This window comes from Apodemus sylvaticus, chromosome 7 (genome assembly GCF_947179515.1).
Source record: "Apodemus sylvaticus chromosome 7, mApoSyl1.1, whole genome shotgun sequence".
Lineage (NCBI taxonomy): Eukaryota > Metazoa > Chordata > Mammalia > Rodentia > Muridae > Apodemus > Apodemus sylvaticus.
Genome location: NC_067478.1, coordinates 82,993,252 through 83,281,609, shown reverse-complemented (window position 1 = coordinate 83,281,609; position 288,358 = coordinate 82,993,252). Strand labels below are relative to the sequence as shown.

General features: G+C 45.3%; 5 protein-coding genes and 1 pseudogene across 8 annotated transcripts in view; 3 read left to right on the top strand and 3 right to left on the bottom strand.

Annotated features, from left to right (window-relative positions):
• The window catches only part of Sidt2 (SID1 transmembrane family member 2), a 17,025-nt gene extending 14,570 nt beyond the window's left edge, over positions 1-2,455 (bottom strand). Inside the window, exons 1-3 of one of the 2 annotated variants that reach the window (XM_052188434.1) lie at positions 1,934-2,455; positions 392-513; positions 16-180 (exon numbers count right to left, since the gene is read on the bottom strand). In XM_052188434.1, coding sequence (XP_052044394.1) covers positions 16-180; positions 392-513; positions 1,934-2,116 — 470 coding nt within the window. In that variant the 5' untranslated portion in view covers positions 2,117-2,455. The remainder of the gene's footprint in view (positions 1-15; positions 181-391; positions 514-1,933) is intronic. The other variant, XM_052188433.1, reaches the window with a different exon arrangement.
• An 11,793-nt stretch (positions 2,456-14,248) lies between these two features.
• On the bottom strand, positions 14,249-34,198 carry Pafah1b2 (platelet activating factor acetylhydrolase 1b catalytic subunit 2). 2 transcript variants are annotated; one of them, XM_052188430.1, is made up of 7 exons: positions 34,044-34,140; positions 33,178-33,366; positions 27,316-27,403; positions 24,307-24,396; positions 23,345-23,461; positions 21,239-21,361; positions 14,249-17,918 (listed from the first exon to the last, which is right to left on the bottom strand). In XM_052188430.1, the coding sequence occupies exons 2-7, from the start codon at positions 33,201-33,203 to the stop codon at positions 17,640-17,642; spliced, it is 723 nt and encodes a 240-aa protein (XP_052044390.1). In that variant the 5' UTR covers positions 33,204-33,366; positions 34,044-34,140; the 3' UTR covers positions 14,249-17,639. The 2 variants fall into 2 exon arrangements, with proteins under 2 accessions (XP_052044390.1, XP_052044392.1); XM_052188432.1 differs by lacking the exon at positions 33,178-33,366 and having other exon boundaries at positions 34,044-34,198.
• An 11,840-nt stretch (positions 34,199-46,038) lies between these two features.
• On the bottom strand, positions 46,039-46,271 carry LOC127689921 (60S ribosomal protein L38-like). Its single transcript, XM_052189495.1, has one exon. It carries the CDS (start codon positions 46,249-46,251, stop codon positions 46,039-46,041), a length of 213 nt encoding a protein of 70 aa, XP_052045455.1. The 5' UTR covers positions 46,252-46,271.
• Positions 46,272-68,268: 21,997 nt separating this feature from the next.
• Positions 68,269-282,117, top strand: Sik3 (SIK family kinase 3). Of its 2 annotated transcripts, none has more exons than XM_052188424.1 (25): positions 68,269-68,602; positions 174,002-174,118; positions 177,806-177,869; positions 201,048-201,209; positions 224,140-224,264; positions 224,706-224,829; positions 249,954-250,072; positions 250,597-250,707; positions 250,934-251,077; positions 251,751-251,828; positions 251,938-252,047; positions 254,171-254,324; positions 254,563-254,718; positions 258,105-258,175; positions 260,243-260,386; positions 263,994-264,144; positions 264,998-265,123; positions 265,408-265,472; positions 265,875-265,984; positions 267,200-267,539; positions 268,488-269,380; positions 276,884-277,047; positions 278,075-278,207; positions 278,942-279,109; positions 279,967-282,117. In XM_052188424.1, the coding sequence occupies exons 1-24, from the start codon at positions 68,330-68,332 to the stop codon at positions 279,094-279,096; spliced, it is 4,089 nt and encodes a 1,362-aa protein (XP_052044384.1). In that variant the 5' UTR covers positions 68,269-68,329; the 3' UTR covers positions 279,097-279,109; positions 279,967-282,117. The 2 variants fall into 2 exon arrangements, with proteins under 2 accessions (XP_052044384.1, XP_052044382.1); XM_052188422.1 differs by having other exon boundaries at positions 68,270-68,602; positions 265,387-265,472.
• LOC127689488 (POU domain, class 5, transcription factor 1-like) lies at positions 205,255-206,825 on the top strand (annotated as a pseudogene).
• A 4,818-nt stretch (positions 282,118-286,935) lies between the features above and the next one.
• The window catches only part of Apoa1 (apolipoprotein A1), a 1,819-nt gene continuing 396 nt past the window's right edge, over positions 286,936-288,358 (top strand). Inside the window, exons 1-4 of the mRNA XM_052188427.1 lie at positions 286,936-287,004; positions 287,202-287,263; positions 287,411-287,564; positions 288,093-288,358. The exon at positions 288,093-288,358 is cut by the window's right edge and continues 396 nt beyond it. Of these exons, the coding sequence (XP_052044387.1) occupies positions 287,221-287,263; positions 287,411-287,564; positions 288,093-288,358 (463 nt within the window). The 5' untranslated portion in view covers positions 286,936-287,004; positions 287,202-287,220. The remainder of the gene's footprint in view (positions 287,005-287,201; positions 287,264-287,410; positions 287,565-288,092) is intronic.

Below are 288,358 nucleotides of genomic sequence, written 5' to 3'. Positions count from 1 at the left end.
TCTTACCCTGAATACCTGAGCACAAAATTGTCCACACGGTTGACTCGGAGCTGATAAGTGGTATTGACTGGTGACAGGGTAGACACATCCACATAGAAAAACTGGATCTCAGACTCATTCTTGGTGGGGGGCTGACACAGAGTTCGTTCAACTTTTTGGTAGAGGTACTTCCGCTGATATCTATGGTCCAAGACAGATAGGGTGCAACTAGTCCCTGTCTGCCTGCGTTCTTCCTGTCAGGTCACCATACCTCCCATTCCCTGGGCTGACAAAGTTATCCTCCTGCCACCGGGCTCAGGAAGAAGGGAGAAGATACAAAAATGTTCCCCGGGTGAGGATCCCTGAAAACCTGGCAAGGCTGCCCCTCCCTCTATCCCCAGGTCCTACTCACAGCCCTCGAAGGATTAGGGGCACCTGGAAGGACACAACAGCCTCCTTCTGGCGGACCACGAATAGCAAAGGCGCCCCTTTCTGCTTGTTCAGGACATTCACAGACACTCGCACGCCCTCGGTCTGCAGAGAAGGAAGCATCCTCTTTCAAACTCAGCCCACTGTTCCTCAAACACATGACTCTACAGACTGCATGCTGAGCTCTGACCTACGCTGTCCATCCTGGCGAGCCAGAACACTGTCTGTGCTTCTCCTTGTGAGGGAACAGGCCGCATTTCTGGAAGGGACTGACACTGTCAGGTCTAAGGCTCAAAGAAGCTCGCTCTTGGAAGATACAGGTATGTGGAGCAGCAGAGACCATAGAAAGTTCCAGGATAACCCACATGCACACACATGGATACAAACACGTGTATACACACACGTTCCTGTGCACGCACTGACACGGGAGGGCAAGAAGTGCCCTCAATCTTCTTCCTTGTGAACTAGGAAACCAGCAAGAAGCACCAGTTCCACTACTGCTCTGGAGGCCAGAGCCCTGCAGGGAGGGGTGTAAAGGAACTGTGTCGAAATACAAGTTGTCTCCCTAGTTCTGACCACAGGCCAAGCTGTGAAGTGACGTTCCATCTGAACCTTAATCCACCCTCTCTAAAAATAAATAATAAATAAATAACCCAGCCTCTGCTGCTGTGGACAAAACTACACAGGACAGTGGACGTTTAAAAGTGAAGAAATCACAACTGCAGACAACTAGGTACTAGGCCGCTGAAACCAAATCTAGGGGTAACGTTTCCCTAAGGGATAGGTGCCACTTCTGGGATGATCCTGGATATGGGACTGAAAAAGGGAGATCAAACTTCAGGGTAATGGATGCTGATGGTAGATCCGTGGCCTGCCAGAAACCAAACTCCTCTCCCTCTCAAAGAAAGCCTCAGGTGCCCTGGACTCCAGTGCTTCCCAGTCAATCCAGATTGGGCCTTGGAAAAAGAACAAGAGAGCTAGGCAGGCCACACAGCCAGGCAGCAAGCATCTCCCAGGCCATCCTCAGCGTCCCCAGCTCTGTCAGGCTTCTACTTTCACTACTGGGGAGAAGTGAGTAAGAAGTTGGAGATAGTTCTGCCTTAGAAACAAACTCCCTTTTCTCTTGCCACTCAGCTTTCGAGGGCCTTATCTTGTCACCTTCAACTTACAAGGCCAGCTGGCTTTCTGAGGCAAGGAGGGTCTGTCTCCTTCACCTCCCTGGGACGTGTGACCGAGCTTTCCAGTTCTAAGTTGGCCCCATCTGGAGTTGTCTGGGCATGCAAGGCTGGAAGCCTATTTTCCCCTCACCCCGACCTCACAGAGCTGCCAGATTGAGAGCCAGGTCACGGAGCAAACCAGACCAGTCCTGAACACAGCTGGTGGCAGGGAACTTCCAGGGAATGCTGATGGAAACCAGGTCTTGGCAAGGGGAGGGCGGTTCAAAGGCTGGCAGGGAGGGCAGGGGCAGCATCAAGTCCAGGCCGGGCGCCCACCCTCCCGGTCGCCCGTGGGGTCCTGCGCTCACCCGGTTGCGGGTCACGGTGTGGTTGAAGGTGTAGATGTTGACCAGCTCGCTGTTGACGTCGTCCGAGTAGGTGCGCTCAAACTCCGCGTCTTTCTGCGAGACGTTCTTGGGCCCCAGAGCCCCCAGGTGGCTCTCGACGGCGGCCACCAGGAGCACGCACAAGGGCAGACGCCAGGCGTTCATGGCCCGGGGCGGCGGGGGCTGAAGACCGGACGGCGACTGGGCGCGTTGCGGCTGCCGCAGCAGCTTCCAGCATCTCACCGGGACCAGAACTTTAACCCCGGCCTGAGATAGGACGCGTCCCCTCCCTGGAGACGCTCCTGGGCCTCGCGCGGACCCCGGCTCGCGTGGGCGGCACCGCGACCCGCAACCCCAGCCCGGCCCAGCCCGGCTGGGGACCCGGCGTCCGCTCGCGCCCGGAGAGCCGAGGCGGTGATGGCCCTGGCCCGGAGGCTTCCCGGACGCGGGCCCTTTAAGGGCGGCGGACGCGGCGCAGAACTCTGGGCCACCAGGCGCCGCGCCGCGGTAAACAGCGGGCTGCGCCCGCCCGCTGACGTCATGGGAAACCGACGCAGATTTAAAGGGCCAGGCCTCCTCTAACTGCTTCCTACGCAGCCATCGCCGTCTTCTTCCTTCGCCGTCCTGTAAGCGTCTGGAGTGATTTTTTCCACGAAGGATCACTAAGTATTGGATTCTTGTTTTTGTGGTCCGCGTGTTTTGGCTTTTTGAAATGGGGACTCACATAACCCAGGCTGGCCTGGAACTGGTGGTGTAAGTTTGGATAGTCTTGAACTCCTGATCCTCCTCCCGCCTCTACTGCTTGGTATTGGCTTTACTGGCGAGATTCACAGTGCCCAGTAAGTGCTGGTTTTGTTGACAGATGATCTTTTTTGCTCAAGCAGGAATTGTACCCCCAAGCCATTACCCCAGCATCATTTTACCCCCCTCATTGGCTCATAAAAACTGAAGAAGTGCCTTTCCACTGAAAAAGGCTCAGCTGCCTCTCCTCTCACAGTAGAGGGGATAGCCATAACCAAGATGCCTTCCCACCTGTGAGCTCTGTCCCTACTCTGCAGAAACCGCTTTGTTTGTATGAACAAAGCCCACGGAAAGATTCTAACCTATAGTTGTCAATTGGCAAGACCTTTTTGAGGAAATATTATGGTTTAGGCTTAAAAGAGCTTTATACCCTTCAACCCAGTCATTCCACTCCAGGGACTGTGTCCTACCACTAAGAAATACAAATAAAATATGTGGGCAGCAGTTTGCATCCCTGTGATCTTGAAAAAGCTCAAAGGAAACTGTTCACAGTGAAGGGAGAGGTGGTTAGAGGCACTACTCTGAAGCCAACCAAATAGAATCTTAACATCGAAGAGACATCTAAAGAGGGAATTCAAGAATAACACTATATAAGTGGTATGTAATCCAAATTTCAGACATAAACAGAAAAATATGCACAAGAGCCGAGCTGAGATGGCGTAGCCGGAAAAGGCACTTGCCATATAAAGGCCTGGTCTGAGTTCTACACCTGGTAGGAGGGAACTAACTCTACAGATTTATTCTCTGACTTCCACAGACACCTGGCAACATGTGCTTGCACACGTCACACACAGACACACAAATAATAATAAATGAAATTTAAAATATATCTTTGTAACGTTCCAAGGGTAGATGAGGTGTCTCAGTGGGTGCAGGTCCTTGCCTCTGCCGCCTGATGACCATCCCTGGGACCCACATGGTGGAAGAGGGAAAAACCTGACTCTGCAAGTTGCCATCTGACCTCCACATGCATGCTGTAGCACATGTGCCTCTGAACTACACATATACACAAGCAAATAAAGGTAGTTACGAAGAAACAAACACACATAGAAGGTCTTGGGTTCAATCCTGTTAGGAAAAGCATCCGCTCAGGAAGCCCAAAGCCAAGTTCTCAGCACAAAGGAAGATTTCTTTGCCACAGAGGCACAGAAGGCAGGGAATAAGAGGCAAAGCCAGGAGACAGGAGGAGGGAGAAGGGGAAGGGGTATCTGTCTGAGGACAAAGAACTGATCTGGCTAGAGAGGGAACAAATGTGGCACTTAGGAAAATGATGGTTTATAAAGGTAAAATGGGAAAGCCGTGTTAGGATGAAGTGTTAAAATTTAATTGGCATGTTAATTAGGAGAGCCAAAGGGGGCTTTTTGGACTTCCAACATTTTGATAGCTGGACCTTGGTAATCAGCCTTGGGTAGAGGGATTGGCCAAATAAAGGAAGACACCTTGGGGAGGTCTAGCTTTAGGGATGTATAATGTCTTTTTAGAAAAACAGAGAGAGCCTGGGTGGCACATGCCTTTAATCCTAGCACTAGGGAGGCAGGCAGATTTCTGAGTTCGAGGTCAGCCTAGTCTACAGTTCCAGGACAGCCAGGGCTACACAGAGAAACCCTGTCTCGAAAAACAAACAAACAAACAAACAAAAAAAAACTGAAAGAGAGAAGAGGCAGGTGGATTTCTGAGTTCGAGACTAGCTAGCCTGAACTACAGAGTGAGTTCAAGGACAGCCAGGGCTACGCAAAGAAACCGTGTCTAGAAAGACAAGACAAAACAAAAACAAAAACAAACAAACAAAAGACATAATGGGGAAGAAGGGCAAGGCCTGCCAGAGCCCTGCCTGCAAAAGGCTCAGGCTAGCCAGAGTCCCTTCAAGCCTCCAGTAGCTAAGTAAATAATTTGCTCCAATTATATGTATTGAATTTCTGTAGACAATTTGTGTTTAAAGAAAAAAATATGGCCAACCCTGAAGTGGTCAGATGTCCTATCTGGAAGGTCAGTGTCCCCCTTCTCAGAGCACTACCCACTGACAAGATTATGGCAGTCTGGACTTCTTCACTGGGACATTTTTCCAACTACCAGCTATAAATATTTATCCATTCCCACAAATATTAATAAGTACCTACTATGCCCTTTTCTAAATTAGTGGGTAAAAAGCAGAATTATAGCTGGCCTATTTAAGTCCAGCATGTTTGAAGAAGTAGACCACAGCAGGAGCAGCAACAAATCCCAGCTACTTGGGAGGCTGAGGCATAAGAGGTCCAGTCCAGGTTAGTCTGGGTAACAAGGTCCTGTAGCAGCAACAGGACATTTTGTCACTGTACAACGGGGTCACTTAAAGCCCAGAAGGGTTCATTAGTAGCTCGCCATGCTCATCCTTTTTGGGAGAGGGAAGGGTTATGGGTAAGGATTAAGTCTGGGGGTTAATCATGCTACTAGGCGGAGACCTCAGCCCCCATGTTCCTAGGTTTGAGAGTTGTTTCAGTCCTCTTTCCAGCACATCTCAACAAAGCCAGATTGTTTGGACCCTCAAAAGACAAGAGTTCCTTCACAGCAAGCTCTCCAACCAGCTGGCATCCCACCTAGGTAATCAGAACAGGTTCCATGTGCCAACTTGGCCTCACTTTCTCCCTCATTTTGACCTCCCACTCCATTCGTATTGCCAGTAAATACTCAGAAACCCCCAGGAAACACTCATACACTGAGCCTGGACTCTTACTTCACAGCCTGATATCATTTAAATCACTGTAGGCCAAAACCTTCCCTGGGGCCTTCGGAAAAACAGAAGCTCCAAGATCAGTCTCTGCGACAGACTAGCTGGTGCTTTAACTCAGGCTGTGAGTGGAGGGCAAGAAGAAGCATTCTAAATGCGACCCTTGGCTGAGTGCCAGGCACCGGGGTGGGGGTGGGGGTGGGGGGTGTCATGACAATACTGTGAGTAGCTGTGAGGCAGAAGTAAGAGGATCCTGAATTGGAGGATATCCTGAGTTACAGAGTATAGAGTTACACTTAAAAATCACTCAGAAGGGCTGGAGAGATGGCTCAGTGGTTAAGAACACTGACTGCTCTTCCGAATGTCTTGAGTTCAAGTCCCAGCAAACACAGGGTGGCTCACAACCATCCATAAAAGGATCTGTTGCCCTCTTCTGGGGTGTCTGAAGACAGCTACAGTGTACTTACATATAACAATAAATAAATCTCATTTTTTAAATTTTTTGTTTGTTTTTTTTCGAGACAGAGTTTCTCTGTGTAGCTCTGGCTGTCCTGGAACTCACTCTGTAGACCAGGCTGGCCTCGAACTCAGAAATCCGCCTGCTTCTGCTTCCCAAGTGCTGGGATCACAGGCATGCGCCACCACTGCCCGGTTAAATCTTTTTTTAAAAATCACTAAGAAATGATCATCTGGGACTGAGAACAGATGTCTGCATATTCACACATATTAAGAGTTTTTGCTCTCAGCACTTGGGAGGCAGAGACAGGTAAATTTCTGAGTTTGAGGCCAGCCTGATCTACAGAGTGAGTTCCAGGACAGCCAGGGCTATACAGAGAAACCCTGTCTTGAAAAACAAAACAAAACAAAACAAAACAAAACAAAAAAAAACCTTTTGCAACAAAGTTGGAGAGTGCCTCTGGGATACACAACTGTAATGTATCTGCATTCCTGCATTCCTGCTTGTGTTAGCTTGGAGGGAGGGTGGGCCACTAGGAGGCATGCCGAGTCAGAGACAGGGTCTCTCTATGGAACCCTGGCTAGCTTAACACCCATTCTGCAGGCTAGACTGTCCTCAAAACCATGGTAGTCCTAGTGTCTCAGCCTTTCAAAAAGCTGGGATTCCAGGCTCTCGCCAGAATTGGCTCTTTCCCTCGGTCAAGGTTTCAAGGGCTTAACCTCTGAATGGGCAAGACCCTGGTTACCCACACCCTGGACAAGGGCAGCAAGCCCAGACCTTTCCTCTGCTTCTGCCCTTCCCTCTAGGCATCGATTGTTATGAATAGGTCCTTTCTGAAGCCTGTAGGGGAGAAGGCCATCTTGTTGGCTACAGCAGTCAGCAGAAAAGGCAGGGCTGGGTCTCAAAGCCAGACCTGTGGGCCCACAGGGAAGCTCAGGAAAGGGCCCTGGCCTTCTATACAAGTCCAGCTACTGCACTCTCTGCCATATGAACCAGAAGAGCTCAGCCGTGCCAGGCATGGTGACAGATACCTGTAATCCCAGCCTCGAAAGGTAAAGTGAGGAGTAAGGCTAGCCTCAATGACAAGACCTAGTCTTTAAAAACCAAAACCAAATCAAACCGATAAAAGCTCAGGCAAATCCTGACCCAAAAGGTACAGTCAGCCTGCCAGGCCTAGAACAGTCTCATCTCCCTGTCTTCCTGAGCTCAGAAACTCACTGGGCAGAAGAAAAGGGAGCATTCACCAGCCTGGTTCCCAACCTGGCTTGGCCCTGGCAGACAAGACTAACCGAATGCAATCAGGTCCATGATTTAGAAACCTAGGGGAAAGCCTACAGCCATGTCTATGGATGGTTGGCAGAATGAAAACAGACTTTGGAATTGAGTAATGGTATAACTTTAACCCGGAGAGAAGGGTTGCAAAACCAAGCCTCCGAAGGAAGTACATTCAAAGTTCCCTGTTTTCATTTAACTACGAGAAGGGCTGGTTTGGCACTCCATTGGCCGGTTGGTTTTGTGCATTAGCTTGACACAAGTTAGAGTCATCAGCGAGGAAGGAGCCTCAGTTGAAGAACTGCCTCCATGAGATTCAGCTGTAAGGCATTTTCTCTATTAGTAATCAGTGGGGGAGGGCCCAGCTCACTGTGGGTGGTGCTGCCCCCTGGGCTGTTGGTCTTGGGTTCTCTAAGAAAGCAGACTGAACAGGCAGCACTCCTCTATGGTCTCTACATCAGCTCTTGCCTCCAGGTTTCAGCCCTAACTTCCAGCTTGAGTTTCTGTCTTGTCTTCCTCCACTGAAGAACTGTGATCTGGAAGTATAAGCTAAATAAACCCTTTCCTCTCCAACTTGCTTTTTAAGATCCAGGTGTTTTGTCACAGCAATAGAAACCCTAAGTCCAGTTGGTGCCAGGGACTGGGGTATTGCTGTGATAGCCCTGGCCATGACTTTGTTTGGAGGAATGTGGATTTAGGGACTTTGGATTAGTAAAGCAGCAGAATGCTTTAAGTGGGGCTTAATAAGCCATCCTAGTTGGAACAGGGAAGACAGCTGTATTGAGAGTGATTTGAACTGTGGGGTCCTGGCTCAAGAGGTTTCAGTGGAGAAGAATTTTAGTATATTACCTGGAGATTGTTCTTGTGATATTTTGGTGAAGAATGTGGCTGCCTTTTGCCCTCTTCTGAAGAGTCTGCCTGAGGCTAAGGTGAAGAGATTTAGATTAACTGTACTGACAACGGAATCTCAAAAAACCCTAGCACACACAGGCCCGGTCCTGTGGTTTACTCTTATGAAGAGCCTCTTCCTGGCTGCCTGCAGAAGATAGCCATCTCCTTGGTGCCTTTGGATCAAGATGTAGAACTCTCAGCTCCTCTAGCAACATGCCTGCCAGCAAACTGCCATGCTTCCCACCATGATGAAACCTCTGAACCTGCAAGCCAGCCCCGATTAAATGTTGCTCTTTATAAGAGCTGCTTTAGTCATGTTGTCTCTTCACAGTAATGAAACCCTAGCTAAGACAAGCATGTTCTTCTATCACTCAAGTTCTGTGTCTTCCCTGGACCACTCTGTGTCTGATTCTTCAAGAGCTACAAAAATGGCTTTATGTCAGGCCAAGAATCAGTTAAAGACTTACTCTGCCACTATGAGTCTCAAACCTCTCACACAACTTCAGAGGAAAAGGTCTTATGTGCATGTACAAACTAGTTGTCAACCTTGGGTATCATTCTTTTGTTTTGATTTTTGGATTTTTTTTTTTTTTTTTTTTTTTTTGAGACAGGGTTTCTCTGTATAGCCCTGGCTGCCCTGAACTCACTCTGTAGACCAGGCTGGCCTCGAACTCAGAAATCCACCTGCCTCTGCCTCCCAAATGCTGGGATTACAGGCGTGCGCCACCACCGCCCAGCAAAGATTTAATTATTATATGTGAGTACACTGTAGATGTCTTCAGACACACCAGAAGAGGACGTCAGATCTCATTATGGATGGTTGTGAGCCACCATGTGGGTGCTGGAAATTGAACTCAGGACCTTTGGAAGAGCAGGCAGTGCTCTTAACCACTGAGCCATCTCTCCAGCCCCGGGTATCATTCTTGAAGCTCCTTACACCAGTTGTTTGAGATTCATCAAGTAGATCAGGCTGACTGGCTGGTGTGCCCAGGGCTCTTCCCTACCTAGGCTGTCCCAGGCATGGGTTCTAAGTGCTCACCACCATGCTTTTACATGGGTTCTGCTTCCTAAGTGGTTAAGCACCTTTCAGATTATCTTCCAAGCCCATTTAAAAACAAACAAGCCCCAAGGAATGTGAAGAAAAAACTTGCATAGCGCCAGGAGGTGGTGGTGCGTGCCTGTAATTCCAGCACTCTGGGAGGCAGAGGCAGGTGGATTTCTGAGTTTGAGGCCAGCCTGGTCTACAGAGTGAGTTCCAGGACAGCCAGGGCTATACAGAGAAAGCGCATCTCGAAAAACCAAAAATCAAAACAAAAACAAAAACAAAACAAAAAAAAAAAAAACCTTGCTTAGCACTGTGGGGCTCTATGTTTTATCCTTCGCAACACCAAAAGAGGCAAGACTGCTGTGTATTGTAACACTGTCCTAACTGGAGTTAGGACTGTCTCAAATCTCAAAGGTAGAGTGTGATGTTAGAAAATTCTAGTTAAAGCCCTGCACTGCGTGCCAAGACTCATCCCTGTGGTCTTTACTATGCAGATGGTACAGAATACCTAAGTGCATATTTTAACTCAAGACCAGGAAGGGAAGCTTGGCTTGGTGGCACAGACCTGGAATCAAGACGCTGAGGCAGGAGGATCACAAATTCAAGGTCTGCTGAAAAAACTTAGTAAGATGTGTCTCAAAACATAAAAAGGTCTTAATGAGAAATGTAGTTCAGTGGTAGAGAACGTGCCTGGTCTGGTAGGAGCCTGGATTCAATCTCCAGTGCTGGGTGTATGTGTGTGAGGGTGGGGTGAGCGAGGGGAAGTTTTTTCAAATTGGCAAGGGAAATGAGAGTGAATTGCTCTGAGCAATGGGCAGGGTTTTCTGCAAGAGAAAGATGTTACTTTCTGTTCCCTACGGCTTCAACATTCATACTGAGTCACTCGGTCCCAGTATCTGGTTCCCTCTGGCCATGTGACAGAACCGAAAGAGCTTTCCAGGAAAAGCTGACTGGGCATCAGGTTGCAGTACACAAGTGGATAAATAATAGATCAGTTCAAATCTGTGCCTGCAAGGATCACTGACAAGAGACCAGCAGCTATCTGCCACCTGCAGAAAAGTCTGAGCCTTGAGCTAGAAAGTCAGAATGCTGCTAGGAGCTTTGCCCATCTCTGGTACATCTAAGATTACAAGCAACTCTACAGTCCTATTGCCTTTGTTCTCAATACACAGGCTCACCTCTCACTCCTCTTATTCAACTGGCCTTGGAGATGATTTCCGCATTCCTATTATCTCCAAATCAGTCTAGCCTCTTCTACAATCCCTATTATCTCCAAATCAGTCTAGCCTCTTCTACCTTTTTTTCTTTTAAGGCAGGGTCTCTCTCTATGGTGCTTTGAATGGCCTGGCACTCCCTATGTAGAGGAGCAGATTGGTCTCAGCTGCAGAGTTCTGCCTGCTTCTAGCCTTCAAGTGCTGGGATTAGATATAACCACCACCATCCGCAGCTTCATCGCTTACATTAGAACTCCATTAAATTCTAATCACACAACTAAAACATTACAGAAATTTTGGTATTATGTGTTATGTCTTTCTGCTTTTGTTTTATTTTGAAACAGGGCCTCATGTAGCCTCAACTGCCTTTGAACTTCTGATCCTCCTGCCTGTACTACCCTGAATGCTGGGGATTACAGGTACAGGCCTGCATCACCATGCTTGCCACCCCCCCTCCTTTGTTCTTTCAGTGAGGCAGGGTCTGCTCTACAGCCCAGGCTGACACAGAACTCACTATACAGCTTACACTGGCCTCAAAACCACACAATCTTGCCACAGATTTTGTTTTTGGTCAGGGTCTTATGTAGTTCTGGTTATCCTGAAGCTCACTCTGTAGAACAGTGGCTTCAAACTCAGATCTACCTACCTCTTCCTGCCAAGTGCAGAGATCCACCTGCCTCTGCCCTGCTCAGTGCCACCACTCCCAGCTTGGGCCACAGATTTTTTTTGTTGTTTTTTGGATTTGGTTTCTGTCAAGACAGGGTTTCTCTGTGCAGCCCTGGCTGTCCTGGAACTCACTCTATAGACCAGGCTGGCCTTGAACTCAAGAAATTCACCTGCCTCTGCCTCCCAGAGTGCTGGGATTACAGGCGTGCACCACCACCTGGGCCACAGATTTTTGAGTGTTGAAATTATAGGCATAAACCATCATGTCCAGCTTCTGCTTTTTAAAATCATGTTCATCTGCATGTTGAAGAGCTCATGTGTGACAGGGTGTACAGGAGTCAGTTCTCTCCCTCCACCAAGTAGGTCCTGCAAATGGAACTCTGGTCAGGTTTGGCAGCGGCTGCCATTAACCCACTAAGCCATCTTACCTGCCTCCCTGCTTCTGTCTTCAAGTAAATTTTATTTCTCTCTCATCACTAGCAAAAAATAATCTCTAGTTTCACAGAAGATATATAATGTCACTGAGAGAAGTGGGTACCAAAGTAAATAAAGATTTGTGTTCCTGAGTTCTGAGTTACTAGCCAGATGATATTGAAAGAATTCCTATTCATTCATTCTTTTATTTATTCAGTGCCTGGCCTGTACTTGTCCCTAAACTGTGCTAGGAACAGAGAGAGCCTTAAAGCACCTTCTCTATTTATGTAGGTCTGGGAGATGGCTCAGCACATACAGGCAATTTGCAGAGCCTAAATAAGTGAGTCCCATAACTAGAACCCATGACAGAAGAACCAACTCCTAAAGACTGCCTTTGAACCTCCATGGGTCATTGTGGCATGTGCACACACTCAAAAATATATGTTTTAAAAGTATAGTTTTAAAAATAAACAAAGTTTGTGGAGGACATCAGGAGAACATAGACCTGAGTGTAAGACAGACTGGAGCTAGAAATGGGAGAAATCAGCAAACACTCCAGGGGTCCCTATCGGAACAAAAGACAGAAGGATTAGCTAATAAAGGGGACAGAGCTTTATTCCAGAGAGTAGTCTCACCTTGGAACGGCTGTACTTAAGCTATATGGTACTAGCATGAATGCTAAGGGAAGGCTGACCCTGTAGGCCAGTGGCCATCAACAAGCATGCTGTTGTACTTGACTCTCCCAGTGTGAGAGAGTCATGTTCATCTGCATGTTGAAGAGCTCATGTGTGACAGGGTGTACTCATGTGTGACTCAGTGTGTTAGTGTAAGGCAGACAGGGTGGTGCATGTCTGTCATCTCAGGACCTAAAAGGCTGACGCAAAGTGGTCAGTTTGAGCCCTGCTAGGGCTATATAGCAAAAAACCTGTTTTTAGAAAATTGTGTTTATAAATGAACTAAGTTTAAATGAGCCAGGAAATAAGGAAAGAGGCCTACCTGGGATTACACTGTATCAAAGACAAACATTGTTCGGCTAAACACTAAAGAGCTTTCATTCAGAATGGCTATGTAAAAATGTGATCAAGTGAGGCAGGTTTCCAAGTCTGTTCTGTAATTCCTGTAGGCGGAGACCAGCCTGCATTACCTAAAAATAATCTAAGAGTGTCTTTTAGGCAATGGACAAAGGCAAGGCCTGTGTGAACTTGAGTGGAGAACTTTGCATTAGATGTGTCAGAAACAAAACTATCCTCAATTATTATTTCTACAAACATATGTAACTACTGCAGCTGTGCTGTGTCATCAGGCCGGGTACCTTGGTCTAGTCCTAGTGTATTCACAGAATGCCTGGAACATGTCAGCTTGGGAGACATGGGCAATGACATGGTTCAAGGTTCAAGTCCTATGGTGGTATCATCATGTGCCATACTGGGACTGATGACACTGACTCAGTTCTGATAAAACAGTCTACAGCACACATTCAGACTAAACTATCTGCAAAACAATTTCAGCCTTATCTATATGATGGATATCAAAGGAGGCAGTTATGTTTTCTAGAGGTCTGAATAAGACCTCACCTGAGGTTTCATCTGTGATTATCTCCCCCCAGACCCCCAATGGCACTGGAAGCAGACAAACTGCCCACTTTAAAGCTATCTTTCTGGCTAGGTGTGGTGGTAAACACTGTACCCTCAGCACTTGGGAAATAAAAACAGGGTGATTAGCTCAAGATCATCTTTAGCGACACAAGGAATTTCAGGCCAGCCTGAGCTACATTTACTTACTTTATCCAAGTAGTATTTTCCTCTGACTTTACTGACATGCTAACACAGAGCTCTGAAGTCCCCCAAACCCCATAGGTATATCAGCACAAATTTGTTCCATAATGTTTTAATCTTAGTGCTGGTTGAGGGTGGGAAGTCAAATGACCAGACAATGCACTTTCAATAAATCTATTGTTATGGCCACACAAAAACTAGGACTGAAAGGGAGACACTAGCAGAGTTAAGACAAAAGCAGCTGCCCCCTCACCTAGGAGAGAGGACACATCAATCCCACACCCTCACGGAGGCATCTAGACCCTCAGAAGCTAGAGCAATGAGCACATGGGCAGGAGGTCGGGGAGAGCTGGCTCAAGGCTGGGCTCAACATTTAAGTCACAATCATCTCTGAGAGAATGTAGCATTCAATTTCTGAATCTCTTTTCTTTTCTTTTCTAAGACAAGGTTTCTCTGTACACTCCTGTCTGCCTTGGATTGCTAAGCTCACACAGAACCCCTGGGATGGTGTTCTGAAGCATTTCTCCCTGGAAGGCATAGGAACCCAGCAGAGCAAGTCATCTGAGTGTAAGCTGCAGGTAAGAGGAGGGACTGTCCCAAGCAGTAAAATCACGGTGACTGTTAGTGTGAAGAATGGAGAAATGATGCCACATGGGCCATTCTGTGAGTAAATGTGAAACACTAAACTTAAAGAACAGGGTCAAAAGGTTGGCTGATGATTTATTAGTTATCTTTAGGGACAGGTATCGTAGGGCACACCTTTAGCCTCAGCATTTGAGAGGTGGGGTAAATGGATCTCTGAGTTCCAGGCCAGGCAGGGCCATATAAGGAATCTGTGACCGATCTACAACATTCTCTCATATATCTTCAGGGTTACTTATAACTACTTACCCATCCTACTGTCCTAACCTGTGAGAAGTGATGGAGTCAATTTGGTACATTCATTTCCACAGGACATAAGATGACAAAGAATCCATTATGTTTATAAGGTAGGAAAACCCGCCCCTGCTTTTTCCGTTAGAATCTAAACTACGATAAAAGAAGCAGACATCAGTAAGTTTGCAGTGAAATGTTGACTTTTATATTAAATGAACACTGAACAGAATGGAATCTAGTCAAGAAGCCTTTGCTTCGGTCAGTCTGCGGCAGTGGTCCTAGAGAGGAAGACCACCAGCAAGCCCCCACTCACTGTTCCCACACAAACTGCTCAGAGTCAGGAGCTGGCTATGCTCCCCTTCCCTAAGTTTCTAGTTTCTTTGTCACTGTAATAAATAGAAAACTGGCAATATTCACACACCTTAGCACAGACAGGTTTCAGGCAGAGCACACAGCTGTTAAGTAGTTAGGTTGAAAATGAAAACAGAAATTGGGACTTTTTTTCTTAAACAATGAGTTATAATTCTTAAGAACAGGTTATGAGCTAGCTAGTCAAGACTTATTTTACGGGGTGAAGGTTTTTGACAGAAGTATCAGGATTGGATAGAAGTTCTCAACAATCCTAGCAGACCTGACATGGTGGCCAGAGCACTACCAAAAGTAATCTACAATACCAGGGCATTTCCAACCTGCCACAGTAGAGACATGGCTCTAGCACTCGGAAGGAAGAAGCAGAAGGACTGAGTTCAAGGGCATCCACAGCTCATGGTAAGCCAGACTGTACTACACTGAGACCCAGTCTCAAGAGAAGAAAATACTGGGAAAGGAACAGAACAAGTCAAGCATGGTGGAGTAGGCCTGGATTCTCTCCGGTACTGGAGAGAGACAGGAGGATTACCAAAAGTTCAAGGGAGCCAGGGCACATGCAGACTCTGCCTAAGAAAATCACCACCCCACCTACCAAAACAAAACAACAACAAAGCAGCAGTATCTGCTCAGGCTGCCTGGCCTCTTAACCAATGACAAAGTAGTTCTGTTCACATCTTTAAAATCACAAAGACCAACCGGTTCTGGCACTGAAGCAATCTGGGATGTCAACCAAAGAAAAACCAATCAACAATTTTACCCCTAAACCAGTACAAATAAGCCTGGCAAGAAATGACAGAGGACTCCATAGCTGCATGTTAGTCAATAGGACAGAGTTTTATTTAAAAGGCTAGTAGTTCAAATACTATTGCTTGAAGAGCTCTGGTAGGTATAAAATGTAGTAGCATCTGAGGTTTATACACATATGCAGGAGCTGAAGGTCAGCTCACAGGACTAGTTCATCCTTAGTCAAGAGAGTCTCCAAGCGCATGCTGCAGGCGTGACCTAATGGATTCATCTGGACCACACTCCCACTCTCCGAGGAACACAGAAACACTGGGGTAGAAAATGTTCTTTTTACACACAAAATTCTGGCTTAATTAACTCTCCTTCCTAAAATTATTCCTCGGTTCAGAAAACAATCTGTCTTGAAAAACTCAAGAACATGGGCTACTAAAAAAAAAAAAAAAAAAAAAAAGGGAATTTTACTGTAGTAAACGATTTTAGTAAACACCATGTGTATTTTCCTGTTGCTAATGAAGACATGATACATTCACAACACTATGTGTTAAATTCCTACACAGATGCTCACCAAGTAAAAACCACCTCAACCTCTATTTTTCTCAGTCAGGTGCAGGTCTCTGCACACACCAACAGTTCTTCTAACAGCCTCGATGGCTGCTCTGAAAGCAGAACATGAAAACCTAGACCACAACTACTAAATGTGACCATTAAGCAAAATCACTGCAGAGCACATTTAATGATCCCCAACCTTGTCCAGTTACAATGTTTGTAGATCCAGTTTATACAGGTCACAGGCATATTGGATGACCAATAATTTATTATTCTCTCAAGTGGCAGTTTGTGTAGCTCAAGCAAACCAGTAGGAATGTAAAGAGCTCTCTTGAAATCTTGACAAAGACACTAAATTATATAAGAAACCTTAAAATATCAGTGAGCTACCTCCATGGTGGTGCATGCCTTTACTCTCAGGCCTCAGGAGTCCAGAGGCAGGTAGGCAGATCTCTGTGAGTTTGACACTAGACTGGTATATGATGCAAATTCCAGGCTAGGCAGAGCTACACTATGAAACACAGTCTCAAAAGACCAAAAAGAAATCTACTTTATCTTTACTAAAATGGTAGAATAGAGATAGCACAGCTAAAGCCAGGTGTGATGATGCACCCCTTTAATTCCAGCGCTTGGAAAGCAGAGGCAAGTGATCCTCTGAGTTCAAGGCCAACCTGGTCTACAGAGCTTCAGGACAGCCATGACTATACAGAGAAACCCTGTCTCAAAAAACAAAAACAAGAAGGGAATAAAAATGATAAAAGATAGCACATCTATGTGAGAGCAGCTTCACTGTTTCCCATGGGAAAAAAACCATTTTTTAAACTGATAGAATTTAAGAATTAAACCAATTAAAAAACAAACAAACAAGCAAACAAACATGTCTAGGGATTACCTCAGTGGCACAGCACTTGCTTAGTGGGTGCTAGGCCCTGGGTTTGATTCCAGTACTGTAAAATATATCTATTTATATATAATATATATAAAACAAAAACAAACATATACACCTTAAGATAATATAAAACTTGAAATAACATCAGGCATTATGGAATGGGAAACAATTCTGACCACCCCTACACCCAAAACAAAGGAAAACAACAGGGTGGGGGGGGGGTGACAAGCAGAACTCTGGATGATTAACATTACACAGGCCCTACATCACAGAACACCACACAGTATGAGTTATACATCAGTAAGATCATCCTGCCGGCAGTGCAAGTCCTAGATCAAAGATGAGTTAAAAGTCTGCAATGTAAATCACCCACCTGTGGAGAGATGAAGGGGAGCAGAGGAAAGGCTGCATGCACAGGGCTATTAGAGACATGATACTCAGCAGCAACAAAAACTACCCCAGAGTCCCCAGACCTTGTTTTCACTGCTTAAGATTGAGAGGAACAAACTCACTTGTAACTATAGCATCTCCCATACTGGAGTGACAAGCATGTTTAATCTGATGCTATATGTTAATAACAATACTGAGGATACATGAACCAAACAAAACAACACAACATACTAACTCATGAACCTTAAAACTGGACCAAAAATAAGTTTAAAGCCAAGTAGATGTGATAATTATCACACATGACATAATCCATTAAAAAAAGGGCCAAGAAAAGAATCTTCGTATTGTACTCTTGCTTGATGTTGTCCTAGGAAAAACAGTGATAATTCTACAAATGTGTCACAAACAACTAAAAAGTCCCCTTCTGGTTTCAAATGAATCTTCCTTGGCTAATTTTTCTCCTCTCTCAAACAAAACCTTTATATACAGGACCAATTTAAATCCCTCCTCCCCTTCAAACATACAAGCATCCAGGAACATTGTACAATGCAAAGTGCCTTAAGAAAGGATTCTGTAGTGCCAGTGGTCTAACTGATCTGAGGAAGCAGGGATGCTGTTAACACTGATGGGGCCAGTCAAGCAATGGTGGTTTGCTTCTCCTCCGGTGTTTCCTCCAGCAACTGCATGATCAGTTCATGGAGGGGTTTGCAGATCTTTGCATAGCCCCCTCCCGTGAGATGAAGAAAATCAAACATGTCGTGGCAGGAGATGGCACCGTCCGAGTGCACGAAGCCCCCATCTATATCCAGGAGCTGCACATTGGCAAGCTTCGGCAGGGAAACCTTGAGAAGCTGGTTCACCTTGGCATTCTTTTGTCTTAAGGGGTTGGGCTTCTCACCTCGAGGTAACAGACCCTGGGGCAGAGCATAGAAGAACATTAACTGAGAGGGTTACTTGTTTTTCTTTACTTACTTTACTTTACTTCCGAATTCCACTGAACTTCCACCTACAGACCAAATGCTCCTGAGGTCTTGTCAGCATGTCTTAAAGCAGTGTATCATCTTCTTTTGTCCATAGTGAATATCAACTGTCATTCTAACATCCCAAGTCTCTCATCTCACACTTCATATTTATTACAGGATCACTAAATATTTATATTTTAAATATTTTTCTAATTAACTTTTGTTTTCTGAGACAAGGCCTCAAACTCACTGCATGCTAAATCATAGGTATGTATCACCATGTCTGGTTTATATGGTACTAGGGGTGGAACTCAGGGCTCCACTGCATGCCAAACAAGCACTCTATCAAGTGACCACATCCGTAGCCTCCATCATCTTCATCACACAGGGCATGCCATTCATCCCTACACCAGTATGTCCTTCTTTCAATCCTTTCTCCATATATATGCCTTGTCAGGAGAATGTAGCTTAGACACACCTATCAATGCCAGAGACAGCTACGCTATAATGCATTACGAAAAAGAGAATTGGAGGCATTGGTATGGCACATGCCTATAATCCCAGCACTCCAGAGGCAGCAAACTCTTGTAAGTTCGAGGACAGACTGATCTACAGAGCTAGTTCTAGGACAGAGAAGGTTAAACCGAGAAACCCTGTCTCAAAGAAGAGAGGGGGAGAGGGGGAGAGACAAGAGAGAAGTGGAATCACAGCTGTAAAGCTGTCTTAATGAAACATGTAAGTTAAATTAATAAATTATACACCTGGTAAGATAAATGTATCCTAAATTAATTTTAACTGATATATTAATGATCTAATACAATTTTCAGACAAATTAAATGTCTGTCTTTCTACTATGGTAAAGAGAAATATCTCATGTCTAGAGCAAGATCTTATCAACGCAAGCTAGAAGTAGTCTTCGACAGATAACTGGTTCCATCACAGATGCACTGCCACACACTGCCATCCTTGTAGCTGGCTGATACCTAGTGATGGCACACAAGGCAACTTAAAATTGTGTCCCTAATTTCTCCTACAGGGTATATAAGCTGTTTCCTTTCAAGGACAGATTTATGATGGGAACCTATTTTGGTAACACTGGGGAGTGAACCGAGGCCTCATGAATGCAAAGCAAGAGCTCCACCCTGAGCTATAGTGCCAGTCTTTACTATGGATTCCACCTTACAAAAAAATCAAACAAGTATTTAAAGCACATTCTTGTACATATCTACTCTAGGTTCTTTCAGGAATTATCAGGGCTCTGGTTGTCAATTTGCTTATGATTTATACTTTTCCAAAAGCCACAGAGAATTCTCAGTCTGTTACACTGATCATCTCCCTCAATACCTGCTATGCTAAAACATTTCAGATGATGAAGTCAGTCCTAAAACCAAGCTTCTTACTGTGAAGTGTAAACTGAGGGACTGAGTGATTGCACATGTTTGTGTTCCTAACAGTTGGTGGCGAATGTCACCTTCAGCTATATCATATTGAGTCTGATGCTATGATGCCAGCTTTGACTACAGAAGACCCTGTCTCAAACAACAACAACAATGGAAAAAAGTGCTCTGTACCTAGCATTTCACATGCTAAAAATGATAACACAGCAAAGTCTGGTTGAAACAGAAGGAGTAACCAGGAAAGACGATCAATTACCATGATCACACACTTTGTTCCAGCTCTCATTTTCATGATCAGGGTAACAGGTCTACTGAGATTTATAAACAAGAATGAGAAAAAAAATAAAGTCATTGGAATGACTCATGGGAAAAGGCATTGCCAATAAACCTGATGATCTAACTTCAATCCCCAGAAATCATGTGGTAGAAGAAAAAATTTCCTTAAGTTGTCCTTTGACCTTAAACATACCATGGCAGAAGTTTGCATAGCACATACAAACAAAACTAATTATAAAGAAAAATTTATGTATTTTTGCTTAATAAAAGTACCAAGGGGGGCTGGAGAGATAGCTCAGCAATAAAGAACACTGACTGCTCTTCCAAAGGTCCTGAGTTCAAATCCTAGCAACCACATGGTGGCTCACAACTATCCATAATGAGGTCTAATTCTCTCTTCTGGTGTGTCTGAAGACAGCTACAGTGTACTCACATAAAATAATACATTAAATTCCTGGCAGCAGAGATTTCTCAATGGGTAGAGTGATCACTGTCCACGAATGAGTACCCAAGTTGCTCACAATCAATGAAAAGCCAGGCCCAGCAGAGGCAGCTGCAATCCCAGCACTCCTATTCTGACAGGAGAGACAGAAGAATTCTTGGAAGCTTAGGGGTCAGCTAGCCTGGAATAAGCACTTCCTTACTAGGAATATTTATGGTATATTTATAAATATATTTACGTATATTTATGGTATGTGTACTGTTTTATGTTTCAGTATTATAAAGCCCATAATTAATATCTCTACTAAATTTGGCTTATTTTTTATGGTGCTGAGGATCAAATCTAGGGTCATACACATTCTATGCAAATATTCTACCACTGAGTTATATGCCCTTAGCTCCTTAATACCCACTTTAAAGCCAAGAATATTTATGGAGGATTTAGCCTGTACCATTCATGCACCAACATTTCCCAAAAAGCTTCTTCAAAGCTAAACTCAGTCACAACACTCCAGTCTAGAATAAGGTATACAATGCAACAGTTACATCAATAATTAAATTAAAATGCCAAGATATAAAAACTAAGATCTGAAGCTGGCAAGATAACTCAGCACGTAAAAGCTATCACCAAGCCTGACGTCCCAGTTTGACTGCTGGCACCTACAAAGTGGTAGAAGAGAACTGACTCTTTTTCTTTCTTCCCCCTGGCTGTAGGGATAGGGTAAGAGACAGACTTCTCTATGTGGCCTTTGCTGGTCTGGAACTCACTCTATAGATTAGGCTGGCCTAGAACTCAAAGAGAACTGCCTGCCTCTGCCTCCCGAGTACTGGAATTAAAGGAATGAACCACCACTGCCCATCCAGTGAGACCTGATACTATACTTATAGTATCTTCAGACAGACAGACAGACAGACAGACAGACAAAGAGACACACCCCAGTTAAAAGATCTGGCTCTTCAGCATTTACAAGATAAAACCAAACTACTAGTAATTGCATACACATTCCTCCATGACTTTTCCTAACCATCAGCCCTTATTAAACAACTATCAGAAACAGCTTCTACTTAAAAACTCCATACTGATGAGTGACAACATTTTAAAAAGATTCTGAGTGGATCTGAAGATATTACAACTCTCTACCTGGAAAGGCTACTCACCAGTACAATGATCTTGGCCTGTGGCTGCCGCGTGTTTATAAGTTGTACAATAGCCTCAATCCCACCTGCGACTTCTTCTGCTGTATTTTCATGGTTGTTTGTTCCTACCCAGACAACAATGACCTATAATGAGGAAAGAAAAAAAGAGAGAAGATAAAGACCAAGGAATAAATAAAAGAATACTAAAACAGTTAAATGAAAAGCTTATTTAAAAAAAAAAATCAGAGAAATGGGGAAAGTAAGATGGCTCAACAGGAAAGGACATTTGTCACAAAGCATAAAGATGTAAATTCAAACCCTTAGACTCACATGGTAGAAGAAAGGAATCAACTCCCACAAGTGTCCCCTGACCTCTACAGTGTCACATAGTATGTTCACTCATACATGTGCATGTGAAGACATAAGCAAAACAAATAAAAACATAATAAAAACTTTAAAAAAATTAAAAAATGGGCTCCTTAGACCATGCTGGGAAACTTCAATTGGGAAAATGAAAACACAAAGCGCCTGCTGCCATGTCTGCAGGAGTTCAGTACCCAAACCCACACGGTAGACGAGAACACCTATTTCGACAAGGTGCCCTCTGACTTCTACATATATGCACTGTGGCACATGCATGCAGACACATGAATAAATAAATGCAATCAAATTTCTAAAAAACAAACAAACAAACAAACAAAAACCCAAAACAGTAGCTTATGCCTAATATTATGTTTCAAGATAAATTATGAGCAAATTAATATTTAAGTACCAAAATTAGCCAAGTGTTGTGGTGCACGCCTTTAATCCCAGCACTCGGGAGCCAGAGGCAGAGGCAGGTGGATCTCTGCAAGTTTGAGGCCTGCCTGAACTATAAAGAGAATACCAGGACAGCCAGGGCTATCCAGAGAAACCGTATCATGAAAAACAAAAAGCAAGCAAACAAAATAAGGGCTGGAGAGATGGCTCAGTGTTTAAGAGCAGTGACTGCTCTTCCAGAAGTCCAGTTCAACCCCCAGCAACCACAGAATGGCTCACAACCATCTGCAATGGGATCCCATCCTTTCTTCATACTTAGATACATAAAATAATTTTTAAAAAAAATGTGCTTAGCCGGGCGGTGGTGGCACATGCCTGTAATCCCAGTACTCTGGGAGGCAGAGGCAGGCGGATTTCTGAATTTGAGGCCAGCCTGGTCTACAGGACAGCCAGGGCTACACAGAGAAACCATGTCTGGCGGAGGGGGGGGGGGGGGGAACCAAACCAAACCAAACCAAACCAAAAAAAAAAAAAAGGGTTAAAATTATACCAGGAAGAAACAAGAAAGATTTAATCTCACAGAATCCACCCAGTACCCAAAAAAGAACAATGAACTTCACTGAATATGAATGAAACATTTCTGGCAAACATATTTCTTCTATAAGAGGGATTTATGGAACTGCTTCCTATCACAGTTAAGACTTCTCCCTGGTTGGAAACGCACTGCAATAGTGCACAGCCAGGAGTGCAAAGCCTGTAATATAAATTCACAGTGCACTCAAGGAAGGAGTCCCTGGGATGGAGTTTTCACAATGTTTTCTTTGCCTGTATTTAAAGGCATAGGTCACCATGCCCAACGGAAGCAACTCTCATTAGTGATTCTCCTTTGTTTTCTTTCTCTTTAGGGGTTAAAAGAATTATATGTAGTGTAGCAACGATAGATGTTCATAATGTAAAAGGTATTACAGATGTTTGTTCACATCTGTCTCAAACTTTCTTCAGAAGAACTCGGAGAACTTGGCTGCACGCTTGTTTATACGTTCAGCATTTCCTGAAATGAGTCAGAGCCCTGCTCCCCACTGTATTGCCCAGGCCCTCAATGTTGTACAGACATTCTGTGCATCAAATCACTTCCTACAACTGGAGACAGTCATAGCAATCACAGTACAACCCAGCCAAACAACAGATTGGAGTCTCCTTAAGTCCATGCCTCAGCATGATCCTAAGCAATGATGTTTCCTATAAACAAGTAGGAAGCAAAGAGCAGCCCTGAAAAGAGGCCTTTAAAGAAGTGATTTGTCACTACCCAAACACTGCATTTGAAAGACTCAGGGTTAGCTACACCCTGTTAACAGTAAGTTTTATCACCTTAGGCTTAATGTTCTCCAGCTCTCCATTCTTCAGTCTCCATAAAACATGTCGTGTTGTGTCTCCCCCAATTCCAAAATTAAGAGCATGAAGTGGGGAAAACAGCTCCCGCCATATCTAAAAACAAAACACTTGATTTAGTTAAACAAACAAAATCACTGGAAATTCTTCATTTGTAATGTGATTTAATAAACCAAAAACTAACATTTTTGTTGGTTTTGGGGACAGGGTTTCTCTGTGTAGCCCTTGCTAACCCCCAAACTCAGAAATTCACCTGCCTCTGTTTCTCAAATGCTGGGATTAAAGGCATGTGCCACCATGCCCAGCTAATCTTTCACATTCTTTATTCAAATGTTAGCACTGAAAACAATGTCATTCACTTAAAGGGCTTACAAAGTCTACCTTGCTTACTGCAACACCGAGTCTCAGCTCAAAAACCTGCACAGCCTAATGTCTACTAACAGATATCATCGGTCAATCAAGATATCAATCAGGCTGTCAGCTCAATAAACACTTTTCATGAATTCAACTATTTTTTTTTTTTAAAAATGAAGAAACCAAAAAGAAAAAAAGTTGTATTTTAAGTTTCCTTTGGAAGAACACCTACCCCCCCCCCCAAAAAAAAGAAAAAGGAAAAAAAGTAAAAGTCCATTATAAAAATATACAATAAATTAGAAAACGGAAGAACAGGAATTAGTGAGAATCACGAGCAGGACAAACCAAACAGAAGGAAGAGTCAGATGTCACCATCACCAGGCTAATACAGCAGACATTAAGCTTCTTGGCAGTCAGAGCAACAGAGCTTCGTTATAGACTGCACCCAGCACCCCACTGGGTAGATCTACTTCCCTCCTACTAGGCGTTCTTTCTCTGAATCCTAAGCCTACAGGGGCAGCTTAGAATCAAAGACTGCAGGTCAGATACTAGGACATGGAGTATGCCCAATAATACCCTCGCTTTACCTCGTACTGCTGCATTAACTGTACCATGGAGTCTCCCACAAACAGCACATCTGGCTCTTTGTCTTTACAGTCCAGAACAAACCTATTATGCTGGTTTAAAGAAAAAAAGAAAAACAAGAAATTAGTATTTCTTTCCTTTTGCAATTTGTTGGCCTAAAAAGAACAGCTGTCTGACCAGGTACTATAAAATATTCTTTATGGACAAGGCCCAGAGATCCATCCCCAATACTGTAAAACAAACAAGAAGCAAACTAACCACACCACTACTGTAAAACAAACAAGGTGCAAACTAACTACACCACCCACCTTTTTAGTTTACCTAAAGCTTTTGTATGAAGCTGATCACAAATTAATTTCTACCTGTATCATACTAATCATTTTATTAGGTTTAGGTTCAGGATATTCACAATTCTATCGAATCCAGAATATCACAATGTTTCATATTATTAAAACAACAATAGCAACAACAAACACCCTATCTTTTCCTCAAATAATTAAAAAAAGAAAGAAGGAAAAAAAAAAGAAGTATTTTGGGGGCCATCAAGATGACCTTGTAGTAGGCAAAGGCCCTTACATACAAACTTAAATTTGAATCTTAGAACTCAAATGGTAGGAGAGAGCCAACTCTTGTAAGTTGCTCACAGACAGACAGACAGACAGACACACACACAAATGCAAACTTCTATTATGACATTTTTTATATTTGCTTTCTTTGTACAGCTATATATTTGTTACACTACAGAAGTTTTTGCCGTTGTTTTTTGAGACAGGTCTCACTACTTGGTCCTAACTGAAGATATAGAATAAGAGGGTTTCAAACTCAAGAGATCCACATGCCTCTACATGCGTAGTAGAGTAAATGTGTGTGCCACTATACCCAGCTATTAAAAAAAAAAAGTCTTGAATACCCCAGGCTAGCCTTGAAGTTAGAATCTTTCTGTTTCTGTGTGCAGGGATATATGTATGCTAAATTATTATTTTTTTCTCTCTTTTCTTTAACTTTAGGTTTACATGTGCTTGTGAGTATATGAGAGTGAAAGAGGGAGCCACAAGAGGGCATCCTAACTTTGAAGCTGGAGATTCAGGTGTTTTGTGTATGCTAGATCTGAACTCTGCCCCTCACAATTAAATAGCAAAAGTTCTTAATGGCTGAGCTATCTCTCCACACCCACGCTACTCTATCCCTAAGTATTTCAGCAAACATTTACAACTTATGATGTTCTCTTATGAAACCATACTAAAAAAAAAATTAAAAATAGTTCCATTAATATCTAACATCCAGTCCATAATCAGTCTTTCCAGACACTAAGAGTTAAGTATTAAATTTATCTTTGAACCAGGATCTAGTTAAGACCTATGTCACCGGGCAGTGGTGATGCATGCCTTTAATCCCAGCACTTGGGAGGCAGGAGGCAGGAGGCAGGAGGCAGGAGGCAGGAGGCAGGAGGCAGGAGGCAGGAGGCAGGAGGCAGGAGGCAGGAGGCAGGAGGCAGGAGGCAGGAGGCAGGAGGCAGGGGGCAGGAGGCAGAGGGCAGGAGGCAGAGGGCAGGAGGCAGACGGATTTCTGAGTTGAGGCCAGCCTGCTCTACAGAGTGAGATAGCCAGGGCTATCCAGAGAAACCCTGAAGACTTAGGTCTTTTTTTTTTTTCTTCTCAGCTTCTTGAGGTAGCACTGACAGCTTTCTGGTTTTTTGGATTTGGTTTTTTTCGAGAGGGTTTCTCTGTATAGCCCTGACTGTCCTTGAGCTCACTCTGTAGACCAGGCTTGCCTCGAACTCAGAAATCTACCTGCCTCTGCCTCCCAGAGCTGACAGTTTTCATATATAGTAAATACTCTGAACACAGCTGTAGGATCCAAGTGCTAAACTGTTAGCAGAGCTGGTCTTCTCAGTCTAATACAAGTTTATAAGCAGAAGTAACCAGTGCATGCCTGACTTTCCTCCCTCTCCCTCCTTTCAGTTAAGTTGCCCAAGCTGACTTCAAACTGCTGGTCTCAAGTGATCTTTCTGCCTCAGTCTACCAAATAACCAGAATTAGAGGTATGAACCACATGCCTAGCTAAGAGTATTTATTTATAAGTGTGGTTTTGTTGGTTTTATAGTGCTAGGAATAGAACTCAGCTACAACCCAAAGTCTCTCTCTGAAACACATGTCCAGCCCTATTTATATTTAGTGGCCTTTTTTGATTTGTCTTAAGTCAGGATCTAACTATGTAGCCCAGGCTGGCCTTGAACTCTTGGTAGTCCTGCCTCAATCTACTGAGGTTTAGGTAGCATATGCTACCATACCTGGTTAAGAAACTAAAATTTTGTTCTTGTGGCTGTCCTGGAACTAAACTATATAGAGAAGGCTGGCCTCAAACTCACCATTGCATTGTTAGGCAACAGTTTTCCGATCTAGCTTCAGAGATAGGTCTACAGGTTATTTCTTTTTCTTAAACACTAGTCAGAATTGGTGCTCTCAGCTGGTAGAATATCTACTAGCATGCATGAGGCTATGGGTTCAAACCCTGGCATTTTATGCCTGTAATTTCAGCATTTGGGAGGCAGACCCAGGAATATCAGAAGTTATTGTCTCAATGACAAAACAAAACAAGCAAACAAGCCTGGGCTACATAGAGAAACCTGTAGCTAAAAAAAAACCAAAACCAACCAACCAAAACAAAACACAACTCTTGGTAGTCCTGTATCTTCAGGCACCCACAGACAGACATAGACATATAAAGTAAAAATGAAATATTAAACAAAACCAACCAACCCACCCACCCACCCACGCATTCACCCCTGGCCCCAGCAATGGGAAAGTAGAGATAGGAGGATTCCTGAAATATTCCAGCTAGTCATGCCAAATTAATGAGCTCCAGATTCAGTGACAGACACTTCTTCAATCAGTTGAAGAGGACACCAAATCTCTGGTCTCCACATGCATGCAAACACATGCTAGTTTATGCACAAACACGAAACGAAGCGAGCCACCCCATTTTTGTAATCCATATGCATCACCCTTTACCTGAGACATCCACCTGTCATCTCCTTGAATATCTTCTGCTGCATGTGGAATAGCTGCTGGGTTCGAGTCTCCTTGGCTCATTCTACACCTGAAGAGAAATGTCTGTCATGTTTCATTTATTAACAAGAACATTAAAATACTAAATACTATTAGGTTTTTTGGGTTTTTTTTTACTTTTTTTTTTTCTCCTTGGGACAGGGTCTCACTGCGTAGCTCTGGTATCTTAGAACTTACTATGTGGCCAGGTGGTGGTGGCATATGCCTTTAATCCCAGCACTTGGGAGGCAGAGGCAGGTGGATTTCTGAGTTCAAGGCCAGCCTGGTCTACAGAGTGAGTTCCAGGACAGCCAGGGCTACACAGAGAAACCCTGTCTCAAGAAAACAAAACAAAACAAAAACCAAGAACGCTAGTTGTTATTGCAGAGGACTAGGGTTTGGATTTTTGTTTGTTTGTTTGTTTTTGTTTTATGGCCTGGAACTCAGAAATCCGCCTGCCTCTGCCTCCCAAGTGCTGGATTAAAGGTGTGCACCACCAACGCCCAGCTGGGTTTGGATTTTTAAGACTACCAGTAACTCCAACTCCAGGAGTATAACAACTTCTAGCTTCCACAGGCATCTGCATACAAATGGCATGCAAACAAACACACAAACAGAATCACTATAGTGGCCAAATGAAAGAAAGCCTAGCAACTTGAGAAAGATCTATGGAGAGAAGAATCTACTCTGTAAAATTGTATTCAAATACAATTTTCTCTTCTGAAGGAGAGAAGAATCTACTCTGTAAAATTCTACTCTGTAAAATTGTGTACACACACACACACACCATACATATGCATGCTTAAAAAATTACTGAGAGAGGGAGCTGGAAAAAATGGCTCATGGTTAAGAGCACAAACTGCTCTTCCAAAGGCACTGAGTTCAATTCCCAGCAACCACATGGTAGCTCACAACCATCTGTAATGGGATCTGATGCCCTCTTCTGGCGCATGTCTAAATGTACTCACATAAATAAAATAAAATAAATGTACAGATCCAGGCATTGTGGAACACACTTTAATCTCAGCACTATGGAAGCAGAGACAAGTCGATCGAGGCAAGTTCAAACCCAGGCCAGTCTACAGGGTGATTTCGAGGAGAGCCAAGGCTAGTTACAGAGACCCTATCTTAAAACACAAGCAAAAAAAACAAAACAGAAGCTGGAGAGGTTCAGAGGTCAGGAGCACTGGCTGCTATTTCACAGGACCCTGGTTCAATTCCAGACCCAAAAGAAAAAAGAAAAAGGAAAGAAAAAGTCAGGTATGACAATGTATGCTAATAATCCTAGCTCTGGGGATGTGAAGATAAGCAGATACTGAGGCTAACTGGCCAACAGAAGGGCCATTTTCACCTAGTCTTGAATATCTGGTTATCGAGAGATCACATATGGGCTCAAGAAGATGTGAAAAACAGTAACAGAATAACAATACCCAAGGTGTGGTGACACACACCTTTAAACCCAGAATTTGGGAGACAGAGGCAGATCTGAGTTTGAGAACAAATGTCTACACCGCATACTCCAGGTAGGCCAGAGTTACATATTGAGACCCTGTCTCAAAAGGGGGTGGTGGTGGTAATAGTAACTGAGGAACACCCAAAGTTTGAAGTCTGACTTCCATATGTACTATATAGCGTACTCACTATATCTATCTATCTATATATATATGTACATCCTCAGAAACACACACACACACACACACACACTTAGGGGTTAGGGATAAAGTCTGGTTGGTAGTATGGCTTGCCTAGCCATTCCTGAAGCCCTAGGTTCAATTCCTAGCACCATATTAAATCATATCAAATTGGTGTAGGTCCTTAATCCTAGAACTCAGAAAGTAGCATGGAGATCAGAAATTCTGGGTCAACTGTAGCTATTTTTTCTTTTTTGAATGAAAAAGTAGGCGTTTTGCCCCCCTCCTTAAATTCCAAAGATTTATCCTATGCATCTGGTAACATAATCTACTCTCAAGACCACAGGCCTGTAAGAACTCTAACATCTTCCTTGGTCTTTACTTTTATTTAGAAATGAGTTTTCTGAACTGGTCTACCAGGTAAACATCCATCTAAAACAATTTACAATGAACACTTATTAGGAATTTATTATTTAGTCAATGTAATCCCAGAAATCAAGAGAGGCAGATCTGTTAATTTAAGGTCAGCCTGGTGTGAATAGCAAGTTCCAGGATAGGGACAGCCAGGGCTACAATCAAAAATATCTGAGAAATGTGTCCTACTGCTAAACTGTTAAGCAGGAAAGGCATTCCAGATTACTGAATTAGGAATGTTCATCTCATTACTATTGTTTGTAGGACAGTGGTTTTGTTCCATTTTGTGGCATTGAGGATTGAACCCAAGAATCGCACAAGCTGGGTGAGCACTGACCGTACTACCAAACATTAGTTCTAGCCCTAATCCATTCTAAACCAAGGCCCACCACTTTTTAAATTTTGTTTGATTTGTTTAGACAAAGTTTCTCTGTGTAGCCTTGGCTATACTGGAACTCACTCTGTAGACCAGGCTGGCCTTCAACTCAAAGAACCACCTGCCTCTACCTCCCTGGTGCTGGGATTAAAGGTAAATGTCACCACTTGGTTCTTTTTTAAAAAAACTTAGCCCCCCCCCCCCCCGCCCCCCACTTTTTTTTTCCAAGACAGGGTTTCTCTGTGTAGCCCTGGCTGTCTTCGAACTCAGAAATCCGCCTGTCTCTGCCACCCAAATTTTGGGATTAAAGGCGTCTGCCATTACCACCCCCTCCCCAGCAAAACTTAGCCCTTTAAAAAAATTTAAAAAAAAAAAAAAAAAAACCATGCACGCTCTTACAGATTCAGTGTGTGGAGGTCAAAGAACACTTAAGGAAGTCAGTTCTATTCTTGGGTCACAGGGGTCCCACAGTCAAACTGCGATGGTTAGCAAAGCACTGAGCCATCTATCTGCTACTCAGCCTATTATTCTTGAACAAAGAATGCTATTTTATATAGAAATAAATTGCATGAACATGATAACAATTATTTACTAAGCCATTTCGATTCTTTTTTATTATCATTCCAAACACTGAGCAAAGCACTTCCATTTGAATCCCAAATCTTACATTTTGTTTTGAAGGTCTCTCTGTGTGGCCCTGGCTGTCTTGATTTGCTGCAGTACCTATCCTGCCTTCCAGATGCTGAGATTACAGGTGTGCAGTACTACACTCAGGTCATATGTTCCAATACTCTTCTCAGGCAAAATGAAATGACATGGAAGAAGAAACGGGAATGAAATTCCTGTGCCTAAAGATTGTAAAAAGTATTCCCAACTTGACAGTTCCTTCAAGTATGAATCAAAAAGCAGAGTACCTGAGTGAAATAACTTTGTGCCTCCAGACACTTGGCTCCTGAACTCTTTTGCCAAACCAAACATCTCACACTACAGAGTAACTCCCACTGTTTCACAGAACCCTGCAGTTTAGCAACAGTTTTAACCTGGAAATGGGGAGCAGAGCCATAAATTTTACTGTCCTATTTTTTTTTTTTTTAGGATTTACTTATTATGTATACATGCATGCCTGCAGGCCAGAAGAGAACACTACTGTCTCACTCTAGCTGGTTGCAAGCCACCATGTGTTTGTTGGGAATTGAACTCAGAACCTTTAGAAGAGTAGCCTGTGCTCTCTCAACCACTGAGTCATCTCCCTAGACCCCTACTGTCTTCTTTTTAGGACAGGCCAGAAACAATCCAGAAGACTAGCCAAGCCAGGTGTGTTAGCACACACCTTTCTCTGTGTTGTACCCAGAAACCATGTATCCAAAAAAAAAAAAAAAAAGAGAGAGAGGATAAAGATGAGAAAGAAAGAAAGGAAGAAAAAGAGATAGGTAGAGATAGAGATACAGGAAGGAAGGAAGGAAGGAAGGAAGGAAGGAAGGAAGGAAGGAAGGAAGGAAGGAAGGAAGGAAGGGAGAAAAGAACAGAACAAAGGAAAGACGCCTAGTGGTGGTACACACCTTTAATTCCAGCACGGCAGGCAGAAGAGGCAGGTGGATCTCTTTTGAGTTCAAGGCCAGCCTGGTCTACAGATTGAGTTCCAAGACAGCCAGAGCTACACAGAGAAACCCTGTCTTGAAAAACCAATAAAATAAATAAGCAAGAAGCAGGTAAGCATTTATTTGTAAGTCAGATAACGTAAACTACGTTGTTCTTTACGACAAAAAATCCAGCTGCTAAGATGACTCAGCTGTCAGCTGTGAGGCACTTGCTGCACAAGTCTAAGGATCCCCATAACTCCACAAAGCTGTTCCCTGACCTCTGACACTCTGCCACTGTGCTTTCTATGGCATGTGTGTGCACCCCCCATGCATACATCATACAAATATAATAAATATTTTAAACACAGAACATTTTGGGAGACAGATGAGACAGTGATTGAGAGCATCAGCTGCTCCTGCAGAGGACCAGGTTCAGCATCCATTCCCATCCATGACTCCAGATTCAAGGGACCTAGCGCCTTCTTCCAGGCTCTCTGTTGGCACTGCATACACATGATATGCATACATACATGCAGGAAATGCAATCATTCACATGAAAATAAATAATGCTTTTAAAAAACAGACAATTTTATTTTGGTTTTTTTTTTTTTTTGGATTTGTTTTTTTCCAGACAGGGTTTCTCTGTATAGCCCTGGCTGTCCTGGAACTCACTCTGTAGACCAGGCTGTCCTCGAACTCAAAAATCCGCCTGCCTCTGCCTTCCAAAGTGCTGGGATTACAGGCGTGCACTACCACCGCCAGGCTAACAATTTTAAAAGTGAAGAATGATCAAAGACTATGCTACTGAAGTTAAAAAAAAAAAATTACAGAGTTTCCTGATCCTATCATAGCCACCCTCAGAAGAGTGGAGCACACTTTTAGTCCCAGCACTCAGGTGGCAGAGACAAGGGATCTCTGAATTTCGGGGGCAGCCTGGTCTACACAGTGAGTTCCAACACAGTGAGTACTACAAAGAGAAACTCTGTCTCAAAAGGAATGCTTTTATATAGACTGGGGAGGGGCTGGAGAGAGCTGGCTGCTCTTCCCCTGTCCCAGGGTTGATTCCCTGCACCCACAGTGCAGCTCCTGTCTTTAACTCCACCTTCCAGTGGCAGTATTCAATCCCTTAGCAGTACAGAAAATAAAAACCAACACTTCCCACCTCACCTTACTGAATCATAATAATCTCATTACTCAACGAACTGCAGGCTTGGTATGTAAAAACTAACGAGGAGGTAAAAGGTGGACAACTGTGTACATTTCCATGAAAAACTATTTTGCAGAGGAAATTCTGTTGTCCTTCAAAATTCTCCAGGAAGAGGAGGCAGTCCTAATCCTAAAGTTTCTATCGTCTCCGCTTAATTTCTCAACGACACAGCACCAGCCTGTCTACACGAGTGGTGTGGAAGCCAGTCCCAACAAAACAATTACAATTCCTCAAGCTCAATCGGATTTTGTTGTGTGTGAACCTCGAAACTTGCTGAGACCTTTGATTGAGAATGGAAAGATTTAGATTGCTTCCATTAAGACTTGAGGTTTTTCATTTTGCTTCAGAGAGTTGGCAGGGTTACTCTGAAGAGGAAGGCAAGCCTCCTCCAGAATCCCCTGCCTCAGTCTCTGGTGGGCGGCCCCCCAGGATCCGGCGCATTCATAATTTATTATCAAGTGCCCATGCCAACAAATTAATGCACAGTGATTCCCTCCCCTACTCTCCCACAAGGAGGCAACCTTTAAGTCAGAACAATGTGCTCAAGAAAAGGAACCTACGAGCAGGCACAAGTCCCATCCAAGGAAAGGATAAGGTTGTATTTTCTTTTTTCCACACCTTTTCCTCTGGCCCGTTCTCGCCATTCAACTTAAAGCTGTAGAAAATACAAGTCTAGGACCTGCTCTTAGCGTCCTGGTGCTCTTTCCTTTGTCCATAGGCATGCTCTTCAGAGACGCCAACGCTTTAAAGCTTTGGATTTTCTTAAGATCCGTATATAAATGATGAAAGGCAACGCGGGCCTGGGAGCTACGGAAAGCAGAATGAGTCACTCTGCCCCGAGTGAATCAAACCTGTAGACCAGAGGCTCTGACCCGCTAAGTGGACATGGACCGCAAGGGGTGGGGAGGGAAGACGCACCTCCAAACAAGCTACTCACTGACAGATTTACCTGGCTGGTGGTAGGCCATTGGCCAAATCACCAGCGTCTCGGCCTCGTCGCCGAATCAAGTGGGTGACTCTTAAGGCTAACCTCTAACAATCCTTTCGGAGCCCTGACACGGGTCTTTGGGATGTATTGGCGAAGTCAGCAGAGAAGTTTCTAATAAGGAGACAGTTTTCGACGAGAAGGGCAAAGAGCGTGATCCGTTAAAAAAAAAAAAAAAAAAAAAAAAAAGGCACAACCTAGCCACAGGCTTGGGCCTAGAGGTCCCACCCCGGGGATGGAGGGAAAAAGCAACAGCAGAGGAAGGAGGCCGGGCCAGGGGACCCGCCGGCCGCTCACCCGCCAGCCAGGGCGGGACCGGGGCGCCGCAGGGCAGTGGAGACTGCGCAGGGCCCCCGAGGGCCTGCTGGGCGACCGCGCGGGGCGCGGCGGGGGAGGGGCAGTGTGGGGGAGGGGAGCCGGGCCTCACAATACCGCCCTGCCCGCGCGTCCCACCCGCGACGCCGAAGCCCCGGTTCCGTGGTCCCCACGATGCACTCACAGAGGCAGAGGGTCCGTGCGGGCCCTCAGCGGCTGCGGCGTCGGCGGGCTGCGCTTCAGTCGCTCGCTTGATCCCGACGGCCGCGTTCCGGCGCGCGTCCCCTCCTCGGGCCCCAGCACCAACCAGCAGCGCCTCCACTTCCGGTCCCCCTGCCACTCGGGCAAATGGCTTCCGGAAGTCCCGCCCCTTGCTGCGGGGCTAGCTGCCGGGCCGGTGCACCTCGCTTTCCCTCATAGACCGCTCTCTTTGCTTGGCGCACAGGTCTTCCACCGTCCCTGCCAAGTTACGGACTTTGTTCTCTTTCTTTCCCCGACTTGAGCGCGACTTGAGCCTCCATCTTTCCTGTAACTGCCTTTCTGTCCTGATAGGATGATGGAAACCATCCGGAGATGGCCTTAGAGACAGTGTAGCTTGACCTCACGCTGACGCCATTCCCTTCTCAGCCACTCAACCTGATTTCCTTCATGGATGAGATAAACCAGATTGCAGAGAGTGGGTTGAAATAGGCCCAAAGGTTAAAAGAGGCAGTCTCCTACATTTGCCAGTAGAATTCCTATTTCTATGATGATACACGAAATTGTGAGTTACCGTAGCCTCTAAGGTGATAGAGACCACTTGGGGAATGACAGAATCCCCCAGTCTTTACCTTAAAAATCCAACCAGTTTAGAAGAGTACATACAGAGTCGATGTTGAGATTAGATGCTAGCGGCTGGATAAGTGCAGGACGACAGATCAACTCCCGGAGGAGGGGCAAGAGACAATTATGTCTCATTAGCAGGGAAACTTGGTGCAGCTGTGCCAGGGCTGGCTCTTTAGTGATGGATCAGATTCATTCAAACTCACGAGAGTGAGTAGCAGAGCATCCCAAGGCTCTGAAACTGATTGAGAATGTTGTTGAACCTGTAAGCCTAAACTCTCAAGATAATAAAATTTCAAATCACTGTTATGTGCTGCTCTTATTAGCTCAAATGCAAAATAAAATTTTCAAGATGATGACTTTGCCATTGCCTGTTTACCTCCTTAACTCTTCTGCAGATATTCCAGTCACATATGGTACACTAGCAAGAGCTCAGGAAGTGCTGTTTTAAGTGTCTTGCTCAGGAGAATGTCGGGGGAATATAAATGGTTATCTAAACTGTTTACAAAGTTTAGAATTACATTGATAAGAGAGGCAGCTTGAATTGGTCTCCAAGGATAAAGCCCTATGTCTGGGTTGCTTTTGTCAATGACACAAACCAGGGTCATTTGAGAAAGGGGACTTTAAATTTAAAAATACTTTCATCAGACTGGCTTGTAGGCAATCTATGGGGTATTGCCTTGATTAATAATTGAATAAACTGTGGGTGGGAACACTTTACGGAGGCGGCCCTCAGCTGTCTAAGAAAGCACACAGAGTAAGTCGGTAAGAAACAACATTCCATAACTCCATTTCCTGCCCTGACTTCTTTCTCTCTGTGACAGGCTGTGATCTGAGAGTTGTAAGGAAAATAAGTGTTTTCCTCTCCACTTTGCTTTTAGTCATGGTGTTTTATCACAAGAGAAGTTCTAAGACACCCTAGTATTCTGCATCCTCCACACCCCCAAACACACATTTTTTGATTCTATCTTCATACATATCTCACACACATATTTTGATACTATCTTCTATTCATGAGAAACCTAGACTGCTTGCTTGATTTTAAGATGGAAAAATGTAGCCCAGGATAGCCTCCAATTCACTATGCAGCTATGAACTTATGACCTTCCTGCTTCCTCCCTTCCCGGTGCCAGCATGATTGGGTCTCACACAGCCCTTCAGGATTAAGTCCAGGGTTTTATGCAGCTTAGACAAAAACTACCAATTGAGCTACATTCTCAGCCCTAAAAAACTTTTCTTCAAGCCCTTATTTTTGGTTGTACTGTAGATTGAACCCAGGAAGACACTCTATATTTGAAAACCCTGGGGCTGGAGAGATGGTGCAGTGGTTAAGATATACCTACTACTCTTTTTTGTTGTTGTTTGTTTTTTGTTTTTTCGTTTTGAGACAGGGTTTCTCTATGTAGCCCTGGCTGTCCTGGAACTTACTCTGTAGACCAGGCTGGCCTCGAACTCAGAAATCCACCTGCCTCTGCCTCCCAAGTGCTGGGATTACAGGCATGCACCACCACTGCCCGGCCATACCTACTACTCTTGCAGAGGACCCAAGCTAGTTTTCCAGCCCCCATATTCCAGAACTTAGAACATCCTGTAACTCCAGCTCCATGGGATCCAATGCCTTCTTCTGACCTCCATGGGCAGCTACACTTACATGCATGTACCCACACAGACACATATGCAAATGATTTAAAATAGCATATTCTTTTCCAATGAAGTAGAAGTTTAAGTAGTCCCTTCGGCTGTACAATGACTGGAGCAGTGTGATCGAGGCTGACAAGTCAGTGACAGTCCAGGTAGGCACACCCAGTAGCTTTGTGCTTCCCTTGCAGGCAGTCTAGAATATAATGTCATCGAAGGCTAGGCTGGGTGGAGGGTTACATGCTGTAGTCCTAGCCACTGGAGAGACCAAGGCAGGAAGGTCATTTTATTGAATTTTAATTTTTTAACTTTTATTTTAGGTGTTTGTTCTGCCTACATGTCTGTGTAGGCAGACATAAAGTACATAAAGTGCCTGTAGAAACCAGAAGAGGGCATCAGATCCCCTAGGACTGGAGTTACAAGACAATTGTGAGCTGCCTGTCATGTGAACTCTAGCTGGGAATAGGACTTGTGTCCTCTGAAGAATCACCGGGACACTTGTTTGTTTGTTCTTGAGACAAGGTCTTTCCATGTAGCCTTAACTGTCCTGAAACTCCTCTGTAGACCAGGCTGATATCAAACTCACAGAGATCTGAGTGCTTCTGACTCCCCAGTGCGGGGAATGTGCCACCACTGTCTGCTACAACCAGTGCTCTTAACCACTGAGTCATTTCTCCAGCCCCAGGAAGATCACTTTAGCCCATTAGTTTAAGAACAGTATAGATGGGCTGGAGAGATGGCTCAGTCGGGTAAGAGCACTGACTGCTCTTCCGAAGGCACTGAGTTCAAATCCCAACAACAATATGGTGACTCACAACCATCTGTAAAGAGATCTGATGCCCTCTTCTGGTATGTCTGAAGACAGCTACGGTGTACTTAGAATAATAAATAAACCTTTAGGCCGAACCAGAGCTCAAAGAATCCTGAATTCAAATTCCCAGCAACCACATGATGGCTCACAACCATCAGTACAGTTACAGTGTACTCATATACATTAAATAAATAAATCTTTAAAAAAAAAAAGAACAGTATGGATAAATATAGCAAGGCTCTTTGTGTGTGTGTGTGTGTGTGTGTGTGTGTGTGTGTGTGTGTGCAAACAAAACAAAACACAAAAATCTATCTTGTAACAATAAAAGATGACAATTATTATTTGTTTTGTGCCATGTTCTACTCCTTATAAGTTTAATTCTCTTGTCATCTTTTTCTTCTCTTGACATAGGGTTTAACTACATAACCATAGTTAGCTCGCATCTTGTTCTGTGGCACAATCTGCTCTTGAGCCTGCAGGAATCCTCTGTTCTTTGTCTACAACATATGTAATTCTTTCAGTTCTATGGGTGATATCTACTGTATGGTTATGATGGGGACAGTGAAAAATCTGTGATGCAGGAAGAGCAGGTGGCATGTGAACATGAGCATGAACATGAAGGGCTGGGTTTCAACTTCAGGCTGATTTCAGGTCTGGTACTCCAAACCACCACCTGAAGCCTCCTGTCTATGGAAGTGGAGGTAGGTGCCCAAGTGTGTGGACAGAACGGAGGCATGGGAATGGCAGTTCCAAGCAAGAATAGCCACTAATAGGCGATGGAGGGATGGAGAGATGGCTTGGCAGTTAAGAGCATTTCCAGATGACCGGAGTTCAATTTCCATCACTCATGTAAAATAAAGAACCAAATGAACAGTCAAGTCCTGCTACTCTGGAGGCTGAGGCAGGGACTCACAATCACTTGTATGTAACTCTAGCTCCAGGAGAATCTGATCCTTTCTTCTGGACTCTGCATGTACATGCATACATGTAGTGCACACAGACTCTCACATACACATACATGTAAATAAGCAAATCTGGAAGCTAGAGAGATGGCTCAGTGGTTAGGAGCACTTGCTACTCTTCCAGAGGATCTGGGTTCTGTTCCCAGTACCCACATGGCAGTCACAACCATCTATAACCCCCGTTCCTCTGACCTCTGAGGGCAGCAGGCACTAAAGTGGTACACAGACATACATGCAAGTGAAACACCCATAACACATACAATTTAAAATAAGTAAGCAACAAATCTTTACAAAAATTAACATCCACAGTAAATGTTTAATGAAATAGACCAACCATACTATGGAATATTACATAGACACAAAGAAGGGATCTATAATAGTAGACTTGGGATGATTTCTACAATGTAAAGCAAGATAGAAATAAGCATAATAAAAGGCTCACTTTGCCTGTTATGTGCAATATATCAAACTATATATCAAACCTAGGGCTTCACACAAACTAGGTTAATGTTCTACAACTAAGGGCTACTATCCTCAGCCCCAACATTTTAAAAATAAAACGCAATACAAAAGCAAACACTCTCCTTGTAAAAACAAGCAAAGGAATTGACTTGGTGGTGCACACACATGTATGTAATCCTAGCAGTAATTAGAGTGAGGCAGGATGGTCCTGAGTTCGAGGCCAGCTTGTGCTACATACTGGACAAAAGAATCTGAACAGACCCCTATCCAAAGTAGGGATACACATGGCAAACAAACATAGAAAGACTCATCATAGGCAAATTGCAACTCAAACAGCAATGGACCTAGCCTGGTGCTGAGTAAATCAAGCTACTCTGGAGGCTGAGTCAGGAGCATCAAAAGATGCTGGGGTGCAGCTGAAGTGTCAGAGTGCTTGCCTAGAGTATGGATACAGCCCTGGGATCAAACCCTAACCCATATAACCAGACATAATCATAATCGTGCATGCTTGCAATCCCACACTCGGAAGACAGGCACAGGAGGAACAGGAGTTCAAGGTCATCTTTGAACATTCAAGTTTGATAGGAGCCTGGACTCTGTACCCCAAAAAAGGAAGAAGGGCTGGAGAAATGGCTTAGGGGTTAAGAGCACAGACTGCTCTTCCAAAGGTCCTGAGTTCAAATCCCAGAAAACGCATGGTGGTTCACAACCATCTGTAATGAGATCCGATGCCCTCTTCTGGAGTGTCTGAAGACAGTTACAGTGTACTTACATATAATAAAATAATTAAATCTTAAAAAAAAAAACTGAAAACAAAAAAGGAAGACAAGAAGGATGAGGAAAGGAAGAAAGGGAAGGAAGGAGGGAATGAAAGGAAGGAAGGGAGGGAGGGAAAATAGAGGGAGAGAGACAAAGAGAAAAGAAGGAAAGGAGAAAGGGAGTGAGAAGGACAGGAAGGAAGATAATTGGGGATCTAAATCAGTGATGGAGGACTTGCCGAGCATGTACCAGATCCTAAGTCCAACCCTCCGTACTAATAAATAAATGAATGAATAGGCAAACAATAAGATCTCACTGCCCAATTATTACTTGGTAAGACCCCAGACTAGTAAGACCTGGAAGGTTGTGGAACAGCCGGAACTCCCATTCTTTGATGGTGAAAACGCAAACCAATTTAGTCACTTTTTAAGAAACAAAATGAAGTGTTACTGTGTGGAAAACAGTCACTTGCCTCTGTAATTATGCAAATGAGTTTTAAATTTATGTACACACAAAAGCATGCACATGGATGTTTATAACAGCTTTGTTCATAACTGCCAACACTAGGAAGTAATCAAGATGTTCTGTTTTGAAAATGTATTTATTGGGTGTGGGTGGAGTGTGTGGGTGTGGGAGATGATGTGGATGGGTGTGGTGTGAGTGTGTAGTGTGTGACTGTGTGTGTATATATATGTAGTATATGCACATACATGTGTGAGCAGATATTCACAACAGGTATGAAGGCCAGAAGAGGATATTGGATGTCCTGATCTAGCACTCTCTGCTTATTCCCTATTAGACAGGGTCTCTTACTGAACTTGGGGCTGGTCAGTCCTCTGCAAACCCCAGCATCCCTCTTGTCTCTGTTCCCCCATAGCACTGAGTTTGAGGGAATGTGTGGTCACTTCTGGGTCTTTACATGTGTGTTGGGACGAAAACTCAAGGCCCCATGTTTGCTCAGCAAAAGCTTTTATCTGCTAAGCTATCTCTTTAGACCCCCAAAATGTTCTTCCACGGGAGAATGAGCAAACTGCGGTACATCAAAACAGTGGAATATTGAATGCTAAAGAGAAATATGCTGTATTAAGCTGAAAAAGTCATGGCAGTCCCAGCACTTGGGAGGCAGAAGTAGGTGGATCTCTGAGTTCAAGGCCATCCTGGTCCACAGAGTAAGTTCTAGGACTGCTAGGGCTACACAGAGAAGAAACCCTACCTTGAAAGTAAAATAAAGCAAAGCAAAGCAAAGCAAAGCAAAACAAAACAAAAGAAAAATTCCGAAAAAGGCACAGAAAGAAAACTTAATGGATATTAAATGAAAAGAAGCTAATCTAAGAAAGTTGTGTATTATATGATTCTAACTATACTGCAAAAGTTAAAAGTATTAACAATTAAAAAAAAGAGAAAAGAAAACCAGTGTTTAGATTGAGGGGGGTGTGGACACGGGAGACAGAGTGGTGGAGCTGGGAGCGTGTCCCTCAGACAGCCAGAGCCCTGCTTGATTGTACAATCAGCCTGAATATGTGAAACTCTGGCCTCAGCTTCCAAGATAAAGCATTGATTTCCTTTACTGACTGATGGCCATGAGCTCACGGCCTGGTCTTGAGCATCTCAGAAAGGAAAGAGATCTGAAAACCAGAGCTGTAGCTCGGAAGGCACTGGTCAGGAGGCAGCCTGGTGGCTAAGCGTCCTTGAAGTCACAGATAAGGTGTTGCCATCCTATCAGAAGTTAAGGCACCCGGGTACTCTCCCATCCTTCACAGATACTGCCAACAAAGGACTGCATTCTCCTCTAATGAGTTTTTCTCGAGGATCATGGGAAGAAATACTATACAAGAAAGATCCCATCTACTCTGATTTGGGAGGAAAAATACTCATCTTTTGGAAACCATGAATAAAACACCCACCTTATAAATATTCATAAAAGCTCCTTTAAAACTCCAAACATGGAATCCATTATGCTGCAGCCCTCCTGCCTTGGGACAACCCACTTCCATCTCTCTTTGGGGTGTATGTATTTGTTAAATAAACTTCTACTTACAGAAACTGTCTTTCAATAGTTCTGTTCTTCAAGAAGACAAGAACCAGGTTGGGGGTAGGCTCTGTTAGTAAAATACTTAGCATCCAAGTCTAGGGACCTTTTTTTACCTGAGCTTGGGCCAGCAGCACATGTCTGTAATCCCAGGACTTGGGAAGCAGAAACAGGAGGAACCCAGGGGCTCACTGGTCAGCCAATCTCAACAGATAGGTAAACTCCAAGTTCAATGAACAATCCTGTCTCAAAAAGAACATTTGAAGCCTCCACAAGCACACACATGCACCCTCACAAGAACATGGGCACACAAAGAAAACCAAAACTATAAGGCCCTGTAACAAGAGGGGTGAATGGAGCACCACGAGTCTTTTCTTGTTTGTCTGTTTGTTTGTTTTGAGACAGAGTGTCACATAGCCCCGGTTGGCTTTGAACTAGTTATATAGTCAAAAACAACCTAGACCTTTGATACTTCTGCCTCTGCTTCCCAAGTTCTAGGTCACAGGTATGTACTAAAATACCTGGCTGAGTACAGGGAATTTTTAGGACAGGGAAATTATCCCATATGGTACTGCAGTAACAGAAATACAGTTTTATAAGTTCTCCAGCCCTATAGAATATACAAAACAACAAATGAACCTTAAATTAAAGACTGAATTTTACTTAATAATAAAGTATCCAGCTGGACATGAAGGTACGTGACTATGGTCTTTACGACAGAGAAGCAGAGGAAAGAGGATCAGGACCAACTCATTCTCAGCTACATAGCAAGTTTGGCACAAGCTGGGTGACATGAGCCTCAAAGAACCAAAACAGATGTACCTTTCAACATGGCTGCCAGGACTTCCTTATCAGCATCCTTGAGCCATGAGAGCTCAGCCCCAACTATGGAGGTCAGGAGATGAGAATGAAGGTCTCAGAGGGCTCTCGGGCCACACTTGTACATTTACCTTCGAGGTAATGTACAAGTAGTGGATGATATACAACACGCGCTGGCATTAAGTATGCTCTGGCTAGCACAACATAGAATTCGTATGCCAGAATCATGACAGCCAGAAAAGGGCAGTTCCTGTGACCAGCCCCAGGTTTTTGTCACCTCATGCTCAGTGTGGATAGCTCCAGCTCTAACCAACTGAAGCCAGTTCTGGTTGTGTACACACAGATAGCCAGCATACTGTTGTTTTTCTAAGTCTGATCTTCCAGAAGAAAATGAGAATTTGGAGGAGAGGGCCAGAGAGATGGCTCAAAGGCTAAGAGCACAGGCTGCTCTTCCAGAAGTCCTGAGTTCAATTCCCAGCAACCACATGGTGGCTCCCAACCATCTGTAATGGGATCTGATGCCCTCTTCTGGTGTGTCTGAAGAAGAGTGACAGTGTCCTTAGAAACATAAAGTAAATGAAAGAGAGAAAGAGAGAGAGAGAGAGAGAGAGAGAGAGAGAGAGAGAGAGAGAGAGAGAGAGAGAGAGAATGAGGAAGAGAAGAGTATATACCAAGAATTTGAGTCCCATCCAGCTTTCCAAAGCGCACGCCTGGGTCAGGCCCAGCTCCCCTCACTAGCTACCTGCTATAGACACGGGCACTGTAACTTCGCAGACAGTGTTTAAGACCTGCAAACATTTTTCATGAAGACGGAGTTTAAGGAGGACGGATGTGGATGTGAGGGAGGGACTTGGACTGGTGATGGCCGGTCGGTCCGTCAGGAGGAAGGTTTCTCTTCAGGCCCTGGTGATGAGGTTCTACATCCCACCTGAGGCTTTGCTTTGCTTTGCTTTTTTGTTGTTGTTGTTGTTGTTGTTGTTTTGTATTTGGTTTTTTGAGACAGGGTTTCTCTGTGTAGCCCTGGCTGTCTGTCTTGGAACTCACTCTGTAGACCAGGCTGGCCTCAAATTCAGAAATCCTCCTGCTTCTGCCTCTCAAGTGCTGGGATTACAGGCGTGCGCCACCACCGCCCGGCCCAAGGCTTTGCTTTTCTACAGCGGTGGAAGAACCCAGATTGTCTCTCCTGACCTCCTTTTCCCACATGGCTGAATTAAAAGTTTTGTGAATCCCTAGGTTCAGATCTCAGCACTGGGGTAAGGGGGAGATAGCATCTGAAGTTGGGATTAACACACTTTTAACCCTTTTTACATTTTTAAATAATTTTAAAATTTTTTATAATTTTTAAAAAATTTTTAAATAGTGCTGTCTGCTTTTTTTTTTTTAACAAACAAAACAAAAACCAACCAAACAAAACCTTTAATGCTACTAACAATAAAGTATCAAGATAGGTCCAATTATAGGCCTGAAGGCTCAGCTACTTAGGAGGCTGAGACAGGAGGAGCATTGCTTGAATCTAGGAATTAAGGCCAGCTTGGCAAAATAGTGAGACTGCACAAAAACGTGACAGTTTTCATAATTACAAAATGTCAGCATTCTCAACAATTGTAATAAATGTATATTAATACTAGCCAGATTTTTTTTGGGGGGGTTGGATTTGTTTTTTTTTTTCGAGACAGGGTTTCTCTGTGTAGCCCTGGCTGTCCTGGAACTCACTCTGTAGACCAGGCTGGCCTCAAACTCAGAAATCTGCCTGCCTCTGCCTCCCAGAGTGCTGGGATTACAGGCGTGCACCACCACCGCCCGGCATACTAGCCAGATTTTAATAATGAAATTATGGAGGTAAGGGTGGATACACAGGAATGTTATATTTTACACTGTTTTCTTGTAAGCCTAAGAAGGCTTAAAATAAATAACCAGAGTCTATTAAGAATGAGTCCAATGGCTGGAAAGATGGCTCAGAGGTTAAGAGCACTGACTGCTCTTCCGAAGGTCCCGAGTTCAAACTCCAGCAAGCACAAGGAGGCTCACAACCATTCGTAATGAGATCAGATGCCTCTTCTGGTGTGTCTGAAGATGGCTACAATGTACTTACATATAACAATAAATAAATCTTTAGGCCAGAGTGAGTGGGGCTGGAGTGAGCAGAGGTTCTCAGTTCAATTTCCAGCCACCACAAGATGGCTCACAACCATCTAGAGAGCTATAGTGTACTCATATGCACATAAAATAAATAAATAAATTTAAAATAAAAACAAACAAGTGCAGCAACAGCCAGGTGAAGGGATGATGTGTGGCTGTAATCCCTCAGAGGGACCAAGGAAGGATGGACAGGTGGGTGGCGAGTTCACAGTGAGTCAGAGCTCCACAGCAGGAGGCTGTGTCACAAACAAATCACCCGAAACAAAGCTCTTTGGAGTTTGTGTATGAGTCCCTGTGCTTTTAGGAAGCCAAAGAAGAGAGTTAGCGGTTTCGTGATAGGGTTATAGATAGGTGTTATCACTCTGTGTGTGTGTTTGTATGTGCATGATGTGTGTAATGTGTGTGTGTGTGTGTGTTTACACTTGGGTACTTGTACCTTGGTATGCTTGTGGAAACCAGAAGATAACATTGCAGGGTTTGCTCTCTTCCCTCTCCTCCTTGGGTTCAGGAGACAGGTACCTGAAGCCAGGGGGGTGCAGATTTTCTCCACTTCACCGTAGCACAGTGTGTAGCTATCCCACAGCGATGAACACAGGAAGAGGGTGCTGATAGAACCCTTCCAGGAAAAGGGTTAGCATCCTAGGGGGCAGTCAGGTCCAGCTCCTTCTCTTTTGGATTCCTAGCTTTGACCCAATTGTTTTAGTGAGTCAAGTAGAGGCTCCAAAGTAAGTTGGTTCTTGACTCATGTCAGAGGGGGTAAGACTGGAGAATAAGCCTGTTTTGATGTTGTTTGTTTTTGTCTATAATCGTGTTTGTTTGGTTTGCTTTGCTTTGTTTTGCTTTTACTTAGTGATTAGAATTACTAAACAGCATTGACAAAAACCCCTTTGATCCCAGCTCTGCTAGAGGCTGATGTAGGGGAAATGAAAGTTTAAGTCCTCCTTGTCTTAGAATAAGAAGGGCTGGCGTGTGGCTCAGTAGCAGAACACTAGCCTAGCATGCAGTAGGCCCTGGCTGCACTCTGTACTGGAGAAGTAAAAGAAAATTGTTGGGGCCTGAGCACTGTGTCTTTGTTCTTTGTTGCCATTCAAACAGCAAGCTTACAGGGCTGGAAAGTTTGGGTTTGGGTTTTTTTTTGTGTGTATGTTAAACAGGGTCTTGCTCTCTGGCCCAGACTAGCCTGAAACTGTAGCCCAAGTTGATCTTGAACCCAGGGCGAGCATCTTCCCTCTTGAGGGTGGGATCATGGGCTTGAACTACCACACCTGGAAACTTTCATCTTTGTTAATTATATTTGACTTATTTGCTCGGTGGTTAGGTTGTTAGTGATATCTTTCCCATGAAAGACATTGCAATCCTTTCCACCCAAGGAAAACCATAAGGACGTTGCCTTCCAGCTCATATAGTCATCTTTAAAAGGAATTCAGACCTAGGAAGGATCGGTCACCTCCCCACCCACCTCCCTTCATCCCGATCCCCAGTGGATCAACGTTGTAAAGCAGGTACCTGTCTCTTGCTTTCACAGATAGCAGAGTGCTGCTTATGGCAACCACCAGACCACTTGAGATTGACTGCTGCAGATTCCCTGAGCCTTTGGCAACCACCTTTGCAGGAATCCTTGTGGAAAAAGGCCATGAAGAAACCAAGTCTTTTGCCTTTCCAGATAGCAGTTGTTTCTGACTTTTTTTTTTTTTTTTGACTTTTCTGGGTTTTTGATAGTCACATGCAAAGGTCTGGTTCATTTCAGCTCCTTCACTGCCAAACCTGGGGGCAGGGACTGCTTCAGCTTCTCTGCCTTCTCCTTGTCTGTGATAACCTGGGTGTACAGGTACCTGCTGCAGCAAGCCTTGAATTTCACATTATCCTTGTTCTTCTTGATCTTGACAGATTTGGCATCCTTCCACGGGGCTGTGAGCAGAAAGTCCTTGATTTCCTCAATTTTCCGAGGCATGGCAACGGGTGGTCGGCTCTGGCGTCTACACCCCGGGTGTGGATTGCCCTGGATTTCTGACTATTCTTTAAAAATTTTTAAAATGACATTTATTTGTGTGCTTACATGTGTGACTCTATGCATGGACATGTATCTGGAGGTCAGGGACAACCTTCAGAAATCAGTGAGTATAGGGGACTGGACCTAAGCCCTAATAAGTGTCTCATTGGCCTGTTTCTAACTTTTCTTGGGTGGCATAAGGTACTTTAAACAGCTTATTTACCAGGGACAAAGTACTCAGTTTCCATTGAACCCATAGGACAAGGCAAACAAATAAACAAAGCTTATTTATTTATTTACTTATTTTAAGTGGAAGTAGGAAGTGTTCTGGAAGTGGACTACCAGAACTACTTGCCAGGAAAACGCAATGCCCTGCTCACAGCTTGGCACTGTAGTGCCAGAGCACCTTAAGGAATTAACAATTGAGAGCCCGGGGTGGTGGCCTTTAATCCCAGCACTTGGGAGGCAGAGGCAGATGGATTTCTGAGTTCGAGGCCAGCCTGGTCTACAGAGTGAGTTCCAGGACAGCCAGGGCTACACAGAGAAACCCTGTCTCAAAAAAAAAAAAACAAAAACAAAAACAAAAACAAAAAAACAAAACAAAAAAAACCCCCAAAAAACCAAAAAAAAAAAAAAAAAAAAAACCAAAAAAAAAAAAACAATTGAAAGTTTTACTAGTCTAAGACCTATGATAGGCCAGAAGGCCTTAAAGGTAGACACCTTGAAGCCCAGTACTCAGGAAGGAGGCAGAGGTTGGTGGATCTGTGAGTTCAAGGCCAGCCTGCTATATAGACTGAGTTCCAGGACAAACAAAGTTGAAAAGCAAAGCAAAACAAAACACAGCTTCCAACTGTAGACAGGCAATGGTGATTGTATTAATCATGGTTCACTAATCCATCCTCTGTTACATGTTAAATTTTAGGCTAGACTGGATGATATGAAGCCTTGTTTCAAAGTGGGGGATGGTGAGCTAGAGAGACGGCTTAAAGAGGAAGAAGCAGCATGAGGACCTGAGCTTGGACCTCAGCCTACTCTGAAAAGGCTGGATAGGGCTACCCAGGGACTGTAACTCCAGCACTATTGGGGGCTGAGACAGGAGGATTGCTGGGGTTTGCTGGCCACCAACTAGTTCTAGCTTCAATAAGAGAACCTGTTTCAAGAGAAGGTAAGAGAAGGACACACAATCTCCTCTCTGATCTCTAAGCAGCGCGCGCACACACGCACACACACACACACACACACACACGCACACGCGCGCGCACACACACACACACGCCCATACATACACTACATATTCACATGTTCACACACAAAATTAAAGGGAAGGGAGGGAGAAACCCCATAACCAGTGGGAAATACACATGCAGATTTATGAATGATTGCCTCATGTGATTATGGAGGTCACATGCCATCTGTAATGTGGAGCGGAGTTCTAGGTCCTACACGAAGGCTTGAGAACCAGGAATGCTGGGATCTGAGGGTGGCCAGAAAGGACAGCATAGCTCAGGCACACAGGGCAGATTCGCCCTGCCTCTACTGTTCTGCTCTCTTAACTGATTGCAGGAAGCCCACACACAGTGACAAGGGCAAATCTTCTTTCTCAGTCAGCTGAGTTAAATGCTAATCCATTTTGAAACACCTGGACCAGCGAGCTAGCTCAGGGAATAAAGGCGCTTGCCCCCAAGCCTGACAACCTGAGAGTGACCCCCAGGAATTCAGTGGAAGGAGGTAAGCTACTCTCATTTGGATATTTCCTTCTGGGAATACACTTAGAAACAATATTTTATTGGTTGACATGATTAGATAAGCCATCTGAGGCCAGCTTGGTGGCTCAGCAGGTACAAATGCTTTCTGTGCAAGCCTAAAGACCTGAGTTCAGGGCTGGAGAGATGGCTCAGTGGTTAAGAGCACTGACTGTTCTTCTAGAGGTCCTGAGTTTGATTCTCAGTAACCACATGGTGGCTCACAGCCATCTATAATGGGATCAGATGCCCTCTTCTGGTGTGTCTGGAGAGATCAACAGTGTACTCACATACAGTAAGTAAGTAAATAAATAAATAAATAAACAGATAGATAAATAAATAAATAAATAAATAAATAAATCTATCTTTAAAAAAAAGACCCGAGTTCAAAACACTGAGACCCATGTAAAAGCTAGATGCAGTGGCATGCAACCACAATGACAGCACTCCTGTAGTGAAATGACAGGTGGAGGCAGGAGAATAGCTGTCCAGACTACATAGCACATTGGCAGAAACAAGAAAGACTCTGCCTTAAAACACAATGGAAGGGGCAAACTGGCTTCTCTCTCTCTCTCTCTCTCTCTCTCTCTCTCAAAGATTTATTTAATTTATGTATATGAGATGAGGGCATCTGATCCCATTACGGGTGGTTGTGAGCCACCATGTGGTTGCTGGGAATTGAACTCAGGACCTCTGGAAAGAGCAGTCAGTGCTCTAACTGCTGAGCCATCTCTCCAGCTCCACGAACTGGCTTTTCAAAAGTCATCCTTTGATTTGCTCATGGGCCATGGCCCATGGGTACCTCCCTAATAATCAGTTGGTTAATTAAAAAAAAAAAAGGAGGTCAAGACGAGGTTAATTTAAAGATTTAGTTACCACCTTCTCTGTGACACCAGCAATTTCATTCTACGAATCTGAAATAATGTTGCACCATAAGGACCTTTGCTCTTCTCTCCCTCGCTGGTTCTAGAGGTCCATGGCCTGTGCAACATGCTTCCTTCTCCCAAACAGCCATGGACTCACAACACTGCTTTTGCCCTAATACTATTTGGCAGAGTAGGTCTTGCTAGGGCCTGTCACCACTCTGCTGGGAACAATGAACACTATTGCACTCGGTCATTGTGTTGTGCGGTCCTCACTGGCTATTGGTGACTCTGCAGGCTGGCACTACCATGACAGTGTTCCTTTTCTCTGGGCTTTGGGGCTCTCCCTCTGCTCCATCAAGAGCCTTCTGGATATCAGAGTCTGTATCAGTATAGGAAAACCAAAACCAAAAAATTCCTTTACTTCTCTGACCAGTGAGCTCCAGGGCTGGGATGACAAGCGGCTTCCACCAGGGTCTGCTTTACACAGGTGCAAGGGATCTGAACTCAGGCTCTCATGTACTTTGCAGACTGAGCCATCTTCCCAGGCCAACCCTGAACTTCCAACATTCCTGATTCTGCCTCTCAAGTGCTGGGAGGGCAGATGTGTGCCACCTCACACTGCTGGCTTCGAGACTGTCCTTTTCCACTCTGTATTTATTCACTGTATATAGACACATCGCCCTGTCTTTTGTGGAAACCCACTTAACTTCTTTCCATATCTTTCTAGTCTGTCTTCTCCAGGGATAGGGAGGTAAGCCACACTAGCTCATTTGAGTTCTTTCCCCAATTCATACTTCCAGTCCCACTTAGGAAGAGGTCTGGCGGGTGGCTTTGATCAGCTGGATATGTAGTTGTTATCTCTGTAAGCAGCTGTAAGACAGCCTTAAGCCTAAGCTGTAAGTCTTAGGAGCAAAGAAATTCCATTCTTCTTCAAGTTAACCAGACACTAGGTAAACACACAGCCCTAGAAAATCATTCAGCCCGAGACTACCTCCAAACCAGCATGAAGGTAGCAGTCCTTGAGGTCTATCAACAAGGGAGAGGTGAGAAAGGGAAGACATCACTGTGCGAGTGAAGCAGCTGAATTGCCTGTAACCATGAAGGACTCTTTCCAGACTCCAGGGCTGGGAGTGCCGTTTTCCCAGGAATAATGGAACTAGTGTATTCCCCCAAAACCGCAGCAGATAGAGCAGTGGGATGTGCCTTTGAGGGCTCTTATTCAGGAAAATTATGAATAAGAATGGAAGGAGAAGGGCTGGAGAGATGGCTCGGTGGTTAAGAGCACTGACTGTTCTTCCAGAGGTCCTGAGTTCAAATCCTAGCAACCACATGGTAGCTCACAACCATCTGCAGTGGGGTCTGATGCCCTCTTCTGGTGTGTCTGAAGACAGTGACAGTGTATTCACATACATAAAATAACATAAAATAAATAAATAAATCTTTAAAAAAAAGAATGGGGGGCTGGAGAGATGGTAAGAACACTGACTGCTCTTCCAGAGGTCCTGAGTTCATATCCCAGCAACCACATGGTGGCTCACAACCATCTGTAATGGGATCGGATGGCCTCTTTTCGGGTGTCTGAAGACAGCTACAGTGTACTTACATATAATAAATAAATGAATCTTTAAAAAATGTTTAAAAAAGAATGGAAGGAGATAGAAGAAGGAGGAGGGATAGGAGAGCTATTATTTTATAGGCTATGCGTGCACGCGTGCATGCATGCACACACAGACACACACACACACAAACACAGACACCTGGAATTACCCTATATATGGATTTGTTCCTCTCTGAAGCCTCAGAATGCCGAGTTAAAAGTCACATGCCGTAGCCAGGCGGTGGTGGCGCACGCCTGTAATCCCAGCACTCTGGGAGGCAGAGGCAGGTGGATTTCTGAGTTCGAGGCCAGCCTGGTCTACAGAGTGAGTTCCAGGACAGTCAGGGCTATACAGAGAAACCCTGTCTCGAAAAAACAAAGAAAGAAAGAAAGAAAGAAAGAAAGGAAGGAAGGAAGGAAGGAAGGAAGGAAGAAAGAAAGAAAGGAAGAAAGAAAGAAAGTCACAATTGCAAAGAGTGTCAGTGGAGTACTCAGTCACAGATGGGACATCTGTCTCACACACACACACACACACACACACCTCGCAGGAACCATCATGGTAGAAGGAGTAAAAAATTTGAAGAATCAGAAGCTGGAGAGGACCTCAGGAAAACTGTCTCTGGACACGACAGGACTGCTGTGCTCAGGAACTCACAGCGGCCGCTGCCTGCACGAGATCAAGACAGCCAACATGTTAGCACAGAGGGAAAGGTATTCATGAGCCCCCACCGCTAACCGAGGAGCTACTGAGAACTGATGGTTTCTGGAGGAGAGAAAGGCCGTCTTCTTTAAGCCCCTGGTGGGCCAACCATGCTCCTGTGAATGGCCCCACACTCAGGAGTAAACAGATGGTCCAAGCTGGGCTCTGTGGGCTAGTGAAAGCAGAAGGGAAAGGAAAATGAGAAAGAAGATGATGATGACAAGGGCATGAAGTTGGACATGGCAAAGAAACCGGGGTCGACTCAGGAAGAGTTAAAGAGCAGTGTGTGTGTGAACTGAACTCAGGTCGGCACACAGAATGACAAGACAGCACCTTTATTTACCTGCTGAGCCGTCTTGCTGTCCATCCATGTCTAACCCCAAGGTGTTTTTCCCAAAGTGGCTGCATTTTAACCTCTCCCCAGAAAGACGCGAGAGCCTCAATCTCTCCTCACCTCTGTCCACACTTTTACTTATTACCTACCGCTTTTGTCCCATTAATGAGATGCATTATTTCACATTATCTTAATTTGTGTTTTGTTTATTTATTTATTTAAGAATTATTTATTTATTATATGTGAGTACAGTGTAGCTGTCTTCGGACACACCAGAAGAGGGCATCAGATCTCATTACGGATGGTTTTGAGCCACCATGTGGTTGCTGGGATTTGAACTCAGGACCTCTGGAAGAGCAGTCAGTGCTCTTAACTGCTGAGTCATCTCTCCAGCCCCGTTTTGTTTGTTTTATAGTCAGGACTTCCTGCAGCCCAGCCTGTCTTCAAAGCCAGTATGCAGCTGAAGATGACTGAGGTGTGGTGTTTGTTTTGTTTTGTTTTGTTTGAGACAGGGTTTCTCTGTATAGCCCTGGCTTTCCTGGAACTCACTCTGTAGACCAGGCTGGCCTCGAACTCAGAAATCCGCCTGCCTCTGCCTCCCGGAGTGCTAGGATTACAGGTGTGAGCCACTATCGCCCGGCTGATGACTGAGTTTTTAAGCCTCTTTTCCTCTACCTCCTGTGCTGGAATTACTTTTTCTCTCATTTTGTAGGTTTTCCTTTTCACATTAAAAGAGGCCTGAAGAGGGCACTGGGTCTCCTGGAACTGGAGTTACAGAGAGCTGTGAGCTGACTGATATGGGTGCTGGGAACTGAACCCATGTCCCCATCGTCACCTCTTTCAAAATAGGGCATTTTTAAAAAATTAGCCAGTGCCGGGCAGTGGTGGCGGACGCCTGTAATCCCAGCACTCTGGGAGGCAGGGGCAGGCGGATTTCTGAGTTCGAGGCCAGCCTGGTCTACAGAGTGAGTTCCAGGACAGCCAGGTCTATACAGAGAAACCCTGTCTCGAAAAAACCAAACCCCAAAGTCCAAAAAAAAAAAAAAAAAAAGAAAAAATTAGCCAGGTGGTGGTGGTGCATGCCTGTAATCCCAGCACTCTGGGAGGCAAAGGCAGGCGATTTCTGAGTTCGAGGCCAGCCTGGTCTACAGAGTGAGTTCCAGAGTGAGTTCCAGGATAGTCAGGGCTATACAGAGAAGCCCTGTCTCAAAAAAAAAAAAAAAAATCCAAAAAAACCAAAAAAAAAAATTATTTATTAAAAAATTGTGCCAGAGGCAAGAGATGACTCAGCAGTTAATAGCACTGACTGCTCTTCCAGGGGTTCTGAGTTCAATTCCCAGCAACCACAAGTGGCTCACAACCATCTGTAATGACCCTCTTCTGGTGTGTCTGAAGACACTGTACTCATATAAATAAAATAAATAAATCTTTAAAAAAAAATTATGCCAGGTGGTGGTGATGGTGAACACCTCTAATCCCAGCACTCAGGACAGAGAGGCAGGTGGATCTCTGTGAGCTTGAGGACAGTCTGGGCAACAACATGAGCGCTAAGACAGTTAGGGCTACCCTGTATTTGATGTTATATGTATTATGTGTATGGGTGCTTTGCCTGCATGTATGACTGTGCACCACACATGTGCCTGGTTCCCACAGAGGCCAGAGAGCATTAGACCTGGAATATACGTAGTAGTAACATATGTAGTTACATACGTTTGTAAGCCTTCCTGTTGGTGCTGGAAATTGAATCTGGGTCCTCTGGAAGATCAGCCAGTGCTCTTAATCACTAAGCCATCTTTCCAGGCCAAGATAGGGCATCTCTAGTGTAGATGCAGGCTGGCCTCGAACTTGAGATCTTTCTGACTGAGCATGGAGTGAGTGCTGAGATTACAGGCATATAGCACCGTGTTTGGCTCTCTTTTCTCTGACTTGACAGTTTCATTTTTTTGGTATAAAATTTGTAAGTTATATTATTAATAATAAGATTATGGAGCCTAGTGTCTTAGTCACTGTTCTATTGCTGTGAAGAGACACTATGACCACAGCAACTCTTAAAAAAGAAAGTATTTCATTGGGCCTGGCTTACAGTTTCAGAGATGTAGTCCATTGTCATTATGGTGGGGAACATGGTGGCACACAGGCAGGCACGGTGCTGGAGAAGGAGCAGAGAGTTCTACATCTGGCAGCTAGCAGCAGGAAGAGCGCAGAGCGGCAATGGGCATTGGGCTTAGCTTCTGAAACATCAAAGCCTGCTCCCAAAGACACGCCTCCTCCAACAAGGCCACACCTCCAATAATGCCACTCCCTATGAGTCTGAGTGGGGGATAGGGGATGGGGGAGGCGGCATTTTCATTCAGATCACCTCACTGGGTGTGGTGGCTACTATAACCTTAGCCCTAGGTGGCTGAGGCTGGAGAGCTTGAGTTTTAGGGCACTGGGCTATATGAAATTCTGTTTCAAAATATCAAAAATAAAGAAATAGGACTGGAGAGATGGCTCAGGGGTTAAGAGCACTGACTGCTCTTCCAGAGGTCCTGAGTTCAATTCCCAGCAACCACATGGTGGCTCACAACCATCTGTAATGGGAATGATGCCCTCTTCTGGTGCATCTGAAGACAGTGACATATACATAAAGTGAATAAATACATCTTTTAAAAAAATAAAGAGGCCGGGTGGTGGTGGTGGCGCACGCCTGTAATCCCAGCACTCTGGGAGGCAGAGGCAGGCGGATCTCTGAGTTCGAGGCCAGCCTGGTCTACAGAGTGAGTTCCAGGGCAGCCAGGGCTATACAGAGAAACCCTGTCTCAGAAAAAAAAAAAAAAAAAGTAAAAAAATAAAATAATAAAGAGGCCAGGCGGCGGTTGGTGGCGCACGCCTTTAATCTCAGCACTTGGGAGGCAGAGGCAGGTGGATTTCTGAGTTTGAGGCCAGCCTGGTCTACAGAGTGAGTTCCAGGACAGCCAGGGCTACACAGAGAAACCCTGTCTCGAACCCCACTCCCCACCCCCCAAAAAGAACTAAACTAAAAGTGAAAGCCGAGTGCTGTGAAGCAGGCTTTCATCCCAGCACACAGAAAGTAGGTTTAAGACCAGCCTGGAAAACAGGTGAGACTTCCTTTCAAGAAAACAAAAACAAAAAAAACACAAAAACCACCACCAACAAAAACCCAAACCTGAGGCCATTGTTTTGGACAGAGCTCTCGCAGTAGACCCAGACAGATGTTGCAAACACGGATCAAGAGCAATCAAGTAGTACCCCAGATATTATGTATCAATTTCATACAAATAAAAATGGGCTATTTATACTAAAGTTTACCAAACAGAAACTAAGTTGCTATCTGACTTTCTGAGAAATGACAAAAAGAGAAATTCCCCAAATAGGACAGTTATAAGCTTGATAACAAATTGCTATTCCTCTTAGTTCCCGGTCCCCTCCCCTGAACAGGGTTTCTTTGTGTAGTCCTGGCTGTCCTAGAACTCTATCTGTAGACCAAGATGGCCTCGAACTCATAGAGATCCACCTGCCTCTGCCTCCTGAATGTTGGGATTAAAGGAGCATACCACCATCACCCGGCAATTCCATTTAACTCCTTTGAGGAAGGTAACCAGACGTTACCTATATTTCTCCTGTTCAGTCTCCTCGCCAATGCCTTACAAGATAAATAACTGAAACAACTGCTTTGCTTGTTTTGTTTTTGTTTTCTTTATCTTTTTCTACCTATGTAACTAACCTCTTCTGCTTGGCTCATTGGCTTATTGTCCTCTTTGTAAATCAAAAACAAAACTCATTAAGGACCAGTGAGATGGCTCAGTGGGTAAAGGAGCTTGCCAGGCAAGTGTGTGGACTAGGGTTCGAATCCCCAGACCCATGTAAATGTTGTGACAGTCTTTAATCTTAGTGCTTGCGATGCCGAGGTAGGGAATCACCAGCCCAGGCTGACTATCTGAATTGTGGAGCTCTATTTCAAGCGAGAGCCCCTGTTTCCATGTGTTAAGTAGGGCAGATGGCAGTTGAGGAGGCCATCCAGTGCCTAGCTCTGCCCTGCATGTGTGGGCATACACATGCCAAAAATATTTCTTTCATCATTTGGACTTCTGGCAATGGTAATTTACTTACTCCTCTCAACAATCTTATGGGGAAGATTGCTGTTAATTATTTTATAGTTGAAGATGATAGGCCCAGAGAAGTTAGCTAATCTTCTCAAGCACACACAGCTTATGAATAATTTTCACCTGGGACTGAGCTGAACTCTACCTTGAAGGAGAGGCAAAACCTCAGACAACGGAAGTTCAGGAGTGAGTTATAACAGTAAGAGGTGACCATGCCTAGCTGAGGAGCCTGCTGTGAGGTGGGAAGGAATGGACAGAGCAGGTGGATGTAACCTGAGGCTGAGGAAGTGGGGGGGGGGGCTGGCTATGGAGGAATGAGTGAGCTGGCCTGATGCTTTGGACTCAGCCAAGTGAGGTAATACTTGGTGTTTGAAAGTCAGTAGAAGCCGGGCAGTGGTGGCGCACGCCTGTAATCCCAGCACTCTGGGAGGCAGAGGCAGGTGGATTTCTGAGTTCAAGGCCAGCCTGGTCCACAGAGTGAGTTCCAGAACAGCTAGGACTATACAGAGAAACCCTGTCTTGAAAAACCAAATCCAAAAAACCAAAAAAAAAAAAAAAAGTCAGTAGAAGAAATCGCAGTGGTTTTTTTGTTGTTTTTTAAAAACATTGAAGGCTGTGTATGTGATAGCTACCTGGGGTTTCTATGATCTAGGCTCATTGCAATGAGGGCTCCCCCCTCTCAGGGATTTCAAAGTAGGGGAGGCCTGGAAGGATTCTAGAACGGCCTCAGCATGGGGCTCACCTACCGGGTCTCAGCAGAGTCTACTCTTACACTATTCTTTTAGTGTAGTCATGTGTCAGTGACTCATCTATTTTTATGTGCATTTCTTTTTTTTTTTTTTTTTTTTTTTTTTGGTTTTTTGAGACAGGGTTTCTCTGTGTAGCCCTGGCTGTCCTGGACCTCACTCTGTAGACCAGGCTGGCCTCGAACTCAGAAATCTGCCTGCCTCTACCTCCCAAGTGCTGGGATTACAGGCGTGCACCACCACGGCCCGGCTTTATGTGCATTTCTGATCTGCCTGCATATGTATGTGTCTGTGTGAGGATGTTGAAGCTCTTGTGAGCAGTCATGTGGGTCCTGGGGATTGACCCGTCTCTTAGAAGAGACAATTCTCTTAACCACGGAACTATCTCTCCGGCCCTTTGTTTGAGACTGGGTCTCATCTCACTGTGTAGCTCTGACTGATCTGGAACTCACTAGGTTGATAAGGCTGGTCTTGAACTCACACGGATCCCCTTGGCTCTGCTTCTGAGTGCTGGGTTTAAATGCATGTACCACTAATCCCCTGTACAATTTTTCCTTTTTCTGATGCATTCTTGCACCTGCTACTGTAGCATATGTGGAGTCTACTCTTACACTATTCTTTTAGTGTAGTCATGTGTCAGTGACTCATCTATTTTTATGTGCATTTCTTTTTTTTTTTTTTTTTTTTTTTTGGTTTTTTGAGACAGGGTTTCTCTGTGTAGCCCTGGCTGTCCTGGACCTCACTCTGTAGACCAGGCTGGCCTCGAACTCAGAAATCTGCCTGCCTCTACCTCTGATCTGTCCTCTGAAGAGGACAGTCTTCAGAGTATGATATCTCCACCACATGGATCCGTGGGGTAGGGATACCACACTGCTCAGTTACTTAGAATTGGCAGTTGACTCCCCCCTTTTGTTTGTTTGTTTGTTTTTGGAGTCAGGGTTTCTCTGTATAGCCCTGGCTGTCCTGGAACTCATTCTGTAGACCAGGCTGGCCTCAAACTCAGAAATCTGCCTGCTTCTGCCTCCCAAGTGCTCGGATTAAAGGTGTGTGCCACCACTGCCCGGCCAGACTTAGCAGTTGAAAGTTTTATCCCCTGAGCAATCTCAGCAGCTTGCACCTTTAATTTAACTTAAACTTTATTTCAGTTGGGCTGAAGATGTAGCTCTGTGGTAGAACTATTGCCCAACAGGGACAAAGCCCTGGGTTCCAGCTCTAATAAGGCAAAACAACAATAAAACTCTTTTTTTTTTAATTTTTTACTTTTTAAAAAAGATTTATTTATTGTTATATGTAAGTACACTGTAGCTGTCTTCAGACACACCAGAAGAGGGAGTCAAATCTCCTTATGGATGGTTGTGATTCACCATGTGGTTGCTGGGATTTGAACTCAGGACCTTGGGAAGAGCAGTCAGTGCTCTTAACCGCTGAGCCATCTCTCCAGCTAACAATAAAACTCTTAACAATAGAAACTTTCTTTTTTTTTTTAGGATTTATTATTTTATGTAATTAAGTACACTGTCTCTGTCTTCAGACGCACCAGAAGAGGACATCAGATAATTGTGAGCCACCTTGTGGTTATTGGGACTTGAATTCAGGACCTCTGGAAGAGCAGATGGTGCTTTTAAACACTGAACCATCTCTCCAGCCCAACAATAGAAACATAATGAATTTTTTTTAAAACCCAGGGTGATGGCTGTAATCCTGGCACTAGAGAGTCTGAGAAAGGAGTGATCCTTGAGCTAGGCAGCTGAAGCTACAGAGTAGAAATAAAGAGTCAAGAGTTAAAAGAAACAGAAACAGATGGAAGGCAGCAGGCTTTAATCCCAGGACTCCGGAGGCAGAGGCAGGAAGATCTCTGTGAGTTTGAGGCCAGTTGGCCTATAGAGCTAGTTCTATGACATCCAGGAGGGGTTTTACACACACACACACACACACACACACACACACACACACACACACACACACACTCACCCTGTCACCCAAGTAAAATATAAAATAAAATAAATGGGTGGAGAGGGAGTTCCGCAGTTAAGAGTGTTCTTGCAGAGACCTCAAGTATTTGGTTGCATCTGCCTTCTGAGTGCTGGGATTAATAGGGTGCAACCCACACTCCTGAGCTCAGGTCCTTCCGTTTGTATGGCAAACACGTACCTGGCTCCCCAGCCCCCACTCTACTATCTTTCTGGCCATAAAGACATTCTGGGCTGAACAGATGGTTCAGCAGTTAGGAGTGCTGGCTCTTCTGCCAGAGGTCCTGAGTTCAATTCCCAGCAACGAAATGGTGGTTCACAACCATCTGTAATGAGGATCCTATGTCCTCTTCTGGTGTGTCTGAAGACAGCGATAATGAATTCACATACATGAAATAAATAAATAAATAAATCTTTTTAAAAAATTCTGCTTCCTGGAGGCTGCTTCCTTTTGGATTTCACCTTTCTGACTCTTGATGTGGGCTTCCAGTTTTCAATTTCCCCAAAGTTTAAGTAGAAAGAATTCCAGGGCCCTAGTAAAAGAGGGCAAACGGTACTTTACAATTCCACCAGCAGGTGTCTCTGCTGCCAAGGGAAAGGGTTCACTGGGTTCTGTTTTACAGGGGCCTGAAAAGAAAGCTAATGCTCCCGAAGCCAGTCCGAGGAGCAGAAAATGCGCTGGGCTGTCAGCTGGCAACACTGGTAGAAAACCCGAGTAACACCCACTCAGTGCAAGAAGCAGAACATCAATCTTAGTCGGGAAAACAGGGAGAGGTTTGAAGAAGACCACTTAGGACCCAGAGGCAATTCCCAAGGCAGATGCTACGCACAGGAGACACTGGCAAGGAGAGAGGCAAGGAGAGGAGAGGAGAACCAGGTGCAGAGCCAGAGACAGAAAGGGAAAGTTCCAAGCATGCCTTTAGTTCTGACTTCCTAAGATCTTAGGTACACTTTAACTAACTAACTAACTAACTAACTAACTAACTAACTAATTAACTAACTAACTAACTAACTAAGTCACTCACTCACTCACTCACTCACTCATTCATTCATTCATTCCTTTCTTCGAGACAGGGTTTCTCTGTGTAACCCTGGCTGTCTTAAAACTCGCTCTGAAGACCATGTTGACATCAAACTCACAGATCTGTCTGCCTCTGCCTCCCACGTGTTGGGCTAAAGGTGTGCGCCACCACTGCCTGGCTTTTATATTTAAGAGAAAGGATCTAGATACACAAGATTCTAGCTGGGCTCGGTGGCTCACACCTGTGATCCCAGAACTTGGAAGATAGAAGCAAGAGGATTAGAAGATTAGGGTCCTGTCGGCTACATGGCAAGTTCAAGGGGAACTTGGACTATGTGAGACCTTGCCTCAAAACCAATCATCTAACACTCCAAAAGGGCCGGGAACATGGCTCATTCAGCAAAGTACTTGATATGCAAAGATACCATGGAGGCCAGAGTTTCATCCGGAAAAACACACTTGGTGATGCATACTTGTAATCCCAATTGTGAGGGGGCAGAGGCAAGAAGGGTGGTCATGGCTTGTCTGCCAGCCAGTCTGACTGAATCACCAAGCAAGAGAGGCACACAACAGGGAGAGACTGAGGACAATCCCTGACAATTTGCCCTCTGGTCTCCACACATAAGTACACACATACAGACACATAAATACAAAGACCACCACCAACAACAACAACGACGAAAACAACAACAACAACAACAACAACAACAACAACAACACTATTACCACCACCATCAAAACCAATATGCCCAGATCTGGCCAGGATTGGCAGTTTGTACTCCTCAACTTCAGGAGGATAGGAAGTTTGAGGATAGGCTTGGATATATAACAAGACCCTGTGTCAAACAAGCCTTGGATGGGACCTGCCTCTGCTTTCAGAGTTGGGGATTAAGGGTGTAAGCCACTAGGCCTGGTTTTTAAAAGGCTTTATGGCATAAGTACTGGAGATCTGATTAAATGAAGAAACCTCAGCATAAGGTACACACATGTTTGTGGGAAAACATTGTCCTGGATGGATATTTTCTTCTAATGAATGTTCCAGTGATATTCTATATCAAACCAAAGTTGGGAGCTGGAGAGTGTTGTGGGAGACTGGTTTTGCGTGTGTCAGGGCCTGGATATACTTATCCCCAGAACTGTAAGACAATTATCAATGAGGAAACCCCCAGGAGATGATCTATCTATCTATCTATCTATCTATCTATCTATCTATCTATCTATCTATCTACTTATTAGAGGAAGAGACTGAGTCTGAATGCTAATACAGTCAAACATAAATATGTAGAAAACCAGCAGGGCCCCATGGCATGCCCCTGTAACCCCACCCATTCTGGAAACTGAAGCAGGGCTGCTTGAATCCTGGGCAGGAGATGGGAAGAGCCCAAAGAGAGAGCTTGAAAGGCTAAATGATGGTGGAGCACAGCTTTAGTCCCAGGACTCTGGAGGCAGAAGCAGGCAGATCTCAAAGTCTGAGGCCAGCCTGGTTTATAGAATGAGTTCCATGACAGTCAGGGCTACATAGCAAAACTTTGTCTCAAAAGGGGTGGGTAGGGGAGATAGCATTGGTGGGGCTGGAGAGAAAGCTCACAACTAAAACATCAAGAAATAAATGGGGGTGTTGGCTCAACTTGTCTCTGGATCTCTATATATGTTCCATAAAATGTGTGTACCCCCAAACACATCACACAGACACAATACTATAAAAATAAGTCGGGCGTGGTCTCGCATGCCTTTATTCCCAGCACTCTGGAGGCTGATTTCTGAATTCAAGGTCAGTCTGGTCTACACAGTGAGTTCCAGGTCCATCAGGGCCACTCAGAGAGTGGTCTTCAAACAACAACAGCAAAAATCAGAATGAAAAGTCTTCTTTAGAAGGCTTGAAGATATTTGGGAATGGTTTAAGGGATAGGAGTAACTATAAAAAAATCTTCAGTCAAATCTTACTACACACACTAAAAAAAGGGGGCAAGTTTTGTTTGGGTGGGGCATCATGCGTGGGGCAACTGGGAGCCAGACTTCAATGGAAAGCTTCTATCTGCTTTCAGGAACTTCTCCGTGGTGCTTTATAGCTGGACACCAGGTTGTTCTCTTTGGCTGTTTAAGCCTGTTTCTAGGCAGTCAGAGGAGACATGCAAGCCAGACTGGGTTGATCTGGGATTTAAGAGGAGGTAAAAGCCACACAACCGAGATGGTGAAATAAAGGGCAGCCCCAGCACAGAGAAGCCTCACATTCAGACGCGTCTCCCAGACACCAGGGTGATTGGAATTTCAGATAATATGGCCCACAGTGTCCCAGTTCCTGTGTGCTGGCAGAATTAGCCTCAAGTAGTATGTCCCTGGTTTCAAAATTAGCAGAATAAAAACATTCAGCAACATTGTGTTTGGTATGCAGATGTTTTGAATAAAGTATACATGTCAACTATCTGTCCCTGTGTCAGCTGATTCCAGAGATGTCCAGAGACCAGATCCTCCTTATAATCTCAGAGCTCTGAAAAGCTTGAGGCAATATGGTGAGGATACAGTTTGCTGGTAAGCTGCCTAGCATTGAGGTTAAGTTTTCAAAATGGAAAAGCACGCAAGTGGATCTCTGTGAGTTCAAGGCCAGCCTGGTCTAGAGAGTGAGTTCAAGGACAACCAGGGCTATACAAGGAAATTATATCTGGAAAACAAATGGCTAAGCATGCTAGGTGGTGGGGTTGGCCTTTAATCCCAGGTCAGAGAGCCAGAAGCAGTGGATCTGCGTGAGCCTGAGGCCATGGAGGTCCATACTGAATTCCAGGGCCTTCAGGCTACACAATGAGACCAGTCTACAAACAAACAAACAAACAAACAGTACAAATAGGTGGCCCAGTGGTTGCAGAGGACCTGGGTTTGATTCCTAGCACTCACATGGGGGGTAGTTCACAACCATCTGTAACCCTGGGTTCAGGGGACTCAATGCCTTTTCTCCTTTCCTTCTCTCCTTCTCTTCTTCTCGCCGCCTCACCTCCTCTCCTCTCCTCTCCTTCCTTTTTCCTTTTTCTTTTTTTGTTTTTTTTTTCTTTGTTTTTTTTTGTTGTTGGTTTTTGGGTTTTGGGTTTTTTTTCCAGACAGGGTTGTTTTTGTTTTTTCAAGACAGGATTTCTCACCAGGCACTGGCGTCACACACCTTTAATCCCACCACTTGGGAGGCAGCAGAAGCAGGTGGATTACTGAGTTTGAGGCCAGCCTGGTCTACAGAGTGAGTTCCAGGACAGCCAGGGCTACACAGAGAAAAACCAAGGGGGAAGGGGAAGACAGGGTTTCTTTGTGTAGTCTGGTCCTGGCTGTCTTGGAACTCAGTCTGTAGACCAGGCTGGCCTTAAACTCACAGAGATCCACCTGCCTCTGCTTCTGGAGTCCTGGGGTTAAAGGTGTGCGCCACATGCACGCCTGGCTCCAGAGATTTTTTTCCTAGCCTTTGCAGGCACACTGATACACATGCATATTTGTAGGCAAAATACTTATATGAAAAAAATTTGTAAATCATTAAAATATTTTCTCTATTTTTTTAAAGACAGGGTCTTATTATATAACTTAGGTTGGCCTTGAACTTGTGGTAACCTTGTCTCAGGTTCCCAACTGGTCACATTACAGACCATACCTGGAACAGATCCTAGATTTTGTATCACTTATAGAAGCATGAATTTTTTTCTTTTTGTGATGTTATGGATTGAACTTAGGGTCTCATACATGCAAGGCAATGAATGAGGCAAGCATTTTACTATAGCGTTAGAGTCCCCCAACCCCAATCTTTTCAACCTTACGTGTGTGTGTGTGTGTGTGTGTGTGTGTGTGTGTGTGTGTATGTGTGTGTGTGTGTGTGTGTATGTGTGTGTGTGTGTGTGTGTGTGTGTGTGTACTACGGAACATGTGGAAGCCAGATAACAACCTGCAGGAGCCGTCTCTCTCCTTCCACCCTATGGATCCCAGGGATCAAATGGGGGTCAGTCATCAGGCTTTGCAGAAAACACCTTTACCCCAGCCCCATCTCTGTGACTGCCCTTTTAAGATTTTATTATATCACTATTATGTGTATGTGTCTATACTTGTGCACATGCGTGCATGGTTGGGAGAGTATGCAAGCCATAGTGTGTACATACCATGGCACAGGTAGAGGTCAGGGACCAGCCTTTCGGATCAGTCCTCGCCTTTCTCCCTGCTCAGGCAGTATGTCTCTTGCCCTGTCACAATCTAGCCTCTATGTTAGCTGGCCCTTGAGCTTCCAGGTGATTCTCCTGTCTTGGCTATTATCTCACTCTAGGAGTCCTGGATAACAGATTCCAGTCACTACATCTGGCTTGTTCTCATGGGTCAGTGGTGTGGCACTCAGGCCATGAGGTCACCATGGGGAATGAACTTTTGACCCAGTGAGCAGATGAGCCTTCATCCCCCAGGCCTCTGTTCTACCATCGTCAACAACAATGTCTTGGTTTGGGCTTCTTAGGTTTTGCAACCACACAGAATGCCGTCACACTGTGGAAAGGTTCATTTTAGTCTTTGAATGTACCTCTGCCTTTGCAGAAAGCAAGTAGTTGGATATAGTAGCTGATTGCAGCCATCTCTTTGCCCTGCTCTTACTAAATGGCACGTCTCTGAGATTTCAGCAACCCAAGACAGTCCTCAGAAAGGGGCAGGGACACACACACCTCTTGGGGCAATTCATTAGGGCAGTGATGTTCTTTCCTAGTGAACAGCAAGCAAGTCTCCCTCTGGGAGTTTTATAAGAGACACCATCACAGGCCTGCTGTTTTCATTCAGATACTTCAGGGCCCTTTGTCTGCCTTCCAGCAACCCACCACCTCCTCTTCTCTACTGCTATTCTAATCAGTGTTCAAATATATAGGATAGTCAACCTTTTGTTAAGTTTCAAGCCTGGAGCTATCTTTTTAAGATATCAAAGCATATCTGGCTACCAGGTACTCCCACTATCCCCATTCCCAATAAGTTACAGGGTACGGCTACCATACCCCACCCCTTACCCTAAACATTCCAACCCAAGGCTTCCTTCCCCAGAGGCTCTTCCCTATATAATCCACACATTTTGGTTACATTCCCTTTTTTGTAGCTTTGGCCTCCAGGCTGCTCCACCAGGTTCCCCTTTCCTTTCTCCTTTCCCCTCTCAAGGGGCCCAGCTCAGCCAGGTCATGCCCTTTCTGAACTCTCTTAGGTATGTCTGCCTCTGGCTAAGCTCTCCCACATAGCTATAGAAACTTTCTCCCCCTACCATGCCTAGGGACAGCCATGTCCTTTCCTTTCCTTTCCTTTCCTTTCCTTTCCTTTCCTTTCCTTTCCTTTCCTTTCCTTTCCTTTCCTTTCTATTTTAATTTTTTTTTTCATTTCTAAAGAGAAAAGGTTTCTATTGGGCTTGGGTCAAGGAAACACATCATGGAGGGAGCACATGGTAGAGTATAGTTTCACTTCATGGCCAAGAAGCCGAAGAGAGGGAGAGGGAAAGAGAGGAACACCAACTTCCTAATCCCACATTTCCTTCTAAAGACATGCCCCAGCTGGGCAGTGGTGGCACACGCCTTTAATCCCAGCACTTGGGAGGCAGAGGCAGGTGAATTTCTGAGGTCGAGGCCAGCCTGGTCTGCAGAGTGAGTTTCAGGACAGCCAGGGCTATACAGAGAAACCCTGTCTTGAAAAAAACCAAACCAAACCAAACCAAACCAAACCAAACCAAGCCAAACCAAACCAAACCAAACCAAACCAAAAAAGACATGCCCCAGACCACCCAAAGACCTCCTACCAGGTCCCTTCTCTTAATAAAGCATTCATAACCATAACCTCCTAATAATGCCACATCGGGCAGCAGAGTTTTAACATATGAGCCTTGGGGCTCGTTGAAAACAAAAACTAGTACAGTAGGTTGAATCTAAACAAGTCAGCCTTAGTTGAGTAATGTGATTTTCCTTCTGGCGTCTTCCTTCATAAGGATTAGAAATAGGGAAAGAATCTGCAGAACACCAGCTCCCGCGGCAGCCGCTGGCATCTCAGTCCAAAGCCTGCCACTTCAGGCTCTGTGACCTTGGACAATCCTTTTAGTCTCTCCACTTCTCCTTTTCCGTAGCTGCAGAATGTGTCTAATAATATAATACCTCTCCAGACATTGTTGTGAGATTTTGTTTTGTTTTAAGACAGGTTTTCTCTGTGTAGCCCTGGCTATTCTGGAACTCGATTTGCAGACAAGGCTGACCTGGAACTCCAAGTGCTGGAATTAAAGGTGTGTGACACCAGGCTTGTTATAAATATTAAGTGATTTTATAATATTCTACAAGTATACTGTGCAATCTAGTGCTTGGCTATTATTATTATTATTATTTTATGATGCTGGGGATTGAGGTCTCTGAGCACCCAGCAAGTCTTTATCCAGATCTTGATTGAATGCACCACCTTCTGGCCCCGTTACATAAAGGCAAGGACCATCCATGACATTATCTGGCTATCCTATACTCACTGCTAGAGAACCAGCCGGATAGGTCATTTCTCTTTGAAAATTAAAGCAATGCTCTATTTTCCTAGCTCCTCCTGAGTGCTTTCTTGAAGTGGAGGATGGGAGGAGTGATGGAATGAGAATTTGAATAAGGGGTGCAGCTCAGTTGGTAGAATGAGTGCGTGGTAAAACATGCACGGAGCCATGAGTTTGATCCCCAGGACCCCATAAAACGGGTCAGGGCACACCTGTGATTCCTGTATTTGGGAAGTGGAAGCAGAGGATCACAAATTCAAGGCTGTCCTTTGTTACACACAACTTCTGAAATTAGCCAGGGCTAAATGAAACTTTGTTTAGCGGGGCAAGTGGCTACAGGCCTTTAATCCCAGCACAGGGGAAGCAGAGGCAGGTGGACCTCTGTGCCTTTGAGGCTGGCTTGGGGCTGGTTTGGTTACCTATGCAGTTCCAGGATATTCAGAACTATGTGGAGAGACTCTGTCTCAGAGAAAACAAACAAATTTTCAAATTATGTACAAGAGTGGAAGACATTCTGGGTACACAGCCAAGATAAGAGTGGTTTCAGAGCCGGGCGTGGTGGTGCACACCTGTAATCCCAGCACTTGGGAGGCAGAGGCAGGCAGATTTCTGAGTTCGAGGCCCACCTGGTCTACAGAGTGAATTCCAGGACAGCCAGGACTACACAGAGAAACCCTGTCTCAAAAAACCAAAAAAAAAAAAAGAAAAAAGAAAAGAGTGGTTTCAGTACTAATTCTAAGACCTTAGAAAGATTGTCTTTCTTTGTCTCACCCTCAGAGCTCTCCACCTCCAAGGAGATGGTAAAACTCATTCTGAGGTCCAGCTCCTAAGTTATAGGCCGTAGATGCGAGAGAGGGCTGTGAAGCTGTCAGGGTGGCTGGCCACACCCAGCCATTCATCTCGGATTTCACAATCTCACTTGATGAATAGGTTCAAGCAGCCTAAGAAGCAAGGTCCACTTCATCCCCATCCTTATTTGCTCGTAAAGGAGCCAGTTAGTGTTAATTGTGCTGGCAATTTGAAACAGCCACCAGGGAACTGAGCCAAGGCAATTGTGGGATGACCTCTCAGTCCTACCCTAGACCCAGCCTTTACTTATGTCAGATGGAGGGGGGGGGGGGATCAGAACATTGGGAAAAGGCCCGTGGTCAGAAAGAGTAAGCATGCATTTCCTCTCTCACATACCCAGTGACCTGGATGTCACCTTTTGATATTGCAAAGAGTCGTGACAATACTCCTGTGCCACGGAGAGAGATACAGGTGTGGGTAGAACAGCACTGGATACATGAGATACAATTAAACAAAGGAATGTTCACAGCCTTCTTCCTTCCTTTCCTAACAGACTAAAGGCTATCTCTCCTTTACAGCCCAATTTCCTATCCCCACCAGAGGCAGATAAATCAATCTACTTAATAAGGAAGGAGGAGGGGGGAGAGGCTGGGTAACAGCCCAGGATGTGGAATGTCAGATAGCAGGAGGGGAAAAAAGAGGGATATGAGTTTTATTGCAGAGGTTATTAATTTGATCACTTTTAATGTCCTCGGAGAGTCATTAGTAGGGATGGAATTTATATTATTTACTCATTTCGCTTAACGGATTGCTCATCTTTAAGCATGATGTGGTCCTGGATGCAACGCACTTCACCAGTACTAACCCAGCAACAGAAAAGGAGTGCAGAAATTCTCACAAACTGGTTGGAGAATTGTTCCGAGCTGGGGTGGCAGGAAGGAAAATGACGTTCCTCTTCTGGCCCCCACCCATCCAATGACTGGAATGTATGTTTGGGCTGGGTTCAACGCCCTTGAATATGCAAACTCTAATTTCCGCACTCTGGGTTCGATGACTATTAGATTGATTTTACAAAGTGAGCTGGGTTTTGTAAGAGTTTTGCTGAACAATTCCCCTGCCTTGCTACCAACTTGGTTACAGTTGCTTAAATACTGTAGCTATTCCTGCCTCTGTGGCCTCCAGGGCTAAAGTGGGACAAGGCTGGTATTTTTGGTGATGAGGAAATCCTTTTAAGGGAGGTTTGGTAGTGACTGAACTGGGACACAGGTCGAAGCAGGGATCCCATCGGCGAACCGGGGGCCATCGGGGGTCTGATTCTGGGGTCTCCCATCTCATATCCCTACCTCGCTAGCCGTGGCGGAAGCTTAGGAGTTGCTGCTGACCCTCGACGTTTTCACTGCCTGTTCCCCAGAGGGGGGCACTAGGGAGCCGGCGCCTCAGGAACAGGGACCCACGCGGGAAGGTCGAGCTCGCCCGGTGAGGTCACGGTTGCCATGGCTTCGGGCAGTGACGCGCGTCCGCACGTGACGCGCGGTTGCTATGGCGCCGGGCGCCTGGCGGCGCGGGAGCCCCGCCTCCCGGAGTGACGTCTGTCGGCAACCCCCCTCTTTCGGCCCCCCCGCGCCCCCTCCCCCCTGGCCGGCTCCCCGCGGCCCCGGAGGTTTCACTGCACAACAAGATGGCGGCGGCGGCGGCGAGCGGAGCTGGCGGGGTTGCCGTGGCCGGAGCAGGGGGAGCCGGGCCGGCCGGCCGCCTGCTGCCTCCGCCCGCCGCGGGGCCCCCGGCAGCCCCCGCCGCAGTGCCCCCGGCCGCCGGCCAGCCGCGTCCCACAGCCCCGGCCTCCCGCGGGTCGATGTCCGGTCGCATCGGCTACTACGAGATCGACCGCACCATCGGCAAGGGCAACTTCGCTGTGGTCAAGCGGGCCACGCACCTCGTCACCAAGGCCAAGGTAGTGGCGCTGGGAACCGCGCGGCTGCGGGCTGCGCTACCCCGGGGGGCGTTGCAGGGCGGTGGGGCCAGGGGAGTCCGCGATTCCCCGGGGCTCGGGTCAGGGTCAGCGGTGGGGACCGGTGCTGGCGGGAGAAGGCAGGGACCTCAGAGCGGAGGGGTTCCGGAAGGGGGGGCACCGGGAACTTAGCAGCTGGACACCGAAGAGGTCCCCAGGGCTGTGCGCAGGGTCGGGGGGGGGGGGTGACTGGAAAGGAGGCGTTGGAACTCTCTGGGGGCCGGCGGACTGCTCGCCAGGAAGACTCCGGAACCAGCAATTAGGAAACCATCAGAATGAGGGCAGGGGCATAAGAAATGTGGACCGCAGGATGGGGGAGATGTGCAAACTGGCTGCCTCAGGCTTCCCAGGACCGCAGGGGCATGGACTGAGGGTATGCGGTGGGTGCAAGGCACCGGGAGATGAGGACCTGGCACCTATACCGGAGGAAGGAATCAATCCACGTTTGATTATTTAAGATAGGTAGATGGTGTCAGTTGGAAGCCCGAGGAGTATACTTGATTATTGGAAGAGGCAGTGAAGAAAACGGGGAATTAGGGGAAAAATGGAATGGACCCATGACCAGATGTCTCCAAGGGTCAGGGTTCCTGGTGGCACTAGCTAACCAAGGGTTAAACAATTTAGGATAGATGGCTTGCTGGTTGTTTTTAGTTGTCAGAATTGTGGGTCTGGAATTGTAGGCTTTGTAGAGCTCGGGGTGGGCTTTTCAGTAGGGAAGGGAACTGTGGGATTGGATTGACACTACAGAATTACACTCATTTGAGCCCTTTGGTTCCCAAGGGATTTGAGGAGCTGTAGTAGTGAAATTGGCCAAGGTCAGTCAGGAAACCATGTATGTATGCGCATACGGTTCTCTTTCTTTCTTTCTTTCTTTCTTTCTTTCTTTCTTTCTTTCTTTCTTTCTTTCTTTCTTTCTTTCTGAAACAGAGGTAGCAGTTTTACATTTCTTTCTTCATTGAGAGGATCGAGGAATCATTTAGTTTTGCTGGAACCCACAAAGCCCATTTGAATTCCCAATTCTTTGCTTCCATACCTCACTTAAATGGGTACTTTTAACTTAGTCATTCATTATATTTAAAACAGTAGGTTGAGTTTTTCTTCAGCCTGGCTGATGAAAAACCTTTCCTACCTATGCGGCTTCCTACCCGAGACACAGGACTCCCCTCCCCTCCTCACCCTAGCCGCTGTTTATCTTAGCATACCTTGTTTTGGCTTTTAAGTCAGTCACTCCCTGCCCAGTGACTTATCTGGGCCTTGTCTCCTGCTTATTGCTTATTGGCAACCTGAAAGTTCCTTCCCTCGCCTCTTTCTCTCAAAGACTACAAGGGGCCCTTCTTCCGAGGGTGGGTGGGTGGTTGGCAGCAGCGGCAGAGTGATTGGTCAGTTTCACTTCCTCTGGTGGGACCCCTTCAAGCCTTTTTGTCAGTTTTTACCAGAAGGCCTCAAGTCTTCAGAGCCCAGTGACAGACTCAAGTGCGCCCCTCCTGTTGCAATCCCTCAGGCCCGCAGCTGTAGCTTGAGCCTGCATCTCCTCACCCCCTACAGTGTGTTTACCGTTGGCCTAGTCAAACCTGTGTTTACAAACAAGATGCCTCCTTGTTTTCTCTCCCCCTCTGCTTCTGTGATTATTTTGCTCTGACCTCTGGGAAATGGACTCCACAAACATAATTTGTTGTCTGGCTACATTCTCTACGATTTAAAGAAATTTGAATCTTTATGTCAAAATATTGATTAAAAAAATCTATGACAAGCCGGGTTGAGTGTCTTATAAACATAATTGCAAGCAGTTGATTCTTGGCTTTATATATAAAAGGGACATTTTTGTTTTCAGTAGTCAGCAAAGCCAGTGCCTAATTATGGTTGGTCTGGCTGCTTTCTAGTGTGTGTGTGTGTGTGTGTGTGTGTGTGTGCCTTTAGGACTGCAGCCTTTACAGCATTGGCTTGTTTATAGACGGGTGTCACTGTTTATGTTGGTTTTTATCTTTGATCGTTTGTGGTGTGCAGTTATGCAATTCCTATGTATGGAAATATTCAGACTTGAATGAGGCTGAAATGGCTGGGGCAGTGAGTTGTATGTGTGGAAGAGACCATACCAGCATTTGTTTGTGCTTCTGAAGCAGTGTGCAGTTTTCTGGTTCCAGTTCCAAGCGCCCTATCTTTCTGCTACTTAAATGACTCTGCCGTGAGTGAAGCCGGATTCACAAGGAGCTGTCACGTGCTCAGGGTGATCCATGGGCATATTTTGGCTTCTTCCCTGCTTATCTGAATACATTTTGGAAGGGTCCTTCAATACTGACAGCTGAGACGTGCCCAGCAGCTGCTGATATACGCTGGGATGGCCTACTGAGGCCATGGCTTGGTTATATAATGGCAGGGAAGGTGCCCAGGTACTAGAAGTCGCTGGAACTGCTGTTCCTCAGGAAGCTAGGCTTTTCTTCCCGGGTCCTGCAGTGTTTATCTTCTGCAGTCAGGTCAAATAGAGGCAAAGGATGGTTTTTCTTCCCTATCCCTTTTTACAATAGGTTATTTATTTGCTCCCTTAAAGGTGTTTTTTTTTTTCCTGTTTCCTTTATGTCACCGAGTGGTCTGAGATTTTCTTCTAATCGTGCCTAAAAACCAGACACAGGTAATACTGACGATGCCAGTGCCAGCAGGAGGTTAGGCAGTCGGCTTGTTCTATACATTGGAGAACGATTTATGAACCCCTCTTCCTACATGTCCCATTCCAAGGACTAAGAAGCTAAAGCAAACTTCATTTATTGACTAAGCTACTGCACTCTGTCCAACAATAAGAGAGGCTGGCCTCCATCCAAACTCTGTTAACTCAAACTTCCCAGAGTGTAGGGCCCAGGAGCGAATAAAATAATGAAAAGGAAAGGAACCAGAGGAACCCTTTTCCCTTTTGGTCGGTGGGACCTTTGCAGCATGGCTTCCAGGTGCTGAGTCTCGCGGTCCAGCCCAGCAATGCTGCCAGCCAGCGTCACTGCAGGAGGCTCACAGGAACCACAGGCACTGGGCTGCAGCTCACCCTGGCGTTGGCCTACCTACTTTGATTTCCTTTTTAAAAATTTCTTTTGAGACACATCGCCCAAGGTTCTCTGTCTTTTTGGTAGAACATTATAAAATATTAAGATTTTTTAAAAAAAAATATATTTCCCCCCCCTTTCCCTGATTACTTATAGCCTGTTTCCTGTGCCTAGTCGCACCTTCAAGCTAGCTGCAGGAACAGAACAAAGAATAGCTACATTCTGTGTATATTTAAAAAAATAGCTACACACGACTAGGAAAGCTTTTGGCCAAATATTTGTAAGCTGTTATTTCAGCATGTACCCGTCAGTCGCCTGTCACTGGTTTTGTGGCAAGAGCCTCAGCTTTGCCTAAAACTGCCTGCTTTGAATTGTCTGCTGGTTAAGGCTGGGGCAGTGCTGGGCCCTGAGCACTGGCTAAACCTCTCTGGGCTCAGATTTCTTCATCTACAATGGGATGACATTAGCACTCGCTTACCAGCTTCAGTGTTGGGCAGATTAACTGCTATGTGCAATGCTGCTCAGGCTATGTGTGTGCTGCTGGCACGTAGGGAGTAGGTAAGAAATGTCATCATTTTCTTCAGGTGCTGTAGTCAGTAAGATGAGTAAGACTGGCTAGTCTCCCCCGCCCCCACTTATTTATTTATTTATTTATTTATTTATTTATTTATTTATTTATTTTTGCGTTTTACACTCTGGGAAGAGCTATTGACTTCAAGTCCCATTGATTCTGGATAGGGAGACACAGGCTGCATGCCACACTTCCATCCAAGGGGGGGTGGGAACCGGTTTGCTGCTATTTCAAGTGCTACTTTGAAGTTGCTCCGGGTGGTAGGTACTCTGTAGTCCCAGCTGGTCTGGAGCTCTTGGTGACCTTCTTGCCTCAGATCTCTTGGTGTTGGGATTAGAGACATGAGCCACCACATTGGGCTATGAGATTTATGCAGAACACTTTTTCTTATATCTTTTATTTTTTTTTAAAGATTTATTTATTTATTATATGTAAGTACACTGTAGCTGTCTTCAGACACACCAGAGGAGGGCATCTGATCTTATTATGGATGGTTGTGAGTCACCATGTGGTTGCTGAGATTTGAACTCAGGACCTTCAGAAGAGCAGTCAGTGCTCTTAACTGCTGAGCTGTCTCTCCAGCCCAGAACCCTTTTTCATTTAACTTGTTTTCCCTTTTTCTTTTTCTTTTTAACAAGAGACTGAACTGATAAAAACATTGGCCTTTGCTTTGGGCCATCTCAAAATATTTATTTATTAGCAGTGCTGGGGATTGAACTCAGTTACATGAGTATTTGTACCACAGATGCACATCCTCAACCCTTTGGTTTGTCCCCCCAAACCCACACACACACACTCTGTACCCTCCTTCAAGATTTTCTGGATAGCTTAGGCTAGCCTAGAACTCCCTGTGTAGCCCACAGAGGCCTTGAGTTAAAAATCTCTCTTCTCTCTGTTTCTCAGATGTTGGATTAGAGGTTTGTACTCTTCTACATGGTTTTTTCCTTTCTTACTTTGAAAATTATCTTCAAATTAACTAATTAATTTAAATGTACGATATTTTGTTGGCATGGCTGCCTCTGCGCCACCTGCAGCTGATGCCCCTGGAGGCCAGAGGACAACACTGGATTCGCTGGAGCTGTTGTGAGCCATAAGTCTTATGGGAGTTGGGGAGTCTGGGTCTCCCTGGAAGAGCATCCCGTGCCCTTAACCACTGAACCATCTCTCCAGCCCCTATATCATTATTTTCATTTTTTGAGGCAGGGTCCTGTGTAGACCAGTCTGTTCTCTATCCCACAGCCCCCATGTCACCCGGTGTGCTGTGATTCCATGCAGCCCCTCATCTGACTCAAATTTTCATTGTTTTTTGTAACTAATTTTTGTCATACTGATGAATTTTTTTTGCATGCAATAGTTTCTTCAGAGATTCACTTAAAATCCTGTGGAAAATATGAAAAATGTTGCCACACATTTGCAGCTGGGGTTAGTGGCACATGCCTGTAAATCCTAGCTCATGGGAGGCTGAGGCGGATGGAGTTCAAGGTCAGTTTGAGATTTCTAGTGAGACCTTGTCACAGAGAGGCAAACAAAATCCGAACCCCCACCCCAACTCTTATCTCCCCCCCTCCAAATAATTTGCACTTTGCTTTTGTGTACAGGGTGTGATACTTAGAAGGGTTAGCTTCTAGCTTTGTTGCAGGCTCGCATCCCCATCCTCTCCCCCTCCCCCTCCCCAGGAAAGCATTCTACCATTGAGGATGTATCCTCATTGCTGGAATTTAAAATTTACATGTGTCACTGACAAAACATTTTGCCCTAAATCCTCATTCCAGAGCTTATCTGTGACATATTTTTGAAGGGTGTGTTTCACTGCTGACTCGGTTCATGCACACTCAAAGCCTGACTTCTGTCTGCCTTTAAAGAAGAGTGCGGTGTAGCAGATGAACACACGCTTGTGCCCTTTAGAAAGCAGGAACAGAGTCGTTAGGAAATGGAAGAGAGGAAAGAAATCCAAAGCAGAGTTTGTATTTCCGCTGTAGGAATGACAGTCCCAGCCCTAGACCACGCAGCAGCTTGTGATTGGGTCACCCCTTTGCTCGCCCTGTGAGGTGCTAAGGCCGATTAGGACTAGCCTTTGCCGAGTCAGAGCCCCAATATTCCATTTTCAGCATCGAAGATGTTTATTTTAACATTCTGACGTTGGTGCCAACTCCCTAGAAAGTCCTAGATCTGGCTCAAGCCGGAGGTGCCCAGACCAGTTGTCTCTGGGCCAGAAATGCTGTTTCATTTTCCAAGCATCAGTCTGGCTAGTGTTTTTTGGTGCATGGCATAAAAGAGAGCAAAATCCATGCTCTGAAAATAAAAAGAAATGTTCTTTATTTCCAAGAGGCCCAGAAGTTGTGAAAGGTACCTAAGAAGACATTTCTGCTGTGAGTGGAATCTTCCCTATACCCTTTCATTCTTTCAGGAAGATTTCATGGGCTCCAGCTTTGGAATACACTTTTGAAAAAGAGAGACATACAAATAAAACAAATCAAAACAAAACAAACAAAAACCCACCTGGGATATATTTTCATTTATTTTGAAATAAGTTACAGAGATCAGTCCCATCCCCTGGAGGGATTAAAGACTTGCTCTACCACGTGAAGAGCTGGAATTTACTTTTAAATAGATAAAGGAGATAAGAGATTACCTACAAAACAACAAACAAACAAACCGAAAACTCAGTACCATCTGGGCAGTGGAGGTACGTGCTTTAGATCCCGGTGCTCTGGAGACAGGCTAGCAAATCTCTCTTGAGTTGGAGGCTAGCCTGGTCTACATTGGAGTTCTAGGGCAGCTAGGGCTACACAGGGAAACTGTGTCTCCAAAAACCAAAGCCAAATCAAACCACCACCACCACATCAAAAACCACTCCTCAGTACCATGGAGAAAATGAATGGGCTGGCCATTGGGCGGGGAGGGGGGGGAGGATGTAACCTCAGATAGGCCATGGAAAGCAAAATGGAGCTGTTAGCTGAGCCTTGGAATGGTGGGGAAAACCCAGCTTTGAAAGGTTGAGAAGACAGAACATTCTTAGCAGTGTGTAATCCTAGAGTCAGAAAGCACCCAAGGCCATGTGGCTAATGCTTCATTCCCTACAGAGGATCCATGGTAGGGGCTGGATTCTGCAGGCCTTCTAGTGTGCACCGTGGATTGCCTGTGACCAGGAGGTTGACATCAGAGAGCAGCCCAGCAGGACATGGAGAACCTTTGCTTGCTGTGTTTTCAAAACCCATTCTGATTATTTTATGGCTAAGGGGAAAAAAACGAACCAATCTGTCTATCTACTTACTTATCTATTGAGGTGTGGAGGCAAACACTTTAACAGCATAGATTCCCTTCACTGTTAGAGAACACCATGCTTGTTACATACCACCATGATCCTTGTGGAACTTACTGGGCACAAAAAGGACAACAGCATCTTACATAACCAGATACATCCGTACCTCGGCCATATAGGTGAGGAAAAAGAGGACTGTTTATTGGGAGTTTTTAATTTGGTTCTGATTTCTGGTGTGAGTTATGCCTGTTCTCTGTGCAACCGTCGTTTCTCAGTCCCTCTTATTTCAGAGTAACTCCCTTATTGGTGTATTGCTAGAGTTGGAGTGTTCTGTGGATGACTTATGATGTGTCCAGAGTATAGATAGTCTCCTGGGCTTTGGTCCTTGCACAGTAAATCATTTCTGAATGGATAGCCAAGGCAGAGTCACTGCGAAGCCTCAGCAGTCGGGGATGAAGGAACTTGAAAGCTCTGTGTCTAACCTGTTCAGCACAGAAGCTCGTCAGCCAGGAAGGAACTGTTGCATGGGCCGTCATGAGGTGACCCTTGGTATACAAGGACTCTACCACTCAGAATTAAGCTGTTCACAGAGGTAGGAGTCTCACAGAGGTAGGAGTCGGCGGGGCGTGGGGCTCACCTGTCAGCCCAGCCGTTTGCAGGGGGAGGGAGGGAGACGAGGGGCCAAGGTTCAGCTGGGAGTGGATTGCAGGCTAATCCAAGTTTAAATCTAAAAAAAAAAAAAAAAAAGGAATCAGATTGTAAGCATGTCACTTACACTTCTCAGAGAATCAATAGGCAGGAGAAGAGACCCCACTGCCTCTTTAGCTTTGTCTGTGTTGGCAGGGCTTACTCAGATGGGGAATTTTGGCTAAAGTTAAATTTAGGTTTCGATTAAGAAGTCCTGCCCGGTTTCAGCTCCAAGCCCTGCTCGCCTGCAGTGTGTCCTTTCTTCAAGCTCCCTGCAAACGTCTAGGTTCCCATGTTTCTCCTTACCTTTTCTCTCTCCTCTCTTCTCCTTCCTTTTTTTTCTTTTTTGTTGTTGTTGTTGTTGTTGAGAGGTATGTTCTCACTACATAGCTGTGTCCTTAAGAGACCTGCTCAGTCAGATACATACCCTGGCTACAGGTGGGGCTGAAAACCCTTTATCCAGAGTTCCTCTTAATCTGGCTCTACTCTCTGGTTTGAGGGCCATCTATATATGTTCTCCATCACTGCCCTCTCAGCTCTCCGGTGACAGCTGCATGCACAGTCACTACAGCGCCAGGCTGGCCTGGACTTGCAGTGATCCTCTTGCCTCTGCCTCCTGCCTACAGTGATTATAGGTGTGGCCAGCATAGCCAGTTTATGGGTGGTGGGGACTGAACCCAAGGCTTTATATAGAGAGTAATGTAGGTCTGACTGTCTTTAACCTAGTATATAGACCAGGCTGGCCTTACAGAGATCTGCCTGCCTCTGCTTTCTGGGTACTGGATAGTAAAGGCATTTGCTACCATGCCTGTCAGCCTGTCTTCTTATAGCAGGCACCCAGGACCAAGGACCCAGGACCAAGAAGCCTAGCAAACATTTGGAAAAGAGAAATAGGGCCTGGCTGAGATGGCTCAGTGCATAAAGTCCTTGCTGTGCAAGTGTGAGGACTGAATCTATATCTGGAGCTCCCAGAGCATGGCCGACATCGTGCCGGGAGCAGAGGTGGGGCTCCGGAACTAGCCTGCCGGGACTGACTGCTCCAGGTTCTGTGAGAAACCTTGTCTAAAAAGAGTAAGCTGGAGGGCTGGGGAGATGGCTCAGTGGTTCAGAATGCTTCCTGCTCTTCTAGAGGGCCTGGGTTTGGTTCCCAGCACTCACACCTGATGGCTTCCGGGGTTCTGATGTCTTCTTCTGGCTTCCACAGGCACCTTCACACTTGTGCTCTGTGTTCACACCGGCACACATGTGTGAGTACAAACAACAGAAGAAAATATTAAACATAAAAATGAAGTTGGAGAATGATAGAAGACGCCTCGTGCTGACGACATCTGGTCTTCCCTCGTGCATACATAGGTGCACACACCTGTACACACACGCACCCCGCTACATACACACAACTTGTGGGAAAGGGCTCTTCCCTACTGCGTGGGCTGGAAGCGGGGTCAGCAGGTTTGGCACCAGGCGCTATCACTGGCTGAGCCATCTTGTTGGCCCCTCTGCGGTTCTCGGTTGTGTCTCATAAACATTTATAAGGATTTCTTGGATCAGTTTAAGGATTGTTTATTTCCTGGAAAAATCAATGTTTTTTTTGTTTGTTTGTTTTTTGTTTTTTTGTTTTTTGTTTTTTTTTTTTTTTTTTTGTGTGTGTGTTTTCGAGACAGGGTTTCTCTGTGTAGCCCTGGCTGTCCTAGAACTCACTTTGTAGACCAGGCTGGCCTCGAACTCAGAAATCCACCTGCCTCTGCCTCCCAAGTGCTGAGATTAAAGGCGTGCGCTACCACTGCCCAGCTGTTTTTTGTTTTTAAAGGCAACTGGCTGTCTTTTATTGTTTGATAGGATGGCACAGTTTAAGAATTTAATACAATTATGTACCTAGTGCTTAGTATGATTTAAATATGCACTGAGTGGTGACATATGTGGAGGACTATAGCTATGACTCCATGTTTACGAGCTGATGTTGCTCTTGCAGAGGACCCAAGTTCAGTTCTCAGCACTCAGTCACCTTATAACCTTTTGTATCTCTGGCGCCAGGAACATTTGTCATCTCTGGCCTCTGTGGGCACCTGCAGCTATATGTTCCCCACCCATCCATATAAATAAAAATAATAAAAAAATGGATCTTAAAAATATGTGGAAAAAGATAAAAATTGGGGTTTGTTATATTTTCATTTTGGGGGTTTATAAATTACATTTAGAGTGTGTGTGTGTGTGTGTGTCTGCTCATGTCTCAATGTGTAATGGAAGTCAGAGAATACCCTCTGGGAGGTCTGTCCTACCCTGTGATCCTGGGGATGGGATGGGGTGGGATGCAGGTTGGCAGGCCCAACAAGCCCTTACGTGTTTAGCCAGGTCTCTGGGCCTCGTGTATTCATATGCCCAGACTGTCCTTGACTTTAACAGGTACATGTGACCCCCTCCATCCATTCCTGAAGGCTGGGGCTATAAGCACGCATTACCCTTGCAGGAGGAACCCCTTGTGCTGTTATAGGTAATGCTAGGTTAGGGCTCAGACCAGGGTCAGGTGCACACTTGGTAAACACTACCACGGAGCAGCACCCCAAGCCCTACGAACCCCGTGTTTTCAAGGGGAAGCTCTTCAAATCCCAGCCTCCTTGGGGGTTACTTCCTTTAGTTTACACCCCAAATATGGTCAGTCCAGCCAGCCAGCACCTCCAGTTTTCCCCTTCTGCTTTGAGGTGCTTCTCTCTGGCAGGCTACAGTCTCTTTCTGAAAGAACTTCAGGCTTCTTGTTCTTTGCTTTGTAACTACAGTAATCCAATTTTAAAAATCAAAACAAGACAAAACCCCTCAATTTCCTGTCACTGGCCAGTAATCTTCATTTCTTTAATTGGTCTTAACTGTTGATGAATTAATTCAACTAGTTTTCCTTGTGCCATGTATATGGAGGAAGTATACTTGTACAAAAGTTATGTTTCATTATTCCCAGGGTAGACAAGTGGCTAAGTTAAAGGAACCTTTGAACAGGATGGAGGACGAGCAGCCGCGTTGAGCGCAGTGTGTTCTTTACCTCAGCACAGTCTATTTTTACTGCCTCTCTTCTACCACCTTCCCCTTTTCTTCTGCTCACAAAAATAACATTGTGCTCCTGGAACAACTTTGGGGAAAATCAGGAAATTATGAAGAAGCAGACGGGAAAATGTCATCCATAATCCTGCCACCCAGAGCAGTAGTTATTGATACTGTAAAACGCTCTTGCCAGCCTAGGTATTGAAAACTAGTTAGGGTCCTGCTGCTACTGCTGTGCGTCTACCTGTCTGGCCCTCCTTGTACTGTCCCCAGGAGCCATTCATAAACCTCAGTTTTAATTGGGCATATCATTTCAGGGACATGGCTACTGTTTTGTTTGTTTGTTTTGAGCCTTTCCACAGTTTTTTTATTTCATAATTTTTTTTTTAAATGTGGCAACTGCGTTGGCACCTGAATCTTTGGAGTATTTTTTATTTTTTTGCTTTAGATAGATTGTTAAAAGGGAAATTACTGGGCCAGAGGGCACACATGTTTGTGAGACACCAGATACTTACATTCCACATTGCTTTCCAGAACGATTGCACCAGGGTTAGCCTTGGCAGCAGCGGGTGAGAAGGCCTCCAGAAGTCGGCAGCTCGGGCTGACCGGCTGACCTGGCCCCTGTGCCTGCGCTGGCATGGTGGCCTCCTACCCCTGTAGACACACTGGTTGCAAGAGGGTCTACTTGCTCCTCTAGCTTCTCAGAGGCCTTTCCCTGAGCCAGCTTTGTGGATCTAACCTTCCTGGGGCTGCTCACGAATCACCCTCTGTCTGGACCTCTCACAGAGGGACAGGACCCACAAGACTGTTGAAGGGGACGCAGAGCTGTTGTCACAGAAGCAGGCTGTTATGTATCTTCCCTCCCTAACTCCCTCCCTCCTTCCTCCCTCTCTCCCATATCTTGCCCACATATCTCTTATATGTAATTTGACTTTACTTTAATAACTTTACTAAATTTGTTTCAAGTTGAAAGTTTAGTTTTTACGAAAGCAATCTCATACCCGCCCCCCTGCCCCCATTTTTTATCAATTTACCTGGTATTTAATGAAATCACATCACTAAAATATGAAGAGCAATTAGTATGAATAGGCATGAAAACAAACAAAAACCTAGGGACTGGGTGTGTGGCTCCGTGGTAGAGTATGTGTCTGTCATGTGGGAGCCTGTGGGTTCCACCGAAGTGCTGGAAAGTAACTACTGGTAAGGTGCAGACAGCACCAGTGTCAGCAAAGTCCCCAAGTGTACAAGGTCCTAGCTGATGACGGTGTGAGTGTGTGTGTGTGTGTGTGTGTGTGTCAGCGGCTGAATATTGTGCAGAGTTTGTCATTTTGCTTGCAGTGGCTTAAAGAGCATCTGAGGTAGGTAAGTTTTTAAGTTAGTGAGTTCCTTTAGAGGATGTGTGTCTTCATGGATGTGTCTTTATGAGGCAATTATTGAACTTCAAAAATCAACTCAGCATGCAAAGTAATGGGTTGCATTATAACATTTTTATACATACATGTGCTTTTACTTGAATTAATTTAAAATTCTAAGTAAGCTAAAGCTGCTAGGAGTTTGAGGACAAACTTTTTACCGAGTTTTTTTACGATCCTATATACTTTTGGGTGATATTTTGGTCCGTTTATGTTAGAATTGAACTGAATTTGATAACGGGCCATGATGTTTATAAGAAAGAAAAAAAACTCGGAAGGAAAGAGCCCCACGTCTCTAGATGAAAAGGTTTATCTGTTCGCTGCCAGTGTATGTTCCATGGAACAAGTTGACATTTTCATGTAGTAACTTGTTTTCTGTCTCTGGCAGGCAGTCTTCTTCCGATGCCATGAGGAACAGAATTGTTTTTCTTGTGGAAGGCAGGAACAGAGCTGTGTGTTTCTTAGATTGCTCCGGCACCTGCAGGATCCCTGCTTCTGTCTCTCTGCTTCCTGCCTCCTGTTGTTCTCTCCTCCTGTCAAAACGTTCGATGCTGCATAGGCAGTGCTCTGACAATACGTGAGTTTTTTAGTAGCTCTTTTTTTTTTAACCCACAAAATAATGTTTTTAGTGATTGTATGTTCTTGGCTTCCTTTCTAGTTCTGACTCAACAGCCCTACTGTTCTAGCCGAATGGGGTAGTTGTATCTGGCCATGATCTTTGTGTCCCCAGTCAGCTGCAGAATTGGGGCTTTTGCATATTGTACCTAAATAGCTTCTGTGAATGTAGTTGTTCTGGGAGGCAATTAAATGTTGAGATGGTATTTTCGGATCTCTTTAAAGAATATTACAATGCTGAGGAAGAAAATAGCTTGTTTGAAGCTTGTTACTCATGAGCCTCTGACATGGCGAAGAGGAGCCAGTGGTTTGAGCCCACTAGCTCTGACTTCACTGACTTCCTTTGAGTCAGCCGCTACAGGCCCTAATTGTACCATCAGGGAAAGGGGGACAGGCAGACTGAGTCACAGTCTCTGCCGTGTGCCAATGATTCTTCTTTTTTTCCGTTTTCAAAGATTTATTTGATATATGTGAGTACAGTGTTGCTGTCTTCAGACACACCAGAAGAGGACGTCCGATCCCATTGCAGATGGTTGTGAGCCACCATGTGGTTGCTGGGAACTGAACTCAGGACCTCTGGAAGAGCAGTCAGTGCTTTATCTGCTGAGCCATCCTTCCAGGCCCAGTCAATGCTTCTTGATGTTCAAGACCTCAAATCCATTTTTTGGAGACATACTATATTCTTTTTTTTATATAAAAACTTTTTTTTTCTTTTTAGGTGTGTGGTGTTTGTTGCTCATGACCTTTAGCATATACATAGAGGTCACAGGACCGCTTTTAGGATTCGGTTCTCTTCCATCATGAGGGTCTCAAACTCAGGTCCTCAGGGTTAGCTTCAAGCCCTTTTACCCACTAAGTCATCTTACCAACCCTAGAATCAATCTCTCTCTCTCTCTCTCTCTCTCTCTCTCTCTCTCTCTCCCTCTCCCCCCCTCCTCCCTGGCTGTCCTGGAACTCATTCTGTAGCTTCCAACTCATAGAGATCTTCCTGTCTCTGCCTCTGCCTCCTAAGTGCTAAGCTGTGCACTACCATCCCTCTCCCCTCCACCTGGATTTGAGAAAAACATGTTTCAGTTATATTACCTAAATTTCTTTTCTTATCTACTGTCATCTTTTTGTTTTTCCAGCTCTTTGGGGGCCCCTCTTTAGCCTGTCAGATGGTCTAAGGCGCTCTGAAGCAATAAGCAGTTCTGGTGGTGGCAATGGTGTTTCACTCTGTGAAGCCTTGACTTTGGGCAAACAGCAGACTTGGGCAGAACATTCGCTCTTTTTCATATAGTTCAGACACAGGATGACTCCTCCAGTTTAAGTGTTAGCGTATTGACACTGCTGTGGCTGGTACACATTTGGGACACTTTGTTCTTCTCAGAGGTCATAGTTCATCAGCTCCTCCCCAAGCCTCAGGGGTGACCAATCATCTCCATAGATTTGCCTCTTCAGGTTTTTCATATACATGGAGTTTATGATACTTAACCTTTTTTATCTGGCCTTTTTCAACTAGTAAAGTTTTTTCAAGGTTGAGCCACCCAGCCTGTTCTGGAATTTCATTTCCCTTCATAGCAGAATAATAGTCCTCTGTATAGACATACTGCATTTTGTTTATCCTGGTATGGATTGTGTGTTGTGTTGGTTTTCCTTTTTACCTCTTATGAGTAATGCTATTATAAATATTCATGTACAGTGTTTTGGGGAGTTGTATGTTCTTATTTCCCTTGGATAGATGCCTCCTGGTAGAATTGCTTGGTCACGTGGTGACTTCACGAAGAACCTCCAAGTGCTTTCTAGAGTGGCTGCCCTGCTTTTCATCCCCCCCCAGCAGTTTATGAGGGTTTTAGTTCCTCTCCACGAAAACGCAGTCTCCGCTTTGGTTTTAGTCATCTGCTGGGTGAGGCAGCGTTCATTGTGCTGTGGAGTCGCAGCTTCGTGACTCCTGTGGGAGCATCTGTGCACATGCAGATGGAGGCTTTGGAGAAATGTCAGGTTACTTCCTTCTCCCATTTTACAATTCTGTTGTCTTCCTTGCTGAGTTAAATTTTAAATTTTTTTTAACTTTTTATTGTTTTGAGAAAGAGTCTTGACATGTAACATGTAACACAGGTTGATTATAAACCCACCATGCTCCTGCTGTAGCCTCTCCATTGCTGGGCTGCAGAGGTGGACTGCCTGCATGTGCTGGGCTTAGCTTATGGTTTCTTTGCATGTTCCAGATACACATGTGTATGGAATATATCTGACTTACAGATCTTCTCCCCGGATCTGCGTCTTGTCTTTGACTTTTAGCATGTTTCCTGCCACACAGGAATTTTACATTTCAACTGTTTTCTTATTTGTACAGCAAGTTCAATTCTGAAATTATGTGTCAAGTGGTCTTTTTCTGTATGGTCATTGGACTGATTCCTGTTTTCTTTCCTTTCTTTCTTTCTTTTCTTGTTTTTTGAAATAAGATCTCTCTGTGTAGGCCTGGCTATCCTGGAACTTGGTGTGTAGACCAGGGATCTCTAGTTTAGAGATCTGCCTGCCTCCGCCTTCCGAATGCTGGGATTAAAGGTGTGCTCAGCCAGGTCCCACTGATTTCTTATTTTCATTCAATTCTTTCTCGTAGGCATTTTTTAAAAATCTCAAAGACATCAAAACTTTATCATTCTGCCTTATGTATCTTATAATTAAAATTTGTAAAATATAACAAAGAAAGTGATGGTTCCCTCTCCAGGGAATACATGCTTTTAACTAGATTTCCCCCCTTTGAGACTGGGCCCTTTACATTTATCATCTATTATCATAAGTGTTGTATGCGTGTGTGCGTGCGTGTACGTGTGCATGCGCGCGTCTGTGTGTCTGTGTATGGTGTACATGTTTGGGTGTGTGTGTGCTATACTGCACAAGGGCAGCTGTGTGGAGTTTGTTCTCTCCTTTTCCCTCACTTAGGGATTGAACTCCGGCTGCTAGATTTGACTTTACCCATTTAGCGGTTTTGCTGTCCCAAGACAGGGTCCTTACAAAGCCCTAGCTGGCTTTGAATTTCTTGTATGACCAGCTGACTTCTGATATGAAATCCTTGACCCTCAGTCGTCCAGGTTCTGGGATTACAGCTGTATACTTGTTTCTAAGAGTTTAGGTTTTTAAAAATAATCACTTTTTCTTTTTGAGGGAGACTTATGTGTAGAAGTCTGGTTCTTCCTCCCAGCCACTTGGTCCCAGAAATAGGACTTAGACTTAAAATCTATTTACAAATACCTTGGCCACATAGCTAGGCTTTTCTCTTATTAGATCATAACTTATCTTATGTATTTTAATCTACATTCTGCCAAAGGGCTGATTACTGGTGTTTAGGCATCATGGATCTGTCTAGTCACATTTTTCTGGGTGGATCTCTGTTGCCTGGCTCTATCCCAGAATTCTTTCTCCTCCTGGAAGTCCCACCTTCTATATTACCCTTTCCTATAGTCCTTAGGTTTTTAAATTGACAGGTGATGCATCCATACAGTACACAGATTTTTCTCTCTATGGTTATGTTTTCCTTGTTGACTTTGAACTACTGGCCCTCCAGACACCACCTCCCAAGTACTGGGTTCTAGGCATGTGCTACCACATCTGACCTTATTTATTTTTATTTTGAGACAAGGTATCACTCTGTAGCCTAGGTTGGTTTAGAACTCATTGTGACGCTGGGGTAATCGTGTTGCCATGAGGATAGGGTTTCACACCATTCTTATATTTTTCTTCCTCTTCCACTAAGTTCCCTGAGCCTGGGAGGGCATGGTGTAGACACCTCATCTGTAGCAGAGAACTCTCCAATCTCTTATTCTCAGTTCCCCGAGCCTGGGAGGGCATGGTGTAGACACCCCATCTGTGGCCGAGCACTCTCCAATCTCTTATTCTCACCACTTTGACCACTTATGAGCCTCTGCCCACTTCAAAGATCCTCTGATCAAGGCTGAGAGCTGCCCTAATCTATGGGTATAAACATAAATATTTAGAAGGCAGTATGACATCATGACCATTTAGCAGAGTAATAGTGGTTGGGCCCGCCCCAGAGCCGATGAACTTCCCAGGCATGGGCTGTTCAGGTTTGCAGTACTAGGAGTGAATTTTCTTGTGCAGTCGGCCTCAATTCCAATTAGAAAGTCTTTGGTTACCTTCTTAATAGTCAGACCATGGTTGGACACTTACTATCCCACACAAACATAGTGTTAAATCATATCTTGTCTGGCAGTTGTTAATTGTATACAGTTTGTAGTGTTCCCAGCTGGCTAAGACAATTAATGCCTTTCTCTTCCAGCAGCCTTCATAGCATCTCCCAGCACAAGAAAAGCTAACCCTCAGGAGGGGGCTTCCAGTTTAGTTCCATCTTGTTTCTGAAGAACTTTCTATGTTATACTTAGTTCTGGCTTGATCTTTACTTTGTTTGTTTGTTTGTTTGTTTGTTTGTTTGAGACAGGATTTCACCTTGTACCTCAGGATGACCCTGAACTTCTTCTTTTTTTTTTTTTTTTTTTTTTTGAGACAGGGTTTCTCTGTATAGCCCTGGCCGTCCTGGAACTCACTTTGTAGACCAGGCTGGCCTCAAACTCAGAAATCCGCCTGCCTCTGCCTCCCAAGTGCTGGGATTACAGGCATGTGCCTCCACTGCCCGCAACCCTGAATTTCTAATCTTCCTACCTCTACATCTTAAGTACTAGGATTGCAGGTGTGTGCCACACCCGGTTCTGAGGTGCTGTAGATTGATCCAAGTAAGCACTCTACCTCCTGTGTAACGGCTCTAGCTCCTGGCACTGAACTGTCTTTAAAAAGTCACTACAGCCTTGGGAGAGGACTGGAAAGCTAAGATCGCTTCCTACTTTTTCAGAAATCGGCTTCTAACAGGATGAGGTGGCTCTTACCTTTATTAATCAGAGCACTCAGAATATGGAGGCAGGTGGATCTCTGTGAGTTGGAGGCCAGCTGGTCTACATAGTGAGTTCTAGGATAGCCAGGGCTACAATAAGGAAATCCTGACTTACAAACTTTAAAAAAAGGGGAAAAAAGGGGAAAAAAAGGGAAAAAAACAAAAAGAAAGAAAATGAATTGAGCTTCTTGCACTAACATATGCCTCCCAACTACCTGTACTGGGAGTTCCTATTTGACTTTTTCTTCTGGCAAATGGCGCCTACACTCAGTTACACTCACGATCCCACACAAACATAGTGTTAAATCATTCTACATAAAAATAAAATCAGTCTTTAAAAAACACCTCCCTCGTTACTTTAGGAGTTTTTAGAAAAAAAAATATTTTTCCCCTCATTTTTCTTTCTCATTTAAAAAAAGATTTATCTTTATTTATGTATATTGATATTCTGCTTGTATGTATGTATGTATGTGTGAAGGTGTGGAAGAGCAGCCAGTGCTCTTTACCTCTGAGCCCTCCCTCCAGCTCCCTCATTTTTTTAATGGGGAGGGGAGCAGGAAAAGCATAAGATAATTGAATTGGAGCCTTGTTGCCTACAGAGAAGGGAGCAGAAAGTTCCTCAGCTTGGCAGTGTTGAAGGATGGGGGAGATGGTGGGTGCCGCAGTGCCCGCCGGTGGAGTGCTGCGCAGGTTCAGGGCTGGCCTGGACCGGGCTGGAGTTCCAGTCATCCTGGCTGTGTGGTGAGACCCTGTTTAACCTTTTCACCCTCCTTAAAAAGGTTGCAGAGTTCAGTTTTGTGACCTTGATTTCCCACCTTGGGCCTGACATGTCATCTTCCTGTCACAAGCAGGACTACAGGGACGTGCTGGGGAGATTCTTGTGAAGTTTAGGAAACTGCTGAAAAAAAACCACAGTTTCTGTGCTATGACCTCTTTATCTCTGTAACACATTAGACATTCCTAAACTATGAACTAGAACATTCTTTCTCCTGCACAAGCCAACTTGAGGGTTACATTAGAGGCGTTAGCAGCCAAGCTGGGTAAGAAAGTCTGGGGAAGAGAGCTCATTGAAAGCGGCATGCCTTTTGTGATAACGTTCTTGCTTCCATTTTGATTGGAATGTTCTAGAATGCTTCCGTGAAGTTCCATTAATTCTAAAAAACAAAAGCAAAATGAAACAAAAAAACCCCAAACTTTTTTTTTTTTTCCGAGACAGGGTTTCTCTGTATAGCCCTGGCTGTCCTGGAACTCACTTTGTAGCCCAGGCTGGCCTCAAACTCAGAAATTCACCTGCCTCTGCCTCCCAAGTGCTGGGATTAAAGGTGTGTGCCCCCACAACCTGGCTACCCCTGAAGTCTTATATACAAATATATATATATATATATATATATATATATATATATACACACATATACATCATATACATATACATATATACATATATACATACACACACGCAGATGTAAAACAGATACAGTTTTACATTTATCATTTTCTTTAAAACAACAACAGAGGTTTGGATGAGCCATCAGACTTTTCCTTAATAAACCTAACCTTGGATTTCAGAATTACTAAAGGCGAAAAATAACTCAAGTAGGTTTATTTGGGACCCTTGGTCTCCACCCTGGAGTTAAGTGCCACTGAAAATAACCCTGGAATAATGAGTTTTTATGCAGCAAGTCTTCCTTCTTGAGTTTTCTATGGGCCGAGAAGGGCTCCTTTTCTTGCAGTTTTGAGTTTTTCTCAATGCTTGCCTTAACTAAGAGGCTTTGCACCTCAGTGAGCAATGTGTTAGGAGACATTCGTTAGCTCCTGTTGATTTGTTGCCCTGACGTTTACTGTGCTTGCAAAGCACCTGTCCACACTGGAGTTCTACTGCCTGGCCAGCTTTTGTGCTTGGTTCCAGAAGAGGCAACTACCTGTTGGGACACTAGAAAGGGGAAAGAAGAGCCAGCAAACCTCTATATGCTTTCATGGAAGAGGCTTTCCAATTAGAAAGCTTTCGTAGGCTTAACCTTCTTGCCCTAAAGTAACCCAGCGTTTCATTATGTATTCCGCTGAGGTTTTGGAGCCCAGTGCCAGGAGGGAGAGGACTGGAGGAGTGTGAAGGGAACATTCAGAGGATGGATCCCAGCGTCCACAAAGTGCTGCTTCATAGTCTTGCTCCAAAAATAACCTGCTCACCCTAGGGGAGCCAGAAGGGAGGTGCAGTCACTGTGCTTCTGAGCAGTGTCAGGGTCCCGAGTGTTGCTCCAGTGTGATAGAGCTATGTTTCAGGTGATGTCATTTAAAATGTATGTTTGGAGAATGTTGCCTTAGAAATTAGAGGAAGAAAAAAGTATATTTGGTTTTATTTTGTGTTTGTAAGTGTTTGTATGTCTGTGCATCCATAGGCATTCTGGGGTCTATTGGAGGCCAGAAGAGGTCTGATCCTCTGAATTAGGAATCAGGTGGCAGTGAGCCATCCTGAGGATGTTAGGATGCTAGAAACTGAACTGTGGTCCTCTGGAGCGCAGCTGGTGCTCTTAACTACTAAGCAAGTTTTTTAATCCCTGCTTCTGGAAATGTTATTTACCCCCATGCAAAAGTTATTCGGCCAAGTTTAGAGTAATATCCTTCCAGATTGGAGGAAATTCTTCTCTTCAAACCGGGGCAGTGCTCTGCATGATAGTCAGTCACTTCATTCCCAAAGTTCAAGTTAAGAGCTTACTTTGATCTTGTAGTCTGAATGATTGGGATTTGATCTAGAAAAGTTAGCATTGGATGTAACGGCTCCACGCCCTGAAGGTAGGCGGTGTTATAGTTCAGAGGCCCCTTCTAAGTAAGAGTTATAAATAACATTGAGTGTGGAAATGTGTTGCACACGGACTCATAATTAGCCAGTCAGGAAGTTTGACTAGAAGGAATAAATTAACCTCAGTGCTGATGGAGTGAGATCATGGAGGGAGCGGAGCTGTTAAGTGTCATGCTGAGGCTGGCCCAGGAAGTGACTTGTCAGAGGTGCTGCCTGCCTCGCTGCTGCCGTGGCCTCTCCACACTTAGTATACGAAGGAATCATTTTCCTTCACCATTTATAGAAAAGGGTTCAAAGTGGCAGTGGCAGAGAGAAGTCCTCCAGGCTGCCTTCTGGAGGCAGTCGATGTCATCACTGTCTTTAAGAGTGTTGGTTTTTTTTCCTTTTTCTTAAAAAAAAAAACACAAAAATCAAAACAATAAACCAAACAGTGAGTTTGAGGCCAGCCTGGTCTACAGATAGAGTTCCAGGACAACCAGGGCTACCCAGAGAGATGCCGTTTCAAAAAAACCAAAACCAAGCAACCAAAAACCAACAACAAACTTTTTGAACTTTTCAAAACAGGGTCTCACTGAGAAATCCTCTATGTCTTAGAACTCACTGTGTAGACCAGGCTGTGAACTCTGCCCGAGTGCTGGTATCAAGGACTGTCCCACCACACCTGCCTGCTGCCTTTTTTTCTTTCATTTTCCTGCCATTAGAGATTGAATCCAGCTAGGGAAGGAAGCACGACCGCTGAGCACACCTCCAAGTCTCCTGAGGTATTTCGTGTGTGGGAGTAAGTAGGTACGGCCGGCCGTCCTTCCCTCTCTTAAAGTAGGCGATTCACACAGCAGTGTAGGCCTCTGCCTCCCCTCCCCTTCTCGTATCTGGAACGTTTCTCTATGAGCTGTGTGAGGAGCTTTCTCCTTCCTCTTTTCTGTTACATGAAAGGATGTGGCTTACTTTTGCCTACTGAGCTACTTTCAATCTATTGCTAATAAAATACCAGAGGGAGTTTTTTAAAGCTAGTATTGCCTGTTCCTCAGGTTGGCCTTGGATTTTATACCCAAGGATGACCAAAACTTGTGATCCTCTGCCTCTGCCTTCTGAGTGCTGGCCATGTAGGCTTGGGCCACAGGGTGTGGTTATTGTTGTTGTTTGTTTTATGGGTTCCGTGCCATGCTGAGGATCAGATCTTGGGCCTTGTGCATGTTAGGCAGTCACTCTACCAATGAAGCCACAGCCCTAGCACCGGAGGATATCTCTGTTGCAGCTTTGTGTATTGATTAGGACCTTATAAGTCATAATAGAAACTTGTTATAATTAAATCCATATGACATGTTCATAAGTTTCCTATTTAAGCCTCTCTATGATCCTGTGAGGTAAACACATTATTTTATATTGTTTTAAGTAACACCAGGTCTCCAGCCTGTGTGCTAGGCAAGTGCTCCACCCCCCAAGTTCCTTTCAGAGCCTAGCACAACACTCTATACAGAAGAAAAACTACCCCTCAGAGGTGTAGGGGGAAACCAGAGTCAGAGAAGTCCCATCTCTGAATCACCTGGAGCACAGATCCTGCTGCCTGTCAGTAAGAGAGGAGTAGGAGAGGGCAGGAACCTGGGAGGGGCTGCACCTGGCATCCTAGAAAGCAGGGTCCTGCTTGCTAAGCAGAAGACTAGATACTAGTCTGTGACAGAAATGGTGTGGGGGGCTGCAAGACCTTCAAGGCCTATTGCTGCCTGGAAGTAGAGTGTGGTAAACCAAAACATGGGGGCTCTTGAGAAAGCTGGGATTTTTAGCCCTCCCTAGAAGATTCTAAGACAAACAGCATTCAGATTTTGTTCTAGGAATGCATTGGCCCAAGGCCATAAGGAGGAATTCAGCTAAACAGTGAAAACAGGATTTTCTTAGAAGCCTCAAGGTTAGGGAGGAGATGATAAGGTGCTAATGACAAGGCCTGGTTGTTGTTAGTTTGGGCCTCACCACCGAGCCTTCTTCCTTTGGAGACCTCCTGGAATTCTAGGCAGGAGGTAACTCATCTCAACTCTTCTCACAGCTGGGCTGACTGACTAATACAGTTAATACTGTATACAGCTAACACTCCTTCTGTCTTTACTGCCATCTGCTGAGCTCCACTCCACCTCTCCACTTCATGGCGTTCCTCCTGGGCCTCAGCAGCAGGGCAGGGAGAGTATCTAGTTCCATTGTGGAGTTGTAACTTGTTCAAATCCTTCTGTGTTTTAAATAGCAGAGCTGAGAGGCATGAGTGAGTCTGTAAGACTGTAAGCTCTTGCTTGTTCTCTTGCTGATAACCAGGCAGCAGGTGCCAGAGCAGAGCTGTTTCAACTGCACCTAACCAGAATCTCACCGACCCTCTCCATAAAGGTGTCACTGTGTAACCAGCTGTGGATGATTTGAGCTGAAAGATTAGAAGAAACCCCAGGGAACTTGAGTAATGAAGGTTCTTAGGGGATAAGGGGAGGGCTGGTGGGAGGGTTTGGTGGGAAAGGGCCATACCACAAACTTGACAATCTGAGTTCAAGACCCAGGAACCTACATGATAGAAGGAGAAAACCAATTCCTGAAACTTGCCCTCTTCCCTCCCCCCCCCCACCCCCCCAGACGGGGTTTCTCTGTGTAGCCCTGGCTGTCCTGGAACTCAACTCTGTAGACCAGGCTGGCCTCGAACTCAGAAATCCTCCTGCCTCTGCCTCCCAAGTGCTGGGATTCCAGGCATGCGCCACCACCGTTAGGAGGAACTTGCCTTCTTCCACACGTGTTCTGTGACTTGTACACAATCACGGGTGTGTATGTAACCCCCCACCCCCATGTACAAAATACATTTTTAATTTATTTTTTGAGACAAGGTTTCTCTGTGTAGTTTTGTATGTCCTGGAACACACTCTGTAGACCAGGCTGGTCTTGAACTCAGAGATCTACCTGTCTCTGCTTCCCAAGTGCTGGAATTAAAGATATGCATAACCATTGTCTGACAAATTTTTACTATTTTGAAAGGTGGTGGCTTTAATATAAATTTAGTTCTGTCTCCAAGTCCTTCTGTGTAGAGGTTCAAAGTTTTCCTGAGGTGACAATGGTAGCATGGGCACTCAGCTTTGACTTAGGGTGTCATTGCATATCCGCATACATGGACACATATAATCATGACCATGAATTCTCCCATTCCGAAGTTGGAGGAAGGAAAGGTTCAAAATGTCAAGTGCCTGCTTTTCTGTCCCCAGTTTCAGCATTGTCCTGCAATCTTGAGTATTTTTGGGTAACACCTTTGATGTACTTCCAAGGACCAGTGTTGGGAGTGTGAATATGGGAGGGTGAAGTAATCACTTGGAAACTGATTCAGCATTAGTCATGGGCTCTTCTGCTAGGTTTCATTCTCCTGTCTCTGGCCTTAATTGTTGTAATTGAGTCTAAGCCATTTAATTACACAACCACTAAGGAGACTGACTGACCTTAGTGGTCTCCCAGTGGCACTGGCAGGCAGCAGAAGCATTCCTCTGTGTCAGTTAGTGCTGGTTCTGTGTGGAGAATGTTAGTACGATTTCTAGGTTACGCTCAGAAAACGTTACAAAGACAAATAACCATGTCGGGAAAACGCTGTTTACAGTTTTGATTAATGGTTTTTAAAAGTGGCAGTGTAGAATAGGGAGTGATAAGAGTATGGGAGGCTCTTTCAGAGGACCCGCGTCCCTTTCCTGTATGGAAGCTCACAACCATCGGTCATTCCAGCTCCGTGGAATCTGATATTCTCGCTCTGGCCCCTGAGAGCACCAGGCACACAGGGTGCACAGACATGCATGCAATCAAAATACCCGTATCCATTGAGTAAATAAATCTTTTACAAAGTGGCAATGTAAAATTAGTGACACTGCAAACACATGGGATTTCTGGACATATTTATTTTAGTAGTTAATGCTTCTCATTGTTGTTTTGAGATTGGGGTTCACTGTGTAGCCCAGGCTGAGCCGAGCCTGAGGTCCTCCTGCCCAGGCCTCCCAAGTGCTCGCCCCTGCTTCTTGCTCTGTCACACATTTTTGAGTGTTAGCGTTCATGCCCCACACACTAGGATCTCGAGGAGAGTCATGGTCTCTGTTTTCTAGAGTTTAGAGTTTGCTCCTCCTGTCTCAATTGCCTTCAAGTCTGTTCTCCGTGTGGTGTGGCTTCCCTCTCTCTCCTATTTTTTTCTTCATAATTATTTTCTAGTAATAATTAAAAATGCATTTTATTCACGTGTATGTGTTTATCTGCATGAATGTGCAGGTATCCTTGGTGACTGGAGAGAGCTTCTGATCCCCTGGAGCTAGATGCATAGGCAGTTGTGAGCTGCGGAAGTAGTCCTCTGTAAGAACAGGCAGTGCTCTTGGCTGGGGGACCATCCTTTTAGCCACTAATAGCTTTTTAAAGTTTCCTTTCACTTACTTGGCACTTGCTGACTCTCTCTTTTTACGGACTGTACTCTGTTGTTTCCTGATGAACACGTTGAGTGCTTATTTGTAGACCAACTCACGGTGGCCTGTATAGTGTTTTACCTGCTCAGGTGTAAACCTCTCCTCAGGGGCAGAGGGTAATACTTGTCTCTAGTGCTGAGCCCAAGGAAGCAGACAATTAGAAGGGTCTTTATTCCATCTGTCTTGCTGAAATCCATGGTCACTAGCTGCTGGGGCTTAGATGCAGTGATGAGATTCTATCTGTTCCCAGAAGAAGAATTCCTTCTGGGGCCTGGAGACGTAGTTCAGTGTAAACCTTGTGCTTAGTTGTGCAAGGCCCTAGGTTCAGTTCCCCAGCACCCAAAAGAAAAACTTTTATTTTACCTTTTTCACCTGTGTCTGTTGTTTATGCTAAAGAGGAAGGGAAATGACCCTATAGATACATATAGACTATTTGCATTTATGTTACTGTCTAGTGATGGGGTGTATGCGAGGTGATTATTGCCTAGTTTCTGAACTCATTCCCTCTGTGACTAAGAAAAAAATTAAACTAGAGTGGTGGCACATGCTTTTAGTCTGGGAGGCAGAAGACTGGGATCTCTGAGTTCAAGGCCAGCCTGAGCTAAACAGTGAGACTCAGTCTCAAAAAAAAAAAAAAAAAAACAACAAAACAAACAAACAAACAAAAAAAAAACAAAAACAAAAAAAACCCAAACCCACCACCAACAAAAAAAAAAAAAAAACCACCAGAAGAAAGAAAAACTGCTGTTGAGCTCTCAGCAAGTGCCCCGATCTCTTGGTGTGTGTATGTACTACTGTGCACACGTTCATGAATTTTAGAAAAGAAAGTAACTCACTTAAAATGGGAGGCTGACAAATGTAGTGAAGTGAAATCTTGGACTCTCCGGGAGCCTCGTAGTGGGCCAGCATGCTTTCCCTGTGCGAGGGAGCGTTGAAATCCCACAGCGGCCTGTGTGCCAGGCAGCCCCAGCCTGAAGGAAGGCGGCACCCACGTGACTGGAGCACGTGCTATTTGGAATGTGCCAGAAGCTCTTGGGGAATTGCAGACAACATTGCTGGGACCTTGAAGGGGTGTTTTCTTTAATAGGAAGAATGGAGATGCCTTTGGCCCACACCTAGAAATCTCACAAGGAACAGGAGGATCACCGCCTTTCTGCAATAATTCTAAACTGTGATTTGGAACAAACCAATTCCTAAAACATGACATGTTGGGAGATTTACTATTGACTAGCTGTCTGGTTTTCTTTCTAGGTGGGACAGTACTGTTAGCACTCTTACCTTTAGAAGTGTCTGCTGGATTGCATGGGTGACAGGACATCTGGAATCTGCTGGGAAGATGAAGGACTGTCCATGAACTTACTGAGATTGGGCTAAGTTGGCGCTTGGCCACAGAAGGCTCATGGGATTTAATTTTATTTACTTCCCATAAACACCATAAAGTTCCATAAACACCAGAAAGTCCGTGAAGACAAAATGTCCAAAAGCTTGTTCCATCTCCTCCTCCTCCTCCTCCTCCTCCCTGTCTCTAGATGGGATGTTACTGAATTTTACCCCTAGAATTGGCCCCTTTGCCCTTTTGGAAATATTGAACTGGTAACAAGATGGCACATTGGTTGAGCAATGAAGGAGACTTCAGCCAATAGGCGAAGCAGTAGATAAACTCTAATTCAAACTTTTCAGCCTTTAAGTAAGTGGAGCAATAGATTAGTAATAAAGAGAGGAATGCCTCTCCATTTTTTTCTTTGTGATTTTCCAGGAATTTGGATTCATATTCTCTCCCATTCTCTCTCTCTCTCTCTCTCTCTCTCTCTCTCTCTCTCTCTCTCTCTCTCTCCCTCTCTCTCTCTCTCTCTTTCTCAATAATGTTTTCCAGGTGTCAGTATGGTAGCTGTCACTTGTCCTGACTCCTGAGTGTGTGCTGTTGTGCACGCAGATAGCATTACAGTGGAGACCGAGGTTGTCTGGGTGCCACTTTGGCAGCTATCTTACAACCAACCAGTGTGGGCCAGCCTGCATCAGGAGGGACTTTCAGCCTGTGACCATCCTGTTCTCATAAACAAGATGAAGACCAGGGTAGACATTCAGCTAGGTCGTATAGAGTAGGCCACAGATTTTTAAATTGTGGGGAACAATCCAGGCATCACTGCATAACTGAATACAGGAATTGCGAGACTTTGGGGTACAGGGTTTCTGAACACACAGTTACTTAATATTCAGAATCAAAACCATGAGGAATCAGCCGGTCCTGCCAGCGCTCAGCCTGCGCAATCTCAGCACTTGACTGTAGCTCTCATTAAGAAAACAGTGTGTACCAATGAACACCTCAGAAACCTACTCTCAGATTTGGGATGATCATACCCACAGTCAGCTGCTCTCGTAGGAATGTAATAGTTTGATTATAGAAGATAGAGGCCATCTTTTCCTCGGCGTATATCAAATTAGTGTGTCTTTGCATTGTATTGTGTTGTGTTAGAGTATTTGCTTTTAAAAATAGTGAGGTTTTGTTGTTTTGTTTTTCTAGACAGTGTTTCTCTGTGTAGCCTTGGCTGTCTTGGAACTAACTCTGTAGACCAGGCAGGCCTTGAACTCACGGAGATAGATGATAGAATTGGCTGTGTAGTCTTTAAATTTTTTCAAACAGATGCTTCTGTAGTGTCTGAAGGATTTCTTTATTTTGAATCAGGAGGTGGGACTGAGGCACTTGCCAGTAAATGAACTTAATGGAACTTAATGACGTGTGATGAATCAAGGGCAGGCAGATCCCAGCTCCCGTGGACCTGGGCACCGAGCCTCTTAATACTCCTTATCGTCCGCAGTGCTGATCTCAAGTACTTCTTGCTTTTTTGATGTTGTTGTTGTTTTAGTTCTACATGTATGTATGTATGTATGTATGTGCTTTTGCCCTGGAATTCTTCCTGTTTGGCCTCTTAAGTGCTGGCATTACAGGTATGTCCCACTATTCATGGCTATGTTAATATCCTTAATCTGATTGGTAAAATTTGCTTCCATAAAACTGAACCATTTTTAGTATCTAAGTTGATTTTTTTTTTTTGGATTTTTTTTTTTTTTCCAAGATAGGGTTTCTCTGTATAGCCCTGGCTGTCCTGGAACTCACTCTGTAGACCAGGCTGGCCTCCAACTCAGAAATCCGCCTGCCTCTGCCTCACAGAGTGCTAGGATTACAGGCGTGCGCCACTACCGCCCAGCCTAAGTTGATATTTTAGCTGGTGGCACACAGCAGCAGATGTCTTGAGTTTCTAAAACACAGTGTTCTAAAGAAAACTGTGTTTTGGAAAAACCAAAAAATAAAACCAAATAAAATAAATCATATTTTACAACATATAAGCCCATTTAATGAGCACACCACAAGATATAGAACAGTTATTACCAAGAGTTTCTTAGTTGTGTGCATTTAGTCCCACTGTGCTGCCCTGCCAGAAAAATCGGTCCTTGGTGTCCTCGCAGATTGCCCGCCTCCCTGTCTGTGATTCATCCATTGTTCTCACCTGTATGGAAGTGCTGCATTTTCCTGCTGAGTAATCCTAGGGTGTGTAGGTACAGCCTCTCTGTTTACCTCACCCATTGGTGAGCACCTGGATCCTCTGTAGTCTGTAGCTGACGCAAATAGAGCTTCCCAGGTGTGGCCATGCAGTTGCTAGGAGTGGGGTGGATGGGTAGCCCATGTGGTTGGTAAGAGTAGAGTGGAGTGGATGGGTAGCCTATGCGGTTGGCAGGAGTAGAGTGGAGTGGATGGGTAGCCCATGCAGTTGGCAGGAGTAGAGTGGAGTGGATGGGTAGCCTATGCGGTTGGCAGGAGTAGAGTGGAGTGGATGGGTAGCCCATGCGGTTGGCAGGAGTAGAGTGGAGTGGATGGGTAGCCCATGTGGTTGGTAGGCTTATACTTATGTTTATGTTTAGTTTAAAGAACTGCCATTCTCATGACAGGCTCAGGTACACAGAATCCCTACCTATCACTTGATGATAATGATGTTTTAATTTTTTTTAAATTACATTTATGTGTGTGCACACATCTGTGCATATGCATGTACCATAGAGAGTATGTGTATGTCAGGACAACTTGCAAGAGTTCTGATTTTCCAAGACAAGGGGCCTGGTGGGGGTGGTGCTCAAACTCAGGTGGTCAGTCACAGTCTCAAAAGCCTTTACCTGGAAAGCCAGCTGGCTGATCCTCTTCTAAATTTTAGTGGTAGTTGTGCATGCTACGTCACAGTGTTAGCTTGTACTTTCCTACTGATGAATGATCTTGAATATCTTTTTATGTACTTATTTGCCAACCAAATGTTGACATTGGTGTCTGTACAACTTTTCTGGCTTATTTAAAAAAAAAAAAACCTTTATGATTATTCTTTGTGGTGCTAGAAATTGAGGCTAGGGCCTTGAGTCTGCTAAGCATAAGCTCTGACACTCAGCCACACCCTCCCTCCAGTTTGATCCATTTTACAGGAATAGACCTACTGAGTTTTACAGATTATTTTATTATGTTTTTTTTTTAAGATTTATTTATCTTATGCATATGAGTGTTCAACCATTACTTTTCAGACACCAGAAGAGGGCATCGGATCCCATTACAGATGGTTGTGAGCCACCATGTGGTGGCTGGGAATTGAACTCAGGCCCTCTGGAAGAGCAGTCGGTACTCTTAACCACTGAGCCATCGCTCCAGTCTGTGGTATAAGTCTTTGTCACACAGTGCTTCGCAAATATGTGTAACTTCTTTTTCTTCTCACAAAGGTGTCTTTTTATGAGTAAATATTTTTTCTAAAATTTATATGTACATAATATAAATTTATTTTTATTTATGTGTTGTATGGGCAAATATGATGAGTCCAAGTACTCAAGGAAACCAGAAGCTCCCCCGGAGCTGGAGTTCGCAGTGGTTGTGAGCCGCCTGACATGAGAGCTGAGTTCACTTTCTCTGCAAAAGCAGCATAAGCTTCCAACCAGTGGGTGTCGCTCCTGCAGGAGCCGGAGTCTTCATCTTTTAAAGTAGTGTTGTTTTAATCTCTCTTCCCCACCCCTGTGTGTGTGTGTGTGTGTGTGTGTGTCTGAGTGTGTCTGAGTGTCTCACAGGTTTCTGTGGAGGTCAGACAAGGGAGTTGGGTCCCCTGGAGCTGGAATTACTTGTGGTCCTGACCTGCCAACTGTGTTTGCTGGGAGAAACAAATGCTTTGACCACCAAGTCGTCTCTTCGGCCCTTTCATTTATTTTTCTCTTATGAATTATATTAATCATTTCTAAGAAACTATCTTCCATCTACTGATACTTCTGCACCTCATTGTCTGGGACCCAAAAAGGCTTAGCAGAGTCTGTAAATTTTCCAGACTCTCTACAGAACACAATGTCTGCGAGTGTGTCAGAGACTCTTTAGCCAACAAAGGTGAGAAGCCAAGGCCCAGATGCTGGCAGTATGACTCTGAGGAAGGAGCCCACTAGGACCGATAAGGAAGGAGCAGTGAATATGCCGGACTTCTGGCCCAAGAGCACAAGAGCTTGTTAGTCCAGTCAGAAACAAAGTTCTTTAAGAATAACCAAGCTGGTTGGGCAGTGAAGCCAGCCTGGTCTACAGATTGGGTTCCAGGGCAGCCAGGGCCACACTGGGAAATGCTGCCTAGAAACAAACACACTCACACAAACAAACAAACAAACAAACACATGATCAGACATTGATAATGCTTATATGAACCTTTTTTTTTCTGGACAATTCTTTCTTCTTGCAGATAGGTGTGTGTGTGTGTGTGTGTGTGTATCAGAGAGAGACAGACAGACAGATGGACACATACAGAGGAAGACTCTTTCTTTAGCCCAAGCTGCCCTGAACCTGTAGCTCAGTCTGCCTCAAGCCCATATGTGAGTCGGCCGTCCAGAGCTGCCCATGCTCAGGGGTTTAGGATTAGTCAGAAGTGACAAATGGCTCAAGCACTTTTTTCCAGGTTAGTGACGATGGAATGATTCAGAATTGAAGCTGAAGTGAATTTTAAGTGGCTGTATTTCCTGTAGTGAAAATTTTAAACCAATTTTAAACAGTTGCTGTCACTGTCAGGCATGTTTTGGACATATGGGCTTCATTTTTGGGCCAATATTTTGTGTTATGTTGTTAAATATCTTGACAGGTTTAGTTAGTTTACTCTTGAATTGAGACTGGCCATTGGAATCTGAATCTGGTGGCCCATTTGGAAAGAACAGAGTTGACATGTTTTTATTTTAAGAATCTTAGGAAAAGTTTGATAACATGAGAATATATTTCCTAAATGTCATAATATTTGGGGTCATGTAATTGCCTGGGGAATCTATGAAGCACATGTTTTCTACTGAGGATATCACTCTACTGAAATATTAGCCTTTTTGTTTCACTGAAAATGTATATATGCTGTGCATATGGATGAATATACTGTAGCACTAATTTTAAAATAAAATGAAAGTAAGACAGTGTGGAAAGTATTGTTTGTATCCAGTCATTATCATAGGAAAGACATGTAGGTCCTAACTGTAGCCCGGCCCCATCCTCCACAGTTAACTATTATTAGCAGTTGGTTTGTGTTCTTCCATACTTTTTTTGGTACACACAAAGTATAAAGTATTGACAGGTAGATTTCAAGGTGTCTGTCTGTCTATCTGTCTGTCTACCTATCTATTTCTCTAATCTCTAGTTACAGTTTTTTAAGATAGGGTTTCTCTGTGTAGACCTGGCTGTCCTGGGCTGTGTAGACCAGGTTGGCCTCAAACTCAGATCTTCCTGACTCTGCTGAAATTAAAGGTGTATCCCACCGTCGGCCTGCATTTGGGGTTTTATTTTATTCTAGTGTAGCTTTTTTGTTTGTTTGTTTGTTTGTTTTTTGGATTTGGTTTTTTCGAGACAGGGTTTCTCTGTGTAGCCCTGGCTGTCCTGGAACTCACTCTGTAGACCAGGCTGGCCTTGAACTCAGAAATCTGCCTGCCTTTGCCTCTGCCTCCCAGAGTGCTGGGATTCCAGGCGTGCGTCACCGCTGCCTGGCTTAGTGTAGCTTTAAAAATCCTCTCTTGGCATGTGTATCTAAAATCTGCTTTGTTCTGCCATCCCTGCTTTTCTGATTGCTCCAAAAATGTACCTAACTTTTTGTGTATGGATATTTTGCCTGCATGTGAGATTGTGCACTAATGCCTATGCCTGGGGCTCATGGAGGTCAGAGGAGGTCAGAGGAGCCCAGGGAGGTCAGAGGAGGTCAGAGGAGGTCATAGAGGTCAGAGGAGGTCAGAGGAGGTCAGAGGAGGTCAGAGGAGCCCATAGAGGTTAGAGGAGGTCAGAGGAGGTCAGAGGAGCCCATAGAGGTCAGAGGAGGTCAGAAGAGCCTGTGGAGGTCAGAGGAGCCCCTGAAGCTAGGATTAGAATGGTTCTGAGCTGCCAAGTGGGTGCTGGGAGTCAAACTCTGGTTCTCTGCAAGACCAACAAGTGCTTTAAACCACTGAACCATCTTTCCAGTTTCCTTTCTGCTAGCTTGTTAAAGCTGTCCCTCCCATCCTTTGTCCCTCTCATGACACAGCTGCTGTACTGCCCACGGTGGCCACACACTTGTGATACTCTTGCCTCAGCCATACAAGTACAGATACTATACCTTCCCTGTCTGTCTAGCCATCTAGCCGTCTGCCTATTTATACATCTATTAGTTGTCTGTTCACCTCATCCATCTATTTGTCTATCTGTCTGTCTATCTATCAATCATCTAAAGAGGTAAGAGTGAGCTGGAGAGCTGGCTCAGTGGTTAAGAGCACCAACTACTCTTCCAAAGGTCCTGAGTTCAAATTCCAGCAACCACATGGTGGCTCACAACCATCTGTAACGAGAAGACCTGAAGACAGCTACAGTGTATTCACATATAATAAATAAATAAATCTTTTAAAAAAAAAAGAGGTAAGAGTTTTGCTGTGCTGCCTGGGCAGCTCTTGCACTCAGTCTGCATGCCTCTCTCTGCCTGCCCCTTCCTATAAGGAGCTGGAGCTATAGCCATGCACCAACATATACACTGCAGAATGTTTAAGTTTAAAATTCCTGTGAAATGGTGTTCCATTGAGGAAGATAAGAGTCAAACTTACAAAGGATTGATTAACAGTTGCCCTAATAACTCATCTATTCACCTACTGGAAATGGGCTTGCTGTATATGACATATATCACTTATTCTTGCATTTGTCTTTCACTGTTTTTTGTTTGTTTGTTTTTAAGACACTTTCTCTATGTAGTCCTTACTGTCTTGGAACTCACTTTGTAGACCGGGTTGCTTCTGTGTCTCCAGCACTGGGATTAAAGGCATGCACCACTGTGCCTGGCTACACTTCATGTTTTAATGTCCGCAACTTTATAGTATATAGCAAAGTCATGACCAGTATGCATTCTGAGTAGACTGTGATTGTCAGCAGATAGTAACTTGGATCTCTGTAGTAGCTATGGTGTGTTTATGTTGAACAAAAGCTACCCTGATAATACCATTCAGTTAAGCCCTTCTGAGCTTTAATATTTTCATAGGTGTTTCCAGCAATGATTATTGGTCCACAGACCTTTGAGTAAAGGAGGGTGATATCCTCTGAACACTTAATTTGTCCCAGTCACTCTGTTCCAACACTTACATGTTAGAGCTCATTTTGATGTCCTAATGACATTACTCCCCCCTTGTCAGTGAGGAAATAGAAAGCTACAGGACTTCCTACTGTGCCCCAAAGGCACACCCAGTTAGCAGAGGGGTTGCACAGAGCCCCTCTGAGAGCGTTTGCACTTCTAGTCTCTTGAGGAGTGCAGCCAGTGTTGTGGTTGTATTATTTGGGGGTTTCTTCCCCATCTTAGATCATTTAGTTCCCAAATAAAAGACACAAACTCTTTATATTAACAATAAGCCTTAAAGCACCAGAGCTGGGTGCTTTGTGCTATTTTGTCTACTTCTCTGTCAATAATCCTGAGATATCCCTTGCCGGGTTCTTCCTGGGCCGTTCCTACTTTAGCAGGCTGTCCCTCATGCCTTTTTTTTCTTTTCTTCTCAAGATCTCTACCTCAGATCTCAAGTTCAGGAACCAAAGCCCTGCCTATTTCTCTTCTGCACAGCTCCAGGCTGTAGCCATCTTTATTCTACCTATAGTTTTAAATTAAGGAGCAAGGTTTATACAACAAAGGCATGAGAATTCACTTGGCTCTCGAGGCGACTAGACCTTGGGATACAGAGTTTAGTGTTATAATACACAGCAACAAGAGCGAACGTCGACAAGCCAGTTTACTCTTCTGTGCTCAAAGGGCAATGACTTAATGCCTCTGCCGACAGTGTCATTCTCCCGCCCTCGCTATTGCAGAACCGTACGGAACAGCTTCACTGTTCAGAAAGGCCTCCGGCTTTTACTTTTTGATTTCTTCCTCCTCCTCATCTCTGATGCTGCTCTTAACTATTTCCTTGACTTTGACTTTGCCAGAATGTCATAATGGAACCATCTAGAATGTAGCCTTTCCAGAGAGGCTTTCTATTGGTGATAATTGAAGTTTCCCCGTGTTTTCTGTTGGCTTTCCTGGCTGGTCCTTTTTGGCATCTGTGTTACAGTCTGCAGAAGCTCCCACATTATTCTCATTTGCTCATACAGATGAAAGGCCTTCATGTTGCTTCTGGGCTTCATCAATTTTGAATAAAGCTGTAAATATTTATATAAATTTTTTGTCTGGATGTAGCTTTTCAGTTTCTTTGAAAAGACACTGAGGACACAGTTGGTGGCCCTGTGATAAATGGATGGTTAGTTGTGTGATGTGGGTTCTTTCAAGAAAGGCTGTGTGGTCCCTCATCCCCACAGCAGCGTCTCTGTACTTTCTCCACACCAGTATTTCCTGTTGCCCTTGCTTTGGATTCTGGCTGTTCTCCAGTGTGGAGTGATCATCTAATCTGCAGTTAGATGACAAGTGATGTTGCTTTTTGTTGTTCTGTTGTTTTTTAAGACAGGGTTTCTCTGTGTAGCCCTGGCTGTCCTAGAACTGCTCTGTAGACCAGGCTGGCCTCAAACTCACAGAAATCTGCCTGCCTCTGCCTTCTGGGATTAAAGGCGTGCACCACCCTGGCGGTGTTGGCATCATTTTGTAAACTTATTTGCCATATTTATTTAGTGTTTGTTGATGCAGCTGTTTAAATCTTTTGCCCATTTTTGTTTGATTTTGAGACTCAGGCTGGCCTCAGTCACGCTCTTCCTCAACCTCTGAGAGCGGCCTAGGCCTTCCACCCATGCGCTCTTCAGGCTTGTTCTTAACTATCCCCCTTCCCCCCCTTACTTAGTTAATGACAGACTAGTATTCACAAAACTGCATAAAGATATCTTAAATGCAATGGCAAGAACAAAAGCTTAGTTTACAAATGAGATGGTAAAGTAACTTAGCTAGTAAAGGGTGTGTTTGACAACCTGAACTCAACCCCTAGAGCCCCGTGGTAAAGGAGAGAACTGTCTCCCAGAGTCCTCTGACCTCCTCAGTTACCCTGGCACTCCAGTGGTCACACATGACACACATGTCACATACACAAAGGAGAAAGAGGGGAGGGAAGTGGAGAGAGGGGGAAGGGGGGATACTTGAGAACAAGACTGAAGAGAACACGAGTGGAAGTAAAATAGAAAGCTTTTCTCCTGGCCTGAGAAATGGCCTTTCCTGGTGTCCTTGTGTCTTTTCCTCTTCCTGTGATAAAACATCCCGACAAGAGCAACTATGGAAGCCAGGGTTGTTTCTGGCCCATGGTTCAAGCTATAGCCCCTCCCAGCAGGGAAGTGGGGGCAGCAGGCGCTTGAAACAGCCGGTGCTCTGCACCCAGCGGTGCTCTGTATCCAGCTGTGCTCTGCACCCAGCTGTGCTCTGTATCCAGCGGTGCTCTGCACCCAGTGGTGCTCTGTATCCAGCTGTGCTCTGTATCCAGCTGTGCTCTGTATCCAGCTGTGCGCTGCACCCAGCGGTGGTCTGCATGCAGCTGTGCTCTGCACCCAGTGGTGCTCTGCATCCAGCGGTGCTCTGTATCCAGCAGTGCTCTGCACCCAGCGGATGCTTCCTACTGCTCAGCTCACTGTCTCCCTCCTACACAGCCCAGGACCCCGTGCCTTCCACAAGGAAATATTCCTACCCATCTGCAAGATGAATCTTTCTTGTCAATTAACACACCCAAGATAACCCCCCAGGGGCATGCCCAGAGGCCCATTTCCCAGGTGTTTGAGTCTACATTCTGTCAAGTTTACAATTAACACTAACCATCACACCTGAGGATCATTTACCATGGCTAAAAAGCAAACACCACATATAATGATAAAAAACTACAACATACCCCAGGCCAGGTGGTGGTGGGGAGAATGTACTGAAAATGAACTTCCATTCTTTGTATTTTTCTCCTTTGGTGTTTGTGAACATTATTTGTCCAATGTCCTGATCTCATTCTGATGTGATCTTTCATTTTTCCCTTTAGTTTTTTTGAGCCAGGGTCTCTGTGCAGTTCAGTAGCTCCAGCTGCACTTGGTCTCAGTCTTCCTCTAGATTATGGGGGTTATAGGTGTTCCATGTCATGCCCGTGCGCTGCCACCCAACTTGATTGTTCTTGTTGGAGCCACATCTTCCGACTTCTTTCCAGTAATTTATTCCCAGACTCCACCCCAGAAAGAAAAGCACTTGGGGCACCCGAGTGATGATGTGTAATCACCTGTACCTATAGCTCCAGGGGATCTGACACCCACTTCTGGACTCACATGTACACAGAAATCTACACACACACACACACACACACACACACACACACAATTTTTTTTTTTTAAACGAAAAGTCCTGCACTTTGTACTCAATGTGGTTTCCTGTCTTTTTAGTTATGCGATTTGCTAAGGCAGGAGCGACTAGCTGCTTGACTTGTGGCTGACTCCCAATTGGTGACATTCTGCCTGGCATTAGTCTGTTGCATATGGACACCACGGTTGGTCATTCAGTGAGTCATGAGTGTCCTCACTGCTCCTGCATCTCTGTCCCTCTGCATTCTCATGCCATGCAGATCTCCAGCTGTGGAGGAACAATGCCGCCCTTTTTGGTGGCCCCATCTAGGCCCAAAGAAATGATTTAATCATAGTGGTTTGCTCTATTACTAATTCATGCGCTCTCGCCACATCTGTGCTTGTTATTCTCCCTCCGTGAGAGTCTTCTCATTTGTCTGCAGTTGATTTCATCTGTTTGTCCCCCATCAAGTGTTTTTTTCTGAACCTTTCCCGGCTCCCCTCAGGCTTGTGTCATCTCCCTTGGTCACAGCTGGCTTCACATTTTAGCAGAAAGACAGAAAAACAACTCTTGTACTGTATTACTTCTTGTGTAATACCTTTCCCTGATCAGACGGAAGCCCAGATTTCCTGGCCTTCCCTGAATGCCTGCCGTGCAGTGCTCATTTTTAACATAGGACTTGGCATACATTCTGTCTGCTGGACACACTTTCTCCTTGCACGCTTGCTTTGTGTTCGGAGCATAGGCGTCAGTTTCTCAGCTTCTGTTTTCCTGACCTCCCGTTTGCATCAAGATAGAGTCCACTCCTTTGAAAGCACAGTGAGGTGACCAATAGCAGCAGCAGACATGTGGGTGTTACTGCTGCCAGAAGGGTTGTTTGTGCTGAGTACTTCCACAGAGGAATTCAGCTAGTTGAAGCTACTGAATGAGTTAGCATCAGTGAAGAAACAATGAGACTTACAAAAAGACTGTGAAGTCCCTTGTCCTGTCACACAGCTGTTTGGTAGCAGAGTTGGGATTTGAACCCAGACATTGAAATCACAGAGGCCGTGCTCTCTGTACTGTGATGGTGATTGCTGCTGTCGTCTGCTTCTGTTGTTCCTGCTGTCCACCTTCCTGGGTAGACTGTAAACCATTGTGGTCTGAGTATTTTGGCTCTCCAGTGCCTGGGCAGGTTGTGGGTTCTTGCTACTGAATAAATCATGTCCTCCCTTTCTACTTCCTTGGGGCTTTCAGTGTGACTTTCCTGTTGGCCTTTCTTCTGCTGCCAAGTCCCCTGGGTGGAAATCCCTTGTGTATTTTAAAATATAACCCCTCTGCCTGTTCCGTGTGCTGTTTGTACTTTGGAGGTAAGAACAATTAGTATATGCACTCCAGTTTCTTTCTCTCATCTTGCACTTTGCTGGCGGTATTAACTTTGGCCAGCTGAATGTCAAAAGAGGCACTTAAAATACAAAGGGGGTGCACATATACACACCATTCTTAAAATACAAAGAGGGGTGCACATAATATACACACCATTCTGAGAACTCTCTCTCTGTCTCTGTCTCTGTCTCTCTCTCTCTCTCTCTGTTTGTGTGTGTGTTGGCAGGGACCTAACCTGAGCTCTTGAGCATGCTAGGTAAATGCTGCCTGTCACTGAGTTGCTCCCAAACCAATTTTCTATTTTTAATAAAAAATTTAAAGCATGATATTTTGTTATTTTGCTAGATGACACATCAAGGGAATTTGCTAGATGACCCATCAAGACCAGGCTGGCCTTGAACTCCTGCCTTGTTCTCCTGAATGTTGGGATTAAAGGCATGGCCACTATGCCTGGCTTCATTAATTTTTTTTATTACATTGACTGTGCATGGGGTTTTTGTCTTGTGCCTGTGGGGTCAGAGCACAACTTACAGTGTTGGTCCCCTCCTTCCACCATGGGGTCCCAGGGATTGAATGTGGGCTATCAGGCTCTTTATTCCACTTTAAAGTGGAATATTCCACTTTATTCCACTTTATTCTCTTATCAGTGATGGGACCTGAACTTTTGGGTGACAAACTGTTGCATATGGTAGAGATATGGAAATAGAGTATCGTTTCATACAATGTTTGTGGAAAGCAGTCACAGTGCTCACAGTGTAGCATGAACGAGCTTTACTGGGACCTGATAGACCGGCCCCTCCACACGAATGTTGGATAGTAGAATTTTACGCTGGAAAGTAAGGTCTAATTCAAGCCGGTGGTGTTCCTTGTACAAGTTCCCCGCTGGGCAAGCCGGCTGTCCTCCACAGTGAAGGTCTGTGGTGAAAGATGGGCGTCTGGATGCTGGAGGACTGTGCAGATTTTGAGGGTTAGGCTTTTGAGATTAGCTGCAAGGCCAACAGAGAGATGGTCAACCAGAGTGCAGCCTGCCACCGCGTGCGCTCTAGGCCCCGGGGAAGCAGAGCGGCCCTGTCATAGCCAAGGCACTCAGCCTCTTCCGGTACTTACAGTCAGTAGGTGTGTCAGCATTGTTCCTGGACTGATTCTCCAGCTGAATTTCCCCATCTTCAGGAGTTCTGTGGGCCTGCTTGCAAAGAGGAAACAAGGAAAAGAAAAAGAGCAATAGGACGGAATGTGACCCACAAAGGCCAAGGCAAACGTTCACATACCCTGTCTCGTACCTCTCTTACCTACTACCACACTTGTGGGCTTTCCATTCCCTTTCCTAAGGCGACAGTCCCTTCGCCCCTGAACTGCAGCTCAGCCTCCCTGGGAAGACCTTGCCCTGCCTTAAGCCAAGCCGGACTCTCTAAGAGTCTTCCTTGTTTTCACCTCCAACTTCAAATTTCCCCTTTCCTTCCCAACAGTGACCTCCTGACTTGCACTTCCAGCTCCCCGCTGATTTCTTTGCTCATTACCCCTCTTCTGCTCTGGAGCGGCCTGCATTTTAAGAGGTTGTAGATACTCTCTTTTTTAAAGAATTCATTTAAAGTATTCCAGATAAAACTTTCCGTCTTCACTTTTTGGACGTGACTGGTAGGTTTGGTCAGTCTTCTTCCTTTGGGAAGACACTTGAGAAGTGAGCTCCTTTGGGTGCTCCAGCGTCTGTAAACCTAGTGTCTCGATGCACTTGGATGTTCCTCTTGGAGAAACAGGTTAAAAATGGCATCACCCACGATGCCAGATTCTCCAGGGTGGGTGGAGTCAAGGGTGATGTTGAGAGCACCCCCTTTCGTTTCTTCATCCCATTCACCAGTCATTTTGTGAGTACCACAGAGGCACTGGGAAACTGAAAGTTCACTGGACTCTGACCTCGACTCTTCCTCGAATTCCATCTTCTCTTTCACTTTCTTTCTTCTCTGTCCAAACCAGAAGGACCAACTTTTGAATCAGTTTCTATCTGAGAGATGTGGGCTGATTTACCTCATCTCTCTGGTGTTCCTCTGTTCCTCAGTAAGAATGAGAATAGTACCCATTTCAGTATTGGGTGGCTTGGATGAGCCCTGAACAGAGTCTCTTATAGCGAGCTCGCAATAAGTTCTACCAGTGAAAATAGTAGTGATACTATGGTATGTTATGACTTTGTGTTTCTGGGACTCTCTGCTACACTGAAGACCACACAGTGCATTCAGCTGCCTGGTTGAGCTAGTTTGGATGGTGCTAGAAACCTACACTTCGGCTTACTTCATATGTTTCATGGCCATAACCGTAATAAAATTACATATGTCCCTTAAGCCTCATTGTTCACACATTTGAAGCCACGGCGATGGAACTTTTTAATACGAAGCAACAGGATTTTTGTAAAAGCACTTAGCGCCGTGCCAGATCACACAGCTTCTCAGTGTTTAAATTCAGCTCTTGCTATCATCCCTGTTGTTAGTCCTCTACATCTTTTGTATTTATTCACTTAAAATTTTCATACAATATATTCTGATCATATACTTTACTGTCCTTCAACTCTCTCAGATCCTTCCTACTTCCCTACATTCAATGTCATGTTCTTTCATTTTCCATCCCTGTTTGGAGAGTGCTTGAAAATACCCAAAGTCACTCCATTAGAGACAACCGGTCTCCATCCGTCTCCCAGCATGGTCAGTTGCAGAGTGCTTCTTGGTTAGGGGTGGGGCTTTGTATCCACTTCCCTTCTCAGTGCTGGGATTTTGTGTGTCCTGAGCTTGTGCAGGTAGTGTGTACCATGTGTACATCAGCCCTGTTGTCTCTGGAAGACTCCATTCACCACCGCTGGCTCTTAGAGTCTTCCTGACACCTCTTTTACATAGACCTCTGCGCCTGTGGGAAGGAGGGATGATAGAGACATCACAGTTGGGACTGAGTGCTTAGAGTGTCTTACTGCACACTGCCCACTTGTGGGTCTCTGTTAGTTACCATTGGCTACGAAGAGATGCTTTTCTGTTAAGGGTTGGGTGATACACTGGTGTAGCCATATCATATTAGGAGTCATTTTATATTGCTACATCCATTTTGTAGAACAGCAGGAGTAGGTTTTCCCCTGTGTTCTGTATAGACTCAAGTCTCAGGGATGGGCTCTATCTATCTCATGGCATGGGCCTTAAATCCAATCACAAAGTGGTTGGTTATTTCCATAACATCTGTGCCACCATTGTGCCAGTATGTCTTGTGGGCAGGTCACTGCTTTAGCTTGCAGGTTTTGTAGCCGGATAACATTGATGATTGCTTTTGTAGTGTACAATAAACCTTCCAACACTGTGAGTGCTGGTCAGTGGGGGTGAAGCTCCTACTTGGGTACTATCTTCATTTCTCTATGTTAGATGGCATAAGTAAGTGATGTTCTCAGTAATATGGCCTTACCATTCCCATTGTGGAAGGTAGCCAGTAACCTTAGCAAGGGCCTATGATGTTTGGGAGCAGGTGTCTATGAGAGCCTTGTTTCTATTTGTTTGTTTTTTGTTTTGTTTTTATTTTTGTTTGTTTGTTTTTTTTTTTTCCGTTTTTCGAGACAGGGTTTCTCTGTGTAGCTTTGACTGTCCTGGAACTCACTCTGTAGACCAGACTGGCCTCAAACTCAGAAATCTGTCTGCCTCTGCCTCCCAAGTGCTGGCATTAAAGGTGTGTGACATCACTGCCTGGCTTATGGGAGCCTTTTGACTAAGACTCAACAAAATGACCCATTCCTGGCCTGGAGATGTTACTTGGTGGCATATGTTGCCCAGTGGGGGGGGCATTGTCTCCCCCATTAGACGGCTCCATTTAACTTCCTTTCCTGTATTGTGTGAAGCTTCTGGAGTCGTAGGTCTCCCCGTGGTGTTCAGAAGGCCCTAAGTGTTAGCTGTCCCAGTTGTCCCACCTTCACTTTCTGTCCTTTAACCTGCCTGAGCTTTTCCCTCCCCATTTAATTTAATCTCCCTATTACAGTTTATAACTCTACACTCTTTCCTCTTCCTCCTTGGAAGATACTGCCCCTTCCCTCTGTTCCTTACTAGCTACCTAACATCTGGATATTCTGAATTAAGCACATGTGTCTAAAGCTTAAAAGCTAACATCCACATATGAGAGGAAACATACAGTGTTTGTCTTTCTGGGTCTGGGTTACCCCATTCAGTATGATTGGTTTTTTTTTTTTTTTAGCTTCTTCCAATAACTGCAAATTTCATACTTTTCTTTTTCTTTTCTTTTTTTTTCTTTCTTTCTTTCTTTTTTTTTTTCCCGATACAGGGTTTCTCTGTATAGCCCTGGCTGTCCTGGAACTCACTCTGTAGGCCAGGCTGGCCTCGAACTCAGAAATCCACCTGCCTCTGCCTCCCAGAGTGCTGGGATTACAGGCGTGTGCTACCACTGCCTGGCAATTTTTATTTTTCTTAATAGCCAAATCATATTCCATTTTGTAAATGTATTACATTTTCATTATCTATTCCTTAATTGATGGGCATACAGGCTGTGCCCAATTTCTGGCTGTAATGAATAGAACAACAATGAACACAGCTGAGCAAATATTTCTATAGTAAGATGTAAAGTCCTTGGGTGTATTCCACAGGGTTATATAGCTAGATAGGTATAGATTGCAGTAGATCTATTTTTCAACCTTTATTTTATATCCACAGTTTTTTGCCTGTATGAATGCCTGTACATTTGTGTATGTAGCACTGTGGAGGATAGAGGAGAATCCAGTACCAGATTCTCTGGAACTGGAGTCAGAGATGGCTTGATCCACCATGTGGGTGCTGGGACTCAAATCTAGGGTTTCTGGGAGAGCACCCAGTGTCTTAACCACTGGGCTATTTCTCTAGACCTCTTTGTGCTTTTTAGAGTGTTGATACTGAACCACCCTCGGTGATAGTGCCTAGCCTTTAAGGGCCTTGCCTATTTGGTTAATTCCTGGTCATCCTTCAGTGCGGGTCTTAAAATATGCTACGTACTCTCTTCTCTCTTTATTCCTAGCTGCACTCCAAGACAGCACTAATCAGTTCTTCACTAGGAGGTAATCTAGTAAATAATTAAACCAAGTTTAGAGTCTGTTCAGATGCCTTGGTTAGTAGTAGTGCAGACACGGCAACCAACAGAGGACAGAGATGCTTAGCTTCATCGCTTAGAATTTATCTATACAAAGCCCATCAGCTGGATTTGGTGGGGTCAGTAAGGAATCCCAGCATTCCACTGGTGGTGGCATCAGCACCTGGAGCTCAGCTGCAAAGTAAGTTCAAAGCCAACTTCCATGTGGACATCTGAAAAAACCTCCTGGTGGGGATTAAAATACAAGTTTAAAAAGGCTGACCACACTGAACGTCAAAACAGCTGTTAGTAGTCTCAGAGCCCTTCTTAGACAGACGCCTTTGTGATACTGCTTGCCACTTTGAATTCCAGTGGTTCTGTCTGAGTGTATTCTCCTCAGAGGCATCAGTAACGGTGGGCTATTTGGATGTCTGTTTCTAGTGCACACAGAGACCACCACTTATAATAAAGTGCTGGACTTTCCATTTCTGGGTAGCAGCTCTCCAAATCTTACGTCTTTGGGAAATAAAAGCTCTGAAAAGGGAAACTTGAAACACAGTAGGGTTTGGGACCATACCTCCGTGGGCTTTTTAGTGAGAACTAAGTTCTGCTACCTGTAGTAGGTAGGTCCGTTCCTGTTGGACTGTATGCAGGCATCGGCCCAAGCGAAAGCAGAACTCGTGTAACATGGCTTTTACCAAAGGCACACATTCTGTAAGTGAAGTACTCTTTTCAGAGTTTTTGTTTTATTTGGAGACAGGGTTTCTCTGTGTAGTCCTAGCTGGCCTGGAACTCACAGAGATCCCCTGCCTCTGCCTCCTGAGTGTTGGGGTTAAAGGCCTTGGTTTGTCTTATTGAGTATAAATGAGATTGTTTTGCTTTTTAAACCTTATTCAAAGACATAACATTGCATTTATTTATGTGTATGTACAGCCATGCTTACACTGCCACCGTTCATGGAGAGCAGCTTTTGGAACTGGTTCTTCTTACCTAACAGTCGGGTCTGGGGATTGAACTCAGGCTGTCCTGCTGGGTGATAAGCTCCTGTCTCCAGTAAGTTTACTTGCTGAGCCGTCTCACTGGCCTTTCAACACCGTTCCTCTAAACCCACTAACGATGATAATTTCAACCCTTTTCCTTTTTAAGAAAATTCAGAAAAGAGATTCCTTTTTAAGTTTTGTTTGTGTATTTGTTTGTTTGTTTTGTGTAGCCTAGGCTGACCTCAAGTGTGGAAATTCTGAGTGTCTCCATATCCAATAAGAAGACACATCTTTATCATAAGCATGATACAGGGCTCAGAATGAGTACCAGACACAGGCTTTTTGTAAAGGATTGCAGAGTATTAAGTAATCAAGACCCTGTGGTCTAGTTTTGCTGCCAACACTTTACGCCAGACCCTGCTTGGCCTATTGCAGTAATAACTGGTCTTTTTGCCTTGAGGCCCTTTGCTCTGCCGGTCTTGTCTCCTGTTCCATATTAATCTACCCTGCTCTGACTTTGCTCATGCATTATAAGCTGAAGCCCTCTCAGAGCACCCTGCTGTGCTGGCTGAGTTCTGAGTTGCTTAGCTTGACATTTCGGGGTCTTTCAAGTTCTCTGGGGGAACAAACATACACAAATTAAACACACCCACATACCCACATACACAGGTACACACACATTCACAGGTACACACACACACACACACACACACACACACACACACAGTGTATTCTGGAATTGGCTCACATGGTTCTGGAGCCTTCTTTCACCTTTTCTCTTTGCGCTGCTGTTAGGATATTGCTGAGAACAGTCCTCTCCTCCAGCCTACTGATGGGAGCACTGATCTGATCTAGAATAGGTGTGCTGGAAGGGCGAGTTACCTGCTGTGTCAGCATCTTTTAGCCCAGTCAAGTCACATGTAGCACTGACTTCCACGGGCCTCCTGCAGTCTGCTTCCCGTTGCCTTTCGTGTTTCATTTCCCACCACATCCGTGAGTGAACAGTGTGGGTTATCTGGGCTAGGTTTTCTTCATGTGAATTGCATTTTTCTTTTTGGACCTTCTTAGGATAGTGCCTTTCTAAAATGATCTCTTCTGCTCTCCTCTTTTATTTTTTGAAAGGTGGGTCTCACCGTGCAGCCCTTGGCTGGCCTGGAGAAACTCACTGGGTTGGATGGCCTCAAACCTACAGAAACCTGTCTTGTCTGCCTTTGCCTGAAAGGTCTTGGGGTTTAAGGTGTGTGCCAGCATTCCTAACCTAAGCCTCATTTAAGATTTATTTACTTTGACATAATGATGGAATCACAGAAAATTGTAGAATTTGTTTATAGAGTTTTGCATAGTCTTGTCCCACATCCCCCAACAGGGGGTCTTACATAATTGTTGTATACAATTCAGCTTAAAGCTCCATTTTTGGTGTGCACGCCTCTAATTCCAGCACTATAAGGAGGTGGAGACAGAAGGATCACGAGTTTAAGATTAGTTTGGGCTTCTATACTCTTAAGAAACTACAAACCAACCAAAGAGTCCCCCACCCCAAATCAAAGGCCTTTTTGAAAAACAGGTGAGACATCTACTCCTTTCCCCTTCACCCCTTCCATTGAATTGTATTTGTTGACTGCATGGACAACACTCATGGACTCATAGCTATTAACCATGTTAGAGTATTAATCAGTCTGGGTAGGATGGTGTCTGATCTTTAATGCTAAGAGCTATGGCTAAATGCCCTCAGAAATCTGACATGAACTGGTCTTCACAGAATTTGAGAAGGGGTGTTTGCAAGGGTGGAGGAGTGTGCAGTGCGGTCCAGTACCGCAGGGTGCAGCCCTCACCCCGGGATGCTGCGTGGGAGCATCTCGGTGTCATTCTCTTGATGTTCTTGTTCTTCCCAGAGCTAGACTTGGTGGCACACCCTCTGCTTCTGGGTCTCAAGAAGCTGAGGCAATTGAGGGCAAGCCTGGGCTATAGAGGGAGACCCTGCTTTAAAGGTACAACAACAAAAGAGGGGAAGGAAGGAAGGAAGGAAGGAAGGAAGGAAGGAAGGAAGGAAGGAAGGAAGGAAGGAAAAAAGAAAATATTCCAAAATATACTTAACAGCCTGCGGATGTAACTTGGTGGTAGACTTTTATGCTCAGCATGTGTGAGGTCTTGGTTTTGGTCCCCAATATCCCTAAAAATAAGAAAAAGAATTTGTACAGAAGGCTGATGGAAAAAGCAAGGTGTTTTTATTTTTGTTTCAGCACTAGAGATTGAGTCAGGGCCTTGTGTCCTAGCAGGTGCTCTGTACTGACCCCATAGTCCTAGCCCTTGAAGGTTGGGTTTTTGTTGTTGCTTTTTTTTTTTTTTTTTAGGAGTTGGGGTCAGGTCTTATAAGGAAGATATAAAAGATAAAATATAAGCCGGGCGGTGGTGGCCCACACCTGTAATCCCAGCACTCTGGGAGGCAGAGGCAGGCGGATTTCTGAGTTTGAGGCCAGCCTGGTCTACAGAGTGAGTTCCAGGACAGCCAGGACTATACAGAGAAACCCTGTCTCGGAAAAAAAACCAAATCCAAAAAAAAAAAAAAAAACCAAAAAAAAAAAAAAAGATAAAATATATTTTTCTGTATATTGCTGGTGATATATAATTACCAGGTCCTTAAGGAAATACATAAAATACATAGTTGTTATTGATTCAGCAATTCTATTCTTAAGGATAAATCCAAGAAATTAAAAAAAAAGTTAAATGTTATATTGAGTGTGTGTGTGTGTTTTCATGTGTGTGAATGCAGGTGTGCATGTAACATAGTGTGCATGTGAATGTCAGAGGACAACCCAGAGAGGGTCTTTGTCCAGTGATAACTTAGAGAGACTTTTAGCAGGCTTTCAATTTATAGAGTTAAATATTTTATTGGCTTTTAAATTTCTGCCTTTTTAAAGATAAGCAATTTAATTAATAAATATCGTATTTTATGTCTATGAGTGTTTTGCCTCCACACACACACACACACACACACACACACACACACGTCTGTTTCTCTTGAAGTCAGAGGATGGTGTCAGGTCCCTTGGAACTGGTGATATAGATGATTGTGAACCATGTGGGTGCTGGGAACCGCACCCCAGACCTCTGCAGGCATGCTAGGTGCTCCTAAGGGCTGCACCATCTCTGCAGCCCTACCTTCACTCAGTAGCTCAGTCTGGCCTGATTCACTCTGTAGCCGAGACCAATCTTAATTTCAGGACCTCAAGCCTCGTGAGTGCTGGCATCACGAGCGTGTACCAGCACACCCAGACAACCCTTTGGAGGAGTTCACTGTGGTTTTAATTGTCAAAATGTGTAATACATTTACATTGACCTTTAAAAGTGTATAATGTTAATAGCTGTGACAGTAATTAAGTCTGAAAGAAATACTTTAAATAAAAAGTGTTTGGTTTCATTACATTAAAGTTGAAATTTATTTAAATTAAGTACTTTGCTTGTTTTTGTGGTGCTGGAAAGCAAGTTCCAGGGTTTAGGCAAGCACTCTACCACCGAGCTATATTACTAGGCACTAAAATTCAATACTTGGAAATAAATATAATAGAAATAATACAATTTCTAGAAAAAAGATACTGATAAACACACTCATGGTTTTGGATAACATACCCAGGAAGAAAGCTCGCCCACTGAGAGGTTGCTTCCGTTATATCACTGGCTGATGTGGGAGGGCCTGTCCCCTGGGCGGGTGGTCCTGGGCTGTCTAAGGGAAAGATGGCTGGTGCTTTGTAGAGTCCTTGCCTAGTTTGGTTATGAGGTTCTGGGTTTGATCCCCGAGAAAGATCGTTGCGTTAAGCCAGAGAGCAAGTCACTAAGCCTTCCTCCATGGCCTTTGCTTTAGTGTCTGCCCTGAGCTCTGGGCCTGTCCCTCAGCGATGGACTTTTACCTGGAAGTGTAAGATGATGGAAGTGTAAGATGTAAGATGATGATGACCTCCCCAAGCTGCTTTTGGCCATTGGTTTTTCATAGCAAGCAAAAGCTAACTAGGATGAGCTCTATAGTGTTATAATGTGCAGGGGGAAAGAGTGACTACCGGGCTATGGTGTCAAATTGTCCAAGGGTTCAGAGTTCATTGACTTCTTGCTGATATTATTTAATTAAAACTAATGATAACTCTTTTCTTAGATTTATTTGTTAGTTACTTTTTTATTTATTTATGTTTTTTTTTTTTTTTTTTTGGATATTTTGGTTTTTTCGAGACAGGGTTTCTCTGTATAGCCCTGGCTGTCCTGGAACTCACTCTGTAGACCAGGCTGGCCTCGAACTCAGAAATCTGTCTGCCTCTGCCACCCAAGTGCTGGGATTACAGGCGTGCGCCACCACCGCCCGGCTTGTTAGTTACTTTTAAAGGAAAAGCCCTCCTTTATAATGGAGGATGATCCACAATTCCTTCTCCATCTTCTTTCCCTCCTCCTCTTTTCCTTTCTCCTCAATCCTCCTTTCCCTCCTCCTCCATCTACCTTTCCCTCCTCTAGCCTCCTTTCCCTCCTCCTTCATCCTCCTTTCCCTCCTCCTTCATCCTCCTTTCCCTCCTCCTCCATCCTCCTTTCCCTCCTCCTCCATCCTAGTTTCCCACCTCCATCCTCCTTTCCCTCCTCTTCCATCCTCCTTTCCCTCCTCCATCTTCCCTTCCGTCCTCCTCCACCCTCCTTTCCCTCCTCCTATCCTCTTTTCCCTTCTCCTCATCCTCCTTTCTCTCCTCCATCTTCTCTTCCCTCCTCCTCCATCCTCCTTTCCCTCCTCCATCTTCCCTTCCCTCCTCCTCTATCCTCTTTTCCCTCCTCCTCATCCTCCTTTCCCTCCTCCATCTTCTCTTCCCTCCTCCTCCACCCTCCTTTCCCTCCTCCTCCATCTCCCTTTCCCTCCTCCTCTATCCTCTTTTCCTTCCTCCTCATCCTTCTTTCCCTCCTCCATCTTCTCTTCCCTCCTCCTCCATCCTCCTTTCCCTCCTCCTCCATCTTCCCTTCCCTCCTCCTCCATCCTCCTTTTCCTCCTCCTCTATCCTCTTTTCCTTCCTCCTCATCCTTCTTTCCCTCCTCCATCTTCTCTTCCCTCCTCCTCCATCCTCCTTTCCCTCCTCCATCTTCCCTTCCCTCCTCCTCCATCCTCCTTTCCCTCCTCCTCTATCCTCTTTCCCTCCTCCTTCATCCTCCTTTCCCTCCTCCTCCATCTTCCCTTCCCTCCTCCTCCATCCTCCTTTCCCTCCTCCTCTATCCTCTTTTCCCTCCTCCTCATCCTTCTTTCCCTCCTCCATCTTCTCTTCCCTCCTCCTCCATCCTCCTTTCCCTCCTCCTCCATCTTCCCTTCCCTCCTCCTCCATCCTCCTTTCCCTCCTCCTCTATCCTCTTTCCCTCCTCCTTCATCCTCCTTTCCCTCCTCCTCCATCTTCCCTTCCCTCCTCCTCCATCCTCCTTTCCCTCCTCCTCTATCCTCTTTTCCCTCCTCCTCCTCCTTCTTTCCCTCCTCCATCTTCTCTTCCCTCCTCCTCCATCCTCCTTTCCCTCCTCCTCCATCTTCCCTTCCCTCCTCCTCCATCCTCCTTTCCCTCCTCCTCTATCCTCTTTCCCTCCTCCTTCATCTTCCTTTCCCTCCTCCTCCATCTTCCCTTCCCTCCTCCTCCATCCTCCTTCATCCTTCCTTCCCTCCTCCTCCATCCTTTTTGTGTACTTCTTTCCCTCCCGTCTTTGCTTTTGAGTGCTGGGATTACAGACCAGTATTACTATACTCAGCTTATTTTGTTTTTTATATCTGAAGCATATTGTTAAGTAGCTCAGGCTGGCTCTGGACTTAATGATCCTCTTTCCTCAACTTCCCCAGTGCTGGGATTACCACAGTGAGGGCTTCCGCGCTGGGTTTGATGTTAATCTTAAATTGGACACATTTTGATATAGAAATGAAGGTATGTCTTTTGTACTAATCTAAGGTCTTGGAGAAGAACTATAGATATTAACCCCAGATATTCATGTTACCACCACAGTTGATTTAGGGTGAAGAATTTCTGCCCTCAGGTAGCTCCTGCAGCGAGTGCTGAAGTGAGGCACATTCCATGTGGCCTCAATAAAGCCTTTGTTTTCTCACAATATCTTGCTGCTCACTTCACATGGGCATTCTGCCGCAGTGTTGTGTCATGCTTGGTAAGTGACCCTTGACTATGACTTAGTGCCTGTTACCACACAGACTATTGTGAAGAACAGAGAGGAGCTGTGTATCTTGAAGGGTAGGCAGATGGAGGGACAGTAGCCCTTCTACTTGTGCTGGTGAATAGTAGGGCTGCCATCACGAGCAGAGACTGTCGGGACCCCTGGTTCTCATCTCTGTCCTCTTCTGCTGTGTGATCTTTCCAAATCACTTACCACTTTCCAATCTACTTTCCTTACATTAGAAAAATAAGACAGGGTCTCACTCTGTAGTCCTCCTGACCATCCTGGAACTTACTATGTAGACTAGGCTGGTCTGAAACTTCAATGAGATCTGTCTGCCTCTGCCTTCTGGGATTAAAGTTGTCAACCAGTGTGTCAGGCAGGTTTGTTTTAAACGTCTGAGATTTAGAATCCAGTTTGATCAATTTGGTGTGCATATGTTTACACAGGCTGATCAGATGTCGACTTTAGGAAACAGAGACCAGAGTCATGGGCAGACTGCTTAAGGCACTTGTACAGACTTGTTCAATACTCAGAATGTCTCAGGAAATCTGGAGTGGTCAAGATAGTCAGCTAGATAGCCAGTCTCCCACTCTGATCTTTAGGTAGGTAGTGTAGAGAGAAATTTCACTTCTTATTTGGAGAATTAGACAACTTTTACAACATACTTAGTGAGCAAGACTTCTGAGTTTAGCTCCACCCCAGAGCTTCCAGTGAAAGCTATCTTTGAGGTTCTAATAGGAGATTAAAATGGCTTATGGGTCAGCTAGCTCCCAGCTGTGGTCTTTATGGGGCAGAGGTGGGAACTCTCAGCCGTTGCCTTGCCAGCCGCTCTTGCCTTGGGCTGGGCCTTGCAGGAACTCAAGGGAAACTCCCAGCACAGCTCCCCAGTGTGGCTTTCCTGGAGGCTTAGCAGGCTCCAGCTCTGAAAGTGATACTCTTGTAATACAAGAGTAACCACAGACCCACGTGGACTGGAGGCCTGAAGGGTGCTGCCACATGTCGCTCTCCTCCCATGCCCCTTGGCTACTGAACAGACACACCCATCCCCTGGCAGAGACTAACGGTCTTTTCCAAACTGTCCTTAGAGAGAAGCTCTGCTTCTGCTCCGCCTTTGAAAGACCGAAGAGTGAAGTGGACGGAGTCCACACATGGCAGCTCTGCGTGGCCAGCTGTCTCCTTTGGAACCAGACTCCTCTGCTAGGCTTTTTGTCACATAGTCTCAATTGTTTGAGGAGAAGAAAGGTATCCGAGTGACCCCAGTGGCTGATTTGAAGATAATAGTATTATTTATTACTCTCACTAAAAGGTGTTTTGTGTGTGTGTGTGTGTATACATGCTCACACGCGTGTGGTGACAGGGTCTTACCACTGTAACCCTAGTTGCCCTGGAATTTGCTAGGTAGACGAGGCTTTCAACTCAGAGATACACCTGCCTCTGCTTCTCAAGTGTATCACCACATCTCCTGACTGGCATGCCGTCTTTAAAACATTGTGGGGGGTTTTTTGTTCTTTTTTTAAAGATTTATTTTATTATTTATTTTGTGTATGAGAATTCACTGTCACTGTCTTCAGACACACCAGAAGAGGCCATGGAATTCCATTACAGATGATTGTAAGCCACCATGTGGTTGCTGGGATTTGAACTCAGGACCTCTAGAAGAGTACTCAGTGCTCTTAACTGCTGAGCTATCTCTCCAGCCCCTAAAACATTGTTTTGCTTAGTGTATAATATAAGAGGTGTCATTAAAACATTTAAAACATGTCATTGTATCATTTGTTTTACCTTCTCTTGTATTAATACAAACATATCCATATTTGTTTTGTGTATATGTATATGCACATATGTGTGGGGATGTTTATGTGTCATAGTGCATGTGTGGAAGTCATAGGACAATGTCTAGAAGTCAGTTTTTTTCTGCCATTATGTGGGTTCCAGGATTCAAACTCAGGTCACCAGGATGGGGGCAAGCACCCTTTGCCACTGAGCCATCTTGCTAGCCCCAAAACTTATATTGGCTGTAACATTTTTTGAGGGGTGTATATTAGGAATTGGGCCTAGTTTAGGGCCTTAAGAGCCTGGTCTACCAAGATCATAAGTTTTTTATTTATCTGTTTTTAAGATTTACTGATTTTCATGTGCAGTGGAATTTTGTCTGCATGTATGTCTGCACATGACCTGTGTGCCTGGTGCCTATGGAGGTCAGACCCACTAGAACTGGCTCACCAGACAGTCCTGTGGATGGTAGGGACTGATACCCGATCCTTTGGAAGAAAGTCTCATAGATGCTCTTAGTCACTGAGTCTTCTCTGCAACCCCGAGACAATAACAGTTTCAACTTTTTCAAAGATTAGTTTATTTGTATGTGAGTATTTTGCTAGTATGAGTATCACATGTGTGCTTGGTATCAAATCCCTTGGAATGGGGAGTCTCAACTAAAGACCTTTGCAAGTGCTCTTAACTTCTGAGCCAATCTCATCCTCCACACCAGATTTGAAATGGTCTCATCTTGGCTGTCTTGGAGCTCTCTCTGTAGACTGGCTGGCCTCCAGTCCACAGAGAACTCCTGCCTCTGCCTCCCAGTCCTAGGGCGAAAGGTGAGTTCTACAATACCTGGCGTCTTCTCCCCTCTTCCCCTCTTTTGCCCTCCCCTGCCCCCACACCTCTCCCCTCCCTTCCCTTCTTTCCCCCGCCCCTTTCTTTATGAGACAAATTTTCATTTTGTAGCCACATAGGCTTGGGACTCACTATGTAGCTTAGGCTAGCCTTCAAGTTATTCCTTTTGGGGCTGGAGAGATGGCTCAGTGGTTAAGAGCACTGACTGCTCTTCCAAAGGTTCTGAGTTCAAACCCCAGCAACCACATGGTGGCTCACAACCATCTGTAATGAGATGGGATGCTCTCTCCTGGTGTGTCTGAAAATAGCTACAGTGTACTTACATATAATAAATAAATAAATCTTTTAAAAAAAGTTATTCCCTTCACTTTTGCCTCTTCCCTGGTGGGTTTACAGGTGTGAATCAGCAAGTCACATGACTCACCCCTCACTGATTAAAATGTAGTATGAAGAATGTGAATAGGTTAATCTCCCCTCACCTACCCACCCCACCCCATGTTTCTCTGTATAGCCCCGGCTGTCCTGGAACTCACTCTGTAGACCAGGCTGGCCTCGAACTCAGAAATCCGCTTGCTTCTGCCTACCAAGGGCTGGCACTAAACGCGTGCGCCACCACTGCCCAGCGAGGTTTATCTTTAAAGTGACCAGCTTTCTTTTTTAATTTTTTTTTCTTTTTCCTCTAGGAAAGGTTTCACTATGTAACCCAATATGTCCTGGAATTCACTATTGGCTGGCCTTGAACTCACAAGAGATCTACCTGCCTCTGCCTCGTGAGTGCTGGGATCAATTCACCACTGTCTGGCCAAGCCTTCACATCTTTTGATCCCAAAGAGGGCAGTGTTGTTTCCTGGTTGACTTTGTTGTCTTCTGTATCATTCCGCCTCAAGTCAGCAGTTTACTTGTTTAGTAGTGCATCTTGGCTTGTCTAAATGAGTCATAATTAAGATTTAGTCACCAGCATTCAAATCTTGCCTATGCAGGACTTGGCACTAGAGATACCGTATTTTGCTATGGATAGAACCAGAATGGGGCAGGCCTGTTGTTCCTACTGAGATGGACTTTTATAAATACTAACTTTGAATATTTCTTTATCACATTCCTTCTCCCCAGATTTATAAAGCCGAGGTCCTGCTATGTGTTGTGGTATAGACCTATGATCCTGATACTTTCCTTAGCTACATAGAGGCCAGCTGAGCTACAATAGGGACTTTGTCTCAAAACAAAACAAAGTAAACAAGTTAGCAAAGAAAGCACCCCCACACAATAGTTTCTTAGGCATTTGTTGTAGTTGTTGTTTTATTGTTTGTCATCAACAACAACATTGCTAAGAACTAGGTTCCTGGCCTATAGCTTCTTCTCCCTCCCAGTAATCGACATTTCTAAAGCTCGCTCTCCTTAGACTTAAGTATTTACTGAGCTAGAAGTCTTGTGCTGTGAAAGTAACCTTCAAGTCAATTAAATAATAATTAAAACTTGTGTGCCAGGCCGAACCTTACATTCTGAGGATGGGAAGGGGAATAAACATTGTTTATATTGGCTTTTGGTTCACATGGTGTTGAGTTCGCTGATGAAGAGCAAAGGTAATATGATTATAAGGTATGATTGACGTTGGGGAGAATATATATAAATTGGACTTGGAGAGGACAGAGACGGGGTCTCTGTGTAATTTTGGCTGTCCTGGAACAACCTGTGTTTGACTAGTCAGTCTCCTGGGATTAGGAGCATGCCCCAGCACGCCCTGCATTGGATTTCAGTATTTTTGAAAATTCTGCTGAAAACTCACTAAGATGTTTGAGGACTAACTAGCCTTCACTTTATACGGCAGTGGTGCTTGATTTAACTGATTCCCGTAGATTGTGATGGTGAGAGGGAGAAGGAGAGCCGCCCTCTAGACATGGGCAGTTTCCCGTAGTCTCCCTCAGAGCCTGAGCTTTCCAGCCCTTCCTCTCTGGAGTTGCATCCTAACTGGTTAGTGAGGCTGTGAGAAAGCCCTGTGCTGAATCACAACTCTCTCTCTCCATAGGTCGAGGAAAGTGATCAAGTAAATAGTTTAGAACTTGAATATGGAGATGGTTTTGGGAACTCTTCCGGGCCTGGCTTAGTTTTGAAAGAGGGAAAAAGATTTACTGTTGTAAGGGGCATACAAACAGCTCTCTGACAGTAGCTTTTGATTTTATTGGCTCAACAAATATAATTATTGCACAATACATAATCTTCCACTGTGGTAGCTAATGAGATACAAAGCGGTATAATTACAGCAACACTTATTTTCCTTATAGAATTTGGCGGCTACTAAGTAAACAATTTAAAGAATTTATCTTAATTAGCTTAGTTATATGCCATCATTTCTGAGTCTTCTGTTTCTCCTCTCAGTGCTATGCTTCACATCTTAGCTGAGCAGAGAGAGATTAATTACTTTAAGCCAGGGCTTCATCTCCCCGGCATTTTAGCCACCTGGCTTTCCTTAATTAGGGCCTCCATTCCCAGGCGCTGAGTTTGAGTCCGAAATGCTTATTGAAAGCACCTAGGCCGTCAGAAATGAGGCAAGAGGCCTAGGGGTAAAGCTTTCGAAGGGGATGTGAGTTTTATGTCCATCGGTTTCTTCCATCTGTGTTAATGAAGTCTGGATTTTTAGTACTGAGACGGGGCAAAGGCCTGTGCTGTGTATCAACCTCTTACACACGCACTGACGTTAAAGCTGGGCACACGTTGTGGACTGTGGGGGGGACGCCACTCTGCTCTTTTAACTGCACTCCCTTCCTAACCTGCTAGATGAGCTGCTGGTTGGTATACGCCATCTGTCCACCGGCAGAGTCACAGGAACACAACTGAGACTGTCCAGGACCTGCCCGCAAATGGGTTTCAGCCTCAGAGACCGGAGCGGCTGCTGAGTACTAGGCTTAGTGGGAAAGGGTGCTTGGGTGGGCACCGTGGACGGGCTTTGCACATGGAGTGTGTCATCCCAGCAGGGCTGTTTGAAGCTCAGAAGGGCAGGTCACAGGCCCAGGATAATAGCATAAACCCTCTAGGAGAATTAAAGACTTGCGTGATCGGCACAAAAGTGGACCCTTAGTGAGAGGGTGGCTTGTGGAAGGAGTGCTAGAGAAGGAGAGACAGTAAATTGGAAGGAGAAAGATTAAACAAAAGTAGGGTGAAGGTAAGCAAAGGCGAATACTTTGAGAAGTCCTTGAGTTACTTTCGATGAAAACACCAGAGCTTTACTGTTAGAGCATAGCCTGAGAAGTCAGAGCTGGTCTGGGGCTCACTCTGTAGCACAGGCTGGTCTGGGGCTCACTCTGTAGCACAGGCTGGTCTGGGGCTCACTCCGTAGCCCAGGCTGGTCTGGGGCTCACTCTGTAGCACAGGCTGGTCTGGGGCTCACTCCGTAGCACAGGCTGGTCTGGCTCCCGGGTGCCGGCATTGCTGGCAAGTGTGACCATACCTGCTGGCCGATGTCCTTTCTGTCTGCTGCTCTCACGGTAGGGGATTTTCCATTTTCTCATTTCTGTGTAGTTCACTTAGGAACTGTTCATACTAACCTAGATTTTAAAATATACATGGAGCATGAAGATTATAATTAATGATGTATTTTGTTTAGGGGTTTTCATAGGTGCTTTTGCCAAAAGGGAAGGGTAATTGTGTGGGACGGCAGCTATGTCTACTCTATATCAAAGCATCAAGTTGATGTGCCATAAGTATACCTTACCAAGAAACCATAAAGAGAAGAACAGTCCACGAGAGCTGGGTGTGGTAGCACACACCCGTAATCCCAGCGCTTGGGAGGTTTAGGCAGGAATCCAAGGTCAGCCTGTGATGCATAGTAAAACTGTTTAAAACAAAAAAGTATGACTATGACATTAAAATTCAAACTTCTCATTTGAATATTCAGAGTTCTTATATTATGGCCCTAAGCCTACTTTATTTTTTTAATCTATTTTTATTTGTGTGTGTGTTCACCTACTTGTCTTTGTGTGCACCATGTATGTGTGCATACTCAGGGAGGCCAAGAGAGGGCCCTGGATCCCCGGGGAACTGGAGTTGCAGGTGGCTGGGAGCTGCTGTGTGGGTGCTGGGAGCCACAGCTGAGCTCTCCACTGGAGCAGCCAGTGCTCCTGGCCTTTACCTGCAGAGTTTAGGCTCATTCACCGCCAGCCAGTCTTTCGTGCTGACTCCGCCCTCACCCTACTCTGTACTTAGCTCCCCACCTACATGTGTGGTCTAGCTCACGTGACCTTCCCTCGGAAACCTGGCTTGGTCTCTTCACCTAGAAGTCAACATCTCCTTCTTGACCACCTTCTGTCACACTGTCTGTGGACACTGCAGTGTTACAGATGAGCTAATGGTTATTTATGTGCTCGGCGATTCAGAAGAAAGTGGTACCTGCCTGGGGTACACCCAACTCCTAGCCTAGCTATTGGCTCACACAGTGTAATGTTACTAGCCTGCACTTCTGCTTACTGAGTGCTAGGCACAGTTCCAAACCTTACTCTTCTGTAAAGTAATAGCAGTTACTCACTTCTTTAGTGTCCTTGTGAGAGTTAATCAGGTAATCTTGAAAAACACGTAGTAGGGTGCGACTGTGCATTAAGAATTCAACAGATGTTCCTCATTACCATAGAATGTACTTAATCTAGAATTACTCTTTTAAAATACACCCTTTGAGATTTGACGTTCAGTTTTAGTTAGCTAATATATCGTTATATTCATATAAAATCATATAAAATATGATTTATTTTTCTTTCCTTCTATTGAACGATATTTTAAAATGTTGATTTTTAAGTGTGTGTGTGTGTGTGTGTGTGTGTATGTGTGCTAGATTGTCATCTTTTTGTTGTTGTTGTTGCCTTGGAAGATGTCTCTTTATCTAAGGCAATCACCCCTCTTACACAGGAAGCTGACTGTAGATGGTTTGTTACTGCTGGCCCCGAGGGTTACTTTGCCTGGTTAATGCTTCCTTTCTTACTGTTTGGAAGTGCCAGGAACCCAGAATTTCTCTGTAGTTTTCATCTTATTCATATTCGTCAACGCTGATGAAAGGAGTCAGGTTCACATCCTTTGCCAGTGGCCTTGTGAGCAGAGTCAGGCGGGGAGGACAGGACAGTGCTCTGCCCTCCCCCCCCCCCCCAAAAAAAACACCTCCCTTCCCTAGCAGCCTGTTTAAGTTGCTGCCCATCTTCAGTGAACTTCTAGACTTATTCTGGTCCTTGGTGATGACTCTGTTTCGCACTCAAACATCCAAATTTCCCCCATGAGTCATGTGGCCCTTAATCTTGTTTTTCTTTACTGTCTCTGTGGTTGATTTTTATTGTTAATGTAAGCTGCTTGAGGGCTCAGCCTACTGTTAATGTGTTAGGCAGAATTACTCAGTAGGTTGATTTGGCAGTCATCCTTGCCTGTTAAATGGCATGAGACTACTTTAGAGCATTTTATAAGAACTCAGAATCTCTCAGATTTTTCAGTCATGGCCTTGATGAAAGTACTGTTGTCCTATTGTCTCTCCCTTGGTTGCAACCAAAGTTATATCCAGGAACCTAGGAAACACCTCAATTAGCACCTTTAGTAGTCTGATTCTAGTGTGTGCATGTGTTTGTGTGTGTGTGTGTTTGGGGTGGGCGTGTAGAGTGTTCTTTACTTAGGTTTGATTTTTACCACTAACTTTTTATTTCATTTTGTTTTTGGTCAGGGTCTCACTGTGTAGCCCTGACTGTCTCGGAACTCAACTACATAGACCAGGCTGGCCTTGGAACTTAAAGATCCTGCCTCTGTCTCCTGAGTGCTGAGACTAAAGGTGTATTCCGCCACACTCCACCAATAAATTTTTAAAAACTGGAACCCTGGGGATGCAGAGCTGGTTGAATGGTTGAGAATTCTTGGGGATGGAGAGCTCTTATCTCCTGACATCTGTGTCAGGCCCTTTACAGCTGCCTGTGACGCCAGCTCCAGGAGTCACTGTCTTCTGGATGTGCGCATGTGCACGCGTTTTGTTTGGTAGGCTGTCTAGTGTGCTTTTTGCACTGCCTTTGATTTGGAGACAAACTGAGTTCTAGAGAAACTAGACATATGCTAAGGGCAAATTATGTGATGGAATAATTATAACCAGTATGCTCGTTCTTGTGTGAGAAAGGCCTACATTACTGCTAAATAAAATTATTTTGAGTTCTTGAAGAGGTATATTTAGATCTTTTTCCTTTTTCTTTTTTCTCTAACAAATTGAAGAGGAAAAATAAACCATGAGTTGTTTCCTAAACTATCCACCACGAAGAGTGCCAGGTGGCTTGGTTTTTGATACCGTCTCAAGAACTTTGCTTCTTCTGTAAGTCACAGTGAAAGCCACTCTGGGTGCAGGTCTGGGAGCCCATCTTCTTAGGAGACTGAGACCAAGATGGTGAAAGTTCCAGGCCAGCCTGAGCTACTTAGTGAGACTCTGTAGGGGAAAAAAGACCCGGGAGAGTCACTTCCCTAGAGTTCACAAGGCCCCAACTTCAGTCCTCAGCACAGTCAGACATCTGTGAGAGTGCAAGGCCTCTGTCCTCACACAGGGCTGGTGTGGCCCCATATTTCCATGGTTTCTTTTTTCTAAGTATCTTTTTTCCTTGAGATTCTTTAAGAATAGTTCCATGCTCCAGTGTCTTAATTTCAGGAAATGATGCATATTTTTATATTATTATGAAAAACTGTATGTATATCTATGCTAATGGATTTTATTTGCTTTTCCCTTTCACTTTCTTTCCTTTTATTCACCCGCCTTCCTGTTTGTCTGTCTGTCTGTCCACCTACCCATCTATACACACACACACAATATGTAGGGCTAGGGAGATGAGTTGGTGGGCCATGTACCTGTGTACAGGCATGAAGAATTGAGTCTGGGTTCCCAGCAGCTGCATAACGGAGGGAGGTACCAGTACCAGGGGCCCGGAGATAGGACGCTCCTGGGAGTTTACTGGCCAGCTGGTCTACCACAGCAGCTGGCTCTGGGTTTAAAGACCTCGCCTTAAAACATACATGGAGAGCAATAGAGGAAGGTGACTGCCCCCTGGAGCCCACGCATGCTCGCACAGACAATCACATCGGCACACTGTGAACATTCACTTACATATACTACACACAAAGGCAGGAAGGCAAGTAGGCAAACATGAAAATGGCAGGTACTGAGATTGCATTATGCTCTGCATGCCTTCGGCTTTTTTTTTTTTTAATTTATTAAGTTTAACCTAAACACCTCATCCTCTGTCCTTGCTTACTAGCCACCTGTATACCTTGGTAAGATGTCTTCCTTCTCTTGCCAATTTCTAACTAGTTTATTGGGGCTTTCCTACCTGAAGACTGGAATTCTTTATTCTAGAGGCAGCAGATCTTTTCTAATTGCTGGGCACTAGTTTGAGAATATTTCATCCCCTAACAATTTCCAAAGATACTCAAGACCCTTATCCAACATGGTATATTTACATGACTCCTCCTCCGAGGAACCCACAGGCATGGAACCCACCTGCACTGCTCTTTTATTGAACATCTGATTGGGGAGTTCTTAATCCCACTCTGCAGTAAGTTTGGTCATTTTGTAGCACTGTTGGCCTGGCTTTGTTGTCGCTCAGGCTGGCCTTGATGTCCCTACTCTCCTATCTTGGCCTCCCAAGTGCTCAGATTACAGCACATTAGCATAATTTTCAGAGGAGCAAAAGTTGAGTTTTTGAAGCTAGCTTTATCACTTTTTCCTTTTATAGATCATGATTTTGTGTCAAATCTGAGAATTCTTTACCTTGCTCCAGTTTCCAAAAATTTTTCTACTTGCTTTTCACAGAAAATTTTTAGCTTTTCAGTTTACATTTAAACCTGTGATCCATTTTGAGTTGACTTTTGATATAAGAGATCAAGATAAAAGATATCAAGATAGTTAGGCCCAGCAATAATGGCACACCACCTCTAATCCCAGCACTTCAGAGGCAGAGGCAAGCAGATCTCTGTGAGTTCAAGGGCAGCATGGCCTTTAAAGCAAGTGCCAGGACAGCCAGGGGCTATACGGAAATCCTTGTACCAAAACAAACAAACAAACAAACAAACAACCCACCCACATAAGAAGCCAGGCATGGTACTGCATGCCTGTAGCCCCAGCATTGGGAGATGAAGGATACACGAGGATCCCAGGGTTTGCTGATTAACTAATTACCCAGTTGGTGAGCTCCGGGTTCCATAAAGACCTTGTCTGGGAGAATAAGGCAGAGAGCAATAAAAAAGGAGCTACCGTATTAACCTCTGGCTTCCACTCATTCTCATACAACATGTATGTGCACCCATCACATACACACTCATACACCATGTATGTGCACCCTCACACACACACACACACACACTCATACACCATGTATGTGCACCCCTCACACACACACATACACACACACACATATATATTCATATACCATGTATGTGCACCCCTCACACACACATACATACTCATACATTATGTATGTGCACCCCTCACACCACAGACACACACACACACACACACTCATCATGTATGTGCACCTCTCTCACACATACTCATATAGCATGTATGTGCATTCCTCATCCCCCACTCTCATACAACATGTATGTGTACCCCTCACACACACATATAGCATGTATGTGCACCCCTCACACACATACACACTCATACAACATGTATATACAACCCTCACACACACTGATTGAAAGCCTCTGAGGTTATATATAAAGGAGTCTGTCATGGGGGCTGGGTGCAGTAGTAATGCCTTTAATTCCAGCTCTAGGGAGCTGGAGACAGGCAGATCTTGTGAGTATAAGACCTGCCTGGTCTCCACAGTGAGTTCTCAGCACCTGGTGACATACTGTAAGACATACCCAGTTCTAAAAACAAAAAATTGCTCCAGGTGGGGAGAGATGGGACAGAGGTTGAGAACACAGGTCATTCTTCCAGAGACCCAAGACTAGTTTCCCCTACTCTCATGGTGACTTACACCCATCTCTTTAAGTTCATTTCTAGGGGATCCAACAGCTTCTTCTGGCCTCCAGACACCAGGTACACATGAAATACACGGACATACATGCTGGCAAAATACACATACCATTAGAAAGAAAAACAACAAGTTGCTCTCTAATACACTTATACTCCAAGGCCATTCTAGTAACCCAACCAGGAGCACATGTATCACCATATACCGTCATCTACACATTAAAGCCTTGCTTGCTTGCTTTGATGTATGTATGTATGTATGTATGTATGTATGTATATGCATGACTTTCCCATGGAGAACAGAAGAGAGCATCAGATCACCTGGAACTGGTATAGATGGTTTTGAGTTATCATGTGAATGAATGCTGGAAACCAAACCTAGGTCAGATGGGTTAGCAAATAAGATAATACCAGAGACAGTGCCACATGCCACAAACTGCTTATAGACATTTAGCACAGCTAAGACATATGCAAAGAATTGAAAAAACAAAAACAAACAAAAACCACCTTACTAGGACAGTATTAGAATACTTACCTAGCATATCTAAGGCCATGAGTTTGATCCTTAATGTGTGCATGCTTGTGTACACACACACACACACACACACACACAGAGAGAGAGAGAGAGAGAGAGAGAGAGAGAGAGAGAGAGAGAGAGGAGAGAGAGAGAGAAAGTGCTAGGCATGGTGACAGATGACTATAATCTCACTCATTTGGAGGTTGAAGTAGACATGATGATCCTGAGTTCTAGGCCAGCCTCGGCTATATAGCAAAGAAGGAGGAGAACCTATTAAAGTCACAATTTTAAGACACCACTATACTGTTTGTTTTTCTATTTAAAAAGAAACACCAAAGGGCTGGTGACACGGATCAGTGGTTAAGAGCACTGACTGCTCTTCGGGAGGACATGAGTTCAAATCTCAGCAACCACATAATGGCTTACAACCTTCCATAATGAAAAACAAAATAAAGAATCTATGGGCCAGAGTAAGCTGGGCAGGAGCAAGAGGGAGAAAGGGAAGTGGAGGTGGGGGAAGAAACACCAAAAAGATTCATTCTCTTCTATGTGACTCCCCTATATTTAAGGAATGATAGATACACTTTATAAATAAATGTACACTGTTTTCTAATTCTCAGATATTTTACTTAAATAAAAATGGAGTTTTTGTTTGTTTCTTACTTTGGGTAGTAGAAAAGTAGCTAAAATGAGCAAATGTTCCTTTCAAATCCTAACATCTGTGGTCCAGGGGGGAAGCGCAGTAATGACAGTAGGAATCACTTGTCTGCCTTTATGCATTTCTGCATTAGTGGGCTTTTGTTTTTCTTCTTTTAATTTTGAGATGTGAAGAGGATGTCATCTCACAGTATAGTAGCCAGGGTGGCAGGCGTGGAACATGGCAGTAGGTACCACAACTACATTCTACCAAGAGTCTGGTAGGAGCAGTTAAAACATTATCTCTCACATGATGCTGTACTGGTTGGACGTGCACACATGCACATGATTCCCTGCAGCACACACATGCACATTATTCCCTGCAGCACACACATGCACATGATTCCCTGCAGAGGCAAGATATGAAAGAAAGCGAATGCATGTCCTCAACACTGGGCTTCTTGCAGAAATCTTTAGAGTCCTTGCTTATTCTGGTCAAGCTAGGCAACAAATTAAGGCATTTTTAAAGACTTTATTTTTTTTTATTTTTTTATTTTTGGTTTTTTTTTTGGATTTGGTTTTTTTGAGACAGGGTTTCTCTGTATAGCCCTGGCTGTCCTGGAACTCACTCTGTAGACCAGGCTGGCCTCAAACTCAGAAATTCGCCTGCCTCTGCCTTCCAGAGTCCTGGGATTACAGGCGTGCGCCACCACCGCCCAGCAAGACTTTATTTTTAAGATACTTAGAAATAATACTTCCTTACACGAAAGAGCATATGTTATATACACTAGAAAGCAATAAGCCTCAGTCATTTCTGGTGTCATAGGTTACAGTTTCTTATCCTTGACCTAGAATTTAGTAAGCACTCGTTCATAAATATTTTGATTTCTCTTAAGCCTAGAACCTACTGTCATAAATTGGTTTATTAAATAACAATAAGCCTAATCCTGACTAACCCTGTTGGTCTTGACTCACCCACACCACCATCCAAAAACAAATAATTTCTGCTCTAGTTTCATCATGGAATACAACCACACCCCCCCAGAAAAAAAGAGGAGGGGTGAGGGAGGGAAAGAGCAAAGGGTTGGCCTTTCATCTCTCAGCAGTCAAAATATACCATAAGGTCCATACACCACAGTTCTCTTGTCTCCTTATTCAAATCTTACTTAAAACAGGGTGTAGTGACACACATCTTTAATTTCAGCACTCAAGACACAGAGACAGGCAGTTCTCTGTGAATTTAAAGGACAGTCTGATCTACACAGAGTTCTAGGACAACCAGGGCTACATAGAGAGAGCCAGTCTCAAAAAACAAAAAGAAAAAAGAAAAAAACAAAAGAAAAAGGGAAAACCCTTACTTTATATTAGAGTTATTGTTGTGGCTAGAGAAATGGCTCCGAGGTTAGGAGCGCCTGCTGCGCCAGCAGAGGACCCAGGTATGGCTCGAGCCACCCACACAGTGGCTTCTGACCTCCTCAGACACAGCAGGCATGCAGTGCACACACATGCATGCAAGCAAACACTCATATACATAGAATTAATTAAAACTGTTATAACTACTGTTAAATTAAGTACTCACCACATAACATACATCATGTAAGGAGAGAAAAACACGATTTACAGCAAGCATCAGTAGAGAGAATAGTACAAAACACAAATATTACAAAACAGACTAAAATAAAATGTTAAATCTACTGATTCAAGAAAAGAGACCCTTGCATATTTCAAAATAATATGTGGTACTTACAGTGGTGCCCTAGACAATACTTAATGTGTTCAGTGTGCACACCAAATACAATGCCCTTTTGGTAAGCTGATCAGCTCTGTGGTCCACAGATCCTTGAGTTCAAACATGTACGGCTCTTGGGCAAGTTCATTGCATTCCCCAAGAACCAGTCTCCTTCCATGTAAAATGAAATTAATAAGACTTCGCCAGGGGGATATTTTATGACATGGAATCAGGAAGTAGGCATGCATGTAATAAGATGTGTAAATTAGGATATCACTTGATGACTTTTAATCCTTGTATGGACCTATATGATTAGCTCTTCAAACAGTGCCGCTACTCCCCCCCATCTTATTCCGCTCAGCTCCACCTGCCGATCCAGACATAGGTACCACTTTCATTCTATGTAATCAACAGTTTTTTTAGATTCTTCTTTTTGTGAGTAGCATTTTATTGTTCTCAGTTTGGTGAATAAAAAGACATAAGATTAAAATCTGTTTACTAGAAGTATTCACCACCAATATTAATACATGAAGCCCTTGCTGTTCTAGAACTTACTCTGTAGACTAGGCTGGCCTCAAACTCACAGAGAAGTACCCTCTGCCTCCTGAGTGCTGGGATTAAAGGCATGCACCACTATCTAATAGATACCTTTGAATCTTCAAAACTAAAGGTAAATTTCTATACCTAGATAACCAGGAGGTTCTGTGCCAACATCACTGTGGCTCTTGTGTCTGCTGGACTGTGGCCTCAGCATCCTTACACAGGAGCTTCTGACATGGACAATGGAAGCAGTTTCTAGCCTTGGCCGGTGCTACTGAGTACAATCAGATAATGTGGCAATGTGCTAAGGCTGTAATAGTACGTGACACAGCACTGTTTCATGGGATGGGAAACAAGGCACAATTCTAAAAGTTCATCTGAGAGCTTTTGTTTGTTTGTTTGCTTGCTTGCTTATTTAAGACAGGTTCTCACTATGTAGCCCATGCTAGCCTCCCAAATACTAGCTGAGATTAAAGGCATCCACCTGACTAATTGCCTTTTTTTTTTTTTTTTTAAAAGACAGACTCTCATTAAGTTGGCTAGGTTGACCCAAAACTGCTGAGGCAAGTAATCTTACATCAGCCTCCCAATCAAGGGCTGTGATTACAGGCACACATCACCATGTCCAAAGCATTCTTCACTACTCATGTGTACAAGACATGCACTTTGCTAGACCCCAAGACATATTCTTTTGGAACAAGAGAAAGAGAAAAAGTAACTTGATAGAGTGTTTGTAAAAAGCCCTGGGTTTTATGCCTAGCACCATAAAAACAACCTAGCAACTCATTCTTAGAATCCCAGCACTTGGGAGGGGAGAGCAAGGTCAGGTATTCAAGGTCATTCTTTACAACTCTACTAGTTCAAGGCTAGCCTGGGATACATTTTTTGTTGTTGTTTTTCCAGACAGGGTTTCTCTGTGTAGCCCTGGCTGTCCTGGAACTCATGCTGTAAATCAGGCTGGCCTCGAACTCAGAAATTTCTCTCTCTCTCTCTCTCTCTCTCCACACACACACACACACATTTAGATGGATGTGCTGGGTTTCATTTCATCATCTTAAGTACTTTATGTCAGTTAAAACTACCTATGAATATAAATTTTAAACAGCTCATAATCATGTTTTATGGCCTTACATAATTTATTTAAATTTCTGCTGTGTGTTTAAGGCTTTTCTCCTTTGTAACTATTATAAATAATGTTCTGATGAATAATTTTGCATATAAGGCCAGAATCAGGGCTCCTGGATGTTTAGAATCAATTCTGAGGTGTGAATAGTCATCAATGTAGTTCTTGATATAGAGAAGCTTTCAGTTTTCATGCCTTTTGGTGGGGGAACACACACACACACACACACACACACACACACACACACATGCATACAGACATGCATACAGACATATTATATGCATTGTGGAAAAGGGAAGGAAAGCTGCCTGTTCTCACCTCCTGTCCAGGCTCCTGGTATTTAACTCATCTCTCTCTGTGTCGTCTCATCTGATCCTTAACATTGCCCCTCTGTTTTCTGTGACTGTTTGGGTTCCCTAGGTCTCTGGCTCAGACTGGTATATGTGTTTATATTCTCCGTTGGTTAATCAGAACCAGCCCTTCATCTTCCACTACAGTTTACAGTATAATTGCTTATTTCTTCAGAATTTTAGAATCCAGTTTCTTTTCTTTTCTTTTTTCTTTTTTCTTTTCTTTTCTTATTTTTTGGTGGTGGTGGTAGTGGGGGGAATTTGGTTTTTCTGAGACAGGGTTTCTTTGTATAGCCCTGACTGTCCTGGAGTTCACTCTGTAGACCAGGCTGGCCTCAAACTCAGAAATCTGCCTGCCTCTGCCTCCTAGAGTGCTGGGATTACAGGCATGTGCCACCACTTCCCTGCTTAGAACCCAGTTTCATATTGTCCACTAGATTCCTTTGCCTTAAGCCACGCTTCACAAACTGAATTGTGAAGTTTACCAACTCATCCACTTTCCCTGACGACTACGTGACCTTTCTGTGTCTGAAGCAGAGAGTCTGGAAGGTAGCCTACATTTCCCTTTGAATTTTGCTCAGCACGTCTTGTCAGTTACCATGTGTTAAGATTCTATTTCCAAAATAGCACCCTAATTTGTTACCGCCCCCTTTTCACTGTTTGTAATTGAGGGCCTCACATTTCATGTGCTGCTGCGTTGGAGTCTAACTGCTGTGCCTATTTCTGGTCTTGTATCCCTCTTTTTATCTCGCCCACTAAAGCACGTTTGTATTTTTGAATCTTGGATTTTAGCTTCTTACTCATGTTCACTGTCCAATATCGCCTGTAAAGCAAAGCCTGCTGTCCTTAGCCCAGCCTTTGCACGCCTGCGCTCTAGGGCTTGGCTTCTGCTGCTCCAGCATCATGTCTGCAGTGCCTGGGGTGGCTAGAGGCTCTGCCAAGGCACTTCCTTTGAATATTATGTGGTTTTTTTTCTGGCCTCATTCCACTGATCATCCATGGTCTCTGCTTGCCAGATCTCTATGACATTCAAGCTCCTGTGACACTATAACCCTGGAGAAGGCCCCCACCCCAGCCCCCAGCAAGACCTCCTCACCCTATCCCCACTCCCCAGTCCTTGGTCAGGGTACTTATCTCCCTACCACAGTTAGGGTGTCCCTGACCACTAAGCTAGATTATAATACACCTTCTCAGACCACCTAAAGCAGGAACTGTGTGCACCATTTATTGCCTTGGAGTATTTAATAATTAATGTATTTAATAGACATGTCTTGAGTAGATGAAGGAAGAAGGATCTCAGGGTGAAAGGCAAGGGAGGGTTTGACTTTGAGGCAGAGTTCAGGTGTGGAAGCCATCGGAATGGAGTCGGAATGGACCTCCCAGCAGCTCCTTGTCTGACTAGCTCCAGACAGGCCGCAATCTCCTTGCTAGAAGTAGCAGTGACAGCAGTACTAAATAGCAGTTACTTTTGAAATGGCAAATGCCTGCACATTTGCCTCTATTACAAGTTCTGCTGGATCCTGACCACGAGCTCTCTCGGAATACGGATTTCACTTAAGTAGGATGACTCGAGACTTTGAGGAGATGTGCCCATCAGTTAAAAAGTCAGGTTATACCTGGCGTTGTGATAGCTTGGGTGCTTGATAGCTTGGGTGCTTGTGGACCGGTTGCTCTAGTCTCATCAGATGTTCAGACAGTGAAGATAGGCCGGGTGAGTCACTTTGAGACAAGTAGCCCAGAATTCTTATTTAAGGTCTCTGATGTGAAATTTCCAGGGTGACGAAGCACGCAGATGTGAACAGAGCTCCATGTTGTTTCCTGATGTGGCTTGGCTTTTCTAACTGTTCCTGGTGTCACCTGTGTGCCGCCAGCCCGCCTTGTTTTCCATATTCTCTCTAGAGATGTATACTTAGCGGCAGTGACTAATACATTTTCAAGAAATGCTACTATAACCTTTAAGTCTGACGGGTAAGCTAGAGCTTAAAGCTGTAGCCTTTGCACCGAGTCTGGATGAGTACATGTTCCCACCAAGTGACTCACATCATGAATATACATGAACTTATCCAAACAAGCTTTTATAAGAAACTCTGATGTTCTGAAACAAATCTCCATTGGTAGTGGTTCCCAGAAGCTTTCCACCAGTGCTGTCCATGCCTGTGTCCCTCCCCTCATCTCTTGTACTGAATTTTAATGATATTTTCCCTATTCTTTTTCCACATGGAGGTACTTAGTTTTACTGTTTTGCTATTCCCTTTGGATGAGTTACACTGCTGAGATGCAGGTTAGGTTGATGAAAGGGCAGCAGCCTGGGCCACACTGACACATCGCACTTCTTGATACTTCTTTTTGGTTTTTCAAGACAGGGTTTTTCTGTGTAGTCCTGGCTGTCCTGGAACTCACTCTTTGGACCAGGCTGTGCTCAGACTCAGAAATCCGTCTGCCTCTGCCTCCCAAGTGCTGGGATTAAAGTTGTGTGCCATCACCGCCTGGCCAGATGGCTTTTTATAGGTATCATTTGTGCAAGGTGTTGTACCGTACCCTTACAATCCCAGGACTAGAGAGGCTGAGGCAGAGGGCTTGCTGCCTGTCAGTCTAGGCTGTATAGTGAGGACCAGATCAACTAGGGCTACTCAACCAAAGTCTGTTTCCATTTAAGATTTAGAATCACTATGGAAATAGAAAATCTCTGGGTGTGCCCGTGAGGAATCATCTACATTAGTTATTTTGTGTGGGAAGACCAGCCCTAAAAGTGGATGGTGTCATTATATGGGTTTGGGTTTTGATTTGAATAAAAAGGGAAAGCTGAGTACTAGCCCTCATTCCCTGTGGATGTGATGTGACCAGTTGCCGCTACGCCTCCTTCTTCTCTTCCTCCTCCTCCCCCTCCTGGCATGGACTGAATCCCCTAGGACTGGAAGTCACAGTAGCCCCTCCATCTGGTTACTTTTGTAGGTATTTTGTCCCAGCATCTAGACAATTAACTAATACCGCTAGTTTGTTTTGCTGGCTAGATGATGCATGCACACAGGCAGTGCCCGTGGCTGTACTCCCCAGGGCTTTCTACTCCATGGAGCTGTGATGGCACATGGCGTTTCATCCCTGAAGAAAGCTCCTGCACACAGGGTGGAAGTGTAGCCTGCGGGCAAGAGCAAACCTGGCTGCACTTACCTCACAGGTCTGGCTACTAAATGTCTTGGACTCCGGGCACTTTTTTAGGTAAACAATATATTCCAGGAAGTGTATACAGTGAACAGCTTAGACTCAGCACAGCAGCTACAGTTTTCATCAAGATGTTGGGGATTCCTCTCATTCACAAAGTTCCTTCGTGCTTCCTTCCAGCGAACCCTCAGACTCCTTTACTCGTATAATGAAATAAATGGTCAGACCTGATGGTATAGATAATACAAATCAAGCTTAAAGTATTTTTGTTGTTGTTGTTGATAGAAAGATCTGTTAGCATGAGCAGAAAGTGCTCCAAAGCCTGCTTTAACCAGTAAGTAAAATTTTGATCCCGTTGGTAAAGTCATTGGTACGCAGAGCAGCCCCACTCCTCAGAGCTCCATGTCCTCTGTTAGTGCCCAGCACTGTCACAGACCAGGGTCATCTGTCACTCCTTCTGTGAGAAATTGAGAGGGATCCTGTAACTAAGCAATCAGTAGATGTTGTTTATTTAAAAAAAAAATTATTTGACGTGTGTGGGTTTTTTGCTTGCAGGTAGATCTGTGCACCACATGTGTGCCAGGCTCCTGAAGAGGCCAGAAGAAGAAAGGTATCAGGTCCCTGGAAATGGAGCCACAGCCTCCGAGTGAGGGCTGGGAATTGAACCACTGAGCCATCTGTCCATCCTGCTAGCACATTGTTGTTGTGTTTTGATTTTAGTAGTCCGAATACTAAGCAGGAGGCGGAAGGCATCTAGGGCTGGCCAGGTGAATCCTCAGGCTGCATCTCCCTGTTTGCAAAGTGTTTCTTCCTAACCTCTCCAGGCTGCGATGGGCTTCAGTCAATGTTTGGAGAGCTGTGTAAAGAGTTCTGTCCTTGTGCTCTGACAATGGTGACTGAACAAATCTGTACCAAGTGGCTGACCTTTGGTCAGTGCCTCTCTTTCTCTGTGGATTTGTAATTCTGTTTTTCGTTTGTACAAATAGTTGTGACAGTTTAATGCTTGTTTTTCTCCTTGCATCTTAAGAGTTTTCTCTTTTGGTATAAAACTACTGAGACTCCACTGGGTGTGTGCTCTGCAGGGACCAGCGACACTGGCTCTTGTGAATGCTTTTCTCAACAAATGAATGCACACTGATCCAGCTCCTGGTTGAACCCCTCCCTGGTCGGGAGCTCTTTCTTCTCCTGTGTGTGTTTTGTTTCAGTGAGTTATTAATATGGTTGAGGTGGGGGCTTTCCTGGGGGAGTACAGCTTTGAACTAGACTCCCTGTCAAGTGGAAATGATGCACCCCACACCGATGAATCACTAATATCAGTAACTTGCTTTATTATTGTTTTTCTTATGTGGAAAGGGTCAGGAGCAAAGGCTGATGGTTTCATAGCCCCAGTGTTGTTTGGTGATGGGGCAGGTCCTTGGAACAAGGTCTTATACATGCTGGCCAAGCACTCTCACACTGAGTTGTACTTCCAGCCTAACCCCTGTGCCTTGTTTATTTGTTTGTTTGTTTGTTTGTGTTTTTACTGAGAATCAGGTAGCCTAGGCTGGCCTTGAACTTTGTATGGAGCTGATGATAACCCTAACTCTGATTCTCCTGTCATCTCCTGAGTGACAGGATCATAGATATGAACCATGCATCAGACTGACACATAATACACCCGGCTCTGACTATTAAGATGATGTCTTACTACTTCATATGATACCTGTGATGACTCCTGTAATCCCCGAAGTACCCGGAGGATTGCCTGTACTTAGAAGCCTGCCTGGGCTCATGGCAATGCTTTGTCTTAAAACAAAACAAAACAAAACGAAACATAAGCAAGTAACTCTGCTTTTGTGATATTAAAGACAGTAGTATTTTAAAATATTGCCCATGCATATTTTAAAAACAAACTTTATTAGGGAAGAGGTAACTAGTTCTCCAGGCGAAACCTAAAATTGCATTAGTGGTAAGTGCATTAGTGGCTGTAGGGTAGTGGGGTCACCAGCTGGCACTGGGAGCTAGGACTCGAGAGGGCAACGACACTCATGGGTACAGAAGAGGAGAAATGGGGAATAAAATCCCCACAGGCTTCATCTAGTCCCTGTGTTGTACCAGAGACTGGTGCTTACAACACTTCACCTTATGTGCTGTCTGTGATGTCACTGCCTTGTGTACTGTCTGTGATGTCACTGCCTTGTGTGCTATATGTGATGTCTCTGCCTTGTGTGCTGTCTGTGATGTCACTGCCTTGTGTGCTGTCTGTGATGTCACTGCCTTGTGTGCTATGTGATGTCTCTGCCTTGTGTGCTGTCTGTGATGTCACTGCCCTGTGTGCTGTCTGTGATGTCACTGCCTTGTGTGCTATATGTGATGTCTCTGCCTTGTGTGCTGTCTGTGATGTCACTGCCTTGTGTGCTGTCTGTGATGTCACTGCCTTGTGTGCTATCTGTGATGTCTCTGCCTTGTGTGCTGTCTGTGATGTCACTGCCTTGTGTGCTGTCTGTGATGTCGCTGCCTTGTGTGCTGTCTGTGATGTCACTGCCTTGTGTGCTGTCTGTGATGTTGCTGCCTTGTGTGCTGTCTGTGATGTCACTGCCTTGTGTGCTATATGTGATGTCACTGCCTTGTGTGCTGTCTGTGATGTCACTGCCTTGTGTGCTGTATGTGATATGACTGCTTTGTGTGCTGTCTGTGATGTCACTACATTTGGACTTAGTGCTTTGAAATTTTCTATGCAGTCAGGTGAGTCTTTCGGAGAGGTGAGCTGCAGTTATACAACAACACAGCATCCCCTCCCTTTTATTGTGTGGCAGGATCTCACTGTGTTGCCCAGGATGCCCTGGTACTCAGGACCCTCCTCCCTCAGCCCCCATTGCTGGCGTTACAGACATGAGCCACACCCCTGGTCTTTTCTTTATTCTTTGAAGGGACTTTCAAGAGGATAGGAAAACGCAGTTGTAGTTTTTATAGCCTGTTGTTTAGTCGTTCGTTTGCTGATATCTTGACTTTACCTTGGGACCCTGACTGGCTTTTATTTAGGATTCAGTTACTTACCGTTTGGGTTAATCGAGACTTAAGCCTGGACTGCCAAAATTGACCTTAGATATTCCTGTCTTCTTTTGCTTAAAAGGACGTTTCTATTTGGTTTTCTATGAATTCCTACATGGGTTTGTATGGAATTGGTTCCATCCTCCCCCTGCAGCCACTCTGTCAATGGCAGTGGTTTAAAGTCCTGCCGTTCACCGGGACAGTGTCATGGCCAGTGTGTCACTGTGGCATTTGCTGTTCGCCTCCCCAACATCAAACCTTTCTGATTAATTTTTAACAAAATGACAGTTAATGAGGAGAGGGACTGAAACCTTTCTTTTGCAATCTGATAAGAATGAATTGACTTTTAACTTTGAATATTGGCAGAAGAGGGGGTTTTGATTTCTAATGGGTTCTGCTAGTTGATCAAGCTCTGTTGAATTATGAGCTCTTTATGCTGAATTTACTTAGCAATGATTATTTCTACCCACCTCCTTGTCTTGAGCGGGTCACTTCTTGAGATCCCCTTTCTTCATTTGTAAAATTGCAGCTTGCATGTGCCGTCTGCGCTCTCGCCTCACGGCTGGAATGCTGAGAGGTTTGTTTCCTTTACAGCCCCACACACTCCAGTCGTGATTTTGCACACTGCCATTCCCTGTGCTTTATGGACTTAGCTTTTCTTTTGACCTCTTCCCTGGCAACATTTGCTGACCTGTGGTGTAGGGGTTGGTCCCATTTGCGTCACCCATAAGAGATCTTACAAAGATGATTAGGATTAGTTACCAACCTGGGGCTCAGTGCTGGCTTTGCACACGTGAGCACTGCCTGTGATTCCAGCGTGGGACCGAAGAAGTAATCAGCTTAGAATCAACTTCGTGTTTTCAGAGAGTCACGTCAGGACTGGAAGGACAGTGGGTAAAGGGCTCGATACGGAGCATCACCTAACAGCTTGGGGTCGCAGTGTCGGTCACCCAGGGCTGGGAGGAGGGACCTTTGAACCCTGGAGCCTAAATACATCTTCAGTCCTTTAAGTTGTTTATCTCAGGCATTTTGTCACAGCAAAGGAAGGGAGCAACTCAAGAGTTACTTCATAGTTTTGAATAAAAAGCATATTCTCACATCCCATGTCTCTCTCTCTCTCATTTCTCCTCTTCTTTGCTTAGTAATGCTGTGTATTAACATTTTGTAGTTTAATCATCACTAAACTATCCTGACAGTTTCACTTTCTTTGACAGTTGAAGGAACAGATTTGGGGGATAAATTTTGCTCAGGCTCCGTAGCTAAGCACAGAAGTCTCTGCTGCCCTTTTGTACACAGAATTGAGAGCTTCTTCAAAGGAGCTACATGACCAGTTTGTTTCCCTCTAGAACGGTGACATACTCAGGTTCCCTTTCTTCTCCCTCTCTCCTTTCTTTTGTTTAGCATTTGATCTGGGTTTTGTTACATTGCCCAGGCTGGTCTAAAGCTCTTAGGAGCAGGGAATCCCCCTGTCCCAGACTGTGGCGCAGGACCACGGGCACATGCTGCCACGCCTGGCCATAGTTGTTTTCTTTTTTCTGTTTTGGTTTTTAAGACAGGATTTCTCTGTTCCCTGGCTATCCCAGAGCTCACTATGTAGAATAGGCTGGCCTCGAACTCAAGAGATCTGCCTGCAAGTGCTGGGCTTAAAGCATGCGCCACCACTTCCCAGTGTACTTGTTGTCTTCAGAAACTGTTACCAGAGAGGCCTGGTGTTGGGGCCATAGTTCTAATACTTGAGCGGCTCGAGTGGAGCTCCACTTGGAAAACAAGCAAACTCTACAAACCCACAAAAAGAAAAATATATTCTTAAATATATTTTTAAAATTGATTTACATAATCTTATTTTATTTTAGAGACAGGGTCCCCTGTACTCAAGTTAGCCTCCTATAGGACCTTGAATGGATACACTTGCCTTAGTGCACTAACTTAGTCATTCTCTCTCTTCCCTCTCCTTCTTTCCTTCCTTTCTTCCCCCTTGTTTCACAACAATAAATTGGTGATTCTTCAGAGTTAGAGCAGTTTGGAGTTTGGGATCACAGAGCCCGTGCCATAATTCCAGCAGGGTGTTTACTCCGTTCAAAGGCTCGGGTTCTCAGCTGTGGTGGGAGGCTAGTACCCCTCTGTTGGTCTTCATGGAGGTCAGGGCAGGGCACACGTTAGCGTTGCTGGCTGTTGTAGAGGCTGAAGGGCGCATTTCTTAGTCCTGCTTGTTTTGGAATTAATCCAAATTTCATGGTTGTCATTTAGTAATTTTCTTCAAAGTTAGAGTTTAAAAATGTTTACTTCCCTCTCTGTTTTAACTAATTAAACAATTTGCTACTAATTAAATAATAATTTAAATTATTAATTACAACTTTGGCCCCTTGGCTGTGTTAGCTGAGTGTTCTATGCTGAGTTTTACCCTTTGCACCCCCTACATTTCAGAACAGAATTTCATTTTCCAGGGATCTCTTTTATCTCATATTTTCCAAAAACAATGTCCTTATGATTGAAGTGTTAATGAATTGAACACAGTACATTTTTTTAGTGGTATGATAAAACTCTTTGATTACCTAGAACTCTTATTCCTAATTCACTTTGTAACAAATTTCTAGAAAAAAAGTTACTCACCCCTGAAAGCTCCTTTGACCCACCTACCACAACGTCATGGGGCCTGGGTGGGCAGCTGTGAAGGTCAGGTCTATGTCAAGGGTCCCTTGCCACACACCAGCACTTTGGAGGGAGTGTCCCTTGGAGAGTGACTTTTGGTGGATGGAGCTGGTTGATACATCTCAGAGTCTTCAGTTACCAAACTGTTTTGCTCCTTCTGTGGTAGTGGAGAGCTATGGCTTCCTCGCACTAGAGAGGATGTGCCAGTGGCCTCATCAGCGTGAGTTAGCTGGTGAGGCGATAGTCCAATTCTGAGGCTGACTTCCCATTTCCAACTCCTCCTATGGATTACTAGGAGTACGCTGTGACTTGTGTCTTGTCCATGATGCCTTACAACCAGCTCATTTTCCTATGCATATGTGTAATGTTCCACACGATTTCACTGCGGGCGCTTTCCTGTGAAGCTTGTTTTCATTAAAACAGAACAGCTTGTGGGCTGTGTGTTTTGCTATGCCAGAGAAAAGGGTCAAGATCATCTATGCTCCAAGTTTCATTTACAAACATGCCACCATCCCTCACACTTTAGTTACGCCAGACTGTGAGGTCCGTGAGTTCTGCTCTGTTTGTGCACAGTGCACATGCCGGTTCTTGCTCGCAATCCTTACCCTCCTTCCTTGCATAGAGGGAGAACCTGTCTTGAGGAAGCTCTGAGAAGTTTTAGGGGCAGCTATCTAAGTCCTGGCCCAAGGCTGCCCATGGCACCTGTTCAGTTTACCTGGATTCTCCTTTGGACTTGATTTGGAATTTGTCCCTCTGTGGCCCATAAGCTGATGACCACAGCTGGCACTTCTGTCCCTGCACATAGGAAAGCTCAGTCAGTTTCAGGCCTGGCAGGGGTCTTGCTGTGGTCTTCATATATGTTAGCCATTGTTAAGACTCTTTATTCTTGTTCGCCCTGTACATAAAAAAATTATTTGGGGACATGATAATGTCAAGTGTACACCTTTACTTGATCACAGTACTCAGAGGGCAGAGGCCAGGAGATCTCTTGACTTGAGGCCAGCCGGGTTTCAATACATAGTGAGTTTTACAAGGAGCAGGGCTACACAGTGAGACTCTGTCTCACACAAAACAAACAAAAATTGTTAGCGGTTACCTCTAACTGCAGACACAGCTAAGTCCCCTGGCTTTAGCAGGGTCCAAGGGACACAGTTACTCATTAGCATCTGCCCTGTGCCCAGTCCAGATTCTTGCAGCCCTGTCTCTTCAGTGGTTCGTCTTAACCCTTCGTGAGAGTGAGAGTGGCCTGTTTGTCCACGGCTATAGTCGTGTCTGTTTTACTGGGGCAGCCTTCATTGTCCTTGTCATGAAGTGTGGAACATGCCAGATAACCCCGTTTCTTCCCATTGTTCCCGGACTCATCTTGCCTTGTGGCTCATGTAAATAGCATATTTCATGGTACTTGCTGTTTTCAAAAGCAACAACTAATGGTAATATAATTAAGATCACTGGTGTGAACCAAACACTGTGAAGTAGATGTTATTCCATTTTAGAGATGATTAAGTTAACATAATGGTTAAAACGCAAATGTTTTGCTCTAAATTTTGGTCACTAAATGGCATAAGTAGATTTAACCCAAGTAGGTCAGAAAGCTGAACGTCTGTTTAACTAATCATGATTCAGTTTAAGAATTATTCAGGATTGGCCCTTCTAGGCCTCCTCACTGTCCTGTGCAACCTGAAGTTCCTTTCTGAATCATTGATGCCTAGATTTTTATTCATAACTTAGAATAAGGGCTGTAATTGTTACCATTAATATATGAGGATTAGGTCCAGAATTGCAGTAGACATTCCTACTTTGAAAATGAATTCCCTCCCTGATGGAGAATCACAGGAAGAGGAATAGCAAGAAAATGCAAAACCAGAGCGCTGGGAAATGGCTCAGCCTGTGTTATGCTTGCTGTGCAAGCACAAAGCCCTGAGTCCCAATCTCCAGCATCCTGTAAAAAGCAGCAGTGTGAGCCTCACCTGTAATCCCATTGTGTGTGGGAGGGAGAGAAGTGAGAAAGGAGGGGAGCAGAGACTCCCTCAAGGGAGGATCCTTGAGCCTGGTCAGCTAGTCTAGACAATCCACGCCACGGCCTGTAGATTCAATGAGAGACCCAGTCTCAAAAAAAAAAGGTGGAGAGCCATAGAAGATACTCTGGCTTCCATGAATTCATGGCATGAGCCCCTGGACATGCATGCACAACATATGCACACCATACACAAAGGGAAATTGAAAAGTTGAAGTTTATGAGGCACCAAGGAGAAAGCATTCTAAGCCATGATCAGAATATTATAGTACATGAAATTCTCTAGAAATTCTGATTTTTTTTTTTCCGAGACAGTGTTTCTCTGTGTAGCCCTGGCTGTCCTGGAACTCACTCTGTAGACCAGGCTGGCCTCGAATTCAGAAATCCACCTGCCTCTGCCTCCCAAGTGCTGGGATTAAAGGCGTGTGCCGCCGCCGCCGCCGCCGCCACCGCCACCACTGCCTAGCAAAATCTGATTTCTAAGAGACACCGCCAAAGCAGAGCTTACTGGCATCAACCACAGCCTTCTCCAGGTGGTTGTAGCTGTTCTTTGAAATGGTTTTGGGGTGTGACTGTTGGTAAAAGTAGGACTAGATGACCCCCCCCCCCCCAGTACCCACTCTCTCTGTGGTTCAATACCAGGATCTCAGTTTCTCTAGCTTGCCCAGAGCCTTGGGTTGGATCCCTGAAGTATATAAACTAGTCATCGATGTACACACTTGTAACGCTAGCACTGAGGGGGCAGAGGCAGGAGGACTTGAAGCTGGTCATCCCGCGTAACATAGTGAGTTGGAGGCCAGCCTGGGCTACATGAGATCCTGTCTCAGACGGAAAACAGAATAAAAACACAGAGTAAGGTCAGAGATTTAGTGGGAAAATAATATTGAATTGACAGATGAGGGCTTGAGCACAGCTGGCCCAGGTGTCTCCAATGGAGCAAATACAGCGCTGGCCCTGGGTAACAGTCCTGTCACATTGCGCTTTGTCTAGAAAACTGCTTTAAATTGGTTTACAAGCCTCTGGAAGGCTGTGGTGGCATATGCTTTAATCCCAGCACTCTGGAGACCGAGGCAGGAGATCTCTAGCCTCAGTGCTAGCCTGGTCTACAGAGCAAGGTTGAAGACTGCCATGGCTACAGAGAAAAACAGCTTTAAGTTTCCTCCCCTTGTTTTCTTTCCTGTTGCCTGGCAGAATTTGATGTAGAGTTGCCAACAGTGGGATCCTTGAGGAGAAGAGGTGGGAGATGGACTGTTAGCCTGACTCACCTCATTGACAGGCAGGGAGAAGTGTCCCCACAACTCTGGTGGCTCTCCTAAGATGAGGTGAGAAGCAGACTTGGACCCTGCCTGTGTTAGGGCCCTTCCCTTACTGTTGTCTTACATCAGATGGTACCTGAACCCAGAGGCGCTACCTGCTCCTGCTGCAGGGTGGGAGACAGGTCAGTAGGAGGGAACGGGCTGCCCAGAGAACTCCAGTCCTTCCCACTTCTCTGCACTGCCACAGTTCACAGAAAAGATGAAACAAACCCCAGGAAGTTTGCACTTATAGATGTAGCTGTGAGATGAGTTTCTAGAACGTGAGGAGCCTTTTTCAGAGGGGGTTTCCTTCTGGCTCTGGGTTTCTAGATGCTCCATTTCCTGAAGAAATGTTAATTCTTTAGTATCTATTTTTGAAGGGTTCCTGTTACACTGTTGCAAGACTTCATTACAAAATGAGTTTTCCCCAGTGTTTTTCAGTGTCCAGATAGTTATTCTTCTCAATGTCTATTCCTCAGGCAGATCAGTGAACTAACTTGTTTAAACTTAGGGTGAGCTACCTTCTTGGAGGTTTTAATGTGTCCCTCATTGTGGCGTGCTGCTTCTGTACACTAGTGGTGGGATTCTTTTGCTGTTTATTCTTTACTGTTTCTGGCCCCGTGTGGGTGGTAGCACAGATAATCAGAGCTTACAACTTTCAACATTTCCCTGAAATTAAAAAAAAAAAAAAAAAGTGTGTGTGTGACCGTGTGTGTGTGTGTGTGTGTGTGTGTGTGTGTGTGTGTGTGTGTGTTTGTTTGTGAGCTACTATATAGAAGTGAGAAGACAACTTACAGGAGTCTGTTCTCTCCTGCCACCTGGATCCTAGAAATTGAACTTGTCTTCAGGGGCCTTTATTTTCTAAGCCAGCTCATGGTCCAGCATTTTCTGTTAAAACCTACTTTCCAGCTATGCTCTGCATCCAAAGTGAGAGCCTTCTGTTCTCCTCCCTTACGTATTAGGCTACAAGTGGGTACATCCCTGGCTTTAGCATCTTAGGAATGCTGTCTCTCTCTGTGTGGCATTTGAGACTGCTCCTGCATACAGTAAATAGAAGAGCAACAATCAAAAGTGACGTAACTGGGTGCTGTGTGCCCAGCATTACATTGAATATTTTGTTTATTTGATCCTGAGAGAAACAGACCTATTTTTAGCTCATTTATGACTCTCCATTTTATATTCTAGAGAATTGTGTATATTATGTAAAATCTCTGTAAGTGCTAGACCTTGATTAAGTTCCAAACCCCTGTTTGCTCCAAGTCAAGACTTGCTTTTATGTCCCCGCTCACCAGAGTCTCCTTGAACAGAAGTGAGGAAATGTTGGGCACATGCGGCTTGGCAGACCCTGTCAACTTCTTGATAAAGTCAGTGGGAACTGCTCATCACGAGACTCCATACCCAGGGAGCAGTATGCAGGAAAGGAGCTGTCCGTGGGATAGGCAGACGCCTCTCTTGCCCAGCACATTTTCTTGGTCTTGGTGGGGGTTATTGTGATATTAACTACAAAGGCAGTGCTTATTTGACAACCATGGATGTTTAAAGCAGATGAACACTGGCTGCTGGCAGGCTGGTCACACTCCACCAGGCTGAGACACCTGTGAGGTGTGCACATTGTTGGATCTCAGGAGGAAGCACATAGCTGCTGCTGCTGTCTTCTTCTTCCTCTTCCTCCTCCTTCCTCCTCCTCCTCTTCTTCCTCCTCCTCCCCCCCTCCTCTTCTTCTTCTTCTTTTTTTTTTTTTTTTTTTTTTTTTTGAGTCAGGGTTTCTCTGTGTAGCCCTGGCCGTCCTGGAACTCACTCTGTAGATCAGGCTGGCCTCAAACTCAGAAATCCGCCTGCCTCTGCCTCCCAGAGTGCTGGGATTACAGGCATGTGCCACCACCACCCAGCTGAATGCTGCTTTTTTTAAAAGAGGAACTCAGTCATGGCTCAAGTGAGATGCAGTTTTCCCGAGCAGGTGACGATCTTGTCAGGGAGGAAGGCACGGAGGGTTGCGTACGTCTATAAATCTGTAGCTTTTGCTTATTGGCAAAAGTATTAAAAATGGTCTGTAGTACTTTATTTCATTTTTTCAAGTAAAGATCAATCTCTTCTATAGTATAGAAAATTTCTGAAAGTTATGCTAATGTTAAGACAGACACACTTACAAAAGAGGAATCTTAGGGTAGTTACAAAGAAAGACAGCTTCATAAAATCTTAACAGCTTTGAGGAACTGCCAACAATGCCAAAGCACAGGGGTGGTGTGAGGAAATATCAGAGAGGGCTTCACAGCAGGCCAGTGCCAGTGGAGACTGCGTCCTCTAATGGCTGCTGTAGACAGTGGACAGTGGCACACGGAGGCCAGAGGTTGATGTCAGCTGCCTTCCCCTGTTGCTTCTCATTCTTTGCTTTGTAGATCACGCTGGCCGGTCTTTGAGGTCTGTCACCAGCTCTGCAGCACCATGGTCTTGAGTGCACACCACCACACTTGCTTGTAACTGCTTCATCCAGCCTTTCCTTACATGGGTGCTGGCAATCCGATCTCAGTCCCTCACGTTATGCAAGTACTTTACCTATGTAGCCTTGTCTCAGGCTTTGGCTCCCCCTTTGGAAAGGAAATGGTCAGGTTTGTCCTTATTAAGCTTTTAAACTTTGTCCTAATAGATGAGACATTGGAGGGGTAGGTATGGAGACCATTAGATTCACTAGGAGACTCGTTGTTTGGAGATCACTGAAATCACTGAGACTGGGCTGCAGCTATAGGTCAGAGATGAAGTACTCACCTTGCATTGTGTCAGCCTGGTTCTCCCCCCCCCCCCAGGACTTCAGTAATGGGCATTGCACTCAGGGATTCAGAAAGAACACACTCGATTCACTAATTTGAAAACTATTTTAAGTTTGTCTTATTCGTGAGTCCCGGAGTTTATGCCTTGGTTTCACAGGCTCACAAACATAGTCACTGGCTTCAGACTTTACAGACTTGACAAGCAGAGGTCGTTTTTGTTGTAAGTGCATTTAGACAGCTCATGGCTCTTAATCCAGACAGCAAGAGAACCTTTTTAGGAAAGAAGGAGAGGGAGAAGAGCCTGCACACAGCTGTATAGGATGGAGGGCTGAGATCGGGGAGTTGAGACAGCTGTTTCTGAGCATGGGGCGAAGGGAAACCCTGCTGTTCTTGTGTGGCTGGATTGTGGAGGAAAGGACAGGTAAGAGAGTGAGACTGTGGGCTAAGCAGAGCTCCCTTTTAAACTTTGCTCAGGAGTTAGAGAGCAGAGCATTTAACCTGGGGGAAACATATTAGGCCATCCTGAACCCCATCCCCCAGACTGTAGGAGGAGGGCTGGGAAAGAGAGGAGACTGGGAAAGAAGTGGGTAATAAGGAGGCTCCCCAGTGACAAGAGAATGCTTTGTGGAAACAGCAGGAAGAGGAGAGTGGTCAGGGTGTATCAGGTACTGCTGGAGAGCTTTCATGGTGGGAGTGGCCTAGTGTCCGTAGGAGTCTGTGTTATGATGCAGAGGAAGCCAGATTCCAGAGGATTCGGGGGACCTTAGGTAAGGCTGTAACTAAACTACTGGACTTGGCTCTTAGGAGATACAGAAAAGTTCGAGAAGGAGATGGCCTCGACTCCAGCTGCTAGAGATGGGCTCAGTGGTTAAGAGCACTTACTGCTCTTGCAGGTTTGGTAGCCAGCACCCACATGGTAGTTTACAATCAACTGTAACTCCTGTGCCAGGGAATCTGGCATCATCTCTGGCCTCTGCAGGCTCCTACATGCAAATAGTGCACATAAACTCATGTAGACACAGTCACATACATATAAAAAAAGTGAATGAAATAGTGAGAAGAGTGTATGGAAGGTTCTGGTGAGGATGAAGAGTATTTACTGGATAGAATTCCTATCTAGAGAAAAATGAGGTCGATGGAAGAGCAAACATTGAAGAATGAGAGAATTAAGATTGTTTTGAATACTTATGTTAGTTGTTCATCATTATTTAAATTAATAAGATATTTAGATTGAAATAACTGTATATTCATGTATGTGCTTGTACATATACATGTGAAAGTACACCAGAGCACGTATGTGGAGGGCAGAAAACAACTTTCAGGATTTAGTTCTTTCTTTCTACCATGGACTCTGGGGTTTGAACTCAGGTTGTCAGCCTTGCTTGCAGATTCACTGGCCCTGCTCTTTATCATTGTGTGGGGTAAGAGTTACCACTGTTGAACTATGATGACATATCTGGTATAATTCATACAGAGAAAGGAGTTAAAGAGATAGGGAAGGATGGGGCTTGAGAAATCAAAGGGATATTAAAGGCCAGTGATCAGAATTGAAGTTTTGATTAATCTAGGAATCATCATTAATGTAGGAGCAGGATGGGAAGAACACATGGAAATGAAGGTAGTGTCTTGGCAGTAAGGTAAGTTATGTACTAGAAATTTCCTAGAAAGAAGGGCATAGTTAGGATGGGAAGACATGGCCAGTTACAAATCAGTCCTTAGACATAGAATGATGACTTCCACATTGTTAGGACACAGAACTGCATACCAGTGTAGTTGAATGTCATGAACATCAGAGGGGAGAAAGGTCCGACTTTCCCTCTGTCTGCAGGTAGAACTCAGGAAGAGATAGCAGTAATCCCATACATAGTTTAGGGCCTCGTTTACTTGAGCTGTGTTGAAGGCAGCGGGCACTGTTTTGTGGGCAGGTCTCACCTGTGATTCTCTGGAGAAGGGACTCTGGCTCTCTTTATGGGCATGCTTTTGGAAACTGATGCTAAGCCTTGTGGTTTCCTCATGTTACCATAACTTGGTGTCTGACCAATGATCTCACTGAGTTGGTTATTTGCCCCCAGCTATGCTGGCTAGCATTAGTGAGCACATTAAGAAATGTGTTCATTAAAAACCAGGCAATCATTTTGGAGCTGGCTGTAGCAATATCTGAATGAGTTGGACAAGTTGGGAAGAAGAAGCCTTAAGCCTGAAAGCTACTCTGTCTTCCAGGCTGGGGATGGGGTGGGGAGGGACAAGAGACGAAGCAGCTGTAACTCGATGGCATCGGGTATTACTTTTATATGGCACATCACTTTAACACAGTGCTTCAGCATTAATGTCTTAGTACTCATAGCATTACGGAAAGTTGATAGTCTCCTATTTTATTATTTCTTGGCTCCACGACAGAGCTGTGCATTAAAATCCACTTACGGATCTTGAAAGGGAAGTCTAAGAGTAGTTAAAAACAAACAAACCCCAAGTGGGTTGAGCTGACTTATAAACTAATGACACACAGCTAATAGCAGACAGGCTTTGTCAGAAGGTGTGCTTGGTGCACCTGGAAACGAGCCTGATCTGCCATGCTCTTATTAAACACCAATATTAAGTTTGGGACAAGATAGCAGAATATGTCATTTCATTATGAGCTTTTGGTTTTTTATGTAAGACTGTAAATATTTAGTGATTGGGCTATTGAGACAAATGTGGCATGATACAAAATTCTAGCAACAGTGAAAAACTACACATTTAACATACACCTGATTAGATATTCTACATACCTACTATACACATCCAATATTAGATAATGTACCTGATTTGCACATCATTCACAATCAATCAGTGTCAGTTATAGCCACATTTTACTGTTTTATTTGCCATAACATACACCTAATTAGATATTCTACATACCTACTATACACATCCAATATTAGATAATGTACCTGATTTGCACATCATTCACAATCAATCAGTGTCAGTTATAGCCACATTTTACTGTTTTATTTGCCAAAGGGATGACTTGTACTTTTAAAAAGATAACATTAATGTGTATGGGGGCTAAGCTCTATAGCTCTGGCTTAACTAACATCATGAAGTAGCCAACCAAGGCTGGTCTTGAACTCATGATGGTCTTTCTGTGTGCTGGGAGTATAATTGTTAGCTACCATATCTGGCTTCCTTTTTTTTTTTTTTTTTTTTTTTTTGCAGGGGGCAGGTAAATTTCCAGTCCTCCCCTGTGCTAGGAAACTACCCCTGTGGATATGCCCAGTAAGGTGTATTTTTAATGTAAATTAATTTAGTAGTGATGTTTTAAAATGTGTCAACAACCCAAAGACTAATCTTTATTCTTCGTTTTATTTCTGAGAGTTTGTCTAATTGAAATAGGTCAAAACAAGAATGTAGCTGTAAGACTATTTATTGCAACAATTTTTAGAAAAGAGGCACAGGGGAAGGGAAAGCAGTCAGGCGTGGATATTTAATGTTAAACCATGGAATGCTTTTATGGTGTTGCAGGGAAGTGTTTAAAGACTTTGGAAGCTAATCTGTGTGTTCTTAGTGGTAAAACCCACACTCTAATGGCATGTATCTACAGCACAGCTTCAGTTTTGTGTGGGCAGATCCATACATAGGGAGCAGACATCTTCAATGTCTACGCCATGACTAGTCAGGAGAGGCTGGGATGATGGGGAGGAAAACTCTGAGTCAGGCTCCAGATAGACTGCTGACTACCATCTCTGGTCATACAGTATGAATGGCAAAATTAGTGTTTTTAAAAAGATGTAGATTTTGTAAATTTTCTTTAATATGGGTATATAATACTTTCTAGTTTAAAAAAATACAGGACTTGGGAGAACTGCTAGTCAAGACTACTCACTGCTCTTGCCAAGGACCCAGGTTCAACTCCCAGCACCCACATGACAGCTCACAGTTGTTTGTAACTTCATCATCAGGGGATCTGAAACCCTCTTCTGACCTCAAGGGCAAAACACACACACATACACACACACACACACACACACACACACACACACACACCCATAAAATAAATAAATCCAAAAAAACCTTAAAAAAGCAATATAGGGCTGGAGACATAGTTCAATTGTTAAGAGTTCTCGGACTTTTGTAGAGGACTTGGGTTCGATTCCCAGCACCTACATGGTGGCTCACAGTCATCTGTTCGTCCAGTCTCAGGGGCCCCAGCACTCCCATTTGGCCTCCACAAGCACCAGGCACCCACATGCTGCGCAGACATACATGCAAGCAAAACACTCCTACACATAAGATCAATAGCTTTATAAAAATATTTTAGAGCCAGATGTGGTGGTTCACTTCTGCAGTCCAAGTACTTGGCAGCCAGCTGAGACACGAGGGGCACAATTCTGAGGCCACTTGGGGCTGTATAGCAAGACTTTGTCCCAAACATCAAACCAACCTAAATAATGGTTTGGTGTTCAGCTTTCAGTGACGTATGTATGAGAAGGCTCTGTGCTGTGGACCTGGCAAGCAGGCTGCTGTAGGAAGGCAGGGCGAAGGTATTCTTGAATTGCCTTAGTTTGTACTGTTAGCCACGGCCAGTTTGTAGGAGTTGGGAAGACACCACTAAAGCAAAGAACGGAGACATGGCTTTTATTAATATATTCCTAGGGGGTGGCTGGGTGTTTCAGTTGATTAAAGGCTTTGAGAACCTGAGCTGGACCCTGGAGCCCATGTTTGTTTGTTTGTTTGTTTGTTTGTTTGTTTTTTGAGGGGCAGGGAGTGTAAAGGTGTGTACTTGTGATCCTAGAGATGCAGATGTGTGGATTCCTGGGGCTTGATGGCTAGACAAGCAAAGAGTTCCTTACTATCTTAAAAATAAGGTTGAAAGATGCCTGAGCAATGACACCCAGGCTGTCCTCTGTTCTCCACATGTGTACATGCAACCATACCCCACGCAAGAATAGACACAGGCACACACACAAGATAGATTGTTAGATTATGGAAAACTGGTCATTTTATCAGCGGTTTCTTCAGCTTTAGTGTATTTTTTCACCTGTATGCTTGAGAGAGCTAACTTGCCTTACAGAATTGTGATAAGACATACTGATGTATTAAACCTCAAACTCATGGAAAACAAGCATTCCTCTGGGTCACCATGGGCCGGGAGTGGGAGGGACCTGTTCGGTAGTGGTCAGTTCTGAGCTGGAGGAAGCACGCAGTACAGTGTGTTTGGAAGAGTTAGAGTTGGGAGTGCTGCAGATCTGAAGTGAAGTGAAGCGCACACCAGTGAAACAGAAGATGCCATAACCTGGATTAGTACTGCTTGACTCCACTTTAGTGTGAGTTGCATGATAGGTATGTATGTTGTAGCCCTGTTCTTGAGCTTGTGTGTAGTTGTCCTCTCTCTCTCTCTCTCTCTCTCTCTCTCTCTCTCTCTCTCTCTCTTCTCTCTCCTCTCTCCTCTCTCCTCTCTCCTCTCTCCTCTCTCCTCTCTCTCCTCTCGTCTGGTTATGTGGCTCTATCTGACTTGGTACTTGTTATGTAGCTCTAACTTGTGGCAATCCTCCTGCCTCATCTTCCGTGCTAGGGCTGCAGGCATATTCCACCATCCCTGGCTTACTTGTGTGCTGTGTCCCTCTAAGCCTTTCTGCTCTGCCTGCTGGGATGATGCCTTTGTTCTTCTAAACACTACCCCCCCCCCCTTCATGTTCATTTCTGGAAAAGGAAAACAAAGTGCAGGATATTTTCTCATTTTAATGGACCAATATCTTACTCCCCCCTATGTTATTAACTTCCCCTTTGTTTTTATTTTACTTTAGTCATTTTAGATTTTATCTAGTTGAATATAGATATGTTTGTACATATGAGCTAACTTAAAGTAATTTTTAGAAAAGAACTGCTCATTTAATTTCACATGCATGACTATTTTGCCTGCATGTATGTGCATGCACCACTTTCATACCTGGTGCTTATGGAGGTCAAAAGAGGGCATCGGACCCTCTGGAACTTAGGATGGTTCTGAGCTATCATCATCACCCGTGTGTGTCCTGGGAGTTGAATACCGGCCTCACACAAGAGCAAGAAGAAGTTAGAACTGCTGGGCCCCCTCTCCAACCCCTTAAACCTAAATCAAAACAATACCAATGAGTAAATAAATGGTTCATTTCCAGTAGGATGTGTCCTCCCTCTTCTCTGAGGTGTGTGTGTGTCACTGTCAGCAATGTGAGGCGCTTGCTTTCCAGTCCTGTAGCATAAGGTGCTCCGATGTAGGGATGCAGTTAGAGCCTGTGGCGTTTGTTGAGTGAATAGTAACCACACACAGATCAGTCTGATGGCCGGTGTCTTCTGCTCGCCCGTCTGGTTTGTCCAGCCTGCAGACTGCTTGCCCATTACAGCCCAGATGAGCTGGCTGAAGATCTAACCGTGCTTTGCTCTGCACACCCTTGCCTACTGCAGCAGTCAAGCACACAGCCAAAGGGCGAGGATCGAAGATTCCCAGAGAGGCAGCTTACCAACAGTGGCTAACACCTGCTTCCTCACAATCTGGTTTCCTTAGCATGGTCACTTCAGATAGTTGTAAAGTTGCTTGGTGGACCTGGTATTGGTCAAAGGAGCTGTCATTTTGTTTGCATACTTCCCTTACCTGCATCAGGAGCAGAGCTGGCACCTTGTTTAGTCTTTTTCTGACAAGGGTGGAGGAACGTCATGTTTTTTGCTCTGTTTGACTTGTTCCTTTTTATATCACTGGTTTTGGGAAGATTTGTAGAAGTTACTAATATTTTCTTAATTATAAAATTACATGTGTGTTAAAGAGATTATTGTATTTTCTTTATGTATATTTCATATAATTAAGCCTTAGTAGGGAATCAAAAGATTATCTCTGTTCTTACTAAACAAAATGATGTTTCTCATTTGTTATTTTTTTAAATCTATCTATCTATCTATCTATCTATCTATCTATCTATCTATCTATCTATCAAGACAAGAGCTGACATTGTATCTCTGGGTGGCATGGAGCTCGCTCTGGGACCAAGCTAGTCCCAGGCTTGACACCCTAACTGCCTCAGTGTTACCGGCACAAGCGACCACGCTTGGCTTTTTCTTTAGTTATATTCTTACAAATAAGCAAGTACATAATTTATCAAAGTATATAGTTTTTGACAGATGCTGGGTAATTTATTTAGGAAAGATAACATTCTTTTCCCTTAAGGACATTATTGATTTGAACATCATATCATAAACAAGAATGGTTTTTATATTTATATTGTTAAACATGTTACTGTTCCTATTTAAATTCTTAGCAGACAAAGGCTGCCTACAGAAAATAATACATAAAGCTCATGTGTAAATTCTGTGTTTATGCTGTCAGAGATCAGTCCTGGATTTGTGATTTGCCCATGGCCACTCTGATTTCCATGTGTGTCCTGCAGTTTAGAAGGAGCAGTTGTTGGCAGGCAGTGTGCCCTGGGTTCCTTTGTTGGTCGTGACAATTGTCTTCTTGTTGTGTCTTCCAGGTTGAGGGATCGCAGTGTGCTCCTCAAAAGCGTTTCAGGTTTTCCAACTAATGATTTTTTTTCCTCCTATTCTGCACTGTTTGGTTTCCTAGGCAACGTGGCCTCCCCCAGCGTCTGCTGACGTCTGTCCAGCCCCTCTCCCACTCCATCTCCACCTTTCTTGAGCATTTTTCCTCCTTCTACTGCTGCTTTAGAATTAATTAAAGGGATAGACATGTTTTCTTAAATGCCTGCTTCTGTCTGCCACGTGCAAGTGTAGGACAGAAGAGAAATCTCTTTCAGAGTCTGAGAAAGCCGTCTTTATGTAGGTCAGTTATAATAGAGCTTTGCTCATAAAGAGTTTGTGTTCTCTCCCTCTGTCTCCCTCTCCCCCTCTCTCCTTCCCTCCCTTTCTCACCAAATCCTTCTCCCTACTCCTCTTCCCCTATCCCCTGCTTCCCTACTACCACCCCATAGGATTCTCATGTGACCTGTGCTGGTCTTAAGCTCAGATGTATAGCTGAACTCTGATCCTCCTGCTTCTGCCTCTCAGGTGCTAAGATTACAGGCCTGCACCACTATATAGCAGGCTTCTGGGTTCTTCTCTTTTCCAAGTTAAAAAGTGTAGACAATGTGGAGCAAAGTTAATCTGAAATTATATTATCTGTCTGTCTGTCCATCCATCTGTCCATCAATCAATCAATCAATCAATCAATCAATCAGGTTACTCAAGAATTATACTGCTGTTTCTGTTTTTTAAAGTTACGTCAAGCCAGCCAAATGGCTCAGCAGGTTGAAGCACCTGCCACCAAGCCTGACAACCAGAATCTGATCCCTAGAACCCACGTGATGGAAGGAGAGGACAGATTTGTCTTTTGACCTCCACACATTGTCTGTGGCACAAGCTTATATACACACACAAAGCAAATAGACAAATGTTTTTGAAATTAATTGTGTCAATGCATGCATTTCTAGCGTCAAGGGAAGGGGGTGCCAAGCAAGACTGTGCTCCTTTCTGGAAGGCCCCCCCACCATAGGCTCGTTCAGTGAATTCCCCAGCTGGTGGTGTATTTTTGGGAAGGTGGTTACATCAGGAGTGCCTTTGAAGGGTGAAGTCCCCGGGCCTCTTCTGTTCACCATGAGATGAAGCTCCTCTGTTGTCCCTGTGCTACCCAGACACTGTGCTACCCAGACACTGTGCTCCCAGCACTGTGCTACCTAGTACCGTGCTCCTAGCACTGTGCTACCCAGACACTGTGCCACCCAGCACTGTGCTCCCAGACACCATGCTACCCAGCACTGTGCTACCCAGACACCGTGCTCCCAGACACTGTGCTACCCAGACACCGTGCTACCCAGACACCGTGCTACCCAGCACCGCGCCACCCAGACACAGGTGTCAGGCAGCTGCAAGCCTTCCTCTCATACAGCATTCTCTGATTGTTTCAGTCACAGCCAGGCAGAACTCATAATCCAGTCCCTTCGACTTCTTGTCTCCTTTGGCTTCACTCTTGTCCCAGCTCCTATTTTGGCCTGAGATGGCCATTTCTGCTACCAATGCATAACCTTTAAATTTTTATTGTTATTTAGCATCAGGCATATATTATTTGTATACTGTTGACAATTTGAAACAGGGTCTAGCTTTGTAACCCACAGGGGCCTCAGACTCCTAATCCTCCTGCCTTGGTCCCTTGAGTGCTAGTATTATAGATGTGTAATAGTGAGCCTAGCCTTTCTTTCCTCATTTTTATAATGTTCTCCCCTCCCAAACTTATGATAGTTTCTGGCTATTCTGAGTATTTTCTTTTTAAAATTACCGTCATCATATTGCCATCTAAGTTAATGTTTGTGTATTGAGATATTTCTGATATTTTTGCGTGGTGGATCTCATAATTTACTGTGAACTGGGTTTGGCTTGTGCCTTTACTGCTCTAGGCTCATGGTTTATATCTTCCTTTAAGTAACAAAGTTATTTCCAAGAAACTTTCTGGCTTGAATATTTCCTGGCTCTGTGTTGAGTTAATATTTTTAATGCATTCTATAAGTTTAGTGAGACTTGTCCTACCCAGGCTACAGAGAGGTCAGAGTATAGCTGAGCATCTGTTGATTCGTTGCTACATCACTATGGAGTGATTCTTTGACATCTTCAGTTACAGAATGGGTTCTTAACATTATAATAATTTATTCAAAAGACCAGATTCTTGCTTGGGTTGAGATAGTTATAAGGATCTCCTCCCTGCACTTTAGTTTGTTGCTATGCTGCTTTGATTGCATTATTTTCTCTCCTAAAAAATAGATGCTCTTTATCCCAACCATAGTATTTATAAATATTTGCATGTCAGGCAGGGTTTTTCCTACAACAGTGTTTTTATTTGGTGAGCATCGTTAGAGACGCTGAGAGGCTCCTTGCCAGGGCCTACTCTCCTGTGGACCTCTGCCCTAGTGAGGATGCAGTGTACGAGTGTCTCACACCATCTGCAGTGTGGTGCTGTGGGAGGAGTCTCTTTCTGTTTACTTCTGCTGGGTGCGCCTGCCAGATGCTGTGCTCATTCTCCTTGACCAGCTCAGTCGTAGCCCTAACTATGTATCTGCACAACAGCTGCTTCTTATAAAGACATAGGACAAGTCCATAGCAGGTTGTGGGATCAAAGCCAACTGGATAAATCAGGTGGCTGGGAAGACGGACACCACCATAGGAAAAGAGCCTGCTGCATAGACAGGGACTTAAGTCAGCTGTCTCTTTCCCCCACGTGGGTTCCAGTGAAGGAACAGCTGGAGTCAGGCTTGGTGGCAGACATTTTTCCCCGTCTGTGCTGTCTTGCTGGCCCCATCTTAACCATGTTTAAGTATATACTTCAAAATGTAATGCAAATTAACCCTGTGTACCCAATGTCCAAAAGTTTTCTCATCTTGCAAAACAGAGACTGTTCTCCTGTCAAACGTTCTGTCCTACCTTCCTGCCATTGTCACCTGCCATTCAATTTGTTTCTGTGGATTTTAAGTGGCAATCAAAAACAATTGTCTGTCATCTCTCAGTCATTTGTTTTTTGAGAAATTTTCATCTTTATTTAAGTAAAGTGGATTTTTGAGCTTGATGAGGAAAGAAATCCAGTTCAAACCAGTAGCCACACTGTGTAGGTGTATGAATGTTGGTAGTCACCCGCACAAAATGGGAGCATCCGCCTTCCTCTGTAATGAACTTGGGAAATTGCTGTTCCATTTGAGGAGGGTGGCAGTAGCTAGTGACAATACCTTGTGACTAATTCTTACAGAGTACTTATTGCATGCCTGAGGAGGGAGGAAACACCCACTTCTCAGATTAAAGAGACAGGATGAATCTTAGAATGTGCATGCACACTCACACACACACACACACACACACACACACACACACAGAGAGAGAGAGAGAGAGAGAGAGAGAGAGAGAGAGACAGAGAGACAGAGAGACAGAGACAGGGAAGTGAACAGAATTCTTGGTGTAGATTTTCAGTTTTAGGTACAAAGCTGGGTCATCTTTGAAAGTTCAAGGTCCAAGATTGGCTAGAAGGCTCAAAGAATGTAAAGAGCTGGCAGCTGAGGCAGGGAGATTGCCACGAGTTCCAAACCAGCCAGAGCTAGTTAGAAAGACCTTATCTCAAATAAATCAAAAAAGAAAACAGAAGTGACAAAACTCCCGGAAAATAGGGTAGGGATAGAGATGGGTGCGTAGTTATAATGGTGATGGCCGCACTGGCAACAGGAGCAGTGAGTACAGCCCTTGTGACGACTGTGCCACTGTGCGGGCACCTCAGTGCCACAGCAACCTTAGGGGAGCATCCAACAGGGAGGAAACAGCCCTCACAGTTGGGATTCCGGTTTGCCTCTCTGAGCTCAAGTCTGGGGCCCTTTTCTCTTTCTACCCAGTGAGTGCCACATAGACTGCCTCGCTCACCGTTGCAGAGGGGAAACTTGCGATGTGTTTTTAAAAAATTTCAAGAAGGGGAGAGAGTAGACAGACAAAACTCTATATAGAGTTTTTAAAAAAACTCTAAAATGTTTTTTAAAAATGAGCACTTTTTCTCTGGTCCAGGAAGTGACTACCAGTGCTCAGGACACTGTGACCTGACTTTCACAGGCACTGGACTGCAGTTATAGGCTGATTTTTCTCCTCCTAAAATGGGTTACTAGACCAGGGTTCCCACTGGTAAGATCTTTGGTTTCTGTTGAGAGGAAGGTAGTAACCTTTTTCTTGGCCTTCTATTTTGACCAGGACTGTGTCATAATATGTGTATATAAACAGTCTTTACTACTGACCTAAATAAATGAGAAAAAAGGGTTCTTAGTATCCTGAATTTAGGTGTAGTCTTTGGATTGTGTGGCTTATGTGAAGAAATGTTTGAGTAACAGATGGAGTTACAGTGAGCGCTGACCTTACGTCCTGAGAGACATCAGGCATCTTGTTGACTTAAAACTCAATCCTGCTACCGAGATCTATTAACCTCTAGGCCTTAGAAGGCAGGCTTACCTATGAGGGAGCTGTGGTACTGCTTGTGGGTTAGGGTCAGGTAATCTGAACTGTGCAGTAGGCTGTGGCTGTCTCTTCTGACTTTAACCCTTTAAAGCTGGCAGTGATGAATGTCCCATAGACTTTGTTTTTTTCTTTCTTTCTTTCTTTTTCCTCCTATCTTCTCTCTTTTTTCCCTTTTATTAGTTATTTATTTTTATTTATTTATTTTTGTTGGTTTAAAACAGGATCTCACTATGCAACTCTGGCTTGACCTGCAATTTACTGTGTCATCTAGGATGACCCCTAAGTTACCATGTAGCTAAGGATGACCTTGAACCTAGGACCCACTAGCCTACACTCCCAGGTTCTGGAATTTGAGTTGTGCACCACCACCCCTGGCTTGTCTATCATTTTGTTTTTATCATAAAGAAAATAAACACAGGGCTGGAGGGATGGCTTAGAGGTTAAGAGCTCTGGCTGTTCCCCTAGAGGCAGCTCACGACGGTCTGCTTTGTTACCCTAGTTCTAGGGGACCTGATGCTCTTCTCTGAGCAGGCCTATGTGTGATGTACACACGTGTTCAGACACAACACCAATACACATAAAATAGAAAAATAATTATTAGGTATAATGTGAAATATTACAGTACAGATGAGCCTCATTAGCAGTAAATACAAACTGTCATGCAATGGAAACTCGATGCAGACCCTGCGCATGTACACATGCTACCCAAGAATACTTTCAAAGTTTCTGTAGGCTCCTCTTTCAGAGAGTAGTCCCGGGGTCTTAGGAGTCTGTGCACACAGAGGTTCAAGGCTAGCGAGTTTGACAAGCTAGAGCTTTCTTAAGTTTTGTATCCAGAGCCAATAACTATTAAAATCCTGAGAGGAAACCGCAGATGACATCATGGTCCTGGAATGTTGTTGGTATACAGTGAAGAATGATCTCAGAAGATTGGACAGCCTGCTGTGTGATTTGTATGACACGTGTCCGTGTCCGTGTCCTTGTTTGATTTTTTTTCCCCCTTCGACAGCACAGGACACATTTTTGAAACTGTACATAGCCCAGCTCATGCATTCAGATCAAATCACGCCACAACCATTTTCCCTCAGCACCAACACAGACTTTGCTCTCCTTTCTGATCTGGGCCCCAGAGTTTTTACATACCAGATTCTAACATCTGCCAAGTTCTGTTTGGGTGCACACAGGAGTGGAACAGACCGAAGAATCTGGAAGTGCATGCTTTCTGTAGGGTAAATTGCAGTTGGGAATTTGCTTATATGTGGACCACTGTGATGGCTGGCGGCTGAGCTGGGAAGGTCAGGCTGCATGAGATGAACACTGAGAGGCCTGTTCCATTGCTTCCCGCTGCTGCCAGCTCGTAGCCATGGCCTCCATTTCTCTTGTGGCCTATGAGTTTGGCTGATGTCCCTTTAGAAATAGGGTGACTTATAGCCATAACTTTCAGCATACGCAAGATCTATGCACATAAAACCCTCCAGTAAATCTGAATTTCTTTCCTTATATATCATCCTTCTTTAGTAGGGAACATGCCAAGCCACAAGTTTAAGGTCAGTTGCTGGAGCCTTAGAAATTAGGCATCTTTATCTCTCTCATCTAGAAACAAACAAGACCTTCTTAGTTTATTGATTGAATTTTAGGTTAGGAGCTGAGACACTGTCTTTGCCTGTCTGCTGTTGGTTAAGACTTCATGCATAGACACCCTTCCTCTGTATGGTAATGTGAAACAGGGTAATTAATTACACACAGACCCAGCTGACGTTGGCAGCGCCAGAGGACCAAGAACCCAAGCTTGCTTCATCCTTTGGTTAAAACGCAGAGGTTGAAGAATCTGAGCCCCAGAACTTTCTGCATCTTCTCTTCTTCCAGGGTTCGAGCCAGTGTCCCTCCCCACACACCAGAGCTTTCCCTACATGTGCCACTTGTAGACGGATATAGGTTTGATGCTGACAAAGCTATTGCTTTTTAGCTGATCTGGAACTATTTGGCTCCCATGGCACTATAGGCTTTAAAAAATGAGGGTGAAAGAAATTCTTAAATTCTTTTCATTGTTAATTATCCCTTTATTTTCTTTTTTCTTTCTTTCTTTTTTTTAAATTTATTTATTGTTTTATGTAAATACACTGTAGCTGTCTTCAGACACACCAGAAGCGGGCGTCAGATCTCATTATGGATGGTTGTGAGCCACCATGTGGTTGCTGGGATTTGAACTCTGGACTCGGAGGAGCAGTCAGTATTCTTAACTACTCATTCTGTTTTTTTAAAGAAGTAGTTGAGATAGAAACATACACCATTCTTTATGCACATCAATGAACCAATTAGTTATTGCTGTGGTTGTCTAGGATTTGTAATTCTGTCTACCTTAGTTTGATTATTTATCTAATTTATGTTATTATCAACAAGGTTTTTTTTGGTTTGTTTGGTTTGTTGTTTTTGTTGTTTTTAGATCAGCTCTCACTGTGTAGCCCTGTTTGTCCATAAATTTATTATGTAACCAGACTGTCCTTGAACCCAGAGAGATCAGATTGCTTCTGCCTCTTGAGTACTAAATGAGATTAAAGGTGCGAGTCACCTTTTCTGGCTTTGCTTGCAGTTTCCAATAGGGTCTCTGTGTGGTCCTGTCTGGACTTACTTAGTTTCCTGTCTCAGCCCCCCGAGTAGGAGTATTACAGAATATACCATCACACTTGGTTTCTGTAATAATTAACTAATTAAATGTATGTCTAGACGTCAGAAACAGTAGATTTCCTAGGCAATGTCTGTGTACCTTGTTTATGGGGGCATTTGATCCCCTGGACCTGCAATTAGAGATGCTTGAGATCAGCTAGATGGATGCTGGGAACAGGATGAGGGTCCTCTGCAAAACAAGTGCTCTTAGCCCCTCAACCATCTGTCTCCCCAGCCCCTCCCTGCTTGTTTTCATGTTACATATGGTCTGTTCCTTTTGTGCCACAATACCTTACATAAATGCAGGTTAATATAAGGAAGGACTAATAGATGATATAATTGTTTTTTTTTTTTTGCTTAAATTATAGGTGTTTTGAAATTTTTTACCTCATTTTACTTACTACATTCAATATGCATTTATGATAATTCTTCTAAAGTGAAGTCTTTGGTGCCACTGTAGCAGCTGTTTGAAATTCTAGATGTTAGTGTCACTTAGTACTGTTGCGCTCAGCCTTTGGCAGGCATGCAGTCTGCTGAGGAAGAGCTAGAGATGTTAGCTCCTGTAGTACAAGTTCACTTCACAGCAGTTTCCCTATCATGTGTTTCTGGATAACTCAGAAAGCAGTGGCACACCTTAGCAGTTTTCTCTGTGGAAGAGTTTTTGTGTTTTTGTTTTTGTTTTAATCTGTGTTTTCCTTCTTATCTGCAAAATAAATGTAAGAAAATTGAAAATTAACTAATGTTTCCTGTGCTTTCTAGGGACCGACTTGGGTTGCATAAATGGCACCATTTCCCACGTGAAATGCTAACATTGGTTACGGGGGCGAAATCCAGTTTACTTGAGAAACTTGGATGGCGAAATTAAAGGAGGCCTTTGAACTCCTCTGGGGAGGGATGCAAAATGCTATCATAGCATTATGGTTTGATGGACTTATAGAAGCAGTAGTGTGCACCCGTGACATGAGAAGACCCTAGACTCTTGGTGGGCTCCTGGTGGGCTCTAGAAGGCTAACTTCTCTCCTCCAGGCTGCCTGAGACCAGGTGGGGGGTGTGGTTTGACAGCAGTGCTCAGCTCTACCCCCTTCAGGGAGGAGGAGGGTGGTCTGGAAACACAAAACAAACAAAGGGATTGAAACTGAGAGACTCCTTCCTTGTGTGCAGGCTGTGTTAGGCACAGGTGACCCATTGTCTGATTCTCCAGGAGCAGCACTGCCATGACATTGTCAGCAGGACACACCTGCCCAGCGTGACAAATCCCCTGGGGTAAACCTATGCAAGTTACACCCCGGGTTACAGCTGGGTTAGGCAGCTCTCCACTTGACTTAAGGAACTGGAGTTCCAGGTGCAGTAGCTCCCTGCTGAGCAGCGCCCAGGCTTCTTGGCCAGCGCTGTTCGTGGGAAGAGCGCGGTCCTTCTGCGAGCCTGTTAATTTTACCTAAGAGCTGGCCCTCCAGGAAAGAGCAGCGTGTGGTCCATTAAGACCGTCCATCTTGCTTTTCACTCCACTGCTGCCTCCTCCTGCCCTCGTTTCTGAGCGCGCCTCTTTGGCGCTCATCTCTCTTCTTTGTTCTTTGGGCTAAATGCTACTCTGTGTACCTTATCTCCCACCGTGACAGTTAAGATCTTTTTTCAGTTGAAAGCATCTTGTTTTTTCTTTCCTTTTGGGAGTCTCTTTAACAGCAACCCTTTGTCCCCACATCCCTCTCTTCCACACCTTGCTTGGGCTGCCGCTTGGAACTGTTCGAACTTCCTGGTCACCTCATTTCTAGTTTACCTCCCCCCTACTTCCTCATCCCTAACCTTTCTTCTCTTTTCAGAGATCTCTTGGACTGGGCACCAGACTCTGTGGCAGAGCCGTTGCCTCGCAGGCAGGAGGCCCTGGGCTCCATCCAAATGCCTTCGGTTTGCCTTCTACTCTTGTTTAGCTCCCTCCCCACTCTGTGTTAGGGCCACAGGATGTCCTGCTTCTGCTAGAGGAGCTCCCACCTATCCATGTCAGCCAGGACATCAGCCCTTGAATTGAGCCTTTGGCGCCAGTCTAAACGTGTCCCTTTAAAACTCCCAGTGCTTGCTAATCTAAATACTAGGACATGCAAAGTTGGATTCTGGTACTTCTTACCTGATCTTGTTTTTTATCGTCAGCCCCATCTTTTCTTACACTCAATTTTTTTAAAGTATCTTTTTGTGCAGCCCATTTAAGTGTTAAGCCTGCAGAACAAGGGTTGCTAGACATCAGCATTCTGTATGCGTACGGCATATTGCTGGAACTTTATAAATACTGGTACGATCACAGTGGTACTCATGTCTGGGCTTGAGCGAGTCACCTGTAAGGGTGGAGACACTTGCATGGCTCCTGCCTTCGGAACCTGTAAATGGAAATGGCTTCTGAACCAGATGGAAATGACTGGAACTGCGACATCATTTTCTTTTCACCTTTGAACTTTCCCTTCAAAGTTTTAAAGCAATTACCAACAAAGCAGTTTTACCTTTGTTTTATATATCATTTATTATGCATAAACTACCAATGTTCTAACTTACAATTGCTCCCAAAAAGATGTTTGTATATTTGACCATTTTGAGTAAATTCTCAGCCAGGCGGTGGTGGCGCACGCCTGTAATCCCAGCACTTGGGAGGCAGAGGCAGGCGGATTTCTGAGTTCGAGGCCAGCCTGGTCTACAGAGGGAGTTCCAGGACAGCCAGGGCTATACAGAGAAACCCTGTCTCGGAAAAACCAAATCCAAAAAACCAAAAATAAATAAATAAATAAATAAATAAATAAACAAACAAACCCCAACCTCTATCCTGTCGAATTCCTAAATGTATAAGCTATTTTGCATTCATTGTCCCAGACAGGCCAGAGAATAACAGAAAAATGGGAGTTGATCTGTGTACCCCTAAAATGTTGATGATTTAGATCATAGCTGGCGTCTTCCTTTGTAGTCCTTTGAACGCTGCCTGCCTTGTCTGTGTGGTCCGTGTCGAGTCCTCTTGGCTCAGACTCTTGCATCGCAGCTTAGGCATGACACTGCAATTTCCAGGAAGCAGTGAGAGTGGTGTGGAGAAGAAGCCTCTCCAGGCATGCGCCCAGCCTCACTTCACCCCTTACTACTTAGCTTGTCTGCATTTAAAACTAAAATATGGATTTCAGGTAAGAAGTTGGTTCAAATACAGAGGTTAGGCTTGTCCCACTTGTGGGCCGGTCTATATCCTGACTGGCCATGTGACATAGTATTATTAATCATGGCCACTTAGTGCCTGACAGGGTTGGCTTAAGTTTTCGGCTTGTGAAGTTTGTGGTTCCTTTAAATTTCCTTTCCCAATGGCCGTTCTATTTGGTAGTTAGGTTTAAGAGAGAGCTTTGTTTCTTCTTCATCAAGGCGGATTTGAAAGGTTTTACAATTCCTTTTTTAGGCAGCTATTTCCTAAACTGGACCTTTAAGAGAATTAGGGGGAAGAGTGATCAGCTTTCAAGTTTCCCCAAAAATGGATCTGTTTGGAGTCCTCAGAGGAGGATTGATTCACTGCCTAGGATGTCCCACCACTCCCCTCTCCTCCCCTCCCCTCCCCTCCTCTCCCCTCCTCTTTCTTCCTCTCCCCTCCCCTCCTCTTTATTCCTCTTCTCTCCCCTCCCCTCCCCTTAACTCCTCTTCCCTCTCTCTCCCTCTACTACCCTCTTAACTCCCCTCCCCATTCCCTGAATAAACTCTATTCTATATTTAAAGAAAAAAATATAAGCTCTTATTTTTAGTTTTCAGTCTTATCCTCCACAATTAGGAAATGGCGATTGCCTGACAGTCCCGTCCTGTGACACGCACTTTGTTCCCATGGGGAACGCCATGCTCCCGGTGCTGGCTTTAATCTCTGGTTTTAATTTGATTTCTAAGTGAAGAGGGACAATATATTGTGTATATATGGAAGCTTCTTTGAAGTTTGTCAATAATTTGTTTTTCCTCTTGCATTCTGTAGACCAGGGTGGTCTTAAACTTGCAATGATCCTCTTGACTCTGCCTCCTGTGAGCTGGGATTATAGGTGTGCTCCCCCCCCCCTCCCCGTGCCTGGCTGAAATTATAGGTGTGCTCCCCTGTGCCTGCCTGGTATTATAGGTGTGCTCCCCCGTGACTGGCTGGGATTATAGGTATGCTCCCCTGTGCCTGTCTTCCTCTCAGTCGTTTAAGTCCTGAGACCGGAAAGCTTGAGGGCTTCATCTTTAGGCTGCAGTGTCACTGTCTCTAGAAGCTCTGGAGACTGTGCCGAGGAACAGCGCAGCCAGCCCAGCCCGCAGAATGCTCAGCAAACATCTCCTCAGTAGTTAAACTGAGAACTGTCTCCTGCTGATTAATTAGCTGTTAGGTCATCTAGACCAGTGCTATCCAGTAGAAGAGGATTATATATCATATTTAGTTTTTTACCTCCCCCTCTATTTTGAGAGTCCCACCAACTATCCATGGAAATGTGATTCTCCTGCCTCAGCATCTCAAAGTAGTTGGAATTGTAGGCCCATGGCACCAAGCTTGGCAGAATACATACTTTTAAAAAGTTAAAAGAAATAGAGTTAATTTTGAGTAATATATTTTATTTAACTTAATATCTAAACTCTGATTTCCACATGTAATCAATAGAAAAGCGAATTGGTGAATTTACAATCCTTTGATAATACTAATGTGATAAATGGTATATATTTGTACCTCTGTTGCGTGCACTGGCTACATTCAAATGATATGTAACCATACGTGGCTGGTGGCTACTGTGTAAGACTAGATGTATCTAGAACATTACTTCTGGGAGTGAGCTGAGAACAATCTAGAGGAGATAAAATTTGTTCAGACCAAAAAAATTGCCTTCATGTTAATACAAAATCATGGGTCCACTGGGAAAATTCAGTGGCAGAAACTCATCTCCCTAAGGTTTAAGACTTGAGTCAAGGGTGCTAAAACCTTTACACGATTGGAACTAGCATGAAGACATTTCAGTGAGAGCAACAGCCTCTTCCCTTTAAGGATGCCCCTTCTCCCTGCCCCTTCTCCCTGTGAGAAAAGACTGTACTTTACGTTTTTGGAGTTTTTTTTAACTTTTCCTCTTACACATTTTTTTTTTTTTTTTTTTTAAAGATGTGTATTTGTCATTGTGCTTCACTGAAACCCCCACCAGGGTTTTTTTCTGGGGAAATTGTGGTTGGTTTTGATCTTCAGGCTGAACTTTTCTCCTGGTGCATTGGTTTGGTTCTGCCACCATGTCTTTCCTCAGAATGTCACGTCAGAATATGCAAGAGAATGAATCCCTTTGGGGGAAAGAAACCACTCATGCCTTTTTCATCTTCCTTCTCTGTGCGCATCCCTGTGTTGCAAAACAGAGGCAAGAGTTAAAGCCACTGTGGTTTTCAGAAGTGAGAACTCCGGGTACCGGCCCCTCCCCTCCAGAGGGAGTAGGAACGCTCTGGCTTTGGCATGAGCTGAACTTAATTTCTTTCTTCCCAGATGCCAATTTAAAAATTTAAAAAAGAATTTGTTGAAGGGAAGTGTCTTGCGGAGGGAAATTTTTAAGAACGTTCACAATCTGCATCTATTTAGCAACCTGTTTGATGTGACGCCATGTTTAATTAATGTTAGGGTGTCAGTTCACACAGTCATAGTCTCTGCAAGGGAAGAGGACTCTGGAGAACAGAAGAGGCTGGGGGTGCATAGGGCCATGCGCTGTGTCCACCCCCTTCCTGTTAATAGTTTCCTTATGCCTGTGTGAGGGTGTGGCCTACAGGCTTCCCCTCCCATCTCTAAAACTTACTCTCTGGGGGCCTGGAGAGATGGCTCACAAGTTAAGAGTACTGACTGCTCTTCCTGATGACCCAGGATCAATTCCCAGCACCCACAGAACAGCTCTTGGAGGATGCAACTCCCTCCTCTGGCCTCTGAGAGCATCAGGCACACATGGTCCATAGACACACATCCCGGCAAAACAGCCACATCCCTAAAAATTAAAACCTGCTCTTTGGATGTTTGTCTAGTTACCTGCAGATTTACTTCTGCTTTAGCATGATTAATTTTTAAAGGCGCGTATGTGTACTTTAGGCTACAGCTTTTATTATATAGTCTGCAGCTGTGAGAAACAATGCACGCTCTGCTCTGCTTGAATTCTCAAAATAAGCCTGCTGCGTGCCAGCCCATGCTCTCTGACCTCATGGGTTTTTCTGTTGTTCCTCCTCCTGTTGTTTAGAACCCTTCCCTTTCCTGCTTACAGCCAGGGTTTGCCTTTGTCTAGCAGCACTTGAGTGCTCTTAAGAACCTGGGGCTCCTTAGTGGCAGGGGTGGAGTGAGGAGGTGGGGGAGGGAAATAGATGCACAGAGCTCTCTTAGGCACTGCCTCAGGTTGGACCATGCTGTGGTTTCCGGCCTGTGGTTCAGGATGACTTTCCTGGATGGAATTCATTTTCCCTCAGTTCTGTTCCTTCCATACTGGTTACACAGCAGCAGGCAGCAGGCCAGGAGGTTCTCTGTGCTCCCACAAATTGTGGGCTGCTTTACTTCTGGCCCCTGCCTTGCCCTTTGACAGAGGAATTGATGTTTTTGATTCAGAATTATGTTGCTTAGTGAAGCCAGTCTAATCCAGGCCATAGAATGCTCAAAGTTTAAGGCTATATGCCAGAAATATTGAAAGAACATCAGTACCTATATGTAATAGAGCCTTCCCTCCCCCGCCCACCCCCACTTATCTGTAGGTGATGCTTTCCAAGGTCTTGTGGGGGCTCCTGAAGCCATAGGTAGTGGCAGCCTCCTTCCTCCTCCCCAGTAAAATAGAGTAAGTATAACAGTGTACTGTAGTAAAAGTTATGTAAATATATGCTCTTTATCTTGACATCCAACTGACTGTAGATCTTAGCAGCTCTAGCTTATGATTTCTGTTCCATTTCTGTTGTTGGTTTCTTCAGGCAGAGTCTTGCTGTAGAACTCAGGCTGGCCTCACACTTAGGATCTCCTGGCATGAACCTCTGTAGTGTACAGGGCTACAGGCATGTGCCGCAGTCCTTCTAAGGACCAGGTTCCTTCTAAGAAAGGCAAGAAGGTGAAGGAAGGAAACCCCTCTCAGCTTCCCTGTGACACCCCAGGACTGCGGCGTGACCGGCATGGCTGCTCTTATACTTTGGGGTGCTTGGATCAGTACAGCAAGGGTCACCTGAGCATGAGCGGAGTGATGCTGCCCAGCCAGCCTGGTAACTGAGTAATAGGGCAGCGGATGGCGCGGCTGTGCTAGAGTGTGAAAATGGGGGTTAGGATGGTGCCAATCTTGTGTATGTCTATCACGGGCCAAACATACTAGAGCAGGTTGCGTGTGTGACCATAGTTAATTCCCAGCATCTGTTTAGAGAAGTTCCTGCTTCAAGGAGCTACAGGAGTTAAAATAACTTGCTCTATGTTATGCATTAAGAGACTGTTCTAAACTTTTTAGTTTAAGCAACTGGTTTCTTTTTCTTTTTCTTTTTCTTTTTTTCCTGTTTTTTGTGCTTGCTTATGATCCTATATTCATTACTGGGCAAAGCGCCACCTTTCAGTGTTTTTTGGAGTCTTTGTCTCCTTTACCCTGAGGAGCAGACCAGAATTTGATGCTGTGGGGGAATTCTATAAAGAGGTACTGTTTGCCATGCTACGGTTTGGGGAGAGTCCCAGGAGGGGCAGGTGCGGGCACCAGCCCAGCTGGTGGAGTGACGCCTGCGAATCGGCACAGTGACCAGTAGAAATGCCCGTGGGCCTCACAGATCAGAGCTGCCAGTGGGTGCTGGTGACCCTGCCCTTCCGTGTTTAAGGCCCCCTCCTGCTCCTCGCAGTCCAGTTCCTTCTCTGGTCTAAGCCTCCTGTTCCCCTAGCTCCTCTCTGGGTGGGTGCTACTCATTGTCTGCTTAGCCACTGCACCTCTGTCCCACAGGAGAGTCCAAGCCCTGGAAGTCACAGCTATGCCCAATAGTCCTGGAGTTAGAGACACACCTGGGGTGTTGAGCACATTCCTCCAGCCGGGCTCTGAGTCCTGGGCACTGGGCTGAAGCCTGCCTCTGCGTACCTTTCCTCCGACAGTCTCCTGTCTGATATCTGAAAAAAACTGCAAATAAAGTCACCTTTTGTGCCAGGCATCCGTACGCTCGGCTAACTTACAGTCATCGTGCTCTGAGCTAAACGTTTTTACTAATATTGATTTATGTATTGATTAAGTGATTGAAACTAAGATACAGAAACATTTTTGAAGTGAAACCAAGTATTTAGAGTATTTCTCTGAGGATGATTAGAAAGTTTAAGATTTAGTGAATTAAACTGGATTCAGTGGCACACATGCGCCTTCACTCCCAGGACTCATGAGGCAGAGTCAGGAGGATCTCTATGAGTTTGAGGCCAGTCTGGTCTACAGAGCTAGTTCCAGGCCAGCTAAGGTTGTCTAGAGAGATCCTGTCTCAAAACTTTGAGGCGGGGCGGCGGGAGGAGGAGGGTTGACTTAGTGCATTGAAACAAAGCCCATCATCTTTCATTCTGTTTTAAAATGTCTAACATGGTGAGTCACTCACATAATCTCAGGGCTCTGGGGACTGAAGTAAAAAGGTGACAGTTGAGACCAGCCTTGGCTACACAGTCTGAAGAAAGCCACTGTTTGCTACGCAGTGTCTTGTTCAGAGGCAGTGTATTGGGGTTCATAGGATATTAATGCCGATTTCTTTCTAAAGGCAGGCCGCCTGGCTCTGCCACACAATAGTCGTTAATGACTAATTGTCGGGGTCGCTGCTTACTCTCTGTGCCTTGGTTTCCATATTAATAAAGAAGGTTCGGAATCACGCAGGCATGAGGTTTAAGGGAGTTGTCGACATAAGGCGGTAGGAGCTGCTGTGACTGTCACATGGTGAATGTTCTGTGTAGCTGCTGCCCAATGCTGCCAGCTCTGTCTTGCCTGCTCCCGCTGGCACCTTCACGACTTCTCAGGCCTGTCACACAGGCTTCGTCTTCCCAGGAAATCCTGCCTCTGCTCCTGGAAGCATGGTTTGACCCAGTGCTGGCCACATTTCTTCAGTAATGAGATGTTCCGTCCTGGGCTTTTACTGTGTAGGCAGCTTAGGAATTGCAGAGGACCCATCTGCTCTTGGAGCCTATCCGTTGAGACAAACTTCCTTGGAATCCATATCCTGTCTTTTAAAAAGAGTTACACTGTTTTATTACTTGACATCCTGAAAACACAATGCTAGCCATTTAAAGTGGGTTTAATTTTCTTGAGTAAACTGCTTTTAGTAATGCACCATACGTTTCCTTCCTCTGTTGCCAGGTTGCTATTAAAATCATAGATAAGACCCAGCTGGATGAAGAAAACTTGAAGAAGATTTTCCGGGAGGTTCAGATAATGAAGATGCTTTGCCATCCACATATCATCAGACTCTACCAGGTAGGAGCATTAGGAGCCCAGCACGGTGGCCTACGGCAAAGGCTGCCGCTGGGAAGAGGGGCGTGGGGAGTGAAAGGGTGCCCTCCCAGCACCGCCCCACCCTTCTTCCCTGCTCCCCTGGGACCTTCACCCATGCCCTTTGAATCTGTCCTTTGATGCTTTCAAACATCACACAGACTGAGGCTAAGGCTAAAAGTTTCCTTATGTAGATCAGGGTTCCTCAGCATCGTGGAAACCACAAAGAAACAGAGACTGTGTTATCGCCTCATGTGATTATTTAAACACAAGTTTAAACTATGAATTATGGGAGGTGAAGAATATCTCAAGGAGTTCCTGCCCGAGTCAGCTCCCAGCCCCCTTCTCTTTTCTATACAAGCCTGGGCTTAATTCTCCATTTGCTTTTGATAATTTGGATGTAAACCCCATATCATGAAAGAGATTTCTATGGTAGTTTTCTTCTTGCTAAGAAGCAAGCCTGCTTTTTATCACCATCAAAACGCTTATGGAAAAAGCGGTGCATCTCTTGGGTGGAATTTCAGACTGACCAGAAGGATGGACCTCGCCTTAGCAGACTGGTAGAAGAGATATTTTGGGGAGAGGTGGGGTTTTTCAGATTGCAGGGTGTTGACTGCGTTCATCCAGCCGCTCACAGCTCTGCAGCAGTAGTCTTCTCCAGAGCTGAGGGAACTCGTGCTCGCTGCCGTGAGTCAGCAGATGTCTCCTGACCCAGGTGTGTGTGAGGCTGGAGAAGCACGCTGGCACTGTGGCAGACTTGCACAGCCTGCTGATCTCTAGGGAAAAGCAAACATTTATAGAGGCATTGGGACTTAAGCCCACGGCTGTAGCTCCCCTCTCTGGAGTCAGCTGCTCACAAGGTAAAATGAGTTCTGTCAGTCAGACCTGTTGAAATGTATCATGGCAAACAGTGTTGGCAAAAACTACCTTCTATAAGAAGCAAATTTAGAATCCTCCCTGCTGCTGTCTGAAGGCCCTGCACAGTGAGAGGCGGGTGTCTTACTGTTGGCTGCTTGCCTGTCTTGGTGGAGTGAATGAATTGAGTATTTTCTCCCATGTTTATTTTGTTTATTTGTTCTTACTCTGTAGCCCGAGCTGGTCTCTCACTCATAACCCTCCTACCTCAGCCTCCCAGACTGCTTGGGACTGAAGGTGTGTTGGCCCCCAAGCAGCTCAATAAACAGGACTCACCTTTTAAAGTAAGGCATCCTAAAGTAATTGTGGGGTTCAGGCTGACCCGCGGGACGCTGCTTTCTCTGCAGAATTGATGATTACGTTTATGATCCTACTAGATTAATGTTCAAATCCTTCAAGCTGGCCCGTTATACCTCGGGTCAGATCATTTACCTTCTCCAGCTCAGACTTTGACCTTGCTGCCTTCTTTGAGTTTGTTTTTTTTTGCCTTCTGAGCCTAGAATTGTTAGCATGAGTCTGAGCTACCAGAATACAGGACTAGAGTGGGTCTCCCTGTGGGATCAAGGCTGTTTCAGAGCAAGCAAGTGTGTGTAAATAACTTACCAGAGACAACAATTCTGAGTTCCTGAGAAGTTTAATGGCAAAGAAAATCTGCAGCTAATGAGAGTTAAGAAAAGGGAGAGATACAAAGGAAACACACAATACAATATTTTTTCTGAATACCTGCAATATATTTATTATAGAACATTTTTTGTCTTATAAGTGAATTATGGAGACAGGTCTCTCACAACAGTGGCTCGATGCCACTGGAAGGACACAGCTGCTTTACTTGAAGATGAACTGTATCATGTGATGGCTTATTCTAAAGCCACTGAAAAGAAATGCAGGCATGGTAGAGCATGTCTGTAGTCGCAGTGCTTGGGAGGCTAAGACAGAGATCACAAGTACAGCCCAGGCTGGACTGTGTAGTGAGTTTCGGGTTAGCCTGGTCTGTACTAAGTTCCTCTCTCAAAAACCAACTCTTCCAACCAAGCAGTAAATACACACACACACACACACACACACACACACACACATCTACCTCACACCTCACACATGTTCCCAGTCTACAGGTATGTAGTGTTGATGTTTAAAGATGAAAAGGAGGCAATGAGCAAGCAGGATAATTAATGAGCCACATGTAGTAAAAGTATGGGTCTGGGAGCTTGAGAGAGCGCTCTTCCAGAGGTCCTGAGTTCAAGCCCAGGCAGCCACACAATGGCTTACAACCATCTGTGATGAGATCTGATGCCCTCTTCTCGTGTGTCTGAAGACAGCTACAGTTACTCATATATGTAAAATAAATAATTTTTTTTTAAAAAAAAAAAGTGTGGGTCTGAACTGAGTAAGCTGTGTCCAGAGCCAGGAGCAGCCACAGTGACCGAGGAGATAAACTTTTAAAAGAATGGATTTTTAAAAGTTATTGTATGTATTGGTATTTTTTGCCTGGCTACCTGTGCATATGTGGATATGACCCTCCGGAACTGGAGTTAAGTACACAGTTACAAGCTGCTATGTGGATGCTGGGAATTGAACCTAGGTCCTTTGGAAGTGCAACCAATGTTCGTAATCCCTGAGCCCTCTTGCCAGCTCCAATGTAATTTATTTTAGCTTAAGGTCATTTTTAGGTAAAAATTGAAACAATCTAATTTTTTATGATTATTGAAAGGATAATGTTTTGGGCATATTGAGGAAAACTATGACAGTTGTCTTTTAAATTGTAGCCTTAGATAGCATGGGAACTACAGCTTGGATGTTGTCATCCCAGCATCCTTAGGGAGATGCCCAGTGCTAACACCATCTCTGTGAGAGTGGGTGTAGATGGGGGTAGAAGCCTTTGGCCTTCAATTTATGCACCAGTGATCCTGAAAAATTCATGCACGGCATACAGGATTTGGAAAAAGGCAAAACAGCACTGAGTGTGGATATTTATTTATTTGTTTGTTTGTTTGTTTATTTATTTGAGACAGGGTTTCTCTTTGTAGCCCTGGCTGTCCTGGAACTCACCCTGCAGACCAGGCTGGCCTCGAACTCAGAAATCCACCTGCCTCTGCCTCCCAAGTGCTGAGACTGTGGATTTTTAAAAAGTTACAAAATAAACTGGACAAAATACACATGGATGAGTTGCATTATTGAAAGGCTTGGTATGCAGGGCGTGGTGACACACGCCTTTAATCCCAGCACTTGGGAGGCAGAGGCAGGTGGATTTCTGAGTTCGAGGACAGCCTGGTCTACAGAGTGAGTTCCAGGACAGCCAAGGCTACACAGAGAAACCCCATCTCCAAAAATAAAAGACTTGGTATTTTATGGGACCTCCATTTTATAGACAAGTGGCCCACGAGAATAAAATCCACATTTCCATTTAGAAATGGAGTCCTGTGTGGTTTCTGGATCTTCCTTGGTGACCCAGTGTTCTCCCTAAGACTTTCCCACTGGGCTGGTGATGTGTGAGGAGTGTCTTAAGTTGTAAGTGATGTTGAAATTGAATTCTAATTCTTAGCAGTGTCTTTGCCTCTCAGCTTATTGGATTACAGAGACTTGGGGACAAGGAGGACCATGCCTCTGAAGCAGTAAAGTTCCCATTTCCCCTTCCTCACAATAACATCTGTCCCGTCCCCATGTGTTGTGCCCCTTAAGCTGGGCTGTTACAGTGAGAGTCACTGGTTCTGCTGGACCAGCCTGCCACCTGTGTCACATCACTCTCTTGCCTTTGCACAGGTCATGGAGACAGAGCGCATGATTTACCTGGTGACAGAATACGCTAGTGGAGGGGAGATATTTGGTAAGTACCTTCACCTTGTCTTTTAAATCACCCTTGAGCACACTATGCCAATCCAGGATCGCTGTCCTGTGTCTTAGCCACGCTGTCGCCTGTTGCTGTTGTCTGCACCATCATGGTAATTTCAGGATTTTTTTTTGTTCAGCCAGTTAAATCTCTTCACTGTGTTTATTCTTGAGCAAAAGTGTTTTGTTTGATTTAGTTAGATGTTAACAGTTGAGATAAAAGATCTCAAAACCAAACATTCCTGCTAGTCTTGTGACTGAGGGTCTTTCCTGTTACCAGGCTGTAGCTGAGGTTGCCGGGGTGATGGAGATCCCACATGTGTGGGAGCCCCTAGTATGAGGAAAGGCCCTACATTCTTAACCCTTGTTTAAATATAACCTTGAAACCTGTCCCTTGCTGTGTGCACATGTCCCCGATGTCTGATCATTTGCCTCCTGTAGCTGCTGTTTCTTCTGGGCTTGACCTTTGTACATCATGAGATCTTGACCTTTGTACATCATGAGATTTTGTTCCAGGCAAACCTGACTTGGACTTGGTAAAAACTAAAGAAAGAATTCTCTGTGCTGATAGCAATTAACACTGCCAAATAAAGGTGAAAGGCAGACTGTCAAACTTAAACTCCTGTCTTTTATAAGAACCAGTATTAATTTACAATGCATTTAGAAGCATAATATCACTTTCATCATTAATTTACTTATTTACTTTATATCTTGATCGCAGACCCTCCACCCCCACCCCCTGTCTAACCCTCATAAATTCCTCCTCCCATTATCCCCTCCTGTTCTCCAAAGAAGAAGCCTGCCTTGTGTCCCACCCCGCCCCGAGTTACCTATGCAGGATGGTGTGCGTGCTCTCCCATTGAGGTTTGACCTCGTAGTCCAGCTAGAGGAAGGGCAGCTAGAGGATGGCAGGCAGCTCAGCCAGACTGCCCTGCTACAGTTGTTGGGGGACCCACATGACGACCAGGCTGCACATCTGCTGTAAATGTGTAGGGCACCTCTGTCCAGCCCATGTGTGTTCTTCAGTGGTGGTTCATTCTCTGTGAGCCTCCATGGGCCCAGGTTGGTTGACTCTGTAGGTCTTCTTGTGGTGTCCTTGACCCCTGCAGCTCACGCAGTCCTATTCCGCACTCTTCCACAAGAACTCCCAAAGCTCTGCCTGACGTTTGTTTGGCTGTGGGTCTCTGCATTTGTTTCCAAGCACTGCCGGATGAAGCCTCTCAGGATAGTTATGCTAGGTTCCTGTCTGCAGGCATAGCAGAGTATCATTAATAATGTCAGGATTCACTCTCTCCCATGGGACGGGTCTCATCTTGGACCAGTCATTGATTGGCTGTTCCCTCAGTCTCTGCTCCAGCTTTATTCATGCATGTCTTGTAGATGGACAGATTTTGGGTGGAAGTTTTTGTGGGTGGGTTGATGTCACCCCCCTTCTACTGGAAGTCCTGTCTGGCTATAGGAGGTGGCCACTTCAGTCTTTATATCTCCATTTGCTTAGAGTCTTAGCTAGGATTAACCCCATAGACTCCCAGGAGACTTCCCACTTTTAAAGTAAACATTTTTTTAAAATTAATAGCTATGTGATGTGGTTTTGTGTGTGTGTGTGTGTGTGTGTGTGTGTGCGTGCGCGCGCGCGCCCATGTGCTTGTAGACTAGGCCAACATGGTGATGTTTAATTCTAGCCCTCTGTGTGCAGAGGCAGAGGGATCTTTGTGAATTCTAAAGCAGCCTGATGTAGATAGTGATTTCCATATCAGCCATTGATACATGGAGAGATCCTGTCTCAACAAACTCCCCACCAACTTTTTTCCGGAAAAGCATCCTTGTCCCTTCTATCTCCCTTTAATGGAGGACTAAATGTTTCTTCCTCTTTCCTTTAAACCGCTGTGTTCACCCTTATTTTGTGTTAAAGTTAATGCAATGGACTAAAATTTTGAATCCAAATACAGCGTTTTAAGAGATACTTCATTTCAAAGAAATTAGTGCATTAAAATCTCAGAATAATAATATTGTACACCAAGGCTTTTAGTGCACATGATAATTACAAGCCAATCAGGTACTTTGGAGGTGATGGCTCCATATCAAGACATTGATTTTTCCCTCCATGAAGAAATCGAATAGAAGACAATCATGGAAATCTACATGTGTCTTAGACCAGGAGAACGCAGGCTGTGAAGTCTGTATAGCAGCGCTGTGGAGACCACAGCCCTATTCCTAGTTTAGTGAGTGGAGAACAGAAGCACGCCAGAACCTGGGAGAGAGGAATGGCTGATGCCTGCCGCTGGGGAGAACGCGGAGGCCTGACTCACGGGCCCGTACTTTGCTGAACTGCTTCACATTGGCCACAAATGTACACAAAAGCAAGTGGACAACTTTCATTACTGAGCACCTTTTATAAGCTTTGTTCTGAAGGGAAGCAAAGCATCTCCGAACCGTGAGCTGCCTGTTAGCCACATCAGAGGAAGGCCTTTGTTCACAGAGAGGCACTCATAACCTTAGAAGAAAAGAAACGGGCCCATCTTAATGTTCCTGACATTCTAAACAAGCGCATTGCAAATGTCCTACTTTGGGAACGCAGTTCTTTTCTGTTTGATTTTTCAATACAGGGCTTCTCTGTGTAGCTTTGGCTGTCTTTGAACTCACTTTGTAGACTAGGCTGGCCTCAAATTCATAGCAATTCACCTGCCTCTGCCTCCTGAGTGCTGGGATTGAAGGCATGTGCCACTATGCCCGGCAAGAAATCAGCTCCTAAAAGGAAAGATATTGGTCCTTTTGGTCATAAATCCTTTGTATATATGTAGCTTAATACATGAATACACAGAACATAATCTTGGTATTTTTTAAAAGAAAATATCACACAATTATCTGTTACAGCATAGCATATAATTATATGAGTTAATATATTATTAATTGGCATGATTAATATTGGTGTGTGCGTGTGAGTTGTATGCCAAAACACACGTATGGAGATCAGAGTCTAACTTGGAGTTGGCTTCTTGCCTTCCACCTTGGCTAAGTGTCTCTTGTTTCTACCACTTCACTATCTCTACCAGGCTAGCTGTCCCACTGGCTTGTGGGTGATTCCCTGTCTCTGTCTCCCATCTCCATGTAGAGACACCGAGACTACAGATACTGCAGCAGCTGACTTGTCACATGGCTTCCAGGATCAGAACTCTGAGCATCAGGCCATCAGGACAAGCCCTTTACCCACTGAGCCGTCCGTCTCCTTGTCCCGTAGTAGACTTTTTAAAGATCCAGTTGAAGAAAAAAAAATGATAAATTACCCAAAGAAATTACTAAAACCTCACACGGATTTGTGGAGGAGCTCTGTGGTAGAATAGCTTACCTAACCTGCGCCAAGGCCTGGGTTTGGTTACTATTGAATCAAATCCCAAATCAGACGGATGGCAAGACTGCGCAAGGATAAGCTGTCTCGTGGCGCTGATTTTCTGAAGTGCCTGAGTACACGCTACGAGAAGAGGCACTTAGTCAAGAAGTGAGGTGCTGAGGGCTGGAGGTGCAGTTCAGTGATAATGGGCTTGCCTAGCGCATATGAGAGCCTGGATTCCATTTCAGCAAAAGTTCATATGTGGCTCGGAGAGGAGGTTGCGGGGCCTGGCATAGTGTGTGTGTAGGGGGCTTAGGGCTGGGCAGGTCCAAGTCACACCTTTGCTGCACATTTGCTCTTCGGCTTGAGGCGAGTTACCCAGTCATTCTTAGACTCAATTCCAAGGCTCTAGAATAGGGTTTACAGTTATGAAGATGGAGTAGGGCTCATGGTACGGCATGTTTATAAGTCCTGCCCCTCTGTAGGTCCCTAGGTTTGACCTCCAATTTTGGGTGACGGGAGAGAGTGTAAGGAGCCGGCGTGTATAGATAGAGCTTTGGCATAAACTTCCTTTTGCCTTCATGTTAAAGAACAAATGGGCTACATGTTCAGAACAGCCAGGGCTACACAGAGAAACCCGGTCTCAAAAGAGACAAAACAAAAACCAGAAAACCAAACCAAAAAACAAACAAAACAAAAACCCACCAAATAAAGCCCTAAAACAAAAAGAGGAAATGGTGCAATTTTCAGCATGAGGCATGTAGAATTCTCACCAGCTGCCAAGCAAAACTGATGAGACATATTTTTAAAAGCCTACAAACTGATCCTATGGACGAGCAGCAAATGAAAGGGAAAAAACCATTTATTCAAGAACATCCATGAAATTCAGTAAGAAATGAGACTCTAGATTCTTGAGCCAGTCCTATGCAAGGCACTGCAGTCTCCCCCACTCTCCCCTCCCTGTCCTCGTGTGCACACAGGCTCAGTGAGGTAGAGAGAGACTCCAATCTGGACACACAGTGAGGTCTTAGTACTGGCATCTGGATAGATGGCTTTCTTCACGGGAAGAGCAGGACATTAATATTTGTCATCTTTTCTGTTACCTGTTGGGTGCAGTTGAAGTGCAGTCTCCCTTCTGTTTGAGGAAGCACATCACTCTTGGCTCGGGTCATAAGACTGGTCACCTTCACTGGGCCGTCTCCCCATTTCCTTTCATTGCCCTTCAGCTCCCCGAGTTTGTTTCTTGCAAGTTTCCTTGGACTCCATATCTATCTCCAGCCATTAACACAGAGGAAACAACAGACCATGATGCAGACAGGTAGATCCCAATGTCTTCTCAAAGGACCTGCCTTCATTCACAAGCGGGAGAGAAAGAAGGCCAAGCATCGCACCCTCAGCAGCAGTAGAGGTTGTGCGGAGAGGCACCTGACGAGATAGGCCCATGAAGCCACCTCAGCCCCCAGCCTGATGGCCCACAGCAGAGTCCCTCAGACAGGACCTCTGGAAAGAGCTCTCCTGAGTCAGAAATTACTAAAAAAAAAAAAGTCACTGATCAGAAAGTATTCCTTCAAAGGAACCAACATTTGATTATATTGTTTGTAAAACAACTCATGCCACAGAGCCACACAACAGGGCAATCAGCTAGCAATTAATGGAGTTGAATGGCTGGGTTTAGCTAAGAAAAGAGGTGTAGAGACTTCAGTTCAGACTATGGAGATCCCAGAATTTGCCAGGCTGTTTTTCCCAGAAGAGAAGGACCCAAATCCTAAGAATATGGATGGAGTCCACTCCAGGTGGTGAGAAGGAGCAGAGCGGAGCAGTAAGAAGCCTTGAGGTGGGAGGTGAATCAGAAACCTCAGGTGCTCCAGTCTGTCATCTAGAATACGCAGTGTTCACCCAAAGCAACAGAATCCCCAAACAGCAAAAGCACACACAGTTACTGGACCAGATGCGGACCACAAGAAAATGACTAGTAGGTGGATAGACGCCAGATTTACCAGAAGAAAAAACGTTCAGAACAATATAAAGATGTTCACAGACACAGAGGGACTCACAATTAAAGCAACAGTGGTAAATGAAGGAATCACAATGTCACTTCAGACAAAGAATATCAACAGGAGACATTATTTAAAAAAAAATCATTAGAAAGGCTCAACAACAGAGTTCAACTGCCAGAAAGAAGGAACACAGACTCAAGGACAGATCAGCAAAATTGCCACACTGAAGTACAGACATGAGAAGGAACTAAAGGCAACTCCCAGAGCTGTCAGTCAGGAGCATCCTCTGCATAGTGGGAGGAGACAGGCAGGAGCATCCTCTGCACAGTGGGAGGAGACAGGCAGGAGCATCCTCTGCACAGTGGGAGGAGACAGGCAGGAGCATCCTCTGCACAGTGGGAGGAGACAGGCAGAGTATCCTCTGCACAGTGGGAGGAGACAGGCAGGAGCATCCTCTGCACAGTGGGAGGAGACAGGAAGGAGCATCCTCTGCACAGTGGGAGGAGACAGGCAGGAGCATCCTCTGCACAGTGGGAGGAGACAGGCAGGAGCATCCTCTGCACAGTGGGAGGAGACAGGCAGGAGCATCCTCTGCACAGTGGGAGGAGACAGTCAGGAGCATCCTCTGCACAGTGGGAGGAGACAGGCAGGAGCATCCTCTGCACAGTGGGAGGAGACAGTCAGGAGCATCCTCTGCATAGTGGGAGGAGACAGTCAGGAGCATCCTCTCCACAGTGGGAGGAGACAGGCAGGAGCATCCTCTGCACAGTGGGAGGAGACAGGCAGAGTATCCTCTGCACAGTGGGAGACAGAGCATCCTCTGTGCACAGTGGGAGTATCAGGAGGGTGTAAAGTCAGAGGCAGAAACTGTAAGAAAAACTGTCTATGAAACTAGCAGACATTTTGAAAAAATAGTAACCCACATGTCCAAGAACCTCATGGACTTTCAAAGGTGCCCCCCCCACCAAAAAAAAAAAAGGCCCACAATAGACAAATAGGCACATCACAGGATAACAGGGAGAACTGGTGGGGTCAAACAAAGAAGGAATTTTGTGATTTTAAAAGAAGACATGTATGGTTTTTCTCTTGGCTTCACTGGCAATAGTTAGAAAAGTGTGACCAGGTTAAATGATCATGCATTAGAATACAAATAGCTGGAGGCCTAGATGAAGTTGAAAACCAAGTGTGTTGGGCACCAGAAGGCCAGATAAAGCCTAGGAATATGGCTCCCAACATGGTAGCTGCTGGTCACATGTTGCTTTGGAAATGTAGCAAGTTCAACTGTGGAACTGAACTTTTAAGTTTAAGTTAGTTTACAGTGGCATTCAAATGGTAGCATGAGCATTAGATACAAGAGGTTTTTTTTTTTGTTGTTGTTTTTTTGTTTTTTTGCTGGTGCAGGGGTTAGCTGCACAGAGAAAGCACTTTCTTCAATATCACTCTCTCTCTGGCACCAAGTGTAAGTTGAGAAGTCCCCCAGAGCCACTCACGTGTGATAAACTACTGGAAGGACTCACAGCCGTGCCCTCTTCCAGCGAAAGGATGTAGGTGAAGCCAGCCAAGGAAGGTGTACAGCTCAGAAGTGCTAGGTGCAGCGTCTCCATTGTCCTTTTCCTGGGTGTGCTTTGTCTTGGCATGAGTGTGTGACAATATGCACAGACAATTGCTTCAAGGAGACTCAGCCTTTACACCCACATTTTTAGTTTCTGTGTGCTTGATTAATTGGTTGGTTGGTTGGTTGGTTGGTTGGTTCATTGATTGGCTCATTGATTGGTTCATTGATTGCCCATACAGTTGACCTCAATTTTGAGGACAATTGACATGATGTCCCAGAGTCCTACACTTAATTTAACATGGCTGGTCATTCTAGCATTCCTGCATTATTAGTAGACCTCTGGCACTGCTGGTTCCAGGCAAATAAAGACCCCACCCCAAAGTCAAGGTGAGGGCAGACCTTTTCTCCAGGTAAGGCCACATTCTGATTCCACACACTACAGTACTTTACTATTTAAGTGCACTCTATTTTGAAAGAACTAAAAGTATTTCACTTTGGCCATAGTCAGTCAGTTTAGTGTTTGACTGGTAGTCATGTGTAGACTCTGGACTTCTAAGACTTAGTGTGCTTGAGAAGCAGAAAAGAGTAGGTCTCGCTGCTGCATTCTGTTTCGTTCACACAGTGAAATGTGCTGGATAAGTTACTGAGATCAAGTTGAAAGCGAGTGCTGCTGCTTGCTTTCCTCTGTAATTGCTAGAAGTTATGTGCATGGACCTCTGTGGTGCAGATCCAGAAGCTGTGCAGAGCCCGTGCTTCTCATGGGGAACGCCTGACCAGGAGCCTGAACTGGGAAATAAATGCTTTAAAATCACAAGCTTCTGAATACCAGTATGACTTGAGGTTTTGTTTTATTTTGTTTTGTTGAAGCATTTTTGATTTGGGGTTTTTAGAGGAGAGATACCTGGTAAAATTTATACAAGTGTTCACAATAAAAATAAACCCTGAAATTGGAAATACTGATCCCGTGCATTTCCCATAAAGGACGGTCTATCTGCACTGGAGTTCGGTGGCAGAGGTAGACTAACAAGAGAAGCTGCTAGCGTCTAGGAGCACAGCTCTGCGGTGTGGCCCTCAGAGGGGTGCTGAGTTCAGAGGGCAGCTCCCCAGATGCTGGGATAGAAGGAAGCTGCCCACTCGGTCTTACTAGTTCTGTTTATTCTGACCTTGCCTAGGGGACCAGAGTCTGGGCCACACTTGACATCTCTGCTAGTGCTGCCCTCTCACGTAGCTCCTCCAGCAAACTCACCAAGTCTGTCCTCTGAGGGCTTAGAACATATAAGCCCATCTCTAGTGTCTTCTCTGCTGTAGCTCCTAATACTCTCCTGCTCCTTCTATATTTGGCAGTTCTCTGTGCTCACTGTAAGGTCTAGATATTGTCCCTTTCTTTCTGCAACTCTCTTCCCACATCTCTCTTCCACTTACTTCAGAATCTTTCCTGCATTTCCTCATTAGAGATAACTTTTTCTAAACTTTGTTTTTCCTACTGGCTTACTATTCTGTATCTCGTTTTTGCTTTAATTTCCTTCTTAGTCTGTATAACCAATTGACATATACTCGGTCACACAGTTAATCATTAGTGTATAGCATTTTTATGCTCTCTGTGTGCGTGCCATGCGTCCACACTGAGGTCATTGGACAGCATTATGAAATCTCTTCTCTCTTGTCTTCATGTGGGTTCCAGGAACTGAACGCAGGTCATCGTGTTTCTTAATCTACTGAGCCATCTAGCTGGCCCTCAGTTCCTTACATCTGACCTTACCAAAGTACATCTTGACAGTAAGGAGTTTGTCTTTTATTTTTGGTTCTAGAGTCAACATAGTCCTTACACATGATGGGCAAGAGATATGATACTGAAATTAGACATATCCCAAGCCAGGACTTTGTAATCTTTGGTCCTTGTCTTCTCAGAATAGTTCCCACAGAAACTACATAGGCACTAATTACTATAGATCCGCTGGATGAGAGAAGGAGTGAATGAAAATGGACTGATGGACAGACAGCAGTACAGTCATCACCTGCTCTTAGTATGTAATGCGGTGTCTAACACAGCACACATGTGTTCCAAGTCAAGCAGAGAACAGTCATCTCTTTCTGCTTACGTACTTCAGTTCTGTGAGTTTTTGACAAGGGGAGAAACATGCTTGTAATTGCTTTTTGAGTGTACAGAGAAAAGGAAATATAGGTTTGACTTGGAAGTAGTGGAATGGATTACGGAATGCGTGTTGTTTACTCAGTTAGCTGACTTAGTGAAATAAATGTTGCTACTTAGCAGTACATTGTAAAAGGGTAGCCATAACAGTGTGGTTCTGCCTAATGTCCCAGTAGGATGGAGAAGCTCGCTACTTTTGCAGATCACTAAATTCATAATTCAAAACTCTCCCAATGTGATTTCTTGACATATATTTCCTCAAACTTGCTATCGTGCTCTTAAACCCAGCACTTTATTAGAAGCTCTCTGGATGCCAGCAGAACCCATGGGCATTTAAGACAAAGTGCTAACAGAAGAGGACTCTGCCCAAGTGTGAATGATTTGCTAGAAACACTCTCACTTCCATAAGATAATATTTCCCAGTTGTTAGTTGTGTTTTAAAAGGGATAATTGTTATCTGTCCCAGCCAACTCCTAAATAAATGAGACAGAGACTATAAGATTTATTTAACCAAGCTTTATGGTACAGTATCTGAGCATTTATCAATCTCTTTTAATCCTGTGAGCTAACCTGGCCACCTCCCAATCTAAATTCCTGAGATACTTGCTGTTTGCTCTTGGTCTGGCCCTCTGCTCAGCTGTGCTCTCATGATGTCTCTCTGACCCTCTGCTCAGCTGTGCTCTCATGGTGTCTCTCTGACCCTCTGCTCAGCTGTGCTCTCATGGTGTCTCTCTGACCCTCTGCTCAGCTGTGCTCTCATGGTGTCTCTCTGACCCTCTGCTCAGCTGTGCTCTCATGGTGTCTCTCTGACCCTCTGCTCAGCTGTGTTCTCATGGTGTCTCTGACCCTGTGCTCTGCTGTGCTCTCATGGTGTCTCTCTGACCCCCTGCTCAGCTGTGCTCTCATGGTGTCTCTCTGACCCTCTGCTCAGCTGTGTTCTCATGGTGTCTCTCTGACCCTCTGCTCAGCTGTGTTCTCATGATGTCTCTCTGACCCTCTGCTCAGCTGTGATCTCATGGTGTCTCTCTGACCCCCTGCTCAGCTGTGCTCTCATGGTGTCTCTCTGACCCTCTGCTCAGCTGTGTTCTCATGGTGTCTCTCTGACCCTCTGCTCAGCTGTGTTTTCATGGTGTCTCTGACCCTGTGCTCAGCTGTGCTCTCGTGGTGTCTCTCTGACCCTCTGCTCAGCTGTGTTCTCATGGTGTCTCTCTGACCCTCTGCTCAGCTGTGTTCTCATGGTGTCTCTCTGACCCTCTCCTTATAGACACTACCCCAACCCCTCAGGATTAGAAGTCCCACCTTATTCTCTCCCCTGCTCAGTCATTGGGTGATCAGCTTTTATTGACAAATCTGAGAATGAATGGGGAGCAATGTTTACATAACATTGAAAGAAGAGATTGTTAGAATAGGGGTTACAGTGCCATGTCTGGATTGCAAGCAGACATGGGGGGCAGAGAAGTCAGCATTTGAATAATAAAGGATAATCTTTACAAAGTCCAAAATAACATTATGCCCACATACCCAGTGGTGCCAATGGTCATGAATCCCAGGAATTCCCACAACACAATTTATTTATGCCATGGAGCATTCAAAGACTGCCAGTAGGGCAGGTGGTGGTAAGGGCAAAATTGTATAGCCATTGTATGGTACACACTGAGGTCCATGTTCCATTGAGAACTTTTATCTTGTTATCTTCTAGATTTTCAGGAACGTTAACATAGGCACATACTATGAGCTGGCTTGCTGTCACCTTTAAAAACATATATTTTAGCCACACATTCTTTGTTTCCTTCTAAACAAAACTATTATTTTTCCACTAACGTGTTTGTTTGTTCAATTATTTTGACTATGAAGCCTAGTTTTCTGTTCAGACTTTCCAGTGGAGGCAAAGCCACACCGCTGATCAAACAAGCAGGATCCGTTTCCTCCCCAGTTCATTTCTCATTTGTTAGTCTGTATTTTTATTTTATTAACATTGTGCGTAGCTAGTTTATGTTTGCAACCTACAGATGCCTATGGAAGCCACTGGGCTTTGTCAGTACTTCAGTCAGAGCACCGTTGGCAGTCTTCTGATCAAGATGTTATTTGTAGCATGTGAGATCAGTGCACGCAGAGCCAGAGGATGGTGTTGGCTGCTTTCCCTTCTCTCTACCTTAGTTTTGAAATACGGTATCTCAGTGGACCTGTAAGTCACGGTTTCAGCAGGACTCGGTGGTAGGGAGCTTCAGGAATCCTCCTGTCTCCACCTTCCAAGGGATTGGATTACTGGCATGTAGGAAAACCAACATTTTACATGGGTGCTAAGGATATGAGCTAGGGTCCTCACACTTGCACAGTGGACACTTTACTGACTGAGCTGTCTCCTCAGCCACTATTTGGGTGTGTGTTTTTTGAACACACACACACACACACACACACACACACACACATTCACACATTTCATGGAAGGTTTTTGAGACAAGGACTCATTGTGAAGCCTATGCTACACTGAGCTCACCATCCTCTGCCTTCTGAGTGCTGGGACGATGGATACCTGCCGTCATACCCAAGCCAAATATAATTTAGTATGTCTATGTTCCACAGGAATTTTCTCTGTTTCATGTGTGTACATAAATAAACATGTGTCTGTGTCTATGCATATCTGTGTACATACACACTTTTCCTGAGAGGTTTTTCAAACTATGTTTTAACCCTTTTAGAAAAATATAGTTTTCCTTGGCCAAGTAATAAGGCATGAAAAGATATTTACTCATAACCTTTATTGACATAGTTTTTAATTTCTTATTTGGAATTAATATATCACATCTCAGTATAACATCAAATTTTGATGTCTTGAAGATATTCAGCTGACATTGCACTTTTTAAAAAGTTGTAAAATATTCATAGCACAGACTTATTTTAACCATTTCAGTAACATTAATAATAACACTGTTGTCCTGTTATCTGTAAAGTTTATATTCTGTAGAATGGAAACTCTAGTTGTTAATCACTGACCACTGATCTGTCACCCTACAGCCCCTCCAAGGCATCACCCTTCCTAATGTTTTAACTACACTAGGGAGATTATGTAAATGGAATCACCCTGTGTGGGACCAGCTCATCTCACTTGACATGATGTGCATGTGTCAAACTCATCAACGGCACATTTTATGTGTTCATCCAGTGATGGACCCTTGAGTTTCCATGCTGTGGTCCTGATGCTGATGGTAGTGAACGCCAGGATAAGCGTTTCACTGTCAGCATCTTCAACTAGACATAGGGAGAAGGGCATCACGGTGCACCCTGACACCCTCAACACCCAGGCTTGACAGTTGCAGCATTATGCTGATGGTGTTTCTTTTTCCCAACTGTTCTGTATTTTCAATTTCGAATATTTCAAATTAAATTCAAGGAGCATATTGTCGTACTCATAAATACTTACAGTTTTTCTTACATGTAAGGGATTTTAAACAGCTTAATCATAACACCGTGTATCTTTGGGGCACTAATACTGTTAGCTTTTTGCTTTTGTTTTCGAGACAGGCTCACTGTGTGGCCCCGACCAGATTAAGAACACTTAATCTTCCTCAGGCTCCCCAATGCTGAGAGCGTAGGCGTGTGCTCTCCCACCCAGCTTCTAGTAACTTCTTAAGATATTTTGCAGCTTTAGACTAGGTTTAGTGAGTATGCCTTACCTTCAAGGCTCCTTTCATCCCTTTGTTCACCTGCTCACGAGTGTTCTTTAGCGCAGCAATCATAGCTAAGTCCTTCTCTGTTAGCGCCAAATCTCTCAATCTTTTCGCTCCTGTGTTCACTCTTTGTAAACACTTTATTTTGTGTGTATGTGCCACAGCACACACGAGAGCAAGCACTCTGCCTGGCCACCATCTTGCCAGTTGTACTTCTTTCCGTTCCTCTCATTTCTCCTTTGTTGGGCAGGAACGGCGATCTCCGCAGCAATGCTGGTGCTACCTTCGTGGTGCACTCTGTTCTGTCAGGTAATTAAATGCAGGCCAGCCATCCTGAACCTGTTGCAGCTCGGGTTTGTGCTTCCATTTCCATTTTATCCTTACTCTTATGTAATCCTTACTCTAAAAGGATCGTTTTTCTGGAATATTCACCAAAGCTGCTCTTTTTAACTTGAGGGAGAACTCCAGGATCTTCTGAGTGCTGTGGAACCTCTGAACAGTTCTGGCTCTTTCCGGCTCCTGGCAGATGCTCTCTGCTAGCCCCACCTCCTAGTCTCAACGTTGTGTGCATGCAGTCAGGTTGTGTGCATGCAGTCAGGTTGTGTGAATACAGTTAGGTTGTGTGCATACAGTCAGGTTTTGTGCATGCAGTCAGGTTGTGTGAATACACTTAGGTTGTGTGCATACAGTCAGGTTATGTGCATGCAGTCAGGTTGTGTGAATACAGTTAGGTTGTGTGCATACAGTCAGGTTTTGTGCATGCAGTCAGGTTGTGTGCATACAGTCAGGTTGTGTGCATACAGTCAGGTTGTGTGCATACAGTCAGGTTGTGTGCATACAGTTAGGTTGTGTGCATACAGTTAGGTTGTGTGCATACAATCAGGTTGTGTGCATACCATCAGGTTGTATGAATACAGTCAGGTTGTGTGCATACAGTCAGGGACTTGGCAAATTTTAAATATGTACCTCAGGATAGCCTCAAGCTTGCAAGTCTCCTGCCTCTGCCCCACATGGCTGCAATTACATGTATGCATCTGCATGCCTTCTTTGCTAATTTTTGATGATCTCTTTCAGTTTCCTTTCCCTTTGTGCTTCTGTATTATTACTTTTCTTGTTTCTATAACAAAATCCTGAGCAAGAAGTAACTTGAAGGCTTATTCTAATTTACATTTGATCATGGCAAGGAGGGGTGGTAGGCACAGACACTGTCAGTGCGTCTGGAGTCAGTAGGCAGGCAGTGGTGAATGCTGGTGTAGGAACCCTCTGTAGTTAGGCAGAACTTTCCACTTTATGTAACTTAATCTAGAAAGTTCCTTACAGATATGCCCAGAAATTTGTCTCCAAGGTGATTCCAGAGCCTCTCAACCTTTTATGCCTGAGCTCTGGTTCATGGCTATCTACAGTATGAATATTCAGTCTAACTTCTGAAGTCTCATAGGCTTTTTAACAGTGTTGGAAAGCCCAAAGTCCTAGTGTCATAGAAGACTCTAGGTGGCCTCCTATCAATCCCTATACAATCATAAACAAATCACACACCTCAAATGCACAGTAGCTCTGAGTAAACATTCCCAGTTCAGAAGAAAAGAACAGCATAGAAGAGAGCAATTGAGTCAGAGCAAGACCAAAACCCAGCAGTGAAAACCCCGAATCTTCACACTCTGTGGCCTGCTCTGGGAATCGTGATGGGACCACCTGAACTCTACAAGGCATGGGTAGCCCCCAGCCCTTCATCTGTTCTGCCTGTCACATGGCCTCTCTCCTGGCTGGCTCTGCTAGGTGCCTGTAGCTTTCCTCAGTGGATGTCCATGGCCCCAGCATTCCCAGTAGTCTAGTGTCTCTGCCTTTCAACTGGGGCTTTACCTTCACAGCCCCGCCCAGTGCCCCTCCCCTTCAGGGCTTTCTTACTGGGACCTCTCCCTTGCCACTCATGGCCTGGCCTCAGCGACACTCTTAAATTGGGATTTAAACCTTCTTGAAACAACCCTCCCCCCCCTTCCATGTCTTTCATGCCTGAAAACTCAGTACTGTGTGGCTAATTCCACCAGTGTCTGCTACCAGCTCAAAGTGGAGCATGCCCTCTGTGGACCACAGCTGTATTGATCTCTGTGTGTTAATAGGGAAATACATCCCTAAGGATCTATTTTCAAGGAGGAGGAGCGGGTTCCTTCAGTGACATACCCAGTTGAGGGTTTCTTCTTTCAAATGAATTTTCAAGTTCATACAACAGAGTCTCCAGTGTCTACAGTCTTCCCCTTAAGACATAGCTCCTGTAGTTCCACTGTCAATTGCTGTAATCTCTTTAGAAATCCTGTAGCCCTGTCTTTCTGTAAGGTTAAACTCCAATTCCTTTCCTCTTAGAGTGCACATTTTCATATCTCTCTGCTTTGCCTTTTGATACTTCTCTCACAGATGACCTGGAGGAGAGCTGTAAGAAGCAGCCATGTCACAGCCTGAATGCTATCCTGTATCTACATGTCCTCTGCCAGATGAATCAGTCCATTGCTCTTACACCCAGGCTCTCTCAGGTTCTCCACACATGGAGAAAGTAGCCAGATTCCCCGCCACGATATCATACAATTGTCTGTTAGCCCAGTTTCTAATCTAGTTCAGTTCTCCTCTGAAGACTGGGAGCCAGGCCTTCACTGTCTTCTGTTTGTCTTGGTTATTTGGTCATCCAGACTCCCACCAGAAAGGCCCATGAAGCCTGTTTACAGCATGCTTGGCCTTGATACATACCTGTCTTACTTATGTTTTTTTTATAATCTGGAAGCCCTTCTTTCTCCACTTGCTGCATAGTTTTTGCTTGTTCCTTTTCCTTATGAAGCTGGGCTGTCTTGTAAGATGTCTGAGTACTGAATTTGGCTGATCATGTCTGCGTCATGAAATATGGCCTCCTAGCTCTCCGTTTCTTGTAAAGTGCCAATTGTGGTTACAGTTTGCTTAAATGTAGGTGGAGTCCCCTGGTAGAGGCAAGATTCTGCACACCTCTTCCATCAGTTCACTTCAAGTTTTGGATAATGACTGGTTTCCACTTCAGTGATATTCAGATAGCCTGCAGGTTTAGCTGTGTGCCTCTAATCTCTTTCTGACAGGGTTCTCTCTTGACCATGGCCAGTTGTTCAAGCTGTGCCTCCCACTGGTCACCTAGAGACATGGTAACATGCTAAGATACAAAGTGGAAGCTGGCCCACGCAGCATGTCCTTCAGTGCCAACACTGCAGAGGTTGAGATGGATAATCAGCTCCTGTGCCTAGACTAGGTTACACATCACGTTTGATTCAGGTTAGCTTGGGCTACACAGCAAGACCATGTCTCAAGGCAAAGTTCACCCCCAGATGTTGCAAACTGGTAGTTTTCTCATTCTTTTATACTTTCTGCAGTTAACAGTTTTAAAGAACTTTGCTTTAAAAAAGTAGAGATTGTAGCAAGGTCAGATTTCAAACAGGCTAGCTCCCTGACAGTGTGCAGTGGGACCTGCTCGGGGTGCTTATTTGTTTTTTAGTGGAATTATTTAACATTTATTTAAAGTTAAATTAACATTATTCATTTGACATTGCTTTTCTGTTCCTCCTACACAAACGGAAGCACACTGCATGATTTTTTTCCTACCTTGTAGGAACTCAAGAATAGAAGTTGTCATTCAGATTAGTCAACCTTTGCTGATACACTGGGGCAGCATGAGAGACATCTGTTTCTACTGCTGGAAACTTCAATTAATATTTTATTAAAAGACTTTTGGAATAGGAGGAGGTACTTTATCACAAGCCACCAGGCCTTTTGCTTTAGAGATATTTTTTAAGGAGCCCTGTCAGAATCAGTCATTCTTTATGTATTCATGTAAATGGGCTTGGCATCCAAAGGCAAGCATTTGCTGGGCAGTGGTGGCACACGCCTTTAATCCCAGCACTTGGGAGGCAGAAGCAGGCGGATTTCTGAGTTCGAGGCCAGCCTGGTCTACAGAGTGAGTTTCAGGATGGCCAGGGCTTCACAGAGAAACCCTGTCTCAAAAACAAACAAACAAATAAGCAAACAAATAAACAGGGCAAGTATTTAAAAAGAACATTAAATGACCTTAGTTTACAAACTTAGTGGCAAAGTGAGTTAAGAAAAAATGTAACCAGACCTCTGTTGGTGGGTCCTGCGTCCACAGATGGAGAGCACTAATGCATTTGTGTACTGGTTACATTTCCGTGTCACTGCTCTCTGAACAACATACCCATCCATGTCAAGTGCTTGACATGTGCCCAAGAGTGTACAATGCAAGAAGCAGTGATGTGTACAGAAGACACAAATCCCTTTGACAATTGTTAGTAGGCGAGACCAACAACATGCAGACTACATAGATATGTAATTAGTTAGAAGATGTTGAAGTGTAAAAAATCCAGGGCCAGAGGAGCAGTGGATTGTTGGCTCAGTCACTGACAGCACCTGTGGCTCCTGAACTGGGACCACAGTTCAATTCTTAGTATCCACGTGGTTTCTCAAACCTTCTGTGACTCTAGTTCTAGAGGATCTGACTCCCTCTTCTGGCTTCTGTGGTCACCAGGCACACACGTGATACAGAGATAAGCATGCCAATAAAACACCCACACGTAAGATAAAAATCAAAGGGCGGTCGAGGGAGGACTTGGGGAGAAGGCTGTAATGCTATCAAAGTTCACATGTTGCTGGGAGAACATCAGGAGAGAACATTGGTCCTAAGGCAAGAGCACTGTTTCTGCTCTTTTGGTTTGAACGTGACAGAATGGTGCAGGGAGAACTTTGGGGTAGTAGAATATTTCTGTATCTTTTGGAGCCAGGAGTTAAGTAAGACAGGCTCACTTGTGTGAATGTGTGTAGACATTCTCACCAAGGAGTAACTCCCCAGGAAGAAGAGCTGGCAGTAGTTCTGCATTCTGATTACAGTGAGAATGCTGTGTACCTGCATGTGTGATAAAACGACACAGAGCTGTATACATGTCACATCCAGGTCAGGTTCTGGCCTTGCTTCTCTTCTCTAATTGTGTAATACTCAGCCATTGAGGAAGGTACAGGGGACCTGTTTGTATTCTCTTCCCAGTGACTTGTGTCTTTTTAAAGAACAGATGCAGAAAGCCTTGGACAGAATTGGGGATGATACTTAGGACAGGACTGGGATTAAGAGATCTTGATAATCTGCTGATGGTTCACCCCAATTGGTGATGCTAGATAGGGTGGAAAGCAAGGTGACAAGTTGCTGGCTTCTGGGAACTTTTGGGGGTGGAATTCATAGATTGTGTTGGATGGTGAGTCTGGGAGAAGAAACGTCCAACACAGAACACTGGCAAGCTAGACAGACTGTAAGAAGCACCCACAGCACGCCCAGAAGCCTGCTGGATGTTTCTGCCAGGAAACAGCACCGAGCCTGCTTCCTCCAGCCTGCGGCACCCTGACCATCACGGCAGTGGACAATAGAAGAACAAAGGGAGCGCTCTCATTAACCTGCTTGTGGGCAGCTTGAGTTATTTTGGCCTCACCCTGGCTCTTTTGGAAAGAAGCATTTGTTTGATAAACAGGAAGTTGTTTCCAGGGGTGTAGGAAGAACAAATGATAGAATCTAGTGGTACAATAAAGGGTTGCTGGCTCCAGTTAGCTTGGAAGGACAGACATGGTTCAGACCACCACAAGAGACCAGCACAGGCAGTGCTCACCTTCCCGTGTCAGGGACACAGTTTCACCCATTGCCGGACCTGCAGTGGTTTCCATGAGTTCTGAAGAATGGAGACAGTCTACACAGAGTGGAAAAGTGACTTATTTTAAGAAATGTTGGCTGCCTTCCTCTGTACTATTAGTGGCACAGCTCTAAGGCTCCAGTGAGGCTGCTCTAGGCAAGCAAAGACCGGCCTGTGTGTTTCGCTCTTTGGAAGGTTCAAACCTGATTATACACAGCGAATCCCACCTCCACCTTGTGCCCCAGTAGACTGGGACAAAGTGAGAGTGAATTCCGAGGCAAGTCTGCGTGCTAGTGCTGCAGTGGTTTTGAACCGCACACACCATTCATTATTGTCACCCTCAGAGGGTGTGTGAGCCTCAGAGTGCCACTGATGTTTGAAAGACTTCATGGGGGAGCACCCCAGGGTCCATGGCTAGTGCCATGACTGGTAAGTGGGGAGGAGAACCTCTGACCCACTTTTGATAAGAACTCAGAAGGGAGGAAGATGGACTCACTTTGTTTTCTGTTTAAAGAAAACTTAAATCAGCACCACATTTCAATAATAAGCTGCTAGTTAGTGTGGTCTGCATGGCAGACTTTACATAGCGGGTGTCTGCCTGGGGAACGGAAGGGCAAGAATCTAGACGATCAGAAGCTAAGGTCTTGGGACAGTTGAGACTCCTTCTATCGGGGCTGGCATTGGTAGCCAAGACACAAGAGAGCTATCTCACCAAATGGCCTGGAGAAAGTCATTTATAGCTGGAATCCTGAAGAAGTTCCGACTGCTTTTCTTTACCATTGAGTGGACTCAGAGCCCGCTGTGTGAGAGTGCCCCACTGTTGATTCCGATCCTCTGAGGGTGTAAGTGTAGGCTGGCTACTACTCTGGATTTCTCCATCAGAGGTTAAATATCCCACCTGAACTTGAAGATTTGCTTCCTGCCTACTGAGTCTGTAGGAACATAAAGCAACCATTTGTCAGCAGACCACTGAAAGGCGGGTTTCTACAGGGAATGAAACTGCAGGCTGGTGGTTTTCTGGCACACCCACCTGATCTCAGACTGAGAGCAATCTAATGGGTGGGGGGAGTCCAGTGGGTGCAAAGAAAAACTGAGGCTAAGGTGTGAATGCGCCTGAGCCATAGGCAGGAAGAAGGAGAGGAGCCCAGGGCGCCAGCAAGGAGCAGCCGAGCCAAGTGCTGGGCGAGGGGAGGCCAGATGTGCCTGCAGCTGCCTAAGTGACAGGCACAGCGACACCCACAGTTGCAGCAGCAGTCTGTGGATGTTTGTAGTTGCAGTTCTGAGTGGTGTGAGTTTCCCAGTCCCCCCAGTTTGCTGCCACTAATGCTTTCCACCCCGACCCCAGCAGTGATGAGGGTTGGTGTGTAGAACAGGTCTGCGTAGCACAGGCAGCTGGTGGAGACCTTGGAACGTTCCATCTCCAGCGGTCTCCAAAATTCTTAATTACTCCTTACATGGCACTGACGAACATGTAATAAATGTGTTTTTAAATGTTGAAAATTAAAGATTTGTCGTATATGGTAACTCTTAAAGGTATAAGTTTTCCCCACATGCAGGAGCTTTTCACTGGTCCTGGCTTGTGACAGTTGACTTCCATTTAGCAGAGCGGGAGGTGGGGCTGTTGACAGTATAAATGGTTTCTCCAAGGACAACCAATATGTCATTGTGGAGATAAAGCAGAACTAGGCTGCACTCCACCAGCCTGGACTCTATAACAATTTTGAGAACTTTCCAATTATTTTAGAAAAATAAGGTATTTAGACATTTATAAAGAAGTTTTTTGTTTTTGTTTGTTTTTTTTTTTTTTTGTAATGAAAGAAAATCCCTTATTTTGGAAATCACAAAATTAATCATTCTGTCATGTTTGAGAAGCTTTGATGTGTTTTGGTAATTAGTGTTTACTGCCAGACGAATGTCTCTTGAGCATTTTAATTAGTGGGTGGCATGGCCCAATGAGCTTCTGATGGTAACCCTTCAGAAGAGTTTATTCTTATGTTTCTCAAGAAGAGCGGTCTCCTCAAAGCTCTTTAATTAGGCCAAGTTTAGCAACTAAAACATATTATTAGAATAATTAGACCCCTCTTAAGGGAATGGGGGGTCATGGAACAGGTACTGTTAGAGAGGGATCGCTTAAAATCTAGTGTCCTGCCTCTGATGGACATCTAGTTCCTGACCTGCTTGTGGTACGTTGCCCTCTTCAGTCAGGGACTTTCTATCCACAGATTCCCCCACCTCCACCATGAATCTCAGCAGCAGCTTAAATTTAATGGCTATAAGCTCTCCAGTCCATTCTGTCCTCTGTGTGAAGCTGTCGCGTAATCTCCAGTCTAGAGTCTTACTGTCCTCTTTTTTTTGGGGGGGAGGGGGTCCTATTAAGTTGCAAGTAACTATGCTAGGTTTTTTGTTTGTTTGTGTTTGTTTTTAACAAAACACTTTAAAGATCTTGTGTATGGGAAACAAAACATTATAACAAATCTTCTAAGGCTTGTTTGCTGTATCTATTTTTAGTGATTTCAAACCGCCTCTTCCTAGGTGGCCCAAAGCTAGCCTCAAACAAGATGGCCCCTGCCTCAGCCTCCCAGGTACTAGGCTGATAGGTTTGTTGGCCACACCTGGCTTGACTGATTGTTCTTAGTAGTTATATACATGTAATGATGTGTGTGTTCTGTGTGTCTGTGGGAGTGCATCATGTTTACACGCTAGAATCATGCCCCTTGCTTTCAAAATGCACTTTATATATTTTTAAAAATCTGCCATGGAAACAGAGTTCCCAGAGTTGCCTTGCTTTGCCCTTCTCCCTGGTTCCTGGCTGTCTTTCTCTGTCTTTGCAGCTGTCTCTAGTGGTAACACTTTACCTAGATTCTGTTTTTTTACAAGTCTATAGAAAGATGGCTATCACTAGTCCTGTGGGTGAGGTGTCAGCGAAATAATTGAGTGATTTCAGTAAACCACTATTAATAAGCAGTCACATGTACATTCATATTGTTTAAATTTTCACTTCCTTATCTCAGGATCATGTGATAACATTCTGATGGCAAATGAGTCCTTTTTCTGCTAGATCTCTTGGTTAAAGGACTTTTCATAGAAGGTTATTGGATGTTTCCAACAGAACATGCTATGATCTCTCTCTCTCTCTCTCTCTCTCTCTCTCTCTCTCTCTCTCTCTCTCTCTCTCCATCTCCTTCACCCCCCACCCCGCCACCCCTGTGTGTGTGTGTGTGTGTGTGTGTGTGTGTTTAGTTTTCAAGATAGGATTTCTCAGTGTAGCCCTGGCTATCCTGAAATTCTTTTTTTTTAGACCACAGACTGGCCTTAAACTCACAGAGATCCATCTGCCTCTGCTTCCCAAGTACTGGGATTAAAGGTGTGCACTACCCCACCCAGCTAGTATACACGCATTTTTTAAAGATTTATTTATTGTATGTATATGAGTACAGTGTAACTGCACAGATGGTTGTGAGCCTTCATGTGGTTGCTAGGGATTGAATTTAGGACCTCTGCTCGCTCCAGTCAACCCCACTCCCTCTGGTTGGCCCCACTCGCTTTGGTTAACTACCCAGCCATCTCTCGTCCCAAGGCTGACATTTATGATCTGTTGAGCTGTCATGATGTAGAGCTGGGTTAAGAGTGTTAATGATGCTGGCTCAGTGTAAACCTAGTTCCTTACTCTAAAGTACAAGGAATATACTTTTAAGACTTGCTATAATGGCCGCGGAACAACCGATTGTTTTTTAGTCTTAAGGATAGCCTGATCTCTAATATTATAGAGTCTATAACAGGTGAGGGCTTTTTTGGAGGGGTGTTGGGGGTTACCTTCTATTCTAGCCACTTGTCTATTGATCATTTTTTTCTTGGTAGAAACTTCATATTAACTATAAAAATGAATATTTACTTCTAAGAGGAGCATATTCAGATATAAAGATGTATGTGCCATGGTAAGTGACTCAAGTATGGTTTTTTTTGTGTCCAATTATAGGACTTTAAAAAGTAAGAGAAGGTAGGATGGACAGAGCTGTACATAAGGCCAGTCTTGCACTGTGTGGTGTCTGCTCCCGTCTGAGACGATTGGTTGCTCAGACTCTGCTTTTTGACACACTCTTCAAACACAGGAAATGCTTCTGATGCTTATCTTCATGTGTGTTTGCTAATGTGCATGTAATCGTGTGCAGGGGAGTTGAAGAGGAAGGTGCTAAGTGTTGTAACTCTGGAAAAGTAGCACTTAGCCCTGAGAACACTTTTCCAACGTGTACTTTTTGTTTGTGTGTATTTGTGGGGGGAGGGGGTTCCAAGACAGGGTTTCTCTGTGTAGCCATGGCTGTACTAGAACTCCATCTTTAGACCAGACTGGGTTTGAACTCAGAGATCCAAGTCCTTCTGCCTCTCAAGTGCTGGAGCTAAGGGAGTGTGCCACCACTGCCAGGCCGCAGTATCTACTCGTATACACCCTCATCACAACAGGCTCAGGTGCTAGTGACCGTTATGGATGTGCCCAGGAGTGTGCCTTGCTCCCCTTCAGCTCTGGTCGGGGGTTGTTGGCTTGTTTGTTTTAGATGTGCATGTGTAAATAAAGGTGTGGCCTACAAGTGTGTGCACCACAGGCACACTTGGTCCTGTGGAGATCAGAGGAAGGCCTCAGATCTCGAGCCATGAGTGCTACTGAGCCATCTCTCAAGCCCCTCTTCACTTTTCAAGCACCAAAGTCTGGTAGATATTTCCTTGCCTCCTTAAGCTGCCTTGGGGCTCTGCCAGCGTCTTGGGTGGGTACTGACTCTGCTCTTGTTCACCACAGACCACTTGGTGGCCCATGGAAGAATGGCGGAGAAGGAAGCTCGGCGGAAGTTCAAACAGATTGTTGCAGCCGTGTATTTCTGTCATTGTCGGAATATCGTTCATCGTGATTTAAAAGCCGAAAATTTGCTTCTGGATGCCAATCTGAATATCAAAATAGCAGGTGAGGTGTGTGTGTGTGTGTGTGTGTGTTGAAGAACGTGGTTAAAGTAGAGACAGTTTAGTCTTTTTTTTTTTTTTTAATTAGATCTGGGGCTCGTTCATGCTGAGGACACTTTTCCCACTGAGCTCCTCCCCCATTCCAGACTTTGCTTTAATAACCTGAAAATTAATAAATAATAATAAATGAAATTAAAAATATAGTATTAGCAGGAACTCTTTAGGAAGAAAGGAGGAGGTAGTATTTCAAATTCTATTACTTTGATATATTGGTAAATGAGGAATGAAATATTTTTTTAAAGTACGAAGGAAACGCGCTGAAGTGGTGCACTCAGCTTCTTCTGCCCAGGCGGGTCTGCGCCGGCGCAGACACAGCCCCTGCTCACTTCAGGCCGGGTGCGCTTTATGAGCATAATGTAATGTTTATTTTATGCTGTCTTATTGCTTTTGAGTGAGAAAAGGTGGGTCTAGGAGCTATTCAGATTGTTCTGGGTGTTTTCTTCTCTTCCATACATAGATATGTACATCCAGCTCTCATAATCCAGTGCGTGTGCTACTCACCCAGTTTTAACCTAATTCATTTCAGTTCATTCCTTATCATATCCCACCACTCTGCGTGGCTAACTTTCCACACTTCTTCCTTACTGACTCACTCTTGTTGCTCTGACCTATGAGCATTTGCCTGACAGATACAAGGCCATCTGCTACTGATTAGCAGTCAGAGAGTGTAGAGCAACTTTAAATAGTAAATAGGTATTTTTGTTGTTGTTGTTTGACAGTTTCAGATAATACATTGTATGTCCCTTATTTCATGCTGAAAATTGAAGGATTGTTTGGATATATCTGCCTTGCAAAGCCAAGGAGTCGAAAGCTGTTCTCAGATTCCCTGTAAGCAGGGCAGGAACTGAGAGTTCAGATTTATATCTTGTTCGAGGTCAAAGTACCTGAGCAAGGCCCTGCCAGCTGTGGTGCTTCTGTCTCTGAGGGGCAGACCTGTCCCTTTTTATGCTGAGACATAGCTCGTTTCCATCCTGATCTCAGACTGACAGCTGTACTTGTGTTCTGAAGCTCCCATAGTCCTCCTCTGTGGTGAGCCTTCGCATCACAGCATCACAGCAAGCAAGAATCAAAGGTTTTCTTTTTGGCTTGAGTCTAAGCCAGGCGCTCTGACTCATCCCTCCTTAGCCTGTCGGAGGACATTACTTAGCGTGAAACCATGATTTTCCTTTGTCTTCATTGTCAGTTGTGGCTGTTCCCATAGAATTAGGTAATGTGGAAAGATTTGGCAATGTCAAAACTTCTTTTGTAATTACTTTTTTTATTTTTTTTTATTTTTTGTAGCTTCAATGAAATTAATTGTAAACAGTATATAGTGAAGCTCTCAGAACTCAGACATGTGACATGAGACTGAGGGGAGGATCTTGATTTGAAGGCAGTCTGGATACATTGCAAAGACCCCGTCTTGTAAAAAGTACATTGCAACAGGCCTCTTAGCTTCTTACTGTTAGTGAAACAAATTAGCACAGACTCCATGGCTGCAAGTACGATGGTGTTCTAAGTCAGCTCTGGAGGTCAGTGGCATAAAACATCCAGGTAGGAGGCGTGGTTCCTGGAGGACTGAAGGGAAAAGCCCAGATTCTTGCCCCCTTTTACCTGGTAGAGGGAACCTGCCTTTCTTGGCATAGGCCCCATGTTCACAGCACTTCACGAACCTCAGGGTTCCATTATGGTGACTTCGTTCCTCCGGATGCCTGGTACTATAAGGAGCCCTGTCATCACATCAGGTCCTCCTAGATAATCCAAGACTATCTCCGCAGTTTCTGAATGTTAACTTGGTCACTTCCATAGAAAGTTCCTTTGATATTCACAAGGATTGGGATGCTTGACCATGGATGTGTTTGGAGGATACAAGCCTGTCCCAGAGCCATTCCCTTGCCATCAGATAATTTAGTAGTTTAGAGAAAGCCCCTCTTTATATTTTATAATTTTATTCTGCATATATGATCTAAGTTTAAAGTGTTTTTTGTGTTGTGTTGTGGCATGGCGTGTTGTTTTTATGCTTGGTTAATGATTTTCACATTAGGGTCATTCTGATTAAGGAAAATTCCTGTGTCACGTATTTTTTTCTGGAGAAACCAAAAAATAAAAGCAAAGGTCATTGATAATTGAAACTGAAATTACTGAAATATTAGTGGAAGGTAATTTTAAAAAAAATTGGGGTGTGTGTGTGCTGGAGAAATGGCTCAGCAGTTAAGAGCACTGACTGCTCTTCCAGGGATCCTAAGTTCAATTCCCAGCAGCCACATGGTGGGTCACAACCCAATCAGTGGGGTCTGATGCCCTCTTCTGGTGTGTCTGAAGACACCTGCAATGTACTCATATAAATAAAAAAATTTTTTTGTTAAGTAATCAAAACAAATTCAAGCAGTCACAGTAACAATGTACCCTCTGATGTTCAGTGAAAGTTACTGAGATGCTGGTGGCAAGCCCCATGCCCTCTGTGTTCTAACACATAAACTTTGGCAAAGTTTTAAAGTTCATTTTAGGTGTTTACAGTTTTAGTATTTGTTTTCAGAGCAAAACAAAGACTAAATTGGGTTGTAGTTCTTGGTTTGCTACAATGCCCAGTGTTTATCTTTGGGTGACGGCTCATGCGCTCTCCCTTTTGCATGCCCTCATTATGTGGTTTCTCAATCAGTGCTTGAGCTTGGGGTGTTTGCACGAGTATCAGATGGAATTTTCATTCGCACTTGCCCTATCTTCCTTGACTGTGATGGATTACTAGGAGACATGCCTTTAGCGGGAGTCCAAGTAGAACCGGACTAAGTGCAGAATGGACTAGGTGATAAGAAATGAAATCAACCTTGTTTCTAAGAGCTTAAATCAACTATTATTACCACGCGCTTGTCAGTGGTTATTTTGGATACCATAGTAGAAGTTTTAGGAAAAAGCCACTATATATGAAAGACATATATTTACAAGAATGAAAATGAGCTGTGTGTGTGTGTGTGTGTGTGTGTGTGTAAAAGTGTCTTATATACCTTTTTCCAACTCAAGAGCCTCCTATTTTGGTCTCTAGATAGGCTATAGTGTAGGCATACACCACCATCTCTGCCTGGGGAAAAGAGTGTTAATAAAACAAACGAGAGATGTTATTAGTCCTGGCACACCCATCTTAACCACTAGTGCGGCTGAAGTAGGAGAATTTTAAGTTTGAGGCCAGCCTGGGCAACTTATTGAGACCCTATTTCAAAAAATGGAAGTGGTGGGCAGACTGCTTACCTGGTATCAATTAGGTTCTGAGTTCAGGCCTTGGTACCAAAAAAAGATCCTCAGTCTTTAGTCTCTCATCTTTAAATTATGCATATTAAGGAACAACTTATTTTGGACTAATATAAATTTTAATTATGAAATATAAGCAGTTAACATTTTTATGACAATTATTTATCCAAGTGGTTTTGTTTTGAGAGCATTCCGGTAGCTCAGCTACTAAAGGTATTTGCTGCCAAGTTTGATGACCTGCGTTCCATCCCCAGCACCCATGTGTTAGAAGGAGGAAATACACCCTGGTAAGTTAGCTGCCCTCTGAGCTCCACGCACATACTGTACATGTGTTGCCATCCCCAATAAATAAATAGTTATAAAAGAAAAAAAATGGGGCAGAGTCTCACTGTATGGTCCTGGCTTACCTGGACCTGTGACTGTGTATAAGGCTTACCAGGCCTGCCTGCCTCTGGGATCCACCACACACAGTTGTTCATATCAGTAACTGTTACACTTGAACTCAGAGGCAGGAGGATTGCTGTGAATTCAAGGCTACCCTTAGCCACATAATAAATTTGAGGCCAAGACTACAGAGTAGGATCCTATCTCAAATAAACTGTGCCCACTGTGGAAGATGAGTAACTTCTGATTTTGTTTGTATTATATTTACTTTTTGAGGGACGTCCTATGTAATACATGTTTAGTCATTGATACTACAGATAGCTTACAGCATAAGCTATCCTACACATAAGCTATCCTACAGGATAAGCTATCCCTGATGAAGGATGCGGTCCCTCTGTGTGAGGCAAGATTTGTGAATAGCTATCAGAAGAGTTAACTATAATTCTATACTTCACAGTTTTTTATGTCTATTTATTTTTATTTATCTCTTCAGTGGGGGTTTGTTGTGAGTGAGGCTCCTGCATCTGCAGGCAAAGTTGCAAGATCTGGAGCTGAGGATCTGCTGTGTCAGCTGGGGCCTTGTCCATTGTCTTTAAAGGCTTCTTGTTCAGGTGGCTGGGCACCAACAGAACGGGAAAAGTGACTCCTGCCCGCAGGGATCTGAGGTTCTCTGGGGCCCCAAACATTAAGCGCACTGGCAGTTAGATAATACCAGAGTCGTGCAGCGAGGGCCTTTCCCATGTGTCACTTAATGCCTTTGTATACGTAAATACAGTGTGTTCAAAAACATGAGAACCCTTTCATCTTCCAGCGGTTTTAACTTCCAGAATGGATTTATGACCCGTGTTCGTGCAAACCCCTTAGTGTACCACTGCTGGGGAAGGGAGGGGATTCTTAGCTTTTAACCCTTCAGTGTCCATGTTTCAGATACGTGCGATTCTGTAGTAAAGCAGATAGAGTAAGGGAGCGCAGCCAAACTTTCAGTCCACAGCACATGGCAAGGGATTATCCCTGGACGATAGTGTTTGATCTCTTCAGCTACCAAATTAGAGATCCTGTGGCAAAAGATACATTCCAGCCCATTAATGATACAGTGTAATCACCATGTACTTCCATAGGCAGAAGAACACACTTTAGTGTATAAAATTCCAGCTTACTGGAAATGCACAGGATCTATAAACACACTCTGTCTGCTGCCTCACTCCACCTTGTACTGTGTACATGAATCTCAATAATCAGACCTCTGCCTGAGGTACCCATTCTTCCCCATCCCAGACACCTGTCTTTAGACTTTGCCTTCTCATCCCTACCAGGTGGGAGTGATGCGGTCAGGAGCCGGGCTGGCTGGACCCTCAGACATGGCTAAACTCCCAAGGCCCTCCAGGTGGGCCTGGAATTGGACCAGAGGTTGGGCCAGGTGTGGAGGTGTTGGGGATCTTTCCATATCTCCTGACATTTGAGGTCTGTGGAGGAATAACACACAGCGGACCTCAAATTGTTCTGGGCCTACTACCTAAGTTGGCCTGGAGAGTGGAGCCTGAGCACTGTGCAGAAGCTGGAATGGGGAGCAGCTTGGAGAGCTCTTCCCTGGTCCCTGGGCTGTCTACCTTGGACTGTTTAGCTGGAAAAGGTGGAATCTAGTCCCTAGGAGTCCCTGGACTTGAAAGTCCTGCAAAAAGAACTAGAACAGCTTGCCAGACCCCTGAAGCAGAAGAGGAGTACCGTGGGGCACACCCAGAGCAATGTGGGGCACACCTTGGGCATTCTCTTTGGAAAGGTATTCAGCTAGATGACCACCCACTGCTTGTGTTCCTTCAGCTCAGATTCAGGATCATTTGACCCCAGGCCATTGCTGGAGAAGTGGGTGGAAAAGCCAAACCTTCGGGAGATTTGCAGGGTAGAGACCCTGGTGCAGACACAGAAAAGAAATAGAAAAGCACAGAGAAGTGTATGAGGCGAGCAGGGGAACATGGCTCTGCGGGGCAAATGATTAAGCACTGACTGTTCCCAAGACAGGAGTCTGAGGGGTAGCCTGTGTTCTTTCCTCTGCCACAAGGCCCACATTTTGGTGCCTCAGGCTGCAAGGCCCTCTTTCACCTTGTTCTACTCTTCGATCCCTTTTCCTGAGGATGAAGGCTTTCCCTCTAGAGCTGTCCCACGTGTTTTAAACTGGGGCATTATCCCTGCTAGTGGATGTAGGGAGCAGGGAAAGAGATAGACTCAGAGAACGTGGAGGCTGTGCCACCAGGGCTCTGGGATGAAGTTCTTCGTTTGCTGAGGAGGGGTAGAAGGCACGAGTGATGGATGAGGATGAAGTTGAGCGCTGGCGTTGAGCTTAAGCCATCACTCATCATTTAAATAAAGAAGTCTGGGACGCCGTAAAGGACAAAAGCCCTCAGTAGCTTTCCTGATTCAGACTTCACGGTAACGCTCATATAGACATAAATGCCTTACTCAAGACATAACATTTCAGGTAAGGCTTGAAGGACGGTGGGGTCAGCAGTGTAGAGGAGAGACTTGCAGAGGCTCTGTCAGTAAATATGGATAAACTGCCGACTGTATAGTCACTGGTTGAGGTCCTGGGGATGCAGCAGCAGAGGAACTGTCCCTATCAATATCATTCTGATGAGGAGAGACACAACTCTTAATAAATGAAAGATGCAATCTAAGTAATGTGATAGACGGATTCAGTCAGGATAGGCAAAGCCTTCCAACTGAAGCAAGGCAATGCAAAGCCAGAAAGAGAAGAGGCGACTCTAGGGGAGGTCAGCGTGGCCAGGGCTAAAAAGGGTGAGTGGACGGAGCTAAGGTGACAGGCATGGCCAGGGCCTGTCCCATGCCAGGATATGGGATTTTATTTTGGCTCTACAAGGAAGCTGAGGCCCAAGTGTGGTAGAACGTGCACGGCACATTTGCAGACAAGCTGTAGACCAGGTCATATCTCTCACCCCTGTGGTGAGGTGGAGCAGAAACACAGGAATCACTGGAAGGCTAGGAGGTCAGGTGACCTGCAGTGCGCAGCACAGCGGAATCAAGACTGCCTCGGCAGCTAGGTAGACGGAAAGAACTGACTCCCGACAGTTCTGAGCTCTACATACGTGTCATAGCACATGTGGATGCATGTGGGCATGCTCAATACATATTTAAAAAATGGTATGGGAAGCATGTGTAAGAAATAGGAGGGGGTCTGTTTTTCTTCTTCACTAAACTGTGAAATTGCTTGACTATTAAGACATAATAAGGTACTTTCACTATAGATAGAAAAAAGATTTGGAGAAAGAAGGGCAAGAATATAAAAGGTCCAGTTAGCAACTCTGCAGGGGGTAAGGGTCTACGTGAGGATGGTGGTCACAGACATAGGAAGGTAGGAAAGGGCAAACACAGGAAAAGCGAGAACTCCCAGGACCTGTGGACAGTAGGGTATCTGAGCCATGGATAAAGAACTCCACATCAAATAATTGTTTGCAATAGAAGTTGTGTTTAACCATCAGTAAATGGCATGTTCTTGTTTAATGGTCAATACACTGCAGTTTCAAAGCCATTTAAGTCTTGTTCCCAAAGATTAAGTAGTGAGATGGCTATGTTTAAAGGAAGAAAAAAAAACTTAAATAAAGTTAAACATAACCAACTTACTCTCTAAAGAAAAGAGCTTTCAAGTTTCAGACATTATGAGAATGTTTTGAAAATTGTGGAAACTTTTTTTTTCTTTTAACCAAAGGAAGTTGGAACCTTTCCCCTTTAAATGTCCACCCCCAGAATGGACTCCACAAGACAGTTTCCACTCCCGTATTATTGTTTTAGTTGGCAGTCAGGAGATAGCAAGGACCTTCAAGGTAGCTACAGAAAAGCCAGCCCTTTGGGAAGGGTTTCCAGAGTGCATGGGTTTTAAGAGACAGTGGAAAAGTTCAGGCCTTGGTGCAATGAGATTGAGAGAGTGGTGTTTATTAAAAATCCAAAAACACTTTGTGAGCGAGCGCAGGGACCTTTTGCAATCCGTAAGAGCATTCCTAGAGTAGCAGCCTTGGGTTTGAGACCGGCTGCTCAGTGCTGGAACTGGGACTGCCCAGCTGTCCCCAGAGTGTCCTTATGCTGCGTTCACGGCTCATCGTCTGCCCACTCCTTTTCCCTGTCCCAACACTTCGTTTGGGTGACCCTTCACACCTCCCAGGCTGACAGGCAAGGAGGTTGAGAGCCAGAGAAGACCATTGTGACCCTCTAAATTCAGGTCATAACTTTTGCTGTGTCCCTGCAATGGCTCGTGGCACTCATGTAGAAGGTGCTAAGTGACTCTGGTACAGTGTCACTAAGTGGTTGGAAAATGAAACCTGAGAATTTGGAAGCTGGAGATGGGTCACTGGTTAAGAATGCCTGACATACAACCATAAGGACCTGAGCCTGGGTCCCAGCAGCCACGTAACCAGCCTGGCTCACACCTGTAACTCTGCCTTAGGGGAATCACTCTTATGGCTTCCCACAAGTACATAGCTGCATGCACCTACATGTATGCACACAATAGGTGTAAATTAATTTTAGTAAATAGTACAAACAGTAGTAAGACACTCTGAAAAATTATCTCTTCTAAGGATCAGAGAGATGGCCTAGAAGTTAAAGGTGTTGTACCACTCTTGCAAATGACCCATGCCTGGTTATCACACAGTGAGTAGTTTACGAATCTTTACAGCTCCATCTGCAGGGGACCTGAAAGCCTTTTCTGGCCTCTGAGGACACTACACTCCTCAAGCACAGAAAATTAAAGTAATTTTAAAATTAAAATTATTTCTCCTAAATCTTGCTCCTAAGACTAGAATGCTATAGGTAACATATCACTATTCTTTTATTCAAAAGTATTTGAAAGAGATATGTATCTATGTAGCTCTCTGTCTTGATGTTTTGCATGGAAAGAGTATAAAGTTAAAATGGGAACATTGGGTTTTGTCAGGTGTAGTCCTGTGTTGTAAGTGAGGTGTCAAGAATGACTGGGTATTTATACAGACTCTACCAGCGCAGAGCTGCCTTGTCAGATTTTTCTACTGTGGTCCCCGCACAGCAGAGGGAAAGGAAGACAGCAGGCCGGGGTGCGTCGGAGTGGTGGCATACCCTGAGATGACCTTCCACGTAAACACTTCATGCTGTGCTCTCTCTGTGTCACCTCCGTGTTTGCTTTAATATTAACACTATCAACAGCTTAATGTCGCGGAGAAAGTTGGTGTTCCAGAAAGATGGGTTTTCTAACTCCTGGCAAACTGAAATGTGCTCCTGAGGATATGTAAACATACACGTTAGAGAAGCGAGGGCCATTTCTCCCCCAACCTCAGATTTATCTTACAAAGACCTCTGGTTCATGCACACTGATGCCTGGTCTTGTCTTCAGCCTCTGGGATTCCTGTACTGGTATCTATTAATTGCAGGAGCCTCATTGGAGAAATAATTAGAAAATGAGGGAGATTGGGGGTTTGGATAGAAAAAGAAAAGGGCACAGAGGCAGCAAAAAGATGGAAGCTTTTGCTTTGAGACCGCCAGCAAAGAACTGTGGGAACGGGAGCCTGAGCTTGACCTTTGCCCCCTCTGCCCCTGGGAGCGGGGACGGAGCTGAGGGTCGGATAGGGGGCTCATGTGCTTGTGCCTTCCACCCCCTAAAAGGGCAGCTCTAGCTTTCTGACTGCTTTGTCTCTGGGACTACACGGGACATAGCATTTAATAAAACATAGGCCAGTGAGGATACAACATAGGCCAGTGAGGATACAAGGTTAGCGATTCTCACTGCACCTCCCGACCGACCAACACACCCGCTCCCATCGAAACTCATGTGAACACCTCAGATAAAAACTGTTACTTCCTAGTCTAGATAACACCAATACCTAAGACAAATCAAAAGTCTCAGTCTTGTGAAAATTACAGAACTCTCAACAGTCAAAGAATATGCGAAGGAAGAGCAGACCCTGAGTGGTCATTTCTAGTCCGGGTTTTGCAAAGACATTGCTAGCTTCTGTTTAGTGTATTGCTGACTTACTAGACGACAGCAGTACAGTGCGGTCTTCCCTAAGTCCATCCTAGACCATGCTCCACTAATTCTTCAGCAGAGTCTCTGTCCCCTCAGCGACAGTTGGCATTGGGAAGGACTGATGCACCTCGTCACTCTAACATAAAGGATGTCTGGAGTGTATTGTGTAAAATGGCAAGACTCTTAAAGTGCTTGCACTTACATTCATGCTTACACGCACACACATACACAAATAACAAAATAAGAATACAAGGATGTCACTAGGCATGGTGACATACACCTTTAATCCCACCATTGCAGGGAGATCTCTGTTAGTTGGAGGCCAGCCTGGTCTACATAGTGAGTTCTAGGGCAGCTAGAGCTATAGAGAGAGACTCTGTCTCCAAACAACAGCAACAAAAAAAGAATATTTTTAAAAAAGTTTATAAGACTGCTCTTTAATGAAGTCCCCATTAGACCAGATTCTGATTCTGATTTTTATGAGTTCAGATATATATTTTTATCAGATCTCTTAAAAACCATAAACGAGCAAGTATACTATTTCTAACTGTTTACTCAGTGTCAGACGAGTATGACTACCTTGCTAATGCCATGCCTGGGTATTTTGAATAGGCTTTTTAGGTTACACCGGGCACTGTGGTCTTTGGCTCTTTCCTTGGGCTGCACACAGCCCACCATTAGTTTAACACCTATGTATACAAGAAGGAGCCTTTCTGAGCCAGTGATTTTGAGTCTTTGGGTTCTTAGTGGTCCTAGAGATTTATGTCTCAAAAAAAATGATAATAAAAAGCTGAGGATATATCTCAGGGGTAGGATATGTCTGGCATCGTCAGGGTGCTGGGTATGATACACCCAAAGGAGGGAAAATGGGGAGAAAGGAAGAAAAGGGGTTCAGGCACAGGCTGACATCATTTGCTGTGCAGCTAGTTTAAGACCAACCTGGGATAAGTGAGACCCCTGTCTCAACTACCCTCTCCCCAAAAATGATATCAGTTTTCCCTTGCCTTTTCTTAGGAGCTAAGTAATGGGGTAGTTCTTTAGGTTTCCTCTGAGTATGACTTAAGTGTGCCTACCCTTGGGCACGGGCTAGTGGCTACTCCTCACTCAACACACTCATCGCTCAGTTGCCATAGTTGGTTGCCATGACAATCTTCACCAGGAGGTAGGCTTTTCTTGTATTTTGTTAAATTTATATGTTATGAACCCATAGACTATATAATGAATAGGGAACACTAATGTTGAAGTTCAAATTAGTGAGAATAAGTGATTAATTATGCAGTGCTTCAAGATTCACTTGGTCAAATTCATGAGTCACCCTGTTTGTCACAGTTATTGTATATCAAGACATACTACTGGGGGCTGGAGAGATAGCTCAGTGGTTAAGAGCACTGACTGCTCTTCCTAAGGTCCTGAGTTCAGTTCCCAGCAACCACATGGTGGCTCACAACCATCTATAATGAGATCTGACGTCCTCTTCTGGAGTGTCTGAAGAGAGCAACAGTGTACTCACATAAAATAAATAAATAAATCTTTAAAAAAAAAAAGACATACTGCTAAAGCTCAAAAGCTAGAGTTTTTAAAAACTTGAGTATAGACAGATGAACATGCACACACGATGTAGACATAATCAATTCAAATATCATATACTAATAGCCATATATCTATAAATGTATACATACTGTAGTGCATTCATGGTGTAGTATAATAAATTGTTATAAAGCACGGCCCTGGGCTTGCTAATCTATTTTATTATTTGCAAAAACAAAACGCGAAAATAATTCAGATAAACTGATTTGGTGGTTTAGATTCTATTCTGTCCATTCCAAGTCATTAAAAGCTTTTACCTATTGTAATTAATTCATTTCAGTGCACATGCAGCTTCTATAATAAGCCTTACATATCCAACTGAGATGAATCTTTTTCAGAAGTAAGTTAGTGTGGGTGCTGCTAATGGCGACATGACTCTGCTTGAGATGTATGAAGGACTTTTCAGTCTTGTTTTTCTTTTCTCAGACAGAAGCAGCTAGCACTCAAGATCCTCCTGCCTCAGTTTTTGGAATTACGTATGTGCCACCATTCCAAGGTCCCTTAAGTCAACTGTTTGTTTCTTTGTTGAGGAAGAGGCAGGGGAATTGAGACAGATTTCCATGTACTACAGGCAGGCCTAAACTACTTGAACAATAACCAAGGAAAACCAACAGAATTAGGGTTTTTATTGTTATTATTTGTCATTTTTCTTTTGTGGGACTCTTTAAGACAATACTTTGAGTTTTAAAAGGAATTTGTACCTGGGTGTGGTAGCCCACATCTGAAATTGGAGTGTTTGGCAGGCAGAGGAACAGGATTGCTTCAAGCTCAAGGCCAGCCTGGTACCCTCGGTAAGCTCTGGGTGCTGCAGTGTGAGCTGAAGCTTGCGTGAGGGAGGGAGGGAGGGAGGGAGGGAGGGAGGAAGGGAGTGGCTCCCACAGGTTGTCCTTGGGCACACCAAGGCGGGCCTTGCCCCCTCCCCAACTAACTAATTAAATGTTTTTAAATGTTGGAAAAAGGAAAGAATTAAAGAGAAATTATGAATCAAAGAGTTGAAGAAGACTGGCTTCCTACACTGTGAGACATAAGGCAGTTTTCCTTACCTTCTAATCTAAGTAGAACTGTAGCTTTCTTGGTCACATTAGAAATTCTCTGAACTCTTGTTTTGATCTGGGATTCCTTCCTTCCTTCCTTCCTTCCTTCCTTCCTTCCTTCCTTCCTTCCTTCCTTCCTTCCTTCCCTTCCCTTCCCTTCCCTTCCCTTCCCTTCCCTTTCCTTCCCTTCCTCCCTCCATCCCTCCTTCCCTCCTTCCCTCCCTCCCTCCCTCCCTTCTTTCTTTCTTTCATTCATTCTTTCTTTCTTTCTGGCCTTGAACTTGCTAGCAGGGGCAGACTGTGCTGGGGCCTTGAACTTGTAGCAATCCTGGCTGCGCCTCCACGTGCTAGGATTATAAGCATACACCACTGTCTCTAGCTAAGATTTCTCTGACTTCTTGATAGAATCATTATATAAGCCAGCACTTGTGAAGCAGAGAGGCAGACAAATCTCTGGGTTTTTGTAGGCCGGCCTAGCAAACAAGAACAGGAAAGCCTGGGGGTGGGGGGGAGAGGAGGGGAGGGAGGGAGGAAGGGAGGAAAGAAGGAAGAGAGGGAGGGAGGGGCAAAGGGAAGTAAGTGTGTCCCCTTTGTTTCTGACATACCAGTTGCCCCCTTCATGCTCAAAGGATGATCATAATTCTCCTGTCAGTGTTTTTCTTATCCACAGACTTACCTCCATGTCACTGAGGACCACGTCTGTCTTGTCCCTATTGTTCTGAGAGCACCTGGGTGCAGCAGTCAGACATTAGTACTTTTCTATTACCACATACATCGCTCAGGGTTACAGCTCTCATGTCTCTGGTCAGGTGAATTATGTTAATCTCTTAGCTTTGACCGAAGAGAGCATTTTTTTTTTCCTCTTGCTTATAACCTTTGAGCTCTCTAAATGCGACTCCGACCTTCCCTATCAGGTCATGTCTGAATTCTGAACTTATCATTGTGTATGTCCATGATGTATGTGTGTGGCTGTGCATGCCAAGGGATGCCTGTAGAGGTCAGAGGGCAGCTCTGCTGAGTCGGTTCTCTCCTTCCACCTTTCCGTGGCTTCCAGGAACCAGACTCAAGTTACCAAGCCTGCTCCATCTCCCCTGACCGCCTTCTCCCTGGCTTCATAGTTTTGTTTATTTGGTTGGTTGTCTGGCTGTGGTGGTGGTGGTGGTGGTGGTGGTGGTTGTTGTTGTTGTTGTTTTGAGGTAAGACCTCACTGAGTAGCAATGGCTGGCCTCCAATGTACAGAGAGCCACCTGCTTCTGCCTCCTGAATGCCGATAGTGAAGGCATGTGCCATCATGCCTGGCCCTTGATTTTTAATTTGAAAAATACTGTATTTAAATACTGGGTTTTCCATTTGGTATCATTAGGTTGTGTTTAAAATTGAAAGAGGTCTTTGTTCATTGTGCTCTATAAAAGGTGCACTAAGACTTGTGAGTATTATGCTCCCCTGCAAGTGTAAGGAACACACCAAGGGGATCTTTGTGGCTCTAATTTGGTGTGATTTAGAATTCCGACTATGACATGCCCGTAACTGTTCGTAACAGTTTCAGTGGGTGTTGTCTGCATGTCTTATAGAAACTGTCTAATGACAGCACCTTTTAAAATTAACTCATTTAAACATGGAGACTTCTACTGGGGCTTTTCAATTTTGCTTTCTTATGGTAAGAGTTGTGTAGTATTATCTACAGTAGTGTTGAGATTGGCCAATTCGGTGATCCCACCGGCTAATGTATGTTAGGAAAACCCCGTAAGTTCTTCATCATAAATGCCATTTTCCCGTGAAGGGTTTTACCCTGAATGTGTGTTTGAGGCTATGAGCCTCTCGTTACTTCTTCTTTTTTTTTTTTTTTTTTTCTCCCTGAGACAGGGTTTCTCTGTGTAGCCCTGGCTGTTCTGAAACTCACTCTGTAGACCAGGCTGGCCTCGAACTCAGAAATTTGCCTGCCTCTGCCTCCCAAGTACTGGGATCAAAGGCGTGCGCCACCACCACCCATCTTCATTACTTCTTTATTAGCTTCTAGCTGGTAAATTCAGCCAGGGACTGGTGGAAATGCTAATCCTGAGGATTCCCCTAATTCTTCCTCAGTGTGAACTCACTGATTCCCGGAAGGTTTCAGATTCACCCTCAATGCTCTGTGTGGTCCTGGAGCCCACACTGCCTTCTGTTGTTTTATTCATTAAAAAAGTAATAATAACAACCAGTACTTAGTGAGTCCTCTTGTAGGTGACTTACAGAACCAGTTCTCTTCCTGTGCTGTGTGTCATGTTAGCATCCTGAACAACACCCCAATTCTTATTTATATAACTTTTCCCACTCATTTTGGACTTTAGTATTTTTGAGTCATCTCTGATAAGCGCACCCCACTTTCCCTGTAAGTCCATGGAGATATCAGACAAGGGCCAGAGTTAGCTCTGTGTTGGGGTGTTTGTCCCTGGTTATGAGTGTTGTCCTCAGAAGGTTACAGATTTGACAGAATGAGGGATCTTGTCACAGTGCTTCCTGGTGAGAATGGACCCTTGGAAATATGGATATATTTCCAGTTCATTTGTCCTTCTGCTCTGTCTCCCATGCTGCTTCTCTCTCTCTCTCTCTCTCTCTCTCTCTCTCTCTTCCCCTTTCCCTCCCCTCCTGTGTGTGTGTTTGTGTGTGTGTGTGTGTGTGTGTGTGTGTAGTTTTTTTCCTGTTCTGACTATGATTTTTTTAGTAAATGTTTAGGACATTCTTCACCTTTGGTGAGTCTGTAGACCTTAACTCTTTGCCCCCCCCCCCACACACACACACACACACACACACACCCATTAGCAGGAAAGGAAGCCTAGGTCTCCAGAAGGCTTGGCTGTCAATTGCATTGCTTTGGGCTCACTGAGAGCGCTGGCTCTGGCTGAAGGCCCTCCCCATCTGTTCACATCTGCTTTGGATTGTTCCTTGGTCAACCAGGAAAGACATCCTTGTTATTGCTCTGAAGTGGTGAACCCAACAAGAAAATTTGCTCTTGGAATCATCTCGATTTTTAAGTTAGTGCCACACCCCCTTCCTACCATGTTTCACATACTCGGCTAATAATTCCTTTATTTTAGGATATAGTATCACTACCTTATATAGCCTTAGCGCCTCATCTTGCTTAGAAAAAAGTTTCAAGGCTCAAAATCAATAGCAACCTCTGGTATTTAAACCATCCTAGACTATGAACATAGGGTTCAAATTAGTCTTCTGCTTTGTATTTAAGAGAAAAGGATGTAAATTGCCTTTTGAGCCTAGAGACAAATGTTAACTAGCCGGGGTGTTGGGGGTTGGAAAAGAGACTTAACAAATTAAGTTGACTTGCTTAGGAGTGGAGAAATAAATGACCATAGGCCACATAAAGAGAACTGCTCCACCCACATGGCTTCTGCTGTGTCGGGTGAGTATCCAGTGTAATGAATTTCCTTTGTGTGTGCCCACACACATGCATGCATGTTCATGTGTGTACAAGTAGGCATGTATTTGTGTGTACATATAAGCCAGAGGATTTCACTGGGTATTGTTTAAATGTTATCCTACTGGCCACATATGAAAACAGGGTCTCTTACTGGGACCTGTTCCTCCCTGATTAAGCAAGCAGGGATGCCTGGCCAGCACACTTCAACGCCTGCCTCCTTCTTCTCCCCATCATATTTAGAAACATTTGTCATTGCATTCAGCTTTGGGGAATCAAACTCAGGTCCCCTTGCTGCATAGCAAGCATTTATTGAATGTGCCATCTCACTAGCCCTTAGTGCTTTTTTTTTTTTCTGTTATGACTTTGATTCCTTTTTTTAAAAGATTTTTTTATTATACATTTTTTATTTATATGAGTACACTGCAGCTGTCTTTGGACACACACTAGAAGAGTGAGTGCATCAGATCCCATTACAGATGGTTGTAAGCCACCATGTGGTTGCTGGGAATTGAACTCAGGACCTCTGGAAGAGCAGTCAGTGCTCTTAACCATTTCTCCAGCCCATGACTTTGATTTTTTAGGTAAAAATCTTTATGACATTTATCACCTTTGGTTGAGTTTGTAGGCCATAAATCTTTTCCTACTTATAGTAATAAACAATAAAGAATGTTGGCTTTTCCTTTGACACTCTATTGGACTGCCGGCCGTCTCCATTTATTATTCAAGATGACGCCGTAAGCTGAGTACACAGTGCTCACATGTAATCACAGCGTCAGGAGACTGAGGCAGAAGAACTGAAAACTGGCCAACCTGGTCTCATCCCACCCCAAAAGTAGTATTTTAACATTTGTATATTTAAAAGAGCATAGTTACTTATAGATTTATGTGTGCTTACTCTTGGAAGTTTAAATGAAAGATTTTTAAACACTGCAGATATAACCTTCTCTCTAAAACACAGGTCATTCTGAAATCCTTTCTTCCCAGGGCTTGTTTTCTGTATACAATCAGCTTATCTACAATTATGCTTTTCCCTTTATGTCACATCAAGTATCTTGTCCAGGACGCTCTATAAAATCACTGTGTGTCACATTGCATGCAAAGCAATGTACAAGTAAAGGTAGCAAGATTTACTTGATCCCCCCTAAATTACTGCACGAATGTGGACCTCCTCCATATCCAAAGCCTCCTCCTCGGGCTGGGCTTCAGCGGGGCACACCTCCCGCCTTCTTGGGCTTCGTTTGTAGGATGCTCTGAAACTACAAGTGTTTACTTGCCCCTGTGAGCTCATCCCTGAGTCTTTTCTCTGCTTGTTTGTATGTGGCTTGTATGGTTTCACTGTGGCGACCATTTTCTGTCTCTTGTACATTTCGCCAGAGTTTAGTCTATGGCATTCTCCACCCTGGGCCATGTTCGCCTTCCAACCATAACAGCAGAGATAAGCTAAGATCACTGTCCACTGATTGCAGCCACCGAGAGACACATCCTGGCACTCCAGGTCTTCCAGGTGGTATTGGCTCTGGAGACCCAGGACCCTTTTCTAGCACAGAACCTGTGCTTTTGCAGAAGTGGTCCAGCTGTGTTTTCTGCTAACTCCAGGGATATCATGCATGACTTAAAAACTATAGTCAGAACATGGTTTTAAGAAGTTTTAAACTCTGTCCTGAGTTTTCTTTCCTTCCTTCTTTCTTTCTTTCTTTCTTTCTTTCTTTCTTTCTTTCTTTCTTTCTTTCTTTTTTTTCTGGCTGTCCATTTTACTTGACACCTTAAGCTAGATGTGCTGAAAGAAAGAAACTATGTCTAAATGGTTGGTACAGGGAGGGCTTCTTTCTGTGATAAAATATTCTAAAATCCACCTTGGTTGCCCAACTCTGAATGTACCAAAAGCCACTGTCAATGCACCTTAATTAGATGAAATTATAAAATACTTTTTAAATTTTTCTTTAATAAGGCTGTTGAGAGTAAACATGGTTTGTGAGTCAATCTGTGGTGAGACTGTATCAAGAACCACAGCATGGTTCGTTATCGCCTGGGTCCTTTTGTCTTACAGAACTTCTCAAGGTGGGCAGGGAGGGGAGGGAAGCAGAGGCCCACAGCACCCAGCGTTTAGAGCTGAGCTCGTCTCACCTGACGCTGCTGTGCATTCTGAGTGGTGCCACGGGCCTCATGCAACACCCTTCAAGACCTCTTGTACGCACTTAGCAAGGAATGATCGTGTTCCCCGCTGCCCCATTCAATTTCCAGTCCACTTTTCTCCCTTTGCCTTCCCAGATTAACTAAGTCCGATCTTGAGTTTGTTTTAGGTTTTGTATGTATGGGTGTATGTGGTGTATATATGGTGTCTACATGCGCACATTTGCACCTTGCACTAGGAGGCCACCAGATGTCCTGCTCTATCTATCCCTCTCCATGATCTTAAACAGGGTTTCTCACTGACCCTGCAGCCAGGCTGGCAACCAGCAAGCCTTAGACTCCCCTCCCCAACAGATGCCGTTTGGCTACACTCAGCCTTTTAGTGAGTGCTTCAGATTTGAACTCAGGCTTGCACTGGAAGCAGGCTTCATGCCTCAGTCATCTCGCTAGCCCCCTGCTTCCTTCTTGAGTCATCCCTGGGATCGTGTCCCTTGTGCTTTCCGTGCATCTGTAGGAATCATCATACTGCTGTATCTCCTGCAAGTCTTCCAGACACTGATGTTGAATGAGTGTGTGAAGGGATGGAGGCATTCACAGAGTCCTGTATGAGGTGTTAGGAGTGTGCTGCAGTAGACAATATGAGTAGTACCAGAAACAGCCTCTCCTGAGCTGATGTGCTTGAGGAGCCCATGGAAGAGAAATAATAACATTTTAGGTACAAAATAACAGATCAAACGCAGGCTCTGTGCCTTGTTGTTGCTGCTGTTGTTGTAAATCCTGTTGGTATTTCTGACCCAAGCCAGTGAGAATCCATTCTTGTTTTAGCCTTTGCTTTGTTGTTGTGAGAGTTTTCCCTCCGTGTTGGTTGATATTTAGCTTATTTCAGTTGTCTGTCCTATAAACAGTAAAAGCTGGTCGCCCACTTCTTCCCGCCCCTGCTTCAACCACACATCCCAGGGTCCCTTGCTACTTCACTACCCTGCCAGCAGTTCTGAAAAATAGCCCTCCGCTTGCAGTGTGCAGAAGCCGCCCACAGTGGTAAGCAGCTAAGAGAAACCAGAGCGCATATTTTCTCCAGTCCTCAAGTATTTGTTAGAGGGAGCTGAGTTTTCCAAATGAGTTCCAGTGTTCCTGTGTGTTAATAAGTTGAGGTTTCTCCTGCATGGATAATTTAAATGTTCAAAAACAAGTCATGCTAAAGTTAAATGCACACTGAATTTGCCCCACTCCTCCATTACCACATGCATGGCAGTGATCGGGAGGGATGTGAGGTAAAGGACCACTGTCAGGGAAGATGGCCTCACAGTGCTTTATAGTGACGCATCAGGAAGGATGCTGAGCCTGCCCCTGCCAGGCTTGGTACTTAAACTGCATTTAAATCGTCTTTCACAGCATTACCAAAGGGGTCCCGTTGCAGATTCTTGTTTGTGATGCCAGCGAGCACTCTACTGCCAAGCTCAGTCCTCTTTGTGTTTTTTGTTCTGACACAGGGCTTCTGCACTGAGCTGCCCCGGCTGACCTCAGACTTCGACTCCTCCTGCCTTAGCTTCCAGTTAGCTGGGGTTACAGGCTCATGCCATCAAGTCTGGGGTTTGTTACAATTTTAAGCAACTTATCCTACTTGCTTATGAAGAGTTTGAACAGTTTTGCTCACGGTATGCAGACTGTGAGGTATAATTGGATATTGAAAAGATTTGTGGTATATTCTTCTAGTCCTAGCACTCAGAAGGCCAAGGCGAGAGGAACCTGAGTTAGAGGCCAGCCTGAACTACATTACAAGATCTGAGTCATCGTAGGCTACCTGTGTGGCCGTAGGGAGACTCTCTCCAACAAGCCAGTCTGTTGGTGTGGCTTTCAATGCGGTTTCGTTCAGACGCAGCATTTGCTGTTTGTTTTTGAGACATGATCTGACTATGAAGCCCTAGGTGGTCTAGAACCCATAGTGGAGGCCAAGCTGACCTCGAATCCACAGATAACCTATCTGCCTCTGCCTCCAGAATGCTGGGTTTAAAGTGTGAGTTACCATGCCAGGCCATAAACACTATTTCTTACACACTCACTGTGCTTGAAAACATGCTAAGTATCATGAAAGAGTTAGGATATAGTAGCTTTTTAAAACACTTCTTTTTGAAGTATGAATGCTATATATCATTTCTCTCCTACCCTCTCATCTCTTCAGCCCCTTTCATGCCCCCCCTCCTTCTCAACTATCACCTCTTCTTACTGTTCTGTGTGTGTGTGTGTGTGTGTGTGTGTGTGTGTGTGTGTGTGTGTTAGTTCTGACCACTTGGAATTGGATAGCCTTGGGGCCTCGTCAAGACTGACTCTCCCTCTCCTGGCAGCTATTAGTTGAATGCTGCTCTTCATCTCGAGGCGAGGCCTTGTGAGATTTCCTCCATCCATGATGGCGTGTCAGCTAGTGTTGTCGTTGTACAAGTCTCCTTCAGCAACTCTAAGAAGTATAATAAGTAGTTCTAAAGGAACTAGAGAGAAAGAATAGATTTCTCTAAGGGAGGTAAAGTGTTTTAAAAGCTGAAAGAATTACATACACACACACACTAAAGGTAGTCACGGGGGAGTACAGTCTTCTTGGCTGGCTTCAGAGGTTCCGTCCATTAGCCTTATGGAGAGCACAGCAGACATGGTGCTGGAGAAAGCTGAGAGTTCGACATCTGGATCCACAGGCAGCAGGAAGTTACAGTGACTTTAACTTCTGAGACCTCAAAGCCCTACCCTCTAGTGATGCACTTCCTCCAACAATACCACACCCATGCCAACGAGACCACACCTCCTAATAGCATCACTCCCTATGGGCCTATGCAGGCTGTTTTTATTCAAACCACCACAGTGATCTAAGAGATTTCACAAGGTGTTTACTTCTATTGACAAGTGGCACTGTTTCCGTTGAATCCTGAACTAAAACCCCGTGTGATCAGTAAGTTATCTTCAGCAGCTTGGGTGAGAGGCTCTGGTAGGTGGGCCTCTGACTCAGCAGTGTGAGAAGGCACCAGTCAGTGTTCAGGGGCAGACTGACAGAGTCATTTTACCGGTTCACTTTTGAGAACCTTTCTATCATATATCAAAGACTCTGTGAAGAGACAAGAACAAATAAACCTCTCTCCCCTGCACTCAGTAGTCAGTAGAGAGCTTGAACACATCATACAGCTAAGAACAATAAAAGGCAGAGTGGTGACTGAGATGCTGGAGAATAAACAAAAGGCTCTGACAACCGGAGGAAGCCACTGATATATTTTCTGCTGAAAATCAGTTAAAGCTTCATACAGGAAGTAATATTTGACTGTGCCTTGAAAACGGATGACATTTTAAAGGTGGAAGAGACAGAAATGGGCCTGGCACAGACAGGAAGTATATTTTTAAAAAAAAGGCATATAAGCACAGGACGGGAGCCCTCTAGTACTGAAGATTAGCCAGGGGTGCTCAGGGGAGCTGGGCAGGGTGGGGCTGGCAGGGGTGGAGCTTAATGACAGTGCTAAAATAGAGAGGGAAGCCGCCTCTTTTTATTTTTATTTTTATTTATTTATTTTTTTTTTGATCAAGGAGATAACAGGATCTGATTTTGTGTGGTAGCTACTGAGCTCTGAGTGGCTAGCTTAGAAGGTGAACAAGGTAAGACGCTAGGCAAGAATAGGGGCTGGAGAGACGGCTTAGCAATTCCGAGCTCTTGCTGCTTCATTGTGAGGACCAGAGTGCAGATGCCTGCACCTATGTGAGACCGCTCTCAAAAAGGCTGGAACTCCAAGAAATCCAGTTTCCTCTGCAGGCCGTTACGGGCACCCATACAGTCTTGTACATACACCCTCATGTAAAAGTATCTTTTTATTCCCCTGATGTAAATGTTGTTTCAGAGGCTTATTACCTCTGTCTGCTAACCTAGTCCTGGAAGCTTCTAGTCTCAGTACAATCTAGTATAGGCCAAGAATGGTTTCAGCCTCTGAGACTTAGTACTGAATAAGCTCACCCTTTCTAATTCTTTCTGAGCTCTGGCTGGCTGATTCAACTCAGCTGTTCGGTCTCAAACCCCTCTCCAAGCTGATTCAGTCTGGCTCCTCCCCCGCCCCCCACGCGTGCTGAATTGTCCTATTCTCCTGAGACTTAGGCATATCCTATTTTGTCAAATCTTATCCTGACTCATCACTTTGTCACTTTGCCGTTCACTTAGACATTACTTTCAACATGGGTGCTTCCTTCTGCAAACTAAACTTTACCTTCAGTGTTTGAGATTAAAGGTGTGTACTAAGGGTGTGTCCGTATTCCATCCCGGGAGATTAAAGGTGTGTGCTAAGACTGAGGCACACCACAACTAGAAATAGGATTTTTCTGCAAATAACGCAATCGCAGAGTTCACAGAATAATCAAATATCCTGCAAACCCTACCCCCACCCCAACCCCCTCACAGGATTTTTTTACGTTGACATCTGAAAACAATGTGGGAACAAAGCCAGTGTATTTTTTTTTAAGATTTTATTTCTTTATATATGATAAGTACACTGTAGCCGTCTTTGCGCACACCCGAAAAGGACATCAGATCTCATTACAGATGGTTCTGAGCCACCATGTGGTTGCCGGGAATTGAACTCAGGACGTCTGGAAGAGGAGTCGGTGCTCTTAATGGCTGAGCCATCTCTGCAGCCCCTGAAGCCAGTATCTTTAGTAACAGAGCACGGAAAGGCAGTCTTAACCAGCAGGTCCTCAAGGGAAATCTTCTCTGGCCAGTTAGAGAGAGAAATGCGGAGGGCAGAAGGAGACATAGGTGCCAGCTGGAAGACAAAAAGAGTTGGAGGTGGGAAAGAGGCTCCGGGAGGCAGATATGTTGCCTTCAGATTGCTGCAGGGAATGCAGTCCCAGTACAATGAAGAAGGTAGGGAGGAAGCCACGAGTTCAGGGCCAGCCAGGGAGGCAGGGGCTGTCGGGGTAGAGTCCATCAATTAAAGTTGGCCAACGTGCGTCTCCACTCCCTTCGCCCTAGCAAGCTCAGATGGCTCGCTACCTACTTCCTAGATTTGCTCTTCCAGCTCGGTGACAGCCCCGTGTTCCAGGGCCCGCTGGGATGCTGACATGAATCTTGTTCCCTCCTTTCTAGATTTCGGCTTCAGCAATCTCTTCACTCCGGGGCAGCTGCTGAAGACGTGGTGTGGCTCCCCTCCCTATGCCGCACCAGAGCTCTTCGAAGGCAAGGAATATGACGGGCCCAAAGTGGACATTTGGGTGAGTATGTCCCCTTCTCTCCTGCCTGGCCCTCTGCAGAAGACAGCTGTTCTGCTGTGCGCGGGTGCAGAGCCCGTTCACGCACTCTTTACTGCCCCCGTCTCCTCCAGCACCAGCTCACATGAGCCTTGCATTTCAACTACTCCCTTTGCACCTGCAGCCCTGTGAGGGCCCGAGCTGATGACAGGCCCTGCCTGTGTCCACAACAGAGATTACTCTTTCTTAAGAGGCTGGGTCTGAGAAATGTTTGGGATCTCACCCTAAATTCATGTCTGGAAGCAAAGAAGAATGTTAACTACTCTGAAGACAATTGACCTTGACAATGACCCATATTATATCATAAAGAGAGGACAAGTTGGTCCCATCATCTTCACATACACTAATGGCCTCTTTCGTTCCCTCTGATGCAATTAACTGTCCGCACTCTCTTTTGGGCTGCAGAGTCTCGGCGTTGTCCTCTATGTGCTTGTGTGTGGCGCCCTGCCATTTGATGGGAGCACACTGCAGAATCTGCGGGCCCGAGTGCTGAGTGGCAAGTTCCGCATCCCATTCTTCATGTCCACCGGTAAGGGGCATGCCAGTGTAAAGCCGTGACTGGGTCTGTGGAGAGGCAGGCTTGTGAAGTGATTTCATAAGTGCAGTGACGCTGGGTCAGTGGCCATGTGGCTACTTTCTAAACTGCAGCTTGCCCCAGCTCCTCCAAGAGGCAAGGCTCCTTAGAAGCAAAATAAGCCACCCACTGTGGCTCCGGGATCTGGGCTCTGCTCAGTGTCCGTATGCCTGAGCTATTGTTTCCTCCGGCTAAGATGGCTGAGGGCTTTGCATGGCCTCTGGCTATATAGATTAGATTAACTGCTGTGTGAGTCACTGGTGCCATCTTGTCGCTGATCAGCACATGTCACCTGTCCTCTCCACAGTGTCCACTGGAGTGCAGGAGCTCCGCTGTTGGCACTGATGCCCAGAACAAAGCAGGCTTTTCATCTTTGTCTTCATATGGTGTCATTTCCTAGTTCTCTAGTCTACCTTCAGATTCAAACTGGTTAGGAATTTTTTAAGTAGGTGGACAATAGGATAATAGCTTTTTAGAAATGTTAACACTGAAAACAGATAACAGAAACCCAGATGCTGTAGTTAACAGACAACTCAGAACCTCTGGGTTGGGCTTCATTTTGGGGTGTGTGTAGTTGGTTGGTTTGGGATTTCCTTGTCACCATTTCTGTGCATATAAGAGGTCATGTCTGAGCCGCCATAGACAGTGGTACCTTTTATCTAGCGGCTTTCCTTTTAAGGAAAGCGTGCCTCCTTTAGAATTAGTATGTGGAGTGTGGGCTCCCTTTAGCTGAGTCACCTCAGAACTGATGACGTTATCAGGTAATGATAATGCTAAGGAAAGGGGAAGAAGAAACCTTTAGGATGGTGGGAGGGAGATCTTTCAAAGAGGAACAGTTGGAAAACATTTCAGGGACAACTGAAAGGAAGGATGCTGGAGGACCCCAGCCGGAAGGGGATGAATTAGAGACTCTTAACAGCAGACAATATGGGTAGACCTGGGTGGTTTTTTTTCTAAATTTTTATTGTGAATTTTTTTTTAAATGGAAAAGATTTCTTTCAGCAACTTTTAAAGACAATCCCTGAAGTTGCTACACTGCATGTTGAAAGGAGAGTGTGGTATAATTCTGTGTGGTGTGGTGCAGCCCTGTATGGTGTGGTGCAGTCCTGTGTGGTGTGGTGCAGTCCTGTGTGGTGTGGTGCAGTCCTGTGTGGTGTGGTGCAGTCCTGTGTGGTGTGGTGTAGTCCTGTGTGGTGTGGTGCAGTCCTGTGTGGTGTGGTGCAGTGCTGTGTGATGTGGCGTAGTGCCATGTACTACACACAACAGAGTGCAGTGCTGTGTCCTAAGGCACAGCGCAGTGTAGTGTGGTGTCGTGTAGTGGAATGCTGGGCAGTGCAGCACCGTGCAGTGCTGCATGCATAGTACAGTGCAGCTCAGCGAAGGCACTTGTAGTGAAGGAGCCTGGTCGGTAGGAGACTTAGAGAGCGGGTGCATGTGTGGGTGGCTGTTCCCACACTGAGAAATAGAGCGACTCAGGAACGGAACACTGTTGCACCCTGCATGGTTGGTGTGTCGGAAGCATTTTACAGACATTAACTCCCTTCAGTATTGTGAGATACATGAGGTTATTACCCCGCTTTGCAGGTGATACCACAACCAGGAGAGGATAAGCCGTGTCCCCATGTAGAACAGCTTATTAATGGCTGAATAGAATTTGAACCAAGGCAGTTTGTCTCCAATGACATTTGATAATTGGATTTAATGTAAAGAAAGAAGCTTTTTCCTGAGTGACAGAAAGAATGGATTTGCTACTGAGTTGAGGATAACTGCGGGTAAATCATCAACATTTTGGAGAGATGTTTTTAGAAATGTCAAGTTTGGGTGCCTCTTGGCCACCTAAATGAAGGTTCTGGTCAGCAGTTGAGAGGAGTGAGTTCTAGCATAGGATGCCTCTGAGTGTCATCAGAATATACTACCGGGCGGGCTCGCTCTCTACACATCTCAGGATGGTCAGAGATGAGGAAGGTGAAGAGGGTCAGAAGAACGGTTAGGGAGGAAAGCCAAGGTCGCTTGAAGACAAGTGAGGCTGCCCCAGGAAGCTGAGGGGGAGAACAGAGAACTGAATGCTGGATTTACAGGAATGGCGCTGACTAGTGAGGCTCTGGTGCCGCAGCTGCAGGAAGCAGATACATGCACACTACAGGACCAGAGTGCAGGGCAGAGGAAAGGGGAAGCCTTCATTCTTCCCAGCTTGACTGCACAGTGATAGAGACAGAGGAGTGTGCACTGGGTGGCTCCAGTCCCGGTCATCAGATGTCCTGCCAGCAGCTGTGTTTCCTGTTGTCATGGTGACTGCATTTTACCATTCCCTACTAGGGGAAAAAAAAAATTAGGACGGTTTTAAGTTCACAGCAGAATTTAAGGGACAGAAGATATTCATATGCCCCCTGCCTCACTTCCCACGGCTTCCCTACTACCAGCACACACACACACACACACACAGTCACTCAGAACCTGTCATTTACAAGAGGGTTCACTGTGGGGCTGTGAGTTCACTGGGCTCTGACAAGTGTATAAAGGTTTTTATGATGGGATGACCCTGTGTGCCTCCCCATTCCCCCCTTCCCTTTCTCTCCCCGCTGGTGATCATTGCCTCCATACATTTTTACTTTCTAGAATGTGCTTTAGTTGGAAGTGGCATTTTGCATTGGCCTTCCACTTAGGAACAGGCGTATGATGTCTGCTGTGTCCTGAAGCTCATTTTCTGTTAGGGCTGAGTACTCCTTCGCCTGGTTGTACTACAGTTTATCCTTTTGCCCACTGATGAGTGTCATGGTTGCTTTCTAGTTTTGACAATTTGTAACTAAGGTTGCTGTGATACCCTTGTGCAGATTTTTGTATGGACACACATTTTCAGCTCACTTGAGTAAACACCACAGAGCTGCCTGTGAGGCCATATGGTAAGAGTTTGTTTAGATATGTAGTAGACTGCCAAAGGCCGTCCCTGGAGCTGGGTTGTGTTGTTGTAAATGAGAGTTCTCACTGTTGCCTGCCTCGCCAGCCTTTGCCTGGTTAGCCTGTGGGGCATGGCCCCCTTTCGCAGGTGTGTGGTGCTCTTTTAATCTGTAGCTCTGAAGTCTGTGATTCTGAGCATCTCTGTACATCCTGGGCGAGGTGTCTCATCAGGTCTTCATTAGTTTTCTTGCCAACAAAGTCTCCCTGTGTTTTCCAAGCTGCCTTTGAACCCTTGGGCTTATGCAGTCCTGCCTCGGTCTCCCAAGGATCTGGAATCGCTAATTTATTTGTTAGGGTTTTCATTGTCTTCTAAGCCCCATTGTTTCTTATTGCTTCTGAGATCCATTCCTCCTGTCTCCCGAATGTACTCTTAGTCACCTCTGCCAGATTTCTCATTCTCTCTTAATCCTTTACATCTATCTCCTCTTGTCCCCATGAACTCTCTGGGCCATCTCATTTACTGCCATGGCTTCACCGATCCCTTTTGAGACCTGCTCCCAATTAACTGTCTCTGAATTCTCTCCTGAGGTCTAGGGCCACATATCCATCTATTTGCTATTTAGCATCTTTAGAAAAAAATTTGGTTGTTTTATGGTACTGAGACTCGAACCCAGGGCCTTGAGTATGTTAGGCGGGCACTCTACCACTGAACTACAATCTATTACTCAGTGTCCTCCTTTAACATCTTTTTACTCTGTAGGCCAGGTTGTCCTCGAACTCAGAAACCTGCTTGCCTCTGCCTCCCAAGTGCTGGGATTAAAGACATGTGCCACCACCACCCTGCTCTCCTTTAACATCTTGAAATCACATTCATTGAAACATTTTCCAAAATGAACTTCATTCCCTAACCACAAATTTGCTCTATTTGGTGTTCCCCGTGTCCCCTTCTGAGGCTTGGCAGAAACAAATCTTGATCGTTTCTTCTCTGAGCACCACCAGAGCCAACTGGTTAGTGAAGACTCTGCAGTCAGTCCGCTAGTCCAGTAACCACGTTATAAAACCCATGTTCATCTTCTCTTGTGTAGCCGCCAGCAGCTACATGTAAACTGGGTTACCTGTTGAGAGAATTTTGGGGTCATAGGGAAGAGCGGCGAAAAGAACGTACGGCTAGGTCAATGTTCACTGATCGAAGCCGTAAACTTTAATGGCGCCGGACCTTTTAACAGTTCGGGCAAACCCTTCCCCCCAGACTCCAGGCTGAGTTCCGGTGGAAGTTGTCTAGCTTCTCTTGGAGGTCTTCGTCTTGACTGCTCCGGCAGCTGGGTGGGTCACCTGTTTAATTCAGGAATTCCTATACCAGGAAGAACAATGAACTTAACCTTTACTACGTGCACTCCACCCTAGGTGGAGCAGGATCCTGGCATTCTGGGAGAAGTTAACCTTGACCAAAGTCAAACTCTGACCAAGTGCAAGACTGCCCCAATATGGCTCTGTACATGTCCTCCCTTTTTTTATTAATTTGAACACGAGGAGGTAGAAAACAAGTGGATAAATATCCTTCATAAGAAGGCGGGCCTTAACCAGGAGGGGAAGCATTGACCGTAATTCCTCTTAAATATTGTATAACGTCTTTTTCAGAGGAGGGGTAATAGGCTCCCTTATTATTTTAAGGACAGCCTCTCGACGTTAACCCCTATGCAATTAGGTGTACTTCCTGGGGACTCAGAAGCAGAAATTCACCTCCCCATGCAGTGCTTTGCCTCGCACGTCTCGCTGGTACCCATGTTTGTTCAAAAACAAACACACATAGATCTGAGTTCTATGTGGCTCCCTCTTTGGAGATCCACTTGTGTAAGTTTTGAAGCCAGGGGGGTCTGCAAGTGTCTTTAACAGACATGTAATCTCTCCATCCAGGTGAGCCTGGGTGGAGACAGCCAGTCTGCTTAACAGACAAGGTCAAGAGTTAAAGGTGGAATAGGATTAACTTGTCCCAGAAGTATCCAATTCAGTTGTAAACTAACAACTTTAAGGATCCAAAGCTTGGCCTCTGAGGTGGGAGAGGTAGCCTTGTGAATCAAGAATTATGCTGTTACTTCTCAGGAAAAGTGGAGACTATATGTTAAATTAACACAGCTGGCTGAAGATTGTTAGCCATCTTCAAAATTGGAATCTTCAATATTGGAATTATTTCTAGACCAGTCTATGGTTGAGTCAGCTGAGCACAATAAGGAGAAGAGTCATTTTAACTCTTCTTAATTAATTTTTCCTAAGCTAGCATAACAGTCTCCATGTTCTGTCCCACAAAGTCTAAAAGCTTGAAGCTAGGCAATTTATCTAACCTGGGACATTTAACAATTGAGGTAAGTCAAGAACATATATCCAATATAGCTCTTATGTTACCATGGTCTGGGCATTCAGCAAGCACACAGTCAGCATATCTTCTGCAGCATTCTGTGGAAAAAACAGAGGACATGCCTTCTCCCCCAATATTAAATCAGGATCATGGCATATGTTAGTAAGTGAATTCCTTCATTTCACCTAGACATCAATATGTCTAATTACAAGATGTCATATACATTTAGCAAGGAGTTTCTTGGCATCTAAATTTTAAAATTTTAAAATTTTCTTAAAAACATGTAAGCATAATTTAAATTATATGCACAGGGACACAATTTCCCCTCTCTTCTTTCTTCCAAGAAGATATTGTTTTATTAATTTAAGTTGGAACACAAAGTATAAACCATAACATAGGCAATAACTATGTAATTATATAAAATATAGTTGCTTTTTCTGTTAGAGCAGTTGCAACTAGACAGCCTAAAAATGAATCATTAGTCACATGTACATATTTTTTAATCTTCTAAATTAGAAATATGAATATCATTTATCTGTAATAACTAAGTCCTCTAGGATTAACACCATTACGTGGTAGAGGTAGAAATTGAGGACATCAAGAACAAATCTTTATAATTTGATGTGCACAAAATATAAAATTATTTCAAATACCTAAAGGACAGTCATTTAGAGAACATATCCTTTGTTCTTAGAAATTTGAATCACATTTGTATAAACTGTAAATATTAAGAATTAGCAGTATTAAAAATGGACCAATTTTAAGCAATTATAAACCATGAGCTATGTATATCTACTATTATTAAAAGCTTGACCTTTAACATCTTAAAAATAGCTGCTATAGCACCCAATTCAGGTATCTGTGTTGAAGCAGGGAGAAACTTAAAGGAATAAACATGTGATCTGATAGTACAAATTATCTTTTGGATAACAATTATTAATTTTGCCTAAAAATGCTTACCATGTAATAGACCAACCATTAATAATAAATTTGATTGTTGCTTGAAGCAAGGAACAAACGTTTCCTACCTTGAAAACAGAGGTTTAAGACCTTCTGTGGCAAGCTTAAAATGAGGTAAATATAAGATAAAGCCAATTAATATATCTTAACAACCTTTGAAAGCCATTTACCTAAAAATTCTAAAAGTCTATAGGAGCAAGGGCCTGTAACAAACATTCTATGAACATTATACACTGAAAATTTTAAGATCTTAACTTCTAGTATAAAAACAGAGACAAAACACTTTTTTTTTTTTTTTTTTAAAGCCAAACACTCCTTAGGTGGGGCCTGTAAGGCAGAAACAATTTCTCAAAACTTCCTCACTAGCTTCCCCTGAGGCAGCTCTAAGCTTTGCATTAACTCAAATGTAAATTTTTTTATCTGCCCTAGGATCCACCTTGAGTCCTTGGCAAGGACATTGTATGAGATTCCTCAAATGTAAATATCTTCTAATCTGAGCCTTTTATCTAAGACCAGACCCAAACCTACAAGGACAATTTAAGGATTAAACAAAAGAAACCTGTAATTCCACGGTCAAAGGAACCTGCTTGATATCAAATACATTTTCACTGAGATCTCCTTTTTAATTTTGGAGACAGCAGTATCACTCTTAAAATTATCTTAATTACAAAATGTTAACAATTACGAGCCTGCAAACTGAAAACTGTAGCCAATGACACACTGATTTTTATTGTAACTCAATGTTTTCTTGCAATATTAGAGCACAATTGTAATTTTGGAAGCAAATCTCAATTTTAAACAATCTATTTTCTTTAAAATTAATGGCAAACACATATTTACAGCACAAGGTTTGTATGCCAGTTCTTATGTTCAAGTGTATAACAGTGTAACTTATTAAAGAGACAATATTTTAAATCTTAATCTTCATTAAGTCTAATCTCCAGGCCAAGATTCACATGAAACACCATGCCAATTTAGGAGCGTCCCAAAGGCCTGTATTTCCTGGATTGCGTCATGCCACGTGGTGTTCAAAATGGCGACTACCCTAAACTACCAGCCTTAATCGTCATGCCACGTGTTCAAAATGGCGACTACCCTAAACTACCAGCCTTAACCATCATGCCACGTGTTCAAAATGGCGACTACCCTAAACTACCAGCCTTAACCTAACTTTTGTTAATAACATTATACCTTTTAAATCATGTGCAGTGACTTAAGCCAATACTCTATAGTCAAGACATGCAAAATATACCTTTAAATCTAATTATAAACAAGAACAAGGCATGAGTGGCGTTAGGCCACGTGTAGTTAGTTAAGATAGCTCTAACACTGAATCACCAGTTTTAAACTAACCTTTTCTTAATAACACTATACCTTTTACATAATAACCAATTAATTTATAACTCTTTAGTCAAGAAATGTAAAGCCTTATATCATTAAAACCAATTAGAAACAAGTATAAAGCGACTACATGAATTTCACAAGCCAAACCAAAGTCTTCCCAAATCTCGAGGTTTCTGGGCTTTTAAGAGCGGCTTTTTCCCCAGCCATGTTTCTGTCTTGGGTGAGTGAGCTACGCTGCTGCAGCGTGGCTTTGAATCAATCCCCACACAAACTGTGGCTAGCTCAAAAGGTTACCAGCAGATGTAATCTTTACCAATTTTTTCTTTTTAACATGAAACAGTCATTCACACAAAGACACAGAGAGGACATAAACATACACATAGACAGTCGGTGCACCGGGACAAACACGGAAAGATACACAGAAAGTTAAGCGTGCTTGTTAAGCAATTGCATCCATTTTCCTCTTTAAACAGCTCTTAGAAGCTATGGACATATGCCTATTTTTAAAAACCCCTTTCTTTTCGCCGAAATCAGCTCTTACGAGCTTTGGGCAAATGCCTACCAAATTCCTTCCCCATATTTCCCTATCTTATCAACCCAAGCAGTCCTGCGCTGGGTCCACGCAGTATGCTTGAAAAACTGTATCCATTCCTGCACTCACAACCATAGACACGAATTCACTAGCGCTAGTTTTGCCCTCTATGTTGCTTACCGTGCGGACACCATTAATTTTCACCTTTTCCACGAAGCTTCGCTGGATAGGGCCACCTCAGGAATTCTCTCGTGCCAGGTCTTCCCACGTTCAGGCGCCACTATGTAGCCGCCAGCAGCTACATGTAAACTGGGTTACCTGTTGAGAGAATTTTGGGGTCATAGGGAAGAGCGGCGAAAAGAACGTACGGCTAGGTCAATGTTCACTGATCGAAGCCGTAAACTTTAATGGCGCCGGACCTTTTAACAGTTCGGGCAAACCCTTCCCCCCAGACTCCAGGCTGAGTTCCGGTGGAAGTTGTCTAGCTTCTCTTGGAGGTCTTCGTCTTGACTGCTCCGGCAGCTGGGTGGGTCACCTGTTTAATTCAGGAATTCCTATACCAGGAAGAACAATGAACTTAACCTTTACTACGTGCACTCCACCCTAGGTGGAGCAGGATCCTGGCATTCTGGGAGAAGTTAACCTTGACCAAAGTCAAACTCTGACCAAGTGCAAGACTGCCCCAATATGGCTCTGTACACTCTTGCCTAAGTTAGACTTTGTCAAGTCAGTGGATGCTGAGTTCTGTCTCCATGTTTCTATGTGAGAAACCTTTGCAGACACGAATAATAACAATACACCACGCATACAAGCCTCATATGTGTACACACATACAAACCTACAAATCTGATCATATCATTTTGTAGTTTAAAACTGTTTGTAGTTTACCATTGTCCTAATGTTTACTCCTAATATGTCTAAAGCACTGAACTTCAAGAGTTTTTATTAAAACGATGATAAAAATATACTTTATACTATAACCTAGAACATGCACACGCTCATATATATATATATATATATATATATATATATATATATATATATAATGTTTTTAAAAATCAAAATATATTGTTTTGAGACAGAGTCTGTTTCTATAACCCAGGCTGATTGTAAACTCAAGAACCATCCACCCTGGTCTCTTGAGTGCTTGAGTTACTGGCATGTCACCAGCCCCAAGAGCTTCCCTGCTCCAGTACTGGTGGTCAGACCTGGGGTTTCTCCCAGTTAGCCAATATCCCCAGCCAACCTCCAGCAATTATTAAAGGGTAAAGCTACTTTTACTGTGGGCATCACACCCCATGTATTTTATTCTGTTCCTTAGACACTGACCGCAGCTTCCTGAGTGACGGCCTAACCTTGCTGGTAGAGCAGTGGCAGTGCTCCCTTGGGAGCCGGCCTGCTTTTATTAGACCCTCACTCGAGCTGCAGCCTGATGTCCTCAGTTACTTCTGCTTCCTTGAATGTCATCTTCTCCAGAGCGGTTCTCTCTGCTCCAGATACTTCCTTCGTTCCTCCGTGCCACTCACTCTTGTAGCGTAGACCTAACAAGAAGTTAGGTAAGGTCCAAGGAAAGAGCAAGTACAGAGGTCCCGAGTTCAGGCCTCAGCACACACTTAAACGTGTCAGGGGCGCATGCTTGTCATCCAGTACTTGGGAAGTGGAGGCAGGAGCAACCCTTAGGCTTTCTGGCCAGCCAGTCTGGCCTACCTGAGTGCTAGGCCAGTGTTTCTCAGGGCGATGGCCAAGCTTGTTCTCTGGCCTACACATACACATTTTAAAAAGGCAAATCCAGATATTTTCTATTTTTTTCATCTTTCTGAATCTTGTCTTACTACTATGACATTTATCAAAATATAGTGTAATTGGGGGCTCGAAAGATGGCTCAGCAGTTAAGAGCATTGTCTGCTCTTCCAGAGGTCATAAGTTCAATTCCCAGCAACCATATGATGGCTCATGACCGTCTATACTGGGATCTGATGCCCTCTTCTGACATGCAGGTATATATGCAGATAGAGGACTCATATACATGAAAAAATAAAATAATATCTCTCTCTCTCTCTCTCTCTCTCTCTCTCTCTCTCTCTCTTTCTCTCTCTTTCTCACTCTCTCTCTTATTGTAATTAATTCTTTCACTATACACCTTCCACACCAGACATCCTTCCCACAGTTGTTTATAATCTACCAGAGTGTCTGGCACACAGCAGCACTTCCTACATACTGAGTCTGTGTTGGAGTCTACTGCTCCACCTTGTACTCTGGGGGCTTTCATTGACTCTTAAAATCAGGCTGGCTGTGGTGGCGCATACCTTTAACCGCAGCCCTCAAAGGCAGTAAGTAGATCTGTATCAGTTCAAGGCCAGCCTGGTGAATTAAGCATAGTGAATTAAGAACATGTCTCAAAAAAGAAAAGGAAAAGGAAAATCAGAAATGTACACAATGGTGACTCCCCCTGCAGCACTCCCCCCACCCAAGTCCTGTTTTCTCTTGTTCTGACCTCAGGCCCTGGACTTCAGTCATAGGAAGATCCTTGTCCTTTCTCAGACTCAGCAAGCACACTCTGCTTTCCCCTCAGGTGGGCCCTCTGAGGCCTCTCTTGACCCCCACCACAGCCACCACAGTCACCACAGCCACCACAGCCACCACTGCCAGCACTGCCAGCACCGCTACCACCACCAGCAGCTTCAATAATTGTGTTTGTCTTAACCCTTGCCTCAGCCCCACCCGCTCTAAATTGTTTTCCCACCTCCCACGTTGTTGTTGTCGTCACCACCTGGCAGGGATAAGTGGTTTTGGATACGTTTTGTTCACTGTTGTATTCCCAGGCCAGGTGATAGTGTCTGGCTTCCACACACATAAAGATGTATTAAAGGAGGGAATTAATGCATAATATGGCCTACAAAATAAAAATATGGCCTACAAAATTCCTTCCACAGGGAATACTCTTACTCAAACAATATCAAGAGATTACTTTGTGCATGCCTAATCTCAGCCCTTGGGAGGTGGAAGCAGGAGGCTCGGGAACTGAAGGTCATTGTTAGGTGCTCAGTGACTTTGAGGCTAGCCTGGGCCACATGAGATCCTGTTTCAGTCCCTGCTCCACCCTTAAACACACACACAAATAACTGCATTTCTCTAAGGCTTTAGAGTTTATGGAGTATTTTCCTGTATTTCTCTGCTTTAAACTATGCAGCTATGCTCTGGAGTTGTTTCTGTATACTATTTTATTGCTTGCTGTGACGTGTAGAGAGGCAGTTGCTTTGTCAAAGCCACACAGATCATCCCAGTTCAGCCACTCCTCAGATGCTGTATTGTTCTGCTCAACCTCCTTATTTAAAAAAAAAAAGGGCAGGTCAATAAACCACTTCCTCTGCTTTCCCAGTGTCCACAGTGTTTCCTGTGAGGGGTTTGGATATCCTCTGTCTCCCACCCCAGCCTCTCAGACCATGCAAGGCTCTTGCTCAATCAGGCCTCTCCAAAGCCGGCTGCTGAGAATAGCTCCTGGCAAATAACTCAGCTGCTGAAACCACGCTTAGTGAGTTATCATGAAAGCTGAAAGACTCTGAGACTGGCAGCATGGTTGTCCTAAATATTGTTACTGTATAATCCTGGAGAGGAGAGTCCCCAAGTGGAATAGAAGAATGCTCTGTAAGATGAAGCAGAGAAGATGAAAGCCAGTGGAGGAGAGGAGTTGGCAGCCACCATCTTACTACATGACCATTCTCCTCCTCGATAGCATGTGCTGGGCTTTGTCCTGTGCCGTAGACCTGAATCCTAAGACCCATCAGAGGCTGGTCCTGTCCCTATGGTGAGGCACAGAGGAAAGGGAAATCATAGGATATTCTCATCTTCTAAGCAAAGATATCCTTCAAGTATCATGGAGTTTAGGTTTAAGGGAAGGACACCGGGAGTCTAGGCCTGGGTCCTCTTTCTCTCTGTGGGCATAGTTGTGACTCACTAGACCTGGAATTAGCTCTTCCTGTGGAGGTCAGAGCTGTCAGGTCTGCTGTCCCTCTTTCTGTTTCTGTCTCTGTCCCATAGAGGGCAGTGTGGTTGAAGAACAAGGCCTGTCTCTGCTGTCACCAGCTTGGGCTGAGCTTACGGATTTCTGTGAAAAGGTGTAGAAACTCAGTTGGGGCTGAGAGAGTTTTCCACATTAGCCCGTGAGACATGAGAAGATCCTTTCCTCTATCTTTTTTCTGGCCGAGTTGGACTCCACAGTGTCTCCAGCTGTGTGGGAGACCAGTCCCTGAAGATGGACACTGCCTCTGTAGTAACTATAGGATGAAGTCTTCCCGAAGTGGGTCAGACCTTGTTAGAGTGTTCTCCCATGGGTGTCCTGAAATCAACTAAGGTCATATACTGTTAAGTGGCATTTGTCATGGGCTGGAGTAGGTTTTAACCACCTAGTTTATTATGGCCCGGGACAGCCAGATGCATTTTACACAGCTGCATCTTCTGGAACCTAGTAGCACCTGGCAGGAAATACGTGTCTCTTAAGTGACTATTCTGAGTGAAATATGGAAGGAATCACAGTGCTAAGCATATGGTGGTAGACACCTCTAATCTCACCACTCAGGGGACAGAGGCAAACAGATCCTGTGAGGTCAGCACCAGCCTACTCTACATTGCGAGTTCCAGGACGGCTTCATAATAGAAACTGTTTCAATGTCCCAACCTCCCACACTGCCAAACAAAGGAAAGTTGAGAAAGAACTTATTACTTAACTGTAGAATCTCCTGTGGGCTCAGTGTTATACTATTAGAGTGATAGCTAGCTCACCACCGATGGTCGTATGCACTCAGGAAACCAATTGGCTTTATAATCTTTTGTTATTATCTTGTAGATGACTAGATCAAGTGACTTCTGGTTAGTTTGAAAAGGTATTTTGAGCCAGCTGGCTCAGGCCGGTCATCCCAGCACTCAGGAGGCTGAAGCAGGAGGAACACAAGTGAGTTGGACGCCAACATTGGTTACATAGGAGGTTGGAGGCCAGGCTGGGCTACATAGTGAGACCATCTCACAGGGAGAAAACAAAACAAAACAAACTATTTGATTTACTGTAATTTGGCTCTCTGAGTCTCTGGTAAATCATGTTTGGTACAGGCCAGTTTCAATTTGTTTATTTTTTTGTTGTTGTTTTATTTTTAAGGTTTATTTATTTATTTTTATTATGTATGCAGTGTTCTGCCTGCATATATTCCTGCAAGCCAGAAGAGGGCACCAGATCTCATTATAGATGGTTATGCTGGGATTTGAACTCATGACCTCTGCAGCCATCTCTCTAGTCCAGAGCTCAGAGCTGTCATCTAGATAGTGTTCCAGTTCAGCCACATGATGAGAATGGAACTCAGTTTCTTGAGCTCATGTAAGATGAGATGGGGTGTAGCCAGTGTCAGAAGAGGTCACATCTAACTCCACCCACTGATGGAAGCCAACAGTATATGCATTTGGTTACTTGATTCACTTCCCAATAATACATTTTTTAAACCCATGGATATGTGCTTTGCCTTATCCTCCTGTTAAATACCACCTATGAGCAAATGTAGTCCAATCATTTACTTGAAGGAAGGAAAATTAATTTACCATGAAGAAACTGCACTGATGCTGAGTGCATTGAGATCTCTTGTGGGCAATATTTTTGAGTCCTTATTGATTAGACTTCATTGGGACTTAATTAGCTGTAATATTGCATAAGCATTTTATCACTGGGAATGCACGATCCCACTTACATAATGCTTCTGCTGGTGAATATGGCCTCCAGCTACTGCCAGAAAGCTTCCACTTAGAGGAAGGTAACTCTGCCCCCTCCAAGTACTCATCAAGAACCACACAGTGTCTCCCTGGGCGAAAGCACTTTGTGGAGAGGAGCGGGAGTGGGAATGGGCGTCACAGTCTGGCCTGTAAGTGCGGAGGCACATGTCTGAGGTCTGCTCTCCATCCAGGGAGAAAAACCTGCAGTGCCTTGGTGTTTATCCACCTGGGAACACAGCGAGCCAGAGAGCTGGGTGTGGTGCTGCACCTGTAATCCCAGCACTTGGAAGGCAGAGGCAAGAGAATCACAAGTCTCCCTCAGCTATATGTCAGTTTCAAGGCCAGCCTGTGATCTAGGAGACCCATTTATAAAACAAAGCTAGACCTGCTCTCAGAGTGAACCAGGCCTCTCCCTAGTCCCATGAGTTTATCAAACAGTTTGCTTGAAAGGTACAGTTATAACTGGAACACTATCAATGGCCTTCATCCCTGGTTTTCTAGAAACGTAGATAAGCAAACTGTTTTCTGAATTATGGAAACCCTATATAGAAAAATAAAGAAAATTCCAGGTAGAAGAAGGTTGGGTAATAACTAATTTGGGGCTCCTGTGTACTAGGCACAATTGATTTAACTATTTATTTGTTTTTGTGAGGTTTTTTTAGATTTATTTATTTATTATTATATGTAGTACACTGTAGCTGTCTTCAGACACACCAGAAGAGGGAGGGTATCAGGTCTCATTACGGACGGTTGTGAGCCACCATGTGGTTGCTGGGATTTGAACTCAGGACCTCTGGAAGAGCAGTCAGTGCTCTTAACCGCTGAGCCATCTCCCCAGCTAATTTCACTTAATGCTCAGCAGGCTCTATCTGCCCGGGGAGGTAGGCTGGATGGTGGGTTGTTTGGTGTGAAAATGAAGGCAAAGCAAGGATGAGAGATGCTCACTTAGAGAATGCTAGAGCTAACCTTTGAACCCTAGCCGTCTGGCCCCAGTGAGTCCTAACCATTCTCAGTTACAGTTAATGCTCAGTAAACACATACCTGCTAAGTCATTCAGTGACATTTAGTTCTCGGTAAACACATACCTGGTAAGTTATTCAGTTACATATAGCTCTTGGTAAATACATACCTGGTAAGTTATTCAGAGTATTTGGCCAGGCGGTGGTGGCGCACGCCTGTAATCCAAGCACTTGGGAGGCAGAGGCAGGCGGATTTCTGAGTTCCAGGCCAGCCTGGTCTACAGAGTGAGTTCCAGGACAGCCAGGGCTACACAGAGAAACCCTGTCTTGAAAAAAACAAAACAAAACAACAAAAAAAAAAAACAACCGAGTATTCTTGAAGAGTCCTGGATATCAAAGAAAGCATTAAGTGGAGGCCACGAGGTGGCCCTGCAGGTAAAGGCACTCACCACAAGGCCTGGTGACTTAAGTTTACTTTCCAAGACCACCCACGCCCCACCCCCACATGCACCGAACTTAAATACACATTTTAAAAACGTCTTCATTAATAGCAGATACTTTAGACGCGGGGGCGAAACTGAGCTACAACTGTGCCCCGTGTAGTGATAAGAGCAGTAGTGTGCCCTCGCACACATGAGCTGCAGCATGGGCAGCCTCTCATGAGCAGGGTGGCCCACAGGGGTCTTCTCAAGGTTGGCAATGCAGCTAAGTTGGGGCGTATCTGGCCCTCAACCAGGATCTCCCACTTCCTGAATCTTGATTCGGTCAGAAACCGGAACAATGTGCCAGGGCGGGAGGTATACGGCAAAGGTGGCTTGGGGTTGGGGCGCTCAGTGGGCAGCACAATTGCCTGGCTCTGTGCCAGGCCTAAGCTCCAATAGTTATGAACCCCACCCTGCCCTCACAGGAAAGGGAAGGAGAAAGAAAATGGGGTGGGGGGAATGTTAAAGAAATAGGTGCTGTTTGTCTAATACACTGAGATGCATAGGTCAAGGCTCGCCTTGCTGTCCCTTGGCCTGACAGAAGGTCTTCACTATCGGATCTGTCTGAGCTGTTTCCATACAGCTTCTGTGTTCAGCCACTAGTGGCTTCATAGTTACGATGAGGAACTCTCTCTTTGTTGTAGGACTTGTGCTCACAGTTACAGACAACAGTGGGCTGAGATTTGTGTTAATGCCATCTTGCTGTGCAGCCTTACGTTGCTGCTCGCTGTGTACGGCGTGGGATTAATAAGTGCTTATTGACGTGAAAAGGATAGTCCTTGGCTTTTCAAAAGATAAAAGAAGGGGAAAAAAGAACTCTATACACTGTCTTAATATTGTAATGTCCCTTTAGAATTGTTTTAGTTTATTTTTTAATGAGTTGCTTGGCTTGCCTGTGTCTATGTATATGCACCGAGTGCATGCCTGGAGCCCTCAGAGGCCAGAAGAGGACACCAGATCCTCTGGAATTGGAGTTAGAGGTGGTTATGAGCTGCCATGTGGGTGCTGGGAACTGAACCCAGATCCTTTGCAAGAGCAGCCAGTGCTCACAAACACTAAGCCATCTCTTTTTATTTAACAAATAAAATTTCAGTATAGTCACAGCTGGCTTAGATCGCTACACAAATACTGAAATTTCTAAATATTAAATTTCTAAACTACTAAAATACTGATACTATTTTAAATAACCAGTCCTTTATCTTTGGATTTAGAAATGTGTGTGCATTTCTATTTTGGCAATAGTCAACCAAAATTTAAATTATAAACTTGATATAGTGGCTCATGCCTCTTTTGAACCTCAGATTTTGGGGGAAGTGGGGTAGGAAGACTATGAGTTGAAGGCCAGCTTGTAATATATAGTGAAACTGTATGTATTAACAAGCAAAACAAAGTCCCAGTGGTGGCGCACTTGGGAGGCACTAGCAGACAGATCTCTCTGAGTTTGAAGCCAGCCTAGTCTACAGAGTGAGTTACAAGGGCATCCAGGGGTACACAGAGAAACCCTGTGTTGAAAAAGAAACAAACAAAAGCAAAGCAAAACAAAACAATGAGGGTAACAAGGGGCATGAGAGGTGGTTTCTCAGTGGTTAGGGATGCTGGCTGCTATTCCAGAGGACCTGGGTTTGATTCCAAGCACCACAAAGTGACTTGCAAGCATCTGCAACTCCCATTCCAGGGATCCTATGCCTTCCTCTGGCATCCACAGGTATTGCATGTACATGGTATACATACATGCAGATGGAACTCCCACAGACATAAAATAATATCTGAACAGCAATAATATAGGTAATAATAATAAAGTAAAACTAAATTTTAAAAAGTGTGTGTGTGTGTGTGTGTCCAAAGGACAACTTTTGGGAATTGATACTGTCTTTTTCCTGTGGGTCTGGGGATTAAATCCGTACCTTAAGGTTGATATCAGGCGCTTCCCCATTACAGCCATACAACTCCTGCCTCGGATAAGGCTTTGTCTCACACAGGTCTTCACTGCATTTGTGGCAGGCATGCACACTGAATCCGCATTTTACATATTTATGTCTTGTTTGAAGACTGGTTTCCTTCTTTGTTTCCTTCTTTTGGGGGTGGGGGGCTTTTGAGGCAGGGTTTCTCTGTGTAGCCCGGGATGTCCTGGAATTCAACCAGGATGGCCTGAGAACTCATAGAGATCCACCTGCCTCTGCCTCCCAAGTCCTGGGATTAAAGGTGTGCACCACCAGGCCCAGCCTTTGTTTTGATTTTAAAAGGGCAACCAGGTCAAGTGAGTTTCACTGCTGTGGGCCATTGGCAGTGATGGCTTCCTTGGCCTGAGAAGTGCATAGTGCACAGTGGAGTGGAGATTTCTAGCTCCAGTCAACCTCTTACCAAAAGCTGTCTTGGTAAAAAACAAAACAGGATGCCTTTTAAAACATAGATTTAACTTTTCATCATCTCTAAAGAGATGATGTCAAACTTTATTTTTGGTTCATAGAGAAAAATGGCAGAGCCAGGTTTGATGGTCACATCCCGTAGCCCCGTCCCCTGGGTGTGATGGCGAATCAGTGCCAGCCTGGGCCACATAGTGAGAAGTGGTTTCAAAGACAGGGAGGGGAAGAGAGAGAGACCAATCCGGGAGGGAATATGAGAGAATATGAGAATGTTTTAGTTGTGGTTTTCTTTTTGGAAAAAGTAGCCAGCATTACTGAGACACTGAGTCACAAACATCTGTAGGTCTGGAGCACACAGCTCTGCAGACTCCTGAACGCCACATGGCTCTGTGCGAAGGCTCCTCTCAGCCCTCTCTCCAGCCCGTGTCTGCGGAATCAGCTCTCCTGGGTTGTTTGTTTGTTTATTTGTTTGCTTTCCCCTTCCCTTCTCCTTGCTCTGGCCTCGCTCGCTCCATGTCCTACTCACTTCAGCCCATAGGTTTTTTATTTGTTTCTCATTATGGATGGTCATGAGCCACCATGTGGTTGCTGGGATTTGAACTCATGACCTCCAGAAGAGTAGTCAGTGCTCTTAACCACTGAGCTATCTCACCAGCCCAGCTTTCCTGTTGTGATCCCTGACCTGGACAGAGCTTGCGAGTAACAGATGCTGACTGCAGTGTGCCCACTCACATCCAGATTCTGACACACAGTTCAACTGTTTCAAGTTCTGAAAGTTGTTCATTATCCATAGAAAGGGGTGTTTTAGAGATTTGACTGCCAGTTAATTTTTGTTCCCATTTTGGATTGTGAGATTTAGAAAAATAGAGCTTTCTAAAATTTGGATTGCTATAAAAGCAATCTATAACTAAGAAGTAAACATTGGTAGGAAGCATGCTAAAATTGTCCAAAATATGGACGCTGGTGCTGAACACTTGAGAATCCCATATGTATGTAAGCATATGTATGGAGCATATGTCTTATTGACTGGAAAGACTAAGAGAAACTAGACCAAACACCTCTTCCACACACATTGAGGAAGCATGGGTTTCTGGGTAATTGTTTCTTACACTCTTACAATGCCCTCTGGCACCCAGATGTCTTCCCTGTTCACCAGCTCAAGGAGCTGTGCGTGTGCAGTGACCTGTGATGTCATTTGAAACTGTTCCTCTGCCACAGACCGGACAAGAGCAGGGCTTTATGATGTCCCATCATACTACTCAAAAGGCTTAAGGATGCCAGTCTTTCCTTCCCGGGGAAGATGCTGACGATCCAGTCCCACAGAGCTCAGTTCTCCTAGTATGATTCCTTCATTTGCAACGCCTGTCTTGTCCATCCCCCACAATTACCAGAGTTCAGTCCTCAGTAGGACCTTTAATCCTAGCCACTGAATTCATTAGCAGGTGAACACAGGTGCGCACACACACACTACACACTACACACTACACACACACACACACACACTGTCAGCCCACCTCATGTTCCTTGTCATCTCGTTCATATTTCCGAGCATGATCTCTCCTGCTTCATTTGGAATCTGCTTGTAGGTGACTCTGGTGTGGCAGCCTTTGGAGTTCACACAGCACACATGATCAGCTGGATTAGAGAATTGTTTTGATTTGTTTTTTAAAGCTATGTGGGATGCTACCTCAAACACTAAAAATGCTGGAAGTTTTTTTGTTTGTTGAGGCAAGGCTTCACTGTGCAGCCCAAACTATCCTGGAACTCACTCTGTAGACCAGGCTGGCCTTGACCTCAAAGATCTGCCTGCCTCTGCCTTCCGAGTGCTAAGATTAAAAATGTGTGCCACCATGTCCAGGTACTAATAATGTAATTTTAAAGGTAGTGTTTAGATTAAAAATTCTCTAGGAAGGCTGGTGAGGTGGTTCAATGGATAAAGGCCCTAGCCACACAGGCCTGCGAACCCAAATTGGTTTTTTGGATCACTGACCAGACTATCCTCCCTTAAAGGTGGAAGAGAATCTAACCGATATACATAAGGCTTGAGTACACACACAATAATAAAATTAACCACCCAGAAACTCATATGCTTCAGAGACTGAGGCAGGAGGACTATGAGTTCAGGATTAGCCTGAGTCTGGCTTAGCTCAAAATACAAAGCAAGAACAACAATAAAAAAAATGAACAAACTACCATTGAGTATCCACCTAAGTTTCTTGATGTCTCAGTTTCAATTTCTTATAAGATGTAGATTGTAATAGGTGCGTACAAGATGGCTGCTTAAGGGATTTGGTACTCTGCCTGCAGCACCATACTCAACCATGCTGATATCGGCAGGCACGTCTCTGAAGGGATCACTCTACTAACATTTCATTTCCCTCTCTGGTTTTGACCCCACACAGCCGCACACCTAAACCTAAATCTTCAGTAAAATGATGATTTTCTGGCAACTCCAGTTTAAAGCCTGGGAATGACTGCTCTGTTGTGACTTAAGTATTTTCTGTGTTCAGCTTTGGTTTAGGGGTTTGTCTGTCTGTCTCATTGTAACTTAGTTTGTCCTAGAACTCCCAGCAGTGGTCGCATAGCCCAGGCTGGCCTTGAACCTGTGGTAGTCAGCCCCCAAGTGAACAGGCATGAGCCATTGTTCTCCAGGTCTGTTGTTTTTGGTTTGGGAACAGTATTCACCACATACTTAGCCTTAATGACCCTCCTGTCTCGGCTCCCAGATACTGAGAGTCTAGGAATACACCGCCTCAGCTAGCTTCCTAGGGTGTTGTTGCAGCTGTCAGCAAGGTGTGTCAGTCGCTAATGCTATGTTCCTGCACCTGCCATTTGGGAGGACCGGATTCATGTTGGGACATTGGTGATACACGGTTCTGAAAGGTACAATTGCTGCCTTTGAAACTTCCCATTCTTCTTGAAACATAAGTTTATGAGTCTTTGAATGATCCCCTGAAGGCCATTGTATGACTCGTTTCTAGTGAAAATGAGATTACCACATCGTACATAGACCATTCACTCTCACAGTTTGAGAATTGGGGGTGGGTGGCCAAGGAGGAACCCCTTGTTTTTTTTGTTTTTGTTTTTCAAAAAAACTTATTTTATAAATTATTTTTTTTATTCGATGTATTCTTTATTTACATTTCAAATGATTTCCCCTTTTCTGGGTCCCCACTCCCCGCAAGTCCCATAAGCCCTCTTCCCTCCCCCTGTTCCTCCATCTACTCCTTCCCACTTCCCTGTTCTGGTATTCCCCTATACTGTTGCATTGAGTCTTTCCAGAACCAGGGGCCACTCCTCCATTCTGTTTGGACATCATTTAATATATGGATTATTTCTTGGGTATTCAAAGTTTCTAGGCTAATATCCACTTATCAGTGAGTACATACCGTGTTTAATCTTTTGAGACTGGGTTACCTCACGTAGTATGATGTTCTCCAGCTCCATCCATTTGTCTAAGAATTTCATGAATTCATTGTTTCTAATGGCTGAATAGCACTCCATTGTGTAAATATACCACATTGTTTGTATCCATTCTTCAGTTGAGGGACACCTGGGTTCTTTCCAGCTTCTGTCTACTACAAATAGGGCTGCTATGAACATAGTGGAGCATGTGTCCTTATTACATGCTGGGGAATCCTCTGGGTATATGCCCAGGAATGGTATAGCAGAGTCCTCCGGAAGTGCCATGCCCAGTTTTCTGAGGAACCTCCAGACTGATTTCCAAAGTGGTTGCACTATCTTACAATCCCACCAGCAGTGGAGGAGTGTTCCTCTTTCTCCACATCCTCGCCAGCACCTGCTGTCTCCTGAGTTTTTGACCTTAGCCATTCTGACTGGTGTGAGGTGAAATCTCAGGGTTGTTTTGATCTGCATTTCCCTAATGATTAATGATGTTGAACATTTCTTAAGGTATTTCTCAGCCCTCCAAAGTTCTTCATGTGAAAATTCTTTAGCTCGGTACCCCACTTTTTAATGGGGTTATTTGGTTCTCTGGGTTCTGCCTTCTTGAGTTCTTTGTATATATTAGATATTAGCCCTCTGTCAGATTTAGGGTTGGTGAAGATCCTTTCCCAATCTGTTGGTTGACGTTTTGTCCTTTTGACGGTGTCCTTTGCCTTATAGAAACTTTGTAGTTTTATGAAGTCCCATTTGTCAATTCTTGATCTTAGAGCATAAGCTATTGGTGTTCTATTCAGGAACGTTCCCCTGTGCCCGTGTCCTCAAGGGTCTTCCCCAGTTTCTTTTCTCTTAGTTTCAGTGTTTCAGGTTTTATGTGGAGGTCCTTGGTTCATTTAGAGTTGAGCTTAGTACAAGGAGATAAGAATGGATCAATTCGCATTCTTCTGCATGCTGACCTCCAGTTGAACCAGCACCATTTGTTGAAAAGACTATCTTTTTTCCACTGGATGCTTTCAGCTCCTTTGTTGAAGATCAAGTGACCATAGGTGTGTGGGTTCATTTCTGGGTCTTCAATCCTATTCTATTGATCCGCTTGCCTGACATTGTACCAATACCATGCAGTTTTTATCACTATTGCTCTATAGTAAAGTTTGAGGTCTGAGATACTGAATCCCCCTGAAGTTCTTTTACTTTTGAGAATAGTTTTAGCTATCCTGGTATTTTTGTTATTCCAGATGAATTTGAGCATTGCTCTTTCTAGCTCTATGAAGAACTGGGTTGGGATTTTGATGGGGATTGCATTGAATCTGTAGATTGTTGGCAAGATGGCCATTTTAGCAAGCCCGTTACAAATATTCTTTGGCCTCGTACACTAAATTTTGTGTAGAAAGACCAAAGGAAAAGCCTGGACTGCCATCTAGAGGCTTGAACGACAATGTTACACTTCCAAAGCATACCCCCCGCCTCCCTGCACTGAACTCTGTGAATTAAGAACATCTTTTTTTTTTTTTTTCTTAAATGATGACAGACCTGTATGTCACAGGTGCTACACTGGGGGGTCTAACATTGCTACTCTAGACATAATTTTAGAATGGAGAGGCCATAATTTTTCAGATAGAAACTGCACTTGAATATACTTTTGCTTATAAAGCAAAAACAAATTGATATTTTTATTTAACATCTATTTGGATTTTTAAATTATAATACATTAAAAATTAAGAATAATTCTTTTAAATGACTCTTTGAGTATATATTTCATGATAGTGATGTTACCATAAGTGCTGTAGAAATTACCAAGTTGAATTTGTTCTAGAAAAAAATAGATGAATAGAATGTATATCCACCCAATGATGCATTTATAGGACAGTCAAGAGCATATCTTTTTGGTAGGTGAATGTATTAACATTTCAAAATCTTCTTTGTTCATTTACAAATGGGGATCTTTGTAGTACCTAACCTGGGATTGTAATGAAGACTAAGTGAAATAAAAAGCATTTTCATAATATAGCCTTATTTGGCTAAGATGAATATTCAATACATATTTATTCATATATTCAATTTCCATTAGATACAATAAACATTTTGTAGTAGATATTCCTTATTGCATATGGCTGTAGAAAAGACAGGTACCTGCCTTGCATTGTGACAGAGATAGTCAACAAGTACAAATATGAACAAGAGAAGTCCTTAAAGAATTCATGTAAAGTCACGTGACACAGTGAAGAGTAACCAAGCTTGTTTTCATGTCAGAAGTCAGGGATGTGTTTCTGAGGAAGTGACAGTTAAACTCTTACCTGAGTGACAGGGAACCTTCCATGAGAAGGCCTGTGGTGTATCCATTCCAACTAGAGGACCAAGCATGGAGGCCAGACAGTGGAGAGGGCTGCATTGTGGAAAATCACAGAGGAATCTTTTAGGCCCAGGACTTGACTTTTAAAGATTTATTTATTATTATATGTGTAAGTACTGTAGCTGTCTTCAGACACCAGAAGAGGACGTCAGATCTCATTACAGATGGTTGTGAGCCACCATGTGGTTGCTGGGATTTGAACTCAGGACTTCTGGAAGAGCAGTCAGTGCTCTTAACTACTGAGCCATCTCTCCAGCCCAGGACTTGACATTTTCATTTTGAGGGTCATGAAAAGAAATTGTAGAGTTATTAAAGTGGCAATGGTCTAGCCTTAGCCTTAGAAATGTGCCAGTAGAGAATAAGCCTGTAACTGGAGCAAGAACAGAAGCAGAAAGACCGCCAAGGAACCTCTCCTGGCTGTCTCAGCAAGCAGTGATGGCTTGGGAAGGTCTGGGGTGGTTCAGGTAGATGGACCCTTCTGGCTCTGTAGGATTGTGGTTAACGGCACCAGGTCAGGGGTTGGGGAGATGATTCTTTGGGTAAACTGCTTGCATTGTTGTCTTTGGATCCCTATCACCCATGCAAAAGTAGACATCCTGCAATCCCAACACCAAGGGTAAGGATGCAAAGATCTTGGGTTCACTGGGCAGCTCATATAGCAGAGCTGGTGAGCTTCAGGCTTATGAGAATCTCTGTCTCAAAAAAAAAAATAGAGTGGAAACCACTCTTGGCATTACCTCTGACCTACATCCTGTTCGCACAGACAAATAGACCTGACACATGTGTACACACACACACACACACACACCACACGCGCGCGCGCGCATGCGCGCGCGCACAGGTGGGCAGCCAGACTATTGATTTGGATCTGGCTTGAAAACCATGTGACTGTGGGCTCTGTGCTTACTCTGGACCATTTCTAACGTGGGAAGGATGCTAGCTCACTGCTCCTAGGACTGTGGTGGGGCTGAGGCAGCAATTGTAAAGCGCTGTGAAGAATACATGAATGACGCGGTCTCATCACCATCTGCCACTTTCCCCATAGCTGTTGCTCCAGCATCAGCGCTCCCATTTTACACATGAGAAATGTTTTAAAGTAGGTGGCTTTGGAGTCAGAATATAGGCTTCTGATTTGGAACTCTTGTTCTCTCTCCGGGATAACCTGGAGTATGAGTTGCCAGAGAGAAGCAGCCACTGGCTGACTCTGTAGACTCTACTGCATGTTCCTGTAGTGTTGAATTCACTTTCTAAGGTGGCCTATGCACCCTCCCCTCTCCATGACCCCTGTGCCATGAGAAACTCCACTCAGCAGACTTAACCCAAAGTCATTAATATGCACATAATATTATGTATAGGAGGCTAGAGATGACCATCTTGAGAACCTCTAAGGTGCTGAATCTCTCTAGAGGAGTCTGTTCTTCGTTCTATTAAAGGGGGGCATACATCAGATTTAGTGGAGGCATTTACCAGACTGCCTATATGAATTTCTTCTTTTTCTCCATCTCTCTCTCTCTGCTTTGCCCATTTCCTTCTGGAGTAAACAATGAAGCAGGCAGAGATGATTGCAGAAGAGAAACGGAACTAGAGGCAGAGAGCCTGAGACTCTACCTGCTGCCCTCACCTCTAGCCGTTCAGCTCTACCAGGGCCTCCCCTCACTAGACTGATAGCAGCCGTTTGTCTGTTGCAGAGTGTGAGCACTTGATCCGCCACATGCTGGTGTTAGATCCGAACAAGCGCCTCTCAATGGAGCAGATCTGCAAGCACAAGTGGATGAAGCTCGGAGATGCAGACCCCAACTTTGACAGGGTGAGCTGGACCCCTGGCCTCAGGGAACGCCTGATTAGCTCCTTGTCTTCCGCAGTGATTGGAATCTGCCCTGGCCCCAAAGATATGAGCAGTAGGAATCAACTGCTGGGTAAAACCAAAGTGGCATGCGCATTCACAGGGAGCCGAAGTGTGGAGACAGTGACACTGGGTTTTACCATGGGTCACAAAATCATAGTTTGCTTTTGACTTCCAAGACAGCATCCTCCCAGTTCTGCAGCTCACTGCCACCAGAGTGCCTCTCTTGCCTGAGTGTGCTCATGTCAACAGCTTCTGTAACATACTGCTGCTCCCCATTATGATCATTCCACATACCCCAGGAGCTCAGGAAGCAGGAGGGTTTTGTCAGCCCATAGCTGATTGCCAGAGCTGTCTTGCTTAGACTTTGTATGAGACCCAGAGAATCCGCAGCAGTGGGGCATAGAACAGCTTTGTCGATGTGTATCCCATGCCGTGTTGATGTAGTTCACTGGGGCTTTGACAGCTTGCCTCTTTCCATGTTACAGTTAATAGCGGAATGCCAGCAACTGAAGGAGGAAAGGCAGGCGGATCCCCTCAATGATGATGTCCTCTCGGCCATGGAAGACATGGGGCTGGACAAGGAGCGTACACTTCAGGTGCCTGAGAAGGGCTGGAGAGCGATAGGATACACAGCCCTTCCTCTACCCTGCCATGCCCGCAGTGCCTCCTTTCTGAGCTTTTGGGTGTTTCTGCTTTCCTCCCTTTTCCTTTTCCTTTGCCCTTCCTAGGCCTGAGAGGGACTACTTTGTGTTGTGCTGGTGGTGTCTGGTCTGTCCCTGAGGTGTCACCTCACAGTCTCTCTCTCCCTTTCTCTTTTGTTAGTCATTAAGGTCAGATGCCTATGACCACTATAGTGCAATCTACAGCCTGCTGTTAGATCGACACAAGAAAAACAAAAGTCTGCGTCCTGGGTCACTTCCCAGCTCGCCCCAAGACATGACTTTCCAGGCTCCAGTCAATCTCCAGGTGGGCAATGTCTCTGTGACCTAGGTGAGAACAGTTTGTACCAGGGTAAGGGCTAGCCACTGCTCTTCGGTTTTTGATCAGGAGAGATTCTTATTCATCCATCTATCTATTCCATTGTCAGAAGACCATTAAAATCTGAGTCTTTCTTTGAGAGAAAGTTGCATGACCGAAATAGTTGTCTTTTTTTTTTTTAAAGAAATGATTTATTTATATTTTTTATGTATATGAGTATACCATTGCTCTCTTCAGACATACCAGAAGAGGGCATCAGACCCCATTGCGGATGGTTGTGAACCACCATGCAGTTGCTAGTAATTAAACTCAGTCTGGAAGAGTAGTCAGTGCTCTTAACTACTGAGCCATCTCTCCAACCCAGTAGTTATCGTCTTTGTTTTAAGAAGTAGCAAATCATTGTGAGATACCATTCTCCCTAAAGAACACTTCCTTGCTATGTCTCCTGAGAGCACAAGAACTAGACTTTGGCAATCAAGACTGCTTTGAAAATAATCCTAGCCATGGGGAATCTGAGGCAGAGGGATGTGTTCATGGCTAGCCTGGGCTACATAGCAAAATCATGTCTTAGAGAAAGGAGTGAGGGAGAGACCACTTTGAAAAGCTGTCATTATTTCTTCTAGTGTCTCAACTCTCTGTGTCCATATGTACTGCTTTCTAGGCGGAGCAGGCAGGCAATGCTCTGAACATTAGCGTCCCCCAAGTTCAGCTGATCAACCCAGAGAACCAAATTATAGAGGCAAGTAGCCACAGCTGATCAACTGAAACCACGTTTCTCTTCCCATAGCTACAATTCCTTTCCTTACTTCTGATTTACTTCTGATTAGCTGTGTTTCCCTCCACCTTAGCCTGACGGGGCCGTGAACTTGGACAGTGATGAGGGTGAAGAGCCTTCTCCAGAAGCCTTGGTTCGCTATTTGTCAATGAGGAGGCACACGGTGGGAGTGGCCGACCCCCGGTAAGTACCTGGTCAGCACCCTGCCTGTCCTAAGGCAAAAAGTCCCACCAGAGTTGTGTGCCTCCTGTGGCACATTTTCTCCTACCTCATGAGATAAATAAGTGGCCAAAATACATTTTTAACACATCAAAGGCCACACTAGGCCATGGCCAATCTGACTAGTTACAGTCTCTCTACATGCAGTGCCTCTTAGCAGCCATTGGACCATGTGAGGAGAGTGCGATAGCATCTTTGTTGACAGTAATGGAGTTCTTCTAATCTAAGTCATCCAGAAATATTCAGTACTATTCAGTCACATTTAGCAAAGTGTAGTGGTACACGCCTTTCACCTCAGCACTTAGGTAGCAGAGGCAGAGGGAACTCTTCAAGGCTAGCCTGGTCTGTATATTGAGTTCGAGGACACAAAAAGAGACCCTGTCTCAAAAGAGAAGTAAATAAATCTGCCAACTTTAGCAGCTTTTAGAGATGCTGTCTACCTCATGTTCTATATTGAGACTCTTCTAGAAAGAGGAGACAGCATTTATATATGTGGACAGCTAGAGGCACTTGCTCGGCACAAGCAAGATTCAGGGTTCAATATCTTGCTCTGTCCCCAAATGAACAAGAATCCCAAAACACATTTCCCAGAGTGTTCCCTTGAGGCCTTTGTGTTGGGGATGTGGGCTAAGGACCAGCTCACTCCATTTCTACTCTGCAGTCGAGACCTGTCGACATGAACAGTAGCCCATCCCGTTGCTGAATGTTTTCTTCACTGAGCAGGAAAGAAAGGGTGTGACAAGCCTTCTCCAGAGAGTTCCGCTCAGGGCAGAGCTGACTTTCTTATAAATGTCTGTCTTCTGAGCCGATCCCCAGAAGCAACGCCCATGCCTGCTGGTTTGCTTGTTTGACGTGCTTGTTCTCGATGTGATCAAACAAGCAATAGAAAGAACATTTGGGTTCCACAGAATGTGTCACTGCCGAGGAGGGGTGGAGTCCTGAGTCATGATTAGTGGAAAAATCTCTTATTTAAAGTCTGCTGGGCATGACAGTCCCGAACATCCAGTTCTTATCTGTCCTGTCAGCACTGACAGTAGTAACTGCATTCTTTCCCTGGTGAATCAGTTCTACTTCAGGCAGTCATTGTCTTAGCGGATGCCCTGTGCTCTCTAGAAACTTGCTGTTCACCTCCAGGCTTTGGAAGCCTGGGCTGGAGTTGTGCCAGCCTGTTGTGTCTCCCGTTGGCTCTCGAAAGGGATCAATGAAGAGTAGAATACCCAATAACTCAGAGTGAAATTCCACATGGCAGCCAGACTTCCGCTTTGTTTTAGTTGTCTTAGACAGAAATAGAAATTTAGGAGAAGAGTAAAGTCTGGAAGGTGCTTCTGCCAGCATAGAGACCTCAGTTCAGATCCCCAGGGTTCATAGAAAAAGGAGCTGTGGCAGCCTCTGCTGTAACTACAGCCCTGTAGAGTGGAGACAAGCAGGTTCACCGAGCTCACAGACAGCCTGATAAGCGAGTCCGTGAGAGCCCCAGAACAACATGGGAGAGGAAGGCTCCCTACCTCTGGCCTCCATACTCATGCATAGACATATGTTGGGACACCCACACACATTTACTGACATACACACAGAGACTACATCTGCACACACATGTATCTACATATGAAAAAGATAGAATGCCGGGCGGTGGTGGCGCACGCCTGTAATCCCAGCACTCTGGGAGGCAGAGGCAGGTGGATTTCTGAGTTTGAGGCCAGCCTGGTCTACAGAGTGAGTTCCAGGACAGCCAGAGCTATACAGAGAAACCCTGTCTCAAAAAAAACAACAAAAAGCAACAACAACAACAAAGATAGAAAAAGTCAGGCAGTGGTGGCACACACGTTTAATCCCAGTATTCGGTAGACAGAGGCAGGTGTGTCTCTGAGTTCTAAGCCAGCCTGTTCTATAGAGCAAGTTCCATGACAGCCAAGGAAGGATACACAGAGAAACCCTATCTTGAAAGACCCTCCCACCCACCTCCAAAAAAGATTTATGTATGTGCGTGTATAATTTCTTTTTACTATATTAGTTGTAGTAGTAGTATAATGACTCAGAGACTTAAACACTCTGAGTAACCACATTTCTCTCTTCCTGTTTCCTGTCAGCATGGAAGTTATGGATGATATGCAGAAGCTCCTGCCTGGCTTTCCTGGAGTGAACCCACAGGGCCCATTCCTGCAGGTGGCCCCTAATATGAACTTCATGCACAACCTGTTGCCCATGCAGAGTCTGCAGCCAACTGGACAGCTTGAGTACAAGGTACATGGCTGTGGAAAGGACCTGCCCATAAGAAACAAACAATCTTCCCATGGTGGACTTTAAAAGGACTGTTCCCAGTACTGGGGAGTTTCCTTAGGGAGGAGAGTTCCCTCCTGTAAACTGCTCTGGTGGTGGGAGATGTCTTCAGTCCCCCTCACCCCACTCTAACTGTAGTAGATGAGGTTGTTTACTCCGTGTTTCCCCATCTCACCACTGTGTCTGCCCACTCTCCTGGCAGGAACAGTCTCTATTACAGCCGCCTACACTACAGCTACTGAACGGAATGGTGCCCCTTGGCCGGAGAGCCTCAGATGGAGGCGCCAACATCCAACTGCATGCCCAGCAGCTGCTCAAGCGCCCACGGGGACCGTCCCCACTTGTCACCATGACACCAGTGAGTAGCAGCACAGCCTGGCTTTCTCAGAGGTTTTTGATAAGAAGTCTGTGATAAAGGGGCTAGACTTGGCTGAAATACCCACATTCCTCTCTAATATAGCGCTCTGTGTGTTTTCTCTGACCTGCCTCCTCTTCCACAGTGGGCCACACAAAGACACCTCAGAGGACTTCCCAAGCAGATGCAGTTCACCAGGGCAATGCTCTCTAGAATGAAGTGCTTTTTAATTATCTTACAGAGACTAGTTGCAGGGGCATGCACTCCCGCAGTGCATTCCTGGAGCTTAAAGGACAACTTTAGGAGTCAGCTCTCCCCCCCACCCTTCATGTGGGTTCCGAGCATCAAACATAGCTCCTCAGGCTTGCATAGCAAGTTCTCACTGCCGAGCCATCTCGACAGCTCTCCTGTGATCAGCACCACCTAACATTTTTGGCTCAGCCTCGGGTGATCATAGGATTACATTGCCGCTCTGACCTCCGTTGGCGTCTCAGTCACACCATTTTGTATTATGGTGACATGCAAAGGTTTAGTCTCACACATTGGTTTCTGTTTATTTCTGTCAAGCTTCCACCAGATGGAATAGTATCTCCATAGCCCTTCTGAGCTACTTAGGGGAGTATTGCTTGAAACCACATTACTTGGTGACTTTGTTCGCCGATCCATCATGGATCAATACGTTTTCAAACGCTGTATTGACAGAAGCTCTCTCTGGCTCTCTGTGCTGTCCTCCTCCTGGGCTTGCTCACAGAGCAGTGTGTGAGCCTGTGAGCCACACTGTCAATCACATACAGTTCTGAAAACAGTTCTGTGCCAGAGCTGTTAGTGTGCTGGTTAGGGTAGCCAAGCCAAGTTCCACTGTATGAAGTATCTGAAGAGTAAAAGAACTTGCGAAGCCGTGTAATCCCAGCACCAAAGAGTCAGTGCAGGAGGGCCAGTGCAGGTTTGAAGCTAGCCTGGTCTATATAGTAAGTCCCAGTCTAGCCACGGCTACAGGGCAAGGCACAGCCTTAAAAACCAGCATGCCAGACTGAATGCCAAAGTGAACGATAGGGCCGATGGGTGGCGGAGGCTGTCCATGGCAAGGTTAGCATTGGTTGGGAAGCATCAGCATCAGCATTGTGAATAGTGGGGTGACTTCCTCTGCCCACTGGACTTGTTGCTGCCAAGGTCACTAACAAGCTCTTATCGATAAATCCAGTGGGCATTTTTAATCTTTATCTTTTTGGATGTCCCAACTCTATTAGTCATTGTTGACCTTCCCCCCCCACCCCCTTCTTTGTAATACTTTTTTTGGCTCCTGTAACATGATCCTAGTTTTTCCTTGGGCCAGTCCGTACCCTCTGCAGGTTTCTACTCAGGGTTGACTTAGCCGAGGCCCATCTCCTCTCTCCTCTGGATGGGGCTGTCCACTCTGTCAGCTACCATCTGGCCCTGCACCCAGAATGCTCTTCTGAGTTTTACACATCTGCATGTGTGATCACCTCCACCTTAGGTTTAGCGGCTATCTCATGAGTACTCACAGTGCTAATGCAGCATGTGACAGTTGTCTTTCCCTCCAGGGACAGGGACAGTGCTGTTACCACCCTAGTGCTAACACCAACTAGGTACATGGATTTTTTTTTTTAATCTTTCTACAATTTTTGTTATTCCCTCTGTCAGCCAGTTATCTGATGTTTGTGAATAAACAGCTTTCATCTCTCCATCTCTGTCCCCTTTCCTTCAGTCATGGTCACCGGTCACCTGGATTAACACAGTGGACTCCCAGCTGGTACCTGGCTTGACTCCTAGTTTCCACTGCCTTCCCCTTTCACCCTGCAAGTAAACCACCGTGCCCTGCTTAAAACCCTACAGTGATTCACCACTGCCCATCCCAAAATAAATCTGTACGATATTCAAGGCCATTTGTAACAGCGTCTTCCCTCTGCCTCAGCGATAGCTGTTTCCTGTCCAATCGTTTACTCCACCGTTAGCACTAAAGTAGAGGATGTAAAAAATTCAAAAGTTGCAATTATTTCAAGAAGTTTTTGTTTTTGTTTTGTATTACCCAGTTTTAAAGAAAATATTTATTTTTATTTTTAATCAATGAGATAAATGTACCAGAGTGCAGGTGCTGGCAGAAGTCAAAGGTGCGGGACCCTTTGAACTTTGGTTTATAAGTTGTCGTGAGCCACCCAGTAGGAGTTCTAGGAGCCAAACTCTGCAAGAGCAGGGTGTGCTCTCAACCTTGAGCCATCTCTCCAGCCCTGTGGGGTTTTTTGTTTTTGTTGGTGGTGGTGGTGGAGGTGGTGGTTGGTTGGTTGTCTTTTGGTTTTTTGTTGTTGTTGTTTTGGGTTTTTGGGGTTTATTTTTTGTTTTGTTTTGTTTTGTTTTGTTTTGTTTTGTTTTTTTGGTTTTTCGAGACAGGGTTTCTCTGTGTAGCCCTGGCTGTCCTGGAACTCACTGTAGACCAGGCTGGCCTTGAACTCAGAAATCCACCTGCCTCTGCCTCCCACGTGCTAGGATTAAAGGTGTGTGCCACCACACCCAGCTCTCTCCAGCCCTGTAATCCAGTGCTTTAACCCTTTTAGTCCTGGAAGTATGGTTTCTGAAGTAGTACCTGAGGTGTGGATGATGTTTATCTGGGCCAAGAATATTTTTTGAGGGTGCACAACATTTCCGTCTTCACCCAGAGGAGAGCCAGGAATCTCAGTGTGGTACTTCTTATTTCATTTATCTTTCAGAGTATAGTGCATATTTTAAAACATGGGATTATAACTATTTGATTATATGTTATGTGACAATGTACTGTCAATCACCATGATGCTTTCCTGGAGTTCAGACATCCAGACTCTGGAACTGACATAATGTGAGGCCACGGTCCGTTCCTAGGCACTGTAGGTAGGCAGTCGGATACACTCCAGGTCCTTAAACACTGCAGGCCTTCCCTCTTCTCTCAGCCCGTGACCCCTTGCTCTCTGTCAGCCCTTCGCTCCTATGCACACCTCCGGTCTCAGGCCAGTTGCTGCTTCCTCCAAAGCGCCTTCTTTCCTTCCCAAGCTCTGAAGGAGGACTTGAGAGCTTAATCGTGCTCTTACAGTCGTCTGTTCATTTGTCTCTAAACAAAGGCAAAGACCATAGCTATGAATGCCCAGCTGATCCTAAAAGAGGCCTCCAAGTGTTAGATGAACGGACAGATGTCTGTGAAAAGGGGAAGAAACTCAGATATGTCACCTGAGCCAGGGGGAGCTGGAAAACAAGAGGGAAGGACGTCCTCTCTAGCCCCCGTTCTAGGGAAGCCTTTGAAATACGAACACTACCAAGACCCTTGGCCTCAGTCCAGTTCCCAGAGTTGAGGGCATCACAGAATAAGCTGCCACCCTGAGTCTTTCCTTCCTGTCTCTCTGCAGGCAGTGCCAGCAGTTACCCCTGTGGATGAGGAGAGCTCGGATGGGGAGCCAGATCAGGAAGCTGTGCAGAGGTAATGTGGCATCTGGCAGTGCTTGCAGAACGTCCTTGGGCAGGCTCCCCTGCAACCAGCGAAAGGTCACCTCTGCCCAGGGAGGTGGTGCAGTGCAGCTTCAACACTTGTGTGGTCTCTTTGCTCAAGCCAGATGGCATGTTCCTCCCCACACGGAAGTAACAGAAGACTGCCCAGAAAATTTCATTTCTATAAGCGCCATTGGAAGCCCCTTAAGTGACAGCAATAACCTTAAGAACGATTTCTCTCCTCCCTCCTTCCTTGTCCCCGCGTTCATATTGCAACTCTGATAGTGTTCAGGCCTAAAGCCTGCTCCTCCCTGCCACGAACTGTTTACTGAAAAGGAATTGGAGATTTGAGATGACAGTGATCCTAGCTAGTCTGGCCATGGACCTCTGGCATGGACTCCTCCTTCCCAGGAGAATGAATGAATACCTCCTGTACTGTTTGCTGTGTTTCTTCCACTCCCTTGTACCAACAATGAGATATTGGGAAGAAAAAAAACACGGGGGTTGGGGGCAGGGACATATGTAAATATCCATTGTTTGCAGAACCTTGTTGCGAGATGCCTGGTTCACAGAGAGCGACAGTGACCATCAGGCGTGCTGTGCGGTCCGATGGCCTCGGTTCCAATAGCCATGGTCTTCAGCTCCATGCATGCCCCCTTGTGGAGTTGTCTTTCTTATTTTCTGTGGAGGGGTTTTCACCACAATCCAGCATGTATTTTCCCAGAAATACAGGTGTTCTTCAAGATTATATGTTTTCCCTTGAGGGAAGTTGAAATAAAATGGTTTTCATGGGCTCTCGGGGAAACTTTGGGTGTTTTTATCAATGGACATTAACCGCTGATGGCTTTCTCTAAGCAAGTTTGCATACCACAAACTACAGTCCGATAACAGCTTTTTAGCTTCTATAGGCAACGTAGTCAGGAATGAACTAAGCCTTATGGTTGTTGTTCAGGACTCTTTCTGCACCCAGAAGGTCGATAAGAAAGACCAGAGGTGGCCTTGTGCAGAAAGAAGGCCTAGTGAGAGAGCAGAAGAAAAGAGAACCTGGTAACCTGTGTCAGTCTCATGCTCTTGCTTCTGTGGTTTGCTGATAAATGGGTTTGCAAATGGGCTCTACTGGTGCCATGAAGAAATGAGAAAGTAGGGATTGTACTGGGTCCCCCCTCCCTCCTTGAAAGGTGCAGCTGTGTTTTACCTTCTTTGTCTTAGAGTTCACTTCCTCTGGCCCCACCTTCTTCAGACCAACATTGAAAGGCCAGAGTGCCTGTCAGTTTCAAGGGACAGAAAGGAATCACACTTCTCTTATCTGTATCCGAGACAAGTGCAGCGCTGAGCAGACGCAGGGGCCTGGGCCTTGTTATGGTGCTGACCGTGGAGGTTTGCAAGCTCCTTAGAGTAAAAGGCATCATGGAAACCTTGGCCTTCTCTTCTGATTCCTTACCTTTCTTCTTTACCTCCTGAGAATAGCTCTGAACATCCCATGTGGTTTTATTTCTTCTTCATCCTCTAAGTTAGTCCTCTGGAGGCCACATCAGTTTTTCTTCTTCTTCAGTGATTGAGTTTTGGTCACAGGACATAAGGGAAGACTCAAACAAGAGTCTGTTTTCTTTGGCAAGTAGTAAGGACACCACAGGCCTCTGACATCAGGAGATATAAGTTGATTCTTTCTGAATTCCTCACTTGTCCCTTTAGAAATAGGCCTTGGGTTCTATTTCCTCTAACTTACAGTTTAGAAATTTGGAAAAAATTAATATGTAGAAAGACAACTTCTTCCATCGAATGGAATAGAGGAAACTGATTCCGCCGCCTTTGTGAGCTAGGTCTCCCTTTCCTCTCTTGGTGGCCACTCTCAGGCTCGACACCGCCACTTCAGCGGTGAGCTGACTTCCGTTGGCCAGTTAGACATGCTTCACCTCCATCCTGTCAGGGCTGCTTACCGTGGCGCCCTTCTGGCATGCCACACTGTCCTAGCCAGTGCTTCAGACTAACTTCAGTTGCTTCTTGCGCGGGAACATTCTCATCTTTTTTTACTATGAAATGTCCTCCCTGCTTGTTGCAGGTACTTGGCAAATAGGTCCAAAAGGCACACACTGGCCATGACCAGCCCAGCAGCTGAGATTCCACCGGACCTGCAACGGCAGCTAGGACAGCAGTCTTTCCGTTCCCGGGTCTGGCCTCCTCACCTGGTACCTGACCAGCATCGGTGAGTAGCCGCTTGGCAGTGTGAGCGTCCCAGAGGCTCATGGGATCAGCACCCTTCTGACTGGTCTCCGGCTCTTGGTGACTAGCTTTCACTAGAAGCCACCTGCCATCCCGAGCTCACGTCTCCGCTCCTAGCCCTAACCACTGCACAGGGCGAAAGCTTTCTCTTGGATTCTGGAGCAGCTGAGGCTCTTGCTTCTCATTTCTTAGCCCACCTACTCATCATGTCATCTGCAGCTGATTCATGTAGGCCTTTGAGGGAGTGGTACTCTCAGAAGGCAGCTCTAGAAATGAAGACTTTGTAGCAACATCCCCAGACATGGACCGCTAATAGTTCATCGCCTTCAAAAAATGGCCACTTGATATGGCATTAGAGCAGTAGGCCGGCTGTAGACGGAGGTACACCCCTGATGTGTGGTAGAACAGGAGTGTTGCATCCTTTTGAGTACTGTGTTTGGGAAGTCATCCTTTGACTATTCTGACTGCAAGATCTTTTGCTAGGCCTCTGTTATTTAGAATTCATTTCCTTGAAGAGGGAAACCAAGTTTCACCATCCTGATGAGAGAAACTTCATTAATTCCAAGGTAGCCAGGCAGCAAGAGGGCTGAGATGATTGTCCTCTGTGGCCCCTTGATGACCACCAGTCTTAGCCATGTCCATTCTAATGCTGTCCTCTAGCTCCCAGGCCACGTTTCCCAAGTCGGCAGCCATTGCCTGATCTTGTTTCTTCCAGTCTTCTTGGGGTAGGGTGGGCGAGTGGAATGCAGCCTCCTCCAGAAGGTTGAAAGCAGTTGGGTTCTGAGGAAATGGTATATATCCGTGCCACTAGAAAGGAACACTTGCAACTAGCTACTCTGATCAGCTCTATAGAGTGTTCTCATTGTCCTTCTCACCGAGCATCAGGTAATCAGCCGGGGAAGGTGAACTCTGAGCAGACAGGGACATAATCAATGCCACGCTGGAACTCTGGAAGAAGGAAGATAAGCTTTCATAATTGACCCTGAATAATTCAGAAAGAAAAGGTCCTATTAGGAACTGAAAGAAACCATGAAGGTTTTCGCGCAAGATTGTGGTGGTACAGCCCCTTGACAGAAACCTCTTGGGAGCTGCAGTCGGTCCCCTCAGAGAGCTCCTCAGTGCTGGCTGCTCCCTGGCGAGCTGCCCCTACCCTGAGGCAGCCGCTAACTTGCACTTGTCCTGAAGGTGCTTCCGCTGTTCCTCACCAACTCTTCCTCGCCTGGTGTTTGATTTGTCGGCCTTTTGTTTATCTTTTGTCCTTTGAGTACCTGGCTGTACTTCTCCGTGCTCCTCGGGGGAAAATGGTGATGAGCACTGCCAGCCAGCCTTCCTCACAGACCTTCTGTCCTGCCAACATTTGTTGTTAAAAGCAGACCACAGCAACCTGCGGGTCCATCCGTGGGACGTGCGTTGCGCCTGCAAACACTGCCGGGCCTTGCTCCCTAGAGCCCTGCTGCCTGTTCTATGTGCACATGTGTTCCTTGGGTTTCTAGGGCTAAGGCAGTTTGAGTTGGAAACAAATGAATTCTCTAATGATGAATCATGTACTGTGGGGCGGCGGGGGGGGGGGGGGGGGGGATCATTATACAAACACACGAGATTAACGCTAATTCAGAAGAAAAGGGAAGTGTTCTAAGGCCGTAAAACACGCGACATGATGCGGGCGGCCTGTCTGTGTCACTGGATTCCTTTCGTTTTCTGGAACATGATTAAAAGATCAGAATATATATCTATTCTTTGTGTTATAATAGGTCAAGTCCACCATGGAGACTGAAGAGGGGCTGGTCAACATTTTCACCCCTGGAAATGTATGATTTAAAAGTTAACCCAAAACAGGTTCGCTCCAGTTGGGGGCTGCATCACTGTTTGAAGAGTCTAGGGGAGATAGCAGCCCTGGGTGAGGCTGCCCTGGGTGACCGTGGTTGCTATTGGAAACAAAGTTATACATGCTTGACACTGCCTATGGCTCTGCAGTGGTCAGGTCCCTCGGAACCGATCCCCTGAAGTTCCCGAAGCCAGGCTGAGCTGGGGCCTGACTTCACAGCCTGAGTTTCCGGAAAACTGCCACACCTTGAACCTGGGATATTCTTCCTGTAATGAGAAAGAAATGGTCTCGTGCAGAAAGACGGCTCGAAGAACAGCTCTGGGTGACGGAAACCTGTCTATTGCCTGACAATACTGAAAGTGTAGGCATCAAATTTGAGGGGAAATAATACCGGTGCTGTGTTTTAATTCAGAGTCTGAAGTGCAGACAGAACAGGCTCCTGCAAGCATCCTTCGTGAACTCAGTGTCTGGACTGTGACATCCATCCCCTACCCTGATTAATTTGTCTTGTATGTTACTAAAACAAGTAGGAGTCCATGCGCATTTCACTAGCTCACTACTGCTTGAAGCTTTGGTGACGTCTGAAGGAGTGGCAGCAGTGAAGAGAGTAAGGGCTTTCACCCGACATCAGAACTCTCCTGGCATCGCTGCCTGGTCCTCACTCCTCCTCAGCCCTTCCCTGTCTGCACTGTATTTGAACTTGCTTGTTTGCCTGCTTCCTTGGCTTTGGCTTTTTGCTTCAGTTCAAACTGGCAAGGTTACCCACCCCTCACCATTGTCATCTCTGCCCTAGACCTGCCACCCTGACCCTTTCCATCAGCTGTGGGGACGCTGCCTCTGCAGTCTTTAACCTGCTTATCTCAGCTCATAAACATCTCTTTCTGGTTAGGCAGCCAAGTGTAGGTATCAGCCAGCCCGGTGCTAGCTTAGGGCTCCTGATCGATGGTTCTTCTTTCTCCCCGTAAGACATGTGCTCTGACTGAGCACTGGGGACCCTGTCTGTCAGCAGGAGTTTGGCCAGGTGCTGCTGTGTGAGGAGTTAGCATTCACAGTAGGAGGGATGCCTCAAGTGTGTTCCTAAGGTACAGGCAGGATCTTGAGGCCAACATTCCTGAGGAATGCGCTGCCTCCGTGCTGGGATCAGAGGTCCCTCTCTTCCCCCACCCCAGCCTCCACCCTCCCTTCTCTAGAACAGAACTGTGAGTTCCAGGTCAGACCTTTGACCACAGAACTGACTTTGATTTCATCCTAGCCATACATAGATTATTGCTGGAGGTAACTCGGGGTCAAATGGTGAATTCTAAGTTTCTAAAGATACCAGGTAGGGATCTGGTTTTAAAAAACCATACCTTGCACAAAATTACACACACACACACACACACACACACACACACACACACCAAAATGTAACTATAATAGAAAAATAAATGAGTGACTATAAAAACCAAGGCTTTGGTATAGCCAGTCCTGGCTATACTGCGGAGTTGCACCCTGCTCTAGTATGTTTATATAAGAACCGGATGTAGTTGACCCCAGGACCTCAGCAGGCCTGGGAAGTAGGACCAATCTGAGGTAAGTGGAGGTGGGAGATGAGGGCCCATAGTCCACTAAGGGGGACAGCCACCTCAGGAAGCGATACAGGAGGACCATGTGCAGGGTTCCTCATGCATCTGCTGTCTCTGTATTCATGTAGAGCCATGGTCCCTGTGTGGTTGGTCATAGCCCCCGAGTCCTGGCTGCTAACCGTCTCTTCCCATATATTCAGCTCCACCTACAAGGACTCCAACACCCTCCATCTCCCCACGGAGCGTTTCTCCCCCGTGCGCCGGTTCTCAGACGGGGCTGCAAGCATCCAGGCCTTCAAAGCTCACCTGGAAAAAATGGGCAACAGCAGCAGCATCAAACAGTTGCAGCAGGTAATCTATGCAGGGGCAGGGGTAGCAGTGCGGTGTCCAGGCCCTGGGCAGTAACTCTCCATACCCTTCATGTCAGCCACACTGAGGTGTTCCAGCTTAAAGCAGTATAGTTTTCTTTAAAAAAAAATAGATTTATGTATTTATTTATGTATTCATTTCTTTATTTATTATATGTGAGTATACTTAGCTCTCTTCGGACACACCAGAAGAGGGCATCTAATCTCATTACAGATGGTTGTGAGCCACCATGTAGTTGCTGGGATTTGAACTCAGGACCTCCAGAAGAGCAGTCAGTGCTCTTAACTGCCGAGCCATCTCTCCAGCCCGCAGTATAGCTTTCTACTGTGCACTCTTCGATATATACTGCCCACCCTATAGTCAAACTTGCTTCCCTCATCATGAGACTAAAAATTTTTTCCACCATCTGTAGTTTGTTGGGAAGGTATTTCTGGTTTGATTTTTCTCAGGGATGGTAGGTACTTCTAAGCAATCCTGACAGGCCCCCTGTATGCAGGGCATTGGGTCACACCAGGCATAATCTCCAGCTAGTATGGCTCCCAGAGGTAACAAACCTGCTCCCAGGATACTGTGAAGGATCAACAGCTTCGAGTAGCATGTGCTTTGTGCTTCTATTTGATTTCACACTGGACATTCCGCAGGGTGCCCTTGGTGTTCCCCACTGCTTCCCATAGAGCAAAGTTAGAGGGAATCGCCGTGCATATCCCAACAAGGATCCTGTTCTTCCGTGGTTCAGTCTGCCCATGAGACCTCAGGGGCAGATCTGCATCTGCCGAGGTCACTGCGTGGGGTAGACTTGGCCCTGTCAAGTTTGTACCCACCGCTTTCCCCTCAGGAGTGCGAGCAGCTGCAGAAGATGTACGGGGGGCAGGTTGATGAGCGAGCCCTGGAGAAGACCCAGCAGCAGCATATGCTGTACCAGCAGGAGCAGCACCATCAGATCCTCCAGCAGCAAATTCAAGTAGGCCCTCCCTCACTCTTCACTTTCTCCAAGGTGTTTTTGAATTTGCTTCCAGGCTCGTTGGCCTGTGCATTGTCTGAAAAGACTCAGGGCAAAGTGGAGTGTGAACTGCATTGATGGGTGACATGTCTGATGAAGGCACTGAAGCAACAGTCTGAGTCACAGATAGTACTTTCTGTATCATCCCAAGAGTAGCTCTGATGACCTTGGTAGCTCATGATACTGTCGCCCCCCTCTCCCCCCCACCCCCATTTGTGTTTCAGGATTCTATTTGTCCTCCTCAGCCCTCCCCACCTCTTCAGGCTGCGTGTGAAAATCAACCAGCCCTCCTCACCCACCAGCTCCAGAGGTAATGAACCACTTAGACTCTTCCTGAATCGTTGGCTGGTCAGCATGGCGCCCTGGTCTGATGCATGGGAAAACGTGACTGACTTGAGCATTTAGGATAGTCGTCTAAAAAAAAAACAGGGACGCTGATTTAAAGTTTGAAGGGCTTCCCAGAATCCTGACTCTTTCCTTAGCCCCGTGAACGCAGTAGGCTGACATCTGTCACAGGCCAGGCCAGTGAGCGCTGCGTGTGTGGCAGGGAAGGACTGGTGGACTGAGGTGTGGGCAGGCTGTCGTGGCCTGCTACCATGGCTGTCCACCCCAAACTACAAGACGTCTGTCTGTATGGATTGTAGGCTGAATGTTGACTCCAGATGGCTCTGTCAGCTCAGGTGGCTTATGTACCTGTTCTGTCATGTTTAAGGTTAAGGATTCAACCTTCAAGTCCACCCCCCAACCACCCCAGCAACCATCTCTTCAGGCAGCCAAGTAACAGTCCTCCCCCCATCAGCAGTGCCATGATCGGGTCTCACGGTGAGTGGAGGCTGTGGGTGGTGGTGGGGATCCCTACATAGTGTGGCATGCGGGGAAAGCCTTGCTTTTAGGCTTTGATGTGGTGGTGGTGGGGTGTGTGTGTGTGTGTGTGTGTTTTAAATTTCATTTCTTGTTGGGCAGTGATGGTGCATGCCTTTGATACTAGCACTTGAGAGGCAGAGGCAGGTGGATTTCTGAGTTCAAGGCCAGCCTAGTTCCAGGACAGCCAGGGCTATACAGAGAAACCATGTCTTGAAAAAAAAATTTTTTTTCATTTCTTGACTGAAACCTTGGGGGTAAATTCCTTAACTTCTGAGTGCTTTTGCTTTCTCAATAATAACTGTAATAATAGCAACATTTAAGAAATATATATGCTGGGCGGTGGTGACGCATGCCTTTAATCCCAGCACTTGGGAGGCAGAGGCAGGCAGATTTCTGAGTTCGAGGCCAGCCTGGTCTACAGAGTGAGTTCCAGGAAAACCAAAAAAGAGAGAGAGAGAGAGAGAGAGAGAGAGAGAGAGAGAGAGAGAGAGAGAGAGAGAGAGAAAGAAAGAAAGAAAGAAAGAAAGAAAGAAAGAAAGAAAGAAAGAAAAAGAAAGAAAGAAAGAAAGAAAGAAAGAAATATATATAAATCACCTGGGACAGTACCCAATATATTAGTCCTTACTACAGGTTAGCTGCTATTAAATGTAGTTACCAAACCCTCCCCAGTCCTCGTACCAGGTGTGAAGACTAAAGGGCGTGGTTCCTCAGACCCAGCGCACAGTCAGATCCTTGCCAGTCTCCTTGGCATTGTGGAGAAGCATGGAATTGCCTGTATGTTCTTCCTACTCCAGGCAACCTTGGGTCAGAGTGGGATCTTGGGTTCTGCCCCAGAACTGCCACATGAGAATGGGTAGCTTCCCCACCTCTCTGGACCCTTCCTATGCATCCTTGGTTAAGAAATACTTCCTACAATCTCTGCTACTCAAAGCCTGCCATAGACCAGCTCTCAGGGGGAGTTAGTTGGACATACAAATTCATGGGGTGCCCACCTGACTGACTGAATCATAGTTCTTTGTGTAGGACTCAGTTCTGTTTCTGCCAGTTTCTGGTCTTGTCTTGTATAGTGAGGTTTATGAAGGCTGTGCTAGATGCCACTTGCTAGGGGTCACTTGCCCTCTAGCTGGCAGGTAACCTGGGCCCTTGGTCACCCTGTGGTCCCTTTCCCTGCAGGTGCTCCGTCTCCCGCCCAGTTTCAAGGCTTACCCTCCCATGGTGCGATCTTCCAGCCCCAACCTGAGAACTGTTCCCCGCCTCCCAGTGTGGCGCTAACCTGCTTGGGCCTGCAGCAGCCTAACCAGTCACAGCCAGTGACTATCCAGCTACAGGAGCCGGTTGACATGCTCAGCAACATGGCCGGGACAACTGCAGGCTCTGCAGGGCGGGGCGTCCCCATCAGCCCCACCGCCAGTCAGATTCAGATACAGCACCGCACCAGCCTAATGGCTCCCTTCAGCTATGGGCACCGGCCCTTGTCCAAGCAGCTGAGTGCTGACAGCGCAGAGGCCCACAGGTAAGGCTTCTTGTTGATCTAGAGAAGCCCCTTAGCCCAGTGAGTGAGACGGGACAAGTCTGCTGTGCCCTTATATCACCCACTGTGACGCAACATGGTAGGTTTGAAGTGAGGTTGTTGATGAGCTGGATTGTTAGTGAGACAAGAGAAAAATGGCAGAGGGCCTTCCTGATGACCTGAAGGAAGGAAGGTCTGTTAGAGGAACATAGAAAGATGTCCGTTCCCCTGATTTATTATTCTAGGGGTCTTCCCTCTCTATTGTCTCTAAGAGACTTATTCTAGCCCGGTGTGGTGGCGCATGCTTGTAATCCCAACACTTGGGAGGCAGAAGCAGGCAGATTTCTGAGTTCAAGACCAGCCTGGTCTACAGAGTGAGTTCCAGGACAGCCAGGGCTATACAGAGAAACCCTGACTCAAAGAGAGAGAGACAGAGAGAGACAGAGACAGAGAGAGAGATAGAGAGAGAGACAGAGAGAGGAGAGACTATTATTCTAAACAGCTCAGATTATTTTTCAAGAACAGCTGGATTAGACTGTGTCTAGCTCTCTGGGTAGGTAGGCAAGCCTGAATCCCTGCTTCAGTCCCTGGCACCAGAGAAGCCAGGTGTAGTAGCACATGCCCAGAACCCCAGTGCTGTAGAGACAGAGGCAGGAGGATGAGGAGTTAAAGGTCCTCCTTAGCAACATAGCAAGTGAGGCCAGCCTGGGTTACAAGAAACCAGCCAAAGTCAGGTTGCTACTTTCAAGGTATTACATGCCCAGTGCCTTATGTCTCTTCAAAGACTTGGATAAGCAAATAAGGAGCCATATAGTGGTGGTGTGCACAGTCCTCCCTGCCCCAGCACAGTTCTGTACCAAGAGAGCTTCGTCCTAGTGACCGTCCGTCCCCAGGGGAGCTGGTGTAGTTGTCACTGGAATGCCTGGTTCTCACACCATTTTGTGTCTGCAGCGTCAACATGAATCGGTTCTCCCCTGCCAACTACGACCAGGCGCACTTACACCCCCATCTGTTTTCGGACCAGCCCCGAGGGTCCCCCGGCAGCTACAGCCCTTCACCAGGAGTGGGGTTTCCTCCAACTCAAGGCCTGAAAGTTCCTCCGCTTGACCAGTTCCCCACCTTTCCTCCCAGTGCCCATCAGCAGCCACCACACTATACCACGTCAGCACTACAGCAGGCCCTGCTGTCCCCTACACCACCAGACTATAGCAGACACCAGCAGGTTCCCCACATCCTTCAAGGACTGCTCTCTCCCCGGCATTCACTCACCGGCCACTCGGACATTCGGCTGCCGCCAGCAGAGTTTGCACAGCTCATCAAAAGGCAGCAACAGCATCGACAACAGCAACAGCAGCAGCAGCAGCAGCAAGAATACCATGAATTGTTCAGGCACATGAACCAAGGGGATGCTGCTAGCCTAGCTCCCAGCCTTGGGGGACAGAATATGACAGAGCACCAGGCTTTATCTTATCAAAATGCTGACTCGTACCACCGCCACCATGCCAGCCCCCAACATCTCCTACAGATCAGGGCGCAGGATTGCATCTCACAGGGTCCCCCACCCACCCCCACCCATGGGTATGCCCATCAGCCACCACTAATGCATTCGGAGAGTATGGAGGAAGACTGCTTGTGCGAGGGGGTCAAGGAGGCCTTCCCAGACAAGAGCTCAAGCACACTGACCAAAGGTTGCCACAACAGCCCGCTGCTTTTGTGTACCAGTGGGCCCGTGGACCCTGAGCCTTTGCTGGGAACTGTGAGTCAGGCCCGGGAGCTGGGAATCCATCCCTACGGACACCAGCCAACTGTCACCATGTTCAGTAGAAACAAGGTGCCCAGCCGAGGTAAGAGTCCCCTCAAGGTAAAAGTCTTCGGAGAGTCTGCTGTAATTTAAGTGTGTGTGTGGGGGGGGGGGGGAAGGGGGTAGAGGGTGGGGGGGGGGGGGTTAGCCTGGTTCTGATAGCATTCTGTTCTCCTAAGGAACACAGAAACGAAACAACCCTAAACAGACTCTCAGGGCCATTTTGGGGAGAGGCAAAGCATGTGGAAAGAAGTCATACAAAATAGACTGACAGCAGTAGGTGGCACCCAGGACACGCCTGTTCACACCACCGAGTCCCGGAGTCAGCATTGCTAAGGACATATGTAAACTGTGGGGCGGAGCCTCTAGCCCGGCCTCTGCTATCCTGACTTGAGAGCCCTAGACTCTGTTCTCATTGTCCTCTTGTGTCACAGGAGAGAGAGAGAGAGAGAGAGAGAGAGAGAGAGAGAACTTGATAACTAAATATGCTGTAGACTGTAGACTGCTGTACTGGGGCTGCCCTTGTTTTCATCTAGAGATGAGTTTCCCTGAGTGAGTTTTGTTTGCATAGCAAAACCGGAGCGCTGGCTGGGCTGTGGTGGTGCACGCCTTTAATCCCAGCACTTAGGAGGCAGAGGCAGGTGGATTTCTGAGTTCGAGGCTAGCCTGGTCTACAGAGTAAGTTCCAGGACAGCCAGGGCTACACAGAGAAACCCTGTCTCAAAAAACAAAGACAAAAACAAAAACAAAACAAAAAAAAAACCCCAGAGCGCCGGCCCCCTGTAGCTTCACCCTTCTCACCACAACTACAAAGGGAGTAAAGCTTCTTATCCCCAGAGTCTGGGACTCTGAGCCTTTCTTCCTCATCCCCCATAGAGTTCCCCGTATCTCTTCCCTTTAAAGGCAACACACACAACTGGGCTCCAGGGCTAGCCAAGTGCAGGTTTTGTGAAGACTTGGTGCTTTCAGATGGCCTTGGCATCTCTCCGCTGGTCGTATTTAGGGTGGAACTTTCTGAACAGGTTGTGTGTAGAATGAGAGACACCTGGCAGCATTGGGGATTGGGAAGGAACAGCTCTGAAGGAACAGACCTGTCAGATGGAAGGATGGACTCAACTTAGCTATGTGTATGATAAGGAAGAGAACCTCCCCAGGGAAGAGGCCGCCATCACAGGCTACCTGAGCAGCCTGTTGCTGGGTGTGTTCTAGAAGAGGCAGATGCCTTTGACAGACATACTGTAGAAGAGAATCTGTGTGTAGAAAGCTTCTGATGACTTGAGCCTGCGTCTTGCATGTGTACCTCCAGTGTGCACACACCGAGGGCCGCTCACATGGCACACACTGTCCTTTGTCCTTACGGTGGTGCTGAGGTGAAACCCAGGGCCCCTCACATGCTAGTGAGCGAGCGCCACACTGAGCTGCACCCAGCCATTGTCCCCGTTTTACCAGGGAAGCAACTGAGATTCGGGAAATTTATAATTTGCCTGTGGGTCAGAGCTGACAAGTGGCAGCCAAGCCCTGCTGCCAGTCGGTCACCATGCCAACAGTGCGTGAATATGTCTGATGTTCAGGCTGCTGAAGAAATAGCGGAGCTGGCAGGTGCCTCGCCTCTACCAGCCCCGAGTTGCCATGTTTCAATATCTTAGAAGTGTCCTTCCAAAGTGATTTTTCTTTGCTTTTCTCCGACATGATGTCTGTATATAAGGAGGATGAAGAGGCCTCTCACCACTGTCCTCTCAGGAATACCTCTTTAGCCACTTCCTATCCATGGTAGGCTCCGCGTAGTCAGCACACTGGCTGTGGCAGCTCTAGAAGGAGAGGCCAGCTCTGCAGGATAGGGAGGGTTTCTAGAAGCTGAGGCACGCATGGACAAAGAGCTGGGTGAGTGTCTCAGGATCATTTGTGCCAAGGCTTGCTCAGCCTGAAGTGTAGCACAGGACAGAATTAGAAGAAACTAAGGGGAAAGGGGTTGTTTTGTTTGTTTTTGTTTTTCCAGACAGATTTTCTCTGTGTAGCCCCAGCTGCCCTAGAACTTGCTCTGTAGACCAGGCTGTCCTTGAACTCACAGAAATCAGCCTGCCTCTGTCTCTCTGCCTCAGCCTCTGCCTGAGTGCTGGCTTTAAAGGCTAGTGGAACCACCGCCCAGCTAAAGGAAAGGTTTTCTAAGATTCATGGTTTTGTCGAGGTCCAGCTTTGGACGGTCATGAGAATCATGGCACGCCGCTCCATTCTCCAGCAGGTAGAGCAACTTGAGAGAGAGAGAGAGAGCAGGCTGTCAGCTGGTCCCCGTCAGATCCTCTGTTCTCAGGCGGAGGCTTCATTTCAGGTCAATACTGAATGCTTATAGGTTCTTCATCAAATCTGTCCTCCTGTTTCTAGCTGACCAGCCTCCATTACTCCTGTCTCCTTCCTATATGCCACCATCCCTGCCGCTATCCCCCACCCACATTTGTTGGCCTAGAAGAGTCAAGGCAGACTTATAACCCCCTGTAGCCCAGTTTTTATAAGTGACTCTCACCCTTTGGGGTCCTGTTTGACTTTTTCCCCCGACCTTTGGCAGAGGTTTTCTAGAAGCTTCCCCTTTATTCCTGCCCTGCTTGCTGATGTACTACAGAGATGAGTCGCCCTCCTTTCTGACATCTGCCCTTGCATTGTGACTTTGGGAACCATGGACACTATTACCTTTAGCAAAGCCTGGTGTATACAGTGATGTGAGTGTGGGTCCCAGAACAGTGAAGCCATGCACTGGAGACAGAGATGCTTTGGTGAAGCCCAGTGCATGCTGCCGCCCTTAATTCAGATCCCCTCGGGGCAGGAGGCCTAAGTGTTAAAGTGATTCTTTCTGGAGAACCCCCCACACCCCCCACACCCCCCACACCCACACCCCCGCTGTCCTTACACTAGCACTTGGGGCCTTCTAGGAAAGCACGCTTCCATTTGTTCTGGTAGTGAGGGGTGCCAAGCTACATGAACTGCTACTCTGCTTGCCGCTTCTGACTCAGGTTCCTTTTCACACCCACCCTGGGAAGTGCGTGTCACGGCACCATTTTGGTAGGAGCTGCCCTGGCCTGACCTGAGATGCCTGTGAAACCTTGAGTTTTCCTTTTCCTCTCTGTCCCTCCCCCTCCCCTCTTTCTAAAGGCTGGGTCTCACTGCCTAACCCAGGCTGGCCTTAAACTCAGGATCCTCCAGATCAGGTTTATGTTTTCAGTTCATGAAAGAAATTCCAGAATGGGTTGGTGAGAGGGCTCAGTGGGTGAAGCACTGACCACGCAACCCTGACAGCTTGTAAAGGTGGAAGAAGAGGAGTAGCTCCCCAAATCAACCTGACTTCCACAAGTGCACCACAGCATCTACATACTCTCACGTACATTACACATATACTCTATCGATCGATCGTCATAGAGAAATTTCACAGGTCATTTACCACAGGTTTTGTAAAGAAATGGTTCTAACAGTTTGCCACACTGCAGGCGAGCACAAAACCCGCATCCTTGTCTCCCCATTTGGACAGAGGACCTTGATGGTTCTTGATGCCGTTCCATCAAGCAGGCTTAGTCTCTGGACATTTAACCTGTGACTCCGTGGGAGAGCGGCTGAATACAAGTTAGGGAGCCAGTGTTGTGGGTGCTGCTGGAATGTGGAAAGCCAAAGGGCCTGTCTGCGGGGACCACCTATTCACGAAGCGCTGTATCAGGAGAACTGGTGTGGAACGTGTGCTCTTAACTGCTGAGCCATCTCGCCAGCCCTTACTGGCGTCTCTTAAGGGTGAATGAGCAAAGCTTACCACTGTTAGTCTAGGAAACTTAGATGCCCTTGTACCTGTGTCTGTGTGGTCCTGGCTCCTATAAGGCTGTTTGCCACCAGCCAGCAGGAGGCCAGCCTGGGCACAGCACTGGGCACATACTGTGCCAAAATTTTCCTCCAAATGCTGCAAGTTTCAGAGCTAGCCCTGCCTTCTGCTGCCTGCAGTCTCACTGTCTTCCAATTAACAAGTGAAGATAAGGTGGGGTTTCGTCTTTGAGCCCAGTCAGCTTCCAGCCTGGTAAGGGATAAAGTGCTGACAGCCTTGCTGGGGTTTAGACAGTACCCCTCAGAGCCTCCCAGGGGTGGGCAAACATACCGTTGGTTTCTCATTTACTCTTAAAACCCAGTAAATGAATAAGGATGAGTCAACATTGACAGATTCAACAGTTACGCAAGCTGGCCCAGAGTCCCCCGGGGGGGGGGGGGGGGTGGATCCTCACTGTGCGTTTTGTCCCTTACTTGTTTGGGTGATCATGCTACCCTCTGCCCCCTCTGGGTTCTTGGAAGACATGGTCTCTGTATTATTTATAGATCCTTCTGTAAGCCTGGCTGTTCTCTTGCTCCTGAAGTGGCAATAAAGGGCGCCCAAGGGTTCGCGTCCCTGGTCAGTGGGTCAGTCTTACAGCCAGCCACCGGTCATCAGGTCTCACCTGAGAACTTTGAGTCCCCGCTCAGCATTCTTCCTGAACTGACTCCCCATCCTGTGGAGCCCTCGGTGCTTATCACAGACCTTCCACTGGCGTCAGGGTTTTGGAGCCTTGAAACAGCCCTTCCTGTCAGATGAGGGACCTTAAGGGTAAGGGGAGGCTGCCTGGCCCCAGACTTTGTGTACTCTGGTGATAATGACCTGGAGCCTGTCTCCGCTTCCCTCATTCTTGGCCCTTGTATTCTTTCCTTTATACCTGTGTTAGCTTCCTGTCACTGGAACAAAATACCCAAGAAAATCAACTTAGGAGGAGGAAAGGTTTGTCCTAGCTCATGGTGCCAGAGGTCTCAGTTCATAATTTGTCCTTGTGGCTTTGGAGCCTGTGGTGAGAGATATATCATGGCAAGGAGCATGTTGGGCAAAGCCGCGTGCATCTTATTCTGACTGGGAAACAGAAAGGAAGCCATTGGGGACCCAGCTCCCAAATTCCAGTCCAGGGCATATCCCAGCGTCTTCTTCCAAAATTTTTCTCATTTATATTTATTTTGTGTGGTGGGGTAGGTAGGTTATGTTGTGAAGCTTGTGTGGAGGTCAAAGGACAACCTGCAAGAGTCTGTTTTCTCCTTCCGCCCAACTCAGGCTTAGTGTAAGCACCATTACTCACTGAGCCATCCCGTCACCCCAAGTGGGAGGAGGGAAGGAGTGGGGGGAAGGACCCTGGGGATTGAACTCGGGTCATCAGACTTGATGACAGATGCCTTTACAACTGAATCATCTGACCAGCCCCAACCTAACTTCCTTTAATCAGGCTTTGCCCCCTAAAAGTTTCATTATATCTTATTAGCGTCACATACTTAGGACCAAGTCTCAACATGGGAACCCTTGGGCACCAGCAAGATCCTCACACGGCAGCTCCCTAGTCCCTCTCTACCCCTTCCCAGCACAACTTCTGAGTCAGGGGTGCTTCATTTTCATCTGGTATGGGGGGTTGTGATGGTTAAGGATCAAACACAGGGTCCCACACACTCTAGGCAAACCTTCTGCTGCTGAGCTGTGACCTCAGCCCTCGATCTGGTTTATAATCTCAGTTGTTTCTTCCAGACCAAAGGCTGCTTGCTACCCTGGAAACTAAAAATTGGGTAACTTACTTGTTTATTGTCCTGGGCTCTATCTATTAGCAAGCAGCCTGTGGGGTAGGCTCCAGCACAGGTCCAGACAGATCAGCTTCGTTGCTCAAGTCCCCTGACCCCTCCTGAGGATGCAGTGAAGCAAGAATCAAGCTGAGTCTTCCCCACCCAGACTGCTTGTGGCTATTTTGCCATCTCTGTGTGACAGAGGAGCGAGCCCTCAGCTGGGCACTCAGGAAGGCTGACTTGCCAAGTGATGACCTTACGATCTGGGGTATTTCCAGGCCTGTGAGCATTACTCAGGAAACCAGACAGGAGGGCGCGTAAGGGAAGCAGAACCCACAAGACCTTTGAAAAGCCTGGCTGGGGGCTTAGATCTGGAGAATCCTCATTTTCAGGTCTAAAAAAAAATCCGAAAGGGGAGAAAGAGAACAGACAGGAAAGCTCATGGGAGGGGTGATCTGGAAATGGGAGGGGTGAAAATATCAAGATCCAGGATTATGTTAGGGAAGAGAGGCACTTGCCACCAAACTTTGCCATCTGTTCCCGATTGATCACAGTCCTTAAAATATCTGCCCAAGATCAGAGGTGGCTCAGCAGTAAACCCCTGATGACCTGAGTTTGAGCCCTAGAAAGGGAGAAGAAAACCAACTGCTGAATGCTGTCCTCCACCTCCACATACATGTCACAGCATGTGTGTACCCATGTGTACACAACTAATAACTGTTTAAATGTTTTAAATCTCTGAACAAGGGATGGGGATTTAGCATTTCATTTATACAACACATGCAGCACATATAACACACATGTACACATACACTCATTTGCATGTACTGTGACATGTACACACATGCATATATTTTAAAAATAGGAATGGGATTTTTTTTTAAGTATAGTCTTTATAGGGAAGTAACTAGGGGTGGTTAGAAAGGGTAGAGGCTAGAAAGAGATGACGGGCCTTGACTGAAAGCAGGCAGTCCGGGGCCTGAAGTGTCCACCACTGATCCAGCGGACTCTTTAGACTTAGAGCTGCTGTGGGGCCAGGAAGAAGGAGTCAAACATGACTCCAAGAGCTAACTCCTGAAAGATAGGGAGGGGAGGTGCTAAACCAGGGCTTTTAAAGGAGGAGCAGGGTTCTGGGGAAGTTAATGAGTTTGAAATGTAATGGAAGTGTTACATACTACCCAAGAAAAGAGTTGGATCTATGAATCTGGAACAACAAAAAAAAAAACCCACTTCAGTAATTCTTTTTACATTTAGTGTGTGCATGTGAGTGTGTGTGTGTGTGTGTGTGTGTGTGTGAGAGTGAGAGTGTGTGTGTGAGAGTGTGTGTGAGACAAAGTGTGTGTGTGTGTGTGATCATTTCTCTTACTAGGTAGGTTCTGAGGATATGACTCAGATCGTCGAGCTTGATGACAAGTGCCTCCCTTCCCTGTGCACCTCGCTGCCATATTTCTATGTACACAAGCAATGTGGTTGAAGCCATGGACTTAGATGGTGTCAAATAGGCATGGGGAGTGAGGTCAGGCTCAGCCGTGTGCAAGCTCTCATGAAAGTGAAGGAGCCGTAGGCGGCACCAGCAGTGGCAGTGGGAGACACCTGGGCTGGTTCTAAGGCAGAGGCCAAGGCCATGGATACAGGCCAGAAGCCCCTCAACGCTAGAGTTCTCCATGAGCTCATCTGGGAGCTGAGTATAAGCTAATGAAGATGGGTGTGGCCCGGCTCACACCCCCAGGTGGTTTATTTCTTCTAGAGTAAGAAGTGTCTTAAACCCCTATTTGCTGTAGGACTTGATGTTGTCAGGCTGGCCCCAGCTCCTCTAACACCAGTGCCAGCTGGCTAGCATTGGCAGTTTGGGCACATGTGGTAGCCTCTCCCTCGTTGTGTCTTACAAGGGGCTGCATGGGAGTTGGCATCACCCGACACCCGGGGAAGCTCACCCTGCTTCTCCTGCTCTGTCTCCTAGAGTCTGTCATAGGGAACTGCATGGAAAGAAGTTCTCCTGGACAAGCAATGGAGCTGCCGGATCACAACGGCCTTGGGTACCCAGCCCGGCCCTTAGTCAGTGAGCACCTCAGGTCCCGGACCCTCCAGAGACACCACACGATCCAGAACAGCGACGATGCTTATGTATGTCAGCCCTCCTGCTGCTTGGAGGTGGGATGGTGCCAGTCCCAGCCTGAAAGCAGAGTGTCCCCTTCTGCCACCTTCTCAGAGGCCAGCCCTCTGCAAGCTGTGGAGACCGGTTTTCCATTGGCTCTCCATAACAGAGCAGCCTTAACAGGAGAATCTTTCATCCATTTTGTTAGACTTGGGAATCAAATGATCAGTTGGGCAGTGGTGGCGCACGCCTGTAATCCCAGCACTCTGGGCGGCAGAGGCAGGCGGATTTCTGAGGTCGAGGCCAGCCTGGTCTACAGAGTGAGTTCCAGGACAGCCAAAGCTATACAGAGAAACCCTGTCTCGAAAAAACCAAATCCAAAAAACAAAAAACCAACCAAACAAAAAAGGAATCAAATGATCTGGCATCCAGGGTCTTAACCTCTCCCAGAAATCTAAATCAGGCTTCGATATATGAACCCTCAATTTTTGGTCTATTCTTGGCAGCTGTTTTGCTGTCTTTGGCTTTCTTTTCTTTTTTTTTTTCTTTCTTTTTTTAAGATTTATTTATTTAATATATGCAAACACACTGTAGCTGTCTTCAGACAACTCAGAAGAGGGTGTCAGATCTCATTATGCATGGTTGTGAGGCACCATGTGGTTGCTGGGATTTGAACTCAGGACCTTCGGAAGAGCAGTCAGTGCTCTTAACTGCTGAGCCATCTCTCCAGCCCTGTCTTTGTCTTTCTAAAGAATTGACCTGTCAGAGCAAGTCTTGTCAACTGGGACACACCCAGCCGTGGTAGCACCTTATGGATGCCATCAGGCAGCCACTTGGGGTTGTTCAAATGTGAATGTGTTAAGGTTACACAAAATTACAAATTTTGTTTTGCTGTAACAGTTATATGTCACATACACAGGAGCCACGGTGTTACACAGGACACTTGAGAATAGAGCTGTCAAAGCTCACTGTCTGCAGATGGGCTGGGGAGGGGACAGGGGTCCCCAGAGAATGGCACATTGTCTAGCACTCACTCCTGCTGGTTCCTCTCCACAGGTACAGCTGGATACCTTGCCAGGCATGAGCCTGGTGGCAGGAAAGGCTCTGAGCTCTGCCCGGATGTCAGATGCAGTTCTTAGTCAGTCTTCACTCATGGGCAGCCAGCAGTTTCAGGATGAGGAAGATGAAGGTAAGGCCTTGCCCATGGCCACCCCTGGCAATAGTTCACTGGGTGAGGTGCTATGTACAGTGTTGCCCCCCACGCATTCCCCCCCTCCTGTGGTGAGCACCTTTTAGGGGTTCTGGCTTCTGTCAGCACAGGGACATCACAGTCTAAGGTCAGTGCTGAAGCAGGATACACCTCCAACAATAGCTGTCTCTCAGCTTCTCCTTACAGGGCTTCATCTTTGTGGAACATTTATTTCTATGTCTTTGTAGAGCCAGGGTGGGAGACCATAAATAGAACCTGGTGACAGACAGGTCCACCCTTTCTAAGGTCTACAGGCAAAGCCTAGGAAGTCTTCCTTTGTGAAGACATCACGAGAGTAGTGCCCATGTCCTGGCTTGGGTCCTGAGTATGCTGGCCTCCTGAGGGTAGTGTTTATTAGTGTGACACCCGGGAAAAAGTGGCCTGGCCCTGTTCCTGTATATAGTACTCACTACTGTTGTCCTTCCCCACAACCACAAGAAAAGGCTCCTGAAGGGTTTCTCATCTTCACCTCCATATGTCAGTTGCGCATAAGGGTGGTGAAAGGTAGGGGCAGGTGGTCAGGAAGGGTCCCTTAAGTCTGAAGAGCCTGCTGTGGCCCAAATCAGAGCTGGCCTGGACTGGGCTGCTAGACAAGCACCTCCACAGCCTCCTCTCTCTTGTCCCACCTGCTCCCCCCAACCCTGCCACCTCACAGGTTCTTTTTGGTCTTGCAGAATGTGGGGTGAGCCTGGGCCATGAGCACCCAGGCCTGGGTGATGGCAGTCTGCATTTAAACTCCTCTCGCTATCCAGCTACGTGTGTTACAGACATCATGCTCAACCACAAGCACCCAGAGGTCTCCTTCAGCATGGAACAGGCCGGCGTGTAGCAGGATATGGAGAGTGAGTGCCACCCTGGTCAGGGCCCAGTGCCAGCTCCTGGTCCCCTCAATGTGTTCATTCCATGTATAGAACCCCACTAAACTTGAGAGACACTGTTTCTGTGCAACCTTCCCAGCCTGCCTGTTTATTCATTAAGTATGTGTTAGTTTTGAGGTGGGCTGAGGTCTTCATTATAGAGATAAGGTGCGTGGCCCACCTCATGTTATAGATGCTATGGCTCTAGTGAGATCCATAAGCTACAGCTGCACAGGCCAAAGGCCAGTGACCTTTGGGCAGCACACTGAAGGAGCTAATCTCTACTCTCCATCCTGAAGAGTGAAACCCAGCCAGAAAAGGGAAGAACGCAGATCCAGTGAGGCTCCTTCAGTGGTGGCTTTTATTGTTTGGCTCATTTTGGTGCTGGGCACGGAACCCAGGGCGATGCAAACCCTCTACCACAGAGCCCCGACCCCAGTGCCAACCAGACTTTTTAGCGGGTAAGCTGTAAGCAGAGAATATGTAGTCCGAGGCCCATGCTGACAAGGCGGGAGGCTCATTGGCCCTGTCGGCCTAGCAGAGGTTGCATGGATGGTAAGTACTAGTGACTCTATCTCTACAGAGACAGAAGGACTTGAAGAAAGTAAAGCCACAGGCAGAGGCATGGCCGAGCCTCAGAGTGGCAAGGCTCATACAGTGGCAAAGACTTCATTGAGGGCCTGAGGGCCTGAGGGCCTGTGACTCGCTGACAGAACTTGGGTGTGGACGCACAGGGCCTTGAGTCCCACCCCCAGTACCTTGAGTCCCACCCCCCAGAGGGTAGGGAGAGAGGGTGAAGAATCATATCCCTCTCCTTCAAGATGGCCCTGTCTGCCTCCTAGGTCCGAGTACAGCTCCGGGAGGAGGCTGAGTCTAGACCAATAGACCAACAGTGTCCAGCAGCGTCGTACCACTCCACCATCTGTGTCTCCGCCAGAACAGTGCAGCTCCTTTCCCCACACTGGGCACCAGTAGGCCGTCGCTTGGGTTGCGAGGGATTTTTGCCATGTTTGCTTGTATGACCAAGGCACCAAGGAAATAAACAGGAAATCCGTGTCCTCCATCTTTCATGAGCCAGCATCTGGTGTGCTTGAGTTGAGGTCTGCTGTTTGGAGGTTTGCTTGTGTTTCATTTTGGGAAGTTTCCTTTGGAGATAACTTATTCTCTTTGCCTTGCCCACCCCTCCCCCCTTGAGCGCTCCCCCCTCCTTCCCTCCACCTTCCCCCTCCTTCCCTCCGCCTCCTCCTCTCTGTTTGTTTTCTCCTACCATTTCTGAGGTAGAGGAACCAGAGGTTAGTATTCAGGGGCTGAACCTCAGGAGCCTCCCTCCATAGCCTGACCAGGACCAGCCTCTCTCCCTCTGCGCCGGTCTACCAGGAACAAATGCTAGACTGGAGCTTGGTGGCCAAGAAAGGGAGAGGACAGGGACAGTGGCCCCTGCCTTTGGAGAATGGAATGGAAGAAAAAACTGAGCATGGACTCTGGCCCAGGCTCCTGCTGGCCTCTACTAGAATCATATCTGGCCCAGCAGAATTCCATCAGATCCCAGCATAGGCTGAATGGCCTGGTGCTGACAGGTTGTCAACCAGAATGGCTCAGCGTAGGCCCCTCTGGTGTGTGGTTCAGTTCTCCTCCAGTCACCAATTGGTTCCCCCTCATGAGTGAACACCCAGGAGTGGTGCGCTGTGCTGTTTATGTGGTCTCCATTCTTATTCTTACTGCGTTATAAAAAGGACTGTTGGTCCATTCATGTGCTCATATATATGAGTGTGTACATGCCCTTTCCTTCTGGCCTCTTTGTCACAGACAGGAATCAGAGGCTGTATCAGGTCCCTTAACCTTCTCCTCTCCCCAGCATCCTCAACCTCTACATTTTAATTCTTGATCATGTAGGAATTGTTTTTTGATAAATGTTGATATTATTGTTATTATTGTTATTATTAATAAAGATAAAAAGGATTTTTTTTTTGTTTAAAAGTGAAATGTTTAACCAGATTCTGTGCTATTGAACTGTGGCTTGCACCTTCTGTTTGAAGCGTTTTCCTTGGCTTTGGCATCATGAGCCACTCTCCTGTGCCCGCGGCGGATGGACGGATGGACGCAGTGGCCTCCCTTCCCCAGCCGAAGCAGCATATATGCAGTAGCTACTGTTCTTGTCATTACCTTTCTCTCTGCAGTCAGAAACCAAAGTCTGGGGCTAAACAAGGCCTGGCTTCTTTTCTGGTCTTCAAAACCGGAGAGTGATGGTCCCTGCCCTGACTCCCAGCCCTCATTTCTGAGAGCCAGGGGCCACCAACCTCTGAACACGCACGGAAGAAAGCTGTTGCCTACCATGGCATCCGGATGTTACCAGCAGGGTCCCTCCCCATCTTATCCTTCCACACCCACCCTGAAAGCTTACTCCTGAGCCCAATGTCCCTTGAATGGATTTGTTTTCAGTGTGAGAGCTTGGCTGGGGACCTGTTCCGTGGTCGCATATCCTCCGTCTCCCCTCCAATACCCCCTCCACTTTAGGTGTCACTAATTACTAGCCAGAAGTCTGACTCCCTAGAAAGCCTGATGAGCCATTGTCGGCTTGCAGCCCCGCCCTGCTGCTCCCCACGCTCAGCCTGACCTGTTTCCATGGTACTGGATTGATGGAAGAGCAGAGAGCACCCTCCAGAGCCACCCAGACGAAAGCCAGTGAGCCTGTTAACCGTGCCATCTTGCGAACTATTTTCAAGATCACCATTGCTTTATATTGTAGTAACCAATATGCGCAGTCTATGTTGAATGTATATGAACCTACTTTGCTTTTTCTGTTCTTTGAAAATGTAAGAGTTTTTTTTTCCTTTCTCAGTTCTGTTGCGCTAAATAATAATGATAATAATAATCTCTAGATTCAAGTTGCTAAGAGCTTTTGTCCTTGTTTGTGTGGGACATCTACAACTTAGTAACTTGGTTGGCCTGTAGGAGGTTGTGGAAATAAAAACCTGATTATGTTCTAATGCTGATACATTGTTTGCCTGTACAGTTCAGAGTCTAGTTGGGAGAATCACATGGGGTAGGGGTGGAGGTGACCCAGGTGTCTGGAGAAGTCCCCAGGCTTAGGGTGGGGCTTTGAGTAACACATTTCTCACCTTGCCTCTTGGCCTCCAAGCCTGGCAAGTCAGACTCACATTGTGTCCAGGCAGCCATGTGGACTCTAACCCCTCAGAAGGGACACATTTGTGTTTGCAGAGTTGGATGAGAAATGGATTCCTTGGGGTCCTCAGGAGGAGAACCTTGAATTGACCCTGGCTGAAGCCTTTATGGAGTGACCTCCCTCAGCTGTAGAACAGAAAGGCTTTTGCTATTGTTTTCCCTTGTCTGTTCCTAGATTCCAGGTAGAGGGCAAAATTTCCAACAGGGCCCCAGGTACTACTGAGAGAGCTGAAGTCTCATGAGAGGAAAGATCAGTGATTTAAGGGAATGCTGAGCTTTGTAGAAAGAGTGCTGGAAGGATGTCTCAGTGGTTATGAACACCAACTTCCTGCAATTTACACCGCATAGAACTCCAATTCCAAGGGACCTGACATGCCTCCCAGACTCCTGTGTACAGATAACATACAGTCATACAGATACAAAACTCTTAAAGGGGGAGGGGCATATAGGAAAGCCTTTAAGGCTAGAATTACCATGAACTGCTCAGAGCGAAAGGAGCCTTCTCAGCTGAGCAAGCCCCTGGAAGTCCCAAAGGTGTCCGCACTGCACAGCAGCGCACAGAAGTGAGCTGGCTTTGGAACCAGCAATGGGCCCAGAGGACTCCCAAAAGGTCAGTACACCTTTTGCCACTGCTTTGTCTGCAAAGTTTTTGGCTAGAGGTCGGGTGGGTACCCAGAGGCATCCAGATTCACTCTGGGATCTGAACCTGATTATCTCTGCCCTCCAGGAAGGAGAGACTTCCTGACTTTGTACTGGAGCCAGGCCCCGCCCACTCAACCACGGAGACCTTAGTTTCCTGAACAGAAGGCAGGAACATCATTCAGAGCTGGTGACAGTGTCCTCACCATAACAGGACTTTCAAACAGGAAGCACTGGGGAATCCAGTCTGCTGAGGGAGACCCTCCCCAGCCCCAGCTCCCATTCCTGCTAACACTATCCTTAATCGGGTACATAGTCCCAGAAGGGGCTGGTACTACTGAAGGCCTGTGCCCTTCTGTGACCCTTTGCCAGTCTGAGAAGCTTTGGTGTACCAATGTCATTCATTCAGTAAATGTTTGGTGTCTCTGGTGCCAGGCCCATCAAAGGACAGAGTCCTTGCACTGCCCTGTGCAGATCTGCTATGTTGAGACAGACATTGTGAAATGGGCTACGTTCACGGCTGCCGAAGCTGCCAGCACTCCCGAAAGTGTCGTCGGCCTCCTAGGCCAGCACTCGCTGGTCCGATCCAGGAGTTACTTTGGTGGTTCCCAAGATGAGGGAGTGTGGGTAGTGAGAGAAACGCCAGTAATAGGCACTGTCCTCACTCCCTGGACCAACCCTGGTCACCCAACACCTCTGACCATGGCCAACCCCCATCTTGATCTGTAATGAGCCCATTTTACTGTTGATTTGTCCAGAAGGACTGACTCCCTGTCCAGGACAGTGAGGAGCTATTTAGACTAGTTCAAGCCAAATGTCCTCTGATAAAGTGACAGTCACTAGCAAGTAAGTATGGGGAAGATGGGGAGGAAAGAGCATGGTGCGTACACCCATAACCTCAGCACAGAAACCATGGCAGGAGGATTACCCCGAGTTTGAGACCAGCCTGGATTACACCAAGACAGGAGCACACTTAAGGCTCAGTCAGGTTGTTCCAGAGTCCTCTTCCCTGATGTCTTGGATCCCAGTCCACAAGCCATGTTCCTGAATAGAGTACGAAGGTTTTGGAAGTGAAGAAATCACCATCAGAGAACTAGAGAACAGACCCGGTCCCTAGCCCCAGGGGCCCCTCCAAGCTGAGGGACAAGAATGCTCTTAGCAGATCTCAGCTGCTGTTTTTTCTGACAGGCAAACTACCAAATAGGGGGGAGGGTAGACATGGTGTCCAGCCTTACAGGGGTATCTCAAGTTTACGGAAAGTGAGTTGAGGACCACAGAAGTGAGAAAATGTTAAGTTTGATTAGGATTAGCCACCACGATTCCAGTAATGAGCCAAAGAAAAAGGTACAACTGTGGGAAGCAGCCTGGAGGCCAAAAAGTAAACTGCTTACATTCCCCCGTTTCCCCAAAAGGTCTTAAAAACAAAACAAACAAACAACAAAAAAAAAACCTACTCCTGTGGGGAGAGCCTCTCTCAAGGAGGCCACCTCCCACTGTGTGCTCCCACAGCCCTCTGGGACTAGTTTCAACCTGGAAAAGATGTCCTGCATCACAGGGCCTGCAAGCCAGGCACCTGCCTCACCCCAGTTTTGCTGCCAGCAGCTGGGGTCACAGGCTATGGCCTAGTTAGTAATGGAATGTGTTCGTGGCAGTGACATCAGGAGTCTGAGACGCTGAACACTTGCCATTAGCATTTGGTCACCTTTCAACAGTTTTGCTTGAAATTCACATTCAGATAAAGCCAAGAAGCTCAGAAGCTCAAATCGTGGCTAAAGTCACGGGATTGTCAGAGTGGTGTTCTGTCTGAAAACTCACTCATTCAGAACCATGGATGGGCAGGCAGTACCCGCCCGGCTCATCTGCACACCCGTACTGCTTGGCCTCTTTTTCTGGTCTCGAGGGTCTCCTTGGCTTTGGCCCTTCTGCCTCCTCTAGCACACTGAGGGACCCTTGTGATTACTGTGCCCTCTGGATATCCCAGGCTACCCTTCAGTTCAAGTCCTCTAATCACATTTGCCATGTTAGACCACAGGCACGGGTTCCTGGCCTTAGGAAATGCACACATATCTTTTCCATCCTGTCATGGTGCTTCCCACACAGTGACTGGGATCATAAGGAAGCCGTAGCATGTTCTGTCCTTATCTTTCTCTAGCAGATAAGAGACCAGGGGGTGGAGAGGTTATGTAATTCGTCCCTGTCCCCTGGAGAATTAAGTTGCAGATCCCAGGTTCAAACCAAGGTTCTCTCTGGCTGCAAAGCCTCCTGGGATGGGAACAGCCTGGAGCCTAGCCACTCCCTGAACTGGTAGACTACAAGCTGGTTTCTAGGGAGTTGGGGAGTTTCCTAGGGAGATGGGCAGAGTACATCCCTGTCCTGGGTCCGAAATGCAGAGACCTGGGCTCAAGGTCCATCCTTGCTTCTAAGAGATAAAGGACACAGCAAATTCCTTCCACTCTCACCAGGCCCTTATCCAGAAGGAAGTTCATAGCTGAGATCCTTAAATAGATAGTCTCAAAAGTTCCTCTTAGCTTGAAAACTCACTTTCCATGACGGGGTTCTAGAGATGATCTGTGGGTTTTTTTGTTTGTTTTGTTTTGTTTTTAGACAGTCTCATGTAGCCCAGGCTGACTTTAAACTTGCTATATGGCCAAGGATATGGTTTTGAACCCTCAACCCTCTGACCTCCCAAGTGCAAGGATTGAAGACATGGGTGACCATACTCAGCCCACTCTACCCAGCTCCCAGCTCTCCCATCCTGGCAAGTGAGCCTAGGCCCTCGTCACTCTGGAAAGACATGGCGTCCCTGAACTCCATGGCCCCTTTTAGTGGTCATGGTATATGGTGAGGTTGTCTTTGAAAGGGAGGCTCAGTAAAAAACATCTACACATAACAAAAACATTAGCAACTGGAGCTGGAGAGGTGGCTCAGTGGTTAAGACCACTACTGGCTCTTCCAGAAGTCCTAGGTTCAATTACCTGAAACCACATGTAAAGGTGGTCTACAACCATATGTAAAGGAATCTGATTCCATCTTCTGGTGTGCATGAAAACAGAGCTCTCATGTACATAAGATAAATGAATCTTTAAACAACAACAATGGCAACTTTAAGATCTGGATAAAAAAAAAAATCAGTAATAGACTCCTTGACTAGCTTGTGCAAGGCCTTGGTTTCCACCCCAGCAAACACACACACACACACACACACACACACACACACACACACGCATGCACGCACGCACACTAAAGCTAGGCTTGGTAGCACATTCTAGCACTTGGAAGGATGAGGCAGGATTATCTTGAGTTGGAGGCAGGCTTGACCTACACAGAAAGACCCTGTCTGCAAAAGGAAAGAAGGGAGGAATGATGGGAGGGAAGGAGAGAAGGGAGAAGCTAACAACTCCATCTTGGCCTCCATCATTTCTTCTGAAGTGTCAGAGGGGTCTTCACCCTTAGCCTGGGGACCTGAGCCTCTCTGCATTTCACCCAGGCAATTACCTGACACCTCAGTTGTCCTTGGATTTAGGGTTGGAAGGCTGGTAAAGCATGTGGCATCTGGAGAAATAAGTCCCCAAACTTGGGGACCAGGGTGAGGGGAAAGGGGGAACCCCTTGGAATGCAAGAAAACTTGGGGGTGGGGGCTATGAGAGCAGGATCCCAAAATTCTTCACTCCTACCCTGCTCCTGGCTCGGGGCACTCTCAACACAGAGGAGCCCAGGAGTGGGCTACATGAGACTATCTTAACACACCCACCACAGGATGGTGTGACTGCCTTACCCCTGGGGACCCCTGGAGTCTGCAGCCACTCCATGCTGCCCCCACCTGAACCCTTGACCCCCAGCTCTGCAGCCCCCGTAGCTTCCTGTTTGCCCACTCTGTTTGCCCAGCCTCAGGAACAGAGCTGATCCTTGACCTCTAAGTTCCACATCGCCAGCAAAAGTAAGCAGTGACAGGGCCAGGCAGAGCTTATCAGTCCTCCCAGCCCAGCCCCTACCCACACACATATATAAGGCCAGGGAAGAAGAGCTGGACACCTAGACTGTTGGAGAGTTCCCGGGAGGTAAGTGTCGCTACCTGCCCCAGGCTGCTGCTCTAGCTCCCTAGTGCCTCCCAGTTGATGCTCCACTGTCCAAATCAATACCGTCGATATCTGGCACCGTTTCCTACTCCAGACAATTCTTCCACAGGCCTGAATGTGTGTAGAGCCTCTCCATGACAATGCCTCCCTTCAGACCAGCTCTCCTTCTTCTTCTCCAGGTCACCCACACCCTTCAGGATGAAAGCTGTGGTGCTGACTGTGGCTCTGGTCTTCCTGACAGGTAGGTGCCTCTTGGCCTGTGTGGACTACTTCCCTGGGCACAGAGAACAGAATTGCTACCGCTCTCCTCCCTGACTCCAAGTCTGACGTTTCAGCTCAGGCCCCCAGCCTGGAGCTGACCTAACATGGGTCTCCCCTCCCTTCCCAGGGAGCCAGGCGTGGCACTTACTACAGCAAGATGCCCCCCAGTCTGGATGGGACAAAGTGAAGGATTTCGCGGCTCTGTATGTGGATGCAGTCAAAGACAGCGGCAGAGAATATGTGTCCCAGTTTGAATCCTCCGCCGTGGGCAAGCAGTTGAAGTAAGGAAGGACCTGGCGTGGGGCCTGGAGCAGGCCAGGGGATGCCCATCCAGGGTGGGCAGAGAGACCAGTGAGAAGATGCTGTAACTGAGCTAGCTAGACCTTCATCTACTTCCCTACCAGCTGGGCACCATGACAGCTTCTAATGGAGGACTAGGGATGGGTCTCATCTGCTGTTGGGTAACCACAGCCCCTCATTCAGCATATGAGTGCAAAATCCCTTTTCCTTGGGTAACCCCCAGTACTGGTCAGACAGCACAAAAAAATGGGACTGGCCTTGCAACCGGCACCAACCACATATGTGTTCTTGGTGCCTTAGGCCATACGTACAGAGGAATATAAAGGGAGTGCAGGGAGTTAGAGGGTTGGTTGCATGTTCGAGGAAACTAGGACCATAGCAACTGTACATCTGGGGACAGGTGGCACCAAGACCTGACCCCAGGTATCACGTGCATGGATCTGCAGACCAGGGACAGTGCAGGATGCCTGGGGCCATCTCTCACACCCGCGCTCTCTCTCCCCCTCTAGCCTGAATCTCCTGGAAAACTGGGACACTCTGGATTCAACCGTTGGTCGCCTGCAGGATCAGCTGGGCCCGTTGACTCAGGAGTTCTGGGAAAATCTGGACAAAGAAACAGATTGGTTGAGACAGGAGATGAACAAGGACCTGGAGGAAGTGAAGAAGAATGTGCAGCCCTTCCTGGACAAATTCCAGGAGAAGTGGAACGAGGAAGTGGCGCTCTACCGCCAGCAGATGGAGCCTCTGAGCACTGACCTGCACGAGAGCGCGCGCA

What these genes read in the sequence shown, in the direction of transcription:
- Pafah1b2 (XM_052188430.1), bottom strand. Translation starts at nt 33,203, where the DNA reads ATGGCGAGAACGGGCCAGAGGAAAAG. An exon ending in ATGACAGGTGGATGTCTCAG is followed by an intron (nt 24,397 to 27,315) that starts GTAAAGGGTGAT and finishes TCTTTAAACCAG; the next exon opens with CATAATAGGTTTGTTCTGGA. An exon ending in AGTTAATGCAGCAGTACGAG is followed by an intron (nt 23,462 to 24,306) that starts GTAAAGCGAGGG and finishes TTTTGTTTTTAG; the next exon opens with ATATGGCGGGAGCTGTTTTC.
- LOC127689921 (XM_052189495.1), bottom strand. Translation starts at nt 46,251, where the DNA reads ATGCCTCGGAAAATTGAGGAAATCAAGGACTTTCTGCTCACAGCCCCG.
- Sik3 (XM_052188422.1), top strand. Translation starts at nt 68,330, where the DNA reads ATGGCGGCGGCGGCGGCGAGCGGAGCTGGCGGGGTTGCCGTGGCCGGA. An exon ending in CAGACCCCAACTTTGACAGG is followed by an intron (nt 250,073 to 250,596) that starts GTGAGCTGGACC and finishes TCCATGTTACAG; the next exon opens with TTAATAGCGGAATGCCAGCA. An exon ending in AGAACAGCGACGATGCTTAT is followed by an intron (nt 277,048 to 278,074) that starts GTATGTCAGCCC and finishes TCCTCTCCACAG; the next exon opens with GTACAGCTGGATACCTTGCC.